This window comes from Polyodon spathula, chromosome 7 (assembly GCF_017654505.1).
Source record: "Polyodon spathula isolate WHYD16114869_AA chromosome 7, ASM1765450v1, whole genome shotgun sequence".
Classification (NCBI taxonomy): Eukaryota; Metazoa; Chordata; class Actinopteri; order Acipenseriformes; family Polyodontidae; genus Polyodon; species Polyodon spathula.
Window position 1 is genome coordinate 48,042,351 of NC_054540.1, and position 207,736 is coordinate 48,250,086.

At 36.9% G+C, this 207,736-nt stretch overlaps 1 protein-coding gene across 2 annotated transcripts; it reads left to right on the forward strand.

Annotated features, from left to right (window-relative positions):
* The first annotated feature begins 5,997 nt into the window (after positions 1-5,997).
* dacha (dachshund a) lies at positions 5,998-173,411 on the forward strand. Of its 2 annotated transcripts, XM_041255661.1 has the most exons (13): positions 5,998-6,570; positions 80,381-80,496; positions 108,242-108,373; positions 109,410-109,502; positions 138,183-138,338; positions 139,450-139,622; positions 141,963-142,095; positions 142,656-142,736; positions 164,359-164,504; positions 165,031-165,178; positions 165,685-165,828; positions 166,890-166,955; positions 172,234-173,411. In XM_041255661.1, exons 1-13 carry the CDS (start codon positions 6,110-6,112, stop codon positions 172,269-172,271), a joined length of 1,887 nt encoding a protein of 628 aa, XP_041111595.1. In that variant the 5' UTR covers positions 5,998-6,109; the 3' UTR covers positions 172,272-173,411. The 2 variants fall into 2 exon arrangements, with proteins under 2 accessions (XP_041111595.1, XP_041111596.1); XM_041255662.1 differs by lacking the exon at positions 109,410-109,502.
* Positions 173,412-207,736: the final 34,325 nt, after the last annotated feature.

Sequence of the window (207,736 nt, forward strand, 5' to 3'; positions counted from 1 at the left end):
GAGTTTCAGGTGGCTGTATCACATCAATAGCAGGGTCTTTATCCAGACTAATTTTTGTAAGAAAAATAAAACAGCTTCAAAGTCTGAAATTCAAATATTCTTGTCAGAAGGCAGTGAAAAAACAACAATGGCACTTTCCATAGCCAAGTGTGCTTACTAGAAGTGTCATGTTCTTCAATGAGATAGTTATATATAGCGGTAGTTAAATATTGGCAAGGTTTGCGCTTTGCACATTTGTGGTTTTGTTGGTTTGTGTATCTTTGTTTAAAATTAGTTTATTTGATATATAATGTCACTCTCTGGCTTGTTCGTTGCTGTATTTCTCCCAGCTGGTTTCTCAGTCCTCGACCAGCGCTTCCGCACACACAGTGCGTCTAAAAAGGCAGCCCTGAGGAGACAGTAGAGCATTATCTTATAGGGCTAACAATCTCTCCAAGACCCGCCTCCCAGCCATTCAGAGAGAGGGAAAGTCCACACACCCACTTTCCCACCTCCCCGTGTCACTGCCATGACTCACAGGCGGTTGCTGGACGACTGCTGCCCTCCTCCTGCAGCACTGTGAATACGCCAGCAGAGTCAGCACAGATCTCCCCCTGCTACATGCCTCAAGAGGAAAGCCTTTGACCAATGCGTGCTGCCAGTGATAACTTACGGATGCGAAACCTGGACCCTCAGTGCAAAAATGACAAAAAAATTACAAACGGCTCAATGGAGTATGGAAAGATGCATGCTGGGAATAACAAGAAGAGACAGGAAAAGGAAGGAATAGATAAGAGCTCCAACAAAAGTATATGTTGTTATTATGAGAGCAAAAAAACTGAAATGGTAGTAGGTTGGACATGAAACAAGACCAGACCATTGCTGGACCAAGGAGATACTAGTTTGGATCCCAAGAGATATAAAGAGACCAAGCAGAAGACCACCAGGAAGATGGCAAGATGAAATTAGGAAATACGCTGGAGCAATGTGGATGAAGGATGCAGCAGACAGGCTTTTATGGAAGAATCTTATGGAGGTGTTTATCCAGCAGTGGATTGAAAAAAGCTGAAGATGATGATGGTGATGATGATGATATATGCTTTGCTATCTTACTTGGATTGACCTTCCTACTTTCTGTCTATGTCCCTTTGACAAAGTGGCTGAGTGGATGCAGTTGCAGGGGTGATGCAGTGCGGTAATGAATAGACAGAGGTTTTATACGGTTTGGAAAAGTGCTGCTTATTTTGTTTTATTCCAGGTCTGGTGACCAACAACAATAATAATAAACAATAACGGGTTTTGCAGACCCAGACAATAATAACAATCCAACACGTATCCGCTCCATAATAGTACATACATGGTCACCAGTTCTGGGTGAGTGTGTTCGTGGTGGGTGATACAAGTTATTTGTGACAGTTGTGCAGTGCTGTTCTGATTTTAGTGCTGGCCCTCGGCGACAGCTCAGGAATCGTGTTAACAGATTACGATTCTCCATCCCCTTTTATGCTGTCACACATAACCCCTTGGTAAATGAGTTCAACCACCTGTCCAATCTGCGGCTGCCACATCATTTCCCTTCCTGGTCAATGAGTTATTGTAAACGAGTCTCGCCCCTTCCAGGCTGGCTGACTTCCCTTGAACCCTGGGAAAGAACTGTCAGACCAGCCCATCAAAGGAACTCTTTGAATTATAAGGAGCTTAATTGGATGTGTTAATCAAAATTCTGAGGGCACAATTCCCACGGTGGCGTAGTCAGGCTTCTGATTTTGATCCTATGCCATTTACTGTAGGCTGTTCTGTCTCAGCTCCCAAGGAGGAGTTACGTTTAGATGTCTGTTAACATTGGCAACCCCACCCCCACTAACTTGTACACTTTGACATTATCCTTATAAGACATGCATATACAGTACATTGCACATACTTTAAGGATTTGGAGGCCCCCATAAATGCATGGAATAAGAACAGTCATTCACGCTGGTACAGGTAAAAAATAAATACAATTACCATACCTGCCAAGTCTCCCAATTTGACCAGGACCCTCCCGTTTTCAAGACCAACCTCCCCATCAGAAAAGAATCTCCCGCCCAGGGCCAGTTTAATCTAGGAAACTCCCAGTCTATATATTGTAGCAAGGCAGGGAGGGGGTTAAAATGCATGTGTTAATTGTTTAATTTTATTATTAATTGTTAAATGATCACCTACACCTGGCAATTATTATAAATTAAAGCCAAGTGCAGACTTTAAAAGGGAGACAGCCAGTCTGTTCTGCACTGCTGAGTAAAAGGAAGCAGGAGGGTGTGCCCTGCTGCTGAGCAGTCAGATGAAAGGTACTGTGTGTTACCGTGCTACAGTGTGTAAAATAGTGTGTTTGTTTGTTAACAGGTAAACAGCTTAGCTGTCCTGTTTATAGTTAGTGTGTTCCTGTATGTTTAGTTAGTGCTCTAGTAGCTGTATTATTAAAAGTGAACGTAAAAGTACTAAAACCTCAAGTTTGGGGTTAGTTAGGTTAGGTTAGGTCTGCATTTTTATAGGGGCAAAGTGTTACTATATATATATATATATATATATATATATATATAATATATATTATATAAATAGATTAATATATATATATAATCTAATCATACCTTAGATTAGTCACCTCGCACATCATCTGGTGGGTAATCTATTTCCTACCTGATGGTGAAGCATTGTCTGTCTCCTGTCTGTGGAGCGAAGATGAAATATACTTCGAGATTTAATAAAGATTGGACAAAGGAGTTTATGTATCATTCTATGATAGAAGAAAAATCTGAAAAAAATAATCAACATTTCTTGTAAAGCTCCTAAATTATGGAATGCTCAGCCTTCTGTCAGGGAAACCTGGACTTACTGTTTTTAAGTAAAGATTGAAAACATATTATTACAAAATAGCTTTTTTTTTAAATCGTACTGTAGTTTTCAAAACTGATATTTTTTTTTCCTTTTCTAATTTTTGTTTGTTAAAATTTTGTGTGCTCAGTGGTTTAAGTGGGGTGGTATACGGCATATGCATACCGGTAATAAAAAAAAAAAAAGTTGGACCGCTTTAGTTTTTAACAAAAGAACTTTGACTTTAGTGTCTCTACCTAGTGTGAGTATGTTTCGCCTCAGGTCATTCCCTTATTCTCTGGAAGCATTTCTGCTGTAGGTCACTGTACCCGCAAATTTTATGCATACTTACGTGTGTTGGAAATCGTACCGATCAAATCCCACTAATACGTTTCGTGTTGAATTTTGTCTGTTTTATTTTTGTGTAATATAGTAGTTTTAGGATGTCAAAATGAAAGAGCAGTCTAGGCCAGCCAAAGCCATCTAAAGCTTTCTTCACACTGGCACTCCTACCCGGGTACTGGCTACCCGGGTCACAATCCTGCTTGATGTTAAACCCTTCCCAGCCCATGTGCTAAATTGTTTGCCTAATACAGGAATTATCCTGTGCACTTTATTTTATATATTCCAGAGTAATGACATTTGCATTAAGTTATGATTACTGACCTAGTATTTTCAAATCTTTTCACAAAACCTGGTGTCATTTAAAATTATACCTTCTGAAAGGAAAGCAGCTATATTTCTTAAAGGTCTATCAACTCAAATGAAATATTCCTGTGTACTATTTTGAGGCTATTTTAACACAATTTTAATAAACTGAATATTATTATTATTATTATTATTATTATTATTATTATTATTATTTATTATTATTATTATTATTATTTATCCAACATAACATACAATAAAATCCAAGTTTGTTTTTATGTGAATGGAAAGTTATTATTTTCATGTACCTCTCAGAAGCAACCTTAACTTGTTTGTCAGTTTCATTTTCTTTTTTAAAAAAGGGTTACACAATGCACTTTATCAATAAGTTGATTCTAACTGGGCTGTTTTTGTTCTTGTGTAATGTTTCTGGTCAGGTATCAGCCATGATATGATGCCTTCTCAAATTTCTGTTTTATTTTATGTATCCAAACTTGGTGTGAGTTAATCCTGTCACTCTACAACCCCCAGTGGCCATATGAAGTTATGACATATAAGAACATAAGAAATTTTAAAAACGAGGGGAGTGCATTCACCTCATCTATAGGGATACAAGTAATTCTGTCTCAACATGACTAGGTAACCCATTCCTTTGTGTGAAAAAGTTCCTCCTTCCCTCTTACCTAAGTCTATCTCCATTTAATTTCCAACTTTACGTGGCCTAAAGTATTGGTTGGGGTTAACTATGTCAACTCCTTTTAAGATTTGAAAGACTTTAATCATGTCCTTCCTAATTCTTTGTTCTAGGCTAAATAGATTCTGTTCTTTCAGAATCTTATTCCTTTAAGCCACGGGATTAGTCTGGTTGCTCTTCGTTGGATTCTGTCCAGGGTCAGTGTCCCTTTGGTACTGTGCTGACCAGAACTGGACACTCTACTCTAATTGCAATCTCACCAGTACCTTATACAATCATCATAACCTCCTTGGATTTGTACGCTACACATTTGGTTGTATACTCAAGCATTCTGTTTTCCTTTTGGGTTTTTCGTGGCACTGCCTGGTTACTGACAGCAATGGGTCTGTTAAAACACCAAGGTCTTTTCTCTTGACCAGCCTTTTCCAGTTTGGCGTTTGGATCCTACATTTTTGTGACCGCCGTGAAACACTTTACTTTTGTAGACATTATATTTAATTTGAAACGTTTCTGCCGTTCTGCAGGCCATCTAAATATATATTTTTTAATTTCTTTTGTGGCTGAAGGCATGTTGGCCACTCGCCTAACAATAGCCCAGTCTGCAGATTCTCTATAAAGTTTCGTCCTGTATAGGCAGTTACAGCAGTCTTTCTCCATCCTTTAAACTGGCTGGCGTGACTCTCAGTAAAGATTCTGAATAATATATTGAAGTATGTATTTGCAGTATGGTTTAAATATATTCAAATAAAGACTATACGTATTTCAACTTATATTTTTTAATTTTTTTCTAATATATTTTATCAGTATAATTATACATTTCATTCCAACATATTAGTAGATTTAACAAAAATATACTGCCTTTTTGCATACTGCCTTTATATATGTCATATTTATATATATATATATATATATATATATATATATATATATATATATACACACACACACACACATACATATATATATATATATATATATATATATATATATATATATATATATATATATATATATATTAAAGTGAATTCACTTTAATATAGAAATATGTGGAAACCAAAGACAACGCTGCTTAAATTACACTTGTAATAATGGATTAATAATAATAAAAGTGATTTAACCATGTAAATCAATTCCAAACAACATTTAGGTACCAAGAACGAGTCACTAACACCGTAATTGCAAACGGGCGATACATAGGTCTTAGGTCTCTGTGTCATGTGTACGCTCTAATGAAGACACATGCAGTGCCACGTGCAATGCACTTCAATACCGTTTAATTATGATTGCTATTAAAAAATAAAATAAAATAGAGACACAAGAATAGAGAGGTCTTATAGCGATAGTTTACATTCGTGAATTTGCCAAATCAATCATAAAGTGTTAGTTAGTATTTCCTGTTCCCTTAGACAAATCACTCATACGCTTCGATAGACTCTTTTAATAACTTTTGGCTAAACGATTTTAATATATATATATATATATATATATATATATATATATATATATATATATATATATATATATATATATATATATATATATATACACATACACATATATATATATATATATATATATATATATATATATATATATATATATATATATATATATATATTAAAACAGGGATACAATACGAAAAAGTGATCCCTGAAACAACGTCTCAAAGTTTTCTCACAGCACCTCACGGCTGTCACAGATAACCCAACCCCTTCACTTCAAAATAAAGACAGCCCTTCCACGAACACTCCAATGAGAACGCCGGACTTTATCGTGGAAGTGCTGATTAGTGAATAATCCTGTCACTCTGCTTTAGGTGGGTCGGCTGATTGAACAGTGAATGCAGTCTTCAGTGTCTCAACATTATTGCTACTAATACGGTACGGTAGTAGCATATTGCCTACTATCTACAGTGGGAAAGAAAGTATATTATTGACTATGGCTCTATCAGCAACCCCTCCGGTTATCTCCCCCACCTCCAGCCAGGGATCGGGTGGCTTGTTCCGGTCTGATCCCTTGTACACTAGCCCTGCGGAGTCCCCGAGACTGACCAACAGCATGATCAACTCTTTCATCAGCAGCAGTAGTAACAGTGCCAGCGGCAGTAATGAGTGTAAAATGGTGGAAGTCCACGGGGTCAAGGTGGCCTCATTCTCAGTAGATGGACAGGAGCTCATCTGCCTCCCCCAGGTTTTTGATCTCTTCTTGAAGCACCTGGTTGGCGGACTGCACACGGTCTACACCAAGCTGAAGAGACTGGATATATCCCCAGTGGTGTGCACTGTGGAGCAAGTCCGAATTCTGCGCGGTCTGGGAGCAATCCAGCCGGGGGTCAATCGCTGCAAGCTGATCTGCAGAAAGGACTTCGAAGCCCTGTACAACGACTGCACCAATGCAAGGTTTGTTGTGAAGTATTTTTCTGGGTTAGTAAGTAAATAGTTTCTTGGATGAGGCTTCAGTTACCAATTTCAAATACAAATGAAAAAGTTCGAACTTTTGTTTGTATTTTGTTACATTTCTGTTAGCATGTAAGAATTGTTATATGTTTTTAGACATCTAAGAAGGACTAGCAAACTTTTTATTCACTTTCTGGACCCACCAACCTGTCTGAAACAGTTTGTGATTTCACCTGAACAACAAGTAACACTCGACATATTAAAGTCATTGTGAAGTCATGTTTTAGATTTCCCATACATATATTGCCTACACCAATAGTCAATACTTTGAGTCAAACTGATATTTTAAATTGGTAAGTCTGATTATGATGTTCATGTTAATATCGGCATTCATTCATGAATTCACTTGCAACACTGTCTGGTGGTACGCTAATTCTGTTATGTAGTTTGAGTTAATCTAATTTAGACACTAGGCTATGCATTCGCATTTGCCCGATTTTAGATTACAGTAACTTTACTCGTGCAGTAAACTCGGCACTAGCGGACAATATAATGTGCTTTATTATAACTTAACCGTAAAATTAGAGTTTATGGTTTTTTTTTTTTTTTAATTTATTTTATATACATGTATGGTTTCGGATGTTTGTTTTTAGCATTTCATTACAATAATGAATTTGTAATATTAAAGTATGTGAAATATAACCAACATAAATAATTACTAATGAATATCAACTTAAAATACTGTGTTCAAAATATCGGCGTCTGTTATTAAATAAGCTATGCGATTTTATATATAGATGTTATTTTATATAATTCATATTTTATGTCTGAGCGGAAAGTTAAGCAACTATATTGTAGGAGTGTGTTCCTCTGGATGTACCAAATATCCACACACACTATAACAATGTTACTAATCAGTCAGCTATATATATATATATATATATATATATATTTAGTATATATTATATATAATATAATAGATATATATATATTGACATATGGCTTATAATATATGGTATTTGCATGTCAAAATGCATTATAGTAGATAAGAGAACTTTTCATACACATTCAACTTTTTTTGATCAGAACAATGGGTATAAATAGGTACAGTACTGCATCTGCCTAAAGCTCACTTGTGTTCAGTGTCAGTTTACCAGAACAAATGGTTTGGAATTACAGTATGCACAATTTCAAACGTTACTGTGTTACAGCAATCTTATTAATTGACCAAAACTATATTATATTGTATTTGTAGGAAGAGCCATCGTGATTGTTCCAACACCTGAGACGTTTTTAAATCTCTGTTTGCTAAAAGCTGTGTTTCTATACATTCGGGTATCTTTAAACGATTTTAATACCATGTTTTTATTTTAGGTTTTTTATGGAAATGCACACCCTTAAAAGGTGACACGTCATTCAGTTCTGCATTAGTTCCAGTCAGTTTACCGCGATATTTTCTGGGCAGCATTATTCTTTAGAATATTAAATGTACACTGTTGTTCATTAGCGATTTAACACAAGGATATTCTATCTCCTTAATCGAAACACATTCTGTGGTAATTTGACTACTAGTAAACTTGTCAACCGTATACGTTTTACCGTATACCGACATCACATTAACAATTAAATCGGGTTCCTTTAAGAAACTTAATGCAAACACCCATTCAAATCTGCTTTTACTTTTACAATTAAACATTTAATTGCAAATGCACAGCATTTGCTGACAATCCGATCCCCACAATAAATGTAGGGAAATGTAGCATTTGCAGAAAATAAACCCGATTGTGGAACTGCATGCAAATTGTGCTTTGATTTATCCCCCTGCACTTTTTTTCCATTTGAATTGATGTTGAATTAATTTTTGCAGAGCTGCTGTGTGAGGCTGCAGATGTTGCCGTGTGTTTAATAAATCAACGAGACAGATCTGAATGAATCACTTCAGATGGATTCTCTGCTCGGTTTGATGTCTGGATGTTATTCTTAGCTTGTTATCATGACAGATGCATTAATGTTCTCATGCACTGCCAGCAATGTCAATGAGAAAATAACTTTCCAGGCTCCACTTAAACAGTGTTAATCTCCGGAGTGTTGTTCAACTGTCTGTTTGTTCATACTGTAATTGCTACGTTTTGACGTGCGGTTTTAGTGAAGTAAAATGATAACAGTGTCAGGAGACGTTGATGTTTTGGACGTCTTGTAACTGTACACAAAGTACACTTGTAAAAAAACAAACAAACAAACAAACAATATATTAAGTAGGCCACATTGTATTCAGTTCGTGTCCCACTATTACTTCAGATGTTTACCCAGAAACTGGCAAAACAGTTTATTTTACCGACCTCCTATTGAAAACGTACGTTGTTTAAAGTTAACAAATGTTCAGTTTTGGTGTCAATTCATTTTGAAGAACTTATTATAATACAGTGCCTGAAAAAACGCAGCTCATTTGTTTCTTAAATTAAAAGTTAGTAGACAAATTAGCAAGTATACTGCCTGTAACATAATCCTCACTTGTGCAGACATTTACCAAACATAATAGAATTTGGAAAACTGGCACACTACAGTTAGGAAGACTTGGTTTGGCACAGCCCAGCAATGTTGACGATTCTGGTCAATAGACTACTATATATATATATATATATATATATATATATATATATATATATATATATATATATATATATATAGGTACCTTTCAGCAGTGCCTAGCCCAGTACTATACTGCAATATCGTCAACATTCTTTGCTTCTAGGCAGCAATGTAATGTACTGTATTTCTTGAGCCATGTTGTAGCAGCAATGCAGTTGTATATTTCTGTTCAAGATATTGTATTCTGTTTGATTAGGGCTCAGCCAAGTATTTCTCATGGTCCTGTACTCTTAAATAATAATAATAATAATAATAATAATAATAATAATAATAATAATAATAATAATATAAAGCACACAATATATGAATCATGGTCTTAATAGATAGGAAAATAAAGTAAAATACGATTTATTAAGTAATTAAGATTTCAAAGGTATCATAGATATCAATTTTTTAAGGCTGTTTTAAGATTTTATTTTCACAGCAGGAATTGTAAAAGTACTGTTAAGGTAACATTAAGAACACAAAACAAATTTGTTCATTGGTGGAAATGAATGTTTTAGAAGTTAATGTTTAATTACTGTTTTTCTTGAACAACAAAACCAAACCTTTTATGAATGTCTTCAGTTCATTGACTTGTAAAATCTGGACTGATGTAAAAGACTATTGTACTGCCAAAGAAGATTACATCCCTTTTCAGGGACTGCGTGCAAATTACAGCTGGCACTTCTGCAGCAAAATGTATTTCATTTGTCAGAATCTCTTCCCCCTTATTTCTATGTACAAAACATACGAAACCCAGTTCTTGTTTTCTTACGTTTAAAGTTTTTGGTTGACAAAAAAAGTAACACCTTTATTGCTGGTAAAAATCCAAACTAATTTGTAGAAAAACAAATCTAATGTTTCATCACAAGAAAGCAAACACGCTTGCTGAATCTAATGACCAGATGGCCTCTTTTGGCACAGAATTAACCTCTTACATTTAGCCAGTGGCAAATAAAACACCACAATGCTGCTTCTGGCAGCTCTGGTAATCAAGCTGCAAAGACACAGTCAGGGCAACAGTACATTGTGTTTATTGCATGGGGAACCTTTTTTTGTGTTTCACCAGGTCCTTACGCTATAACAGGGCAGAAGATATATTTTAACAATGAGCCTCTAATGAAGTGTACCCACAATTATGTTTTTTCAGACCCCCACATAAATTGTTCCATCAAGAAACTATTTTATTGTCATATTTAATCATACTCCACCTCAGGGTATCCAGATGTTTGTTTGTACTTTATTTGTAATTAAGATTCTCCTATTTTATTTAAGAGAAAACAGAACACAGCACCTTTAATTAGCAATCTTATTTTAGCCGACGATAAAGACATATAGAATGGGTCCTGAAAGGAAACTAAAGACATCAGGAAAGTAATCAAAACATTTCGACATGATCTTTAAAACTGACAGGACCAATTTGAATAAAGGCAACTTTCTGAATCAGCAAACATCCCTGAACACAAAGGGCTCTTTTTATGAATTCTCAGCTTGCAATTGATCTCCTGGTTTTATTGCATTCATTATTTATTAAAAGAATTTGCAAGCTAAACATAACGTTAAACTAGTTTGCACTTGGGGACTGCACTTAGGAAATTGAATGGAAATTGCATTAGAGATGAACATCTGTGCTGTTTTTCCACTCCTGTGTTTATAGGCTTTTTTTCAAAAGGTGTATTGGATTAGCAAATTTAACTGTTTTGACTCCAAGCAAAACATGTCAGTTCTGGCATTTTAGCTTCTACTTAAGAGTGATCTACAGCTACTGTATGGCCAAATGTTTTGCATCACCTAGAATTTTAGGATTGAGACATAGTTTTAAAAAAAAAAAAAAAACAAACAAATAAATAAATAAATATATATATATATATATATATATATATATATATATATATATATATATATATATATATATATACACACACACACACACACATATATATATGAACATAATTTAGATACTTTGTTTAACATCGTGTAATCAAACAAAGTACAAAATGATATTGCAAAAGTCTACGGAAGCCATAATAGTAGTACAGTATTTCATGTTAGATTTCCTGTTTTCATGTTAGATGCTCTGGGCAGTTTTTATACGCAAGCCTGCAGGTGCCTGGCCAAACTACAGGGGTTGCTGGTGTGCACTGAGCCGAGGACACCCTGGCCAACCTAAGCCCTCCCCCTCCCCGGTTGGCGCTCGGCCAATTGTGCGCTGTCCCCTGGGAGCTCTTGTCCACGGTTGGCAGTGTAATAGCCTGGAACCAGTGACGTCCAGGCTGTAGGGTGTATCCAGCACTCCATGCGGAGTGTCTTAACCGGATGCACCACTCGGGAGCCCCCCTAAATCTAATGTTTAAGATAAAACCCAAATGTTTAAGATAAACCCAGTTCATAATAGATGACTAATACATTTACGGAAGTGTGTTACTCCTACAGAACCATAGAGTATAGAAAATACTAAACTACACCCTTTACATATTTTTAACCAAAATGAGCTTGCTTTAGTATCATCTTGTGTTCTTGTACACTTTGTACAGAAGGAGGGTTAATCTGTCTAAAGTCTTCAATGTGGATTGATGCCTGGTTGCAACAATAGTCATCTTAGGAGGAAAAAAAGCAATTGAAAGTCTTAGAGTAGCGAGTTCCCACTGGCTGACAGGTGGTCCCCACTACCACTCCTCAAGCCTTTTCAGACTCTTTACAATATACCCATCTTCAGCACCTGCAGTACATTGTATCCCACTCTTCAGCTAATTCCATAATAACTTGTCATGCTAGACATTCATTATAAAAGTTTATCATCGCCTTTGTCTAATTTACAGTTTAAATAATAATAATTTAAACAGCAGTACTCTGAAAGGCAGTGCTGCAGAGAGTTCCATTACATATACGTTAGTTATTTAACATTTAAAGTACGATTTCTTTACGTAGCTACTATATTAGCTGTTATTTTGTTTTCATGTTTTTAAACATGAATATGCAGCAGGATTTGTCAGTAGTCATTTCACAGTTGATCTACATTTTTAGAGCCTAGCTGTGGACCTTTTTCTTATATTGTATCAATGATTAATTTACTGTATGAGGAGACGTGTAGCAATTACTTTGAGCAATAATGTATCTACTTTGACTTGGCTATATTTGGAATTACAGTTGCTATAGATGAGAAGGCAAAATAAACCTGTAACTGACAGCAGAGATTTTATTATACAACTAATTTTAAGCAAATGAGCTGACATGATATTTGTTTTTCTGTGGAAGACACAACACACCATTTTGCATATAGTGACCTTGTGCTCTGTGTTATTTATTACATTACAACATTGACTCTTATGCCTCAGCTAACATATCCATGAATTAATCTTAGAGCCAGCTTGTTTGTGTACCACATTTAAAGTTACAAGTCCCACACACAGCCTATAAAAAGTAACCAAAATAATCACATGTTCCATTAAAAATTGTAATAAGACACACACAACATGTAAAGCGAGTTCATTCATTTTGTTTATATATATATATATATATATATATATATATATATATATATATATATATATATATATATATATTGGTTATTTGTATAAAGAATACTCAATGAATGTTAAAACGAATGTCTGTATTTTTGAAAGATTGCTAGAATGAGCAACAAAGTATACTATTATAGCATTGCTGGAAGTTCAGATAATCGCTGAACAGTGACCGTTATATTTCTTTTTTGAAAAGAGACAGCTAAAGCCTTTTTCTAACTAGTCCTGATAGGAGAACATGCAGGAAAAAATATTTTGGAGAGTAAAACACGTCAAGGAAAATCATTTCTCTCGTCATCTAAACTCAAGCCATTAGTGTCATTTTGACATTGGTAAGCTTACTCTCTGAGCTAAATGACACCTCTGCAGATGGGCTATATTTATTACAGTCATGTAGAATACAATTGATTGTCTCAGAAAATTAATTTTTCGTTTGCCTCTAGCACTGCTTAATAGAGGACACACTCGTCTGTGTGCAGAAGTATTGTTTAATCACATTAATATCACAGCCCCCAGGACAGCGAAGATAATTGTACAAATGAACATAGAAATATGTACCTCTAACTTTTATGATTAAATTATGCAAATTACTTATCTCCTGGCCTTCCAAGCACTAATCATCTAATTAGGAGTGATGTTTTAAATGTTTGTTTTTAGATAGGGATGTACGCAAGAAGCAGAAAATTTGAAATGATATTAAAAATCGGCAAAGTGGTTTCTACCAGAAAGAAGAGCTGGTATTTTGTGCGTTAGTGCTGAGATTAGCCTAAAAGATCATTAATGTAATTTTGTTTAGCATTTCACTTCATTCTTTAATGAGACCCTTAATCTTTAATTTTCCAGCTTTGACAAACTGGGTTTATTAGTCAAAATATTTAGTTGGCATCGTGTGTATAAGCCTTCTCCGGTATACATTGGGAATGGAAGCTTGGTGCACAGGCGCATAGCAACAGTGTACACATGTAGAAATACTAACTTTTCATTAATAGAAGTTAATATTTTATTATGCATTCCAGTGTGTTTTTCCTAAAGCGTGATCATGATGGCTTCATTAGCTACTATGTGCAGCATGGAAGGGAAACATGGTTTCCAATCTCTGATTTAAGCCTGTGTGAGAAATTTAAAATAGTGTTGTAGTGCAAGAAAACACTTATCATAAAAGAATGTTGATCTGTTTAAGAAAAAGTTGAAAATGAATCCAGTGCCAGAATGTGTAGGTTGGTGTTTTCAAGATGGCTAAGGATTGGTTAAACAAGTGAAACTAAATGCAAGAAAATATTTTAAAATAGTAAAGTTATATTCATAGAAGATTTCTTGCTAAGAAATTAGCATAATCAAATTATTATTAGCTTAGATAGTGGTAGAATACAACATGTACAATTGTAAGTAATGATCTTTCATTTACTTTATTTGCAATTAATTAAGGAGACAAATCAAATCCTAATTATTTTACATGTGAGGGACAAATAAATTACTTTTACTGAAATAAACAGAATCATTATAATCTATTACACATTTTAAAGACCTACTACTTGTGTTATTTTGTGGCTGTGTATTTGCATGTATGGTTCTGTAACTTGTTAATTCATAGATGCCCAAGATGATACTTCCTAGAAAACAGCATGGCATTTATATTTAAAATAAATTAACAAACATACATACAAATAATTAAAAGGTTCTTGGTCAATATGTGCTAAAATCAATGTCTACTGACAAACTTTAACCCCGGCTGTATCCAGTATTGTTACATCTTATTGTCTCATTCTACTGCTCAATAAGTTCTAAGGTTGAGAGAAAGGTTGGCAAAGCTATTTCTATTAAGGGGGACCTAAAATAAAAAGCAAAAAAGCCGACTGTGTTTTTAAATGTATTTAGAGGAGAAAAACTGGAAGCTTATAGGACAACCATAAACTAGTTTCTTGTGCACATCAGTCTTTTAAAGAACCCTCTTACAATGGGTTTTGGTGAAGGCATTACAAGGTGCTGCATGAGTTCCATTTGCCTACAGTAAATAGAATGTCAGAAGTGTCAGGAGGAAATAAATATCTGGCCTGTTAAAGGGGAGCAGAGATGGCTCAAAGCATCGTTGAGTGGATTGATTTATCTGGCATGCAGTAATGACTGCAGATGTGGATCTGTTATTTTAGATGAGCAATGAATTTGATGAGCTGATAACACTGGGCCCAGCCAGCCTGGTTTTAATTACTGATGAGGAATTTATTTGTGAAGCGCAGTGATTTACAGAGTTATTCACCCCACCTCCCCTCTCTGTTATAGGCAGGTGACCTTGGGTTTTGCCTCTTTTGATATGTCAAGACTTTTTTTGGAAGCCTTTAAAACTAGTTAGGTGTTAGGGCTGTGAATGCTGTTTTAAGCAGTTAAATAGATACAGAAATACAATTGTTTTAAAAATGTTTTTACTATGTCCATATTGTAAGATGTGATGTATAATGCAATGTTGCATTAAACATGTGTATACAACACCATCTATCTTTATATTGTCTACAATTCAGAGATGCTAGTGTTACTGCAGGTGTGCTTGCAAATTACTTCCTTGGCTCCCAGTGTATTGCAATGTTGCTTTTTCAGTAATGCTCAAGGCTGAAATTATTCAACGTAGACATGCCTTAAAAAACACTTTACCAAGGCACTGTAGGTTTTGTGGTACTCTAACTGTTTGCAAATACAAGCAAAGTAAAATAGTTCTCTTTTATCTGTTAAAACAGTGCCCACCATTAATAAAGTCAGTCTGTACAGTACTATTAAATGTATCTTTGATGACAAAGTAAGCAATGTTCTTCTGGTGGTGGAAGACAGTTTTGGGTACGTTGACCATATTTCCAATTAACGTTTATCAGACCAAATTCTCACAATGTGCCGTGTTTAGACAGGTGAAGCGATATCATGCTTGTGTGATATACAATGCAAATGGGAAAGCAATTAGGATAACACATCTCTACTTCCGAAACTGAAGGCACACCAGAAACAGAAAATGGAAAACACTCCAAAGGTAAGGATTCCTGATGTCAGTGTCTTTTCATTCACTGTACAGATTTAAAATAATAGCACAGCAGGGGTAGAAACAATCTTTATGTGCCAGCACAAAGGGTTGGTTTTATTAATTAAATCTGGCAAAGCAGGGCTATAGTAGCCAGGTCTGAATTGCAGGTTGTCTTTTATACATGTAATTCCTTGGTCATTTACCTCAGTAATGTGACATTCTACACATTCTTTCCTGTCATTAAAGCAACTAGCTGGTTCCCCTTATTACTGACCTACTTTGTTAGCATTTACCAAAGTATAATAACAGCACTTACAAGTAAGGTATGCTAACTGAGCGCTTTCTTTAACATAGAGTGATTCCAGATATTGTTTGGTATTTACAGCATTGTCACTGTACTGGAGATTCAATGTTTTAACACTAACTTTCACCATATTTGTTGCTCCCTGTTCTATAATAAAATTAGATGTGCTAGCCTGGAAGTATTAGTATTCCTTATCTCAGGTCCCGGCACTAGAAATTGCTACGATGGTATGCATCAATATCTCATACTCGAAGACCCTAAACACTGTACAGTGCCATCAAGGATCCACAGTTAAATCCCTAATTCCAGTACTATTCAGCTGACACTTTTAAGTTAATTTGCTGATCCATATAAAGCGATCTTACTTCTTTTGCAGTCGTCGTCTCACATTGTAATTGTAGCTGTCTGTAGCTTTTATCTGACTAAAAGCTCTTAAATAGGGGGAGGGGGGTGGGGGTCTTATAAAAACAATCAGCTACTGTGAGGTTTCATTACAGGCTAATGTCTCACAAAATTGTTCTGGGTTGTTAAAATGAAATGAAATGAATTAAGGAACATGAAGTAGAGCATGCAGAACACTTTATTGCTTTCCTTTGAAGCCACAATAGCAATAATCTCCTTTAGCTATAATTCTTAGATAGCATTTCATTTAAAGGGAGAGGGACACTTTGTTTATGTAGTTTTAAACTGACAATATATTTTTTCTGTCATCACTTATTTTCCACATTGACTTTTTTAATTTAAGGAAACATTATATATGTGTTTTTCAATACAATTATCCTATTAGAAAAGTGTCTCATGCTGCCAATATTGTATAGTAGCTTCTGGTTGATTATTGTTGCACTCTACTGCAGTGCCATGTTTACATGTTAGGATACATATTTATACAGATTTTTGGGTGGATTTCAATGGCCAAAATTATAAAACAATTTGTAATACAATTTTAGTTCCCAGTTTAGTCAATTTATGGCTTCCATCACACCTTTGTTTAAGACTACATATTATGACCTATAAACATATTTTAAACAATGAGGCATTGCTTTTTGCTTTATCTTGTCTCTTTATTCTTAATGTCACAGAGGTCAGTTCTCCATTGATTTTGCCTGACAGTTTTTATTGCGATGGCTGAACTGTGTGCTTCATCAGCACTTGCCATTCAGAGCATCTGTTCACCACCTTTATTCACCACTGTGGGCTGTCAAGTCATCCTTCTTGAAAATAGTCATTGAAGATGTTCAAGATACAAAATTGTGGCATTATTCGTGTGGCCGTTATTATTATTTTTTGAGTTTTGCTATAGTGGAGCATGATGGCCAGATGTTGCAATTATTTCAGATTTCTTTGAATCTTTTTTTTGCATTGTAGGCTACACATTTTTCAGATGGAAAAAGTGTCTCTATTTAAAACTGCCTAAATGAAAAAATACATTGGTTTTCTCTACGTATTCCTTATGGGGAATGAATATCAAGACACCAATAATTAAGCTGACTTCATTTCTTATAAGTTTCATTGAATGTTTTGTAGTTGTGGATGACTTAGATGCTAGAAGCAACACTTTCGAGTTCAATGGTATTGGTTGAATGTATGACACAGATAGTTTACAGTGCTGCTAAACTGAAGATTTGTGGCACCCAGAAAGGGACGCCATTCTTTCTAGAATTGATGTCATTGTACCACCATCGTACCATACTTTTCTATATTTTGGAAATGCACCTTCCAAGTGTGGAATGCCTGAATGGGGCAGAACAATCTGGTATGATCAACATTGTAGCAGTAGCCTTTTGCACAGCACATTAACAAATCTCTTTTGTCCCACGATGGGCATATTTAACCATCCTCGGATAATGCAATGAACATTTACTTAATGGTACAACTCTTGTGATGAGTAACTTCTGAAATATTAGCATAGCCCTTCCTTAATAACCGTAAAATGACATACACACTGGTGCAGCATTTAGGAGTTTATTGCGAACCTGTTTTAATGAAAAAGGACAGGGGACAAGGAATAGTAGTGCTACAATCATAGCATGTACAGTCAGTGCCTCTGTTTTTGTTGTAGTCGTTGATTATAATTCATTGATACTAGGTTTTAGCTTTCCCTTGAGGGTGTTGGGGAGTGTGGGAGCTGTAGCAGTTTGTTTTCCACTGGATTTGAACCTTAGCCTGTTAACCAACACCACCAAGCCCCTCCTGGTTCATGACATACAGTAATACCAAATTACATTTACTTTCCCCACTCAGTAAATCAAACCAATGTACTGTATAGTAAAGTATGCACATGCTTCAGTCAGCAGCAGTCAGAAAGATGTTTGCATCTATGTTGTTTAACAGAAGCCTGATGTTGCTGGCAGATGTCCAACAGTGGTAGAGGGGCAACGTCTGTCCTCTAATGGATGGCCCCCTTTTTATTGAAAGATCACTGTGCTGTACTGTATTTTCACTGGGTTACAAATCAGGGACTTCGGTCTTTATTTTATCCACTGTCTGGGTTATAGCTGTTGTTTAATCAAATGCTGGCACTGGCCAGGTTGGCTGAGAAACGAGGTTCATGCGCCGACAGTGAAATCTTGTGCAGAAGCTTGAAATTGCAGCTTTTATGATAACTGGAGACATTTTATTAAGGAGTAGATTCAATCCAAAAATATATCACATTATTTTCATTGAATGGTGCTGTTCAAACAGCATTCCAGACATAGAAGGACACCCCTCCAAATACACCACTGCATTAGCTTAAAAGTCAAAAGCTTACATTACAATTCTTGAACCCCTTAAGCTAAAGCAAATATTGTACTAGTCTTTGACTGATTAATGCTGTCATGGAAGAGGGGAATAACTTGTGTGCTGTATTTTTAACTAACTGGTAGTAGAGCACACATATAATGACAACGTTTACATTAAAAATGATGAAGCACAAAACACAAAAAGCTGATGTGAGATACAGAGAAGAATATAAATGTACCTTCATGAAAAATAAATTCATTACATTTTAGAAGCCATGTTGTCTGGAGGTATGACTTTGGATAATTCAAATTTCTACAAAAATAAAACAATTACATAGAACAATGATGATGCATTGTGTTTTTTGATTGGTCATAGCCTTCAAAAAATCTGTACTAGAAAACAATTCAGTACCATCGACCAATCAGCTTCCAGCTCTAGCAGGCTTCCATCAGACGGAAAATGCCTGCTGTCACTGTATGTCCCAGCTAGTTTGGACAGCAAATACTAAACAAAGACACAATTGGTTAATTTTATTATCCCCTAAGGCCAGCCAACCAATACTTTTCAACTACGAAAGCAGCCAGTCCTGTATCCACCACTGTCACTTCAGCCAATCCACAGTCTGTCAGCTCAACTGGAACTCAGAATCTTACAACAACAAACCGAGACTCAGACAGTTCAGTAATATTGATCCATTCAGATATCTGGATATGTTATATGTTTAAGTGCTCAGTTTTTTTGTCCTCATTATGTATGTGATCCTTTATGAACATGTTCAAGACCGTTTTCCTAAAAGTTTTCTCAGCGGAAGGGTAACCAACGAATCATTACAAGTTCAAGGTAAATCTAAGGAAAATAATGTTAAAAATTGTGTTGTATCGTGATAGTGCCCTCTCGATGAAGGCTGTACCGTGTGGAAGTTGACTTTCATTAGCGCCCTTCAGCTTGGGATGCATTACTCTCATCACATTCAGCTGCCACATGGCAGAGCTTCATCGACGGGCACTGTTGCTTAGCAGTTTCCCAGCTTATGGTATTGGAGTTCTGTATTTCAATATTGTTTTAGTCAGTACATTCATACTGTACTCTGTACATGCTGGATAGTGTAGTTCCCTAGTTGCAGTACCCTTGGGAACAGGGTTAATTTATGTGAAACGTGAAAGCATTCTAAGGTTTCTGCAGTAAGACACTGACTCGTCTCTACACATCTGTAGCAGGGAGAGATCTGTGCTGACTCTGCTGGCGTGTTCACAGTACTGCAAGAAGAGGGCGGCAGTCGTCCAACAACCGCCTGTGAGTCATGGCAGTGACACGGGGAGGTGGGAAAGTGGGTGTGTGGACTTTCCCCCTCTCTGAATGGCTGAGAGGCGAGTCTTGGGAGATTGCTAGCCCTATAAAAAAATGCTCTGCTGTTTCCTCAAGTCTGCCTGAAGCGCTGGTCCACGACCGAGAACCAGTCGGAGAGAAAGAAACTGAGTTTCAGAGCGAGACAGTGAGGGCGGGGAACCCTTGGGAAGACCCCTGAATAGTATATCTGAGCAGACTAGTTAGCCGGCAGCGTAGGATGGTGATCCGGGTCGCACGGGCAGTGGCGACTGGAATATTGCTGCAAAGTGCAGCACCTTCTCTTTGTAGTTTTGTTACTGTTTTATATTCCCTTTTTCTTTTCGCCTTCTATTCTTGAATTATTGTTTGAAGCACCTGCGAGTGCGCTTGCACCCTGAACTGTTTTACCATTATTTGGTATTCCCGTGGTTCTGTTTACCATAGTTGGTAAAGCAGACCACGGACTAACAGCGCCCTCTGCGGGCCAAAAGAAATTATTGCGTCAAAGTAAAACTGGGCACCTGTGCGGTGTTTTCAAGTTTACCTGTCTGTCTCCTGAGTCAGTGAATTACCCACCACCCTTCCACAACATCATATTAAACAGCTGATACAGCATATAAATATAATTCTCACCCTGTACAATGACTGTTAATGCCATAGTTGATGTAGCTGAACATTTAGTTAATACATATGCCTACATTTTACCACAGTGTGTGTGTGTTTGCTGTGTTATACAGTTGCAATTAGTTTTAGATTTATGCTGTGATGACAGACAGTGCTGTATAAATAGAGGTTAAACACACAATTTACATATTAATTTCATGATTCATTTAATCAATGATTTATGTGGATATAGATTGCTTTTAATCTCTCTTGGCTGTAGTGTTTTTTTTTCAAGCATGACAGAATTAACTAGTTTACTTCAGTGCTGCAGTAAAATGCCTCTTATGGTGCAATGAATTGAAGAAAATTAGATCAGAATTAGAAAACACTATTCTTAATTTTTCAGATCTTTCCAAAATGTATGTACTTATATCATGTGCTTGTATAAGTAATTAGCTTAGTTAACAGTGTGTAAAATATCTGTTCCAATACAATCGATTACTTAATAAATCATAGGAATATGTGATAAAGACCAATTATACATAATGACGCTGTAATTATTATTAAATTCAATAAATAACACATGATATAAAGTAGCAAACATTATTGTTGAAATCGAAAAGTCAGTGCATACCAAGTGTGACAGGTATTCTAACGTGTTAAGGAGGGGAAGAGCAAGTTCAAGGTTTAGGCGGTGCTCAATAATTCATTCATTCATAAAAAAAACCTAAAAAAAACAAAATAGCTTCAAATTAAACATTGATATATTTTACTGACCCCTTTTTATTTAGTAATTAATTTGCTATATTAAGTTTTAGATTGTACGGCACGTGCCTGTCAATTTAAAAGAGTTGAGTAGGCATAAAGGAGGCAAAATCAAGCAAACCTGATTCACATGCATAGAACAACAAAGTTCATAGCCTGGTAATTTGAAAGTTTTAAAAGAAACTGGATTTTTTTAATTAATAATAAGGAACATGTATTTTAAACGAAAAAATTGAAACTCTAGAAATAACTTAGTAACAGTATCAAAAATGTGAGGCAAATATCTGTCTGTCTGTCTGTATGTCACACCTACATTTTTACATATACAGTATCTACAGAAGCCTTTATTAAATTATGAAGAAACTTGATTTGGACATTGTTTACCAGAATGGTACTTTTAGAAAAACAGTAAGCGACATATATTTTGTAAGAAATTACCTCAGCCACATGTCCTGTGTGGGATGTTAGACAGTGTAAACTGATGACCATAACAAAGCAGAGGTTCTTAAGTAATGGGAAATCATCTCACTCCACCCTCTACTCTGAGTATTAGTAATAACACATCTAGTTTTTGCTTGCCCTCCCCCCCTCACTCATTTAAAAAATAAAAATACCCCCCCCCCCCAAAAAAGAATACTGAAGTTTAAAATGAATTGTTAAAAAATTAACTTGTATATTAAAAAAAAACAAAAAAAACAACTGTTTTCCAGTGTTTTTCTCAGCACTTTGAGAATTGTTAAACACTTCTTCATCTGTAGTTGTACAATTTCTGTCTGGTATGTCACCATATGTTATAACAAATAATATACACCAAAACTGTACATATAAGGCTGTAATGCTATCTTTGGTTTCTGGTGACATGTAAATGTATAAATGTTACCAGAAACCCCTGATAGAATTACAGTCTTATTATGCAACATTGGTTGTACATTATTATACATATTAAAGTTGTTATTATTTTTTCCGTCATTGTGAATACTCTTAGCATTCATATTAAAATATGAGTTATGGGCACCCTCGATTGTACCCTCTCACAGAAATCAACTGCACTACAGGGTTAACTTCTACTTGGATTTTTGGAGCCAGGTTGAAGGATGATTCAATAAATTAGCAGCTATTATAAGTTAAGAAAAAAAAAAAAATAGAACCACTCTGCCACATCTCTGGTCAAGTAATGGCTCCCTGAAAAGCAGGATCCCCACTCATTCTAAACTCTCTTTGACATTTGTTCACAGGGAATTATTCACACTTTATCTTCTGAGGTAGAGCGTTTTTTATCAAGACAACAATTGGATTGTGCAGCAGCAGAGAAAAAAATGGTAATTGAGTATTTTATCAGACGCTTCCGCCAAACGGACTTTTGTAAGTCGTAAAATGAAGATTAAAGCCCTTGTTGGCAGAGAAGGAACAAATTGGAATGATTTATTTATGGTGACATCAATATGTCACTGCTGTGAAACTAAATGAAAAGAGGGAGGATGAGGGAGAATGAAAAAATCCTGGAGTTGCTACTGAGCAGCGGAAGGTAAATAGCTAGTTTTAATTATTTGTACCCAAAGCAGTAAAAATGGTGAAATGAATTTGTCATTAAGATGGCACATCTGTTACTGCGAACTGCTGTCTAAATTAAAGAACTGGCATTAAAACAATCACGTCTGATCCAAAAGTAATGATTTGTAATCATGAGAAAAGGCTGAGATCTTTCAGGTCAAACCTTGTTCCTTTTCAAACATTTCAGTGCCTCTTGTAAACATGTAGTGTAAGTGTGAGATGCACCAATATTTATTCAGATAGATTCTGCAGGTTTTAACATGTTCAACTGTGTAAAAAGGTAGACTTTCATTTCACAGGGAGTGTTGCATGCATGTGTTACAAAATTAAATTTAATAAGCATCACTGGCTAATTGAAGTTGTCAACGCAAGTAGCAGATTTCCTCTGCCTTTGCCAGAGCAAAGTGGTCAGCCTGAACTTTGAAGTTTGAGGGAAGTATCTGTGGCAACAAAACACATCACTTACCATTGCTGCCTGTTGTGTTTTATGTATTACTCCAATGTCTTTTTCAACATAATCACAATCATAATCATTGTCATACATCTGTTTTAAACATTTGTTTTCTTTTTGCATATGGTACTTTCTATGAAAATATCTATGCATCACAACATTCATGGTTTTCTCCCAATGAGAAGAAAGTTCCTGACTTGTCTTTCCAAATCGATTTCCTCTAATGGAGTTCAGTGTTTTTCTTGGTTCGTTTGACTGACATCTGTGCCAGGATTCTTTGCTGGGGCATGCTTTTCATTTTGGGTCAAATAGCAAGAAAACAAAAGTTGGTATGCGAACAGAATAACAATAAACTAAGCAAGAACTTGACTAACTAAGCCACACAGCAATGCTTAGCCCATCAGTGAATTTCTATGTGATAGTAAAATTGTTGTATGGGCAATTTGAAGACACACATGAATATTCATATTGGAGGTATGCCATCTGTGCCAAGTTTACCCAGACTAGGCAGAGTTTGTGATGACTGTGTTACATCAAGAATTTTTAATGGCAAGGGATGCATTGTGTTCAAAACTGATTTATTACAAAGGACAAAATTGCAAGAATACATACAACACAAAGGGCAGCAAAGTGAAGTAAGTTTTGTTGTTTACAATAAAGCCTGTTTAGTAACACTTTTACATCCAATCATGTAATACTGCCTCATTAATGAAAGCATGAATATTGTATATTGTAGAAGTTTTAAAATAAATCCTAGTAATTAAGAATCTTTGTGGACGGAACTTGGATGTTTTACTAAATCCAACTCAGATGGCAAAGTCATACTTTAGGGTTATGGATACTATGGTCTTGTGACTTTCTGAAGGGTGAACTGAGAATAAACCCTATTTAAAACAGTTGAGAAACCTAATTTAATTAATCATTTTAAATACTAACGTTATTAAAACACAGCCTAACTCCTTTATCTAACTATGCCTCTAAGTAAGATTGTTTTAGTTAAACTGCAGTTACTTTAATCTGCATGGTTGACGTGGGCTCTGTGAAGTAGTGAATTTAAAGACTACAGGGATAGTATTCTGCCCAAATAGTTGAGACCATTAATCAGTGAACCATAAGACAGTTTATGACCATTCCAAAACCAATCACACTTTTTATGAGCTTATTCCTGCTTTATGTGTGTGCTGCTGAATATACGTGGACCCACATGACTAGCACACAAGATTTGTGACTGTGCCTGCTGTTTCAGAATACCTTGGGGCACAGTATTTGTGCGCTGGAGCAAACTGGCTCCTATACACAATTAATGCAGGCTGCTTTTACCTAAATCTACTCGTAAATTTGGCTGGGTCTGTTATTAAAAGCATTATATATAACTGTTGAGTACTGGACCTCTTCTTGCATACATTCCGAACATATTTAATTTTGTTTAACAGGCAAATCTCAGAACAGCATTTAAGAAAAACAAATGCCAAGTAGATTCAAAGTGACATTTTGTAATCAGTCACAACTGTATATGACGAGAGAAAATGACCACTAGGGTTGTGCAGCAAAAATGTCTATCCCCCCTGAATTAATTTTGTTTAGAAATGTTAAGTTTACTCAGTTGCACACCCCTAGTGGTCATTTCTAGAACCACCTTATAGAAAAGGACCTTATTTACAACAAACACAGAGATTGTAATTCTGCAATAAATGGGTAAGGCATTATATATTGAGAAAATTCAGATGGTAACTGAACCATAAGTTATCTGCTGGTAGCTTGTGTTTAGATTTGTATCACCATAAACTAATGCAACCTGTTACTGTATGAATTGATGTGGGTAAGAAAGTAATGTTGCAAGCAGAGTTAAAAAAAAAAAAAAAATCCTGGTATTCATGTTCACTTACTGTTGTGTTAATGCTTTGAAATAGAGTTGTGTGTACATACAGTAGGGCTCTGTGGAGACACAGAAGCTTTGCAGGGGGGTAGCTTGGCTTAAAATGTGTTTCTACTTAATTAATTTATTATAATGCACGTTTAATAGGTGAGGGTTTACCATCATCTACACATCTAAGCCGCTAATATCTTACTGAAGTGCTGTTTTTTATTGTTCATACTACTTCAGAGATCTGGCCTGAGATAATCTGCAGTTCAAATTTTAGCATGTACTGCAGCGCTGTCTGTTAGAATCTCCAGCAATAGCAGTAGACCGAGTTGCCAACCTTCCAGAATATTATTTACTATTTACTCTCATATAATGATGAGCAAAAAAGTGAGCAGCATTCTTTTTTTTTCCTAGCTGATGAGATCAAAAAGTTTTCTCCTTTGAATAGGCTGTCATTAAATAACTGTGATCAGTACACTTTTCAAAGCTGTTCCTTCATCTTGCAACTAAGCAGATTTCAACACAGCTTGAAAACAGTCATTTTGGTCTTGTAATTTAAATGATTCTGGGGAACTGTGTAGCCTATATATCTACATATACCAAAACCTTTTTATAACAAATACACACTGATTCCGGATGAAGTCTATGAAATCAATTGCTTTTAGAATAAGCACGATAGGTTCGAAACACAGGGAATACATTTTTCATTATAAAAATAGCCTTCAACATTTTCTTTTTAAATGAAGCATAAAACGTTTAATTATATGTCTCTTATTTCAATCAATCAATTTTACCAGGTATGCCAACCGAGAGCAAATTAGCAGAATTTTGGTACATGAGAAGTCATATCAATCGAAAGCAAGCCGTGCAGGAGTTCTAAATATATTTATTAAACCCATGACTATGAGATTGCAGTGTTGTTACGTTACCACTGTGTCAAAGTGGGCCAGTATCCGAGGATGTTTGCTGCTGCATTCCCATTCACAGCACAGCACCATATAAAATGTGTATGGTTATAAACCAAATAACTTCCTTCCATATTGGGATAAAGCGTTTGACAGAAACTGATTGCTAGATCATGTTAGCTTCTGTGATAAAGGATTAACCTTCTGTGAAGTAATAGTTTAGGACAATATTAGACATTTTAATATCGCATTCATAATGCTATCTTTAAAATCATAATTAAGTTATGAAATGATAAATAATAAAGTGAGTCAGGCTCATTGTTCTTTCATTTTGTCAGTTTAATGTAGTTTTCTATCTACTTTTTCTTACATTTTCCACAGATAACACAACATTTCCGCTTTACAGTTAATAATGAATTAAACTACATTTACAACTGGGTGGAATTTGAACAGTCTGGTTATAACAGCTCTTAATCTGAGAGGTTTTAAATTGGTTGCAAATTGACCCCAATTTGCGATAATGAAGTGCGATCCCCACTGAAATATTAATTAATTCTTCAGATGCTGTTGAAAACATACTGAACGACTGATTCTGACAAACAAGCATTCTTGAATAGACCAGTATGATTATTAACACAAATGGAGCAAGATAACCAGAATTAATTGAAAGCACATAATACAAGGGATGGCTGCAGCCTAATAGAAACACGCTTGTTTTTCCCCCTCAGGAATCTGTCTATTAAGCTTTAATCACATCTTTTAAAACTTCTTAAATACAGGTAAAAGTGATCTTCAGTCAGTGACAGGCAGTGAAGTACTTGTCAGTTTGTCAGGCTGTTTAATTATAAAATAATGTAGCCATTAAGTGTGTTGTCGTGGTAACTGACAGCTCATTTTGGACTAAAACTCTCAGCCACCTCTTCCAGAATGAGAAAAGCTCTCGCTTAACTCGATAATGACAAGCTAGTTATTATCACATTGTGTGACTGAAAACAAAATTATAATAATATGAAAAATAATAACAACAATAGAGTGGCAGCTATAATTGCTTCACACAGAAGTTGTCAAGTGCCTTTCATGTCCGATGATGGGAGTTTTCTTTTCATAATTGTGTTTTTTATTGTACTGCATTTAGCGTCCTCCTTATTTAGCTGTAAATTGAATGTTCTTCATGTTGAGCTGTGTCCTGTATAATCATTTCATGCTGATCTGTGCAGAACTTTAATTTCACTATGTAAGTTAATGCAATTCAAAGAAGAAACATGTCAAATTAAACAATTCAAGGAGTTAAACACTTTGAAATTGTTTGTTTCTCAGTTTTGTAACATATATGTATTTTTTCCTTTTAAAAACAGAGTGTCCTATATCACCAGAATTACAGCAGAAACTCCATGATAAACTCCAGCAAAAAATTAATACAACTCAGTGTTAATGCAACAGAACTGCTCATTAAGACTGGACTTTATTCTTGTGCTACCATCTGTTTGGTTTCATTAATATTTCCACCACAGCAGCACAATGTGGCAAGTGCGTTCGAAACCGTAACATTTTGTTGAAGAAATATAACATACTATACTAGACAGGGCATGGAAAATGTAGCCAGACGAGATCGTTTTAATATTGTATAGCTTCAGAAATCTCAGATGAGTTTCTACTGGTGGATACGCTTTTGTTAACACAGAGTTATCAATAGTCTCTGAGAATGTGTCTGCTGGCAACAGATTAAATGATCTTGTTTGATAACTACAGGTTAACAGGATCACTGTAACCCAATACCACCATTGGATGCCTGACCAGAACCTGAGCTCAGAGTTCACATCAAAGAAGACGAGGTGTTAGTTGCTGATTACTATTAGAGAACCAAACTTCAATTACCATAGAAAAAAACATTTAACCATAAAAGCAGGTCAGTTGTGTATTTCTTGTCTTTCTGATATTAGCTGTTGTGGTAGAATGAAGGGCATTGTCTTTGTAACTTATATTGTATCCCTAACACGTGTTAGACTGTGAGCTTTTTTACGAAATTATATTCTAATACAAAAACACTGTTAGCATTTTTCCATTTCAATTTCTCTGTTTAGTCAGTACAGTACTAACAAAAATTAATACATGGTTAATATTAACTAACATATTCAACTGTAATTTCTAATTCTGAAGAGAAAGTTTGTAACTTAGGTTTTGGTCAGCGCAATGGACCCTCAGGTCTCAGACTTATTGCATCTCAATTTGGTCATTCTACCTAATAATGCAAATACATAATACAAATACATGGATCAAACTGACTCTAAAAAGATGCATATCACACTTTTCTCTAACATATGGCATTCTGTAACACTTTTTTGAATTAGTTTAATTAAAGCTAACTGTAGGAATTAATGTAAATACTATCAATACTCTATTTTAATAAGAAAAAAAAATAAAATAAATGGATTCTAAATGCAAAACTACTAGCGGAGTAATCAGCAGTACAGTTGTGAGATAAAACACTGGAAGTCCCAGCCTGTGAAATGAAAAAAGCTTGTTGAATTGGCTCTTTTTTGTCTCAAGAGATCAGCCAATGGAAGTGTTATAACAACAGTGATTGGGTGGCATACTGTACTGGAGTATAGACAAGAAGTTAATTAACTAATTAGAGGCATATTTCAAAGCAAAATATATCCATACACTTCTAGTATCCATTTAATTGAAGCAGATTTGTTGGCACACTGTGATTGTAGTTTATTCCTGAAAAAAATATTCTTGCCCCTGTCCTATTTTATTATAACTTTGTTTTACAACATACTTCAGTGCTTAGACAATGGGTGTAATTTTATCATAACTAAGGAGGGGCTAGGCGCATCATGAGAACATACCATTAATTAAGTGTGCACTGCATTAAAAAGAGTGTTTACTGTGACTTTGTAAGATTTTAGAATGATATTACAGAAACAAATCTGACTTACCTAATCATGGTCATTTAGTTTTATAGTAGATCTGGACTTTTTTTTTCTTTTTTTTATGTCCGAGGATAGTTACATATCATTAATCATTCAATGGTTCCATTAAGATTCCCTCAAAGCGTAAATACGTTTTTTAATGTGCTGTGCTAAAGTTGTGCCATTCCACTGCAGTTTATTATTTTTTTTAAACTATGTTGTATTAATAGGTGTTTCATGCAGTTACCCTTCCTAGCCACTCAGCAATGTGATCATCGGCATCAGTAGCTTCATTTTAAAATGAATTTCAAGTTAAGTACATTTTTTGTATTAAAATACTTTTTCAACAGAGGAGTCTGATGCTATGGTTGGTTGAATGGTTGGTGAAATGAAATGCTTATCTAATTTTTTTTAACTAAAACACAATGAATACTTTTGTGATCTTAAAAAAGGTGGTAGATACTGGGTAGTGTGAGAACACACATAGTATCTGAACCATCAAAATACCAGTTAAAAAAATAAAATAAAAAAGTTTGGAATACAATATATGATCTATTCACAAAGCTCTATTTAAAGCCTTAATTAGTGTATTAATGTTAATGTTTCTGAACTGTTTAAAAATATTTAATTTCTACATCCCCACAGAGTGTAGGCTCCTTTTCACAGGCCTATAAACAGCTATTATCAAGGTCACAACTGCAGTCTGAATCACTAAAGTCCATGGAGCACGATTTCTGTAGAGAGCGAAAATAAAAACAGCATTTGGGAGTTGCATTGCAGCTGGATTCGTTGACAGCTGTATACTTCTGGGACTACAATTCCTGTCGACAGCTATGGCTGTGTTAACTAATTTTCCTTCATGCAGTTGAATGAAACCTGCTGAATAATGTTATGTTAACATTTTGAATTATATATCACTTTCCATATACTTAATGAAAAACTGACAAAAAGCTGATGTTAAAAGCCAGTCAACAAAATTGTGGAACCAACAGTTTTTTTTTTTTTTCATCCTTTCGTTCTTCTAAAACAAATCCTGCTCAATGAATTAGGTTGAAGAGATTTTATTCCAGCACTGTAGGTGGTCGTCGCTCAAGCCCACAGGAGATCACTCGGACCAATTCCCAGCTATGCTGATTTAATACATTTAGGAGTAAAAACTGGACTTTTTTTTTCTTGGTAGGTACCCATGATGGTTGCGTCAACATTTTAATTAATATTTCCCTGAGCTACAAACAGAACCAAAAATATAATGTGTGTTTCACTTTAGAGCAGAGAGACCAATATTTAATCACGTTAATGCACATGTAGTTATTTCCACTTTCTGAGTGTTTATTGGCATCTGTCTCTTTGTAAGCTGCTGCAAGTGGCCTTTCTGAACTCTCACCCTGCCTTTCAAGAGTTTCTAGGGGAATAAGATTAATGTTTTTACATTGTTGGCAGTACGAGTGGGCAGACACCAACAACAGAAATTAAAATACCCCGCAGTGTATGGCTATATGTATTTATAAACTTACATTTGGTATTATTTATACATAAAATAGACTACTTGCACAGTTTATACTTTCTTTTTTGTATATATTTTATTTGTAAATCATTAGGAACAGAAAAGTAATAATCAAAATCATGAAATGCTTTGTGATTGTTTTCAAAAGATGCATGTATGGGAAACTATAAATTAGATAGCGTAATAGCATGGGTATGTTAAAACAATAGAACTATAATAAGTGAGGGTTTTACAAAACCTTCCTAGCACACATGCTTCAATTGTTTGTCTAACACATTTGCATGTAAATTTATTTAACCACAGTATAACTTTGTGATTCCCTGCTTCCCATTCCAGGGTACCTAATTATTACAAACTATGGTTCAGATTTATCTACAGTTTTACTCCAAAATGCAATATCATATTTCTTTTTGTGAAGGGGAAATACACCATTCAGAAGGAGGCCTAAGTTGTTTACTAGTAACATTAGCCATTTGATAAAAAAAGTGTTACATTGCATATTACAGTAGTTTAAAGACCATGATCAATATAGACTAATTTACTGAGTACCAGCGGTAGTATTCCAGTATGAAACCGATTATAGAAAGTGATACCACTTCCTGGTGTTAAAGGTGCTTTAATCTTTCCCTGTAAATACACATCCTGTAGATATTTCATAATTTCATATTAAACCTTGCATTTTTCCAGCAGACTGGGTATTTAATTACGCAGCTGTACCTGTCATGGTATTTTTGAGAAGTTACATTTTTAAAATGTTTATCAAGATAGATAAATGGTCTTTCAATATCTGCAGGACATTTTAATAATCCTGTCCAGCCTGCTGGATACTACAACCGTATGAATAAAAATGAATATTTAGTTGACATTCTGGTCACACATCATGCAACATAAGAACTGTAATTATTAATTTTGTGGGATAGAGGATAGCATGATTAGGTGTACTGTAAAGAATGGGACAGATTTTTGTTCAGTTTGCACCATTAAAAAGTTGGCCCACAGTTCCTACTATTAATTGTGTGTATATGAGTATGTGTGTTTATTCACTATTGTCTTCTAGTTCTGTGTGTGTGTGTGTGTGTGTGTGTGTGTGTGTGTGTGTGTGTGTGTGTGTGTGTGTGTGTGTGTGTGTGTGTGAATAAATGTGTCTTTGGAAATGAAAAAAAAAAAACACATAATATTTTACCACATGAACATTGATTACAGTCCAGTCATATTCAAGTAAATTGTTACAACATTATGTAGAAATGTATGCAGGTAATATTTGTCCCACATAGTTTTCAATGTAGGATTGAATTGTCTGTGTGAATTCCTGCTTCGGCATATACCTATAGAGTAACACTGCGTGGGGTGTGCGCTGCTTTGTTAGAGCTGCTGTCATTCAGCTTCATATGCAAGGGCTTGTCTGCTTTGTGAACACTGAAAATGCTTGTTAAACAAAGAACATGGGCCTAATGACAAATGCCCTGTTGGAGGACTGGGCCTCTGTGAAAGTGAGCACATCTCTAACACCATGTTGAATTGTTGGTTGATACAGTATTACGATTTGGCATATTTAACTCTGTGATAGTCTGGCTCAGACAGAATGATAAAGAAATGATAAAGATCAACTTATTAATAGCATGGCAGTGTCTTCATTGAAACCAATTCAAATAGATGGCAAAAGGCATGCGGTCACACAGGTTGCCTGCTCCTCCATTAGAGAACCCACTGCAGCTAAAGAAGATCAGGAGACAAGATAAAAGTGGTTGATTTGTAATAACAAATAGTGTAAAGAGAGAGATAAAGGAGATAGTTTCACATTGAGTGAAAGGCAACTCTTTTCATAAGAAATGAAGACATCTGAGTTGTCAAAACCACCCATTAGAGAACACCTGATAACAAAGCCTTTGGTTTATTTCTTCAGCCTTGATGATAAGAACAAGTGGTCTATAATACTATTGTGGTCAGATGAAAAATAGAAAACCTGCTTAATTGCTTCTCTGTGGGCTTAGACTGTCATCTTTAATTAGAGCCAGGTGAACCTTGTCCTGGCTCACTCCCGTGGCCTTCTGGAGGATGTAGTCTTATATCCAGCCCCAAGACTAAATTTTTTTCTCTCCTCCCCCTACTCTGCCACAAAATATTTTGATTACATTTTTACGTAAGTTGTCCTGACAAGGCCAGTTAGTTCCATTTTGTCTAATTCTGCTAACCAGGCAGACAGAGCTGTTAAATGATGGATGGAGCTGTAATTTTTTTAAACCTTGCTCCTATTCTTGCTCTTTGCCCTGCAGGACTGCTATATTAAAACTAAAATAACGGTTCATCCCGATATTGAAAACTCCTGAACAAATATTGAGTAATTGCTTTTGGCTAGCATGGTAATTGGCTTGTACAAGAGAGGGGTAAAAATGTTGATAGTGCACTGTTAACAAGATGACATCAGCAGACCAAAAATATGGACACTGCACATATAAATAAATAACCATATCATTAGCAGGATCATTAGCATGTATCCCTAAACTAAATATTCACAAAGACATCTTTAAGCTGAACACTCAGTTTTGCCGAGAAGGGAAAGAAGACTGGATTACATACAGCTGAATAAGCGCTTCTCGTCTCTGAGGTCACTTGTCTCCTGCTGGCCATGGGGGTCTCGGTGTGAAATAATTACTGAACAGCGTGTAAACAATGCGAGTTGTGAAGTGCGCTCTTACAGGGGCAGAAACAGACATTTTATTATTTTTCTTGCGTTGGTTCCATAGGGACAGACAGCAGAGCAATTTGATTAAATGGATGCCCAGGGGTCACGACCCTGTCTAAGCACACTGCAGCACTCAGCATTAATCAAATAATGTTACAAAACGATGACCTTGCAGTGTTTGAAAATGGAGTTGATACAGAGAAAACTTGATGGCTCTGTGTGTATCTGTATGTGTGTCTAAGCATTTTGCAGATCAAGCTATCATAATTGTGATGCTTTTTAGAGCACACTTCCCACATTCTTGATTAAATGTTCAGCATCAAGCCTTCTGTTTTCATTTTCATAATACACATACTGTGTATAGGTTATTTGGACCTCACCTAATAAGAGTTAACCAAGCTGGATGTAACTCAAGTCAGTGTTAAAAAGCCTGTTTCTTCTCATTAGCTGGTGGGGTTCATTGGGATAGACAACATCCTCAGAGCAGATGGAGGAGTATCCAGTATCCTAATCAATGACAGTGACTTTATGTGTTGATGGGTTTCAAAGTAGCATTGAGAAAAACAAAATGTCTGCAGTTGTTGCAGCTCTTTGAATAGTTATGAACATTGCTCTGTCCCTTTGAATAAGTTATACTTATTTATTTCAATATAGGAGATTTTTTAAATGCATTTTAAGAGTTTAAAATCCCAAATTGGATTTGGGTCTACCCAGTTTGGCAGCAGAATCTCCACAAAAACGTATTCTAACTACTTTTTTTCTTCTTCTTACAACCAACAAATGTCAGGCATTTATAACTCAAAATTCAAGATTTAGGATTTCCTCTGCTGTGTACACCACCTCAGTTTGCATGAGTGGAACAACACAGCAAGTGAGTTTTAACAAGAAACATTTATTTCAAAGCGAGATAGCGTGACAGTTTATTTTGGTCCCTATGACAGAGTCCCATGCTGCACACCAGTCACATTGCTTTCTTTAAGTTGTTACAGTACCTTGTTTGTACATTTATAGTGGTATGTAAGTGAAACACACATTGCTTTATAGTCTTTGGAAAATAAATGAAAAGGCATACTGTATATCACCAGTTTACATGTTGTGATATGACTGCTGAACAATTCTCTTACCAAGAAAATATGTTATCATAGATACAATATTTTGAGAAAGGGTACTGTTTTGTAATCCTGAGGTGCAATAAGTGACCTCAATAAACTTATGCACTGCCTGTGAAATTATCATGTTGTGCATTTACCTCCTATACATGTGTCATACAATACATGCTTGATGGAGATTGTATTAAACAAGGTACTGCAAACATCTGAAGGATTTATAATAGTTTATTTACAAAAAAATAACTTGAAAGATATGTTCCGTTTTTATTTCTTCATTGTGTCCAAATCAAGGAATGTTGCAACATTAGATTAAACCAACATAACTGTCACCTTTATATATGTATGTAGCCATAACATTACAACTGAATTTAGGAACAAAAATGAGTGGAACGTTCTTTGAACAATAAGCCACAAATGATACCACAATGATACTGAGCAATGAACTGCAGAATACCTAGAAATGAAACCACAACAACGTGATAAAAAGGGAAGTAAAGCCAATCCATGTATATTTTTCCATGGGGGTTATACAAATGGGGGTTTAACCTTGATTATAATAGGAGGGGGCATGGGGGGGATGATTTTCAAATTATGTTTTCAAGAGGCTGCTATTCTCTGCAGTTTCGTTTTTTTAAACAAAACACTATGTGCTAGTAAAATAAGAACTGCTACTCCAATGCTTAATGGTGCTGTTTTTAAATTTTTTTTTAATCTGTTTTGCAGTTTTTTTTTGCACTACCTTGTAAACCAGGACCTTTGTTTTATAATATAAACTGTTTGATTTAACTGGATGCCTCCATTTTCAGGTTTTTAAAATAAGGTGTAGTTCAGAAAGACTGCTGAAAATGTACATTCAATAAAGGGCTAAGTACAACACAAATGATAACTAATAGCTAACACAACAAGGTTATTCTTCTGGACATTATTAGGACATCTGAGTTATAGTTAAACAGCTTGCAAATATGCTGATAAAAGCAGCAGTTAATTTATAGCACCATAAAGTTAACTTCACCTTCACGTATTATCTGAACATATTTATTGCATACTGTTAAAAAGTCTGGAATTAAATGGTTTATTACCATTTATTCAAAACATTAAGTAAGCAGCCCCAAGCTGTTATGCTGTTACTTTGAGTCAAATGTTTGTTAAAAACAAACTGAAATAATACAGATAAGAGTCTAGCATTGGAAACAGGAACTGTCAGCATTCTTGAGTAAACATGTTGCTGGCTGAATGAATGCAGCACTATATCTCAGCTGTATTGAGTCTTTCTCAGGAAACACAATGTGCTGTGGGCTTTCTTTTCTGATCATGTATGTGTAGTGTTTGATTTTCCATTATCTACTTATTGAATATACTTATAATTACGTTTTTCAAAGGCAATCTATTTTTAAGGGTGTTATATTCTAGAAATTACTGATATCTTGCAGATGTTGAAGGAAACAGAAGAAATCCACCTGTAACTTTTTACTGTACTATCCAGTATGAATATTTGTCTAACGATAAGTACCATTGTTTGTAAAACAATAATTGAAGAAATGTAACTGAGTTAATTATTCTTTGTTCCTTTAATAATGACGAACAGGGCGTAGGTTTATAACCTTTATTAACAAACGTAAACTAGCTAATCGGATACAACCCAAGATTACCATACCGAACTCAGCTCCCCGGTTAGTAATATCCATGTACGTCATTTCCACTCTCCCTATCGGGAACTGGAGTCCTTGTTATTAACACATAACAACACATCTTCCCCCCCTTTAAGAGAAATTACTCTTCCTTATAAATAAGGAAGTTTTAAACAGAACACATTTGTTTCACTTTTTCCTTTCTACTCTGTCTAGCCCATCCTCAACGTATCTCTGTTTACACAAACATACTTTTTTTTTTTTTTTTTTTTTTTTTTTTTTTTACAGTCTGTCAAGTTGTTGTCTAACCACAGTCCCAATGCTATTGCAATTTAGCAAGTTTCAATAAGTCTCTCACGTGGCTTTACAGTTCTTCGTGGTCTGCTATATATCTCCGCTGGTGTACTGGGTACAGCTGTCAGACCAAAGTCAGTTTGATTCAGGGAACTGTGATCAACCTGTTCACTGATGGTGGCTTTTGACCATTCTGGAGTGTTTTTTTGATGAGTATCAGCCTCTTGGTTTGAAGTTTGATAACAAAGATCCACACGATTTCTCCTCAGAGCTGTTCCATGCTCTGTCTGGATCTCATAAGAACGAGGTGCGATTTCTTGTTGCACGCATCCTTGCTGTGTCCAGGTTCCTGTGGAGTAGTCTCTGAGTCGTACTTGATCTCCAGGCCTCAGGTTGGGTAGCTGTTTTGCACTCTTGTCATATCGCTGTTTTTGTTTCTTCTTTTGTTGCACTTTAGCGTGTTTGACTTTGTGTGCTCCCTTAGATGTCAGCAGGTCTTTGTGCATTGGAAGGCTGGTGCGTATGCGTTGTCCCATCAACATCTGGGCTGGTGACAGGCCGTACTGCAGTGGTGCACTCCTGTATATCATGAGACTTCTCTTGAAGTTCTCCTTTCCATCATATGCCTTTTTCATCAGACCTTTGATGATTTTGACTGAGCTCTCCGCAAGACCGTTGGACCTTGGGTAGTTCGGGCTCGAGGTTGTGTGTTTGAATTCCCATTCCTTGGCGAAGGAAGCGAACTCACTGCTTGAGAACTGAGGACCATTGTTGGAAAACAGTTCAACAGGGACCCCATGTCTCGCGAAGACTGTCTTCAGGTAAGAGATGACTGCTTTACTAGATGTTGACTGCAGTGTTGCCACTTCCAGATAGTAGTAGAGATAGAGATAGAGATAGAGTAGTAATCAGTGACTACAATGTGACTTTTTCCATTACAGTCAAATAGGTCAACTCCAACTTTGAAGTAGGGTCTGTCGGGCACAGGATGAGACATAAGTGGCTCTGCTTGCTGTTTGGGTCTGTAGGTGAAACATACTTCACATGAACCTGTGCTCTGGCTGATATCTTGGTTCATTCCCGGCCAGTACATAACTTCTCGTGCTCTGCGTTTGCATTTTTCCTCACCTAAATGTCCTTCATATATCTTTTGTAGCATTTCCTTGCGTAGTGCTGTCGGGATCACAAACTTGTTTCCCTTGAAGACGATGTCATTCACGACGGAGAGTTCTTTTCTGCACGTCTAATAGTTCTGGATTCTCCTTGTACAGTCATTCTTCTGTGCAGGCCATCCTTTCAGTATTCTCTCTTTGAGCTCTTTCATTGTCTCATCTGATTCTGTCTCTTGTCTGATCTGCTCAGTTCTCATGGCAGACACAGGAAGTGATGTCACAATCATGTCGACATAAGCTTGTATTTCTGCACTTTTCTTGTTATCTGTATCCTCATAGGACAATCATCTTCACATCATATTTTTGCAGTCTGATTGCGCTGTATCCTCATAGGACAATCGTTCAATGACTTGGCCATGATGGACATCAGCGGCTTATGGTCAGTTTCTACTTCAAAGGCTTGTCCGTAGATGTACTGGTGGAACCTTTCGCATGCATATGTGCTGACTAGGAGTTCCTTTTCTATTTGAGCATATCTGGATTCTGCGCTCGTTAAGGCTCTCGACGCATAGGCAACAGGTTGCCAGGTCTCTTCGTGCCGTTGGAGTAGCACTGCACCTAGGCCGTACTGTGATGCGTCTGAAGAAATCCTGGTGCTCCTCTCTGGGTCATAGAACTTAAGCACCGGCTCCTCCATTATTGTCTTTTTCAGGTTTTTGAAGCATTCTTCCTGCTGATGGGACCACATCCACTCAGTTTTCTGCTCGAGAAGACACCTGAGTGATGCTGACTGCGTTGACAGTTGGGGTATGAACTTTGCCAGGTATGTCACCATCCCTAGAAACCGTCTAACGTCATCTTTGTTCTGGGGACGTTCCATGTTCTCGATGGCTGATGTTTTCCTTGGGTCTGGCTTTACTCCTGCCTCGGAGAGGACATCTCCCACGAAGGTAAGTGTTTTCACGCCAAACTCACATTTGTCTTTGTTTAGTTTTAAGTTTACTTTTCGTGTCAAGTCTAGTACTTGTCTCACTCGTGCGTCATGTTCTTCTCGCGTGGACGCCCATATGATGATGTCATCCATCATGGTCTCTACCCCTGGTATATGCTCGAATAGCATATGAATTGTCTTGTGGTAGACCTCTGGTGCTGAAAGAATCCCGTATGGTAGACGAAGAAATCGGTACCTGCCTTCGGGTGTATTGAAGGTGCATAGCTTCGAGCTTGCCTCGTCTAGCTTCATTTGCCAGAAGCCTGATGACGCATCCAGCTTACTGAACCACTTGGCACCAGCAAACTGCGACATGATCTCTTCTCTTGTGGGCAAATTGAAGTGCTCTCGCTTAATTGCTTTATTGAGATCCCTTGGGTCTAGACATATCCGCAGCTGTCCGTTTTTGTTGGTCACTATTACCAGCGAGCTCACCCAGTCTGTAGGTTCATCAATTCTCTTTATCACTTTCATCCTCTCCATACGTGCGAGTTCCTCCTTAAGTTTTCCTCTCAGTGCAAAAGGAACTTTCCTGCAGGCAAAGACAACTGGAGTCACACTCTCATCCACGTGTATTTTGTGTTCACCAGGTAAACATCCAAGTCCCTTAAAAACATCTGCTTACTCCTTCAGGAGTGAGTTTTGGTCGTTTTCAGTCTGTGATGTTACTACAAACACTCTCTTTACCAGGTTGAGCCTTTCACATGTTCTGAGTCCTGGGATTGGCTTTACGCTCTTCTCCACGATCAGTAGCTGTGTCTTGATCTGCTGTCCCCTGTGTTTGAAGGTTACCATGCAGCCTCCTTTGACTGGTACATTTTCTCCGGTATAGCCAGTCACTTTCACTTTCACAGGGTGAATTTTGCTCTTTGTTTTTAGTGTCTTGTAGTCATCAGTGGATAATAGGTTTACCTGGGCTCCAGTATCAAGCTTGAATGGTACTATAGTCTCATTTACAGTCAATGGCACAATCCATTCAGCTTTATAATCATCGCAACTCTGCACAGAATCAACAAAGAATTTTTCTGGCTCTTCATTGACTGTGTGGACCTTTTTCTTTGCAGCCTCAGCTCTGCAGCATTTTGAGAAATGGTTCCTTTTCCCGCAGTTGTTACATGATTTGCCGAATGCTGGACATGACTTGGGTTTGTGACTGCCTCCGCATCTGCCACATTTGTTCTCTGGTATTTTCTCTCTTTCTTGCTTTTGTTTTGTAGAGTGTTTTGTGTGCTGCTCCTCTCTCTTTAATGCATGCATGGCTGTCTCATACCTGCGCAGCTCCTTAGCTTGTGCACGGGTGGTCTCTGCTGCATACACATGTTCACTGTCTTTTCCAGTGTCAAATATTGCTCGCGTAGTAATATTTCCCTAAGTCCATTATCAGGTATTCCACAGACTACTCTGTCTTTGATGAGAGAGTCTTTTAAATTTCCAAAATCACATGTTTTACTCAATGTGTGTAGCTCAGCTAAATACTGATCAAAACTTATTCCCTGTTTCTGATCACAGGAGAAAAACTTGTATCTCTCAAACGTGATGTTCTGGCTTGGTACAAAGTACCCCTCAAACTTAGCCATGAGCACATTCAAAGTTAAATTTGCCTCGTCAAGTTGAAAGCTATTATAAATGTCCAAAGCATCTTCCCCTATGACATGCAGAAAAATTGACGCTTTCAGTTTTTCATCGTTTCCCCCAGCTCCACTTGCAACTAGAAATATATTGAATCTCTGCTTGAAACGTTTCCAGTTATCAGCAAGATTGCCAATCAACTGCATAGGTGTGGGCAGGCTTAACTTATCCATGACGGGAAACACTCCTGGTACAAGAATTTCTATTACTTGGTTTGATATTGCTGATCATTGGTAACAGTATTCTGTCCTGCTTGGGTGAGTTGCTCCTCAGTTTCACTTGCACTGGTATTGCTTGTTGTTTCGCTCATCTGTGTTAGCTAACGTTTTCTCTCCACTACTCACGCTTCCCTTTCAGCCTCGTGTAGCAGCTGTTTACTTTCGTTTTCACTCGCGGCGCTTGTGGCATTTTACTGAGTCTTTTCTTTGTTAACTCCGTCTATGCTCGCCAACATCCCGCTCTGAAACCATGTTATGTTTGTTCCTTTAATAATGACAAACAGGGTGTAGGTTTATAAACTTTATTAACAAACGTAAACTAGCGAATCGGATACAACTCAAGATTAATATACCGAGCTCAGCTCCCAGGTTAGTAACATATCCCTGTACGTCATTTCCGCTCAGCCTATCGGGAACTGGAGTCCTTGAGATCTGCCGTTGGGTCAGTCATATACACCAGTAATCAAACCATGAAGTGCTGAGGCTATGCTATCAGAAAGCTGCCAAAAGTGCATTGTTACATTTTATATACTGTTATAACTCACCCAGTTTGAATCACCTTCATAGAACACAGTTTTAGGGTTTTATTTCTCCCAGAACTACAGGCAGATTATGTTAATCGCCCATATATTTTGAAACCAGATTCCCCAGGGCATTACAACAGTAATATTTGCTCATCAAATCATCCAGATAACCCTGAATGTAGTAGTACAGTAGCACAATATATCATAGGATTTCTTTCTTCTGTTCCCACCAGTATATATTTCTCCTTATTTGAATAATGAGCTGTAAAATTTAATAATTCCCTTTGTTCACAATGTCTCGTGCTGAAAGCAGCCCCTTTTATAGTTTAGTAGCCCCGGGGGGCGAAGTTTTACAAATATGTCTGTAAAAACCTTATTTTTAATTTAAGGTTGTATAATCTTTAATAAAAACAGATCTAATTGCTGTGTAGCAAAAGCTTAAGCTGAGTTTATCTTGAGAAATACTAAAGCTTTATCTTGAGATAACAATTCTGTGTACAGCACTTCTCTTTTTTACCTTAGTTTTAACTGAAGATATTTTGACTTCCCTCTATTGAATATCGTACTTAAAAACTTGTTTTATTTCTACTATGATTTAAGCTTTCTAGTGCAATGTAAAAGGAAGCAAAAGGGTCTTATTTTAATTTTGGCAGTCTGTTTGAAACCTTTAGTTTCCTCTTTCTAGAAACCTTTTTTTTTTTTTTTTTATTAGCGCAAGCAATGCTTTCCTGGGATACAAATATTCATATTAAGTTATAGTTTCAGTTTCTTTTAGGGGGGGAGTCAACAGCAATACTTATTAATGTTTATGTCTGTCCACTATTTGCTTATTCAGTCTCATGGAGTGTTTTGTTCCAATCAAGTGCGATTTAGATTCTCCCAGGCCCATAAAATAAGCAATGAATCAGCAGGCACACACAGAGAGGACAGGGCGACAAGAACTCTAAATGATGATGACGGTAAATGTACCTAATCCGGTTAAAGACCTCTGTACATCTCCTTTTACATCCCAGTCCAGATATGTGGCTCTGGCTAATTGGATATTTGTAATTAATCCATGTCATCTCTGAAGTTCACAAGTTGATTGAAACTGCCCCCCTCCTCTTCCCCCACTTCTTGAACCCAGACAATGAAAACAGTGATACTGTAGAGCTCATTTTCTCCTTTCTGATTTCATGCACCAGCTGCTGGCCTCTTTGTTCCTGCATTTTATTTAACCCTCTGGCCAACTTTTTAAAATAATAATTGTCTCTGCCCATCTGGTTAAAAAAAAAAGATAACACACACACACACACACACACACACACACACACACACACACACACACACACACACACCAAAGTCAAGTTTATAAACTCCAATTTGATGACTAGTTTGCCGAAATGATAAGCAAAAGCCGAAGTATGATACTTCTAGAGTTGTCTGGGTAAAACTTGAATATGCATTTGCAGTGAAATGAAAACAGCCAGCTTCTAGGCATTATTCGTGCAGCTACTTAAAAGTAAATACAAATGGTGTTTTTACATGGAAAGGGGCTAAGGAAATGTGAATTTGAATTTAATAATGAACAGTGGTATTGTTATCTAGTTTTAGTTTAGCAACCAGTTGTCTGTGTCTGTCTGTATTTATTTATTTATTAATGTGTTTTTAATAATTTAGGCTTGTTTCATTGATTTGAGTGCAACATGGATTGTTTATGTTTAAATTTGCAGTAATGTAAAACAATTTTAAAATGTCATAAACCTGTGAATTGTTTTTCGTTTTTAATTCTTACGGGATTGTGAATAAAAGGGAGAACTCCAAGTGGATGTTCTATAATTTAGATACTACAGTGTAGCAGAATTAGAAGAGTGTACTGCACTTGAAGCACCTATGACTGTTTATCTGAAACAAAAGCCCAGTTTAATAATTCAGGAACTCTTACATGTGGTCGTCATTATTCCAGGACCCATAGCTGGGGTTATTTGGGTTTTTTATAACGTAAACATTAATAATAAAAGATGCAGTATTACTTTACATGGGGTTTGAGTTCTCACAGTAAACAAAGGCAAAGGCTAGATAGAGAAAACAGAGCCTTCAGAAGGAGAATAAATTAGAGACAGAAAGAAGAAAGTTGCTCAGATTAAATGTTTGGTTTGAAATTGTACTGCATGAGCAAACAGTTAAAGATATGTGTTCCATAATGAATGAAAAGTGTTTATTTAACAATTGATTTTATTTATTAGATTTTTTTAATACGTACTTCGTGAGTGTATAATTATGATTATTTACTTTGCATACCAATTGTTGAGGCCCACTTATATACCATGTTTTTCTTTAGGAACACGTTTTATAAATGCTCTCAGTTTATATGTGTGTTCATATGAGATGGGAAGCTGTTGATTTATTCTTAAGACATTTCCGAATGATGGGTAGTAAAATTACTTTGGTAGCCATCCTCCTGTTAAAAAATGTCTAGCGGATAACAATTGCAAAACATTTGCGATAGTGTTTAAAGTGTTTAAATTTGCTACAATGTGCAGTACACAGGAGGTAACAGTCGTCATTAAAAGTAAACCAAACAGATAGGTCAGGATTCATTTTTTTGGTGAACAGTTTGGCTTATTCTTTCTACTCTACAAACTCTGTAATGGAAATACAAGACATGCAGTACACAGGAAGCCATTACAAGCACAGCTTCCCGTTGCCTGGTAAAGAACCCTGGAATGTTGCAGCATAATGATAGCTGTGGTATTTTTGTGGGCAGTTATCATACTTGCAGACAGGTTCTCATGCTGCCAGTGACTTACTGCAGCATCACGCAATATACACATCTATATAAAAACATCTGTAATTAGTTGATTGTTGGCTACTGAAACTCAACACTGCACAGCATGTGGCTGGCCACAAATAATTTCTATCCCAGCCCTTAATCGTTTTTTGAAGATGAATTCCTAGATCTCATAGCTGCTTTAAATTATTAAAGTTGTCTCTCCTTGTTGTTTTAGTGAACCTGCAAACCACACTCCAGATCCCTAGGGAACCCAAGCACTGCACATGTTAGGGTCTGATGGTGTATTGCATTTATCTTCATTCATCCCACTAGGGAGACACATAGTTGCATTTTCCTTTTCTTTTCACAATGATCACATGCATCTATGTGGCCCATGCAATTTTAGTTCCATGGTCTTGTGAATGGTAAAATGTATCTCCGTGGAGCATGGTGAGTAGATAGAAGATTATCAGAGCCAGATTTCTACTGTCAAGGTAGTTGATAAGAACATTGATTAGCAAGGTGCATGAGTACAATGGAGCAGCCTGATTTTACGAGAGGTCAGCAGCTGATTTGTATATGAGTTTGGTAATTTGATTTTCTTACTAGCAGGATGTTAGTATCAGAACTGTACTTTCCCTTGGCTTTTTATTTATGTTCTGGTATTGCTTTACAGTGTGCTGGAAAAATCCACACACACACAGACACACACACATAAACACACATATTGTACACAATTTGGAAAATATATCTCTGATTACCCTTTAAAGAAACATTTTTGTTGTGTATGTTGAAAACAGTCTAAGCTGAGAAAGCTGCATAGTAACTTCAGAGTTGTACTTTGTTTAGTTTTCAAGAACTTTGTATAGTGATGGTAATATATTCTGTGCTGCACAGACACATTTGTTTGACCGGCATCAACAAGAATAGCCAAGTTCACACAACGAGACAGTGGCTAAGCTGGCATTTGAGTTCTATGAATTAACCACAAGTAAATAAGAACACCCCGCCCCAAATGTAAGATTTAAATGTAAAAAAATATAGATAAACCCCCATGCTTCCCTTTTGTAGTTATCAATAAATATATACAGTATTAGTGTGCCAGGGAAACCATGCGAACTTTCTTGTAAAAAAAAAAATAAAAATAAGAATAATTGTCCTGTCTATTGGACACACAAGCAAAAGGCAGATATGATTGTCAAGTGAAGGCTCTAAAGGCACTTGTGACATCTCTTCCATGCCTGCCTTTGAGTTGGAAGGCATTGCGGCATTGATCAGACAAGTTGAGTGCTACAATAGCTGTGACAGACACATACTGCAGTGATACACAATAGCGGTTATCAACTGATTGAGTGCACTGGACTGTCAATGTAAAAAGAACTACCCCCCCCACCCCACTGCTCGCCCACCCTGAGACCTGAACACAACCTCCCCTTCTGTGAGCCTGCGGTGACCTAGAGATGCCCTCTTCATTAACAGCATTCCAACGCAATATTTGTTTAAAAAGGAATCAATTAAATTCAAAGCTCTCTGAAACCTGGCTTTGGAAGGAAAACACAAAGCAATCAATGTTTAGATTGTGCAGCAACAGCATCTTTACAAAAACACACACCGTTAATTGCTTTATGCAAAAGCTTCAGCTGGTGAAATATACAGTGTCCAACTTGAATGTTTTTTTTTTTTTGTTTTTGTGGTTGCTGTTTATTTTTGAATATTTAGAATTTTTTTTTAATCTGTTAAAAAAGAACAGATTTTTTTGGTGATTTAAAGCAAAAAGTGAATTGTTTTGTTTTTGTGACACATTAGATATAGTACTGTACTTATAGTAGGTATATATATTTATAACAGCTTTAGACCCAACGAATGCACGCTTCAGTAAACGTTCACACGCTTGTATTGTATTACCTTTAGAAGTGATTCCACAATTTACATCAGCATTAGCAGTGAAACGGTTCCCTTTTTTTACGAAGTATGAAGGTCATTGTTGAGTAACTATAATGGATCAACTCTATCAACGTTATATACATAATAAGCAATTCTGTTCCAAACAAAACTAATGCAGTATGTGCAGTTGTAAACATTTAGAAAACAAAAAGTCAGTTACAATACCTCAGGCTATTATTTTGACACTACTGTATTGCTACTATCCCTATATTGTTTGTAACCAGAAATACTTTTTTAATCTTTTAAATTAGGCTTCCTTCAGAATGCCATATAATAATGGTGATGGAATGTTTTCTTAAATAAATTAAAGCTTGCCATACAGACATTGGTGGTGGTCTAATCAGCAGTAAAATGGTTACACATTGATACCAGTATCTCCACCGTTATGTATATATGGAACTGACATTACTCTGTCTTCAGCCTAAGAAAGTGTTTTTGAAATGCACAGAATGAAAAGAATGCACTTTTTGAAGCTGGGGATGCTTTGTTTGTGTTAGTGTACTTTGATCATAAGGGGTATTTTCCCCAGCTTTTAAAAACAAATCTTTACCACTACTTACTTTAATTTACCCCTCACCGAAAGACAAGGTGCTCAGTGTGTAGGGGAATTCAACAGATTGCTGTTTGCCACTTTGCTGCAATTGTGCGTCTTCTGGATTGAGCCATCGACCTGCCTTTTTGCATGTAAGACAACACTGCCGACACTGGCTACATTCTGTCCACTTTGACCTTGAAGCTGTGCAGCACAGTTGGTAAAGTAATGCACTATGACTAAGATAATGTTGTTTACATATACTTTAAGTGGAGTGACATTATACTGAAGCAAGTGTCACATCACCCCAACGTGAAGAACCTAATTACCATAATCCTCTGAATACTAAAATGTCTTGCTCATGTTCAGAATGATAATTGAATTGTACTTGTCATTGGGACTATTATAGGAAGTGTGGTTTTGTATGAAAATCAGATTTCAGTTACAGAATAATTATATTCTAGTCGTACCACTGGATTCTCACACAGTATTAAAATTAAGCAGTAAAGAACAGTGGGGTGTATAGCTATAGTCAAAAGTTTTGCCTTGCCTACCATTTTAGGATTGAGACTCATAGATATATATATATATATATATATATATATATATATATATATATATATATATATATATATATATATACACACACACAGTACTGTGCAAAAGTTTTAGGCAGGTGTGAAAAAATGCTGTAAAGTAAGAATGCTTTCAAAAATAGACATGTTAATAGATTATATTTATTAATTAACTAAATGCAAAGTGAGTGAACAGAAAAAAAAAAATCTAATGCTAAAGTGCTAATGATCATCAATTCAATATGTAGGTTGAAACACAATAATTAACTGAAACAGAAACAGCTGTGTTAGAGGAATAAAACTGGGTGAGGAACAGCCAAACTCAGCTAACAAGGTGAGGTGGCTGAAGACAGTTTACTGTCAAAAGTCATACACCATGTCAAGACTGAGCACCGCAACAAGGCACAAGATAGTTATACTGCATCAGCAAGGTCTCTCCCAGGCAGAAATTTCAAGGCAGACAGGGGTTTCCAGATGTGCTGTCCAAGCTCTTTTGAAGAAGCACAAAGAAACGGGCAACGTTGAGGATTGTAGACGCAGTGGTCAGCCAAGGAAACTTACTGCAGAAGATGAAAGACACGAGTACACGAGTGAGTGTCTGCAGGCAACAGTGAAGCATGGTGGAGGTTCCTTGCAAGTTTGGGGCTGCATTTCTGCAAATGGAGTTGGGGATTTGGTCAGAATTAATGGTCTCCTCCATGTTGAGAAGTACAGACAGATACTTATCCATCATGCAGTACCATCGGGGAGGCATCTGATTGGCCCCAAATTTATTCTGCAGCATGACAATGACCCCAAACATACAGCGAAAGTCATTAAGAACTATCTTCAGCGTAAAGAATAACAAGGAGTCCTGGAAGTGATGGTATGGCCCCCACAGAGCCCTGATCTCAACATCATCAAGTCTGTCTGGGATTACATGAAGAGAGAGAAGCAACTGAGGCTGCCTAAATCCACAGAAGAACTGTGGTTAGTTCTCCAAGATGTTTGGGCCAACCTACCTGCCGAGTTCCTTCAAAAACTGTGTGCAAGTGTAGCTAGAAGAATTGATGCTGTTTTGAAGGCAAAGGGTGGTCACACCAAATATTGATTTGATGTAGATTTTTCTTCTGTTCACTCACTTTGTTAATTGATAAATTTAAACTATTACCATGTCTATTTTTGAAAGCATTTTTTCACACCTGCCTAAAACTTTAGCACAGTACTGTGTACTGTATATATATATATATATATATATATATATATATATATATATATATATATATATATATACATACACACAAACACACACAAACACTGCTGTACAAATGTCTTAGGCATGTTGTATTTTTTTAATCTGATGCTTTATGAGCATCAGTAATTTACTCAAAGCCTCCACTAGTGTTTGCTACTATTATAACAACCTTGACTTACATAAGGAAGGAAAATCTTTGAGTGAAGTAGCTTGCATCACTAGATTCTCAAGGTGTGGTATCCGAAGTATAATCAACAAGAACAGAGAAACATCATCTGTAATTGACAAACCCAGGACTGGAAGACCCAAAAAGCTGTCTAACAAGGATGAGCAATACTTGAAGATAATATCCTTAAGGAATAGAAAGAAGACAAGCGTTGAATTGACAACAGAACTGGCAGAAGGCACAGGTGTCGTTGTCCATCAGATCAACAGTACAAAGGTAACTCTTAAAATCAGGACTTAATGGATGTGTTGCAGTAAGAATACCTCTGTTAAGAAAGGGGAACAAGATTAAAAGGCTACAAAATGCACAAGAACACAGAAATTGGACTATGGAGCAATAGTCAAAGGAGCTTTGGACTTTTGATGGATGTTGATGGATGGACAACGACGCTATGAATTACGATCTACAATAATTACTATACTCACGTACACGTGCAGCCTTCACTGAAGTCCCAATTTAAAGACAGTAGCCTATATTTCACTGTAACCCTCGAGATGAAATTGTTAGCTAGGTGGAGGTTTTTTATTTTAATTAGCAGTGGGAGAAAACCGCTTCAACAAGTACAGTAGAATCTGCCAGAACTGACAGATGCTGTATCTACTAAGTTTAGATACTAATGAGTGCATGCGACAAAGTGCATGCCCCTGTGTGTATTTTATGTTGTATGTTGTGTGTTAATGTTGGTGTATAGTCATTGGTACACAGGATATAAACGGGTCTGTGTAACACAAGTGTTTAAAATGTATATTTGTATTTAGGCATGAGGATTGCACAGCACTTCACGTGCAAGTAAAAAGTAATAATATATGAGCATGGGGAATTGCGCTTTATTAATTCACGTGCAGTTGTACTGCGACAATTGAATGATTGATTAGCAATCGAGTCTCGGTACAGCTGCATAAAAGCTGCATGTTTTCACTCACTCGGGGTTGTGTGTTCGGTGAGTGCAGAACAGGATTGGAGACAGAGGTAATAATAATAATAGTAATAGTTCAAATATCTGCTCAGCGTCTTTTGTTTAGTGTTAATCTGTTTTTGTTTATCTCTTTGCTTTGGCGAATGTGCCGTGTCCTGTGTTTATGTTTGTCTTGCAACCTTTTATTTTCTGTCTGTCTGTGCACTATTAAATGCTGAGCGAGACCATTTGCTCAGCTCCACCCAACTCCACCTCTCTATCGTTTATTTCCTGGTTCCTGTTTCTGGTCTGAAGTCACCCACTCCAGCCGTCTTTGTGACAGTGCATAACAAATACAAAAGAAAAACAAGGGAAACAGATTTTTTCAAGAAAGCGGGGAGATGTGGTATAAATTGATTTTATATTTTTAAACGCTGCAATAAAGTTCTGCTTGTGAAGCATCCACACTGTAATTTGACAGAACAGGTGATTTATTTGCACAGTGCGGGATCTTACTTTTCACCCAGTGGTGCTTGAGCCCAGGAGCACTCACAGAATCACCGCCTCTGTACCTATTATCAGCTATTAAAGCCTGGTTTTCAAATGAACTGATTATCATTCAGCTTTCAATCAATTAAAGTATGCTGATAATAATGTAAACAACACCAAGTTACAGCCAGCGAGTCCCAAGCTTTAAATGTGTTACCGTTTATAGATAAGAAGTAAACCGTATTATGAATATATTGTCTTATTATGTTTTAAGCAACATACTACGATAATGTTCGTTATAGTAATTGTTTATTAGTGTTAAAATGTTTAGTAAAACGTGGCCTGTTGTTTGACCTCGTTAGTACAACCAACCCCCTTTGTTAATGACATCTTCAGTCAGGGTCGTAACCCAGTATAAATCTCCACATTTTTGTAAAATGACTTTACACTTACTTGAAAAGATGCAGTGCATTTTAGTAAAGTCAAACGATAAACTTTGCATCCCGTGCAGAGGGAGAACACAAACGTAAAATGCCATTAAGTGGGGTTGGCATTGCAGGGGAGATGAAGTTCCAAGTCACTGTTTTCTAAGCATTATTTGTGAATGCTTATTCACCACTGCTACACCCATTAGGAAATTGACTTCCCTGCATTTTTTTAACGCAAGACTAAATGTGAGATTACATGTGTGCATTTGTTTTACGTACTCGACCAGAGGACTACTGAGACACAGACATCAACTAGTCCTCATCAGATTTAATTTACCCTGCTTTATACCATTTTTGCAAGTATTCAAATCAATAGATGCATGCAGTTTAATGCTACTTGTTAGTATAAAGTGCATGTAAACGATCCATGCACAATCAAAAATAAGTTCTACAGCCCCATATGCTTTATATATGCCCATATGGCAGCTTGATAGAGATTTCTCTAATTGAATCCTGTTTTTAAATACAGTTTCAGATGACAGTGAGAAATGTTCCTCTCATCACATCTTGAGCTATAGTACACACAACTGACTTCCACAAAATAGAAACTCAATTACACTGAACTGGCAGTTTTTACATTTATTGGATTCCAAATATTAGGTGAGAATACACTCAGCGAAGCTGGAGTGTCCTTGTGGTGACTGGAGTAGGTTAAACAGATCAATTGCACATGATTTGCATTTCAGTGCAACATTAAATAGCATTGTTTTGATTACAAGTCTCAAATGTTTAAGCAGATGCTATTGCGAATACTAAAAGACTTGGATTGTGCCGAGTAACAGGTTTAATGTATATTCATAACGAGTATTCTGACTTCCTATTTTAGCTTAATGCAGTTATACAAAGGCTAGATATTTCTTGTGATTGGTCAATTTCTACTGGCAATGCAATTTAAAAACTATGGGAGAAATATATTATTTGTATTTCATTATTGCTCGTTTTGATATTTTTGTGATGGTTGTATTTTTTATCTTTGCAATGTGTAAAATATATGTTTGGCTGTTATTGCTGCTTCTAATAACAGACCTTGCTCATATTTCACTGTTTTACCTTGTAGGAGCACAATTTATTTTTTTACTACCAACACCTCACTACACCACTTGTTTTTTACATTTTGAATGATAGATACCTTGCTGAGGATATTTGTTGTAATAGACCCATCACTGTCAGCAACCAGACAGTGCAGGGAAGCAATCCAAAGGCAAACAGAATGCTTGGGTATCTAGCCAAAAGTGTAGAGTACAAATCCAAGGAGGTTGTTATGGGGTGGTGTAATACACTGGTAAGACTGCACTTTAAATACTGTGTCCAATGCTGATCACATTACCAAAAGGACTGTGTGGTCCCGGAAAGAGTCCAACAAAGAGAGCAACCAGACTAAACCCAGGGCATAAGGGAATGAACTATGAAGACAGGCTGAAATAACTGAATCTGTTTAGCCTAGAACAGAGAAATAGCATTAAACTGGAATTGACACAGTTAACCCAAAACAATATTTTAAGCACAGCACAGTAACCAGGACCATGTTCTTGTGTAATCCCTTGAACAGTCATTTTGACTGTATTACGAATTCCACAGAAACTGGCAAGGACAAAGCCACATTAGTCAGAATGAAGCTTTATTTCTCAGTCCCAGTGTGGTAGCAACGTATCTTAAAAAAACACTTGACATGATCTGAGGTTTAAACTGAAAAATTGCCTACCAGTAACCCTGACCGCTTTCTGGATTCCCCCGTGAGGATCTTGTGTGAAAACTACAGGCAATATTATAGCAGAAATTAACAGCTGGAGTGATTGTGCAGTGGGTGTTAAAAGTGGTCAGTGACCATAAACTTAAGAGGCCTAAAGCAAATATAGAGCCTGCACTTTAGCTTTGAAATGGATACCATTGAGAAATAGTCAATAACGTCAGCCATCAGTTTATCCACAGGCTAAAGATTTCATATGATACTGTTGATTATTTCAAAGTATCATTACAATGTACTGTACCGGAACAGGTGCAATGTGGCTCTGCTGGAGGGATGGTTGCTATGAGACAGCCACACCTCTATGGAAGTTATACTATCTCAACAGCATGTTTCCAGGAGCATGTACACATAAATATATTCCTAACCTTTAATCCTAATTTTGCTCCAAACCTTTAATGTAATCATTCATTTAAAGTCACTATAAGATTGCAAAGTTCTTATTTAGTTCCCCCAGTGAGCCAATTGAAATATAATTTTTTGTACAACAGACATCAAGACAACCCCTTATCCAATTGGAAATGAGATTGGTAAGGACATTCTTTTGTATAATAGTGTAAACAAAATAATGCAATCTAAACTAGGTAGTTATAGTAAATATGTCATTATTATATTTGAGTTTTTTAAAAATGTTATTTAACAATAAAGAACTTTGTGGTAAATGTATTCAGTTGTCTGCAGTGGGTTCTTAGTTCTCTGTATTTTCTACATGATCATGCCATAATTCACTATCTAATACAATAAATTATTCTGGTATGTGCTTAATTTAGTATTGTCATACAGTATGATTCTTGTCATTTTGGTTATTGAAAACAAGGCCTTGAAGAGGCCTGGCTATTTGCATGCCTATTTATTCCAGTATACTGTATATTTATTACGTATGTTGCTGCAAGACAGATGGGCCCTGCTTGGTTGCTAGGTGTGCTGCTTGAATTGTTTCTTGGATAGGGCATTCTTGCTCTGCTCACAATTCATGCCCTCTTCCTCCCACCAATCCGCAGCGCTAAACCTGCACAATAACTGAGATTTATCATGTCATCTGGAGCATAAATCTAATCTAATTTGATGTGCAACAGAAAGCAAGTGCAAACTCATCAAGCAGCAGCCCTGGAAAGCCTGGCCCACACTACTACTCAGATCACTTTGAAGGACAAACTTTGAAACAGGCGACAATAAACAACAACAAATAAAGCACTGATTCCAGAATGGTGTTGATTTTTTTGCTTCTACAAAATTTCCTCTGAGAGTTAGCAAACTGCATTGGGTGGACTGGTTTTAAGCCAATCAAAACTAGTTTTGGACACATTTTCTGCTGACCCTGTTAGCTCAAGACCTGGTTGAGACAACAAATGTAAAGTCATTTTTCTTTAAAATTAAATTAGATTCTTTAGTATTAGTAAGTTTGTTGGCTGATATGTTGTTGTAGGAAGCAATGATGCATAGACTAGGAAGCCCTGACATCTCAAATGGTTTTACCAGGTATTGTTTTGTATTGAAAGAAACCTCTTTCTTCTCTTTGCAAGATAGATCATGTTACAGCATCGGATTTCCTACTATCTAATATAAAGTAAAACAGTCATTTCATCACATTGCATTAATTGCTTAGAATCTGATGAGGATTTGTAAACGCACTGTGACTTTGCACATTTGTGCTAAGTCATGGTGGGGGGTTGGCAAATTTAAAAAATGGAAATATTCAATAATTTTCCAATTGTTGATCAAATTCAATGTTACTGGAGCCCTTTGCGAATGGAGCAGCATTTTTGCAAAAGCCTGCACACAATAGAAAAGAAAATGTTGCTTCCGACAGCTGTTCTGTGGCAGTAGACGTGTGCCAAAGCACAGAGAAGCACTAAAGTACAGCAAATGCAATGGGAAATGAATACCATCATAGAGAGCTTGACCATTGTAGAGTAAAGCAGACCAACTTATTGAGCAAGACTGTCATGTGGTAGCTTAAATGAATTGTTTATGTACATTATTGTTTAATTCAGTGCTTGGATTAAACAAAGATCCAATATGCAAAATATGTGCACAAGACATCAATGTACCATGCAAAACGTATTTGATTTTCTAGGCATTTTTGCGGGGCCCTTAAAAGGGGGGAGTGACTAATACACCAGTGCGACATATGCGCAGGTGTGTCTAATATTAAACTACTGTACCAGTGCCACAATGGGATTACTACAGCCACGGTTATGGCTCACACAAACTTAACTGTCAACAACCCGATTTATTTTTTCAGGATCTAACACAAAACCACTGTTCTAATTAAAAGTTGTAATTTGCTATGCTCAATACCCTTAGTCACTTAGAATGTTAAACATAAGCGTTCAGCTATTGGTTAGAAAGCTGAGTATATTTATGAAGTTTTAATTAGTTGTAACTACAATGCTTTTTGAGACTGGTGAGTCAGGCGAAGCACCTGGTTCCAGTTTGTTTTAATGGGGCCCTGCATAATGACAGGGAAACCCCATAGTGAGGGCTGCTGTGGTGAAGGCTGCGTACAGCCGTGAGGAGACCTGTCTAGTCGGAATCAGCAAAGGTACTGTGGAGACCTGTATTGGATTGTGTCTGACTGGGAAACGGCTTAGCCGTCAAGTAGTGTTAGGCCAGGATTAATCAGAAAGAAAAAAAAAAAAGTTTATTTTAGCACTCCCAGTTGGAGTTAGGTTTTTTGTTTTGTTTGTTTGTTTGTTTATTGTGTGAATAAAAGTGTGCAAGTACGCACTGAAAAAGAGAAATTCCTGTGTTGGGTCAAATAAGTCGTGCACAAAGATCCCAAGAGCCAAATGCTCGGTTACACTAGATAAAGTAGGATCGTCAGACAAAAAACGAAAATGTTACACAACAGCTTTGAAAATGCACGTTGTTGAATTTGCCGAAATGCATTGCAGTGCTGAAAAAAGAGCACGTGACCGGAGATGAAACAAAGACAAACTATTTGGCGAAGGAAAAACAAGCTGATAGAGCAGGGATGTGTTTAAGGCCTGATGTAGAAAACAGTTTGAATGGAGTACTTTGAATGACTTTAATACATAACATACTATAACTTGTTCTACATGTCAGTGCAACGCAGTGGTACACTAGTACAGTACGTGTATGGTTCTGATTAACAAAACAAAATTAATGTATTTTTATAGGTGGAAATGTAATGCAATTGTACTGCACCGTATGCAACACTAAGATGTTTTGTTCACTGGTTATTAGATGGTGCACTGTTTAGTTTATTGTTTTTTTTTTCTTTTTTAATTGATGCAAGCAGCACTGTGTAATAATTTTCTTTTAGATTTGAATTAAATAAAATTTAAAAGACAATGCAGCTGGAACTATTGTCTATGGTACGGGAATACACACACACAAAAGGTAAACAAGCAATTGCGGAATACAGCAGGGAGGGAATAACACACTGCATGCAAACAGGCAGGGAATATAGCACATAAACCCAAATGCAAGGATCGCTACAATGTCTATGTTTGATGTATTTTGACAGTGCATTTAAATTTACTTGAACCAATTGTTTAGAAATTTTGAAAAACTTAATAGTTTGTAGCAGTTTAACTAAAAGCGAAAAGCGAAGGTTTTTTTCGAAAAGTAAACCTGTGCATCTTTCTTTATTTATTGGTGTTGAGCATGTAGGGAAAAATGTATTGTAAAAAAGCTATTTTATCACAAAATCTCAAAAAGGGGGGAGCGACTTTTACGCCGGTGCAACCTATAAAATGATTTTTACGGTACTATAAGTGGAAGTGGCAAATACCTTTCCATTTTAAGCATTGGATAGAAAAAGCATTATTCTTTGCAATCTATGTATCCATTTAAATGAAAATTCTTTATAAATCATACACAGTGGACTTTTAGGAGCTGCCTTTGAATATGTGATGCCTAATGATAATGACAACATCAGTAGAGACAGAGTTAGATGCTGCTAGCTGTATGAGGCAATTATATTATGCTACTGAAGTACTAGCAGCAGAAGTAGCCACATCAAGAAATGAAGCTCCTGTTTGCAGAGAGGAGGACTAAAGTGTGTTTAACCTTGACAGTATCCTGACTTGAAATGAAGGCAGTAAAGCTGATGAAGCTTCAGCTGCGAGGAGTGACACACCTGTGAGTGCAGGCTGTCGGGCTGATTGCAGAGCCCCTGGAGTCTTCCTGCTGCAGCTGCTCCGTCCACAGGATCATTCACAGCCTTGCGGCTACTCCCTCGCTGGAGCTCCCCAGGGCTCTGCTGAAACGGGGATGTGAATGTGTCTATGTGTGTTTCCGAGACATGCCAAGCCCCTTGTTCTGGCCGAAATTTTTGGTTGAACTATTTACCGGTTAGTATCGTAGCTCCAATATTAGCACATGTTTAGGTCTAAGGTCTGTGCATGTGCCAGGGTCTGGTGCCTTCCTAAATGACTTGCTGCTACCCAACACCCTGTGTTGTTCTTTACACGTGTTGGACTTGTGCTTTGTGTAAAAAAAAAAAAAAAAGTGATAATTTAATTTTGTTGAAAAACAGTCACACTGAGAGATTGAGGTTCTCATATAATATATATGATTAAACATTATTTAGCTCTCAGTCTGATATGCATGAGTGTCTGCTGCGTGTACATTTCTGACTTTTATTTTGCTGCATAATTTCTGTTGATTAACTGGAGTGCTGCACTGGTGAAAGGTCCCATGTGGAGTTCTTTTTTTTTTTTTTTCCTCTTTGGGGAAGCAGTGACAGGAGTAGCAGCCTGGAGGGCAGGGACTTGTCAAGCGATCCCTTTTGAGAATATAACAGCCCTTAATATTAACCAGGGACTAACAGTCCCTGATCTCTTACTGTCCTCAGGGGCCTTTGGGAGCGCAGTGTTTGCTGACCTTGATGATACACAGTATTGCAGATTCCTTATATTGCTGCACAGCCCTCACTACTGTGTAGGCATACTGGTAAAACAAAATGAAAAAATAGAAGCAAAATTATACAAATATCTAACTGACCTACAGAATTAAATAGAACATAAAAACAATATTAATTTCTCTGTTACGCTACTGCAAGCAGAAACTTACATTTACTGTACATGTGATTTTGAAGGGTAGTAATTGAGGTTACAAAGACCTGATTCTCACAAGCCCGGCTCTATTTGCCTGGGATTCAAGGAACCGATAAAGATGGAGATCACAAAACAGTCAGGTGTTACAACCTGTAGTATTTTAATAAAGAATAAGCTTTAGAAAAGCCATTTCACAGTAGAATCCATTCGTTTGGTCTAAGCTGATTTAGATTTGCCATTGTTGTGATCTTTAAAGCAGGTATTGGTGTACAAATATTAAGACAATGAAATAGTAGACAATGTAATATTCTTCAGTGTATTTCTGTCAAAAAAATGCTTAAAACTCCAGGGAGGATCTTTTAATCATTTAAAAGGTGATGGTAGATCCACCACCACAAATAGACCCCAATGCTTTGCTGTTTTACATTATTTTGATAGTTTAAATACTCTAGTCAGATTCATTCAGTAAATAGTCCTGGTCCATTCTGATACATGCCTGCTTGCAGTACTTTTCAAGCTAATATTTGATTTTACCCAGTGCTCTTTACTGTGTAAAAACAGCTCCTTCATTGTGTCAGCAAGCCTTCACTGGCGAGTGGGGGTAAACAACGTGACAGGCGTTGGTCATTGCAGTTTTAAAAGGCAGAATATAATGTGTGGGAGATTCTTTTCTTTAGTTTGGTTCAGAGTAATTTTTTAGTTCTGAACAAAACCAATACCTTCTCCCTCGGGCTGCTTTTGCTGCAAGCCTGCCATATTAACGTTGTTTATGGAGATGGAGCGAAAAAAAAAAGGGAAATCAATATGGGGATATACCCAGTAGTGCATCTAGTGACATCACGTGACATGTGATTAGCAGTTCTAGTTTAAGCTTAAGCTAAACTAATGCACAATCAATATTTTGAAAAAGTGTAGCAAGGGTGTTCTAGTTTTGCTGCTTACATTATATTCAAAGGGAATTTTGAAGAAATGGTGATGAAAAATGTGTTCAATATGTTTATAGTTTTTTAAAATTGTATTCATTCAGTTTGTTTGGTTTTACAGTGTATTGCTGTACAGTTGTGAGGAAAACATGTTTTATTCATACATAAAATACATTTGCTAATCTGTAAAATGCAGTCAATAAATATTAACCTCTTACGCCCCCCCCCCCCCCCCCCGTTCCGCGGGCGGAACATGGTACTGCAAGTACACATTATATTGAATGAAATATTGGACAAATGAGTAAGAAAAGAGGATTACAAAATCAAATTCATGTGGCAATGTATAGCATGTGAGGTGCCAGAAGGTAACCTCCCTTTTAGAACTTGCTCAAGAAACTAGTGTATAACTGGCCATAATGATTTACACAATATTTATTTTTGGAGAGGTTTGGGGACCCTTGGGCCTAGCTTTGTAAAAACTCATGTAGAATTTGATCCCTTTGCTCAATCAGTTTCAGTTTTTATCCAGTATAGTAGACATGTTGGGGAAGCACTGGAAAAAAATCTGGCTCTTTTCATGTGCTACAAGGTGAAAAAATGACGATAGAATATAAACAAATGAAAAGCGTTTCTTTTTATGTTTTTTTTTTTTCTGGATATCTCCTTCCAGTGTGGTACTGAGTAAGACTTATATCAAATCTTTTAGTCCTAGTGGCCAGGTGGTTACCTTGAATTCAAGCCCTGAACCATGCCTGTGCGGCGTATACTTTGGAAGATAATGTGATTTATTTAAGGCCGGAAATTGCCTGTGGGAGGCCGGGGGTTTAACAGGTTAATAATCTGTCCTTCACTTAAACTGATTGTGCCCATAAATGCTATGTAATGGATCGCAGAAATGTGTGTTGTCATTTTTAAAAAGGATCCCAATGATTCAGCATGGTAACCCATTCCGTATACTCACCACTCTGTCTCCATTTAATTTCCAACTATGTCCTGTGGTCCTGGTCTCTGTGCTGCACTTAAAATATTGGCTTGGGTTAACTATGTCAACTTCTTTAAGGGATACTTTTATCTCATAAATATGTTCTTCATATTTAATTTCTTTCCTTTTTAATATCCTATATGTGTGTTTTTGCTTAGGTTAAATATAAATGTTTAGGCATAAAAAGTGATGATGATCTGCGGTAGGGCCATTTTTTATGGTATGATTTTAGAGCCAGGATGGGGCCCTCAGTCATCTCATATTAGTTAATAAATCAACTAGTTGGCCTAATTATCCATGTGATAAGATTCTAAAGAAACTTCATTCACACGCTACTCTGAGAGGTTTTTATAATAATACAACCATTAAAGCTTAATAAATCTAATCTACACGCTTAGTATTTCACTGAAAAAGAAACTGAAACTGTGGTAAATAGTTGAACCAACTACACCAAATTTCTTCAAAAACTCTTGATCACTGACTTATGAAATACAACTAATGTTAAATGATAAATTAGGTATGCACCACTTTAATCTGTAAACTAAATACATCAGCAAGTGGCCAGCATTTATAATTAGTATTTATGGCCACATAGACTGCCTTGGTTAGAACAGTGACAGGAAATTGATCAGTTTAGGTCACCATGGCAACCATTGGGCCTTTGGATTCTTTTGCTGCCTTTATCCTCTAATGCTCAACCCATGTTTAGAAAATGCACAGATAAACTACTCAATAATGCAAAGAGGCAGGGATGCTTGAAATGCCAAACTGAGGGGGTCCTAATGAACGCCTGAGTGCCTGATAACAAGCTTAAGTGTTTCCTGGTCGTCATGACATTTATTTTACAAAACAACTGATGTATGAAAACACCTTAAAATTAGCAGAGAAATCCACTGAGCACAAGGGCAATGTGAGGCTGTCACTTTTATAATAATAGAATATATCCAATGATTTATGAGGTGTACCCATGACAACAAACTATAAAGACACTCTTTTGGTTACTTTATAAAAGAGTTTTTTTTTATGGACATCTTGTGTGCTTCTTGGATTTTTGTCAAGAGGCCCACAGCAGCTGCAGTTAACTTCCATTAGATCTCTGAAAAAACAGGGCAAAACTGTCAGTCATACTCAAATGCGGTCCTAAGGAAGAATGAAAAAACATGTAGTGCAATGTTGCATAGGGACTCTGTAATTATCCATTTAGTAATCAGAAACTCTTGCATATAATTAAATAATTATGTCCCCCTCCAACCTTTTGGCTATAGGTTGTACACTAGATATCTTTCCATGAATTAATTTGCTTAAATTGTTGATCCTGGGTTTCTGTATTTCATGCTTAATTCATTCCTCTACAATACAATTCATGTATGTACAGTATGCATGGTATGTAATTAAAGGTTGGGAATTGTAGCTTTCTGAAAAAAAAAGTATTTTCAACCCCAACTAGAGATCCCTGGCCCTGATATATTTACATTTCCTTACTTAGACAAATATTATTGGTCTTTTCCTGTTGCTTTAATATCATTTTGGCAATAATGACAATCGTTTGACTAATGTATATGAAAATTATTCATAAAACTAAAGTAGAGCACTGAATTCACCAGTGGTACAGTATTGGGTTTATACTTCAGCACATGAAGAGAGTAGTGCTTCACCATTTTATATTAGGACAGTTTCTGATTACTAATGGATAATTACAGAGTCCCTATGCAATATTGCACTACATGTTTTTTCATTCTTCCTTAGGACCGCATTTGAGTATGACTGACAGTTTTGCCCTGTTTATTCATCTGGTAAAAGCAGGGCCCTGTTTTGCCCTGTTAAAGTTGTTCATCTGGTAAAAGCAGGGCCCCGTGGTGTGCAGGGTGAGTCAGAGAGTGAGGGGAGCTCAGGTTTGCATCACTGTGGCAAAGTGGCTGGTGAATGAGGAACAGGTGTAGCGGTGATGCGGTGCAGGAGTGAAAGGCAGACAATTGTAATTTGGTGGAAAGTGCTTTTATTTGTATTCCAGGTCTGGTGACCGTAAAATAATAAATACCAGGCAATACATAACAATGTGTAAGGCACGGGGATAACAAAACAGGGCACAATCCTGAACAAAAACGAACACACGGTCACCAGTCCTGGGTGAGTGCAGTCGTGCTAGTGCAGACACAGGTATTTCGTGACGGTTCCGTGCAGTGGTGATCCGGATAGTGCTGACCCTCGGCGACAGCTCCGGATGTGTGCTTTAACTGTCTGGTGGTGTAAAACACAGACAGTTAATATACATTCAAACACAACACAAAACACGTATCACGTCTCTTTTCCTGAGAGCTCCTCTCTCAGTCCCTCTCTCCACCGAGCTTTACCCAAACGAAGGAAAAGATTAGCGTTACCCTGCCCCCTACATGCAATCCCGTATGACATCTGGGTAAACGGTTGCAGCTGCCTTATTGCTTGCAGCTGCCCCTCGTTTACCTTTGAGGTCAGTACAGTCTTACAACAGAGTCTCGCTTCTTTCCAGGGTGACCGACTTCCCGGCCCCGGAAAGGCCAGCCCTTCCAGACACTTCTCCTCCCGTTCTTTAGCGCCCTCATAGGTCAGGAGGGTGATTTACCACCAGAACTCATTGTCTTTCCGTCACAGGATCCCAGAGGAAGGCTAGTATTGGTTCTGACACTTCTGTGGGTTAGGAAGGCAGTGACTGTTCCTTCTCATCACGCTACGACGGACCCTACTAGCCAGGTGCCTGGTGGGCTCAAGTGGACACCTGCAGGGCTGGCCTTTGTCTTGCAGACAGACTTTACAGAGTGCATATTGATTATTATGTTTAAAAAAGGTTTGGAAGAATGCTATGCATTACACAATGTACCAGGGTTTGACAGAAAACATATGAACAATATGTTGCACAACTTCTGTAAATACAGATTTTTTGGTCATTTTAATTCTGAGCTAATTTCACCAGTCCTTTCTGTCATCAGTTTCAGTCTAAGTTGCATGTAAACCCATGACAATAGGTGACCCTTTAGAATATTCTGTAAAAACCAAGCATTCAGTAGAACGTGTCATACATAGACATGTTATTATTCTGTATAATTGTTTAATTTGAACATTGAACTTTTAAAATGTATTTATTATATTCTCATTAAAAGACAAAATTAAACCACAAATTTTGAGGTATCCTCTCTCTGAAAGCTGGATTCTGGGTTTCATTTCGGTCAGTTTGTAGGTACAAGAAGTAATAAACTGGATGTTTATAGCTTCCCATGACATTTCCCTCTGATGCTGTTTTTAAACAGATTACTGAACAGAATATTAAATAAATAAAAGAAAGTTGTTCATGTTTCCCAGTTCCCCTGGCGCTTAGTGACAGTAATCCGCTCTGAGATGCTGAGAAACGAGGTTTGTTGCCATTAGTAAAATCCTGTTATGCAGTCCTCTGAACAGTTAGTCAGACAGGTTGATAATGTCAGAGAATTTAATCCTGCAGCTGCATGCCAGCACTCTTATTGTTTGAAGATGAACTAGCAATCTTGTGTGTCAAATGTGATGCCCATCTACTTGATACCTAACTTGAGTAAAGGAGGGACACAGAAAAATGGATTGCTGTCATCTTTCCTCCATGTACCTGATCGGATTTAATTGAGAAGGACTGAAGATACTGAAGCAGCTGTGCTCCCATTGGGCCCCTAATTTAGACTTAATAAAATATAAACCTTGAATTTGAAGCTGTTGCTTTCTAGTTATCTTGAAAAATAAAATATACGTAGTGCTTTGGGATCCATGCCAGTTTTGTAGAATAATGATGTCTAGACAAAAAAAGGCATTTTGCCTACTTGTTCGTTTTCACACAAGGAACATCACAAACAACGTGTGTTACAAGCTTCTCCACACAATTGCAGTGATCCAGGGACTTTTGTTGTCCCAAAGCTTTGCAGTGAATTATGGATTCCAGGTTTCTTTTAAACTCTTGAGTCTGTCAAGGGTTAAAAAGCTTGTTTTTATGGAATGGCATTTTTTTTTATCATAGTCTTAAACTTTTGTTACATTTTATTTTGGAATGGTTTATTTTAATAGAGGGCCTTGATAAATACTGGTATATTGTATTATTTTCAATTATTGTGAGGCGCCTTTGGCGATTCTGAAAAGTTTTTATTCAATGTAGTGTGATGTGACAGAAGGACCTAATAACCACTGTGGCTGTATACAGATTACTGAGTTACTGTTGCTTTAACTGAAAGACCTGTCTTAGCTACACTACAGTAAAACTGTAAGAGGGTGTGTGAGGGAGCGAAACTAATATAAACTCCATCACTGCGTTAACAGTAAATAAACAATGGGACTCATGGACTCATTGTGAAATTATTTTAAACAGGGTTGTATAAAATAATTATTTAAACAAAGAAAAGCATTGCAGTAGCAAAATAATAACCTGAAAATAACTTACCTGTGTGTCTTGTGGTCCAGGGTACTGAAGAGTTGTTAACCAAACCTGGAAGGAGACAAAAAAAAAAACGTGTTGAAAAATGTTTGTTCTTTCTTTTGATCGCGGTGTTTGCTTGTGTTCATTGTGTGGAATAGGTGTACATATTCTATACATTGGATATACCCAAATACGTGCGACTTATTTAATTTTTATATTACTTGCTTATTCCAGTTGGTAAACTTGTGTTAAATGATTGAACAGCATGTACCATTTTAGTAGAGTGCAGTTGCGCTGAGTAGCAGTGGGTAGCCATTTAGGGAGCGCACACTCACAGTACGCATCCTGATATAGACGCGGGTTCACGCAATACAAGTCGATGGGGAACATATCAAATGGGAATTATTTCTTGTGTATTTGTATTGTGATGAATATGGTAAATGAATGAGAATTAATAAATGGATATTGTGCTGTGACAGTACGGTTTAATTGAGATAAGGTTATATGAATTTTATAAATTAAATGTAATTTAATTTAGGCTAGGGAAATGGTTTTAGCCCTATCATAGATAATAATACATTATATATATACATATATATATATATATATATATATATATATATATATATATATATATATATATATATATATATATATATGCTCATTGTGTGGGATTGGTTGGCTGTAGATAGCTGTGAATTTGAGTGGGATTGGTTGGCTGTAGATAGCTGTGAAATTTGAGTGGCAGTGTACTTGAAGTCTGTATTTAGAAGAACAACTATATATATAGTTATATATACAGTGCCTTGCAAAAGTATTCAGACCCCTGACCAATTCTCTCATATTACTGAATTACAAATGGTACATTGAAATTTCGTTCTGGTTGATATTTTATTTTTAAACACTGAAACTCAGAATCAATAATTGTAAGGTGACATTGGTTTTAAGAAAAAAACTGAAATATCTTGCTTGCATAAGTATTCAACCCCTGTGCTGTGGAAGCTCCCAGTTTACACCGATGAAAGAAACTGCCCTAACAAGGACACAATTACTTTACCATTGGCCTCCACCTGTGAACCATTAAAGTTCCTGTCACATTTTCTGGATAAAAATCCCACTGTTGAAGGGTCATTGGTAAGGCAGTGAATCTGAAGGAAAATGAAGACCAAAGAGCATTCTATAGAAGTTAGAGATAAAGTAATACAAATGCATAGATTAGGGAAAGGGTACAAAATAATATCCAAGTGTTTGGATATCCCAGTGAGCACAGTTGGATCAATAATCAGGAAGTGGAAGCTGCATCACACCACCCAGGCACTGTCAAGAAAAGGCCATCCCTCAAAACTCAGCGCTCAGACAAGAAGGAGACTTGTGAGAGAAGTCACAGAGAGGCCAACAATCACTTTGAAGGAGCTACAGAGTTCAGTGGCTGGGAGTGGATTAATGGTGTGCCGGTCAACCATATCAAGAGCTCTGCATAACACTGGCCTGTATGGGAGGGTGGCAAGAAAGAAGCCGTTACTCAAAAAGCACCATCTGAAAGCACGTCTGGAGTTTGCCAGAGAGCATGAGAGTGACCCAGCTGCGATGTGGGAAAAGGTTTTGTGGTCAGATGAGACCAAGATAGAGCTTTTTGGCCAAAACTCAAAGCGCTATGTGTGGCGCAAACCTAACACTGCCCATGCCTCAAGACACACCATCCCTACAGTGAAGTATGGTAGTGGCAGCATCATGCTGTGGGGATGCTTCTCATCAGCAGGGACTGGGTATCTTGTTACAATTGAAGGAAGAATGGATGGAGCAAAATACAGGAAAATACTGCAAGAGAATCTGCTTCAGTCTGCTAAAAAACTGAAGTTTGGGAGGAAATTCACCATTCAGCAGGACAATGATCCCAAGCACAAGGCCAAAGCAACATTGGAGTGGCTCAAGAACAAAAAGGTGAATGTCCTACAGTGGCCCAGTCAAAGTCCTGATCTCAATCCCATTGAGAATCTGTGGCACTATTTGAAACAAGTGTCGTCCAACCAACCTGAACAACTTGGAACAAATCTGCCAAGAAGAGTGGGCCAAAATCACTCCGACACTTTGTGCAAAGATGGTACATACTTACCCCAAAAGACTTAAAGCTGTTATTGCAGCGAAAGGTGGCTCTACCAAATATTAATGTGTGGGGGTTGAATACTTATGCAAGCAAGATATTTCAGTTTTTTTTTTTTTTTTTTTTTTTTTGTTTTTTTTTTAATATTTCCCAACATAAAACCAATGTCACCTTATCATAATTGATTTTGAGTTTTAGTGTTTTAAAATAAAATATTAAACAGAACGAAATTTCAATGTACCATTTGTAATTCAGTAATATGAGAGAATTGGTCAGGGGTCTGAATACTTCTGCAAAACACTGTGTGTGTGTGTGTGTGTGTGTGTGTGTGTGTGTGTGTGTGTGTGTGTGTGTGTGTGTGTGTGTATATGTTTTTTAGTTTTCTCTTTTTTAGTTTTCTCCTGCTACACCACTTGACCACATACATTTACAGGGTGTGCCAGGTATGGCTGAGGTGGTGGCATCAGGACAAAAGCAGGAACAAACACAGACAAGGCACTACAGTGTAAAAGGCGCTGTGACGCCATTTATTTAAAAAAATAAATGAGTAGACAGTTTTAACAAAAAAAAAACACTATTCACAGAGTGCAAAACAAAAGCTTTAAACAAAACAAAATCGCAAACACAAAAAACATACTAAATCGATAAATAAGGTCAGACTGGGCAGTTGCCTTCACTGATCCTTTTTTTACTTTCAGTTTCGCTCTCCTCTGTCTCTCTCGTTCTCTCTGAAACACTCCCACCCAGAGCGCAAAAAACTGCAGGCTTTTATACAGGTAACCATTTCCAGATTAGCAACAATTAAATCAACTAATTAACTTGGGAGATGGCCTTCTGCACAAGGTATTTAAAATAAACAATCAAAACAAAACACACAGTTTTTTGCCATCATTTATATCTAAATAAATCATAATAAAACAGCGTGTTTTAAACTAAACACAAAACACGTTCAAATCACACAATACATTAAATGACCCGTTTAGAATAACCCCTCTTATATATAGTGTGCAGGGCTCTCTCCTGCTGCCTTGCTACAGAGGATAAAAATAAACAATCTTAAAATGGAGTAACCCTCCTGTGTCTGGGTGTGTTGCAATATGATTAATGAAAAAGATAATGGACTGCAGAAATCCACACAAAGAACACCCAGCACTACCCATCTGGACATTAAGGGAAGAACATCTGACATTTATTCAATACCATCAGCAGCTCTGAAGCGCTTAATCTGACCAGAGATATTGTGAGCATAGGCTACTTAAATTAAAAGCTGAGCACTGTCCGTAAACAGTGGCACTTAGGCCACTCAGACACTATGTCTTTCCCAATTGATACTGGCAGCATGTTTAGTGACTGTAATAGACAAGCAGAGTTCCACCAATGTGTTAGTCATTTATCACTCTTTTTGCATTATTTGTGCATCCTGTAATGCGGGTATGTACCGCTTATAGTTAAAGAAAGTGGTCTAAATGGATATCCACTTGTTATTGCACCTTGTGAAATGCAGTCAGCTGGTAATAAGTTTAAAAAAGACATCACAGAAAAAGAAAAAGAAAACACACAACAGTAGAGTTTCATTAGTTCTTTAGATATACTGGAAGGGTGACACAGTCAGTCAGTCAGTTAGTCAGATGGACAGACATCCTCCATATACCCTGAATTATGCTTTCCCGGCGAGGGAAAATAATGCACTAGCCTATTTCTTCTCCAAAAAATGTAGTTCACTACAGTAGCTGACATCATACTTGGTCATAGCCTATTAGACAGACAAATGGTATTATTTAAAATTACTAATAGTTTTAACACAGTATTAAATAATAAATCAGGATCGGTACATCAGGCCCTGTAATAGTGACATTACATGGATTTTAATATCTTACTGTTTTTAGCTGCTTTCCATATTCAAAAGGGCTTAATCTGATTTCAAATTAAATTGCTTTAAAAATCCAATTCAATAGCAGACATGACACGGCTTAAGTAACAGTAATCCCACAAAAAGGAACGAGTCATTTCAAAGCTGCACTGTTGCTGAAACTACAATGAATTAATTGAAATCCTTTCACCTGTAGGTACCTTGTGCTTTATTTAAATGACAGGTGTCATGCATTTAGCAGTTTACAATGTCATATCATCTTCCGTGCATTAGCACAATCTGTGAGGGAATTTTCAAGTCTATTTTAGAGTGAATTATTGATATTTAAACTCACATTACTCTGTGTATGAACAATTTATCTTCTGTGTTTTGTTTTCAAAGATGGAAGAATGTAGTAAACAGTTTGGTTTTAAATACATGATAGAAATATACTTTTAAGTGTGTATTCTCAAGGTGACATTGTTAGATTGCTATTGGAGATTTTAATTGAATAGATTAAAAAAATGAAGAAAAAATCCCTGTAAGGAGGAATCCTGACATGTTTAGTGCTAAGATTGATTATTTTACTGGAGGGTAAATGTTTCTCTTTACTCACAGAAAAAAAAAAGAAAACTTCAATGAAAACCTGTTTTAATTACAAAAAAAATCATACTGCTTACAGACAGCTCTAGAGAATGAAGACTAGAGAATGAAGTCAACCAAAATTCTAGCAATATTATCATAAATCTTTCAATGAAAACAAAACTGGAACTTTTAAACTTGGTTTTAACGTTCAGCACTTTTTTTTTTGTAATTAATTCTGTTACACTTGTGGTTGTTTCTGTAACAGCAATTAGCTTTTTGGCAAATGATCTGCTATTTTATCTAGTGATGTAACTATCCTAGTGCTGGGATCGATATGTGAAATAGACAGTATCTGTATTCCAAATGGAATCAACTTTATTAAGGTGAATACAAGTTCCATTAAAAGGGGATTTAATCCAAAAATAGAGCACAATATTCCGTGCATTGTTTCTCTGCACTTTCCAGAGGTGCTGTACAGCATATATAATATGTTTTTTTTTTACTTGTTTTTCGGACGGGGTATTCTCCAACATCTGCAAAGTAAATACCTGTTGTGACAACGTGTCTTGTTTACCATCATTTAGCATGGCGAATACTAGTCTTCTAGTAGCAAGAATACTACGTGAACAACAGAGTGGAATTCAAAAACAGGGCGGTACCTGTATGTTTATTTATATACAGCGCGTACTTGTTCAGAGGACCCAAGTTCAATTCTTTATGTCAAAAGAATCACAAAATAAACAAAACCAAACAAAGTCCTAACTCCCTCACGGAGTACAAACTAAACAGAAAACGGCCAGCTAATAACCGGGCAGCTAAGCTGCTTGCTGGTTTAACACAGTTACAATATTAAATGCAATGATTTAATTCCCTTAGGGCCTTGTTTACCGTTTCAATTTAAAATAATGTTGTATAATCTGTTTATAATAAATTTATTAAGAATTTGTTTTGTATTACATGCAGGATAGAAAACCTGCTAGGTGTTCATTTGATTTTACTACTGTACTGTTTAAGCCTTTCGTACATATCTATATTTTTACATAATGTAATGTGCACAGAGAACTCATTAATGTTATTTTAATATGCCCTCATACTTATTAGGCTATATATATAGAGAGAGCCTAATAAATATGAGGGCATATTAAAATATATATATATAGACACACACACACACACACACACACACACACACTACCGGTCAAAAGTTTTAGAACACCCCCATTTTCCAGTTTTTATTGAAATTTAAGCAGTTCAAGTCCAGTGAATAACCTGAAATGGTACAAAGGTAAGCCGTAAACTGCCAGAGGTTAAAAAAAAAAGTTTAGGTTACCAAAAACTGAAATTGTACATTTCAGAGTTAAACAAAAATGTCTTTTTCAGGGAACAAGTAATGGGTTAACAACTTACAGCTGTTCAGCAGCAATGGAAGTAAATTAAGCCTTGAAAGTTGATGCTAACAATTCCTACAGGTGTCCCAACTTTTGTTGATTACTTACAAACCCTCTATCTGTATAAAAGCAGTGTTGGAACAGACTGTGTTACTATACCCTCTTAAGCATTATTTGGACAGTATTGTACTGCAAGAAGTACTATATTGCTATCATAATGGCAAGAAAAAGGCAATTAACAAAGGAAGACAGACACACCATTATAACCCTTAAAAGTGTAGGTCTTTTCTTTAGAGAAATTGGAGGAAATTCTGATAAGAGGTCTGGCAGACCCAAAACCACAACAGAATCAGAAGTTTCTGACGGTCAACAGCTTGCGTGGTGGGTGGCTCACAGGACAACAGCTTCAAGCACAGCTTAACACTGGTCGAAGTAAGCAAGTCTCAGTTTCAACTTTGAAGAGAAGACTTTGAGCTGCAGGTTTGACAGGTCGAGTGGCAGTAAGAAAGCCTTTGCTAAGATGGCAAAATAAGAAAAAGAAGCTTGCCTGGGCCATGGAGCACCGCCAGTGGACTACTGAAGACTGGAAGAAGGTCTTATGGACCGATTAATCAAAATTTGAAATCTTAAGTTCATCACGCAGGATTTTTGTACGCCGTCAAGTAGGCGAAAGGATGGTTCCTCGGTGTGTGACACCAACTGTCAAACATGGAGGAGGAAGCATGATGGCCTGGGGCACAGAGAGGGTATTGCATCAGCGCCATGCAATACCCTCTGGTATACGCCTAGTTGGTCAGGGGTTCATCCTACAGCAAGATAATGACCTAAAACATACCTCCAGGCTATGTCAGAACTACCTTAGAAGATAAGAACAAGACGGTAGGCGTCAAATCATGGAATGGCCAGCACAGTCTCCAGACTTAAACCCCATCGAGCTGGTTTGGGATGAACTAGACAGAAGGGTGAAAGCAAAGCAACCTACAAGTGGGGAACACATTTGTGGGAACTTCTGCAACAGTGTTGGGAAGAACTTTCCGAACAATATTTGATTTCTGTAGAAAGAATGCCACGAGTGTGTTCGGCTGTTATATCTGCAAAAGATGGCTACTTTGAGTAAAAAATTTAGATTAAATTTTGTTAAACAAAACGATTCTATGATTTATTTTTTATCTCTAATTGTTTATTTGTTCTATGCTTTAATTGCAGAGTACATTGAGACATTAAACTGCATAAATTTCAATAAAAACTTGAAAAATGGAGAAAAAAAAATGAACACATAGCTGCTATATGTCAAAGTGTTACCAGGGTTGACGCCCACAAATAAAACAGAATCTATTGAGAACTGCTGTCAGAGCTGTTAAGGTGGCAGATTATGCAATATCTGAAGGTTTGGGTCAGATAAAGGTCTGACATCTTATCCCATTTACCCAGGAAAACAAAGTATTTGTTATAGATTTAGAAGGGCAAATAATAAATAGATTATTTTTAATCATTCTGAAATATTTCACTTATGCCTTCTTTATACACAGTAAATGCGCACAAGATTAAGGTCAGTTATTTTTTAGCTTATAGTACTACTTAAATTATATAACTTACAAACAGTAAATGTTGTTCCCAAGACAGACCAGCATACATTTCACATACAGTGTAGCTAATGTTCACCTTGCCTAAATACATGTAAGTATTTGCCAATAAGAACAATTAACCTTGCCAATAACCCATGGTAAGGGATAAGAACAATGATACAATGTAATTATAATATAATGTAAACTGATTGTGTGTATCTCAAGCTAATACAATCCCCTATAAGAAAGAAAATATATATATATATATATACACACACACACACACACACACACACACACACACACACACACACACACACACACATATATACACACACACACACACACACACACACACACACACACACATATATATATATATATATATATATATATAGTGATTATTTTAAGAAATTGGCGCACTAATTCAGGTTTGGAGTATGAAACATTACATAAAACTGCTCACTAAGAACAGTCTCCAAAATATTATTTCGGATTCCCGTGTTCTCTTGTATGGTATACTTTTCCTGACTGTAGTGGCAATTTTATAAATTGACCCATTATCTGGTGTCTTTATAAAGTTACTGGAGGCTATTTGTTTTAGAAAGTAATCCTTTTGTATTTAATTAATTGAGATATGATAGCCTTGTATTGATTTGTTGTGCTATTCCCAACGCCCAAGGTTTATAATTCCTATAACTGTAACAAAAGCAGTTTTTGGCAGCATGCCCAGCCAGGAATACAGCTTCATTTCTAGTTTAAAAATAAGTTTCCATTTGAGAAATCAGATCTTAGGGTTATGAATGCCTGAAGTTAGTTGCACTCACCCATGACATTATTATAGATATTAATAAGACGCACACAATAGTTCTCTGTGCTGGTTGTATTATCGTTTCTAAGTTTCAGTCATTTTTTATTTTTGTTTTGCAAAGCCCAATGCTGCACATTAAATGTTCCACCTTCAGTTGACAGATTGAGATAAAGAGAGTACATCAGATTGCTGTCAGTAATCCTGACTGCAATATGTGGTGCTGGAGGGGGGGGGTTGTGAAGAATGGACATATGGAGGCAGCCTTCTCCTGGGCACTGGTGGGTACTACGCGCTTCTCATTCCGCTTGTTGGCACAGTGGCAGCCAGCTCCCTGGGAAAGGCAGTGCTTTCAAACATGAGTAATTGATGAATTGTATGCAATATGCAAATGTGAATGCATAAATCTCCTGAATGACAGCTTAATTTATGTGAGCCTTTAAGAATGCGGGATTAGATTTTAATTAAATATCTTCAAAGGCACCCTGACTTGTACAGTTTTTTGGCTGCAGCTTTTGTTGTTTAAACAATTTCCCATTTAAAATTTTGAAATGATGTTTTTTCAAATTTTCCAGCCCCCCCCCCCCCACCTCCTGTTGGCTGGGTCTCTTCTAACCTGAAGGGTTTTAACAGGTGGACTGTGAAGGTCTAACACAGATCACCAGATTCATGTGATTGTACTTCTGAGAAAATATTTTTAAGAAGTGGTTAAAATGTAATTTGGTGTGAGGGTAGGAACTTCCACTAAGGTGAAGCTATGGCACCAAATATAAACACGAGAGGTGTTCTACCATAGTCTTTTTACTCTGTTTTAACAGTAGTCTTTGTTGCTGGTGATAACATTTAGAAATATGTTGTTGTTTACATTCTCTAATCTAGCACAGCAAGTTTTCTATATTCATGTTTGCCTTTAAACGGTTTGAATGTTTCTGTGTATATTTACTTCAATTGTAAAACATATATAAATAAAGAAATAAACTTATGCTATACAAGTTTTTACATTTGACTAATTTAAAATAAAACTAACCAGTCAAGAACAGCTGCTTATAGGTATAATTAAACAAACTAAATACGTTGTGCACAAATTGACTGTCAGGCTGTCCTACAATATAATGCCTGAAGAAGATGTGGGGAGGGGGCAGGATTATGGAGGTTGGTGGTTGTAAATCGTGAAAGAATGATCAGATCCCATGATAAAAATATAATACTCTAAAACACAAGCTTGTTTTTTACAACCTGTTACAATTAAAAGTGTTGCTGCTGTCGTCATTGTATTGTAGACAATTTTGACTTAATTCAGACATGTTTTGTGTCTGTTCAGGTACAGTGACCCACAGTTTATTTGTGTGTTACCTGTAATACAAAATCCAACAATTGGAAATTGGGAGCCTTTTAATCAAGTCAAAGGGAAGCACCTGTCTATATAAAGGAAGAAACTCCTTAATTCAAGACATCGAGGCCTGGATGTCTGCCAATTTTCTTCAACTAAACACTAACAAATCTGAACTCCTTCTAGTAGGATCTAAAACTCAACTTAAAAATCTAAATAGAGCTGCTGTGAACCTCAGAAACTGTCTGCTGCTGCTTTCCCCCACAGTACAAAGCCTTGGTGCAACCTCTCCTTTGATGCCCACATCTCCTCCGTTGTCAAATCTTCCTTCTATCATCTTCGAAACATCTCCAAAGGCTGTCCCTACCTTTCCCTCCCAGATGAGGAGATACAGTACTTTGTCATGCATTTGACTACTGCAGCTCTCTATATTGTGGTCTCCCGGCATGCACTATAAACCAATTGCAGCTAGTTCAGAATGCTTCTGCCATTCATCTCTCCTGCTAACCTACTATGCCCTTCATCACACAGGCCACTTGGACAACGCTCATTTACTTCATGGCTCTGAATCTTTGGAACTCTCTCCCAGGTTTGGTGTGTGATACTCCCACTGTCGCTCCCTTTACATCAACTCTCAAAACTCACCTGTTCTCACTAAGCCTGATATCTGCTATTAGCTGCTGCTACTATTTCAGATATTATGTATTATGCACTTTCCACTGTATTTAGTGTACTATTTCATGTATTATGGTACTATCATGTATTATATACTTTTGCATTGTTTTTTTACTGTATATCATGTATTATGTATTTCTCTGTATTTGAAGTATTATGGATTATCTTGTATTTACTGCATTTTGTAAAGCACTTTGTGATGGTGTTCCACTATGAAAGGCGATAAATAAAATGCAGATTGATTGATTAAGGTTGAACACTAAGCATCCAAATGTAACCATATAAATAAATAGGATTATCATTCCTAAGGGAAATGGCAAGCTTGTTACATTTACCTCATGGAACATATTCAGTAGAAATGCACTCCAAGGTAAATGTCTCCAAAGCAGTGTCAACAAAGGGATACATTTGGCTTAGTCATTTCAAAACAAATGCATTTGTATTACTACCACATAAAGAACAAAGGACTATCTTCTTAAATATCTAAAAATAATAATTTGACTGTGTTCATATGAAGTGACTTTTAAAGTAAACAAGTAGGCCAAATATTGAATTCATTTTATTATTTAAACTGTCATTATTTACTTTTCTCGTACTGTAGTCCTTTCACTTGCTGTAGTCAGCAGTATCCAGTTCTTTGTTTTCAAAGGTAAACAAGGTGCTGGAGACACCCGCTCTAAGAAATTAAAGAGAAAAATACCCCTAGAGTCTGCGAGAGCGGGGGCGGAAGATGACTCAACGTTGGATAGCATGGTTAAGGAATTAGGAACGGAAACGGATATAAGAATGGAGAGTACTTCACAAAAGACTAGTTCAAGATCTGCAGTTAGCAAAGACATGGAACTCCAGGTTTGTGTCTGTGGCTGGAGTAAGGCGACAATGGTCAGGTGTTTGAAGATTCATCAAGGGAGAATGAAATGCTTGAGGGAGAAGGGACAAGGGCCTTGCATTGAACTATTCCTGGAAAGTCTAGACGGCAGCAGGAGATCGAACGCTTAGTTAGAGAAAGGAGGCAGTTGAGGAAGCAATGGAGAAAAGCAAAACAAAGTCAGGAGGGACTCCATCTGTTACAAAGGGTCATTAAAGATAAGCTTGCAACATTGCGCAGAGCTGAGTGCCTACGTAAACGCTACAAAAAGAAAGAGCGCGCAAGAACTAATTTTTATAAAGATCCATTCCAATTTGTAAAGAGGCTATTCACCAGTGAGAAAAATGGCACACTAAAATCATCTAAGTTTGAGCTGGAGATATATTTGGAAGAAACACATACAGATTCAAAAAGGCAGGAGCCTATGTGAATTCCTTCAGACATCCCACCTATCAATCCATCCGAATACCAAATGGAAGACTGTGCACCTAAGTGGAAAGAAGTATCCGAATACCAAATGGAAGACTGTGCACCTAAGTGGAAAGAAGTAGAGCAAGCTGTGAAGAAAGCAAGGGCATCATCATCTCCAGGGCCTAATGGAGTTCCATACAGAGTGCACAAGAGTGCTTCTGGAGTTCTACGAATTCTGTGGAAATTGATGAAAGTGGCATGGGAAAAACAGGTTGTACCCAGAGCATGGCGCCGAGCAGGTGGAGTATTTATACCAAAAGAACAGGATTCTACAAGCGTCGGTCAGTTTTGTCTTATTTCCTTATTAAACGTAGAAGGCAAGATTTTCTTCAGCATTATTGCTCAGAGATTGTCAACCTACCTATTAAAGAACTGCTTCATTGACACTTCTTTATAAAAAGCAGGCATTCCAGGTTTCCCAGGATGCTTAGAACACATCAGCGTAATCTGGCAACAAATTCAATCAGCAAAAAAGGAGAGGAAGGAGGTCCATGTGACATTCTTGGCTTTTGATAATGCATATGGTTCAGTGCCACATGAACTTCTTTGGGCAGCATTTGATTTTTCCAGCATACCGATGACAATAACAAATTTAGTGAAAGCCTACTTTGGAGATTTGCAATTTAGTTTTTCAACTTCAGAATTCAGCACTACATGGCAATGCCTAGAAGTTGCAATAATGGCAGGATGTACCATTTCTCCACTGGCTTTTACCATGGCAATGGAAGTAATTATTAAGGCATCAAAATGGGTAGTGGGAGGATAGCGCTTAGCTTCTGTAATGCGACTACCACCAATTCAAGCATACATGGATGACATGACAACAATGACTACAACTGTAGCCTGCACTAATTGGTTATTGGGCAAATTAACCAATAACATTGAATGGGCATGAATGCAATTCAAGCCCACTAAATCAAGAAGCATCTCTATAATTAAAGGCAAAGTAGTAGATAAAAGGTTCTACATTAATGGTGAGGCAATACCAACAGTATCCGAGAAGCTGGTGAAAAGTCTAGGGAGATGGTACGATGGGTATCTAAAGGACACAGTTCATGTGGGAGAAGTTAGACAACAAGCAGTGGAAGGGTTGAAGAGCATAAACAGCAGCGCTTTACCAGGGAAACTGAAACTCTGGTGCTTTCAGTTTGGTCTACTGCCAAGACTGCTGTGGCCACTGATTGTGTATGAGGTTTCCTTGACAAGAGTTGAGAAGCTGGAAGCTTTAATCAGTTTATATGTCAGGAAATGGTTGGGAGTTCCATGCTCCCTCAGCAGAGTGGGACTTTTTGGTAAAGGAATACTGCAGCTACCAATCTCTGCTCTAACTGAGTAGTTTAAGTGCGCAAAAGTCCGACTGGAAATGACATTAGTAGATTCATGTGACAAATGCGCAAGGGAGGCAGCACCTGTGTTGAAAACTGGAAGAAAATGGACGGCAAAGAAAGCTGTGGAAGATGCTAAGGCTGCCCTTCAAATCTGAGATATTATGGGTCAAGTTCAGCATGGAAAAGAAAGTTTTGGTCTCAGTTCAGCTCCTCCTGCATGGCACAAGGCAACCCTAGCTCAACGGAGGAAGCTGGTAGTCAGTGAGGTGCAAAAGCAGGAGGAAAGGATCAGGTGTGTAAAGGCCATTTCCCAGGCCAAGCAGGGAGAATGGATGAGATGGGAGAGTGTGGAACAACGCAAGATCAGCTGGCAAGACCCATGGACAATGGAACAGAGCAGGATCAGTTTCCTCTTCAGATCAGCATATGATGTTCTCCCATCACCACAGAACCTAAACCTCTGGATGGGTGAGGATCCCTCATGTCCTTTGTGTTCATCACCTGCAACATTACGGCACATTTTGACAGGATGTAAGGTGGGTCTTAGCCAAGGATGGTTTACTTGGTGCCATGACCAGGTGCTGCAATGTTTGGCCTTAACATTGGAAGACAATCGTAACATGACCAATAAGTTGCCACCAGTTCCATCAAAGCATTACACGTAAAAGACAATATTCCTCCATCCAGGAGAGCAACTACCAAGAAAATGTGTTAAAACCAGGCCTCACCAAGGACAACTGGGAGTTGCTAGAGACTGGAAGATGCTGGCAGATGTTTGTCAATGACTTATTTTTCCACCTGAGATTGCCACCACTAACCTTCGACCAGACATTGTCTTGTGGTCTGGATCAGCACTCCTTGTTCATCTGGTAGAGTTATCAGTGCCATGGGAAGATGCAGTGGATGAGGCGTATTAGAGGAAGAAACTTTGGTATGCTCAACTAGCTGCTGAAGCGGAACAGCGGGGAGTTTACCCAGTGGAGGTGGGTTGTCGAGGATTTGTGGCACACTCTACAACCCGGTTTCTCAGAGAAGTCAGGTTCAGTGGCTAAGAGTTGCGTCGCACAGTGAAGAACTTATCTGAAGCAGCAGAAAGGAGCAGCAACTGGCTGTGGTTGAGACGGAAGGATTCTGGATGGGGATCTTAAGCACAATAGAAAGAAAGCAACACTAATTTACATGTAAGTAAGCTGGGTTGAGCTGAGTGGGGGATGGAGTGGGGTGATGCTGGGACGCCAGAATCACTGTTGAGCCCTCTTGAGGTGTTGTGGGCTAGTCACGAAACACCGAGGATGAAAGGTGCCCACTTGAAGACCCCAGCGATGTACCCTACTTAGCTCAATCCAGACGGTTGTCATGCTGATACGCTGGGGAGACCGCACTGGGTTGATCCCCGGAGCCAGCATCGCAGCCGTTGTGTGTGCTGATGCGCTGGGGAGGCAAAATGAGCTGATCCCCGGAGCCAGCATTACACTTCAGCAATCAACACCAGACAGAAGGATATCTACATCATCAGATGGAAAACAACGCAAATGGATGGAGATGCAGATGGATCACGTTAGTTTACTACAAAGCTACGTCTTAGTTGGTGCTTATCTTGGCGAGAGCCGAGTTCAAATCAGCATGAAGTTCAACATCTACTCTCATGTAATGGAAATCATGGGCATACAAGTCTTTTGAGCCTAGTCATTTTCTGTGTAAATATGACCTTGAAGAAATATTTGTCTTTATCTAAAGAGTTAGATTTAAAAAATGTTGCAGCTGTTTTATTCCTGTGACTTTCACACATGCATTTTTTTTTTGTTTTGTTTTTTTACTGTTAGCACCTCATTTACAGATTTCAGTATGTTTATAATCACTGTTGTTCTGTTTTGTGCACCTGCTAATCCATCTTCCACAATTAACACCCACTGTTTTCAAAACAAACTGGACAGATTTGTTGCCACACTCAATGTGTGAAAGTGACTTGTGATGTCACAAAGCAGTCTTTTTGAAATAATGGAAGACAAAGAGAAGGAGATATGATACCTTTTAATGGATCAACTAAACCAAAATTATTAAAAGTTAGTCCAGTAAAAGGTATCACATCTCCTTCTCATTGTCTATCATCTTTGGACTAATACGGCTACCATTTCATGTAATAATGGAAGAACCTTTTTTTTTTTTTAAACCAGGGTACATTTTACAGTATATTGACACAGCATCATATTTTGGGAGCTCAGTTATACTGGCAGTCATAATTGCAGAAACTCATTTAAAATTTCGAACAAATGTTCCATGCCATATTTCTGGTTTGGTACTAATTGGCCTATCTGGGGTAATACACTTGACCCACAGGTGCTACTTTATAGACTTTTGCCAAGATAAACCATGCTAGTGTTTCAAGGGTTAACTTAATAATTTTCAGCTCTAGGCATTTATGTAATTTTCTTTAATGAAGTTTTAATTATGTTGACTAATCTTAATGTGTTTTCCACTTTCCTTTTTTGCTTCTTTGAAGCGCAATGGCATCATGCATGCCTAGGAATTTCAATAGATTTCAAATGTTTGTTTGACACAACAGAAAGCTGGCAGGAGCGAGCTTTAAAAAAAAAAAAAAAAACAAACAAAACAAAACAAAAAAAAACGTGTGATCTTTCTAGCGCGGTCAAGAGGACTGCATCTTCAAACAAACATACATTCAATTAAAGTCCAAAGGAATAAGAACCATATGGTGCTTTAAGGTGTGTAGTAAATGTTTTCATTGTAAGAGGATACAAGATGTATTTGTGAGTGTGCTAATTATTTAAAAAGAACATTTATTATAATAAAAAAAACCTTAGAAAAATTTTCTTATTTGAATCGTGATAGCATTTGCCTCAGGTAATCTTTTCTTCATCGGAAAGGTCTCAAATGCACAACCTTTATCGGCATCAGTAAAAGCAATTCACCTATAGTCAGGAGTAAGAGTGGAATCACCTTCTGAAGAAGCGTGTGTCAGAATTACTTAAACAAGGCACTCTAACGGCTGAAAACATTTCCATAAATTAGTCCAATTTTACTTTTTTTTCCAATCATTGTGTTGTTGAAGATATTATTTTTCGATTTTGTTTAGAAAGTCAGTATAAAGCAGCAGTTTTGGTTATAGTAAAAATAACAGTGTAGCAGTGAAAACCTGATATGTATAAGTCTACTAGTTGAATAAAATACAGCAGTCTGTGATTAACAGGTCTGTGTATACAGTGCAGTTAGTAACGTGAAGGTTCCAGTTACAGGCTAGAACAACCACAAAAGTGATTAATGTTGAATGCTCTTTTTACATGGGTGGCTGTTCAAGCTGTTAATTGGATTAGTAATGTAAAATTGTATGCTGGTTCTGGCCTCAGATCAGTTTACTGTGAGCAAGTCACAGAGTGTCAGGTTGCTACAGGGGATAGTAATATGTTTCACCTGAGAAACACCAAAAGGTCAAGTAAAGTTTAACGATCAAAATTGTAGACGTTGGGTATTGAATAGAACAATAATTGGATAATTTAGTTTGTTTAATGCAGTATCAATTGCTTAAAATGTAGCACAGCCATCTATAGATTAGTACACATGATACTGTAGCCAGTAGACTAGGTTTGTGGTGTATACAATATAAACAACTACTGGAGCTAGTTTACTGCAGTATACGCCACTGGATGCTGTTTTATAATTGAGCTAATCATTGCAGAATAGAATTGTGTTCCATAGCACTTGATATAATAGTAATTATAATTCATATAACAGACTACTCTTAATTAAGTAATTGTAATTGGTGGTAATAAATCAGACCATTCCTGTTGCAGACCAAGGTATCAAAATAGAGGGTTAACTAAATTTGCTATGGTACCAAAGGATAGTGTATTTTATTTGTATTCATAAACGCTTCCCCACATGAATAACCTTAAGAAAATTAAACTGCAAGTTTCAGACAACCAAATTACTTTTTAATTACCTGTACATTTAAACAGATATATTTTTACTTTGAGGCAAAATCTATGTTGATCCATACATTGCGGAACCAACTATCCTTGGTTAAATAGCTCTAAAAATTAGTGGCGGCTCATCCCAGCAGGGTACAGGCATATCAAATCAACCTCTAAGTCAGAGAAACACTTTGTTGACTGTTTTAGTGTTATAGTATGCCTGCCTTCCATTGACCAGATACTGTATCAGTACTGGGTTCACATTTTGCTTATGATATATTGTTATTGACGGCTCTTCTACAGTAAAAGTATGTACAGTGTGTGTGTGTGTGTGTGTGTGTGTGTGTGTGTGTGTATATATATATATATATATATATATATATATATATATATATATATATATATATATATATATATATATATATTCAAATTCTCCTTGCTTTCCCACAGCTCAAGACCTGGAAGACCCCCGAAGCGTTCGCTGGGCGTGGCGATGCAGGAGAACTCTCGCCTGCTGCCCCACAGTGTCCACGGCCTTTTATCACCAGGACTTATCTCCCCATCAGGTAATGAAATTTATCAAATCATCACGCTCTCTTTGTCTCCCTCGCTGTTTGAAATGAACTAATATTGATTTGACCAGCTTGTCCTTCAGGGCCTTTATTATGTTATAACAGAGGTTGGAATATTGGATTTTTAGTTAAAAAAAAAAAAAAAAAAAATATATATATAATATAGATATATATATATATATATATATATATATATATATAATATATAGATATGGGACTGACTTACTGACCAAAATCAGATGCAGTTTAGATTTTTCAATTCAGGCTTTCTGTAACAAAATTGCTTAGTGTTTTAATGTGTTATTATCGGGAAGAGTGAATTAAAGGGCCAATCTTTCTAAAATTGGATGTCCATTTATCTATTCACCTATCTATCATTCACATGTATAATAATTGTATGCACAAACTTGTTTAAAATCCTCAAAGCTATTCAAGCAAAAGTGTCACAGGAACGTGCTTACTAAGGAAAATACTGCTAGTATTAACAAACATACAGTAGCCAAAACAACGATGAAAAAATGGGCCATCCAGAAACACGTTTTTGGGTTATCGAAACCAGTTTGCTTTCAAGAGTCACCTCCTGTTATTAGAAAACCATTGATAAAACTTGGATACTGTTTGTCTCACTTCAGGTTAACTGTGTTAACTCTTTATGTCTCATTTATCAAAGTAAATTATTTTTGCAGTTTTAATCACACATAATAACCCAGTATGTTACGCAGTATCACAGTAAACAGTACATTAACATTTGGAGTACAAAAATGCACATCTTAAACACAGAAAGCAATGGATAACATTAAAATATCAATACACAGAGCACATACATATTAGCAAAACCCAGCAAACACTTTGAACAGCACAGTAAAATCTAAAATACCAGTACTGTAAAACCTTATCTCAACGTTTTATAATCGATAATCATTTGTCTCACAGATAAAATATTTCAACCCTCAGCCCCCCATATCTGGTATGGACAGTAGAGCTGTACATTAGACTATATTTAAATATATTGGCTCATATGGTAGTTATATGTGGGGTTTTATTGGAATGCCATATTAAGAAATCCCTTTCCCCAGCACTGAACCACTGTACGTCGGATGTATACTGTAGGGCTATGCCGCTATAGGCAGGGAAAAGGGGATGCAGTAATATAGAGTTATAGGATGGCAAACGCCTGTGTGCAGCGTAACATTGGCATGAGTAGGTGAACGAACCAAGGCTGAAAGCTGAGGTCATTTTAAGCACTAAGAGTGCAGTTATAACCCATTTACAGACCCTCACAGCCCTGTACATCTATTATGTACAGCTTTTATTAATAAGTTCAAGTCCAGCTACATTTGTTTTTCTAATCATTACCAAACTTTATTTTATCCATTGCTAATTGAGTTCGATGAAGAGAATACTGTGAAGTGTACGCGGCCAACTGCAATGTCCAGGTTTTGGAAGGGCTTTGCGGTTGAATGGAATTATGAGAGGTGCCTCAGATATGATTTTCTAAAGCAGGTGACGTCAACTGTACTGATCTGGAAAATGCAGCACAATAGAACCTGAAAGTGGCACGGTTGATGTCATGAATAGGGTTTCTCTGTGATGTGTCATGGAATGCAGAAGGCAAAATTTGCACTCTGATTGGCTGAAAGTTCCTGAGCAGCGTATAATTGTAGTATACAGTAGGTTCCCCTCCCTTATTGACTCACATAATGCCTTTGTCCTGTTTGTGCAGGTAAAACGTGCTTTGCTTTGCTATATTTGTTACCAGGATCTGGCATAGAAACAGATGTCACCCACTGCCCAGAGGGGCTTGCTCTCATTATTATTATGTGCGTGAGCTTGCAACTCAAAGACAGTTTTTATGTTATTACATTTGGATGCTTTGATGACATCCATCCAATTCTCTAGTTTTCTAGAGATATTTGTATATCTACAACAAATGCCTTAATGTTTAACGAATGAATTCAGATTTTTGTCTTATCACATTTTGTGTAGAGAAGCTTTATTACCTTTCCTAAAAGTCAGTCATTTCAATCAGTGATATTCTGTTCCATAATAATGTACTTATTTTATTGAAAGAATTCAAACTGCGTGGGATACAATTTTTGATGATGTGGGCCAGTTCATTCCAAAGCTGTCAAAAGTTATCCTCCAATGTCTGCTCATAAAGCAGAACAAGGTTAAAGGCCATGACATTGACCTTAATACCAAAATGCCCACAGCCTACAAACTACAAAAGGATGAATAAAAAAAGAAAAATCTGAGTCCTTTCATCATGCAGCTGTTGCAGTTGTGAAATATTTTAATATACGTTACACTAACATGTGAACATAGCCACCACCCCACCAGACTGTTTATGAACAACTGAAACATTTACTAAATACAACACAATCCTTTCTCTTACGGTTTGGTACTGTTATTTTATCATTTTTTTCTTGTGTTTGTATCGATTCACACAAGTCAGAATGGTAAGTTCAGTTTACAGGGCTACCATTCATTTGTATATTCCTTTGTTTGTACATTTACTACGCCTGTCTACCAGGTGGGAGTTTAAATCCCTCTCTTTGTGACAAGGCCATAGTAACTTGCTGTGATGTATAAGGCTAATAAATTAATATGATGAAGTTAATGAGAAGTACAAGTGTTGCCAAACTGCACTAGTCCAGCTCTAATGGGGCTGTGACTTAAATGCGGTAACTCTCCCTGTAGCGAGTTGAGCCCTGCTACCTAGCGACTGTGACTATGATAAATGACATATCCCACAGCGCTGTGCAACCCATCTGCTCTGTCCCCAAACAAAACCTAAAGAGAATTGCTCTTTCATTCAAACACATTCTGACAATTTGTTTTTAAGATAATTTTGAATTTAAAAATACAGGTATTTAATATTTTTCTTTGTTTTATAGCTGTTGGGCACATTTCAAAATAAGTTGTACATTCTACATTATTTAAGGATTTACTTGTGAAATGTGACATTTAGAAACACTCAAATTTAATAAAACCAATTACAAACATTTCAACTAGTCTTTTTCAATGTTAGCCAAAACATTTGTCATTTTAGTATTTCTAAGTTCAGCACTGCTGAGCGTTTTAATAGTTATTGGTAAAATGAGACATGAATAGATATTTACCGAATGAAATAAGAAGTCATTTTTGTTCATATGCTATTACATTCAAACAATTGTTTGTCCACAATAATTCATTTATATAAAGGTTTGTTTATAATATGTGTCTTATAGTTTTTCTATAAATAACACAGATTGTAATGAATATTTACTTTTCTGTAGTGTAGTTTTATTATTTTTGTAAGCTAGAATATAGTTGTCGCCACTAGCCAGTTTGTTAATGTAGGAATTCAATGTACTCTTTGCATTGCTTATTGTATGTGGTTGTTTGCTGGAATAGTGTTTCATAGACCCCCAATCTTTAAAGAAAATAAAAATAAATCCTTAAGAAAAATGATTAGAAGAGATGCAGTTACAATACACACGAGCAGTCCTACACAGTCTTCAATATTATAGAATACATATTTGAATATGAAAATACAGATTGACATGCATTTGCATTGCTATGTAGCTTCAGTTAGAAAGAGACTGACTGGAAAAAAAAACATGTTTGCTCTAAAAGTGGATCTGCAAACACATCAATAATTAAGGCACCTGCAACTACAGCAATTCCTTACTTTGGGTGGCCGTTACATTTAATTGTAATATCTACTTTCATCTCAAACTTTAAAATAAATAAAATATAGAAACCTGTTTGGTGGCATATGGCCCATCACACTTGCCTTGCATGTAAAGAAGCACTGCACAAAGCAGCATCCACAGCATACAGCTGTGTACAAACTAGAAATACAGCTGTGACTAAATGTTTAGTTAGCAGGATGCACTTTAAATCATTTTCACCAGTGAAATCCCTTTTTTAAGAAGGTACTATAAGATGAAAACCTTGTGTCTTACCAATATAGAATGGCTACTATTCACAGCATTACTACATCTGATATGAAAGTAGTGGTATACAGTATGAAGCACAAGACAATTACCTACCAGTTGCTGACAAATACACATGCAGTCAATTCTGCATTTCTCAAGTGTTATTGGAAAACACCCCTGTCATCAGAGGTTGCAGTGGATACTGGAAATCGTTTCTCGTGATAAAGAGCTCAAACTTCAAAGACTACAAAATCAGTAGGTGTCCTCAATCCTTATTTAATGAAACTATTGAAATAAGACAGATATTTTTATTTAACTGTGAATTTCTATGGTGGAACCTGCTCCATGTCCCACTTCTAGCCCAGTAGGCCCCATTCAGACCAGCAGGGGACCACTGTATATCAGCATATTGAAATGCCTACATCATCTGTGCCAGCAGTCAGTACTGACCATTGGTTGCATCAAAACATAACATATTAGCTGTCTCACTGCCTGCTATAATTCAGGTCAGCAGATCATGTTTTGTGGCCTTACCTCAGTCCAGTGTTATGACTTGGCTGGAGTTATAAGACTATTACAGTAAATGAAATACCCTCCAGATCACACTGCCTCCCCAGTATGTATGGATCATTACATCCTTTTCCCCCACTTTTGGTCCCTGTAGACAGTATTTGTTCTTTGTTATGGTGCTGCAGCAATTAGCAATATCAATCCTTAAATCCTATCTGCAGATAGCTTTCTGCCTGTTACTTCAGTTGGTTTGGGGTTTGCTGTTTCCATGAATGGGAGCATTAGGTGGTGTTTCATCAGAGCCCTATTACCCAAAACTCTACATTAACCCCCCCCCCCTCATCACATGCTCCCTAGTGATAATCCAATAACATAATATAAAGATAGGGTCTTAATTCAGCAAGGAAAACATTTATATTCATACCAGTCCCTTTGTTGTGAAGATCCAACGCAATTACCCTCCACCTCGATTCTGCAATTAAGCTGAATTTTGTACTTCAGGCTGGCACTATTGAAATGGCCGAATCGATCAAGATTTTGTGATTTTTAAAGATAACAGATTTTAATTTTATAAATTTTATACAATTATTTTTAATCTCTATTAGTGTATGGCTATGAAAAATTTTGAATATTTAAGTAGCCTGAAGTCCTTAACTTAATGAATGGGGACAGAAATCCACATGGGAGGCCAGCAACCCGAAAATATTTCCAGGATGTTGGCCACAGAGAGCCAATATCCAGGGCCAGTTCAAGGAGTTTAAGCCTAGTGTTCTTCCATGTTATTGGCTTAATATTCTTTCAAATACTTGAATGTACATGCCTCAAAAATCTAAATTAAATTCAAAATAACTTTAAAACTACAAATCTAATCAAATTCTAACCACCGTAGGAAATTAAGTCAGCAGAGATTACTGAGCCGCTATAAAGAGTGAAAATGTTGACTGCAGTTAAATTTAGTTCATAACAAAGAACAACATTTTCTTTCATGTTAACCCATTAGATGGTGGTTTGCACTTACTGGAAACGTGATAACCAGTACTAAACCATTCTCTACCCTCACCACTAAAAAAATGTCTCATACGCTGTGTCTTATGCCTGTCTCCACTCAATTCCCAACGGTGTCCTGGTCTCTCTACTTCAGTAAATGTTTTTCAAAGGTTAACTTTGTGAGCTCTTTTTGAAATAATAATAATAATAAAAAACTTCAATCAAGTCTCTCCTCATTCTTCTTTGTTCTAGTTAAATAGATTCACTTTCCTCCACATTTCTTCATAACCCATAACTTTTAGTCCTTAGCATGAGTCTGGTTGCTCTTTGCTGGACTCTCTCCAAAGATGCAGTGTCCTTTTTCTTATGCGGGGACCAGAAATGGCCATAGTAAGCTAAGGGATCAGTTAAGTGGTTTTGCCAGTGCATAAGACAGTCTCGTCAACACCCTCCCTTGATTTGCTCTCTACACGTTTGACTTTATAACCAAGCATTTTGTTTACATAAGGCATTACCTGGCATTAAAGTCTGTTTTTGTGTATTTAATACCCCTCAAACTGTTCTTCATACCTTACTATCTTTTCCTGAGCAGCGCTGCTTCTACTGGCTAGAACATGCTGTGAAAAACCCTCCAGCTGCTACAGATTTGTAAATCCTACCCGAATCTTTGTTATCACTGCAATGGAGTATTTTTCTTTTGATCATATTAATAAGTGGATGTTTTTTATATTCTTATAACATTCTGTACAAGGATGTTTAGTAGAATGATGTAGTTTTTGCTGTGGCACACTAAAGGATAAAGGGTTGCTTGATTACCTCTTTTTCAAAGCAGGATTTGCTGAACTAAAGTTAAACTACTTTATCTTTTTCACAGAAGGAAGCATTTGAGATGCAGATTCTTATAGGCATATTTACAAAGCTTTATCTCATTAGTAATTATTTTTATTTTTAATAAATACATTACAATTTGATATCCAGAAAGCCCAAACTATTTTATGAATATCAGCATGCATACCCAATTCCACATAAGCACCTAAAAATATATCCCTTTGAACCAAAGTTTAATAAACAACAACTGAAAAACAAATACTTATTTATATAAATGAGGAATGGGGGTGGTTAGTGTTTGCAGTGTGTTAAGAGAAATAATCCATCCTATTGACATTACCACCCATTTGTCTTTAGGTTGTGGATTAAGTAAATTTGGCATCACAAAATGGATTAGCTCTTGTTGCACAGCTAGCTAGTTGTATTCTATTCAACTAGTCTGACAGAGGGAGGGTCCAAACTCAGCAGTGGTTGAGCCAGCCTGGAGCCGCTCGGGATTGTGGCTGATTTAATTTACTGTCCTAACTTTCTCAGTACCCAAGCACACAATTTGGTTGGCTTTTCCATGTTTAAAATGCACAACTCTTGTTATTGTGTGTATTCATTCTCCCCACATATCCATGCAGCTTGCACACACATGTCGACTGACTCTAAAAGGAAAACAAAATGTTCAGTTTCAATTATACAATGGCGGGGATAATGTTTTGTTTGTCTGTTATATATCGCTTGCTAACATTTATTTTTTCCTTTTAGGAAAACTTGATAGTAAATGCTTTGTGACTGTAGCCCCAGCTGTTTCTTTGCATTATTATTTTATGAAACATGTGTCAGTACTATAAAAGAGGTCAAGCTGACCTACCACAATTCATTCAAGTCTTGTAGACTAGAATATTACAGTAACTGCTCATGCAAAGGTTAGTTACAGTTATTCCCAACATAAAAACCTTTAATAGTTTAGCCAGTTGTCTGTACTATGAGAATAAATTAAGGGCACTACAATCTGAATCATCCAATCCCAATGACATGCTTGTTGTTAGCAGCTGTAGAAGTCAAACTTCATTATCAGGGCTGGATTAAAGGATGAGGGGGCACTACGCTAACCCATATTTTGGGGGCCCTATGCACAATAGCTTGTGAAACAGTGTTGTAATTAACAGCCTGTAGGTAAAGTGTATCTGCAAGGACAGCTTTCAGTTCTACGTCAGATGCATGTTCACCGTTTAGACCTTACAAAACAAATACAATGTGTAACAATGTGCAACCAGACTGTTTTACAAATTCCATAATCACCTGCTTATGATACTCGGCAACTTTAGGTAAGTATTCCCATCTCAGCTGGGCTGATAAAGAAATCGTTCCATTATTTGCTACACTCAGTCTGAAGATTTTAAGTAACTTTCGGTTGTCCAATTTTTGAAAAGGGGTGTTTGCACAAAGAAATGCCTCTGTCAGGTCAAAATGTATGTGTTTTGTGCATCATGGTTTTCAGTGCACTTTTGGAACATGGAAGTCACCGTTTTTTGTTTCTTTGCAAGTAAAGCAGTCGCAGTACTGTTCTGGATTTCCACCTTTCTCTTTCGGTGAATATTTGAATCTAAATGCTTGTCAACAGACAATTTTTTTTAGTGATCTATGGTGACATAGGACGTACAGAAGAGCTTACCTCCATCTCTATGTAAAACTCCTGCTGGATACTGTATGAAATACAAATAATAATTATGATAAATAATCTGCACAGTATGTGAAGTTAGAGAAACAAACTATATGGACTTAAACCCCCTAATTAAAAAGAAAAGTTTCTAAAATGTATACTGTGCACATTTGAGACAGGACAGGTTTTTAAATTGACCCTAAAACTGAAATAAATGAATGCGTAAATTGAGCATGATTCATACATTTTATCCTGCACAGACTGACGTAGGACTAGGGACGGCTCTCTCCTAGGAGTAGAAGGCATGCAGCATTTGGTATTGTGCATTAGAAAGAAGTTGCTTGCGTGAGAGACTCAGACCAGGTATGGTGTAATCGAGAAGGAATGCCTAGCCATCATAAAATAAAATAAATGAACCGAAAGCAAGTTTCTGTGCACCTCTTTCCTGTGTGTCTGGGCCCGGCCACCCACATGCAGTTTTTGTAAAATGTCCCAAAAATGTTGACCTTGCATGGGCTCCAACTCTGCTGGGTGCGATTTGTGTATAGGTCAATCTGGCCCTGATCACAATTCTATAACAATTGTGTAAAACATTTGCAGCTTCCTCTGTAGTTGTATTGCTACTTTTGTATTAAAAATAATTGGTGAGAGTATCAAAAAACATAAATACATTATTTTACTATGAAAGACATCTGCACTTTGAGAAAATCACTAATCTGAGCAGGGTTCGGTCCTAATTAGCAAGACATAGCAAGAATCTACTGTACTTAAATTATATCTAAATTGATAAGTGTGCTTTTTATAAATTACAATAATATATTAGATCTTTTTTTTAAACCATGGCACATGGTGTTTGATTGCGTTTACCACAGTAACCTTTTTATCTGTCAAAAGGGATCGCAAGATCACACCAAATCAGCAAGCAGCTTTGTGAATTGCTTCTGCTATGACCCGACTTCGCTTGCCTGGTGCTTTTTTTTTTTTTTTTATCCCTCGGATGGGGGTTGAGTTTTTCTAGAGAGAATTGACTTAGTCAGTGCTATGGTGTGGGAGGTAAATGGGTTGAAGAATAACCTTTCAGTAACCTTTTGCATGTTGAAAGAGCATTTCTGCACTGACTTATTAATTTAGACAAGGTCACCTTTTCATTTTAATACCAGATTAGCTGTGCCAGATCTTGAACTTTGATGTAGAAAATGTGCATATGAGTGCAGATCTTGGGGCTATATTTAAAAAACTGAGGAAAAAAAGGTTTATTGATATATTATTGACATTTAAAAAAAAAAAAAAAAAAACTGTCAGGGAAATACAGGGAGTAGCATAAGATATACGGTGCATAGGAGATACAGCATAGGATATACAGTGTCTAGGATATACAGCATAGGATATACGGTGTATAGGATATACAATGGCACCTGTCTTATGTATGTAGGAAATGCATTTTTGCATATATCTACTAGAGATATATATATGATATATATATATATAGAGAACAAGTTGTTGAGAGAATCATGATCTGGGGGTATATTGAGGTGCCTAGGTCTGTCCGTCCCAGGGTACTCCCCACGATTTATTTGAAGGCGGTTGCTTGGAAAGCAATATTGTTCATGGCTTCGGAGGTATTAAAGCTGTAGCAATGATCCTCACACCTGTTTTCCATTTCCAGGCGTAATAATAGATTTCTTAAAACACTGAGGCTACAATGTTAAGCATTTAACAGTATAACAACAAATGATGCAATGTCTCAACTTGTTAAGATGCCCATCCTCAAATGTGTAGCTGTTAGGGAATTGAGAGCAAAAGTTATGATATTCAAAATATTTTCTGACTGAGATCAATTGCATTTCTCAGCTTCTAAGTCAGCAGGAGCAACACTGCATAACAATTTTTAACATCTGCTAGATATACTATAATGCAATCATCATATGACGTCAAAAGTTGTGTTCTCAATATAATAAGTGGGTACAATATGTAGGCTGTGCACAGTGAAAAATGTGTTATACAGTTTCAGCTAAGAATTTGTGCTCAAGAGTTAATTTGTTCAGCATTACTGCTAACAGTTGAGTAAGTTATACAAGCAGAACAGAAGCTAGCCTACCTTGGTACGCTCAGTACTCAGCAGAGTATGGTTAACTTGGCCTGGTAATCACTGAGCAGGTGACTTGATTACATTGAGATCAGGCAGAAAATGTCCACTTCTGGCCACTCAAGTGAATCAGTCAAATTATCGAGTGGCTAAACTAATTCTGTGCCTTGGGCCACTGAAGCTGCCACTTCCTATAAGTCAGGCTTTCACTCAGTGTAAAATTGTTTTATTTTATTCTCAGTTTCATTTATTATGGCTATTCAAGCTAATCCATGCAGTAAACTGGAGCCAGTCAGCCTGTCAGTATTGTTTCAGTGCTCTGCTTGCTAGCCTATACAGAGTTTCCACAGGGAGCTCTCTCATATAGGCCTGGAGTGCTGAAGACTGAATTCCGAGACAGAACCCTTCTGTGTCTTCTTCATTAATCATTTTAAAATCATTCTACTAGAGTAATTGTTTCCTCTTTTTCTCAACCCATCTGTATTTGTTTGTAATTATCAATAGTACTGTAATACACCATAGTATGAACTGTGCTGCATTCTTTTACAAGTTACTGAAAAAGAGCGATCGGTAATCAAGGTTTTTATCAGTCAAAAAATAACGTGGATAAAGGTGCATTGGACATATTTAAGATCCATTTAAAATATGCTGAACTTATAATAGCCAGTATGGAAAAGCAAAAACTGGGACACACGTCTTTGTGAATACTGCAATTAAAAGCAAAGACACCCAGTCCAGTTAAATATAAATAGTTGTACAATTAAATAAATAAGAGTCCCATATTTATCTGAAAAAAAAAATTACAAAAAAGTAATATGGTCAAAAGATGACCCTCAACTATTGTCATAACAGATTTAAAAAAACACGCCTTGCTTTTCGGTAGTTCTGCATTTCATAGGTGATTTCATGTGGTGAATGAAATTTTCACACTTCAACAAATATTTTTTCCTATCATTAACCAACCAGCTGCTTGGCAGCTAGTTACAAGCTTTGTACCTGAAGACACTGCTGAGGTGAAATGAACCAGGAAGTGAAACAGTAACATACTACCTTAGAACTGTAGTGCAGCAAATTCCTATTAAACCTGTTTAAAACTGCCCTGAACATCTGCTGAGTAATTTATAAATGTCTTTGGAAGCAGAGGATCTACCCAACTTAACAAACACATACGTTTTAGTCAGTCTGTAATTGGACTAGTGTTCAAGTTCTGAAGTATTCAACATTTGTGCTTGAGTAGTCAAATATATTTGTATTTGAAATTTGCACACCTCTCAGTCAACCCCTCACCCCTCTCATATTTTTTAAACAGTGGAAGGCATATCAACACAAATATGAATTTAAAGGTATCATAGATTAGATCTTTAAACATATACAATGACATCAAAATGACAATACAATAATAATAATAAAATGAATAGGGCCTAGAAAATAAGTTTTTGACTCTTTTATTTATACTGTGTTTTGGGGTTATCCTCACATGACTAGAAGTTTGACTGAATTGTGTTTTGAAACGGACACCCTTAGCTCATTTTATAGGTGTGCATTCTTTATTAATTTATTCTTTTATGCCCATTCTATACATATGTGAAATGTTTTGTTTTTTTCCGGTACTGTCTATCAAAACATTTCAGGGTAGAAATGCTGATGTGGCCTCTCTTTTCATCAGTCTCTCTTGTCAGGTGATGTTGGGGTAAGAGAACAGGATAGAACCATCTCTAGCTCTACCCCGCCCACAGTTTGCAGCTGTACACTTGTAAAAGAGGTCTACGAAAACCGGGCCAACTGCAGTTACAAAAAGCTGGTGCACATGAAACAGTAATCACCGTCTTCCAGTCTATTATTAGATTAACTTCACAGGGATTGCTTTTCCTCTCCTGTGAGCTGATGCATAAATGACATGTTTTACCCTCCAATAAATCTAATAGCAGCACAGCTCTGACATGATGTTCCTACCTCTCAGTCTCCTGACAGATTATTTTTGATTGCTGCAGGCGTTTACAGCATTTCCAAACCATCTGAGTTTTAAAAACGCTGATACAATTTCACTGAGCAAATGTCACTTCCTCTATTAGTACTACAATAGATATTAAAGATGAAGTTGTTTAGGTTGCATGTCAGCACTGATATAAAATAAAGCCACCTGTGCAGTAGGAAAGTAAGACAGGGAAATGCAAAAACATCTCCTTAACAAATAAAGCAATGAGGGAATTACCAGCGTGTTACAGTGTATGTGTCAGACCTGATCTCTACCATCGTATACAGGACTACCACTGTAGTGTTACCAAACCAGAATCATGTTTAAAGAGATGGAGATGTTAACAACATCATATGATAGAAGTATCTGCAAACAAATGCCTGCACAAGAAAAAAAAAAAAAAAAAAAACCTGTAATTCATTCAATTAAAAAGCTTTTTGCAGATCCACTGAAATGTTCATTTGTCAACCAGGATTCATATGGCATTTTTTCCTTTTAACGTTTAGAGGTACAGTATGCTGTCAAAGAAGCAGGAATAAATATCTGTCATCAGTTCAAATAGCGGGCAATCGTACCCATATGAACTGAACAGAGCAGGCACAGTTCATCAGAAGACAACAACATGGCTAATGCCCATATCAACACGAAGGGCAATTCATTTAACATGGCAGGTGTACCCATGGGTTTCCTGATACAGAGAAGTGCAGGTCAACTGCAACCCTATTCTTGCCAAACACTTCATATTTAAAAGGTGCAGATCATGCATGGACATGCACGATGCTATATAAAATACAATAAAAAGAAAACATGTTTGCATGAGTAAATAACGTAATTACAAATATTATCAAACTTCTGTATCGTCAGTACAACAAAAAAATACAACTAAAACATGGGTATTGGGAGTTGTTTTGTGTTCTGTCTAAATATTTTACTGTTCTTGGGCCCTAATCATGACATTTGAGGGCTATTCAAGGAATGTTTTGTTGAGGCTGGTTTTTAATGCCTATTTGATTAATTCTGTCTATTTTTTAAACCCCTTTCAGCTGTTTGAAAGAGAGTTTATGAGTTTGTTCAAATTTTTCAAAGTACTGTTTCCGCTATATAAAATGTATATAAACAGTCTTCAAAAAACTATCATCAAAGAAAATTCCATGTTTGAAACAACAATCAAATGATCTCTAAATAGCTTCCCTTGACTAAAACAAAAAAACAAACAGTTTTGAAAGCAGGCTATTATGTGTATTGACTGTATAATACACAATAAGGTTTATGCAGACTTCTACATAACTTAAATAACTTCTACTGGATGTGCGTTAGCAACCAGCCCTGCAGGTGTCTGCTTCAGTTTACCAGGTGCCTGACTAGTAGGGTCTTTTGCAGCACAATGAAGAAAAATAGTCCCTACCAGTTTTTCCCCTCTAGCCCACACAAGAGAAAAGCCTTGTAGAATCCTGTGGAAAATGCAGACCAACAACTTTTCACAGCCAGGAGCCACTCGGCGACTCCATGACACAGTTCCTAAAAACATAACAATTTCTATCAGGATCTGGGGCATACTTCATGAAGACATCTATTAAAATAACAGTAGATATACTGTAGGAAGAGGGTCACATAGAAAGATCTTATACCACCATTTTGAGCTAACATTATGTTAATTTAAGAGCTCCTTCATATATTGTTTTCTGCAACACAGTACAAAAAAAGGAAACTTTTAGTAGCATGGTGGTAAATGCTTTGTGAATGTGGCCCAGAATCTGCTGGGGTTTGAGAACAAAATTTTGAAGAACCACAACTTTGTTTCTGTTGGAAGATCTCCAAAGTAAAAAAAAAAAAAAAAAAAAAAGCAGACAATTGAGTCAACTGCTTTATTGACGTAGTCTTTTCCTCTTGCTATTAGCATTAAATGCTGCAAGTGCCTGTCCAATTGTTCAGCACTGTGTCAGCTGATGGTTGACAATCGTTGCAAAGAAACAGCCTGCTAATTAAAGCCTGGCTATTAAACGTTATCTCAGTTGTTTATCCTACCATGTTAAGAAAAATAAACGATGTGTGTTTTTTCAATTTCCCCTTCAAGCCACTGCCAGGTAAATTAAAAACGCCTAAAATATTAAGTAAGAGTGAAATTAATTCAACAGTTTAATCTAGAGCTAATAACAGTTGCAACCTGAAAAAATATTGCAACAGTGGGGAGTTACTTAACAGCTTATTCCCCATTTGATAAAGTAATCCACTCTAATTCCAGTGTAATTTTACCTTGATGTAATATAAAACCATAAGCTGCTGAAGTTGCTAGTAATTATTAGCTCTGTTCTGTAGCCACACTGACAATGAAGTCAGTGGTGAATTAATGCTACACAATTAAAGGCGTAACATTAAATTGAAATGTGGTGGCTTTGCAGCCAGTGACAAATGTATTGACACTGTTGCTCAGCTCTGGTGCATGTTAGTTAGAGGATCTGTTTTGGTTTTCTCTATCTTTATTTTCCTGTTTTAAAATGGTGTTTATCAGGAGTTTGTCTGAGCCCCTTATGAATTCTTAATGGGTTTCTCACATGAAATCTCCATGTAGTTGTAGTGTTGTAAGGATCTGTTTATTTGAGTTGCAAGTAGGGAGAAATGTCATACAAGCAAATGAACACTAATAAAATAAGCTTGTATTCTTTTATAAAAGCTACACAAGAGTTGAGGGCTCCCGAGAGGCGCATCCGATAAAGACACTCCACCCGGAGTGCAGGATGCACCCTATAGCTTGGAGATCACTGGTTCAAATCCAAGCTATGCCACTGCCGACCGTAGACGGGAGCCCCCAGGGGGCGGCGCACAAATAGTCAGGAGTTGCCTGGTCCGGGTAAGGGTTAGGTCGGCTGGGGAGTCATTGGCTCACTGCACACCAGTGACCCCTTTTGTTGGCTGGATGCCTGCAGGCTGGCCTGTACGCAGTTCAGTACTGCGTGGTCCACAGACGCTGTAAGTTCTGAATATGGCTGCACAGCGGGCATGCAGACAGAAAAAAATGACTGACAGCACTTGTTTCGGAGGATGCTAGTTCTCGTCTTCTTCTCTACCGAGTTCTGGAGTTGCAGTCGTGAGCCAGGTTGAACAATAATTGGACATTAAAAAAATAAATAAATTGGGAGAAAATGAATACAAATAATTGTTAAATATTGATATGATGCCTATTGTAGTGGTTAAGACGAACTTAAATACATTAATCCGTTGTCTATCCGCCCGTCACATATCCACCCTGACCGTTTATCCGCCATGATCAAACTCTTCAGCAATGTCACCCATGTGCACAGCACTAATGCAAAATGGCTACAGGAAAGCAAGTTGTGCTTACATTTGTCATAATAACATGTTATTTTTAGAAATATTTTCATTTTGAATTTTGAATTTTTAAAAAAAATATTAAGTTTAAGTTTAGGGCGCAGCATTTTGAACAACACTTAGCCCTGGAAAGTAAAGTGAGTATGGCTGGGAAGAAAAGGAAAATGTAGTCCGGATTATTTAAATAGGTAGAACAAGACTACATTTCCCAGAATGCCTCAGTTTAGAGTCAGGTATTAGAAACACAGAGGGGTAGGTGTATTAACAATGGGCCAGTCGCTGTGCAAACATACCACAATTTACATTTTGGTTGTGACAACAAAGAAGAAATCTTGTTGTATGTACAAAGAGAAAATATGTTAATGAAGACAGCAGCAATATACTTATTTAAATATTTGTTGTATCTTCTTAGCGAGATCTCTAGTTTTATATATTGTGAGAGTCATGCGACATTGTTCAAATAAATAGTGGGAGTTGAGTTGTGGTTTTCTGCAACAGAGGGTGCCTGAATTATCTATATATGCAAGGGTGCAAGAATAAAAAAAAAAAACATTGTTTTAGTTAAATGTAAACGTCATCTGTATGTATATATATATATATATATATATATATATATATATATATATATATATATATATATATATATATATATATATATATATATATATATGAAAGGCAGTTTAATCCCATCCAAATCTACAGTGGGCCCCCACCTTTTCCACCAAATAAAAAAATGTGTTTCTACCAAAAAGCTTTTCATAACCATACTGTAGCCCCTTGCTATACCGGATATGTCTGTCCGACATTAAGAGGTATCAGATTTAAAACAATACAATAAAATCGCACGCACATACATTTATACTGCTCAATGCATTTTAAGTGTAAGTCATTGCGCTGAAATAACACTTATGTGTTTTTGGTAGGCTACACATTACAGTATGTAAAAATATGAATCTGTACAGTTGGCAGATATAAATCTATACAGTACTGTGGCAAAGTGGCTAGTGGAGGGGAACAGGTATAGCGGTGATGCAATGCAGGAGTGACAGGCAGACAACAGTTTCCAGTGAAAAGGTGCTTTTATTTATAATCCAGGTCTGGTGACCGTTAAATAATAAATCCCCGGCTATACACAACAATGTGTAAAGCACGGGGATAGCAATAATAGGACACAGTCCCGAACAAAACGAACACACGGTCACCAGTCCTGGGTGAGTGCAGACGTGCTTGTGGTGGGTGAAGACACTGTATTTTGTGACGGTTCCGTGCAGTGGTGATCCGGATTGTGCTGACCCTGGTCGACAGCTCCGGATAGGTGAGTTAACTGTCTGGTGGTGCAAAACGCAGACAATTACAAACAAACACAACACGTAATTCCTCTTTACAACGAGAGCTCCTCTCTCGATCCTTCTCTCTCCAAGCGTTAACCCAAACGAAGGAGAAGATCAGCGTTACCCTGGCCCCTATATGTAATCCCGCATGATATCGAGATAAACGGTTGCAGCTGCCTTATTACTTGCAGCTGCCTCTCGTTTACCTCTCAAATCAATACAGTCTTACAACAGAGTCGCGCTTCCCTCCAGGCTGACCCACTTCCCTGACCCGGAAACGAACTGTCAGGCCAGCCCTTCCAGATACCTCTCCTCCCGTTCTTTAGCGCCCTCACAGGTTGGGAGGAAGATTCATCACCAGAACTCATATTTCTGTCAAATATCCCACCGCTCAGAGTGGAGCCGAAGGAACACTCAGCTAAATCTACCTTCCCCATTACTCCCCCCTCCCGGGAAAAATAATCCGCATTTTGGTGGTCTTTCCCCGCACGGTGTACCATGTGGTACATGAAGGGCTGCAATGCCAGATACCACCGAGTTATTCGGGCATTGCTGTCCTTCATTGTGCTTAACCACTTGAGTGGGGCGTGGTCTGTGACCAGATCAAATGAGTGTCCCAGCAGGTAGTATCGTAAAGAGTGAGTAGCCCATTTAATGGCCAAACACTCTTTTTCGACTACGGAGTAGTTACGTTCCCGAGGTAACATTTTTTTACTGAGGTATAATATCGGGTGTTCTACTCCAGCTACTTTTTGGGACAAGACTGCACCCAAACCTACATCCGATGCCTCGGTGTGGAGGATGAATCTCTTGGTGAAATCTGGTGTGATAAGAGTGGGGGCCTGGCAAAGTGTACGCTTAATAGTATCAAACGCTCCCTGACACTCAGCTGACCATTTAATTAAATTTGGAGCACTCTTTTTGGTGAGGTCGACTAACGGGTTAACCACTGTGGCGTACTCGGGGATGAAGCGGCGGTAATAACCGGCTAAGCCCAGTAGTGACCTCACCTGAGTCTTGGTTTTGATCGCTGCATCAACCAAAGCCTGGATTTTGGTGACTACAGGTCTCACCATTCCATTCCCCATTAAAAATCCCAAATATTGAGTCTCTGTTTTGGCAAACGCACATTTCCTCAAGTTAGCTGTCAGCCGGGCTGCCCTTAGAGACTGAAGAACGGCTGCAACCCTAGCCAAATGCTCTCGCCAGGTGGAGCTGTAAATCACCACGTCATCAATATACGCTGCTGCATATTCATGATGTGGGCGTAAAACCTGGTCCATCAGTCTCTGAAAGGCAGCGGGCGCACCATGTAGCCCAAACGGCATGGTTTTAAAGTGGAACAGCCCTTCTGGTGTTGAAAATGCGGTTTTCTCTCTGGAGCTGCGGGTTAAAGGGATTTGCCAGTATCCCTTCGTCAGGTCCAGAGTGGAAATAAACCTCGCTTTTCCCAGTCTGTCTAAAAGTTCGTCGACCCGAGGCATGGGATATGCATCGAACTTAGCAATAGCGTTCACCTTTCTGAAATCCACACAGAAGCGGTTGGTGCCGTCTTTCTTAGCCACTATGACGATCGGACTGCACCACTCGCTCCTGGAAGGCTCAATCACCCCAAGCTCGAGCATATCCCATACCTCTTTGCGAACGCCACTTCGTCGACTTTCCGGGATCCGGTACGGTCTCTCTCGCACTGTGACACCTGGTGGAGAGATAATGTCATATTCAACTAAGTTTGTTCTGCCGGGCACGTCAGAAAAAACATCGCTGAACTCCTCAATAAGCTTACGCAGCTCTCTTTGCTGATCCGGAACCAATTGTTCCCCCATAGAAATCGCTCTTGTGCTCGGGGTCTCTGGACAGGGACCTAAATCATCCTCCATATTGCCTGGGGCTATAAATAAGACCTCCCTTGCCTGCCAGGGCTTTAACAAATTGACATGATAAATTTCACGTTCATTTCGGCGATCGGGCTGTCTAATTTCATAATTTACTTTCCCTATAGCCCGAATCACCTCATACGGCCCCTGCCATTTAGCACACAGTTTCGATTCAGATGAGGGAAGTAGCAGCATTACCTTGTCCCCTGGTCGAAAGGTTCGAATCCGTGCATTTTTGTTGTAATGCTGCTGTTGTCGGTGCTGAGCCGATCTGAGGTTGTCTTGGGCCAAACGACCGACCAAATCCAGCCGATCTCGTAGTAGGAGCACATACTTCACTACATTTTTAGACGAGCCTTTGTGCTCCTCCCACCCCTCTCTCAGCAGGTCGAGAATGCCGCGAGGCTGCCGGCCGTACAGGAGCTCAAAGGGGGAGAACCCCGTTGAACTCTGCGGCACTTCTCTCACCGCAAAAAGGAGGTAGGGAAGAAGCGATGCCCAATGTTTCTGCTCCTGTGTTACAAATCGCCTCAGCATCGACTTTAAGGTCTGATTAAAACGTTCAACCAAACCGTCCGATTGTGGATGATAAACGGACGTCCTGATGGGACGTATTTTTAATATTTTATACACCTGCTGTAACGTATTGGACAAAAAATTGGTTCCGTGATCAGTCAAAATCTCCTTGGGGATCCCTACTCTAGCCATAATCTGCGCTAACTCGGTGGCTATTGCAGCTGCACTAGTGGACCTCAATGGAACTGCCTCTGGGTATCGCGTTGCATAATCCACCACTACTAATATATGCGTATACCCAGAGTCAGAAGGTAGCAAAGGGCCCATTATGTCCATTGCAATGTGCTCGAACGGAGTGGAAATAATCGGCAGTGGGATCAAAGGAGCGGGGCGCACTCGACCTGGCGCTACTCGCTGGCAGTCTGGGCATGTGGCTACATATTTCGACACATCAGTATGAAGACCGAGCCAATAGAATCGAGCCAATATTCGCTCCCTCGTCTTCTCGGCTCCGAGGTGCCCCGCAAAAGGGATATCACGCGCCAGCCTCATGACCTCGGTCCGACAAGACGGGGGAACCAATAATTGTGTTACAGGCTGTCCTGTGCCCGCGGCTAGGTTTACCCTATATAGTAATTGCCCCTTTATACTGAAATGTGGATATACTAGCGGCCCAGCGCCATCAACATCCTTACCTTCAATGGACCGGACCTGCCCCCAAGCGTGCACCAGTGACGGGTCGTTCTTTTGGCCCCACACTAGGTCCGCGCTTGAGTACCACGGGTCCGGTATATTGAGAGGGGCTGGAATAACCTCTGCCCTAGTCGGCCCAGTAACCTCGCTCTCTCGGTCACACTGCGTTCCCACTCCCTTCGACTGGCGTTTGTTACCGTTACAGCACTCTCCCACCAGACCCCAGCCGTGTCTCAAAGATGCTCCCTCCCATTTCACCGTCCGTCTCTCCTTATTTGTTTTTCTAGGACGGAACAGAGGGGAAAACATTTCAGTATGAAAAGGAAACACATCACCAATCCGTTCCTTTTTCCCTTTTTCTGCCACGTTTACGTGTGTGGCTGAGACTGCCATTATTTGCACCAATTCTTTGAATTTTGGCCAGTCTCGGCCCAGAATAACTGGGTGCGGCAACCTTTCCGCCACCCCGACTACAAGGTGACGTTTTATCGGTCCTACCGATAAATATACTTTTAGGGTGGGGTATGCCGCCGTGTCTCCATGGATACAGGAGATGGCCACCTGACCTTGTGGCCGCCACGACATACCGCCCAAGAGAGCTGTCCTGATCAAGGTTTGCTCACACCCTGTGTCCACTAACGCATGGGTTTTCACATTCCCTAAAACCACGTCAATCAGACAGGGCCCCTCCCAACCGTTTTCCCCCTGCTTACCCGTTCCAGGTGTCCAGTTGCATGCAGCCACGTCACACTCCATAGCAGCGGGGCATGACCTGGCCCTATGTCCTGGCTGGTTACACCTAAAACAGAGTGGAGGGACAGAGGGGGCATAGGTTAAATATCTGTCCCGCTGCTGGTAGGGCAACGGGGCAGGGGCAACACCTCTACCCCAGCTGGGGGCCATCCTCGGTCTCCATGGGGGGGGAGGCAAGGGGGCCCAACGGGGTCGGCGGTCTGGGAGGTCTGGGTGCCGGGACCGAGGGTGATGGTGGTGGTGTTGGAGGAGAGGGAGGGAGAGGTTGGTTCCTGAGCAGGGCAGGGGCTGACAGGATCCCGACCCGGGCTGACGTCAAAGAGTCCTCAAAATCTTCGGCCAATTTGACCGCCTCCTCCAGGGTGTCAGGGTTGTGGCGCCGTACCCACGCCTGAGTTTCGGCGCCGACCACATGGCAGAATTGTTCCACCACAATGGCTTCCCCCATTTGTTGAGCGGTCTTCTTCTCTGGGGTCAGCCAATGGACCATGTGGTCGCACAACCGCTGTGCCACCACCCTGGGGCGTGTCTCCGGGGCTCTCCGGTACTCGCGGAACCGCGTCCGGTGGGTCTCCGCGGTGATGTTGAGACGACGGAGGATAGCCTGCTTGACTAGGTCATAGTCAGTGGCGTACTGGTCGCTCAGGGCTTGGTAAGCTGCCTGCGCTTCCCCGATCAGGCAAGGTCCTAGCTGGCTTGCCCAGAACTCCCGAGGCCATCCCGCCGCGGTTGCCAGCCGCTCGAACGCCACCAAAAATGCCTCCGGATCATCCTCCGCCGTCATTTTCATGGCCCGTGCCTTCGGGGCCGACATCAATGATGTTCCGGTAGGGGTCGCTCCTGCAGCAACGATCAGCCCTACCCGTTCAATGAGCGCCGTATAGCGCTCCTCCCTCCGTCTCTCCTCTGCATCCCGTCTGGTCTCCAGTGCCTGCAGCAGCTCCGCCAGCGCGTTGCGGTCCATAATCCCGTGTTCTGACACCACGTGTGGCAAAGTGGCTAGTGGAGAGGAACAGGTATAGCGGTGATGCGATGCAGGAGTGACAGGCAGACAACAGTTTCCAGTGAAAAGGTGCTTTTATTTATAATCCAGGTCTGGTGACCGTTAAATAATAAATCCCCGGCTATACACAACAATGTGTAAAGCACGGGGATAGCAATAATAGGGCACAGTCCCGAACAAAACGAACACACGGTCACCAGTCCTGGGTGAGTGCAGACGTGCTTGTGGTGGGTGAAGACACTGTATTTTGTGACGGTTCCGTGCAGTGGTGATCCGGATTGTGCTGACCCTGGTCGACAGCTCCGGATAGGTGAGTTAACTGTCTGGTGGTGCAAAACGCAGACAATTACAAACAAACACAACACGTAATTCCTCTTTACAACGAGAGCTCCTCTCTCGATCCTTCTCTCTCCAAGCGTTAACCCAAACGAAGGAAAAGATCAGCGTTACCCTGGCCCCTATATGTAATCCCGCATGATATCTAGGTAAACGGTTGCAGCTGCCTTTTTACTTGCAGCTGCCTCTCGTTTACCTCTCAAATCAATACGGTCTTACAACAGAGTCGCGCTTCCCTCCAGGCTGACCCACTTCCCTGACCCGGAAACGAACTGTCAGGCCAGCCCTTCCAGATACTTCTCCTCCCGTTCTTTAGCGCCCTCACAGGTTGGGAGGAAGATTCATCACCAGAACTCATCTTTCCGTCACAAGTACACAGTACAGTAGTAAAATCAAATGAATACATAGCACACTTTCTTTTTATTTTAGCCTACCGGTAACACAAAATAAATCTTAACAGTTTTATTATATTATTATTATTATTTATTATTATTATTATTATTAGCTAGCAGCCTAGACAATTAACACAAAATCGATCATGGTGTCACATGGACAAGTTACAGTACTTGCAGGAGGACAGTCAATTCTCGTAAATACGAATTTCAAAGACCAGCAACAAATGTTGCATAATACCACAGTTTTTATTTGTTAGTCAGGGGTGCAGTGCTAAATTGCGTACAATTACAAACCACCTGCGCATTAATAGAATAGGAGTGTTTCCTATTCCTATACAGATGTTCAGAATGAGCTGGAGGGGTTAGCGGCACATGTGTGCAGTCTATTACGTTGAGGAAACCAGAAATGTCATAGAAATTGGCAATGGGCATGAAAAGGCAGACAGAGAAATGCCAGCAACAATTGCGACTGTTTAAAACATGGTTTCAAATGTTCTTTAAAAATTTATGCAATTGTAAGTGTCGCAATTACCTGCAGCTTTTGTACATCTCATTATAATATTTGAGAACCCTGATTTGCATTATCTCCACCCCCTATTTCCGAATTTATGCAGCTATGGCCATAATTACATCATCGTCTACACTTGAACAGCAAACAGAAACTGTAGCTGCAAAGCGTTCCCTAAAAAGTCGCAAATAGCATTGTGTTTGTTTAGTACATTTCACCCAAGACTTCCGAATCATTTGCAAGTGGTTTGCGACTATTGCGACAGGCGCAAAACTTTAGTAAACCTATCCCACAGTGTCCTAATAATCCAAATAATCAGCATGCAGGTATATAAATATGCTGTTAAGGTGCATTGGTTGTCTGTGCATCCTTGTTAAATTGGGATTCATTTTGTTTTGAAAAATGTGTACCTATTACATCAATAAGTATCGGAAAAGTATATAATTGTTTAGGTTTAGCGCGTTTAAGTATATTTTAGCAAAACTATCTACCAAATTATCAGCCGGTAAACATCTGGAAATTGTGCATTACCAATAAAAACAAACGTGTGACGTTGTCTTACGCAAGTACACCACAATGGAGAAGTACTGTTTGGTAAATTATGTCATGATGCTACTGTGTTGAGTGCAGATGCTTGTGTTATCCATGAAAAGACCTGGACGATAAACCTGCCTGGTTAGACAAACCCGTTAGCTGCAACCACAATACTTAACATATTGAAACTGGTTCAATGAAACTGAACCTGGTTTCATGTATATCAAGTATGTCTTTGGCTAGATGGTCTTTTTCTCTGCAGCTATTCCCTCCCTGTATAGTCATTTGGTGGATTTTGCTCTTTACATATTAATTTAGATACTTTAACATGGTTTAACAATTGATTATGCTAATGTCAATTGCTGCCAATGAATACTTCTGTTGTTACCTTTATTTGCTTTGATATTAATGTCTGTGACAAGGCCATCCCACACATTCAGATTTAGTCAAATATTTGTTGTTAATTATATCCAGCAGGTAAATGATAGCTGTCATATTTGAAGAAGTTAGACAGAGCATTAGATAATGTTATAACAATAAAAATATAATAATAATCCCTTTCAGAGTGGACCACCATCACAGAGAGCTTTACAAGATACAAGACTAGGGTGTGTGAACTATGCATCAGCTGCAGAGTCACTTACAACAACGTCTCACCTGAAAGACGGAGAACAAGGTGGTTATGTGACTTGCTCAGGGTCACACAATGAGCCAGTAGCTGAGCTGGGATTTGAATCTGGGACCTCCTGGTTACAAGCCTGTTTCTTTAACCACTGGACCACACAGCCTCCTGTTGGCCTATACTTTTAATAAGTACTTACTTTGACAAGGAGCATATACCTCTATTGACAAGTACTCTATTAATCATTTACATTATTGCTGGTAAACATGTTTCACCCTCACTGTCACTCGCTTTAAATCAACTCTCAAAATCCACCTCCATAAGCCAGATATCAAATATTAACTGCTGCTGCTATTTCACATATTATGTTATTATCATGCGTTATGCACTTTCCACTGTATTTAATGTATTATGCTTTTTTTTTTTTTTACTGTATATCATGTATTAGCATTTCTCTGTTTTTGAAGTATTATGAATTTTATTGTATTTATTGCATCTTGTCAAGCGCTTTGTGATGGTGGTCCAGTATGAAAGGCGCTATATAAAATAAAGATTGATTGATTGATTATTATGAATATAACGTACAGGGGAGTAACACATTTTTAAAAAAAAATTACAAAAGATAAGGAGAACAAGCAAGAAAAAAGGCATGTCCAATATCCAGTGAATATTCTCTAATCCTATAGCCTGCAGTCCATTATTATATATGCTGTATTCTTATTTCCAGCATGCAACCTATAATTATGTGCTGCAAAAAACAAAACAAAACAAAACAAAAAAAAACAGGCTAGAAGGTGTAAGTGTTCTTAACATGTTAGTTGTTGAATGAAACACCTTTAAGCAAATGAAATTTAAACCATTTATAACAGATACAAAGTTTTTCATCTTGTCCTAATTCTCATCATTTAGTCTGGGGGATACAATTACAGCTTGCAGCTATACTCTTTTGTTCGGAATTCATTTCAACCTCTTTTTTGGAGTAGTGGCTCAAACACTTTTCTAAAATCTCAATTTACTGAAAAAGAATAGGGAAATAATATGGCTGTTCATAAACCAAGACCCCCTTTCTGAAGTTTATAATTCGTCAATGTACATTCTTCTGTGCACTCGCATTAGTAGGGCTTATTGTCGATACACAATAGAATCCATTTTGAAAGGGAAAATAAGTATGCATTGTTTAAAACTGCACACATGATAGTGGTTGCATAAGAACAATAAAAATGACAAACAAGCTGCTGTGACAGATATGAGTTTTTGTTTTTTGGTACATAAAGGTGCAAGAAGGACAGCAGAGCCGTAGGTTGATAACTACCTTTCTATTACTTGTGGTACATTTGAACTTGAGTGTGAACTAAAATAATATTTTGTAAATATTTTGACTAAAGTAATCATATATTTTGTTAATAAAGTCCATATATTTATGTAAACAGTATTATTACAACCCATATGAACACAGCATGCTATTGTAAAGTGTTACTTTAATGGTATTTGGAATTCACTTGGTGAGAAACAGGTTAATTAAAATATTTGCTCTATGAATCGGCTCAAAGAGCTTTGAAAGGAAATACAACTCCTTAAGACATGGTAGAATGCTTTTGGTAAACCACAGATATAACTGAGACCTTGAGTCAGAGCCCAGCAACTTTAAATACGGCTGATATTAGCTGAAATGTAAGTATAATATGAAAACTAAACAATAAGCAATCTATTTAGCTTGGCTGGAAAGCTGCAGCTATTCCTTCCCTTTCATCTTCTGTGTTACATTTCCTAGGGTCATGACTTCAGTCAAACATCAAGTCCTGTGTCTGTTTGATCTTGGTCCCTTAAAAAGAGTACCTTTAAAATTATCACAGAGACAATGACACTATTGTATATTTTTATGCTCGTAAAGGGTTGGGAGTAAATAGGACTGTCTGATCTATGTGCTGGAGGTGGGCTATAATGGTACAATCAGTTTTGTGTCGGTGACAAGAATCAAACAGAGTCATTCTTCAGAGTCTCTTAACTGGAAAAAATCCCCCCCCCAGGTCAATAGAAACGTGTTAACGACTACTCAGTTACTGGATTTTGTCCTTTAGATGAAAAGGGTCTGTAATTTTATACTTGACATTACTGAAATACATTTGCTTCTAATAACTCTCAACTACTCTGGCAATTAATCATGTACAGTAATTGCCCTTTTATCTATACATGTTGCTTTACTATTCAGTTGCCCCTTCTAACTAATTTCAGCTCACACATATATTGCAGTCACAACAACTTCATAGTATCACCACTTTTGTGTTATTTTAATAAAGTGTATTTTTCTGCAGGGAGAGTCTAGAAGTCCTTAGTTGCTTTATCATGGTTACACTGGCAGCAAACAGACCTCTTACAATTCTGAACAAACAACACCAAAATAACTACATTGCAATTGACTAATGTATACCTGCCAAATATTAATACATTGGACTGAGAATAACTGATTTAAGGACATTTTTGGCCTCAATTTAAGCAATAAATCCAAGTACTGTTTGAGGCTAAATGATAAATAGATGGTAATACACCCTATTGAGCTTTATATGAAAATATAGCTTCCTCAGAAGAGCCACCTAACCAACAAGAATCATAAATGTATTTTTCCATTTAAGTTTAACAGTTTATTCAGTTGCCAGATACATCATCCAGTACAGATGAATAGCCTTGAGATTAGTGTGTTAAACAGGTTTGCAATTGCTTTTTTTTGTGTTATTATTTTAGTTCAGCTCTCCGCTACCACTCCTACTCTGACTCGGGAGGGACGAAGACGAATCCACGCTGTCCTCCGAAACGTGTGCCGTTAGCCGCCCACTTTTTTGTACACTGCAGACTCACCATGCAGCCACCCAGGGCTACAGCGTTGGAGGACAACGCAGCCCTGGGCAGCTTACAGGCAAGCCTGCAGGCACCTGGCCAGACCACAGGGGTCGCTGGTGCGCAGTGAGCCGAGGACACCCTGGCTGACCTAACCCTCCCTCCCCCAGGCGGCGCTTGGGTAATTGTGCCCTGCCCCCTGGGAGCTCCCGTCCTCAAAGGAATAGCCTGGACTCTAATCGGCAACCTCCAGACTATAGGGTGTATCCTGCACTAGGTTTGACATTTCTAAAATTATATGGTTGAGGATGAGAGCAAGTAACCCAGAATAGAGTGTTAGCAGTGAACTGACCTCTGGTTGTAAAAATGAAAATATCTAAATTGTACAACGGACTTGAAAAAAAATAAAAAAATCCTATTCCTACTTTTTCAAATCTCACCAAGGTTGATCTTCGAACCATTGCATATCTGCTAATGTTACAGTGAAATAGTCAGAAATGCTTATTGAGCACAGGCTACAATCAGTAGCTGATTTAGTAGTAACAAAGGAAACAAATGAGCTTCCCAAAGGAACTGTGCATGTCCATGCTTGTCCAATCTTTGACCTACTATACTGGTTTGTACCAAGGCCTCCAGAGGTTAAAAGTTGGTACATTGTGGTCCTCCTACACATTTACTGGTTTATTCCACGTATCCTACCCAATTACTGGTTTATAATATGAAATATTTATATCTCATAAACTGTTTGAGATGTTGACTACATATTTTTCATTTTGGAATCATTCTTGCGTGTATTCTAATAAAATGACAGCATGGCCGTGCAGATCACACTGTTTCAAATGACTCTGCATTGCCAAGCAGATGCGGAGGTTGATATAAGGAAAGTCATTCTCAGAATTTAGCTGTTTACATTTAGGTTCAACGTCTTTACTGCGCTTATTGATTAGGGTTAATTTTGTCAACTCCTTTTAAGGTTTTAAGACTTCAGTCATGTTCCCCCGCCATCACACATTAAACTTAAGCTCAACCTGACTGCAGTGTCTTGTTTTCAGGTCTTACAGCGGCTGCCATGGCTGAAGCAATGAAACTGCAGAAGATGAAGCTGATGGCAATGAACAGCTTGCATGGGACTGGGAGTCAGAATGGAACCGAGTCTGAGAATGAGGAGCTCAACTCCAATGCAGGTAAAGCTGCACAGGGGCTGGAAGGTAAACAGGTGACACTTTCAGATAATGGCTGCTACTTTACATGACTTCAAACACTGAACCAGAGTAGGAAGCTTTTACAATTTTAAGTCAAATGATATCTTGTCAGGCACAAATTCGTAACACATTTCAGTTATTCATCCACTATTAAGTGTGGCCATTATTAAGCGTTACTGGTTTATGTCTTTGTTTAATTCAACTTATTTATAGGTGGCAAATACTAGTGGAATAACTATATTAATTACTAAATTATTAAATTTTTTATGTATATTTTTTCACAAATAAACTGTATCAGTACAAAGCACAAACATATTACTGTCTCAGTATGGTTTTAAAATTGCATAAGTGCAAATGGCAATTTATATTGCTCATATTATGTGGTAATTAACCTGTAGTATATGTAACCTGTCTGAAACTTCACCAGTAGAAAGCACAAAATAAATACAAAGCTTGCTAAAAAAGAGAAAGGGGAATATATATATACACATTCATTGACATATAATCATGATTTACTGAGTGTTCCATGATTAATAAACTGAATCTGTGATGGATTCTATTGCTCAAGTAATTTGATGTTCTTGGCGCACAAAGAGTTTTACCACAGTACGGCCTGTTTCTCCAATTACAGAAATGTATTGTAAAGTGACTACCGATTTAAGGTGTTATATTTCCTTAGAATGTATTCTTTTAAAAGTAATATTGTATGCATATAATACTCTACTAACCTGTGTAAACTGTTACTGTATTATTATTATTTTGTAACAAACAAGTACATGTCTTGATAATAATTAGAAATTGCCATAATTTTACCCATACAATGGGATACTTTCTAATGGAGTTATTAAATGCTTATTAATATTTTTACTTTGATTTTCAAATCAATATTCTCTATATAAAACCCAGCTGACCGTAATAGGTATTGTCACTTTAAAAACTCAGGCAACTCTACCCCTTTTTGAGGACATTTTAATGTCACCTGTTGGTAACCCGTAATGATATCTCTTTGACAACCTAGGAATCAACCCACAACTTCTGAGGGCTCTACAAAACAGCCTGCAGATGCAAAGATGGCTTCAGATGGCTGATGACTCTTTGCTGTTAAGCAGCGGTAACCAGCTGTCATTTTGGGGGGGGGATCACTTTGTGTTGCTGGAGTTTCTAAAGTCCACCATACACTATAACCCTTAATACGACTGAAAGAAACGGCCACATTGCTTTGAGCAGGATTTGTTCTCTGGTTCTTGCTATATTTCCGGACGATATATGACAAGGCCCACTATTCATTATTCATTCCACATGGTATCACAAATTCTAACTGTAAAGATAGAGCTGTGCTGTATTCGGATGCAACATATAATAAGTGAGTTACTGAAAAAGTTGTTTGCAGCAAAATCTATCAAATAGTGTATGGTGGGCTTAAAAGGGAAAAGGTTAAAGAAACATCTGGTTAATAGGGTTGGATTTGTACAGCCTGTATGCACCACATTCCAGACCATTAATTATTGTTTTGCCACATTGTAGACATTAAGATATAATTCAGGCCATACCGGTGGATAATTCAGATGGGATAGTTCATAATAACAATTTAAAATGAAATATCTGATAGTTAAAAACAACAATGCCTGGCATCCCTGTTGTGTACATTAATTCAGATTAATTGTTCAGCTGGCAACCAATGATACATTGGGACAACATGAGGTCCAACTAGTGGTTACAGTAACAGACAATAGCTTTTGGTGGCCCTAAGCATTCAGCTACTGCAGTGTAAAATCACAGTGAGAGCAAGGTAGATCACAGGCAATCATGGTAAATCAATGAGTATTGGAAACACAAGAGAAGCATATTAAATGCATGGAGTAAGGTAAGGGAAAAATGTTTGCACGCCTAAAACCTCTGCACAGCCAGCTTAAAAGTAGTGCTGGCTATTGCTGTTGCTGTTTACAGTCACAATTTTATGAAGGTCTGGAGTTTCAAAAACTGGAAGGAGTTGGCATTTATACTCACAGCTATACAGCATTGTGTATTTTCTTAGGCATACAGTTCATTAGTCATATGCTATTACACATGAGGGACATTTAGGCATTTTCTGCAATTTTGAAAAGCTAAATCAGAACTAACAGTTTACTTAAAAAATCGAATTTGTTTACATATAAATCAGTCATGGCTTGTCTTACGCTATCATTCCAGTTAGGAGTGGTTCCAGGTAATTGCTTTGGGCTATGTGTGCCTCAGCTTTGATATTGTTTTATTGAGGCTGATAGCCTTCTTAATAGCTGTGACCTGACTCTGCATCTAGATTGCGCTGTAACTTACTACCTGTTTCAATTCAATTCATCTTATAAATGGGAGATGCAGTCTTTTATTGTTTGGAAAAATTGTTTATATCCTGTTGCATGGTGAGCTCTAAAATAATAATAATAAAAAAAATCTCATTAACAGACAGAGCTAACTTCAAGCATTAATCAAACCTTGTGAAACCATGGAGCCCAGTGTGTCAATCTCAAAATGCAGATAGCTGGAGATGTCTACAATTTGATATTTTTTACTTGCTTTGGTTACTGAACTGGTGTTTCAAATGTTATACGGTGTATGCATTCAGATACTAGTAGTATAAGAAAATACATTCACTGTATGTGATTGGGGTGGGGTGGGGGGGATTCTTATGAACTAAAAAAAAAAAAATATGTACAGTGCCTATAGAAAGTCTACACCCCCTTTCAAAATGTTCACCTTTTGTTGCCTTATAGCCTGGAATTAAAATGCATTAAAATTGATTTTTTTTTTGTTAATTTATCTACACATCCTACCCCACAACTTCCAAATGAAATAAATATTCTTGAAATTTGTAGAAAATTAATTAAAAATAAAAACTGAAATAGCTTGGTTGGGTAAGTGACCACCCCCCTTGTAATAGCAATCCTAAATTAGCTCAGGAGTAACCAATCGCCTTCAAAATCACACACCAAGTTAAGTGGGCTCCATTGGTGTTAAATTGTGGTGATTCATATGATTTCAGGATAAATTCAGCAGATCCTGTAAGTTCCCTCTGTTGGGTAGTGCATTTCAAAGCAAAGACTCAGCGATGAGCACCAAGGAGCTTTCAAAAGAACTCTGGGACAAAGTTGTTGAAAGGCACAGATCAGGGGATGGGTATAAAAAAATACCAAAGGCCTTGAATACCCCTTGGAGCACTGTCAAGACGATTAATAAGAAGTGGAAGGTGTATGGCACCACCAAGGCCCTGCCTAGGTCAGGCTATCCCTCCAATCTAGGTGACTGAGCAAGAAGGAGACTGATCAGGGAGGCTGCCAAGAGGCTAATGACAACTTTACAAGAGCTACAGACTTTTACGGCCAAGACTGGTCAATGTGTGCATGTGACAACAATATCCCAAAAACTCCACAAATCTGGCCTGTATTTTACTCAAGAAAGCCCGCCTTGAGTCCCGTTTGAGTTATGCAAAAAAACACTCAGGAGATTCTGTAGCCATGTGGCAAAAAGTTTTGTGGTCTGACAAAACTAAAATAGAACTTTTTGGTCTAAATGCGAAGCGTTATGTTTGGAGCAAACCCAACACAGCACATCCCCCAATGAACACCATCCCTACTGTGAAGCATGGTGGTGGCAGCATCATGTAATGGGGATGTTTCTCATCAGCAGGCACTGGGGTACTTGTCAGAATAGAAGGGGAAATGAATGGAGCAAAGTACAGAAAAGTTAGTGAGGAAAACCTGCTGCCCTCTGCAGGAAAGCTGAAACTGTGACTGAAGTTCACCTTTCAGCATGGCAACGACCCAAAGCACACAGCCAAAGCTACACTGGAGACAAAAAGGTAAATGTCCTTGAGTGGTCCAGTCAGAGCCCCGACCTAAATCCAATCGAAAATTTGTGGCATTACTTGAAAATTGCTGTCCATCAGTACTCCCCAAGGAACTTGACAGAGCTTGAACAGTTTTGTAAAGAAACATGGTCAAATATTGCCAAATCTAGGTGTGCAAAGTTGGTAAAGACATATCCCAACAGACTCACAACTGTAATTGCTTCCAAAGGTGCTACCACCAAGTATTAACACTGGGAGGTTGAGACTTATCCAATTGTGATCTTTCAGTTTTGTATTTTTCATATATAATCATTTAAATGCAAGAAACTCTGAGGCACTGACACAACACAATGTGAAAAAAGTTTCTATAGGCACTGTACACATTATTTTGGAAGTCGCTTGAAAATGTCTTGTCATTGGTTATTTGTATTTGTTTTAATTCATTTGGCTAGAATGTAACCCTGGAATTCCTTATTTTCTGAATACAGTAGTAAGGACATTTCAAATGAGGCTTTTGTTTGCTTTTCTAATATGTACTGGACTGTAAGGGGCTGTAGGCTCTTTACAGAAGTTTGTAAATGTATTTTTGACTTCAATCTGTAGTCTGTTGTGGATTTGTATACACATTTATAAAAGTATTGTACAAAAGAAAATGCAAACAAATGATGCACATTGTGAACAAATGGCATCTGATATGATACAAACACTATGGTGAAAAAAAGAATTGCCTTGTCATTTTATGCATCGCACAAAACACCACAGGTGGCCAATTGTTGTTACTGCAGTTTTCTTAGAATTAGTGCACAGTTCCACAAATTATGCAGATGGATTGATTAATTGATTAACTCCAGTGCACCGATTAAATTCTGGCAAACACTCCGGAGTAAATGTTGAGAAACATGTTGCCTAGATGATTTATGACAATCATCAGGGGTGATTACAAATTTCAAAGCGTCTGCAGCATGTTTAAAAGTATAATGCTGCGATACTGAGAAAACAGGCAAATTGCCCAATGTACTATACACACGATTTTACTTCTTAACTAAAACTGATGATGTGTAATTTGGAGTTTCCTGAATACTGCTAAACTGTTGGTATTGCATAAGGGTTTTTAAAGTATACATATGCACTGCCCTTGGTGTGGTATCGTCATTGAAATGTATGATGCGGAGAATAGATCAAGATGCTACTATGAGCTTCTGATCTCACTGCAGCTGAGTGTTCAAAGCAGTCAGATCTGTGTTCAATTTATTCCTGGTTCTTATTAGTAGATTTAAAATGAATCATATGTGCTGCATAATTAAAACATATTACTTTGTAAATGCAAAGTAAATACATGCCATTGGTTGTATACAAGGTTTGAATAATTGATTTAATCCTACCCAACACATCAAACATTATCTGAATCGTATCTGTCTGAAGTTCAGGCGTTAACTCTTTGTGCATTTTAAACAGCTGTGGCTGTCCAAAGATGCCAACTGCAAATGCAAGCATTTCTGAAATGACTTGGGGCTATTTTTCTAACATCACACGTCCATGGCAAGCCAACATAAAAGAACATCAAAGGTGGCCTAATCTCTGTACGCTAGAGATCGGTGCACACTCTGATAAGTAAGAGATATAACTGATTCCGATCTCCCTTTTCACACTGCTAGAAAGTCATTTTAGAAACGGCTTTACTTTCGTAGATTGTTATTAAAATATGTATGCTTTAGCCTAATTATTAACTTGACATTATAAGTAAAAATGTCATAGCTACAGTATAACCAGGACTAAGCACTGATTCAAGAAAAGAGTGGGCAGAGTAAAGGTACAGTATATCTGAAGTCCACACCAGCCATAGTACCAGTATATTGAAGGAGGAACTACAGTATAATATAACAGATGGTTGTTAATGTAACTTTTGCTCTATTCAGTTATTTTAAGTACTAGTAGCTGTACTGCATTTTATTTTTTGTTGGTTTTACAGTATTGCTTAAGTGCAAAAAATATCTTGTAAACCTTCTGTGAAATGTTGTTTTAAAATATAAATATACCTTTAAAATTCTATAAAAAAAATCAACATCAGGCCACAGAAGAATTGGACTGAAGTGAAAAGCGCATTGGTTTAATGGAGCACTGTCAGAGAAAATCAGCATCACAACTGACACCAGAGAAGAACTGATATTTTTCCACTGACATGTTAAAAGAAAAATCCCATGCATTATTTAAGAAACCCTGCAATCTGTCAGATGCATGATTGCCAAGTTAGCAGAAGCAGGTGCTTCTTATGTTGTTGAAGTTAACAGGACTGCGGAGGCACAGATCCATATTGTGTAACCTTTTATGTCTGACACCCACTACGAATCACTAGCTATTACTCAGTCAGCATTTTTCTTGCAGCCACTTCTGTCTGCATTCATGAGGCCTGTAATGTCAGGACGTGCTGCTTTGTTTCTTTAATAAACCGGGTATGTAGGTTTTGATTTCTGTGGCACAAAGTTAAGGATAAATGTTGTGGAACTGACTATCTTTTTTTTTTCTTGAAAGAGAACATTTTATTTTTTTTTAATATTGTACCGTAAGTACAAACCTCTTTTGACAGCTCAACAAATAATATCTAATGGTTTACTAATAGGAACATTTTTAAAAGCCGTTGTTTTCCTAAAATGGTTTGACATATATCTGGGGCAATAGCCCTTTTTGGGTCTCTAAAGCTGTATCTGTACTAGTCATACTTTTATGCGGAACATCTGCTTCCATTTCAAGTATTTTAGGTAATTATCTGACAGTAAATGCTTGTTAATGTAAAAAAACTACAAAAAAATATATTAATTGTATTCACCACATTGAGTAGAAGTTATAGACTGGTCAGTTTAAGAATCTTTGAGGAGGATAACACTCTGCAATAGCTAGGAAGCATTACAATGTTCCCGCCTAACTGCTATCAACACATACTCTATACATTAAGAAGGAACATTGTCTCAGATAAGAAACACGGAGGATAGACTGGCAGTTAACATATTTAGAAGTGGCTCTGGAAACATCTTGCCTAATTAGCTGCACAGGACAAGATCATTCTGAATTATCACTGGTAAGCGATGAGCAAGATGCAAATGATGCCAGAGAGTAAATTAGGCAGAGCGTCAGTGCTTTACTTCTTGAACAGGCCTCTTTAATTCTTGTTAGCACTGACTTGAGCCTTCTGCAGATGAGATGGAGCATCTCTGTTAGGCGTATCTGTCAATTTGCTTGCAGTTTCTGTAGGTTAGTTATGCAGGAATGTTTTTGACAATATAATGATGTCATTTTAGATAGTGGAGGGCAGGACTGAACTGCTGCCAGTTGCCTATAAGACCCTGATTTGCTGTTTCACAGAAAGCCACTGCTGGTATTTTGTGCTACAACAATCAATCATTTGTTTTTTTAGATGCATCTTTTTTTTTTAAGATCTTATAATAATAACAAAATCCTTAAATACGGACAGGTTACTTATTTAAAAAAAATAGAATGCCACTAAAGATAAAAAATTTATATATTATCAAAGAGTACAATCATTCTTACAAAAGCCCTGTTCACACTTGCATTTGTATACCGGTATCGTTGCGGAACATTATCGCAATGTCTGTTCACACTGGAGTTGTTACTGCCATCGTACCAGTATAACTATATCAATACAAAACCCAGACAAGAGCAAGTTTCGTACCAGTACAGTTGCAATATGACTCGGAACAGTGAAGTGTGGACAGGTGGGTCGGAATCACAACAGAATGAATGAGTCTGAAGCATACTTACACCAAGGATATTCTATTACCAAGATTCTCAACTTTGGCGTTTACTTCGGTCTTGCTTGTTTAATTAATGTATTGTGTTTTATATTTACAGGTAAAAACATATACGCACTGGCGGCCAGTACCAATAAATCCAAGTTTTATAATTGCATCCTTCTACTCTAGCACTGTGTGAAACGCTCATCTCTGTTTTCTGGTACTGTGTTCAGAAAGGTGAATTTTTCATATAGATCATGGTATGTTCATCATTGCCGCGGGTTCGTCAAGAAACCCTAGGCAAGAGTAAAATAGACTTCACAAGTTTTTTAAAAATATTCGATAAAATAAGCTTAAAGCAGCTCAATCCGACACCGCTCCATTGACTGTCAACAGAGAATCTTCTCCTGAGGTCACAGTGCGCACAGTGTGACAGAGGTCCCCACAGAGAATCAGTATCTTGGTGTAATACAGAATATCAGATGCAAGTGTATCAATATAAACCATTTTAAATGTGGACAGGTATAGCGTAGCAGTATCCATCTTGTACTGGTGTTGAAAATAGGACAGAAAGTGTTATCGTATCGGTATATTCTAAACTGAAACTGATTTTACAAGGATCTTTCCGATACAAGTGTGAACATGGTCAAATTAAAGCTAGTTACCTGCCTTTGCATTTCCTCTTCTGCTTCAAAATTATCCCACTGACCTTAAACAAAGTTCAGGTTTCATTCAGGATACACCAGCAGGTGCAGTTGGTGTTACAGATATGTTTGTTGCACAGAGAAACCTTTTTCCATAGCTTGTGTTTGTTTGCAAGACTGATTCTCTTTCTGTAGGTTACATTTTAATAAAAGTTTGAACTGTGAATACTTGTATCTTGGGTATAACACCCACAACAGCAACTGGAAAACTAAAGAGGTTACATACAGCAGGGATAGTAATTATGAATGAATAAAGAACATTCTTGATGGCTCTGAGTGGGTAAAATAAATAAATAAATAAATAACATAATAAAAATCAGTTAGAGAATGAAAGGTTAAGACACTATCTACAGAAGAGGGTGGCACCCCAAAGGTGTCAGCAATAACCCACCTTCTAAATTTAGGCTGTGAGCAAGCTCTAGTGACTAGAACAGTGTGCAGGGGTTCTTTCAGTATACCCACTTCCACTACATGTGTTCTTGAATTATCAAAGCGTAAAATGTAAGTGAATTAAACAGTAGGCATATCATTTTGCCTCTGTTATTTGGAGTAAAAAAAACAATAATTATTATTAAATTGGAGCGCATTATAAAATGTAAATACAGTTTTAATGAAAGTGGGACTTAACAAGTACACTGATGGCTTCAATTAAGAATTGTTAAGAAAAAAAAAAAAAAAAAAGGGAAGATAATCCAGTTTTGGCCCTTTGGTGATGTATAACTTTTTTATTTTAATTTGTGTGTCTGTGTGTAGTGCATGGAACTAAATATGAGCAGACAGGGATTTAAAATGTGTTTTTTGGATTGAGTACCAGCCAAAATTCTAAAATAGCTTTTAATACACATCATTTGGAGAAGCATTATTTAATTTTAATGCAATCTCTACTGACCAAAATTAATCCTGCTAGTTTACACCTAACGTACATCTATATGTGTGCACTTGCTTGCTTTCAGCAGAGCGCTGAGCACTGGTTTCACCATTACCATCAACTACTTAATGAGCTTTGATACTGCCTGCATTAGAACGTGTTTTAAAGTGCAGCGTTGTGCTTTCTGTAATTAGCCTTCTGTCACAGTGAACCTGGCTACAAAGAGGTAGTGTCATTTACTGTATACAGTATGTTTTTACAGAATATGCGTTCTTAGTGTTCTCATAGATAAAGCCAATGGGATATAACCATTTGAAATTGTTTCCCTTATTAAGAGTATCACATTGTTGTACTTTTGACATTTTTCCTACCTTATTTAGTGTGTGCTCTTGTGCATATTAAAATAAGGACATAAACATAGTTTAATAAATTGATGCAGACCACACTTAACAGGTAAAAATTGTGCAATGAGATTACATTCTGTTGCCATTTGTATTAAGGTTTCTAAAACTGACGTGGTTTGAAACAGAATCTTGACCAGCAACTGTTAGCAGATCATTCTAACTTTCAACTTGCTCCATTTGGGAAACTTTGTGTTTTAGCAGAACAAGGTTGCTTATGTCATACTAATCTTTTGGTGGACTTGTATAGAAAAATGAACTGGGGCAGCAAACGTTTTTTTCTCCAATACAAATGTCACTAAATTTACAGTTGAAGTAATGTATTATTAGTTTAACAACAACCCCAAACAGACCAGTCGGCAAATTCTGGGGTGATTTCCATAATAATGAATAACAGTGATATGAAGTAAACAAGCCATTACACAGCCCACACTTACTTATGTTCATCTATAGTAGCAAGTAGGCCAACTTTGAATACTTTTGTGGTCATAAGGGGAATTTAAACACTTTCATTGAGTGAATTACATTTTTACAAACGTGTGATGTGATTCCAGACTTTAATAATTTGGTTTAGTGTGTTAATTTTTTTCTCTTGTGAATGAAAAATGCTCAGTTACACTGGATTGCTCGGTTAGTTGGTCCCTGTGAAAATGGTTGTGTAAGTGCAAAAGCAATAGGTTTTAATGAGAGCTTTGGGTCAATACAACAACAGTCTGGTGAATAGCTTATTGTGTTTCTTTAAACATGTGTTTGATTGATGTGTGGAATACATTCTAATGCTGTCTTTGTTGTTAAAGTAATGGTTGGAAAAAGCAGAAGGAAGCTTATGAACGAGGAAGAGTTTATGAGTAAGTCTGATATTTAGTCTGTGTTTTCAGCCAAACTAATGGAAATGTGTTTTGTTTAATGACCCTGAATTCCTGTTTGTAATTAGATGTGGGAATTGCTTATACTTTGGAACAGATGATACTATATTAACAATGTGAGTGGAGCTACATTGAGACTGTTATGCATCGCAGTAGCTATAATTTTTCATTTATTGACATGTGAGTGTGCGATTGATTCAAACGAGTCTAAAACGGATAGGTAGTGAGAACTTGAAACATGCTTTAATTAAAAATATGAAACAATTTGTTAATTAGCAATTCAAAGGATAAATTAACTTTCAATACAGTGTTTTTTCTTTAGAAATCTGATAATTTCCCCCTTGCTACTTCAAAATTGTCTCTTTCAAATGCATTGGAGGGAAGATATGCTTAAGTGTTGAGAGACTACTTCTTTTGCATTGTATACTGTAAGTATACATTTTTTAGCTATTACATGTTAGCACTTCATAATGTGAAAAGGTACTTTTTATAACACATCTGGAAATATAAAAATGGTAAAGTCTGTTTTGACGGATTCAATAGTTTTGTACGCATTAATCTGTTCTAGACTGTTACATAAATAAATACCTGTAGTCTAGTAATAATGAAACTGGAACAGTTCAGTTGCTATCAACAGCTTTGCTATAATAACTACACATGTATTTGTGTGTTGGGCCCTATGTCTTCCAACATCATGACCAAGGTTACCAGAAAAAATTTTTTTAAGTCATCGTAAATGTTTGGAGTGCAGTGTGAGTCATGCGATAGAGCGCTTGCTGGTTAGAGCACTGATTTTGGCTGGGGCATTGCGTTGGCTTTTGCTCTACACAGGCTAAGGATGGGAAATGTTCTGGGGTTGGTTCACCTCACACCACAGTGACCCTACTAGCCAGACAAAGGCCTGTCAAGCTGGACTCCTTTAGGTCTCAGTAGCTTGACAACACCAGCTCCTAACGTTCAGCAGTGAAAGTGAAAAGAGGCTAGATAGCAGGAATGAGATTGCAGGTCAGTACACTCAGCGGTCAGGTAACACTCACACACAATAAAATAACAAACGATTAAAATGCATATAAAACAAGAAATGAGCAGCGATATATGTTAAAAAATAAATAAATAAATAAATATCTGCCTATGTACTGTGGCAAATTAGTGAGGATACTACATTCTAAATGCAACATCTAGTGCATGGAAAAAAATCTTCCTTAAAGCTATATTGGCCAAAACCAATATTTTCTTGTTATAGCCTAACTGTGTCTGCTTTTGTTAGTTGTTGTTCTTTCCTAGGTGCTTGTATCATGATTGGACTTGGTCAGGCAAGTCTAGCCTGGAGCCTGGTGACGCTAAGTGAAATGGATGACAGGCCACAGGGATTTGTGTTTCAGGGATGAGGGTATTGGTCGGATGCTACAGGTTATTAAATGCATATTGTGTCCTGTGTGTTTGTTCTTCAGGAACCTGATGTGTCGGACTGCACCTGGTGGGAGGGACTCCAAGAGAGTATAAAGTTAGGGACCTGTATAGTGCTGGGGGAGGATATCTGAAGCCAGGACTAGCAGTGTGCAGCTGTGGGTGACCCTGTTGTAACTTTGTATCCCCTATGCTAAAAGACAAGCAGACCTGTGAATAACATAGTTTCTAGTTATGTCCAGTACCGTTACTGTTTACAGTAAAGTAGCTTCTTCTTACATGTGCTTTGTGAGCACCTGTAACTGAAGCATGATAAATGGTAATTGTTATACTTGTCTCTTTGATCAGTCTCATTGATATGTAAATATAAAAACAAAGACTTTTTTCAGTAATACTGGTTTATGATCAAAGCACTAAATCATTCAGGGTAAAACCTTCTGATGTTTAGCATGTTTCTGGATAAGGTTAAGCAATAAAACATTAGGTATGCCAGGGAAAACAATCAAAAGCAGTTTAGCATAAAAACCATACAAATGTGTGAGCTGAATATGAAATAGCAGTATGATGATGCCATTATTACATATCAAGATTGTTTTTCACCTTCTTTTACAATTATTGTTTTTACCGTTTTTGTACAGTTGAAAATTTTAAAATGTTACACAGCCAAATTGTTACAGGCTATCAATTCACACGCTAATTTTTTTCTGTCAGTGAAGGCTAACTTGTCTTGTACACGGAAGGATTTGGTTGGACTTACAGTAGCTGACTGGTGTTTATTCATTGAGCTTCCTAAGCTTCCTAATCATAAGCCATTTTGTTTGGCAAGTTTGCTGTCCATTGTTTAACCTATTGACCTTGTTTTTTTTTTTCCCCCAAGGGGACATGGTAATCTTTTCTAAAGGTCAAGTGGTGTTGAGCTTGCCTGAGTTTATACCAAACTGGTGTTGACTTTAGGCAATTGCCTTTGAATGGCATTGTGTAAAATTCTCCTAAGACCAAAGCTGTTATATTTACAAGTAAATCAACCCAAGATAAGCAATGTGTCAATAAGGTCAATACAATCTATACTTCTACCATCTTGAAGCATTCTTGTTAAGCTGGGTTCTCAATGATGCATAACAATAGTTTTTTGCATTATTGAACTAAGTCTGCTTTAAAGGAAGAATTACATTAGAACTGAGCTTTAACCTAAATCAGGTTTTTCATTCTTCCTTGTTAAACATGTACATAGGGGCACATAGCTTTGCAAGTAAGCATTTATTTGCAACTAACCTACGGCAGATGTCATATCACTGTGGGTTACTGTGATCTGTAAGCCTTAGAATTTGTCTTTTTTGTAAGGACTAACTGGGGTATACAGGGCTATTGTGGTCATAAATTAGCTGTGCACATTGTGCCTGATAATTATACAAGTGGAAAAAGGGGTGTGTGAAGAAAGTCATCTGTGATTGGTTTGTTAGCCCCTGTCTTGGGGGAGGGTGAGGGGGTTGGTAGTTGTTTTTTATTGCTTGGAAATATGAACCCTGTGAATATGTGTACTGTAGCATGCTCAGTCCATGCAGCCAGACAGCAGAGATGGAATATGGAATCAATTGATGGAGTTGTCTGGCTCTCCTTACCTTGTTTACTGTGGTTCTTTCATTGATTCCATGTGAAAGTGGCTAAAAAGCAACATAATTATTATAACCCAGAGCCAAAAGTCTAGTGTGCACTGCTCAGCACTTACTAGAAGTTACTTCCATGTGGTCAAACTGATCATGCTTGCCACCCAGTGTTAAACGTCCTAATTGTCAAGCATGTTAAATCACAGAGAACTTGTATACTGTATCATGGTTAAAACAAATAAAGTATTGTAAATGAGTAAGTATGGAACAATTATACATTCGGTAGAATTAAACAGCAGTCCACTGCATTGCTGTTTTTGTACCAATTATTAGCAGTCATTGCAGTTGTGTAGTATGATATCGTTGTTAGATATGGTGTATTTAGTTATATTATGTTATTGTGTGTTGTTGCTGATGAGGACCGCACTGGCGCCACGCCATCTCTGACTCAGGACCCGCCGCCATTCCGTTTGTGGAATTACTCCCTCACCACGCACACGCTGGATCTGCTGCTTATTGTGTTGTGTGTTGTATTGCTAATGAGAACCTCATCGGCGTCGCTCCGTCTGCGACTCAGGATCTCAGGAATTGCTGCCTCACTACTCACACACCGGACCTGCTGCTGATGAATTGCGTCACCACCCATCTCTTACTCAAGAATCTCTGGCTGCTCTCTCTGTTCCACGCTGGATCCGCTGCTGCCGAGTCGCATCGCCGCACGTGCAGTCTCAGACTCAGGATACTCTGGCTGCTTACTCTGCTCACACGCTGGATCCGCTGCTGCCGAGTCGCATCGCCGCACGTGCAGTCTCAGACTCAGGATACTCTGGCTGCTTACTCTGCTCACACGCTGGATCCGCTGCTGCCGAGTCGCATCGCCGCACGTGCAGTCTCAGACTCAGGATACTCTGGCTGCTTACTCTGCTCACACGCTGGATCCGCTGCTGCCGCTCCTTACCGCACCGCCCCTTCTTCGACTCAGGGAACGCTGGATTCTGGAACTCTGCTTTGCACTTTTACGTTTAATGGAAAACTGTTTATCTTGTTTGGTTTCTAAAATGCTTTAATCAAATAGTAAAAGACACACAAAATAACAATCTTCAGGACAGGAATCAAAAGGATCCATGGGTCTGACTCCAGGCAATGAGCTCAGTACAACTATTCATTCACATTTCCTGGGGTTAAATAGCCTTTGTTCCGCCCCTAGTCCCTGTAGCAGGCAACCTATAGAAAGTAAAGCAGAAAGTAAAGTTTTTACTGGTTATTTTCAAGTGTGTAATTCCTGCAATATAGTAATAATAAATCATAGCTACTTTGCTTACAAGTTGTTTTCATAAGTGATATTTACTGTCTCACTTTTCACCAAGGAAGCAAAACCAGACCAGAGCAATCAAGATCTGTGTTCTTATGACTAGGGGTCCAGGTAAATCGCGGAGAAATTTTTGATTTTTCGCGGGTCTATCATGGCATAAATAGCAAAATGTGTGGATATTTCACGGCTGTATTCATACACTATATATAAAAAAAACAATATATATATATATATATATATATATATATATATATATATATATATATATATATATATATATATATATATAGGCTCTGTTAAAAACACGGTCAGGTCGTTGTCGTTCCAGCTGCGAGGTACAAATAAAATGTGGAGTATGTAGTTATCCTGTGCATCTGTTGCTTCATCGGCTTTAATTGAAACTGAGCAGCATTCTGCCAGTGCAGATTTAAGACTCAACATGCAAAGCAATTAATTCTGGTAAATAATCCTGGCGAAGTTTGTTTGCACATGGAAAACGTCCAGCATTTGCTACGTGTTTGTTGAAGTACTCCCTTAGTTTTGGATTATCATTTTTTCCAAAGGTATGTTGGCAGCAGCGAAGGCCTCCACTAACTCAAACGTTGCTTCTCTTCTTGCTGAACTGCATTCAGTTGCTCTTTAAACATCGATGTAACTGTCGCTTGCTTTTATTTTGGGCAGTAGCTTCTGCAGTAGATTTACGTTTGATATGCGATTCTGAAGCAATATGTCGATCGATCGTGTTTTTTCTTGAAAAAGCAAGTCACATTGCAAGATGAACAAAACAATTTACCGCCGTCTGCATGCAAGGTTCCTGTCGGGAACTGCTTCACATGCTCCTGAGCTGAAATGTATTTAGACTTTTTGGATTTGTCCGTCATATTCGGGTTATTTTAAGTAATGCCGCCTTCGATATGTTTTAGTTCAACCAAACTGATGTCGCATGTACTGTAACGTTACATCATACACAAAGTAGACAGACACTCATTCAGCAAGCCAGCGATTGGATTTAATTATCACATGGCCACATAAAGAAGGAAGTAAAGTGTTTTTGCATCACACTGAGCTGCTTTTGCATCGCAGTGACCGTGGAGAAGTTTTAAAACAAACTATTTTATAAGTAATTCACATTTTATTTTGAATAATATTTTGAAGGTTAATTTCACGATTTCCGAGAAATCCGCGAAATTGCGAATTGAGTAGACCCCTAACCCCCACCCCCCTCTGTGGCCTGAATCACATGCCATTGGACACAGAGGGACTGGAACAGTTTTATTAGGAAATCTTTTTTCTCTTCATCCTCATTACCAGAACAGAAATGAGCATTTGATCACCAAAGGCTATAAAAGCCAGAGAAGCAGTCATGAGATGTCACCTCTGATAATGTCCCTGCTTGGATTGTGCACTGATCCATTTTAAGACATTACAGTTAAAAGTGACCTTTTGATGTTTTTATAGGCTAAAACTGGCAATTATTATGGAAGCTATTTTAACTGGCTGGATTGTAAAAAGATTGTGTGAGAGGGGGGAATTTAATAAGGACAAGTTTTTTTGTATTTGGTTAATACCCATGCTCATTTTCAAATGAGTTTCATGGGATCATAATGTGAGCAAATCATCATTAGTAAAACATGGTGCCCCCATTTTAGGACAGTTGCTGAGTTCTGACCTCCAGAAAGCCACATCCACTAATTATTGTAGTTTCTGATACAGTTTTTTGAGAAAGTGACCAGACTCTGCTTTTAGTGTAATTTGATTTTGATTATTGTAATGTCCAAATGTAGATTTTTATTTATTTTTTTTACCACCATGCCTTTGCCAAAATGGTTTACTTTTGTTGAGTTCCCAAAACATAAAAGAGAGAGCCTGTATGAATACTGCATTTCCAGCACTTATTGAATGATATTAATCTGCATCTGTATATTTTCTTAGGTGTATATTGTTACAAATATGACACCAGGCTTTACAATGGAGTTTTTTAAATTGTTCAACCAACCCCATTGATTGCTGATCATGGTGTTCTAATGTATATATGTTTCAAAGACATTCTGCACAATAAATAAAGATACTTTTTGAAATGCTTCCTTTAGTTCAGGAGTCCTTCCATGGCATGTGAAACCTTGTTTTCAGGCCTGTTCAGGCCTGGCCGCTCCCTCCTGCAGGAACAAACAGTGTACCAGTATCAGAAGTGTTATTGATATGAATATACAGCTTGTAGTATGGTTTTATTTGTTTGTGACCAGTGGTATGTTAAGGTTTTCTGTTAATCTGCATATTTAACTTTGTTGTAGCCCACAGATGCATGTTGTGTACAGTCTGTAACTCAGCACTGTGTACAGTATGACAGCAGACCCAAAGGTGTCATATTTGTCAATGACAGTGATAGAAGTATATTTTAGAAGTGACATTAATTAAGAAATATTTTTTTCAAACCCTTCAGTTTTAAATTTATTTCATGCTCTTGACTGCTGTAAAGCACTTTTTAATATAAAAAAGGACTGTACATAATTGTCTTTTGTTGATAAGGATGCAAAAATAATTATGATCCACTGAATTTAAAGCTTGTGCCACTTCGTTGTTTTGTTGTTATTTCTAATTTCAAATCCTAAAGTCCCTTATTCTTAAAGGACAGAAATAGAACATATACATTTGGTTTCCAAGGAGTCCCATGCTAATACACGGTAGGCAAAGTTTTAATTCCAATTAATACACTCGTGGGGAGGGGAGACCCTGAGGAGCTGGTGGCAGCTGGGTTGTCTTGGCTGGGCCGATGAAAAACCTGCCAGTCTGTGTCAGTTGGGAAGGCAGCGTATGCACCACACTTATCCTCATAGACATTATCAGTGACTGATTTATCTGCCTAAAATAACATCTTTACCAGCTACGTATCTTTTACTGCATTATATTCCCTGCAGGAAAAAAGAAACACTTTGATGTGACTGATCACTGCTGAGTAGCTTTTTGTTTCTCTTTTTTTCTAAAATGAATCCTCTGCTAACCACAATGGTTCAGACAGATTTTTATCTCCATTGCAAAGTGTACTTTTAAAAGAAAAAAAAAAGAAAAAAAACATTGGTTATATTATACCATCAGCATATTTCTTGATGAGCAATACATACATACATTTAGGTGGTATGCTTTTTCAAGATGTGGTGTGATGAATCAAGCAAAAATGCTTTCACATTGTATTACTGGGATGATCTGGAAACACTTCTATTCAATTACAAGCGTTTCGACTGGAAGTCCTTTTCAGTGTTTTCGATGTCTGGTTTCTCTAAAATAGGCATGTTGAAATGCAGGAATGATTATCACTTGTGATGGGAATGTTAAATGTTTAACCACTTCAACACCGTGACGTACGCATGTAAGTCAAATGAAAATGCATACGGCAACAATAGCCCGGGTGCTCCACAAAACTGGCCTTTATGGGAGAGTGGCAAAAAGAAAGTCATTGTTGGAAAAAACATCAAATCTTGGCTAGAGTTTGCCAGAAGGCATGCGGGAGACTCTGAGACCAAGTGGAAGAAGATTCTATGGTCTGATGAGACCAAAATAGAGCTTTTTGGCCTCAACGCTAAGTGCTATGTTTGGCGCAAGCCTAACACCGCACATCATCCTGAGAACACCATCCCTACCATGAAGCATTTTGGGGGCAGCATCATGCTATGGGGATGCTTCTCTGCGTCGGGGCCTGGAAAGCTCATGAAGAGGAGGGCAAAATGGATGCAGCAAAGTACAGAGAAATCTTGGAGGAAAACCTGCTGAAGTCTGCAAGAGACCTGGGACTTGGGGGAAAATTCATCTTCCAGCAGGACAATGACCCCAAATATACACCAAAGCCACACTGGAGTGGCTTAAAAACAAAAAGGTCAATGTCCTGGAGTGGCCCAGTCATAGCCAGGACCTCAATCCAATTGAGAATATGTGCAAAGAGTTGAAAATTGCTGTTCACCAAAGGTCCCCCCATCCAACTTGACAGAGCTTGAGCAATTTTGCAAAGAAGAGTGGGCAAAAATTGCAGTGTCCAGATGTGCAAAGCTGGTAGAGTCTACCAAATACTGACTCAAGGAGGTGAATACTTATGCAATCAATTATTTTATTTTTGTATTTATAATTAATTTAGAACAATTTATAGATTTTATTTTTCACTTTGACGTTATGGACTTGTTTTATTATTAGTTTTACTTGTTTTGTTGTAGTTTACATAGGTTTTAGCAAAAGCTAAACAGGGCAATGTATGTTGAGAGCAACAACGGGAGTGATGAAGACTTCAAAGTTGGTTCAGAGGGTTTTGATACCAGCAACAGTGATGCTGACTTATCACTCAGCGATGATGATGAAGAGGATATGGAGCCAAGAACAGCAGGGGACTGGGTGTTTGTTACTGATCCCTACTGATGCCGGTCCTCCATCATTTGGTTTTGCACCTGTTTCCACCCCGCCATGGAACTTGACAGTTTGCGTTCTCCATTGGAGTGCTTTTTGGCTTCTGTTCCCGAAAAGCTAATCATTTGCCTTTGTGACTGTACAAACAAAAGAGCATGCAGCTACTTGACAGGCAAGCCAGCTGCAAACAGGAAGGTGTTTGGTTTGAAATGGTAGTGCTGTGACGAAATACTATCAAAACACAATACTGGGTACAAGGCAATGAAGCAGGCACCTGCGGTAGCCAGATCCATCACAATGCCTACGCAAAGTAGTTGTGTATACGCATTTGTTCTGTTGTATTGAACATTTCAATAAATGGCACAGAGCAAGTCGATAATGGCACACGTTTTGATGTTGTTTGATTTTTATTTGATAATTACTGTTTACTGATTATTATTGTTGACGTTATTAGCAGCGTTTCTGTTTTCATTGTTAAAACAACAATTTTAAAAAATAAAATGAAAAAACGTGTTTTTATCTCTGTATTGAACATGGGTATGTAGTATACAGGAGCATGAAGGGTTAATGAAAAACAGTTCAGGTCATTTATTTGTGTTTTGTTCATCACATGTTAACATTTTATAGCAATAACAGGTTTGAAAACATTATTATTATTTTCAAAATCTGGTATCTGGGAAGGGGTTTCATGTTTACATCTGGAGTTGAAGTGGTTAAACGTATAAACTCTAAAGAAGTGGTAGATGTTTAATAATATGCTATGTCACCAAATTCATATTTTTTTATGCATTCATTTTAGTAATTTATCATCAGTAGTCCGTCGTGGATATTATAAAAACGAGGGGGTTTGGCAATTGCCTCCAAATAGCTTTTGTAATTGGTGCAACAGAAAGATTGACAGCAACTCAAACCCTCCTGACTCAAAAAATCCACCATAACGGTAGGAAAATTTAATTTGGTAGACAATAAATAAATTGTGTCACTTCTCGATAATGTGGAAAATCCCTTGACTGTTTAGTCCCATTAAACCATAGTTACAAAGCGATGCCAGCGTTGGACGACATGCGTGGATTACAGGAGTTGTAGTTTTCCTCTGCATTTATGCTGATTGGAAACACCGTTCAGTATATACCAGATAAACTACTGTTCCCAGAAGACACTGCATGCCTGTATGCCCACATTTTCCCCAGTGCAGGCAAACTTGTTCACTCTCTTTCCGCCTGTATGGTATATCATCATTTATTTAAGTCAAATTAAGTTGATAGGATGAACTTGATTTTTTGTCTGCCTTAACAACTTTGTTTAGAAAATATTGTATGCAAAGTATGTTAGTGACGTGGTCTTGAAATGTAAAAGGTATATTCATGTTGTAGTGGCAGTGTGTAACAGTTACATTATTAGAATAAACTGTGATGGGCTACTGTTTTCTTTTCTCTGTTGGATAGTGGAGAAAATGTGTTTAACAGCCGAATTCGAGTAAAACCTGTTTAGACTGCACTTGCAAATCTCATGGTCTACTATGCTCTGGACTTGCCTGACCTAAATACCACATTACTGGATCCTCAGCTCATGCACTATCCTTGCACTATTGCACTACTAATATGTCACTGTAGATATAACTTGTTGTAATCCTAACTTATTGCATCCTAGTTAGGGTTAGCATTTATTGTTCATATTGCATTATCGTAGTATTATTTGTATTTACTGTAAACTTTGCTGTATTTAAATATTAATCTTGCATTGTAACTGTGTACTGTACTGTCCTGTAACACCTTGGATAGAGGTGTCTGCCAAATATAAATAATTAAATTATTATTATTATTTAATAATAATAATAATAATAATAACTAGAACTGCGAGACAGTTTTACGGCTTCCAAGCCTCAGTACCAGTACCCAACACTTAAGCAATTACTGGAAGAAGTGGGTTTAGTTAAAAAAAAAAATGCATCAAACAGCCATTTTGGTTTCAGGTCAACACCATTTAAAAGTCAGTTGAATTGCTAGTGTCAAGGATGATGCTTGTGAAGTTTGGAGTTAGTCAAGTAATTTGTTTGTCAACTGACGCAGGTTTAAATTTCAAATGTAAACGTATAACTAGCAGCCATCTTGTTTTATAAAACATCACCATTTTCATATATTTGTATCCCATTGTTACTGGGATGATAAATACCAAGTTTGGAGTTTGTTGGTCAAACGGTGTTCAAATACTAGCAGTTTTCTATTAAGGGCGTGTTTCGTTAAAGTTTGTGGCAGCCATTTCCACATTAAAATTTATTGCAGAAACTTCTGCTTTGCAAACTTGATGCGGGTTTGGATGCTGATGATATATGCCAAGTGTCAGATCAATCGCTCTACCGGTTCCCAAGAAGAAGATTTTGAAAGGTTTCTAAAAAATGCGTCATATGGCCATTTTTGTTTCCGGTTAACACCATTTTTTAAAAGTCAGTTGTACTGAGTATCAGGGAAGATGCTTGTGAAGTTTGGAGTTAGTCAAGTAAATCCTTTGTCAACTGACACAGGTTTAAATTTCAAATGTAAACGTATAACTGGCAGCCATCTTGTTTTATAAAACATTACCATTTTCACACATTTGTATCCCATTGTTACTGGGACAATAACTACCAAGTTTGGAGTTTGTTGGACAAACGGTTTTCAAACAGCAGCAGTTTGTTGTTAGGGGCGCGTTTCGATAACATTTGTGGCAGCCATTTTGACATTAAAATTTATCACAGCAACTTCTGCTTTGTAAACTTGATGCAGGTTTGGATGCCAATGATATGTGCCAAGTTTCAGATCAATTGCTTCACCGGTTCCCAAGAAGAAGATTCCGAAAAGTTTTTTATCGAAAAATGCGCCACGCCGCCAATTACAATGACTCAGCAGGAAAAAAATTTCAGTATCAGACAGCCAATGTATCCAGCTTGTTAGCTGCCAAGTCAGAACCTGATCAGTCACACAGCTTCAAAGCAGCAGCAGTTTAAAGTTTTGGGAAGAAAAAAAGTAAAAAATCTTAACAATAACAATGGCTTCCCAGCCTTTGGCTGGGAAGCCTAATAATAATATAAACATTGATTCTACTGTTGCTGGAGGCTTTATGGGATCGCTAAGCGCTCTACCATTTTTCTGCTTCCCCAATTTTTTAGTCCACTAGCCGTCACTGCATTACACCCTTTTTCACCAGCACTTCTCAACAGCAAGGCTGTCTGCCCAGGCCCTTGCATCTTTTGAAGCTCAGTAAGTATTTAGGTCATCCTTTGAAATAATGACTGCAAATGTATAATGAATTTTGGCTGAATACCACTGGAATAACACCTGAATATCCTATGCACTTCCTCTGAGTCCTACAGTAATTCATTTTGAATTCAGCCCTGTTAATTCATTATGATTAAAAAATTATAAAAAAAAAAAATTAGGTTGCCCTTTCCCCTCCATCCGTTCCTAATGAATTCACTGCTTATTCTTCACTAATTCATGCCCGCTTACTCGCCCACTAGGGGATTGTGAGAAGTGTTAATTCATGTATGAATGCATGCCTCTTTCTTTTATTCGTCTGCTGTTGCACCCCTACTTGGACCTCTCTTGGTTTGCACTTGACCCCCCTTTCAACATCTTTCATCTTCTACCTCTTGCTAGACCATGCCACATTTCAAACAAATCTTCCTCAAATGTTGCCTCCCCACCCCCCTGCTATTGAACTGTCCTCAGCATTGCTGAGTTTCCAGAAGCTTCCTTCCTGAAGGATTTCCTGAAGCTTGTTTCCAAGCATATCTTGAATTTCTTCTACATAAGCTTTCCTTTGCAGCAAGCCCAACGTTTCCAAAGCTAAATCCACATTTATCCTGATGTTGCAGTAATTGCTGGGCTTTCCATAATCTGGGTGTCTGTACTGCATTTCATCAAGCTGTCATTTTCTCTCTCTGACATAACTGATCTTCAAGCACTCCACTCACTCTGGCACCAGTTGCTGACTTGTTTGGGGTTTGTATGGCTTGGAGGTGATTTTAATCCTTTCATTCATGAAATATTGAAAATAGTTTCAAAAAGTAGTTTTGAACACCCAATAAATATATTTTTCATTGAAAATATTTTCACTTTTGCTCCATTGCTTTATATGAGGCTATCATGTAGTTGTATCTTTCATGTTTTGTATCCGTCCCCATATGAGGTCGCCATGCATGAAAAGGTTAAATGAACTGTGTGATGAGATGAAATAAATTTGACATTTGCACTGGATTATTTTAATGAAATACACTATAACAATATATATTTTTAGTGTGCATTGGAGATATTTTGTATGTTTGTTACAAAAAAAAAAAATCTCAACCTTACTGTACAAAAAGCATCAATGGAATTATTTTTTTATTTCACTGGACTAGCAAGACTAAATGCATGTCTGTCTTTTTCATTATGGGGATTGCTAGAACTGTGCTTTGAATGCAAGCTAAAAGTTTTCTAATCTACAAGGGCTCTGGATAGCATATTTGTCATTATCTGGAATTTGCATGTACCTTGTTGAGTAGAGGGCCAGGGGAACTAGGCCAGAAACACAGCTGTAGAGCCTGCTGAACTAATTGCCTCTCCATCCTCAGCCTCATTTATCTTCATTTCTTCCCAATTACACCAAATTATCAATAGTCTCAGTTGCATTACCATCTTAATCCCCCTTTTTTCAAGCAGCATTAGGCAGTGGCAGATGATTCCTTGGCGGGAGTCAGGGTAAACAGCCATGAAAATGCCACCTCTGGCAGATGGCGTGGCTCATAAGAAATATGACAAACACAGGCAAATGTGCAACCGACCACTGCTACATGAAAGCAAGCTTTCAATTCTTTTCTTAAATAGTGTTTAGGTAAGGGTTTTTACAAGGTGTATTTGTGTAAAAATAGAATGAAAGATGCATGCCCTTTGGTTCTCGAGTTGAATGTAGTTTTAACATACTTGTAAACTTGAAATATTTTGTTATGTAAGGAATAGTTATTAAGCTGTCCTATTATTATTATTATTATTATTATTATTATTATTATTATTATTATTATTATTGTACTGTTTTTGAGCAGTACGCCAACCATCTCAGTTATACAACATGAACACATGGTCTCAATTTATAAAAATACTTTCTGCTCTAGTAAGTAAAAAATGTTAAACTAGTCTTCTAGATGGATGTTCATAATTTGATATATACGTGCAATGACAATTTGGGCCTACTTAAACTTTTCTTTTGATGTAAAACTTGGATAAAGGTGTCTGCTAAATGAACAAGTAATAATAATAATAATAATAATAATAATAATAATAATAATAATAATAATGTTTGAATGTTTGCTGGCTTAAGCTGTAGTTGTGCACTGTCATCCTCACTGTAGGTAGTTAGTACCCATTTTGACATCAATGCTCTGCCTGATTCTGAGCAAAACTGCAGTGTTTTTCTTATGTTTAAACATGTACAGCAGTCTTTTTTCTTGTTTAGTTCATAGGTTATATGCCTCCACTGTCAATATACAGCTTTTTATCTACATATCTCAGTATCTCTTTAAATAGGTTTGAGAATTTGTATTTGTTTTCATTATTACAGCATGTCTGTGCACCAAATAACTATTGTGCTTGGAATCCCAGCAGCCATGAATATAGATACATAAATGAAAGAGGGTATATCGAATGTTGCTTTGCTTTTTGTTTTTATTACAATCACTTATTAATAATAATAATAATAATAATAATAATAATAATAATAATAATAATAATAATAATTTCTTCTGAAGAGTGGTTGACTCTGTTAGTATCATGCCCTCTTATAAATATTAATTTATAAGTAAGAGGATAAAAGTACATGCCCTGCAGAAGCAGTGACACGCTCCTTGTTCAAACCCTGTTGGTAAGGGTCCAGTGAAGCAAAATTTCTTAACTTGATGATAAAAAAATTGTAACTGACGGTTTCAATAGAGTGTTACATTTTTTTTAGTACAAATTCTGTTACTGTAAAATGGCTCCAAATTAAAGACATGCACATCTCGTTTCTGACTGGACAATTCCAAAACCTCTGGGATGAGTGAAAAAAAATTAAATAAAACCAATCATTTCCAAAATTACTCACTCGCATCACTTGCTCACTCCTTGCCACAGCTAATGTGAATCAGCCACTGAATGTTCGGTGTGAGGAGGGCTTTATACTGTACTTCCGACCTGCTCCATGACTAGTGAAAACAAAGCGGATACCAAATTCACAATAAAATCTCAAAATAATATAAAATCTCTTAAAGGTTTCTCAACGGAGAATCTTTTGACATAGAGAGGGTTATTTGAGCTTTCCCATTAAGCTCTGCCAAGTCGTCTATCCTTACCAGAACAGACTGCCATTTAGCCTTGAATTTTAAATGGAGGGCTCATGGAAAGGATGTACCACATCAACCATATGGCAGTATTTTCTTCATTGGACCTCATGGCTGGGGTCTACACAGTAAAGTGCCTCCCTGTGGTCCAAATGCAGAGGTCACCTGACTACGCTGACACCTGAGTGCTCTCCTTATCTCCTACCAGGAGGCATATATGTTTACATCTTTAAATGTAGCAGGTCCATAGTGAAAGGCAGAGATTGTCTGAACACAGTGAAGTGAGAAAGAATGATTTAACAGTTCATTCTTTCAGTTATTGATTAGGAGGAGGTTATTTACCAAATGGCCCCTAAAAGCCACCTACACAGATTAGATATTTTATACAAGGTTCATCCAGGCTGTGAACATTAACAGCAATCCCAGCTCTCTGTGTCCTGAATTAGAATGACACATGGTAATATATTCAGTTATTTGTCAGATGTCTTAGCTGCCATTAGTTTAAAATTGAACAGCTTAAAATGGTTCACAAAACTGTAATGGATGCTTGTAGGCTGATATTATTTTTTGTAATCTATAATTCCATGATTCAGGATCCCATTGTCATATATGGCTATTTGTACTGTCGCTGGTCACTGACATAAACCGATACAGACCCCACTGTATTTAATTGTATGTAAATGTAATGTTGTATCTGCATGTTAATATCCTTGGTTAATAAGTTAATATCCTTGGAATGTCTTGATTTAATCGATTTATGCTGGTGTTAAAAAATGCTAATGATGATTTAAAAGCTGGTTGTAATTGTATTCAGATTTAGAAAAGCTTTTTAAATATAACTGTCAGCATGTAACCATGCCCTGTTCAATGATGGACACATTTTCAAAGTATGACTGACTGATGGACAGATCAGGGAATTGCTATATTAATGGCTACATCTCACAGCTTTGGCAGGACTGCTCACTAATTACATTGGCAGGACCATTTGAGAAGTTCTTGGAAAGGACCCAACAGGGCCCTCAGTAAAAGGTTTAGATTTTAACACTCCAGTCAACATAATTTACTGTTAACTTAACCAGAAAATATGATCCGGACAGAGACCAAATGTGCCAAAAACATGGAAATTTGAGTTACTACTTCTTAAATATGTTAAGACACCAACATAGTTTTCCTGAACTCATTTAAATAAGAACATAGAACATAAATCGCATCAACAATATGGCTTGGTAAACCATTCCATACGCTTTTTTTTTTTTTTTGGTGAATATATTTTTTGCAAGGTCAGGAAATAAGACTGGATTGTGTAATAATGAACTGGAATGATCTGTGTTTCTGTTTATTGCATGTAACATGTTGACAAATGTGTTTTCAGCACCCCTGCCAAACAAATTAAGGATTTAATATTCATTTACTAAAATGTTTTGCAGTAAGGATCACATTGTGTGTGTATGGGCAGGGTATATATATATATATATATATATATATATATATATATATATATATATATACACACACACACACACACACACACACACACACACACACACACACACACACACACACACAGAGTGCTCTGTGATGGACTGGCGTCCCGCCTTGTGCCCTGTGTCTGCCGGGTTAGGTTCCGACTCGCAGCGACCCTGCAAAGGATTAAGCGATTAATGATAATGGATGGATGGATGGATATAAAGTGGTCTGCAGAAGTATTCATCCCCTGCAAAGTTTTCACATTTTGGTGGCAACTGAACGTACTCCACGATGCTTTCAAAGTAGACTTTACATGTAGAATCTACAATTGATAAAGTTAAAAAATGCATATTGAATGTAAATAAGATTTACAGAGAAAAACAGATTAATCTCAGTTGCATAAGTATTCAACCCCTTTGTTACTGCAGCCCTAAATCAGCTCAGGTGCAAATTATTTGTTTGAAAGGTCACAAATTTAGTGAAATAGTTTCAGCCTGTGTGTACTCAAAGTGGTTTAACGTGTAGATAATTTCCCTCAGGTATATAAAGGCTTTCAAGCTACAACTCACATAGTGATCCAACAAAGCAACCATGATGACCAAGGAGCTTTCAAAACAAGTCAGGGATAAAGTGGAAAAGAGACACAGAGCAGGAGAAAGGTACAAGAACTTTTCAAAGACACTGATTATCCCTCTCAGCACAGTGAAGTCCATCATTAAGAAGTGGAAGATGCATCATACCACCCAGACACTACCCAGGTCAGGGACTGGGAAGCTTGTCAAGATAGAGGGGAGAATGGATGGTGCAAAGTACAGGCGAATCCTTGGGGAAAACCTGTTTGAGTCAGCCAAGACTCTGAAAATGGGCAGGAAATTCAAATTTCTTCAGGATAATGACCTGAAGCACAAAGCCAAAGCCACACTGGAGTGGTTGAACAAGAAAATAATTAATGTTCTTGATTGGCCCAGTCAAAGTCCTGACTTGAATGCAATCGAAAATTTATGGCGAGACTTGAAGATTGCAGTCCATCGACAATCCCCAACAAACTTATCAAAACTGGAGCAATTTTCCTGTGAAGAATGGGCAAAAATTTCACCATCCTACTTTGCAAAGCTAGTAGAGACCTATCCAAAAACACTCATAGCATTAATTGCTGCAAACGATACTTCTACCAAGTACTTATATATATATATATAACCATTAACAAACAATCAAATAAAACTAATTTGGTTTAGAGGTAGTGTTCCTTAATAAGTGTGACTTTTTATTTAAAAAAGAGAATCTTTGTAAGAGATCATCCTGTTTTAAAAAGCCCCTTGAATAAGGTAGAGAACGGTAAGCATAGGGGCCTCCTTTGTGTCTGTGTCAATGCATTTGAATAACTTTCATGAATTCTGGAGGTTATATGACATATAAGAATCATTTATGGGTAAGATTCTTAAAAAATTGTTCTCTAGATTCATTATTACCAAAATGTATTTCTGTTAAAAAAAAAAAAAAAAACACATAAATTACAATCCAAAAAACGAATAAGAAAGAACCTCAGACTACTTTCAAGCCGCTGTACTAAGTTGTGTTAAGTGTTAAAAATAGTAAGCAACTAATACAGTACAATAAAAGCACCAAGCCATGGTGAAAAAAAAGAACTAATTCAATGTCTGTAATAAACAATTCTGCTAAATTCAGGATTAATTCTTGGTCTCATCTAAATTACTCCACTAAAAATGCAAAGTGTCTAAATTGTGAATGACATCCATCTATTATACAGTATAACACAATATAATGATAGTAGTGCCAATGCGGATTCTAATTACTCGAACAAGCTCTGTTCCACCATCGTGCGGTGCCATTTGCAGTCATTACCCGCTGAAATGCCTTGCCAGTTTACCTCTTAACAGTAGGCAGCTATAACATGGTAGGGCTATACTAGCCTCAGGTGTTTTAGTAAACCATTAGTAAAGTTGCATTTTTGTTTTATTGAAATTATTCCCAGGTGAAAGTCAGAATCCTATAGAGGAAGAATTTAATTCCTATTATTATTAAATTAATCAGTCAAAGCAATCTGTTACAAAAACACCATCTGTTATTTCACTTGCAGGACTTCATATGCTTATTAGATGGAATTATACAAATTATTTTGATTCATTTTGCACTTTACCTTAACCTGTTTGATGATTCTGTGTACCAGAGTGCAATTTTTGAACTAGTGTTTATTATTAAAAAGGTTTTCTCAATGCACCTTTTCATCCTGCAGCTCTGGGTGTTGTGCCACCTGCAACAGGGCATATTTTCACGGTACAACTCAACAAAAATGCTGGATGTGAAAAGCCTTTTAAATAAGGCTTTATTTATTTAAAAACATATTTTGTGTGGATCAGCATTTGTACCCAGAGTGACATAGATGTACATTGTAGCAATTATTTTATCCCTAATATTCTTCCCAATTTAGAATATCCAAATGCGCTCTGTCACAACAGTAACCCCCCACAACAGCTCTGAAGGACTGAGAAGCATCCTCTGATCCCACGACCTAGCCAATTGCCTCTTTACAGCCACGAACTTGGGAGGTGATGTCTGCAGTCATTCCACCAACCACTAATGGATTCATCCTTGATAGTTCCATATGTCGCTGTATGGATGATGTAGGGTTTTCGCTGTGTCCATGCTGAGCCTGATTATACACGTGAAGTAACAAATCTGTGATTTTCTGATTCTCCAAATATTTTAGTTATCGCCCGGCCCCCTACACTTGGCAGGTTTTGTTGCACTTATGTTTATTCCATATTCTGCAGCAATGTGGTTTGAGACTAAGTAGTCAGCCTATAAATAATGTGAGCCCCTATGTGATGTATTCTCTTGTTGTCTTTTGTTCTTCACAGGTGGGAGCGAGTCGTCCTGGGATAAAGAGAAGCTGCAGTCCCCTCCTTCCACAGGAGTGCAGCATGGGGTCACTCATGCCGCTTTGTCTAGCCAGCACAACCTGGGAGCAGCACACCCACTCAGCTCCCTGCAACAGAACCATCTGCTAGCTAACAGTAAGTGCTGCACAGACAAGACGCTTTGCTCAGTGGTATAGTCCTAAATCTGAAGGTGCAGGACTGCCACAAAAATATTCACCATTAAAGCACCACAGAATTAGAGTAACAAATTGGGTTGTGGGGCAGGAGGGGTGATTACCTGTAAATTATAGTAAAATGATTACAGACAAAATGCTATATTCACTCCAGGGTCACAGTGATCATTTTTTCATGGTACTGATGCCTGATTGGCACCAGATCTTTTGAAGGATATATCTTTGAAAACATTCACCCACATATTGCTGTTATTTTACTGTTATTTTACAATATGTATTGACAGTAACACATGATTTGTGTTTTCCCTGTCTCTCTTCATCTTATTAAACAAGAGCTGTAAACCGTGAACATGCACGGCTATTTCCTGTTTCCTCCAGTTCTTGGTGATTAAGTCCACATAGACCTTTACAACTACATTGTTGCTAAACTTTCTTCTTCAAAGTAGAACTGTTTAAATCTAGTGTGCCAACTGAATATACAGGTTAGTTCAAGTAAAATAAAACAGTATGCTCAGTGTAATATTGCATATATTCACTTGCAAATATAAGATTTTCTGTACTACTAAAAATAAATGAAGAGACAAGCAATTTGTTAAAGGCTTAGTGGACTCGATCATCTATATATACTCAATTTGTTTGTATTGCTACCTTTTTAAAATGTACAGTTTTAAAGAGGTGTTGTAACTAAAGCCCAGCATACTCACGGAACCAGGTTCCACTGTTTCAACAAAGCAGGGAGAACAACATGTGCTCAGTGAAGTTTGACCTATAAACGGCCTCTCTATCTAGCAAAGAAAGCTAGAAAGGCTCATCCATATGGTTGTATTGATAAGCGAGGCAATGAAAATATAACTGAAGATAATGAATTGCAATAAACAGTATTTCAATTTACGGTTCTTGCTAGTCACAGGAACTCTGACATTTCTGTTTGCAGGGTTGTTAGTGTTATTTAGGACCAAAGTGTATGGATAGATGCACCATTATTAGCAGTTTTAGCTGGCAGGTTTTGTTTTGTAATGTAAATATTTCCAAATGTTTTTTTTTTTTTTTTTTTTTTTTAATTTTTCTTTTAGGACTTGACTTGCCATTTATGATGATGCCCCACCCCCTCCTTCCTGTTAGCCTGCCTCCTGCATCTGTTGCCATGGCGATGAACCAGATGAACCACCTGAATACCATAGCAAACATGGCTGCAGCAGCCCAGATGCAGAGTCCTCTGTCCAGGGCAGGAGCGTCTGTTATAAAGGTAAGAGAAGATGCACCCTTTTGTTATGCCAGGCAAACAGATAACAGGCTTAGTTGGAATTAGTGCCTTGACAAGATTTGACATTTTTTTACAATATAAATATAAATTAAAAAAAAAAAAAGACAAAAGGCGTGTCGATGTTTCTTTTGAAAATATTCATGATTAGTATGTAATCCTTGCTGTCTAAAAATAGAAGGGTCACACTTAAAAAATAATACATTTAAAAATGACTAGCTTTTAGGATGTAATAGGAACATGTTTAGAATGTGTCCTGAGAAGATGTTTACCTCAACTGAAATCAATGTGAATTCAACAGGAAGTCATGTGTTGGTTCCTACATTTGAATTGCTGACACGTGTTATAAAGAATTCCTTAAATATATCAGCTGAATAAGGGCAAAGAGATGTCAGAAGCAGGCCAGACATTATTAGTTGCTTTTCCCGGGAAAGCTATTTGAAGCTTTTGAGTGATTTCTAAAAGGTCAAGAATATAAGGTTTGCTGGAAGGGTTATTGCTAAAAAGGTGATATATTTATTATCAGCCTTTAGGTAAACTCTAAGATGCAGTGCAGCAGTGGATACTTTTATATATACTTTTCCATGGTGATCCACCACTGCCATTTTTTAAAGTGATCCATATGCAGCAGTACATTACATCTGATTCTTGTGACAGTAATATCACCATGACAAATGAGGTTACGTACAGTATATTTTTAGTGTAAATGCTCTGCTGGTTGCTGAGCTCTGCTCTATTTATATATTGCCACCAGTCCTGCAGATGGGGCTGTGTGGGAGGTCTGGGTAGTATGCATTCAAAGCCTACTTAAATGATTTATTTTTTCTAAATATACATATTAGAGTTACAAATGTAATCCCTTGGCTCAAAACTGCTTTTATTGTCCAGAGACATTGTGGAAAAAAATCTCTTTCGTAAGAGACACTACAGTGTGGGAATAAAATAACACAAACCAATATGCAGTGGATGAACGGTCTTCCTGGAATGTTACTGCCTTAGTCTGTTTTTAGTTTATTTCTATTTCTATTTAGGATATTATGAATGGTTCATTATCTTTAGCTAAATGTTATTGGTGCACAGGGATAGCAGGTGTCAGTTATCCGCTGACAGACAGGGAGACACATGGAGGTGAAGCTGACAATGCCGCTCAGGCACGCAGGATTTATTTACAGAATACACAACCACATGACACTGCCAGCAGTGGTGGTGCCAGAGGGACATAGAACAAATAGAAAATGCATAAATAAAAAACTGGAAACAAACTACAAACAATAGGTGCTGTGAATACGGCGAACGCTACTCTGCTAATCAACAGAAGTCACACTTACACACCTCACTCCCTAAACTAATAATTGTTCCACAACATCAGTGTCCTTCTATGGGCAGCAGTTATCCCATATGCAAATTCAGGAGAAAATACGAAGACAGTCACAAAAAGAGAGAGGAGCAGAAGAAATGAATTAGCCAAGCTTGAACTGTTTTACAGGGAAATGTGTATATTGTATCTTTTCAATCCCACAGAGATCTCTACATTTCAAGGAATGTTGTCGTTAGCAAACGTTGCTTAAAAAAAGGGTTTCTGTGGTCAACTAGCAAGGTCACTGTACAGAATTGTGATAATTTATTTTCCATGAGATTACCAGGTCTTGCTACATTGCTGTTACAAGGCTACTGTGTATGTGCTATCATGCTTTTATACATCGGCAGCCAAAGACAACTATAGAAATGGCAAAGTATGATGCTCTCCGCCATAAAATTGAGGTCAATGTGCAACCTGCCCTGCATCTTCTGCACGCTAGAGGGCATTATCTGTAACAGATTACTGTTGAAATACAATGTTTCACCAGCAGATGTCACACGCTCAATTGTGAATACCAAAAGCGCAAAGCTTACATTGAGTTAAAGTTATTGTTATTGACTGCTGCTCCATTTCTATAAATGCATTGTAAATGTAAATCACCCCACATGATCAAGTGGTTTAGGCTCAGTGACCACTCTACCAGTAGCTGGACACTGTAGTTTGTCTTGAGTCAATGTACACATGAGGTTTAACACTTATTAGAGTCCTGAATGTTGAAAAAGCTGTTTTATTTAATGAAGTCTTTAGATGAGATGGGATAGTACTAGAGCTGGATCCTTTCTACAGTTATGGATAGTGGATTAGTCAGCCTTTATTTCCAAAACATGTTGGGCATTTTCCCAAAGGAAAAAACAAAAAAAAATAGCAAAAAAACTGCTCCCAAAGAGCTTGTACTGTAATGCAGCATGTACACAAGTGAGTGTTGTGTTAAAGAGTATTTTTTACAGAGTTTTGTTTTCCTGCAGGAACGGGTCCAGGACAGCCTATCCCCAGCTCTGTCTCTGGAGGAAAATCAGTGCCCTAGGAGCCACGCCTCTTCACATCAGAGCAGCAGTGCCTCAAGCTCCCCCTCCCCTCATGACACCTCTGATCGGCTAGGTAATTCCCTGAGTATAGCAATGCTTCCAACCCTTATTGGTCAGTGTAGTGAACCAATAAGAACACATTCTGCAAGGCTAAGAGAAGGTTCTGAATGTTCTTGATGAGGATCAGATAACAACAGTGACATAAGTTTATTTGTGGGTTATTAGAACCACTTAAAAAAAAATCTGTCGTCTTAATGTTACTATATTCTGATATAAAAATATGTTTAGATTAATATGCTAGAATAAATACAATGATATGTAGGTAAATACTAAAATAATAGTAATAATAGATGTGTTACATTGAACAAATGAAAATAAAAATATAGAGGTGGTGTGCTGTATTTTGCTAATTTATATTTTTACTCTGCCATTAACAATCTAGCGCTATAGAGACTTTAGATTTAAAGGGACAGGACTAATTTGGACTTCAATAAAAGCATTTGCGATTTCAGTTTAATATTTCATAAGAATAAAACAAAGGTATACAACAATACAATTAAACATTAACGTGTAAAACAAAAATAGTAATAATAATTCTGGCCGAGAATCACTTGTATGCTTGTATGTCTTTAGCAATGGTGCCTAATCCAAGGGATGGAGAGATGTCTGATCGGGATGCAGCTATAAATGTGAAGAAGATCTTGAAGGAGAAAGGTGTGTTTCCTTGCTTGTCCTCATGCATTCTTTTAAAATGAATGTTGAATGACAACAGGTTTGGCATTGCAAAGGCTTTATGATTTGCTTTCCAAGCAAAACAAAGATATTCAAACACATATATAACTTCTGCATGATACTGCAAAAAACAATTGTAGGAAAATGTGCTTATTAAGTATTCAGTTCTGAATGTAGAATGTACATTTGTAATTATTACTATAATTGAGGTGGACCTTATTCGTTCATTTATAAATAAAATCAGGTGTGGATCTTTGTGGAATTTGAAGGCAAAAGTGCGTGAAAATATAAATTATATTGTATCTCTGATATCTAATCATGCATCCTCAAAAGAGGGGATTGTATGAATTTATAAATCATCCACTGCCAGTTCAGCTTTCAAATTGTCAATGTTATGGAATCGGGCAAAATCTAACAGCACTCTATACTCTTCCATATTGGAGTCATGTGACTTGTTCGTCTCAGATAATAAAGACCTCCCTTCCAAATATTGGAGTCATACTGTACATGGTTGTCACTATATTCTGTAGTTGTGTTTGATGTAGGGTGAGATTCTCAAATCTGTCACCCTTTGATATTTGTTAATTTATCTAATCTTCAACCTAAAAGAGGCTGTGTGGATTTGAAGAGAAGGGGAGTGTGGGATAGGTGTACTGTCGGTTTACAGATCCACAGTATGTGCTACGAATCCACAGAAAACTGTTGATTTATCAACAAACCCACAGTCACAGAACAATTAATCAGAGAAGTGAAAATCATGTCCTTACGCCGTAATCATTTCAACAATTAGTTAATTATAATATTACATATTTCAAACACAATCCTTATAAAAACTGTTGCACTTTCAGTTTGTTACTTCACAAGTATAAAACAATACAATTATACATTAAAATATTTCTTAATAAGAAATTCAATTGCACTTCCACCCCAATTTGTATTCAGGCAATTCACCATCACATATATCAACATTGGTAATCTGTTTGTCACCAACTGATTGACTTCTTGGTTTCTTAGTCTGAAGTATTTGAGAAATCTTGTTTCTCGTCAGTTTTCCTTTTGTATTCACGTACAGCATTGGATCCATACCACAAATGAAATATTCACCTGTGATTTATATAAATGCATATAATCTCTAGCTCTCAAACTATGGTTTATGTAAACCCTTCAAATCTAGTGTGATTCAAAATCTATGCATCTCATTACTGAACAAGTATCAGTTAGGAAGATATGTTTTAAGTGGGACATGCATAATGGCACTCAAACAGTGGATTATTTTTACAGATTCACCCCTTATTGTTGTTTACAAATAACAAACCACATGCATGTCTGAGTTGTTTACATTTGGTTTGGTAACTAGAATCTAGCCCTTTGTGTCATTACACTGTAGTTGGTTCACAGCTGAATTATATGATTCTCAATAAAGTTCCATTGCAAGTAGTTTCCAGTGAACATTAATAGTTTCAGTGCCACATGTTTTAACCTCTGGGCGTAGTAACAGGTCTTTTTCACATATCCCATTTTACTTCATGGTTACAACCATGTGATACCCTTGGGGATGCATTGTTCTTGTTCACAACAACTCCTATTTCCAGTTCCTAGAAAAAAACAAATTGCCATTAATTTAAATTGTGACTGAGTAAAACAGTTATACAGGAACACAAAACACAATGTGGTACATGTTTCAGACACGGCCAAAACTGTGCCACTTTTGATTAAATAAGACCTGCATGAGTTGTAAATGTGGCAACCAATATAACTGTTTATTTTTGTACAGTATGTTTGCAGTTTACCACACTTGTCCAATGGTTATACTATTAATTTACCATCGTTTACCCTGGTTTTCCATGTTTATTAATATGCTTTAGCATATTTGCTATTGTTTACAATGCTTACCTATGCTTTACCATGCTTTCACTATGCATTATTACACTTTGCTATGCTTTTACTATGGGCAACTTTTATAAGGGAAACAGGACAGCCTAATGATTATTTCAAATGAAAGCAGAATAGCAAATCAGACAGGAACTCTTAATCTGAAACCTACTTGGTGTTTCATGAAATTGTTTTGTGTAATTAAAGGTAGTTATCTGCTTCTGAGAAATGCATGAGACAAATGTGACACGTTTTCTTATGAGGAAAGGAATTAAATGAGCATTACAAACTTACTTACAGTATATTTAGTGTTCCGCATTTTTCGGTTTTTATCTTTTAAAAAAAAAAAATCCTGGGAATGTTTCAGAGTTTATTTTACATATATTAAAATAGGGATAAAATCAGTAAAACACAAATGTAATTGAAACATCTGTAAAAATCATCTGTAAAAACTTTACATGTGGCATATGAAGCATAGCAGTTCTGGTTACTGATTAGTTTAATATCGCTGGCATGTATGATGAAGCAGAATCTGCGGAAGTCGAAGCCACATTTTCCCAAGTTAGCTGGTACTTTGCGAATTGCAGTGCTGAGTCTGACGGAAATAGTGTCTGGAGAAGGTACGAACATGACATCAGCACAAAACAAGCATGGTTTACACCTTGAAATCATAAAAAGAAAAGAAAATTGACAGAACTGGACGATGCAAGCCATCAGGAGACGCGTCAAAAATCACACTGGACATTTCCATCAATGCGTTCTATAAGTTTACCATTAAAGCATCACCATTTTCTGTCAAATATATACGATTAAGATTGTCGGCATTAGGCAGTGTTTTAGCTGATGGACAGACGGTACTGTTGCACAAAGTCACCAAAACATACCTCTGCAATAAACAGTGGCTGTCCAGCAAAGCACAGTGCTCTGACAAACTCATTACCACAGTCATTCTGTGCTCTCTTTTATTAAAGCATGTGTAAAAGCCGCATAAATTGATTGCTTGTTTATCAGGTCACTTTATTGTTTTAGTTTACTGAGTCATTTATTTTTCAGTATGTTCTTTTATTGTCAATGTGAACATGTACCTCAATGCAGCAGTATTGGCAGTGCTATGTGTTCTCTGCGTCATCTGCGTTTCTCCCCAGTCGTCATCCACTAAACATATTATATTTTTGTATAAGTATTTCAATTCAGTTTTTGATCAAGCTGGTAGTTACCAAGCCCAACAATTGCTACAGTAATCAGACTTTGATTGGCCAGCATAATCAGGTGATAATGTTTGTGAACAGAGAACCATGTTTGAACGTTATTTGATACTCTGATGTCTAAACTTACCTGCTGTATCCTAGAATACAGTGTAGGGCTGCTTATTACAAAATCAAAATAAAACAGCATTTTAATCTAACCTTTTTGTATTTCCTAGAAAATAGTACTGGGAAAATATTGAATAATAGACAAAAATCGGGTATAAATCAGTAAAAACCGACGTTCAGTTATTTGTTAAAATTCAGAATAAACTGTAAAGACGGAACACAAGTATATTTTAACATGATGACAAACTTACAGTAGTACCAACTTGAAAAAAAAAAAAAAAATTCTAGATACTACTCTAGGTTTGTATTTATAGTTGTGGTTGATGATCATTTATAACCTAGTCTTAAATTTCGATAACTTGCCATTTTTCATGCGTGTGCATTTATTCCTCTAACACACACAGGCTTGTAGTGCTCTGTCAGTGACATACTGGTCAATTGTGGGGAAACTGACTTATCAAACAGAAACTGTAATACATGGTTATGTTGAATCTGCCCCTATGGCTCTGTATATGCTCTGCTCTGTATATTCATGCAGCAGGTCCCTATTACACTGTATAACAATTCTTTTTTTTTTTTTTGTTCCTGGGTAGTAAGTGTTATTTCCTAATTGCTTATGCCTCAAAAGTATAGAAAATGCCTATTATTCCCCACAAACTTTGCTTTTGTGACCAAGACAGGTACATTTCAAAATATCACTATTTCCAATGAGAAAACGGGCGCTTTTGTGTCTTTTCGTTCAAATAAAGTCAGAAAAAAACAACATATGAATCCAAATTAACATGTATTTATACTAAAGTAATACAAAAATGACTACAAAAGATTTAGAAGTGAGTAGTTTTTTGAGATTTATGATTATACTGTAAATTTACAGTATAATCGTAAATCTCGAAAAACTACTCACTTCTAAATTGTTTTACATTTTTGTCTAATAATATGTAATCTATGTGTTCAGGTAGCTGAATCTATCATTGATTCTAAAGCATCAGCAACCAGGTACCAAAACAACTGTACATGCCTGTGACTCGTAGCAGAACCTAGAACAGGAAACTGAGGATTTATCTTTCTTTTTAGCAGTGATAAGTTGTGGATGCCCCCAGCCCACCCAACCCCATTCCCATCCTAACCCTATTTAAATATTATCAGTACCCCTGACACTTAAGAAGAACATACATTTAACTCCCAGGGTGAATAGATTGATAGATAAAAACATGTGAACTCCCATATAAACATTAACCATGGTATTTGCACTGTTTCCAAGCTTTTGCCATACTAATACTACGCATTTACCACGTTTTGTAATACAGCATGCTTTACTGTGCTATCTATATGTCTTGTTACACGTCATGTATATTCATGTATAACAACAAACAATGGTTTGTTCTCTCCACTGTGCTAGCAATAAAACAGCCTTCTTAAATCATGATACCAAGATTGTAAGGAGTAGTAGTAATGTTTCTAAAAATACAAGGTCAAATATTGCATGGTTAACTTTCAAAGGAACAGTGCCAAAAGCAATATCTACTAAAAAGGTTAAATCTTTTTTGTAATAATTATTGTACTTGGCTTGTTTACTGGGACATATTTGAGACTATGGAAGAATGATCTTCTTTGATAAACAATGTGACACATTTGTACAAAGTGATAAATGGGCAGCCTCTGGCAGAAAGGTGCTGGAGTCCATTGAATGAACCCAACTTCAAGTCTATAAATCATGTTTGCTGGTCAGTAAATGTGCATACTGCCTAAGGCAAGGTCTTATTCCATATTGTGTGCATACTGGTGTGAACTAAGTGCTGACAGAGCTCTACGTTACATTATATTTGAAATGCACTCATATGTAAACCATTTGAGAAACATTGCCTCATTTTTTAGCATGAAACTACAGTAGTTTGCTGCCTGAGACTTGCACAGTGTACACCACCTTTCACTGAAACTACTAAATGCTTTTTCATATTTCATTCACTTTGATCAATCAGCAAAATGTTTTTAAAGAAAACTATTCTTCAAATTATAGTCTTTCAGTATTTAAGAATCCACATGAGGGAATCTTGTATAAGTTTGCAAATCTAGTGCTGTCACACCTGCGACTGCTAAGGTCTCAAACATAATAAGCTAGCACCTTATTTCTTTCAGTAGTTTGAAAACACTAATGCCATCTTTCACTTTGACCTGTGACCTAAAATGGCTGCCGTATTGGAGTAATGTGACATATTGGTTTCCATATGAGAAAGACCTACAACTTTGAGACACTGCCTTCATACTTGGTACCAGACTGTATTCTAATTAAAAATAAATTCCAGTCTGCTTCATTGTACTTATTCCTGTAGTATCTCTTTCAACATATTCACAGTGAATATTCACGTCTGTCATAAAGAACTACATGTAACATTTTCAGACAGATCACTGTATAGACATTAAGAAATCCACTTACGGCCTAAAAGCTTCTGTCTGGCTTAGGAGTAGAGTTCTCACTAATATTTATTAGTCACTCACATAACATGTAATGTTGATCCTTATTCAAGTTCATGAACATTGTAAGTCAAAACTAAGCAGGTCTGTCTAATGTGTCATGTCACTCTCAATTAGAAAGTAGAATGACTTGAAAAAAATTCTCTAACTTGAGTCTTTACCTATTTGCGACCAAAATATCTGGCGACTCTAGACCATTTCATTCCAGTATGCTGATGTCATGCTTTCAAGCAAGAATTAAAAAGTGCATGGAATGGCTAGTTTCTTACAGAGCCAGACTGAATAAACTTGGATTTATTCTTCTACAGTTGTGTAAGAATTATACAAAGCATGCTATAGGTTTGCATTTGGCATGTTGAAATGAAAAGCTCAGATTTCTATCACACCTATGCGTGCCCATTGTGACAACCGAGGCAACGATTAAGTTAAAGGGACAATGCTCAATTCAACAGAGCAATGTTTGGAGTACATGTATCCCCAGTGAAAAACCGCATGAATACATGTATATATTATTACATGCAAATTACCCACACAGTAACATTGCAAATGGCTTCCTCCATTGCTTGGTGGAATTTATGACAATTGAAACCCCAAAACCCATAACCAACCACTTCAACAAAAAATCACTTAATAAAAGTCTTGGAAATAAATATGGATTCACAGTGTACAGTACAATCAGTAATATCAAAAACACAAATAAGCTAGTCAATGTTTGAAGTGCAGCACAAGTATTTTGCTAAGGCCTTATTTCAGGTGCAGTAACCCCCTTGACCATACAAGTGGGTTGCGGACTATATGTTAATGAACAAGGTACTTTCAAAATGCTAACAGCCTTGTGTGTTGTATCCCTTACTGTTCCAATTGCACTGCATATACTGTAAAGGAGATAGCAGCATCTGGTTACAATCAATGTTTCCTTCTGACATTATGAAATTAGCTATGCGGAAATGATTAAAATTGGTCTGTAATGAATTCTGCTAGAAATGTGCAGCATTGTTTAGCCTTAGAGATAAGCAGTTGGCAAATCAGTAAAATAAACCCAAAACCCATTTCCGAAAGAAACGATAGCAACTTTATGTTTTCTGTGCCAGGAAACTGTGCTTTAAACACTAGCAGTTGGCTAATTTTCAAACTGATAGCTAAAGGTTTTGGCTCCAGTAACAATTATTTAAAAAGAAAAAAAAAAAGATATTTAAAGGACTGCATCCATTTTAGTTTGCCTGTGAAAGCCTGATGTTTATGTGGAATGGTTATTAAACGTGTAAAGGAATAAATCCACTTCGCTTTGAAAGCTCTTTTTGATCATTAAACCGATTGCTGTTCTGAGCCAGTTTGTAATGGTTTAATAAAACTTGGATGCTTGGTTCTGCCCTGCAGCTTTTAGGGGTCCCCGGCAGGCCGCTGCGGCAGGTTCCAGTAGGTCTAATGCAATGCATAGTTTAATGGCCGAAATAAAAAAGAAAACACAAATCACTGTTCAACTTCTGCTTCTAAAATATATTTCAGCGTGGACTGGCATTTTTATTTAGCTTTCACGTTCAGGACAAGGTTGCTAATGACTGACAGCCATTTCCATCTTTGGTTTGAGGCCTGTATGAAACATGCTCTGGTAGTGTTAACCTGAATTCCTAATATCATAACATATGGCTTTCATTGGCCCTTGTTTCTCTAAGAGGGGCCGCAGATTAGATGCGTATTGACACTGATGTAAAGCAGATCCTTCAGGACCGGGCTGTAACCTGTTGGCTCCCAATGGAGATAAACTGGCACTGCTGTTGCGTGCGCTAATCCTGTGAATCGTGGGGTTAGAACAGTCAGGATTGTCAGTATTTATTACCTGAAAAAAAAAAAAAAAAAAAAATATATATATATATATATATATATATATATATATATATATTAATGCGCTTTATGGTTCTGAAGTTTTCTAGTCATCTTTTGTACATGTAAAAAGGGTAACCGTTGGGGTGTGCTATTTGGACAGACAGAAAACTGTACAGAAGGGTGAAGTAATGAAGAGATACTATCAGCATGAAGAAGCAGCTTTACATTTGGTCATCAGTTTAATTGGAATACAGTCAAATTTCTCACCCAGATTGGCACGTTATTTAGTCTGATATGTATTTATAATGTATATACTTTACGTGCTCAATGCACAGGTTGTTATTTTTACATTTCTTTGAACGCAGTTAGATAAATTCAGATCTGCCTTGTTGCAGTTTCCAATAGCTGATGCAAGTAGTCTTGCGTCCTGTCAGCAGCACCTCCACAGTGAGCTCTGTTTAAAAACCTGTTCAAGAAGACGAGGGCCTGAGTGATGTAGCTGACAAAAATTGAACAAAGATGGAGAGAATAAGATTGAGAAAATATGCAGTGTTTACAGATCTCTCGGCTTGGTTTTTGTTTTTTGTTTGGTCTGTACTAACACAGCAGAGTCTACACTCCACAATAAAGATCAGTGCTGCTTTGTATTTTGCTGGTACAGAAAATGTACTTTAAGACTACAAGCCATACAAATTACATGATAAGATATAATATGCTTTGTATGTTTGGAACTGTTGATATGAAAATGCATAGCTAACATGTGATCGAGGCAGTCGAATTGCACATCAGATGAGAGCGCTTTCTTTACAGAATATACATGAAGCTATATAAGTAGTCATCTTGGACAATTTTCACCATATGCAAAAACAAAAAAAAAAGAGTTTAACCTGCACTATGACTGTACCTTAGTCAATGACACTGCAAACAATATAACATACAGTCCGACCATGTGTGTGCAATACATTCACAGTATATTTCCTGGTTAACTGGGGAAATGTGACCTACAAAAACTGGTACTTAATATTCCACATATGACTTTAATATGCTAATAGGATGAGAAACTTGTTAAAGTTAATTTCATCTCAGAATATTCAACAGCTTCAAAGGTTGAGTGTCAAGCATGCAGCAACGTGCTACAGTTGGTTTCAATTAATTATCACAAGTTGTTAAGGTTTTTCTGGGAAACTGAAATGCAAGATGTTGCTAAAAACACCTGTGCTGTTGACGGTTGAATTTCTGCATTTGGTAGGTTGTGAGAGTTGGCATTATATCTCTAGCTGTGCATAACTGGAGACACCTGTCAGAGTTATGGGGTTTGGTTATTGTCTTCCACAGGGACAGCAGACCAAGTGATTTTTTTTTTTTTTTTTTTTTTTTTTTTTTTTAAATCAGTTTAATAATTTTTAGCTAATAAGGGGCTGAAGTGCAGCCATTAGGGATGAAGCTGACTCCAAATGGTAGCTTGAAAAATACTGTCATAATCACTTCTCTTTTAGAGAAATGTATGTTTTTGATACGACTCTGGAAACAAACCAAAAAAATATTAAATAAGAAGTTATATTATTCATGGAAACAGAGTGTAAATAAAAAGGAGAGGAGCACAATTGTTAAAATTAATAAATATCATGTCTCATTTACATCTTGTCACATTATCAGCGTACGGTTGATGATCATTATGTGATTCATGGGTGAATATGGTTTTGTTTTTGGAGCACATGACGTTTGACATTGGTTTTTTTTATATCATGTGTCGTTGAATTTAAGTTTTTTCAGTATTTCTAAATTCGTCACTGTTGAGTGTTTAATAGTTATGGATGGATGATAATATTATGTTCCTGACATATCTCCTTCTGTAGCCTATTCATGTGAAGCAGTCCACTCGGCATTAAAAGATATAAATGTATGGCAAGCTGTTTTAACATGTAATTCACCATTTCTGATGTCAGCAATTCTATTACTGAAAATAGATTTTTGATATCAAAATTATAATTGAGAATTGCTGATATCAAAAATCCATATGCATGAGAGAGCTTCAAGTCTTCAAGTTTTTCTATTGAGTGTCTATAGAAAGGAGTTGGATTGGGCTGATTTTATCAGTGTTTAGAAAACAAACTTTTGAAGTCTGTTTCACTGTTGCCCAGGGTCCACGGAGGAACTGTATTAACCTGGTGAATGATGACATAACGTAATTGATAAGAACAGTGTACCTTTCTAAACACAGTTCAGATCATGCAGGGCCAATTGCAACAGACTGAAAGCAGTGTACTAACTGGGGATGATCCCATGGTTAGTACGCAGCTCTGCACTAAACTAGTATGCAAGTTAAATACCAATTGCAACAAACTTGGCGGCTGAAGTTTGTCCCCAGCTGCATACTAAAAAAGGTCTCAGTTGCAACAAACCCCAAAATAACTGCTGCTGCACTTTAGAGGATACTACGTACGAGACTAAGTTAGTCTAACCCAGGGGTTCCCAAAGTTTTGGTGATGGAGGGCCAATTTCTGGAGGTTGCATGGGATGAGAGGGGGGCCGCACAAGAAAACCTACCACCTCAGAAACCGAAACGTCCCAAATCATACCTTTTTATTTCCTATACATTTTTGTATTTAAATTAGGAATGTATATTACTAGCACTGCAACACCAGAAACTTTGAAATGTATTTGTATTTGATCCTGTGTCTTGGTGCCACAACAGGCTTAGGTTTGAGCACCAATATCATGCTGTCACATCTTACATTGTCCTGGTCACAACAATTAAAGAAGATAATAGGTACTCTTCAAATTATACCAATTAAACTCTTTTGTGGGTTATTCTTCAGTAGTGAGGCACAATGCATCTTGACTTGTACAACTAACCACTTCACTAAGAGCTGAATATATGTACAGTGAACTCCACTTAATTCAAATATCTGGGGACCAGACAAATAGTTTGAGATGTGCAAAAATCGAATTAAACAAATTATGTAAATTGCCTCATGGTGTGGGCATTTAGAGCTATTTCCATAGTAAATGTGCAGAAATAAAACACAAACGCTACTGTATTTTACCTTGATGTTTTTATTTCATTTTTCTTTCTGAAATCAACAGTATAATCACACATTTCTATTTAAAGTGCAGCATTAATTATCTTTAATAATCTGCCATTACAGTAGCGCTTTTTATGCAATTACATACGATTGCTACATAACATCCTACTAGCTACTGTAGTCTTATTCAGAAACACTGTACAAAAAAGAAATGTAACAGTAACAATTTGAAACTGTAGCCGGTACTGTTAGTACAGTAGTACTTTCCCAAACAAAAGATCCAAGTTGAACACCAAAACTACAATGCTGTACAAAGAGCATTTTCCTGATTGAAGCTGAATACAGTTTTGCTCTTAAAATAATAAAATAGAATCTTCAACAGAAAAAGTGCCTGTATCCTGAACCGTAACGTTTCTTGCAGTCGCTCTGTTAACATTACAGAAGCTTGCTAGCTACTTCAGCTGGATAAAGTAATCTAACGTTATTTGGATGGTACCTTCATGTCTTGATAGCACAGTCTTTGAGCATCTTCCCCCGTGGAAAGCAATAGGAGACGACAAAATAATAATTTAACAAAAGTAGAAGCGCCTTTTCTTTTCGTAGGAGGTTCCATGTTATTTTCCTTCAGCACGGCATATCTACCGTGCACTATAGGCGCCATTATTTTTTTTTTCTTTAAAGGGACAGTGCACATATAATGATGACCTTAACAACTGAATTAATCAAATTGGCTTGAGAGGGTCCAGATTTGATCCAAAACATGTAAAAATGTATGTTAGGGAATTTTTATGAACTTTGATTGCTGTGTATTATTAATTTCCCCCAAGTTAAATTTTCTGAAAATGTAATAATAAAGTGAGGAAGTCAGAAAGGATGTGGGTGGGGGAGGGTGTTGAGAGTGGGCTTTCGGGGGCCGGACCAAATGTCCTGACTGGCTGCATTTGGCTATAGACTAATGATTTATAGTACCGTACTAAGTGAAACAAATGTGAAAAATCCCCAAATTTATTGACAACTTTTGTAACTGAACAATTCATAATCACAAATCCATGTACCTATATTTTATATAGGCCTTATAAAAGACATATTTACTTGTATATATATGTATTTTTTATATATAAGGGATGTCATTACTGGCATTGCAATATATTCGTGTAGCGTTGGAATGAGTCTGGTGACATTGTAACAATACGGAAAACAACCCTCACACTGATCAAATCGCTTCCACAGCGAAAAAATGATCTAACAGCAAAATATTACAGTTACGGTTGAATGGATTTTTTACAGATTTCATGAAATAATTGAGAATATATATAACATGACCAAATAACCTCCTAAACCATATACATATTCACTGAAAGCATTGAGACGTTACTTGTTTCAAACGTTTCAAAAAATTATCGGTTACGAAAATCATAAGCTGACATCGTACGTAGGGGTCATCCCCAGTCCAGTCCTGACCATCACACTGTGTTGTGTTCTTACTAAATATGTGAGTATTCCCGGATCGCCTTGTATAGCATATCGGTGCTCTAGCCACGAGATCGGCGACACGATCTGCAGGGTTCAATTATCTGCCTGGGACCCTGTACTTTTTTTTTTTTTATATATATATATATATATATATATATATATATATATATATATATATATATATATATATATATATATATAGTATTCAATGTTTAGACTACATACAAACACCAAGCAAGTTTGTCGGTGCTTGCGTGGGGGAGGTCTCATTTTGATTTAAAAAAAAAAAAGCGCAAGGGGCAATTCAGTATTTGTTGTGCGTAAATATACCCTTTCAAGTTTAAAACTTAAGCATGAGTAAATCAAAATAAATCACATTATTAAGATATTTATGTTTCTTTAAAAAAAAATAAAAATAAAAAAAATAAAAAACAACCTTTACTAAAAACCACACTTTTAAAATATAATTTGTAAGAATAGCTCAGATTTTGAGCTCTGGCTCTCTTCAGTTCCTTTGGAAGCACATCAAAACAAACCACAATCCTTAGTACCGTACTAAAACTGGGGATCACCGAGTCCCCAACTGTGTTCAGCTTATTTTTTTGTTGCAATTGGTATTAAGTTAGTATGCACCTGGGGATGATCCCGAGATAGTACCGTACTAGCTAGTACGCAACTTAGTACGCAGCTCTATACTAACCCTGCAAGTTTGTTGCAGTTGACCCATACTGTCTAATGCAACGTTTTGTGATTCCAGTGTCATATTTACATGTAGCTAAATAATTTATTTATTGCAGTGGTAAACATCGATAAAATCAGCTCAAAGCAGCTCAATCCGACAGAGTTCCATTGACTCAATAGAAAACTCTTCCAAGCTCTGTTTACATCCCATAGCCTTTGTTTATTTTTGATATCAACAATTATATATATTTTTTTAGAAAAATGTGACAATTATTGATATTAAAAATTATGTTTTTTAAGATCAAAAAATGTGTTTTTGACATCTATGCAAGTATTGGCAAGCAATATAGAACGTTCAACATTTTCAAATTGTAATAATTCAGTTTGTAATGTATTTATATAATAAATCATTTTAGGATATTAATGCACTACTTCAAAAATTTTAGAAAATATATTTTTAATGCTTGAAAATGTTAAATACATTTAATTTTGAACTCCAGTATGAAAGCATATGTGACATTTCTGGGGTTGAATTACAAAACACAAACATAGCAATACCTCCTCCATAAATCAATCCTGTTGAAAACAAACTGAATCCGCTTGCAAAGGGTAATATAAGCACACATGAACTCAGTCCTGAAAAGACACCAACATGAACCTTAAAAATAGCTTTATTTATAACCAAACTGGTTATGCATTCCAGATGCATGTGAACAAAAAGCATATTTTTCCATTTATTATACCAAGCTAACTGAACTGGGACTGCTTGTAACTAACCCGGTGCTGGCATTGTGGGAGTGTATGTGCACAGCTCTGTCTTTCTTCCTTTATTTTTTACTAAAATACACTGTAGCTTTCATATTTTACAAAGATTACTTTTATGTAGTTTTTAAGAACTTTAGTATAGCCTCATGAATTCCTCTTGTTATTTTGCTTAAAATAAACTGAATTTGGTCCTACAGTCGACATGGAATGAAACCCCTAACCTATCTTAGTTTATTGTCTTGCTTTCACCTTCTGAGAATAATTACCGTTGGTATTCCTTCCCTAGTTTGATATGCTCATTAACTTTATTTTAACTTTCTACTCAGAAACCTGTTTTTAATGTACAGCCAGATTGCAATGATGGCAGACTGTTAAAGTCAGCGTATTTAAAGCAGAACTAATGTTGAATACTCATTGCTATTTGAAGTAGTTCACTACACAGATTAATGGCTGGGCCAAGGGCAGCTCTTACATTACAGAACCCTTTGCTTGTATTGGTAGCATAATCATGCTAAGCTGACATTATTCTTGCTGAACCCTTTACCTGTAAGGCGAACATCAAAATAAATACTGCATTACTTCAATTTGGCACCGCCCTCGAATAAAAGACGCCTTCGTATTGACGCCGCAGTCATATATCAGCTTTATAATAGAGGTCGCCCTCGAATAAACGCTGCTATCAACAAAGATACATTTTTCTCCCCCTGTTAAAAAAACACACACAATAAACACATAAACGCGTAACACTGACTATGTACATGTAATGCCCCTGAAGAGAAGGGAGCCTCAATCTAGCACGTAAATTACAAACTAACGTACACACACATAGTGAGCACATTTTATTTTATGGTATAACAGTTGTGAAACTGGTTTAGTTGTTTTGTTTTTAGTTCAATTGTAATTCACGTACTCAATCCTGTACAAATAAAAACAATGTGCTTAACTATCTAGGAGAAGATTTAGTTTCGGTTTCTCTTGCAGATAAATTACAAACAAGCAAGTTACATGAGAAAAAAAAAATAACCGAGTAGGATATATTGTAGATTTTACAGAAATCAAACTGATATTCTGCGGTAATTTTTGCTGCAGAAAAACCATTTGGATTTAACTGCCACACCAGCATTATCCCGTCCCTTAACAACCAATACACATTCCTGATTTGTTGATACAGTACTCCCTTGACCTTCCAACACCCACCTAATAGTCTCTCGGTAACTGTCACCGATAAATGTACTGTAGTCAGAGTAGGTTAGCCACACACGCAGCTATGTACAGGTAGGCTACCGTATTACAGAAAATTTTCATTAACACATAATGGGGTCTTCAGTTGAATGTGGGTGGATCTAAATACCAGCATTGTGTATCCACACCAGGCTCCCTCCTGCAACAATTCCACTTTTTGTGTTCCAACTACACACCATTAATTTCAATCAGCTTCCTCCAGCATTGTTGCAGGAGGGAGTGTGAATTGGATATACTACAGTGCTCATAAGAGAAATGACTCTTTCTTCTGGCCAATACTCCTGAGTAACAGTTGAAGAACGTGTTCCCCAGTTGATTTATGATGTGTGAATAAAAAAAAATCGAAACAATAACGATTATGTTGAAAAATATATCGCAGCACTGCAGTTTATGTAAAGGTACGTGCTTCTTGTAAACACTGCAGGGCTTGTAACTGGGACACCAACTGTATCAAGTGTCTACAAGCAACTGGCAAATCTAAAAAGCAAAGGCTAAGCACCTGTGGGATGAGCTGGTGCACTGATTTCTTCACTGCCTACAGACACCACCATGCCAAGCACAAGTATGCACTGTACTGATAAATCAATGGAATGGAATTCTGCCAAGTGTCTATATTAGCCATGTTGAATCTAGACATTGTTGTCAGCTATCATTTGTTTGAAAGGATCAAGTTCAATATCTCCTTAAAATACATTAAAAAAAATTAATATCAGCTCCTGAGAAAACATTGTGGTTGTTGTTTACAGAGGCATATTTTCGTAGTAGTCTGTATTTATTTTTTTTAAAATAACAGAAATACACTGACTAATTCCCACCAGTTTTATGGCTCCCTGAATGCAGCATGTCAAACCTGGTATCTCGTTGTACATCTGTAAATAGAAACAGGATGTGCTGTACACTTGTTAGTTTAATTTGTTTATAATTATTTTAAAACTTTTGCCAAACTGGTTTACACCAAATAATACAATTCTGAGGCTAATAAGAAACCATTTGAGACTACCTAGATACTCCAAACTTAATTATCTGAGTAGTTTATTTCTCGTTTAAGAGCTTCATTGGAAGTGTGTTTATATAAAGAATCTATAATGTAAGTATGCACCACCTTTATAAATCATTAAATACATCATTGGGAGTAATAAAGACATACCAAAATAAGCTGGAGATTTACAGCTAGAAATACATTTCTGTAATGTCTTTACTTTTGCATCTGTTTATCCATATGGGTTCATAAATACTTACATGCAGTAAAAACTGTTATCGGAATATGTCCAGACTGACTCTGTGTAAATATTTGTTTAAGTTTTCATATAATATACATGTACATGTAATCTTGTAATGCAAAAATATACTCATAACAGTCAACTCTGAAGCTATTTTATGAAGGCTAGGCATGTCTTTCCTTTAAAAAACTATCTAGCACCTCTGTTAAGGGAGCTTGTATGTGTTTGTAAATCTGCTGCCATGTATAACTGCTGATTAAAATTTCCATGAACTATTTCAGACAACAACTTGTTATTTTGAGTGTTATAATAACTTGTCAGGCAAAATGTAAAGTCACCCATTGCTTTGACTATGGTAGCCATATTGGGGTCATGTGACTTTTAGCATCCCGGATAATAAAGACGCATACTCAGTACACGACTGTATTCTATAATTTACTCTTGTCAAGTTTGATTGTGGGTATAGCACAAGAAAAGTGAACCCTGTCGTACCAGTTATTTTATTTAAAGCTTATTTTTGTGATGTCATCAACATGGCTTTTAAATACTCAGAATGCATCGGGCTGCTAACATCATAAACTAGTTTTGCAATCGTGCACTGTATATAAGAAAATACCATTGTTAAATCCATTAAAATAGAACCCGGTCTGGCATTTTGCATATTTATAGAAACATAAAAGAGACTGACACGTACAGTTAAATGTTGAATTTTCTGAACAAAAGGCCCTAACATACTAACCTAAACAGTGGCAGGATTTAGACTCCATTTAGTTGCTCAACAAAGCTCAAAAAACCTTTTTAAAATATTTAATTTGAGTCATAAAAAAAAGTATGTTTAACCTACATATCTATCACTGTGCTCACTGGTGACAAATTCCCTGCTGTTGCTGCTATGGAACTGAACTTGTATGCACTCCCTCATGCTTTTCACTTTAAGGATATACTCTTTGGGGAGCTTCTACTGCAGTTATTGGGTTATGGCCTAAGGTAACAGTTGCTTGGTTGCTGGAAGGTCCACAGGGAGCCTGTCTTCATGCAGCTGTGTTGTGAGGTCCAGAGAGATTGCTTCCCCTAGATTGCAACACTTATCTAATACAGTCAAGATTAACCCCTTTTGTAATTAACTGTGTTGCTAAAGTTAGTAAATTGCTTACCATAATGAACTGTCTTTGCTATCTTTACACTAAAGTGCCGTTCACCCCGGACGCGGCGCGCGTGCCGCCTCCTTGCGCATCGCTCTGCAGTCACCGCAGACCACTGTTCACACCGAACGTGGCAGGCAGTGGGCGGTCTGTTTTTACATCATGGCTGCATGTACAAGCAACAAACAGTAAATGCCAGTGGGAAGGCATTTTTATACAGAAGACACAAAGCTTATAAAAACAAAATCAAGTAATGAGCTAAACGTTATATATTTTTTTTTATAAAACCTAATTTTAATCCCACCCACACACCATCATAATCCCCCCACAATTAGCGAAAATATCAGGCAATAAAATAAAAAAAATAATAATATAATAAAAAATAAATAAAAAACACGTTGCTTTCAAAAATTGAGATATTTCCTTTCTTTCTTTGTGAGTGTTGTCTGGTTTGCTGGGTATAGGCAAAGACAGTGTGAGTTAAAGGCATTATTATGCATTGATATTATTGAGCATTAAGTGCAACTACTGCCATCCCATCATATCATAATTTTTTTTTTTTTTTTTTGGGGGGGGTGGGGGGAGTGTAAACACAGCAATCATCAGTGGTACTGTGCATCTAACAACACAATACCTGGAACAATGAACAGCAAACACAAACAGATCATTGTGATCGCCCTGCTCTACCGGAGAAAGAAAAAAAAATGTAAGATCACTGGGTCCATGACACCCTCAAGAAAAGAAAAAAGTACAGCGGATATCATCAGCTGATACAGGAGCTCCTACAAAGCTCCGGTTTGATGAAGGCAGATTTCAAACCTACTTAATGTTGTATTGTACAGTTCTGGAAAACCAGAACTACAAGCTTTTCCTCCATTGTACTCTTTTTTTTCTTCCTCTCAAAAAGAGCTTCCCACTTTCCCCTGATTGGTTGCTGGTAGTTTATGTCATGGCACGGCATGGCGAAAGTTGAAAATATTTTATCTCCTGTGCACCGCTCTGCTGTGCCGCTTCCCGTGACCGCCTTCATTGAAAACAATTGCTTTTGCCTACAGTGCCTATAGAAAGTCTACACCCCCTTTCAACATTTTCACCTTTTGTTGCCTTATAGCCTGGAATTAAAATGCATTTATATATATATATATATATATATATATATATATATATATATATATATATATATATATATATATATATATATATATATATATTTTTTTTTTTTTCATTTGTCTACACATCCTACCCTACAACTTCCAAGTGTAATTAAAAATAAAAACTGAAATAGCTTGGTTGGATAAGTCTCCACCCCCCTTGTAATAGAAATGGGTGTAACCAATCACCTTCAAAATCACACACCAAGTTAAGCGGCCTTCACCTGTGTTAAACTGTAGTGATTCACATGATCTCAGGATAAATTCAGCAGTTCCTGTAAGTTCTCTCTGCTAAGCAAAGACCAACCAAGGCGCTTTCAAAAGAACTCCGGGACAAAGTTGTTGAAATGCACACATCAGAGGATGGGTATAAAAAAATATCAAAGGCCTTGAATATCCCTTGGAGCATGGTCAAGACGATTATTAAGAAGTGGAAGGTGTATGGCACCACCAAGACCCTGGGGGGGGAGACTTATCCAATTATGATCTTTCAGTTTTGTATTTTTAATATATAATTTTTTTTCCCCTTAACAGTGTGGAGTATGGTGTGTAGATAAGTGGAAAAAAACATTATTTAAATGCATGAAACTCTGAGGCACTGACACAACAAAATGTGAAAAAAGTTCAAGGGGGTGTAGACTTTCTATAGGTACTGTATATGCAAGGCAGTACTTCAGTATCCTGCAATAACATCATTCATTTTAGTGCTAGTGCTGACTAATAATATAATATCATTCATATGTGGTCATTTTTTAATAATTAAAATACAGAAATACATTTTATTACAGCATCATAATACCATAAACAACCAAAACACAGTTTAAAGAAAGGCTTTAATCCATTACCACATGATCTGAAATGCTAGTGTCCTTCTCAAGGTGCAAACCTCTTTATCCTAGCATGTGTTAATCAGTCATTCTGCAGATGTAATCATTTTTATTTGGGATCAAAGCCCAAGATCCAGATGGTCTCAACTTAAATTCTATTAATACAAACCCGGGACAAGATTTAAATAAAATATTGATTCAAATTTCAACCTGCTAACCTCTTAACCTTGTTACCCATCATGACAATCAACCTACTCTTTATTAAACATGATCATTTTTTGCTTCCTTTTTTCACACTAGACTCCTGTGACCTTGATCTGCGAACCACTTTCGGTCTGTACAAAAACATAATCACACAATGTCAGAAAGAGAATTCTTTTTCTACTGTATTGCCCTTTCCAGCAGCAGGAAATTTATTGCTTGTGGGACAGGTAGAATATGAACAATGGGCAAAATGGAGTACAGGGTTATCTCATCTGTGGAAAAGTGCAGCTGGAAATCGATGTGACCTCTGCAACACTGTCATCCCAATTCCCACCCTCGGTGTCCTATTTGTCTTTCTGGGGAAGCTTAGATCGGTGTGTCATCTCTTGGGGCAGATTATCAAAATGAGTCATGGCCTGCACATCTCTTTCCCAGTGACTTGGCCCTGTCGAGGGGGGAGTGTGAAATATGATGTTTTTTGCATCCAATCCTTTTCTTCTGTGGATGCTTTACCAGTCTCAGTTAGTCCTTTAAATATGAACTATACATTACAGGAATTTTCAGTTGCACAACCAATTTTACATAACATATACTTTACAGTACCTATGAAGTGATGTGTCCACTTTGTTGTTTGTGGGAGCGAATGATGGACACTAATATTCTAGAACTACATCAAGGATGAAAGAGTTCCACATAACAAGTGGTAGTTATATCAGTAAATGCTATTAACTTAGGTGTTGGCCTGCTGTAGTAAAAATCTTGTTTTTGATTTTGTCACATGTTTAAGCTTCCACGTTTATCATTTTATCGAATTATTCATTTGAACGGTGATATTCTTTCTTTGTGTCAATCACTCTTGTGTAATGGGACAATACCATGGATGCATTATATTGTCCATTCAGTAAAGTTAGCTGTAATCCAAATGATGGAGACATTTAGAGAAGTTGCAGACCAATTGAAACATGAACAAACAGATGCTTCACCAGACATGTGCCTTGTTGCTGATGCGATTTCGGAACTGCGATATTTGACGTGCTATTGCTATATTCTTGACACCTCATTTCTCCCATACTTACCTGTCTTACAACAAGAAAATGAATACATTCTCCCAGCAACTGTTCCGTACTTCATGCAGTGCATTTGAGGAATCATCTATATTGACTATAGGAGCAGCAGCACATCTACATTTAAAGGGTGGTGTGTGCAACACATTTGATTCTCTGCAGAAAGCTTACACCTTTTCACTATTACTTTTATTGCTTATAACACATCTTTAGTATATCAGAGAACAACCACACTAAAACGAAAAGAGTTACATGCATGTCAGAAAAATGGAAGCTCCAAATACCAATTGGAGTGTATTCAAGTAGAACAGGATTAGAACAGGTTATGATGAGGTTATATGATGTCCCATGGGACTGCATGTCTGGTCACCCAAGTGACACTGTGGAGCTGGAGAGACAACTAGACTAATCCCAGGGGTTAATGGACTGAGCTGTGAAGATGGGCTGAAATAACTGAATTTACAGAACAGAGAAGAATTAGGGGGACATGATTGAATGCATAGTTAACCCTAACCAGTAGCTGAAGCACAGTACTGAAGCCAGGGGCAGTACAGAACAGCTTTTTTTTCAAATTTTCATTTAATCACTGTTGTGAGAAAAAGGTTAATGAAGCTGGGTCCAGTACATCCATAGAAATACATTGAATTGGGGCAGACCATCCATCTTGCTTTCAAAACTCTTTTGCAAGCAGTGCATTGGTAGTAAGTAATTCAGTATACACCACACTGCTTTGTGATCAACCACTAAAAACAACATTATTTTCAGTCTTATCAAGTCTAAATGCAGCAGCATAGGCTAGCATAGAAAATATTGAACAGAAAGTGGGACAGTAATTAAGCAAGATTTTAAGCAAGATTGAACATCATCGTCCTCTTTCCAAAGTAGCAGTATGTTAAACATGGATATCACTACAACACGGGTTCAGAAGTGAAATAAAACAATACAGTCATCTTCAATGTTGGTCCAGTAAAAGCTGTGATTTGCAACATTGTTCCTTCTTTTGTGCCTCTAGACCAATGCAGCTAACATAACAGTTGTTTCAGTCACTGTAATACAGTATAATACATATGTATTTAGGTTTTAGATTATCAAAACCTCAATTTTAAATGTAGTCAAACCAGTATTACAGTACTTCCACTGTATGTTCCTTCGTCTCCAGGGAATGTACTGTATATCAAAACCACAAGCATACTATATATATATATATATATATATATATATATATATATATATATATATATATATATATATATATATAAGGCAGTCTAAACTGAGATTATATATGCAAAAAAGGGAAAAGGCTTTGATTGCTTTATTTTTTGTTCCAGATGAGACCCAGCTGGTATTGCCCATGATGAAGCCTAGCTTTGACAAGCTTCCCTTGACAGGGCAGACGCTGCCCCCTGGATTCCCAGGTCCCTTCTTGTTTGCTGATGGGCTGTCCTCCGTGGAAACCCTCCTAACCAATATCCAGGTAACGTTGTTCTCCATTAAGGAACACTGCTTTTTTTTTTGATGTCAAAGAACACACAGATTTACCAACAATGTAAACAGCATATGTTGTTTAAAAAATATCAAATGATAAGGCTTGTTTAATACATAACAAATTGAGTTCTCTTCATAGTTTGTTCTCCTGCAGTACTGTATGTGGGTCTATGCAGTACTGTAGTATTCTAAATTATAATATATGCACCCTTCAATCTATTATTTATTTATGCATTTGCTATTTGTACAACACACACACGCGTGTGTGTGTGTGTGTGTGTGTGTGTGTGTGTGTGTGTGTGTGTGCTGCCATAACTCATACTCTGTAAATAAAACCTATAATGTTATGAAAGATGTAGGTTTCATCTTACAGGTTATAACCAGGGCGTAATGCAACATACCTCTATCCGAACCTGAGAAACTGCCCTGCTTTTCATTTGTACAAAAAAGCAGTAAAAGCGTTTCATATGCGGCGTCTATGTGTGTGTTCAACTCCTTTTCTTAAATACCCACAGGGCCTTCTCAAAGTAGCTGTGGATAATGCAAGAGTCCAGGACAAACAGATACAGCAGGAGAAGAAAGATTTAAAGATGGAGCTTTACAGGGAAAGAGAGATAAGGGAGACTCTTGAGCGACAGCTCACATCTGAGCTGCAGAGCCGAGGTACCTGCTCCATGCTGGCCACGCAACTGAACATTTGAACATCTCTATGCTGTGTCACAACTGTAATGTGTTGTGTTGTCTTTATTACAAAGGTTATATTTGTTTAACTGTAATTTTCAAGGCCATGTTATTTTTTAATTTAATCCCCCCCCCCCCTCCCCCCACGTCAGTAGATCATGGTAATTTATGTCTCTAATAATAAGTCTTAACCATAGTACAGAGCAATCTTTGGGCATTTGGACATTCCAGACTGTGAATCTAGGTTATGATGACCAACTTTTTCAATGTACTGATGACAGATTGGCTAAACTGTTGAAACCTTGTCATTTTTTAAAAAGTATGTATGTATTTTGAGATACTGTTCTACATTCTTTACATTTTACCCACCATGGCCTCATTGTTTATAGTAATGACATTTGATTAGCTAAGATACTGAATTCTATACGATTGCCCAAATATGATGACATTTGTCACAGAAAGTCCAGTAACGTGTTTTCTTCCTCCAGCCACAATTCAGAAGCGACTGAAGAAAGAGAAGAAGGCAAAGAGGAAACTCCAGGAGGCTCTGGAGTTTGAATCCAAAAGAAGAGAACAAGTGGAGCAGGCATTAAAACAGGCCACTTCACCCGAAAGTTTTAGGATTTTAAATGGTAGGTCTCTGTGGGATTTAGAGAAATGTCAACCACTGAAAGCAGCTGTCAGATTTTTGCTTAATGTGTATTAACATACACACAGCTGTCACCTCTCCACTAAATACTTTTTTTTTTATTTCACTGTTCAATTAAGCGCCATTTAACATGTATAGACAACAGGCTATGGTTAACAGAGTTATCAAAATCAAAAATCTATAATATTCAGTCTGTTAACATGCTTTTTGTATGTCTCACATGTACCTTTACAAAAGACATAACTCTTATCGTAATGGCATTTTTTTTCAAAACTACAAACTAAATTTACTGATTACTCTTTCTTGATATTTAAAAACTGCTCTTCTGATGCGTTTCCGGATTGTACTTCATGACTCACATATCTTCAATGTCTCTGTGTCTCTTGATGTGACTTCAAAATGCAGGGACATGGCATAAGTACAACAGTCAAATGGAAGGACCGCTATTTACTTCATTAATAGCTTTAAAAAAATAAAAAAACAGCGTATGTTTGCCATCATGTGTGCTACTTTTGAGTTGTGTTTTATGTTATTCTGCGTTCCTCTCTGTCACATCAGGACTCCAGTACCATAGCGAGGCATAAATGTATCATCACAATCAGCAAGTACTGTACTTTGGAATCGATATTTCAAAATACTTAATTTTCTGCTTACGTGCAAGAAATATATGAAGGTCATATGGGGAATCCTCCATGACAGCCCCCTTGCAGTAGTATTAAAGTGAAGTTGAGCTCTTGCTCAGCCCTTGATACACCCCTGCCAGGATGCATCCACAGGCTAGATGACATCTGCGGGTCAGATTTAATAAAGAACACTTAACAGCATTTCATTACGTACCGTCATTTTTTTTCACTAGTTACAATTTTCCCTCTGGTTATAATTTGGCCCATCCACGCCTGTAAATAGCTGTGGTACTTAATGAATGATGTGAACACTGAGGAAGGCATTGGCTGAAATGTGTGTCATTTGTATTGTTATATTCTCTCCTGCTTTTCAAATTGAAAAATTCAAGATCTGGATTGATATTATCAATCACTTTTTTAGATGCAGTTATCCCAGAGGTGGAGACAGAACACAATGGGGCCCAGCATGAGAATGCAGCTGTACAAGGTTTGTTTATATATATAAGTGTCTCAATATAGTAATACAAAAGAGTATTGTAAACTGCCACTCATTCTATTTTGTTATACTATATCTGGGAATTGACTTTTGAACAGCAATTAACGGAAATGTATTACTAATTGAAAATATGCAATCAGTTTCTGCAGTGGCAGCTGCAGCATCAAATTGTGTGATTTAACCAAATTAGATCTTAAAAAGGTTTAATGGTGTAGAGCAGAGTCCCCTTATTATGAGCGTTACTGATTTACAGCATGTAAATCAACATGGTCAAGTATTTCCATGTAGTAAATACAGTGCCTATAGTAAGTATTCACCCCCCTTGGACGTTTTCAGTTTGTTGTGTTACAACCTGAAATCTTGATGAATTATTTTTTTTCCCTTTGATTTACACAACCTACTCAACACTTTGAAGAGGCAAGAGAATTTTTATTGTGAAACAGTTAATGGAAAAAAATAAATAAATGAAATGTCTTGGTTAGATAAGTTCAACCCAGTTCCCCAAATCCAGTTCCATAGTGAGGCATAAATGTATCATCGCAATCAGCAAGTACTGTACTTTGGAATCGATATTGCAAAACACTTGCCTGCATGGGTTTTCTCCAGGTTCTCCAGTTTCCTCCCACAGTCCAAAGACACGCTGTTCAGATTTATTGGTCATTCTAAATTGCCCCCTGTGTGTGGTGCACTGCAATGGACTGGCATCCCATCCAGGGTGTAGTCCTACTTTGCACCCTGCATCTGCCTGGTTAGGCTCCAACTCACCATGACCCTGTAAAGGATCAATGATAATGGATGGATGGAAAATTGTAAGCCTTAATCAGTACCACACAGTGGAAAACTGTACATATTACAATTTCTCCACTTTCAATTCTTAAGATGGAATGGCTATTAATTTAACTTTCACTGAATACAAGTGTGTATTTTTCTAAGCTGCCTGATGCATTGTTATTTTCTATGTGCTTATAAAATGTTACTGCAGCTACTAATACCTCTGAGGAGCATATGGCTGTCTTTTATAATTTCTATCATGTTAATGGAGGTGATGACATATGACTTTTCCATTTTATATCTGAGGTGTTAAGTTACAAATTGGTTCTTAAACACATCAGCTGCTTACGAGGGGCCATGAAGAGGCTAGATGGAGAAGCTGAGTGGTTTCATCAAGCTACGGGGGGTTGGTTCTTTGTTTTGTTTTAACATAAAAGCTGACATACACTATGTTGACAGCTCAACAAAAAACTGACCCAGATTCATCACTTGTGAAGTTTAATTATGAACTGCCAAGTTTAATTATGAACTGGTATATAGACCACCTATATACCACATACTCTGATAAACAAAATTATACAAGTGTGGATATTCTATGTATTGTTGTTAAGACTAATAAAAAATGTTTAAGCTGCAAATTTTCTTTTGGGCCAAGTTGCGTTGTAATAGAAAATGGCAGCAACTGGAATACATTTTATCAGTGGTTGATTTAATCTAGCATGCGGGCTATTTAATCTTAGGAACAGATGCACTAGGATGTTGTTAGGATGTGCTGTAAATTTGGATTGTGTGGGAAGTGGTGCGCAGTAGCTTAATTTGGGGAATTTGTCAAGGACCGTCTGGAATTTACTCAATGAAAGCAAGTGGTCCCAGGAAAACAGATTGGAAACCTTTGGACCAACAGAACACAAATTAATAAGTGCTAAAATCTCATGGTGTCATAGCAGTCGAGTGCTTCGTTTAGTCAGGGTTGTTTAAAAGTAGGCAGGTTCAGAATATCTCTTACCTGCGTTTGAGTTAATTAAGATTTTTTAAAATTATTTCTATTTGATTTATTTTCATACAGAATGCTGTAAAAAAAAAAAAAAAGGTTCTTATTTGAAGGCAGTTTACATTTTTAAGACATTTCAACATTTGTCTTTTGATGGGCATTTTCGCAACACAATGTTTAGGTTCCCTGACAAATGACCTAATTGTATATATTGGTTCATATAACAGTGTATTATTACAATATAACATTATTATATAATTATAACAATAATTGCACAATATCACAATACCATTGCTGTGCATTGTGACTAAATTAGCGCAGCTACAATTGTACTGATAGTGCTGCCCCTAACACAATATCCGTTGCCAACATTGTCATATTTTCTCTTTACTGCCCTGCACCATTTATCTATAATGCTAAATCAAATCTAATTACATCCTTTCACTCCCAAGTTGGACCTCACAGTTTTGCCAGCTTAGCACTGACAACTGATTTAATTAATTTTGATTGCCCTTGCAGAGAATGGCTTGATTTCACTTAAAGAGCTAAAAACATTTCATGATCACAATGTGAGCACTATGGCTTGTTATAACTCTCTAATGTAGGTGTAATTACATGATCACTTGCCATTTCATAACAACTGTTGAATATAACACAATACAGTGTTAATTAGTAGTTTGTTAAAGAAGCACACATTGTCTTCTTTAGTACCTTTTATATGTACGTCAGGTCCCTGGGTCTCTCTGAAAAGTTTGTATTTAACCACTTAGTTCTAGAATATAATACAAACTGCGAACATTTTAGTATTGACAGCAATGGTGTAGAATGGCAGTGTGCAACATATACATTAAATAATGGATCCTTATTAATTATAGATAATAATGTATAAATTAAATAAAGGAAGGGTGGTGTAAAGAAGAACAGTAAGTTAATGGAAAACCACAATGAAGAATCAGTTTAAGAAAGGACAGACATTGTAGCTACTCACTCCTAGTAGCAATTTTTTTAAACCACCTTAATTCATAAATTCATTTTTTAATCTCTGTGGTTGAAAAATGACATTAGCTAGTAATAAATACTGATCTTGTTATAAACTGTAGGGTAGAACAGGTAAAGACAAATTTGAAAAACAAGCAACAAATACTCCTCAACATGAACAAAAACATTATATTTTTATCATAGTTGCAAATGCTGTAATTTGGTCTTTGTTGCAGCTATAACAATATGATTTTAACACTTGATACATACCAGCCTTTTGGCTGCAGTTTTGAAGAAACCAGAATCTGTGCTTTGAAGAAGCTACTTCCGTTTTCTGATAGTGTTTTAAAAATAGGTTGCAGCGGGATTAGATTAACCAAGACTAGCCAATTGGGTGAAAAATCCTCAGTTAGAGATTTGTGAACCATGGTATTATCTATTTATGTATTTGTAATGCAAGGTTGTTTTACTTCTGCGGAAAATGTTTTCTAAAATTATTTTTTTTTAACACCTAAACAAAAACATGTAGTGGGAGGCAGTAGGTGCCCTTGCTCCAGAATACCCCCCTCCCCCATGTAAGTTCTCAGGACCCAGAGCATTCCTCTTGAGACTTCCTGCTCCCTGGTCTTCCTGGTTTCCTTTCGTGTTTACATCCTCAATACATATTAAATCATCTGTTCAGAGCTCAAATACAAACCCTTTGAAAATACAGAACACTTACTTACTAATTAGCTGTTTCCTGTTCTTAATGAAGTGAACACACCATGTTCAGATTATAATTCAGATTCTGCTCCCATTTGCTTATGTTTCCAGCTGTTTTTGTTTTATCTAGCCTTTCTTGTTGACAGCTAATGCTAAATGATAAATCACTCATATTACGGTCTATGCAAATTATATTAGACTGGTGGCAGTCTGTAGGATGTCTATAAAGCGCAGTTTCATTTAGAAACTGTAGAGTAAATGCTATTTGAACTTGTATCTGTCTGTCACATTGTAAGAAAGGGGTTCATGTCAACTTAACACAGTGTTCTTAAAAGGTTAGCATTTCACTTGGATACCATTAAAGCATGTCATTTAAATAATAGGAAAGGCATGCATTTAACAATATATTATTACTAATCACTAAAGAATAATGTATAATGTGTCATCATGAAACTTTTTTTTAGCTATAATCAGTAATAATGATGGTACCTCTTAGTTAATCTGTTTTTAACTCACCTACCTGGAGCACTGTTCAATGCTCACTTAATACTTGTTATAAGAATTTCAGCCTTTACACTGAACACCTAATGTTTGGAATTCTGAACCAGTTACCGTGATCAAATAGAACAACATGTTCTTAACTTACTTGAACTTTGCTAATGTGGATTTAAACTATATCTCCTGGCAGGTTTCCTCAATGTAATGCTGTGTGTAGATTGAGCCTCTGAATTTGCATAAAATTACTTAAAGAGTAAATAGCGCGGTTCCTAAGAATATAGTTATACATCCCCACATGTTGCTACAACTGTTTGAATAATGTACCTGTCATTTGTCTTTACATTAACATCTTGACAACTTTTTACACTTATAACTTAAAAGTCTTTCAATGCTCTTTTCAAAATGGTCTCTCTAGTGCACCAGAGTTTGAGATCTGTCGTCTAAATCTCTGCAAGAGAGAGATTAAAAAATAAATAAACTGCAACGAGTGCTCTGGCTTTTCTGTTCCATACCACATCATGGATCGTTATTGCTGTGTTACCTGTTTGACAGTGTGGGCAAGAATCCTTACACTATCAGTGCACTAGAGTGGACATTTGGTAAAGAGCTTTGAAGCAGACATTAAAGTTATGAGTGAAAAAAGTTGTCAGGATGTTAATAATGAAAAGAGAAATTACAGGTATGTTATTTAAGCAGTTGCCGCTAGGTTCGGTGCAGGTTTTTTTTGGACCAATAAATAGACCTTCAGTTGGCCCCCCACCCCCCATCCACAATTCAAAAATAAAAATCACTAAATCGGACATGTCTGGAGTTGTCTGATTTAAAGAAATTAAAAATGCTGCTGCATTTTACACATTATGGTACAGCGTGAAAACAGTAAAAGATTATTTTAATTAAAACTAAATTTTAGTGCATAAAAGATAAAAGGTAGAGATCTAATGTTTCACTGCACTGCATGCATACATTTTAGTTTAGTGAAAACCCTAGTTTCATTCCATTGCAGTGTCTTAGAATAAAAATATGAAAATATACCACTGGGGAAAAACATTTACTGGCAAAAGAAACACGTGTGCTGAATTTTGATTCTATATCTTCTGTGAGCGGTTGTTAAATATGTTTTAGGAGCTTTCAAAAATAAATAATTCTGGTAATTTATGAGCAAGTTAATGTTTAAGCTGCTAATGGATAGGGTTGGACGTCAGCAGTCAACATGACTATAGTACAATGCTCTAATGCCTTGAAAATGTGTACATTGCCATAACAGAAATGCTAGTAGTGTGCAGTGTTAAATCATATTTTCATTCATTGATTTTTTTTGTTCTTTTCCAGAAAACAGACCATACATCAAACCTCCAATAATGTACTAAATGGAATTATTTTACCATAAGGACAGGACTGGTGCAGTGCCCTCTTGTGAACATTTCTACTGGTGCCCTAACCAACTTGAAGAGATGTTTCATAAACCTGTAAAGTTTGTTCAGTACCTTCACAGCATTGCTACAACAACTTGTAAAGGCTTTTTTTTTTTTTTTTTTTTTTTTTGCTGTCTAAGACTGGCAGTTTTTTGGGGGATTACAGTACCATGTTAAGCACACGAAGAAGCCAATACCCTCTCAACACTCCTGCTGAAATATTTTGTACTACAAATGCCACAACTGTCCATAAACAGCACAATAGTTCTGTAAGGCTTGTATAGACTGTGTTGTCTTTTCGTTGACTAAAGACCATTAGAGCCATGAAACATGGAACAGAATCAACAGCAAACATGTATATTAATACACACTGCTTTGTATACTGAAACGGATGCTCAACATGTTAACATATAAAAGAAAACATATGTGTGATTTTTTTCTCTCTTTTTGGAAAATAATGATGTAGAAAAGAAAAAAGCTCTGTCATGGGATGACAGATGCAATAGACCCCGAAAGCAAAATGGTTGGACTCTGAGTATTGAATAGCTCAGCCTCAGTAATTGGAAGATACTGAATCACATACATTAGACTGTTAGTCTTGGTTGCTCTGTTCTACTGCATTAATTTCAAAATATTTTGTTCAAATGTTCTTGCTAAAAAATACAGTATTCAAATCATTTTTTTTTTGTTTTACCTTGTTTGTCAAAAAAAAAAAAAAAAAAAAACTTGTAAAAAGAGGTTTAGTTTCTGCTGTTTATGATGTCAATAATAACATAGATTTTTAGCGAGAAAAGGATGATCTTTCAATCATTAGCAAGCATGGCAAATCATGATATACTTTAAAGTGAAAGTTTTCAGGTGATTCTATAATCTTGGTCATTAGTTATTTTCTTGTTAAGGCGTTCTGGACATCTGTATAGCTGTAGTGTCTAACAATTCTCTGAAAGTCATTTTTATGTCTGTTGGCAGCAAGTAGGCACTGATGAGCTTGTTTTAATGGTGAAAATGCCATGTTTTTATTTCTTTTAAAGCCCATAAAGGCATTAAGTCCAAGCAACTTCACAGACTGTTTTTAAAAATAAAAGGTGAACTACACTGTTTTTGTTGAAGTCTTATATGGTACCAAGATAGGAGGTTAAATGTACATTCACAGTACTCTTTGTGATGATATTTTAATATCATAACATTTATTTTCAAAGTATGTGGGTTCTCCTGTTAATTTCCACGTACAAGTTGTATTCTATATTTTCATGAACAACTGTGAAATTTAACTTTTATTTGCAGCCACAATTCTAAAGTTCTCCAGCAGATTTTAATTATTTTCTATGGTAAATAATAGAAAGAAATAAGACAGTCTGCCTCCAATACTCAACGGGTCAAAACAAAAAAAAATAAAAATAAAGGCAAGTATATGCCCCTAAATTGGATGATAGACACTTTATTGAAGAGAAAATTAACCAAGAGATTTGTTTTTGTATGGACAAGGTAAGTCCACTCCTAAAATGAGTACCTTGGATTCACTGGTGTTAAGAACTAGCAAATATGTTGTGAAAATCAAGGAAATATCAACTCAAAGAATGGAAGGAAATGTTTATGTACTGTATCCAAATATAACAAGTGAGTGAGTTTGCGGAAATCTTCTGAATACACTGGAGTGCTTGGATCATTGCAAGTTCTTTTTGCACTAAATGTTTGCAGATATTCTTTCCACAGGAGACAGAGTCCACTTGACACACTGTGCCATTCCTGACTATTAGTTACACTTCAATCAATGGAAGCCAATGTATCATACTAGTTGAGATTTTCAACCCAGCTGCAGACCGAATCAAAGAATACATGGAACAAAAATATTTTTAAAGATCTATTTCATTCATAAATTCTTAAACATTCTTTGCCCACACAAAGACGGGATGCTTGCAGAATGGTTTAGCATTTCAATTTGTATTTTTTCATAAATCTGAACATTCTCCCAACTCTCTAAATATACATTCCTACATTCACAACATCAAACACCAACTAGTTGTTCCCTCACACTCACAACATACCCCATTTGATCTAAGACTGGCTTGCCCCCAGCCTTCAGGCTTACCTCCTGTCTCCACCCGGGTCTTCAGGACGAAAGCGCCTTGCCAGCCCCAAAGCCATCCCTGTAACCGGTTACAGATAGAGTTGGAGATGGAAACCGGGAATCAGCTCCCCCGCTGTAAAAAAAGCCACATAGAATTCCTTTGACAATCCATGAAATGCCATCCAAAAGTAAATACTGTAAGGGACATGCTTCGTTGCTAACACGATAAGTGTCTAAATAGTTAAAAACAATGTTGGCATTCAAAATGTATACTCAAAATTTAAACTTCTTATGGGCCTTTGACATGTTTGTAATACCAAATAAAAATGCCACAGCATCACACATTATTACCTACAGGCATTGTTAAAAAGGCTTCTTAAACCTGCTCTGTAAAACCTAATGATAAATGGCTAACGTCTGGATATTCCTCACAGAAGAAATCAAATCCAGTGTAAGTCTCGCTTACTGATGAAACTGAAAAACTGTAAAAAAAGACCCCCAAGTCAATTAATGCAGCATTCTGCTGGTAATGCAGATCATTTATAGTTTAGCTTGAACTAACTGCCTCATTAATGATTTATAGATATGTATGCAGCTGTGGTAACGGTTGTGTTATCTAAGGCTTGAGAATAATTACTATTGGGTAGAGCTCTAGAATTCTTTAAGTTTAAAGGAGGGGTACACATATACTGATGCACCATAGAAACACCACAGTCAGGTTTAATGGATTTATTCAAATATTTTATACATAGATTTTAAACAAAAACACAGAAAATGTGAACAAAAATACAGATCAAAGAATCATGATGAGTTTTCAATATGAAACGTGACACAAAATTAAAACATTACAAAGTTAGTATTGTGTATGACCTCCCTGAGCAATAACACAATCCTGGCAGCGTTGACGCATAGAACTGATCAGCCTCTGGATAGACTGCTGTGGGATGTTCCGCCACTCTTCCTGTGCAGCTGCAGCCGGCTGGTCGCGGTTGTCTCCTGTGGATGGCACTGGCGATTTGGTCCCACAGATGTTCTATTGGACCCAGGTCAGGAGAAAAATCTGGCCACAGCAAGACCTCGACATTGTTTTCTTGAAGTCATGCAATAGTAATCCTAGCGCTGTGTGGTCTTGCATTGTCCTGCTGGAAAATCGACACTTCCGGATTGGCTTGCAGGAATGGAAAAACTGTTACCTCAAGGTCTTTGTCAATGTATCACTGAGCAGTAAGTCTGTCCTCAATCTGCACCAAAGGCATTCTTGTGTTAAAGGAGATTCCTACCCACATCATCACACTTCCACTGCCCCACTGGTTGTCTTAAACAATGCAACAGTCAGCATAACGCTCACCACAACGTCTCCACGCTCAATGTCTTCCATCAGGTCTGTCAATGGCAAAACGGTATTCATCAGTGAATAAAACACTCCACCACTCTCTCTCTCTGCCACCACCTCATATGTTCTCTGGCACACAGAAGCAGACGGCGAGCTACAATCATTCTGCTGATGCGCAGGTTACTTCTTCTTGGAATTTCTTGTGCTTTAGCCACTGCAGTCTGAAAACAATTACCCATATGGGTTAGTCGGATGTGACAGTCCTGGGACGGCGTGGTGACCCTCTATCTTCCAAGATGTGGCTTGTCCCTCACAGAACCTGTTTCCTTGTTTCTCTGCACTAGTGTGCTGATTGTTGAAGCAGAACATCTAATTCTCAGGGCAACATCTCTCACAGACAGACCACCTTCAATCATGTCAAATGGTTATTTATACAGATTCTTAATAAACTCATTTTGGCAATTTTAACTCAACTCAAATACCAAACACTGAGCACCTGGCGTTTTTATGAAATCACATGACTTGAGCTCAGTATTTTGTTATCCCAAGGAACCATACTACTCAAACAATCAACAAACATATCTGTTCACTATTTACAATGTAAATAACATTATGTATGTGCGCAATGAGCTATTGATTTGAAACTGTTGTGTTTTCATTGTGCATCTGTATATTTAGTGCTGCAGAAACAACTACACATGTTACATGCTGCTGTATAACGATGAATGGGTTGTGATGAGTAGGTTTATTTTTTGTTTTCTCTTTTAAATTTCTTAAGTGATTTTGCAGCAAATACAAGTCTGTTTCTAGATCTAAAAATAGAACCTTACTTTAATTAGACCCAATAAGAATAGAATGATACATACCACGAAGCTGATTTATTTAGGCAATTTCCATGTTAAAAATGCTCTTTTTTTTGTTGTAGATTTTTCATCAAATAAACAATTTGGACAGTTTCAAAAAAAAAAAAAAAAAAAAAAATCATTTTTTTTTTAAATACACACTTTTTATGTGATTGTGATAAACGGAAATACAATATTTCAATAGAACTTAAATAACAAACTAAAAACATGTTTACAATTGTAGCTTTATACTACAGATCACAGCATAACTTTTTTTTCAATGGCAGCATTATACAAGTATAAATAACATACATATATATATATATATATATATATATATATATATATATATATATATATATATATCACTTTTTAGAAATAATTTTTTGTGTGACAGATTTCATTGCAGATGTACTTCAAACCCTCATCAATGCTAACATCTTTACCACATATACATGCATTGCAAATTTTCAATCACATCATATACAGTGTCTTCCCCAGTTTCAGGCACGGGTGTATAGCGCTGTTATATGAATTATTGAAGTGTAGGTACAATAAATAAATACTGGTGGTTGTGACCAGAACCAAGGCCTCCTTACACCTTGTAACAGCAACAAATAAATAAAAATAAAAAATCCCTAGTTTTATTCTCTATAGATGCATAGGCATCTATTTTTCACCCTCGGCTGTGTATGTACAGATGACCCTGTCTGTCAAGCACATTTCTTAGGCACTGTTGCCATTTGCCAGTTAAACATAAAACTTCATGCACTTTTACAATACAATTTTCTTATTTCTTTCATTGAAGTATTTTAAAAACTTTGCAGATGCACTTGTAACCGCCTGCATATGGTTAACTGTTCAATTTACTTGACTTTAAGTCATAGTTACAGTAAGTATTTTCCACTCAAGACATGTGGCACTTAAAGCTGAATATATATATATATATATATATATATATATATATATATACATATATACGGTTGGTTCCGTTTGTTCAGTAAATACTGGAACTCTCCAGGTACAATACCTTCAAAATATACAGTTCAAAAACATCCGTTAACTTTACCTTACTTTCTCTACCTTGCTACCTCTAAAAACCTGTATTGTGATTTATGCTTTTGAGAACTGTGTAATACAATTTGACATTTTCCAGCTGAGGAGTAGCCTAGTTCCAACTCCATGCTTCATTACATTGCACTCCCTTAGAGAGGATGAAAGGAATAAAAATAGCTTGGGCTGTTTAAAATGTAAAAAGTGCAAATCAATTCACACTAGATGCCCTTTTCATTCCTCTAAAGTAGCAGTGAATCACTTCTTTACACTTCTATAAATATTTGGTGAACTTGATTGTGTTTCAAATGAATTTTTGAAACAATATTAACCTATATTAAATACTGGAGCTGAATTTTGTGCTCATAGGAGGGAGGGACCATGGCTACAGACAGATATGGTGCCAGGACGCACCATGAAGACTTCTCCTTGTATCAGAGAGTAGATCAAAACCCAAACAAGCCTTATATAGAGCTAGAAAAACTTCAGAGTTCTAAATTAACACTGTTGTCTCAAAATAAATGAACTCTGCTAGCTTCCAAGTGATCTAGTCAAACTACAGTTGTCTTCTCCTATTCTCAAAATAATGTGTAGTGTTATGACAGGATAAATATCAAGAAAAAAAATATATACAGATGCATTAATCACACAGAACATTGGTAATACAATTGAACTAAATCCAGCATTAAATGTAGCATTGCCTTTCCTTAATATTCCATAAATAATATTAAATTGGAATGCTCATAGTACTTGCAGAGAGCTGATCTGGCAAGCTTCTAAACCATATAAGCTGTTGCAATTCCAGGCTGTATATAAGCTGTCATTCAGTGATGAATGGCATCATCATGAGTAAACCAAACAGAACAGTGTATTCCAAAAAATGTCTTCACTAAATGGATATGAACATTTAACTATGCGTTACGTGTCTCCATGTGATAAGCATTGGTTAACTGTGGAGTCTAATGTGTTTGTAAAAGTTATCAAATTATATGCGAGGTGGTCTTTGTCTCTAATTTGTAATTTCTGCATAGCAGCGAGACAGGGCCCCATTTTTATGGCCAGAGCAGATCCCCATTCTGCCACTATTCTAGGGTATCAGATATGGCACAAACTATTCACCATTCACCATTCATTGTTTTTCAGTATGCACATTTAGCATGATTTAAAGATAGAGATGAAGATTGATATATGTAATAGAAAAAGGAAGTATGAAATGATTAGACAGTTTGTCCTAGGATTGCATCTTCCAGTCTGGGAGGAGTTACCCTTGACTGATTTAATAAAGGGGGCCGAGCCTCAACCCTAGAATTACGATACACCTCCAGTTAACTTGCCACCTAGATTAATATGTCACAGGAAAATAAATACTAAAACAACATTTCTCTAGTGCGTGGTTGCTGATCTTAGTGTTTATACAACTGAAGAATCATTTTGGCGCAGCTTGTAGAAACATCAAGTAATAAATTGAGCATTAGAGGTGAGGGGGTCAAAGGTCTTCTTTACATATTATATACGTTCATTTGCATTGGTTGGTTAGAGTCAGCCACTGTGAAGATTACAGTCAGCTCCCTTTACTTCAGATGCAACATGATTAATGAGATGGAATTACCAAGCAGCGATTCGGGCCAGTCAATGGGCAGATGGTCATCAGAGAATAGGGAACAGAAAGACATTGTGCACTGCTAAAAATGCTCTGTGTGTATTTACTTGTTAGGTTTTCTGCCGTGTTCCAAATATTTATGATGTCCACTGATGCAGTCCTTTGCTTGCAGGTATGCCATTCCCAAGAGTTGTTTTAACTTTAATCACAGAGAATAACTGTAATATGAAAAATGCTGGTGGTAGGAAAAGGCCAAAGATAGAAACTGAAAGTCTTTAAGGGCAGATAGATAAATCTGATGCTTGTCGCTGAGACTCCTGTTCCCAAAACAGGCTCATCTATTACTTCCTGATAGAGGCTAAAGAGCTTCTCTTTCTGAAAGGATGACATGTGAAACTTTGCTGTTTAACGTCCATCGACAGGACACAGGAATCATATTCTTCTGCAGAGAATTCTGGCCAACAATCCACTTTGTTTTTATAGAGTAAGACATGCAGGTAGGACACAGGGTTCCAAAAAAACAATGTGTTTCTTTGATTCAGAATAAGGATAAGGCAGTGGGAAAAATAGTGTACAAACTGATGAAGGAGCCTCAGTTTTTATTAAAGCTGGCAAACCTCCATGCTAACCTACCATCTCCACAGCACCATCATACGACTGAGACGCAAGTTTTGTTTCATAACGATATTTTTTCAAATTGCCGTCAATGACATGCTTTAAAGCAATCCCTGTTTTCTCACGAGTGACACTGTTAAAATGATCATATTTGTACATTGCGGAATCAGTGTTGTGCTTTAAAGCAATCACCCTTTTATCAGCACTGACATCTATAAAACCCATTAACCTTTTGTCGGAATTCCCATTCCCATCCACATAACGCAACACCCTCAATAGTTGGCTTAAGTAAGAAATATCAATGTTTTAGCTAAGAATTGTTGTCTACCTCACAGGCAAAAAAACATAAAAACCACAGTCTATGTACAACATTATTTCTTCAGATACAACAACAATCAGTTAGGTTGGAATTGTCTTTGAGAGTCCAGAATAATTGTATATTTTCTCTGCCAGTGGGATGTCAGCTATTCATTATGGTGAGTCATCAGACCTGTAATTACCCTGATTGGTTGAGTCCTCTGTTTCATTATGACCAGGGAATACAAGCTTATGATGAGATAGAACTATAGACATATCAGACAAGCACTTCTGAACTTCACATTGGACTGTAAAATGACAAGACAGCTGCTCTCCAAGCAATGGGAATTTCCAATGCTTCATTCTCTATTCATATTAATACTTGAACAGTAAAACTATACATTTTTACAGCGACTGTTTATAGGGTGGCCACCACTTCAAAATGCAATAACAGGATACCTGCCCTTTTTTTGTAAGGGGGTGGATTATTGTATAATTACATATTTGACACTTCATATTTAATAATAGTATTTCAAAATTAAATAACAACTTTGAATGTATCTTAACATTTTGCATAAACAAAGAAAACAAATGAAAGTATTCTACTAATTGTATTTTGTTTGCTGTCGCCAAAGCAGATCAGTGTTAAGCTGTTGGGGAACGTGATATGAGTATAAAAAAGTTACATGATAGTGAGACTATATATTGTTTTAGATTGGCTATCCAACGTATCAATCATTTTGGGGCTGTGTAAGGCATTGCAAAATGATGTTGCAGGGGAGGGGCTTTGCTCCAAACAGATATGCTTTGGTTTGACTGTGGCACTAAACTGTAAGATTGCACTGTGTCTGGGAATCTGGGACAAATTCCATCCCAAAGTCATTTAGCCCGGGACCGGGACTTGATCTTTAGGGACTGTCCCGACCAAGGGGGACAGGTAGTCACCCTAATTGTCTGTTACAATATCTAAGCCATTATATTATTCTATAGAGCAGGCTGTAAGCCTGGAATTTTTTTTTACTAAACTTTCTTGTTCTCTTTAAATACGATTGTTATCCCACATGATGTTTACTGTGTCCCAACTTTCTGGGAACACAACTTTCGGTTTGTGTAAAAGCCAAACACATATATATATATATATATATTCTATAATATATATATGATATATATATATATATATAATACCATTTAACAGCAATTAATGAATTGTTTTTATATATTATTATTATAAAATAATAATAATAATAATAATAATAATAATAATAATAATAAATAATAATAAAAGGATAGGACTGGCAATACAGTCATTATTTATGAAGATAGCACTATGAAGACCTATAGCTTTAAGCAGGAACTGAAATAAATTTCCGAAACATTACTTTATATTTGTAGTTGATTAATGCCATACAAATGAAAAGTAAGCAAAGGTTTTAAACAGTTTAATTAAATAATCTGAAATATATGGTATCAGGCACTTTTTAATTACATTTCAATATTAGTCTAACTGCTTGGTGTAATTTGTCAGTGATTGTAAATATGATGGTCATAAAACCCTCAAAGTACAAGGATATTTATATTTAAATGGTATCAGTAAAAATAGCAGTTTCCTGTTATAAAATAGGAATATAATTGTTGTGTCCTTCCACTCATACTTTTTAAGGAATGTTTCCAGTTAACTCCTACTAAAACCCTCCCACCAGAGCTTAACAAACCTTTCAAAATTATTAAAGGATGTATTCCTTCTGCCTTTGCCTTTGTTACTACAAATAATAAAAACATAAATCAAATCTTAAATATATGTCAACAAAATATGTGTCATTATTCTTGTGAAAATTTTGATTTAAAAAACATGTGTTGATTATGAAAAACACAGTAATTAAATTCAGTGAGGTCACTTATCCTATTGTTAACGCCTGGCTCATGAAGAACAGAGCCAAATGAACAAAAGGTTGCATTATTTGTTCAGTGCCTCCAATTTGGTTAATATTAGAAATGTCAGAAAGCAAGACTTCTACAAGGATACTTCTGCATGGACAGAATAATTTGCCTCATGTCATTGCATTACAAAAACACATCACAAAGTGGCTAAGATGAATGAATGTTTTAAAAATATATATAACAAGCTCCACACTGGCTTTGACACTTCTGGTCACCCCAGCCGTCCTATCTCTTTTGCTCACAGTTTTGTAAACTCTCTGGTTTGAAAACAACCACTTAACTAAGAATGCAAGTGTAAATTACATGATGGCCAATTCTATATATTTTTACAGAAAAGAAAAATAACTCTATTATTCTGTGTTAAAACAGAGTAAGTTAGCAAATAAAAATATGTGCATTTTCAACTTTTGTTTTAATGTTGAAACTCATTGATACTACTATAGAAGTTAGGCATTGTTCATCTTTTCCCTTATTTTGTTAGTTTCAAAGTAAAACCTGAATCCAGCCTACTGTCGCAACGTAGTTCTAAAGCTATGCCAGTAACTGTGTAACACGAAACACACCTGTAGTTTACAATGGGTCAGCTGCTGCTGCACTCAACATTATTTGTCCCATTTGAAAAGGTTCAGGATTAATCATCTAGGTGGCAGCAGTGTAGGAGTCTAGCACAGTCTGCCTTTGCTCTTTGGTGTTTGATAGAGTGGTTACATGAACTGCAGTCACTGGACAAGGAGAAGCTGGCTGGACTGATAGTTGGGTTAGCTGTGCCTGATGCACTGTCTTGTAAATGTTAAGCGGGTTTGGCTTATAATTTGATGGAGGACTTTGAAAGTGACAAATTTTTGTTTTGTTTAAAAACCTTTACCCCCACTTTGGGCACAAAATGACTTTGCCAGTGCCCATGCATTGTGTTAGCTTTAGACAAGGCTTAATGTTTTCAGACTGTGTCCTTATCATTTTGGCTTTTCAAATTTGCTTAATTGCTGTGGTGAAACTTGTCTTTTCAGAAGAAAAGTTAATGGAAAACAAGATTCCAGGACTATGTCCAATGTGTTGAAGTTAACATTTATAAGTGTTATTCCTAACATTTAGAAGTGTTATAATATGGCTACCAGCTCTTTGCATGGCAGACAATATTTCCTTCAATTTTGTTTGGAGATGTTTATTTTTTTTGTTTTTTTTTACTGACTAGTGATTTTAATCAGAAAATAGAAACAAATGTCCCTCAGACCGGGAATTACATTTACAGCACAGGGTGGTGGGTTTCAAGAACTGTTAATGCAAATTAACCAGTTCTGTAAAGCCAACTACTTGGTTTCTCACTGGAACTAACTCACTTGTTATCAAGGGAAGCAAGGGTCCCCTCACCTTATAGATGCAATAAATAAGGCTGATATGTCTTCTAAATATACAGCATATAAAAAGAAATCTCACTGATCATTACAGTGCTCATGGGACTTGATCGAAGGCACATGAAATGAGTATAGGTTTTAAAACAGCAGGGAAGCATCGAAAGCTACAATTAGCTGGTAACATATGCCACTGCTGCCAAGAGGATTTTCCTTTAAACATTAATGCAGCTTTTCTGCTTCTGTTGCAATAAAGAAGCCATCTGTGTTTGGACCTGAAGAGCACTGTGCCAAGGACACTATCATGTCGGCTCTTATTTATCCACAGTGTACTGTAAGAGGCTTGCAGTGTGTACTAATACAGTGTTTGCAATAGTGTACAATTTCAATATGCATGTAGGATGATGCCGATATCTAAACATATTTCTGCTGTTACATTGTAAACTGACAGTGAAAAGTATATAGATGCAAGCGACATTGCTCCTAAACAGTTACACAATAGAGAATGTTTGATTTGTGATTCTCTATATGCCACTATAACAATTCATTTTAAACTGTCTTTGAAAAGATTCATATTTTTAATATGTAATCACAATAACTTTCAGTAAAAGAGCTGAAAGAAAAATTTAAAAGACAGCAGGAGTACTGTAGTAGAGGATGATAAAGTAATATTCAATGTACAGTATTAAATTAATAAAAATGCATGGAACAGAGTCACCAAGAAAGCACACGGTTGTTATTACTGCTAGGGTTGTGCCAAGTAACAAGTACAAACATCAACTCGTAATGAGTATGTTTTTTGTTTGTTTTTTTTTCCATCTAGTATCATTAATACACTTTTTGTTGATGGTATTTCAGTCATTTGTTTTTATTTATTTAGGGAAACTGTGTGGAATATTATCTTTTGTCTGGCTTTGTCTGAGCTGAGGTAAACATCATCCATTTTGTATGTTTTGTGCTCCAGCCATCAGTCATATATTACATTTGAAAAATAACACTGCCATTTTCTGAGTTGTCTGTTCAACTGTTCAGCTGAAAACACATCAGTAAACATCCGAAACTCCAATAACTAGTCAGTAAAAGTCTTGTAGATATGTTGACTTCTCATCACAAAAATAATCCAGGTGAAATCCCCAAATAATTAGGAAATACATACTAATGAATATATCTTGCATCTGACAATATGCTCTAAATTGTCACTCTTCAATTGTGTTCCTAAGCACTTTTCTTCTCACAATAAATAATACAAAAGAAGTCTTGTAGTCTTCTGCAGCTATGAGTTGTCAATGAGTGTTGAGCACATTTAATCACAATAAAAGAAATAATATAATCCCCAAATTGATCAAACATTTTCTAGTTCTTGTAAATAGTTTGCCTGAAAATAATTAAACAGCCTTACCAAGAAAATAAAACCACTTGACTTGTGCTGTGCAGTGCAGAACCTTCTCCTATTGCAATGTGTGGCTGCCTGTCTGCACTGTCTTTATAAACACCTATCATTTTCTTGATCAAGTGTTAATAATGGGAACAATGGGTTCTTTGCACACCCCTACTATTCAAGAGGATGTCAGTTACTTGTTATTTGCTAGCCTTTATGCCTCACACTTTTCATGGATTTCTCAGAGTTAACCAATTTGCACCAGGGCCCAGAGCAAGCACTGTTCATAATCACACTTTGAGGGAGAAGGAGACACTGTGCAATTGCTTTGAAGTTTGCAAAAAAACTCTGCTGAAAAAACAGTTAGAGTCTGTTATTATTGTATTGACTCTTGTACATTGCAGGTTATCAAAACTTTTATTAAATTAATACGTATAATTCTCAAACCTGTGTTTTACATGAATAAAATAATATGGGTTTATTATAAAATTGCATTGGGAAATGGAACTTGTGATTGGCTGTCGAGGCATTATGACCACACAATAATATCCCAATAACACACAGGTCTTAACTACGTGTGCCCTGTCACATTCTTAACACTGAAATTAACTGCATTTAAGCATCAAAGCGCATCTTGTTCAATATCTTTTAAAAGTGAACTTTGCTGGTATTGTTCCTGATAAAAAATTACAGGCCACTTAGATATTTTGATTTTTCATAACTATAATACTCTCAGAATGTAAACAGAATTGTATACATTTATAATCTTAATCAATTTCCTTGCATATCCTGTTTTTCAAATCTTGAAATCGTGATCCCCCAGGTTTTAGTATGGAATGCAGCTGATCATCAGTGTCTAAAACTGAAGTTGAGTGTGGTTGTGTTGGACCGTAACAAAGAATGCATATGAAAAAGCCAAACAAAAAACAACTCGGTTTAGAGTTAAAATTATTCACGTAAACACTGATCCTGTAATTGCAGATATTATTGTGTTTTAAAATGCAGTAATCAGTTTGTTTGTGTTAACTAACATTCAGCAAGCAAGTAAGTCTGCCCCTCTGAGTTCAGCTGATGCCTTGAGTCTGCAGCACTGGTGGTGAAAATAAACAAAGGCTTGGTATTTAAAATGTTAAGGTGCAGAGCATGAGTATTTTAGGGAAACAATAGGAATTTTATACATCAAATCTTACATTTTTGTAGTTCACCCTTACAGAAAGAAAAACAATACATTCAAGCTGCAATATTACAAATAAATAAATATGTACTTAATTGTGCAGATCTACAAAAATAAATGAACAAGCAGTAATACATCCTTTAAGCCAACTAATAGTCTCTAAAGTGCAAGTATAGGGACTATTTTCACTGGTGGAAGGATACATTCTATAAAACATAATTTAAAGTTTAAAATGTAGTGTTTTTATTTTTTTAAGCGCAATAACACACTCCAGGGTGTGCAGTTGTCATGATATACAACTTCTCTGGTGTTTAAAAGACCTCACTAAGCTAGAGGCATGGTATATAACGTGACAGCTGCACACCTTATCATGTGTTATTACTTTCTGTTTCCATGCTAATTAAATGTGCACGTCTAATTTACGCTTGCAATTATTGCTCTAATTGACGTCAACAGTCTTATTCAATTTTTTTAAACGTAACATATACAGTATATACTGTTAGCATGTGTAGCATGACACCACTCATTTGGCTCTCTACAAATCCTGCAGTCCTCAGTGCAGCACTTACAAAATCTTTGTCAACAGCAGTCAGAGAGTGTGTGTGTGAAGCATACCATTCCGATGGGACCCTGGAACATACAGAGACAGGAACGATTGTACTTCAGTTTAAGCAAAAATAAGTTGGAAAATGAAAAGCTAAATGACAAGTAGACTTTTGAGCCCTTTCTATGCTAATGAAAGGCAGGAGAATTAGTTTTGAATTGTTGTTTACCTCTCTTTTTTAATAACTGGATTTCATTTTAAAAGGAGTTTCTTCTTCTTTTTTTTTTAAACCATCCTTTGCCAATAAACACTTGGTTGAGTACCTGCCACACTGTGACAACTTCTTATTAACTTTGACAGCTATAATTTTTCATAATTTATGACACTTCCTTCCTGCCCGAATTAGCTACTCTGGAAGAAATGCTGATCTTGCATTACATCTCAGCTGTCACACCTTACATTTCTTGAAACATTTTCTTATGTTACATCCAACAGGTGGGAGTTAGATGTTGTAATCTGTCAAAATTTGTTTCAATAACCTACAACTTCAAAATCCTTTCAGTGACACTTTTGCACCAACCTGCGTAACAGGATGTTTGTATTGAGGTCTACATTTTTATAACATTGATTTTCTATTATGTGCATTATTTATCATTCTCTATTGTTGTTTTTCCTGGGAAACTTGTGTGACTAAGTGGCCATGGTACAGTGGGAGCAGCGTGTTTCTTTTCCCACGCTGAAGATTATAGCATGTCAGGAATTGAGAATTTTCTGAAAAACTTTGATTCAGCAGCACTTCCTTACTCCTGCCACCAGGTGGCAGAATAAAACAGAAAGATTTATTAAAATAACAGCAGGGGCCGCTGGAGCCTTCAAGTACATGCTTTTGGAAGACACAACCCAAACAAGGAGGCAGCTATAGTTCCACTGAATGTTATTTATCTTTAGCATCTGTCCAGGTGTGTCACAATGTGAAGTGACACGTGGATAATGTCAATAATGTTCCCGATGCATGGTATCATTGCAGGACGTACCAAACCGTATTTGTAGCTTAACATTAAATTAACAAATGTACCCTGTCATGTAATAATGACGATTGATGCATGGGAGGTAATTGGATTCATATATTTCTATTTATGTTTTTTTTATTTGCATTCAAATGTGTGGTGGTCTTCTGCATACAATTACATGCCAGATGAAAATATAAAGTTGAAAATAAAAAAGGCAATCATATGCTCAGCACAGTTAAAAATTGATAGCATGAAAATAACTAAGACTACAGTAAAAAATATTAAAGTAGTGAGTTTAAATATACTGTTTTTTACATGTGCATAAGCACAGTGCCTATTAAGAGAATAGAGATTTGTAGTTTGTTAATTATGGGAGCATATGCGTATAATGTGTTTAAAAATGTTTCCTTAAAATAAAAGGGATTCCTCATATCTCTCTCTCTCTCTCTCTCTCTCTCTCTCTCTCTCTCTCTCTCTCTCTCTCTCTATATATATATATATATATATATATATATATATATATATTCTGTAACATTTTCCCATTAATCAATTAAGTGTTAATGACTAACGTGGAGGTCTCTAACTGGCAGATAAAGACCTAAGGGGATGGTTGTTTTAAACAACCTGCAGGTAATTATCTGCCAGAGAGAGCAACATGGAGGCCATTAATGCTATTATAAACCATATTATTGTGGGGAAATTAACCAGCCTCACACCATTGTTTCTAAGGTTCCAGTATGGATGGGACTTTAAAAAAAAAGTACTGACGGGATTTATGTCATTTTAAATTAAATGTACAGTTCTTAGATATTCTGACATTCAGAATCTTTAAACTCTGCATCATGAATATTCACTTCTCATTGGTCAGTTTCCCTAGTTACGGCATATGAGGCACCAGAATTGGATACAAAAATAGGATCAGTGGAGCCTGCTCATGATTCGTTTAGTACAACGCCTTCTCAAGATCTGGCCAGCGAGCCCGAATCCGAGCCTGTTTTTTGATCTCGTTAATTCAACCGGCTCCTGAAATACTTACATGATTCAGTCAATTGATTGCTGAAATAATTTAATTCATTACTGAGTTGATACTTCAAGAGTAGTAAAAAAATAAAAGCAAATAAGCAAAGATCCTGGTTTTCAGTTTAGGAACAGTAACTGCACTTTTTCATTTTCTATTTCTGCTACAGGCAGCTCTAGTTTGTGGATGTGTTTTGTACCTGCTGTAGCATTTAATCCTAGAAGCAGTTTTTTTTTCTAACAAGTTTATAAAGGGGAAAAACTTTTTTTTTTCTCCCCAAATTTATAAAGGGGAAAAACTGACCTCAAAAGCCATGTAAAAAGCTCGAAATAAATCACCTGGACACATGAATAAAATATGGAATGTGCGGTGGCTTCTTAATAAACAAATGTACCACCTCAGGGTTTGTAGTAGGTTGCTTATACATTACGACACATCATCCAGTTACTGTACTTCGCATATTCGTTCAACTTCTTATTTTGTATAGAATAATTCCAGGCGTATAGACTTTTCAAACTTCAGAAATAATTTTTTATTTACTTACATCCATGGCAGTCAAATGGTGGATAATTCCTTCATTGTTGTACAACAATATGTGCAGCAACAATAACTCCATACGGCGGCATACAAACAGTCTTCTGTTTAACTACGACTTATATCTTCTTAAAGAAGTATGCAGTTACAGCTCTCCTATTTCTTATGTCTTGTGCTGTACAACTCTATTATTTTTTCTTATTCTCTCTCTCTCTCTCTCTCTCTCTCTCTCTCTCTCTCTCTCTCTCTCTCTCTCTCTCTCTCTCTATATATATATATATATATATATATATATATATATATATATAGCGTATCTGTATGGTATATACAGTATGGTCGAAAAACTTTATTTGCTCTAGCTACAAACTAACTGTGTCATCTGTCCCTCTGTCCTTTTTTTTTTGTTTTCTTTCCAACTCGAATTTAACAATACTGCCTGAACCAGTATTGTTAAATACCAGAATGCCATATAAAAAAAATACATTCTGTAGGCATTACTAAAATAACGGTGGAAGATGAGCCCTCATTGTATACAAGACTTTTTCGTTCCATCTTTTCTTAATCTTCTCCTCCGTTCTTTTGCCTACTTTTTTACATGGATTCTATGTTCTGTATTTGCAGACATTGTGTTTTGTCATGTAAGCTATGAAACATGTATTGAAAATTGGAGTTTGCAAAACAATATGGTATTATAAACCATAATTTACAAACTGACTTGATCAGAAGGGTTAAAAAATGAGCTATTTGCAAAATATTATTAAATTGTTTCTTTGTTCTTGAAAACAATGTCTCCTTGCTGCAAACAAGTCTCCATCATCACCTTGCCTTGTATATAGCCTACTGCCTGACTGCTGCAGTTAACGCCTGCTTTTCAGAGTTCTTAAAATAATCACGCAGTACGAGACTCGAAATTACCAGCAGCTTTAATAAACTAGACGTAATATTTAATAGACCTCATTTGCAAAATCCCCTCCCAATTTTAGCGGTTCCGTTCAAAAACACCCCAGAATAACATATGCATATACAGAATTACATATGCATCAAGGGCTAAAGCTCACAGAGACATTGTCCCCGCAAATCACTTTTTAATTGCATGTTTATGTCTCTGCGTGTGTTTTATAAATCCAAGAATTCAGAACCCTCAGCGCCAGTTTTACGGTCGTAAAACATGCACAATCCTTTTATAAATCTGGCCCCCAGTGTCCAGTTGCTTTGTATTGAGGATTCATTTGTATGTTGAACATATAGACACGGCCTGTTGATTTTCTAGCCCAGCAAAAGAGGAACTGTACTGTAGTTGCATGAATTGAATGATTTGTAAATTCAGCTTCCACACTTACATTGGCCATCATCTTCCCAAGGATATTTCTCTCACAGGCCTGTTCTCATATATTGTACCAGGAGTTCAAACGTCAATCAAGTAGGTGTCAAGGAATGTTTTGGGTTTTAAGTAAAAACAGACAGGAGCTTTAGGCAATCAGACAACGTTATTTTCTAGGGTTGTAACAATGCAGTATTTCTTAAGATTTCGTACAGAGTACACAATCTCCCTGTATTTTGTTGTGTTGTTTTCAAATTGTTATTTTTAATTTTCGCGATGAAAGTGAAGTGGAAATTTAGGACAGAGGGAAGGACAATTGTGTAGGTATGGAATGGGTTACCTGGTCATGTTAAGGCATAATCACTTGGATCCTTTATGACTCAGCCTGGCAAACTTCTGAGATCAATCAGCTACTAGGCACCAGATGAGCATAGATGGGCTGGATGGCCTACTTTAGTTTGGAAATGTTGAAATAAACGCAGGTTAAGCTGTGTAGGCAGCAACATTTTTACTTTCTATGTTTATAATTGCCTTTTCTTATTATCTTGTTCAGATCTGTGATGGAAAATGAAAGGTCTCTCATTGGATGTGAATTAGAAATGGAAGTGTTAAACTTTGTGTTCTTTATAAGCAGTTCTTTCTGTTCAGAGGTAGGATTCAATTTTTGTTACTACGTGGTAAAGTTTTTATTGTGTGTCAGCTTCCTTTGCAGTCTCAATGCTGGTTGCTTGGAAAATGGGCTTCAAATCTTGGCTGATTTGGTACAGCTTGTTACATTTGTTCATGGTATTCTAGCCAACATGTTATAGTTACTGGGAGTTTAGTTTTCTATGGTTGGCTTGTATGGTTGTCAATATGATATCCCTGCAACTGAAATATATTTTCAGGGTCATATTGATGCTAGTTTAAATATTGCCTGTTTTGTTTTAAAATATAGAAATGTGGTTGTTACCTGTATGTTTGGCATACAGACTAGTTGTAACAGACATTTCTCAGGAATATGGTAGTATCTATCAAGTTTACCTGTTCTGTGGATTTCTTGAACTCCAGTCATAGTGTGGTGGATGTGGTTGTATTGCTGTGTGAATTATTATAGTGCTTCTTCACTACCCTGCTAGATTCTAAAGATACTGTCAGTATATCTCCTTCAGCGACAAAAATAGATTGCAGGCATATGACCAATTATCCTTGCAGGACAGTCATGCCATTTTACCAAAATATCTACCCTAAATGTATCTATCTGTTATTTCTATTTTCTTCTATTTTCCTTCCACGTGTACTTTTATTCCACTATCAATATAAAAGGTGAAAAGAAATACTAAAAAATTAAAACATACTACCAAGAATGAATAGTAGAAGCAGTCTCATGGAGTTTTTAAAAGGGAAGTTTCCTGATACAAACTCAGACATGCTACTTAACTGCATAGCTAATCTCTTACTTTAACACACTGAATAGCACTTACAGTATGTCCACTCTGTAACAGCTTTCTTCACAAACCATTCCTTCAGCCTACCAATCTGAATCAGTGCCCCAGCCCCACTTGCTGTTTGTGTGCTGTGTATTACTTAATCCCTATTGAGGCACAAGGATTTCTTTCTTATTTCATTGTGCATACTCAGGAGAAAAGGGCACTTTCTAATACATTTCAATTACACAACAATCAAACAATGCTTACATTATTTACACTGAGGACACTGGTTCCTTGTTTTACAAGAGGGAGCACCTTTGACCCTACACAACCATGTCTGATGTTAAAGTCCTGTGCCTCTCTGCCTGTGACTGACAATTTTTCCAAATAACATGGAGTTTGGTTTTTTGTTGAGTGGAATATAATCCCCTGTGGATTAAGCTTTGACCACCAAAATCAATTAGCTTGTGAAAGGTTAATTATTTATCCTCTGTTCCAACAGCTCCCATACACAAAACAAAAACATATTGCACATCAAAGCGCATCACTTGAAACCACATCTCACGCAACTAAGAAAGATTAGCATTAAATAAAAATGATGGCTGCTGGAGAATATGATTGGAGAGGAAATAAAAATAGAAGAAAAATGTTTGACCCCTTGGACTCAAATGAAAAGAGAGAAATGGAAAGTATGTATTGTGGTCATCTTGGGTGGCCTTTTATAAAACTTGGTGGGAAGAAAAGAAAGACAGAGTTAGGCACTGACGTAATCCAGTGAAATCCCCATGGTCATGTCCAGAAATACAGGGAGCAGGAGCTGCTTTCAAACGACTACAAAGACAGGGGGAGGTCAAAAACTTCACAATGCCACGTAATCACATCATTGTTTTTCCTAATTGATACTGTAAATGGGGGGGGGGGGGGGGGGGGGGGGGGGGGGGGGGTCTTGCCAGTACTACAATTTTTATGTTGTACATGATTTTTAAACCCCATCAAAGGGGTTTAAAACACACTTTCAGAAAAAAAAGCTAAAAAGCCCACACTGTGGCATTACTTTAACAAACATCACCTTTTTAAACCTGCTTCTGAAAAACAGGTTTACTTATGGCATCTCAGAAGATGAAATTACCCACTAAAAATTGAAATAACCAGAAAATTTTTTTTAGTACCCAATACCTTATCTGAGTTAAAGGTTTTTTTTCATTAGTGTTCATTGGCAGACACTATAAAATTGCAAATGATGTGTATCAAGGCCATAGCCAGCAATGAAAAATCACAGAGGCACAAGTAAATTACAGTGTACCCAAAATGACATAATAATATTCACAACCTGGGTCCTCTAACTATTGTTAGAATTGTTAAAATTTGAATAAACTGCAGTTTACGAGCCACTTCCACTAGTGCTTTAGAACTGGAATATTAATCAGCTGGTTTTGCTAAACTTCAGGCTAGCAAGGGAATTTATTATTCCTTATTATTAGGCTGATATGTACTTATTTTAAATCAACATTATTACTTTGCCTTACGTTCTAAAAAAGTTGTTGATCCTTGGTTGTTTCAAAGCCACTAGAACACATTTAACTAACAGCTATGGAGGGTATGAATTGAGCCGTATGCTGTTGCAGTAGTCTGCAATGATATTTTGAAGAGTACTGAGGCTATAGATATCAGCAGGACTTGAGTAGTGAAATGAGGGATGAAATGCATTATATATTGTGGCAAAGCAACATATAAAAAAGCCTAAATAAATAATTATTGGTATGATTTTAACCGAGGCCTGTGCCTCATAGCTGACTACGGACATATATTCTTATAAAATGCACTGGAAATGAAGTGAATATTTTTTATGGTGTTTTTATAGTGCTTAAGCTTTATTTCTAATTCCCTACCACCCTTGCTGTGTTAGGGTGATTTTTCAACATTATTTTCCACAAATCAACAAATCATGGAACATGTATTACTCTACAAAGTGGTTTCTCATGAGATATATAAAAATATGTATTCATAGAATCTAGTCTTATTTGGTATGTAGATTGTTAGCGTCTCCTCTCCTGAGAGATATTAAATAATTTCATGCACAACTGCTTGAAATATTGTTTTTTAAAACAGTAAACAAGACACTGCCAATTTCTATATTTCATGTATCAGCATCCCAGGGGGCAACAAAGGAACAAAACATTTCTGTTTAAGTAATTAATAAGTACACATGCAAACACAGAGTAGAATCATATCCTTCCATGTGTCACACCCTATCACTGAGATGTTTCATGCTTTTAATCATTTTGATACACCATTCAATAATCAGTTAATGGCTAGACTGCCATTTCAAATGCACAAAAAGCATTTCTGGTGAAGATTTACAGGAACAGGGCAAATAATGTCATGGATCTACATGCATTGTAATTTGTTCATATTTATTTTAAGTGGCAACTAATCGATCTATTCTACTATTTTTGCCTCAATTTGTTGACTGTCAAATTATTAGTCATCCTACCCCAAACACACACTGCTCTCTATTCCTATCAATTGTATTATTTTGGTTACAGCCCTCAGTGAAACTGTGTAATTACATTCCTTTAGCAAAGTTACCCAATATCTAGTCCCTACAATACACCATCGACTTCAACATTGAAAGTACCCACCTCACTAATTAAATAAGAATGAGCTTTTTTTGACCCAAGTGATAGGGAATTGAATTATGCAACTTGCTAATTTTAGGAACTTTTGGATCTTTGCTTTTAAGCAGTCTCATAGAATTGGCAATGCATTTTATTAAAAAAATCATGTTCATTTTGATTACCTAACCTTAGCATCACTGGTGTATAGTCCGTATTTGAATCTCTATATATATATATATATATATATTATATAATATATATATATCATTATATATATCTGACTTAAACTGAATAAAAATTATGTTTTGAAGTATGTAAATAATTGGACATATATGATCTGTTTTAATTAATGTCTTTTTAGAGTTCAGTCAAACTTTCAGTTTATTGTCATTTGCCCAATCACCTTTCAGTAAGTCAGGAAAACTACACAGAAAGATGTAATACAAAGTTTACAAAGAACTACAGCTACCTTACCTGCCTATTGAAAAAAATGGTACCAGTTTTATATGTAAGTCCTTGAAAATGTTTTGCTTTAGCAACCTGAAGTAAGGACACCAGTCTACCGAGAGGTCTACAGCAAGTAAACCATTTATCTTGTGTATGTTTTAGAAGACTTGAGCAACGTGATATATTTCTTCCCAAAATAAATTGATAAAAATGGAAAACAGATGAAATTGACGATGCCGTTATCTTGCTCTGGGGTGTCTTAAAGCACTAGCTGTGGTGCAGCATTTCCAGCTATACTGGGTAATGTAGGTTGTGATGATGTGACACACACTCAATTGAGTTCACAGTTTATTTTTAATACATAAGGTAAACACTTTAGAAACTCAAGAAGGTGGTGATTAGGAGAAGGGTAAAGATGTCAAGGAGTGTGAAAGATATGGAGGGGTGAAGGGAGTAGAAATTCTCCTAATCACCTAACATTAACAGACAAATCATAATGATGAGTATTGTTCACACCTATCTCTCATAGTGGCCCTTCAAAATAACACATTTAATTCACAGTGCAGTTCTTATGACAACATATTAGCAGACTTCATCCTTAAACACTCAGCTGCCTCTTTATTTTGGAAATTACCATGTTAAAACATGTTTTTGGTTTTTTTTGCAGATTTTTCATTCTTAGCCCTCAAATAAGCAATTTGGATAGTTTTCAAAACAATGTTTGCCTTATTTTTTAAAATGCACACTTTTTTATTGTTATTATGAGAAGCAGAAATATATTCAATAGAACTTAAATAACAAAATAACAACGTGTTTACAATTGTAGCTTTATAATATAGAACATAACATGATTTTTTTTTCAAAGGCAGCATTATATAAGTACAAATAACATCATTTTATTTTTCCAGTGGCAGCATTAAATGACATTATAATGTTTGTGCAGGCATATCATTTTTTAGAAATAATTTTTTGTGTGATAGATTTCAAAGCAGACTCACTTCCAACCCTCATCAATGCTAATGTCTAATGAATCTCCGACAACCCACCTCTACTAGATAAACCCAGACCCCCCCATCCCCCGTTCCACCTCAGCAGCTAACTCAGCATACCAGTTTATTCCTCTTGTTTGCCTCAGCCACAGAATCCTCTAGGAAAACAAGGCTTGCTGAGAGGGACCACTGGATAATGTCAGGTTGAAAGGTAGTTGTAGCAATCAAGGGTGGGAAAATAAGGCACTGATCAACATCTGCCTGCATTCTCCAATCTCTAGCAACCTCCAAATGTCCCAGGTGAATCGTAGTTCAACTACCCTTTGCTGTTGGTTTCTCTCCTGACACAGAAATGTTGTTCTCTGTATGCCAGCTATTGCTGATATTAGCGGTGAGCTGTTGATCTTAATATGCCATTCTTCCAGAGCCACCTTACATCCTATAATAATGTGCTTCAGGGTAGTCGATGATGAACACAAAGAACGTGCAGGGCCCTCTCCTACCCACACATTTAGGTTCTGCTGTGATCAAAGAACACCATATGTGGACCTCATTAGGAAGCTGTATATCCTCTGTTCCATTGTCCACAGGCCTCAGCAGCCAATCCTGTGCTGCTCCACATTCTCCCATCTCATCTGTTCTCTCTGCTTAACTTGGGACACTGCCTTGACACACCTCATCCTCTCCTCTTGCTTTTGCACTTTGGTAACTACGAACTTCCTCATTTCAGCTAGACCACGACCTCCTGCTTCCCTATTGTACATGCCCCATGTTATCCCATGATACAAAGGGCAGCTGTTGCATCTTCCACCATGTCCTTTGCTGCCCATAGCAACCTTGGAAGAAGACTAAACTGAAAGCATCAGACTTGCCTAGTAGTGCACTGCTATCAATCCTAATCAGCCCTTGCACTGCCTGCAGTCTCACCTCTCCCACTCGGACTGAGTCCTTTAAATCCCCATCGTACCACCTCACAAGTCTCTTTACAGGCCTATCTGACACTGTTGGAGTAGCGTCGCCATCAATATATAACACCTTATCCACTGCTTTGCCTTTGATCATGGAGATATTCTTCAACATGGTGGGCTTGAACTGCATACATGCCCATCTGATGTTATCTGCTAGTTTGCCCAGTAACCAATTGGTGCAGGCTACCATTGTAGTCACGGTGTTCATGGTGGTCATATCATCCACATATGCTCCAAGTGGTCATGTATACTGTAAGTGGTGGCAGCCACATGCCAGATGCAAGCCGTTCTCCTTGCATAACCAATTTTCTAGACCCTAATAATAACTTCCATTGCTAGGGTAAAGGCCAGTGGAGAAATGATGCAACCTACGATGACTTCAAAAAACAGCAGAGTAGTGATAAACTCTGGATTTCATCACTAGCTGTACTCCTATTGGAACTACTCTTGTCTATAACAGGGGTGCTGATATCCTAAAAACTGTGGTGTGCAGCTTGTCGCTGGAGTTCACTCGTCTGACTTGACCAGCTTCACCATGCCTACAGTGCAACCAGAATCCAGTTTTAAAAAGCACAAAGTTAACCTACTGAAATGGTAATAACTGGGAAACACAAACATGTTCATTTTGAAAGAAGACATTAGAAATATTTTTAAAAACGTGACAGCGGGAATACGGTATCGGGAATTGTCAATGATATTAAAAAAAAAGGCCAAGAAAAAAAAGTTTTTGTCTGTCAAACCATAACAATATGAGTACTGTGCTGTGTCCTTGTATTATTTGCCATATTAAGACTGTAGATAGGAGGTGTACACATTTATCAAAACCACTGAGAACTAATTTTCAGAGTTACAGACATTTTCAGACTTACAAACAACCTCCATTCCCAAGGTGTTCATAACTCTAAGATTCTGCTGTATGTAGTAAAACTTTATAGAGCATGAGCCAAGAATAAAGTAATAGGTACACGTAAATAAACTTGATTAACATAGAAGCAACCTAACTGACTCTTCTACTGTTCTATATTTCATTTCATTGTCTTTGTGAACTTTACAGCTAAACTAATTATGTTTTACTGAAATATGCTATGCATTAATATCCTAAGCAGCATAATAAATACAGTCATGGTCATGCTTCTTTTCAGAAAGTCAGCAGTAAGTCACTTTGAAGTGTTTTACTGAACAATTTTAGTTAACAAGGTCCTTTATAAAATATTTCCTTTGAAGTGAATACCAGTTGCAGCTGCAATGTATAGGTAAAGGTGCCTCAAACCATTAAACCACAAAAGCAACATAAGGAAATGTGTTTTATGACTGTTTGTACCTTCCCAAATCCTATCAGACACCTTACGAGATTCATTCAAATGAAGTGTTGTTACATTTGAATATGCTTTACTCTTATTGTTCCATCAATTGTTCTTGATCTTTTTGAGAATAAACATGAACTAGACCTCTAAGTCCTTTGCATTACTTACAACTACACTAGCTACCATGAGTTCACTTCCACTGCATACACATTTAGTAATGACAGTTTTGTATGAAATATCCTTCTTTTTGTCAACTTTCTTCTTATTCTTCATCGTATGTTTTCTTTAGAAACCTGTGATTTAGTTTTACATGTGGTTATTGGATTTGGGTGTTATAGACCCTGTGCCAGGCTGGCAAGTGGTGCTGTCAGGCCAGAAGTAGGAAGAACACAAAAACAGTACTGCAGGGCAAAAGACGCGCTGTGCGCCGTTTATTCAAACACAAAAATAAAATAAGAGGTTAAACAAAAAAACACTTGCTCACAGAGCCCAAATAAAAGAGATAAACGAAAACAAATCTCGAACACAAAATAATCAGAAAACCCAGGTCAGGCTGGGCATATATATATATATATATATATATATATATATATAATTTATATATATAATGCGCGCGAACCACCTTGTGTTTTGTTATTGGTTTGGTATTCATGTATAATGTTTATTATGTATATTTATGTATAAATACATACATAAATCTTAATAAATACGAAACAGGGGAGGAGGGGGAGACCCCGTTCTAAAAATAAACACTGTACAGGGCTGCTCGTCCTGTTACAGACCCCTATCAATTTTGGAGGTTAAACGTGAAGGGAGAGTGGGATAATTTCCTAATTCAGGTTCACAGAGGTTAAATTGGGTAATTAATGAAGCACTTTAGTACTTGGTTAGATTTTCAGATACCACAATTTAATAATTAGGTCTTGGTTGGGACAACACAATGCAGAGGCTATCTATCCCTGTCTAAAATTATTAGTAGAATGTACTGAGTTTGGTTGCTTTGGTATTAGAGGATGAATACAAAAAGAAATCAAATAGACATTTGAGTTTGAAAACCTGCACAACTGGTAAATGCCAATAGCACCAATCACAGAAAACAACGGCTCCCTGTAAAAAAAATCTTGCCGGGAGTGCTTGGAGGCTAATGATTGAAATAATTGTTCATTTGCTGTTTATTATCATACACCTTTAATCCTTCCAAACATTTAGGGAACTGACACTTACAAATGATTCAAGACATGAATGTTGCTCTGTAACCATTAAACATTGCAAAGGTCATTCATTAATAATGGGATAGGACTGAAGCTGTAGGGCCCTTGTTCTGCCCAGACCCAGTAACACATTAAGCTATAAGCTAAAAGTTAATAACTAGAATGTTGTTCACTTGTAATATAAAGTGAAAATAACATTTTGGTAACCAGGAATAACCCCGTGACTTTCCAGGGTTGAGCACATTTTGCATCAGTTCTTTTGGGCTGTTTTAAATACATTTTTCAAACTCTGCAAATGGTATTCTCTGTATTTTTAAGGACCATATTCATAATTTCAGATTGTATTATGAATTAGGAATCTGTGGATTCATTTAAATCACAACAAATACAACATTTAGCTGTGCCGGATATAGAGATGTCACTCCACATGGCTATGTACATTTCTGAGACAGGGATAGATCCTCTTCCATCATATCTCTGTCTCTAAGGCAATGCATCCCCAAGCAGGGGATATAAATAATGTACTTCATGATTGTAGTCTTTAGGTTATTTGAAAGAGACAGTGGATAAGATATGTCAGATAGTCTTAGATGTTATACTAGTGAGGGAGCAGGCTGTTTCCAAATATGCTTCATGTGCCCTCTAGTGTGCCCTCTAGTTAATATAATATATATATATATATATATATATATATATATATATATATATATATATATATATATATATATATTAGCTCAAAGAGCCAGCTGCCCTATATATATATATATATATATATATATATATATATATATATATATATATATATATATATATATATATATATACATGATACTGTTGATCTCTTTTCTTATTTTAAGGCCCTTATTTTTTTTTTTTATATAATACAGGTTAGTACCACATTCAGCTTGGTGACAGGTTGTTGTTGCTAAGCTGCCAATGGTGTCTTTATGATTGTTGTTTATGCAAACTGTACTGTAGTTTCTGATTACAGGATAACAGGATTTGGAATCCAAAATGAAAAGGAATGGCAAAGGGATTCAGTTAGCCTGTAACAGGGAGAGGAGTTTCGTACATTTATTTGTTTATTTATTTTTATAATGGGGTCCCCCCCCGCCACTGTGTCATATGTGCTAGTATTATCATTTATTTACTGTATTGATGTATATAAAGGATGGCGAAAGCCCCAGTTATTGTTTTTCTATTTATGTATTGTATTTAAATATGACGGCATAGTTGTGCATTTGTTTGTTATTGTTTAGTTTTTATTTTAAAAATAGGGAGATGGTCATCTGTATAAAAACCTGCAGCTCTCTTTACTCCAGGTGGGGATTGAGAGGAGAGTAGTTGAGAGGAGAAACGGAAACGAGAGAGAACACAAAAGAAATAACAAAAAGCAGGAACAGTGAAGGCTACTGCCCAGCCTGACCTACTTATTAGATTAATAATTAATAGATTAGATTGTATTTTGTGTTTGTGATTTTGTTTAACTCTTTAATTTCGCTCTGTGAGCAAGTGTTTTTTGTTTTTCTTCAAATTTTTTATTTATTTTTGCATTATTTAAATAAACAGCACACTCTGTGTTTGTTTTGCAACTGCAGTATTGCCTATGTGTTTTGGTTCCTGCATCTGGCCTGACGTCATCACACATATCCATCCTGTCACATAGCCATATAATGATAAATAACTAGAGAAAAGCTATGGATTTTATCATTTCAATGCACTATACAAGTTCAAGACTGCAATAGTATATGACATAATGCAGCTGCAGTTGATACTGCCATCCTGGTAAAATACATACTTTTTGCAAGTAATAAATAGAATTTTGTTTGCTGTATGGACAAAAATAGGCCACCAGAAAATATGGTTTATGAGTACTCTTGTCTTTTCGCCTTTCTTGCATGTTTTATAGTGAAACATTTCTCCATGTCATTTTTTTGCACAGACATTTAGATTTCACAGTTACATCCACCTTTGTTGCTTTAGAATACTTTGAGGGATAATGTACTTGATGCTTACTCGAGTAGAGCTTACTCAAAATCAAGAGTAGTGGGTGTTCATAAGCCAGTCCCTCTAGGATTCTGAGATTGCAGAAATAAATGCAGGATTTACTTGGAAAACTTTTTCCCCTTCAGAAATATAACTGCAAAAGTCCCCCATAATCCTCCATGAAATTACACTCCAAGGATAGCGAAATTACATTGGTTGAGATGTCATAACATGATAGATAGGAATAGTTACCTTCCAAATCACACCTGACATGGGGAATTAGGGATATGACACTTTTATGCTTGGTCCTTCATATAAATGTGTGTGTGTGACTGTGTTAGTGTGTCTCAGCCCTTAAATGTGTTAACTGTCATATCCAAGCCTGTAATGTGGACACCCTTTTTACAGCATTGCTTGTCATTGTGTTTATATAGGGAGAATGCGCTAAAACCTTTTTATTGCATTGCTTGTTGTTGTGTTTGCATAGAGAGAATACTGTAAAAGCCTTTGCATTTCTATAAATGCCCACTCATACATCATTCTTGGCAGAATATGGGACTTTACATTTTAAGAGAAGTACAACATCTGTTAAAAAATTCACAAGTAGAGTAGTAAAAGTGTCTGTTCAGCAGAGGTTTAGGGACTGGGTGGAAGCAACGTGTGCATATGTCACCAAAACACATGGATCTGAGCCAAAGTGTAATGGCAATGATGCATATGTCCTGAATAAGTTATCTGTACACTGTTTGAAAGCCACATGTAAAAAAAAAAAACATTCCTATTGGAATGCCTCTTCAGGGATTTTAGAAAGAATGGTGATTTATCTTTTATTTTTAGCTATGGTCTTTTTAGTGCTATTCTCACTAATTCAACGAGAAGGTATCAGTCCTTTAGCCTCTTTCCCCATTTCTTGAAAACATTCAATGCTTTTAAAGAGACAACCCACTTATCAACAGAAATCTGCTGGCTTCGTAAATACACTTACAAATATAGTTTATTGTTGAAACACTAGTCATTAATAACAGGGGTCTCTTTTGACAACTGTTTTCATACTTTGGTTAAAGAAGTCTACTTCAACCTTTTTATTTATTTTCAGCTTTTAAAAAGTTGCAGATTTCAAGTTAGCTATAACATTTTATAAGTAACTTGAACTCTGCAACGGTTTAAGAGCTGAATGAAAACCAGCAGACACAGAGGGTTGCTAGGACCAAAGCTGGGAACCACTGCTCCAGAGACTAGGGGGCAGAATAAATCACTATTTGTTGCATTGTTATAGCCCTCTTTCCATCCATGTATTGAGCGAGTTTATAATTTACTCTGTAAAATTGCGGCAAAAATAGCAGCAACACAAGGAGGAAAAAACTGTTTTCTAACTAATGCAGATTCTACCGAGTAAAAGGGGTTTCCCTTTGACGTTGAATGTTGTCATAGCTTAATTTGCATGTGTTGCAAAGTTTTTGGCTTGAAAAATATTTACTACATGATTTTCCATAAAATATGTTTTAGTTGCTTGCTAACCTACTAAGTAAACACGTTAAAATTGTCAGCCCTTATTCTTATTGTAAAAATTCCTTAGTTTCTTGCTGTGATGGCTCCTGGCATAGAAACAGGGACGCTTCTGTTTGGAAAGACTCATTTTGCTGTTGTAACCACCGTTACAATGATCAAACAGAGACAGTGGCAGCAAAGACTCGCCCTGCTGCAACTGTAATTCTAATTCTAACTCTAATTCACTCCAGGTCTGATATCAACATTACATTGTTTTAATTTAACTTTTAACCTGAATTAAAAAAAAAAAAAAAATCATCTAAATAAAATAAAAAACACTAAAAACAACTTTATTCCACTTATGTTCTTAGCTTGTTAGAAAAAAAAAAAACATTTTCTTGAAAAATAGCAGTACAAAAAACTTTTTTTAAAACAAATAAATAACTTAAAATAAATAAATACCAATGAATGCGTAGAAAGGTTGAACTTAAAAAAAATACCATCATTATACGACTAGTCGATACACAATATCTGCAATAGATAATACAAATGTTAAAAAAGTGGAATATTGCAGCATTACACTGCCGTTTCCTGTCAAGTGCAGAGGCAACATCATACTAATTTAATCATTTTAGAAATAACTCTGTTTCTTCTCTGCTCCACGTCTGCCGGTTTGTTTTCTCTGTTGCAAATTTGTATGATTACTTGGGCCAACAGCATATGCATCAGACCGCTTGACTTAGCTTGAATGCTTCCGACTTCCTTCCGGCGATCCTGTTTGTCTATGTGGCGATGTCAAAAGGTACGTTTAAAGCTCGTTTTTTATTTTGGTGGAGACGTCTCGGTTAAAAATATACCACTCATCGCATTCAGCTTTTTTTTGTATGAAGAAGGAATGGCAAGTCTTCCCCCGCTTAACGAAATTGCGTATGTAAATATATATATTACAATACATATGTTATTTTTTTTATATATATATATATATATATATATTATATATAAATGCACAGCACAGCGATGTATACAGCAAAAATAGAGCACATAGGCTTTTGAAGAGCACAGAGGCTTTATATATCAGTAGGACTTGGGAATTCATGTATGCTCACAACGCGGGATGAAATGCATTTTATTTTGCGGCAAAGCAATATGTAAAAGAGCCTAAATAAATAACTATTGGTATGATTTTAACTGAGGCCCATGTCTCGGGTGCCCCATAGCTGGCTATGGCACTGTTTTTTAAAATAATATACAGTGGTGCCTATAAGTATTCGCACCCTCTATTAATTTCAGTATTATTCCCTTGCATTATTGCATTGCCTTGATGCAATAAGTGTTAATTTTGAATAAATATTTTAGAATTGGAGGAGGCATCAAGGTTTTTGGTACATTAGCCACTGCTGGATCGATTTGAAACTGATCTGTTGTGAAGAGTGATGAAAGATATCCCCAAGACTTCTATATAATGTGACAAGTCGGCTAGAAGCTGTGATAAATCCTAATAAGGTCAAACTAAATCTTAATAAAGAGGTATTGCCTTGGTGTCAGTACAATATTTTACTAAATGCTAAAGTGTTCATTTTTATTATAAACTAATAGAAGTTAATATGTTGTGTGCAGGGTGTTTCTTATTTATGTATAAATGCCATCTCATCCAATAAGAGGACTGTGAAGCTGAGTGGTTAAGGCTGCTCAAACTGTGAGAAATTACAAGACATACTGACTTCTTATAAAGGTTAATTAAGTATTTACTGAAGCCACTGCTATGGGGTATGGGCATCACGGTGAATGTTAAATGTTTCAGCATATCTCAGGTGAAGTTTTATGCTGAAAAATGTTCAGTGCATGTGGGATGTGTTGGGATATAAAACATTGCTCCACAATTCCAATGCTAAGCATTGTGATACTCCATGCTGTCACAATACTATAAATTAAATAAAGCTTCTTAAAGCTATGCATAGTTACAAGCACAAGTGTTCCTTTTAATTGTAATTATAATTGATACAATGAGAAATAAACATTGTGTTCAGTTTACTTATTTCTTATTATAGATGTTTTTAATGCCATAAATCACTGTATTACTTTTCATAATCAAGATCGAATGACACTTGGTATTAGATCTTCCTCCCGACCTGTGAGGGCACTAGACTAAAAGGCATTACATTTCCCGTGGGTAGGTGGAAGTCAGCCAGCTAGAAAAGGGAAGGAGCAACGGTACCCAATGGGAAATGGCGTGGCATCCATTTGACCTTGACCTAGTATACTATGTATACTAAAAACCGTCAGTGTTTCTTTTGTGTTTGTTATTGTCGGCTGTAACTGTTGTTTGTCTCACTAGACTACCAGTAACATGATCCGAAGCTGTAGCACAAGCCAACATCAACCCGGACATCTCTATCACCCCAGCATTTCACGGAGAACTGTAAATTCAACCACTAGCACGTAATATCACTTCACTGTCTTGTGTTTTGTGTTTAGTGTTGGTGTGTGTAAAAACTGGACTTTTGGTTATGGGTCAAACCTGGGGATTACAATTATGAGTGATACACTCCACTGTATCAGTCCAACATTTATTATTTACTAGTGTTTGCTTTTGGGCTCTGGACATTGTCATTAATAAAACACCCTTGCACCTGACAGCAATTGTCTGTGTAATTAATCTGCTCTGCACTGCACTGCACTGCACTCACCTGTATTCACTCACCACTTTGCCACACTCCCTTACAAAACCCACATTTAAAGTATCCTGCTGTAGTCCTGTTGAGCTGCTTACTGCTCAATAATAGTGGCTTACTGCACAGGTAAGCCACTAGAAGCCCTGCACAGGTAATTTTGTAGATATGGTGTGATTGTTATGTTTATTTGAATTTAAGTTAGGCATGGATGAGCTTAAAAGACAACCCCTGCAAATATAGACATGGAATGCAGCCATTCCCCAAATTGGTTGATTGCCAATTTGGGGAAGGCCATCTGTATAAAAGAGGAGCTGGGATACAGTTCCCAGGTTAGTTTAAGAAAAGGGCTGGGGGCCACAGGTTGTGCTCCCTGGCTCTGCACTGGTATAGTGCTGCTTGGGTGTGTTGATTTATTTAGTCTTGTGTTGTTTAACTGTTTATTTTGCTTGATTTGTAACTGAAACGGCTGAACTGCAGTCTTCCATTTCAGTGTCTGCTATTCCTGCTGCAAGCCAGAGTTGACTGCAATGCTAACCTATCACATTGTAGTTTAACTGTCATAAAAATGGGGAGAAAAAAAGAAAGAACATACAAAAAAATTAAATAGTCTAGTGCAAACAAAACAGGGTTGCAACTCGTGGAGGTCTAAAATAAAAAATGTCTTGGTAACATTATATCAGTCGGATGGGGCAGCATTACACTTTGTAACACAATTTTTGTTCCTGGGTAGTAAGTGTTATTTCCTAATTGCTTATGCCTCAAAAGTATAGAAAATGGCTATTATTCCCCACAAACTTTGCTTTTGTGACCAGGACAGTGATATTTTGAAATATCACTATTTCCAATGAGAAAACGGGCGAATTTGTGACTTTTCGTTCACATAAAGTTAGAAAAAAACAACATATGAATTCAAATTAACATGTATTTATACTAAAGAATACAAAAATGACTACAAAAGATTTAGAAGTGAGTAGTTTTTTGAGATTTACAATTATACTGTAAATTTACAGTATAATTGTAAATCTCGAAAAACTACTCACTTCTAAATCTTTTGTAGTCATTTTCTATACTTTTGAGGCATAAGCAATTAGGAAATAACACTTACTACCCAGGAACAAAAAAAAATAAAAAAATTGTTACACGGTGTTATCCAAATTGAGGAACCATGCCTTGAACTGCCAGTCCTTCAGTGAACAAATGCATGATGGGTCAGTTGAAGGAAGACTCACATACATCCAGAGCAAAGGGACAAATTTGGTCCTGTTTACTGTAAAAACAAGGAACAAAATCAAGGGTCTTGAATGCTGAATGTATGCAATGTGTGCACTGCCAATCCAGCAGTGAGAACATAATCTCTTGAAAGAAAGCAGGACCATGAGGTTCACTGTCAAGCGCTAAAGTGAAAGTGGTAGGTAACTCCTGCCAGATCTTGAATGAGGCATAACATGAATTACAAGTGCTTGGCAAGAGCAGACATTCGCCATGCTAATACAAAGAGCAGAAAGCTGTCTCCAAATGATGCTGCAGTAATAAAGTAAATACATTCACAAGTGCTTTCTGCATACACGTGTATGAAGCATATTACTTACAGTCTTATCAACATTTGCCTGTGCAGATTTTTTTGTATTCGTTTTGTGTTATATACTTTATTTTAATAAGAGCAGCTGAAAGCTTTTAATGTTCAGATCTGACAAACAGCATTAAATAAAAGGAACCATTGCTGGGCAAGGGCCTCGCTGTCAAATATTTTTCTAAATGGCTTGTTGTGCTGAAGCAATCTGAAGATTAAAAACATCTCTTGAATTTCAATGACACATCAGAACACAAAATTAATGTGGTATTTTCATTAGGAAAATTAACTCCCAGTGTATTTCCCTATCCATTAGAAAACAAAAAACAAAGCAGTACATTGATTCTAGTGTTATAGAAGGCTTTAAGGCAAATATACAACATCACACCATGATCGCATCAATTCAATCAAACACTGTTTTTTTGCCTAACCACTATTGGAAGCTGATAATCAACTTAGTTAAAAAATCTAAAATTAAAAACCATCTAATAACCTTACTATTCCCCTGCACAGACAATAGTCTCCGAGTCAGCAAAATAATTCAGCTACTACATTTTTTAAACCCATACACATTTAATTGTCCTAATTCTACAAACATAGTGATTATGTATATGATTAAAATATCCATCATATATCATGCTTAAAAATGTCAAACAGCAATGTAGTTGCCTCAGGGAAAAACAC

What these genes read in the sequence shown, in the direction of transcription:
- dacha (XM_041255661.1), top strand. Translation starts at nt 6,110, where the DNA reads ATGGCTCTATCAGCAACCCCTCCGGTTATCTCCCCCACCTCCAGCCAG. An exon ending in GGAGCTCAACTCCAATGCAG is followed by an intron (nt 108,374 to 109,409) that starts GTAAAGCTGCAC and finishes TTGACAACCTAG; the next exon opens with GAATCAACCCACAACTTCTG. An exon ending in ATCTGAGCTGCAGAGCCGAG is followed by an intron (nt 165,179 to 165,684) that starts GTACCTGCTCCA and finishes TTCTTCCTCCAG; the next exon opens with CCACAATTCAGAAGCGACTG.